This window comes from Sorex araneus, chromosome 3 (assembly GCF_027595985.1).
Source record: "Sorex araneus isolate mSorAra2 chromosome 3, mSorAra2.pri, whole genome shotgun sequence".
NCBI lineage: Eukaryota > Metazoa > Chordata > Mammalia > Eulipotyphla > Soricidae > Sorex > Sorex araneus.
Genome location: NC_073304.1, coordinates 237,834,634 through 238,042,292, shown reverse-complemented (window position 1 = coordinate 238,042,292; position 207,659 = coordinate 237,834,634). Strand labels below are relative to the sequence as shown.

At 67.0% G+C, this 207,659-nt stretch overlaps 8 protein-coding genes across 20 annotated transcripts; 6 read left to right on the top strand and 2 right to left on the bottom strand.

Annotated features, from left to right (window-relative positions):
- Nucleotides 1–9,144: 9,144 nt before the first annotated feature.
- On the bottom strand, nucleotides 9,145–20,262 carry C1QTNF1 (C1q and TNF related 1). Its single transcript, XM_004621072.2, has 4 exons — nucleotides 20,030–20,262; nucleotides 10,911–11,070; nucleotides 10,229–10,362; nucleotides 9,145–9,927 (listed from the first exon to the last, which is right to left on the bottom strand). The coding sequence occupies exons 2-4, from the start codon at nucleotides 11,054–11,056 to the stop codon at nucleotides 9,377–9,379; spliced, it is 831 nt and encodes a 276-aa protein (XP_004621129.2). The 5' UTR covers nucleotides 11,057–11,070; nucleotides 20,030–20,262; the 3' UTR covers nucleotides 9,145–9,376.
- A 5,940-nt stretch (nucleotides 20,263–26,202) lies between these two features.
- Nucleotides 26,203–31,408, top strand: CANT1 (calcium activated nucleotidase 1). Of its 2 annotated transcripts, none has more exons than XM_055131389.1 (4): nucleotides 26,203–26,320; nucleotides 28,600–29,257; nucleotides 29,788–29,991; nucleotides 30,093–31,408. In XM_055131389.1, the coding sequence occupies exons 2-4, from the start codon at nucleotides 28,621–28,623 to the stop codon at nucleotides 30,461–30,463; spliced, it is 1,212 nt and encodes a 403-aa protein (XP_054987364.1). In that variant the 5' UTR covers nucleotides 26,203–26,320; nucleotides 28,600–28,620; the 3' UTR covers nucleotides 30,464–31,408. The 2 variants fall into 2 exon arrangements, with proteins under 2 accessions (XP_054987364.1, XP_054987365.1); XM_055131390.1 differs by lacking the exon at nucleotides 26,203–26,320 and adding an exon at nucleotides 26,806–27,371.
- Nucleotides 31,409–31,558: 150 nt separating this feature from the next.
- Nucleotides 31,559–40,333, top strand: LGALS3BP (galectin 3 binding protein). Of its 2 annotated transcripts, none has more exons than XM_055131388.1 (6): nucleotides 31,559–32,049; nucleotides 32,895–32,970; nucleotides 33,492–33,683; nucleotides 33,930–34,061; nucleotides 35,077–35,332; nucleotides 38,859–40,333. In XM_055131388.1, exons 1-6 carry the CDS (start codon nucleotides 32,029–32,031, stop codon nucleotides 39,958–39,960), a joined length of 1,779 nt encoding a protein of 592 aa, XP_054987363.1. In that variant the 5' UTR covers nucleotides 31,559–32,028; the 3' UTR covers nucleotides 39,961–40,333. The 2 variants fall into 2 exon arrangements, with proteins under 2 accessions (XP_054987363.1, XP_004621128.2); XM_004621071.2 differs by lacking the exon at nucleotides 31,559–32,049 and adding an exon at nucleotides 32,692–32,799.
- A 13,215-nt stretch (nucleotides 40,334–53,548) lies between these two features.
- TIMP2 (TIMP metallopeptidase inhibitor 2) lies at nucleotides 53,549–80,116 on the top strand. The gene is made up of 5 exons (XM_055132040.1): nucleotides 53,549–53,715; nucleotides 73,251–73,351; nucleotides 73,640–73,748; nucleotides 77,003–77,127; nucleotides 78,110–80,116. Exons 1-5 carry the CDS (start codon nucleotides 53,586–53,588, stop codon nucleotides 78,305–78,307), a joined length of 663 nt encoding a protein of 220 aa, XP_054988015.1. The 5' UTR covers nucleotides 53,549–53,585; the 3' UTR covers nucleotides 78,308–80,116.
- Nucleotides 80,117–83,519: 3,403 nt separating this feature from the next.
- USP36 (ubiquitin specific peptidase 36) lies at nucleotides 83,520–99,364 on the top strand. 5 transcript variants are annotated; one of them, XM_055132461.1, is made up of 20 exons: nucleotides 83,520–83,644; nucleotides 85,937–86,198; nucleotides 86,290–86,514; nucleotides 87,943–88,053; nucleotides 88,175–88,277; nucleotides 89,234–89,301; nucleotides 89,401–89,471; nucleotides 89,700–89,782; nucleotides 90,207–90,318; nucleotides 90,867–91,007; nucleotides 91,124–91,224; nucleotides 91,479–91,632; nucleotides 92,792–93,364; nucleotides 94,169–94,275; nucleotides 94,878–95,375; nucleotides 95,475–95,644; nucleotides 96,333–96,434; nucleotides 96,744–96,859; nucleotides 96,950–97,108; nucleotides 97,435–99,364. In XM_055132461.1, the coding sequence occupies exons 2-19, from the start codon at nucleotides 85,946–85,948 to the stop codon at nucleotides 97,079–97,081; spliced, it is 3,120 nt and encodes a 1,039-aa protein (XP_054988436.1). In that variant the 5' UTR covers nucleotides 83,520–83,644; nucleotides 85,937–85,945; the 3' UTR covers nucleotides 97,082–97,108; nucleotides 97,435–99,364. The 5 variants fall into 5 exon arrangements, with proteins under 5 accessions (XP_054988436.1, XP_054988438.1, XP_054988434.1 ...); XM_055132463.1 differs by having other exon boundaries at nucleotides 91,479–91,623; nucleotides 96,950–97,098; nucleotides 97,435–99,363; XM_055132459.1 differs by having other exon boundaries at nucleotides 96,950–97,098; nucleotides 97,435–99,363.
- A 1,577-nt stretch (nucleotides 99,365–100,941) lies between these two features.
- On the top strand, nucleotides 100,942–124,052 carry CYTH1 (cytohesin 1). 4 transcript variants are annotated; one of them, XM_055132469.1, is made up of 13 exons: nucleotides 100,942–101,060; nucleotides 116,066–116,148; nucleotides 116,264–116,328; nucleotides 117,042–117,108; nucleotides 117,226–117,344; nucleotides 117,563–117,643; nucleotides 117,740–117,852; nucleotides 118,075–118,223; nucleotides 119,063–119,175; nucleotides 122,023–122,101; nucleotides 122,281–122,352; nucleotides 122,522–122,676; nucleotides 123,053–124,052. In XM_055132469.1, exons 1-13 carry the CDS (start codon nucleotides 101,039–101,041, stop codon nucleotides 123,129–123,131), a joined length of 1,197 nt encoding a protein of 398 aa, XP_054988444.1. In that variant the 5' UTR covers nucleotides 100,942–101,038; the 3' UTR covers nucleotides 123,132–124,052. The 4 variants fall into 4 exon arrangements, with proteins under 4 accessions (XP_054988444.1, XP_054988445.1, XP_054988443.1 ...); XM_055132470.1 differs by lacking the exon at nucleotides 100,942–101,060 and adding an exon at nucleotides 112,567–112,717; XM_055132468.1 differs by lacking the exon at nucleotides 100,942–101,060 and having other exon boundaries at nucleotides 119,063–119,174; nucleotides 122,025–122,101.
- Nucleotides 124,053–131,490: 7,438 nt separating this feature from the next.
- DNAH17 (dynein axonemal heavy chain 17) lies at nucleotides 131,491–195,253 on the top strand. Its single transcript, XM_055132458.1, has 80 exons — nucleotides 131,491–131,835; nucleotides 132,259–132,452; nucleotides 133,223–133,415; nucleotides 133,492–133,591; nucleotides 133,683–133,768; nucleotides 133,845–133,970; nucleotides 134,183–134,335; nucleotides 134,468–134,554; nucleotides 135,198–135,365; nucleotides 135,665–135,781; nucleotides 137,167–137,432; nucleotides 137,681–137,876; nucleotides 138,322–138,468; nucleotides 138,923–139,031; nucleotides 139,101–139,204; nucleotides 140,562–140,702; nucleotides 141,721–141,864; nucleotides 142,545–142,727; nucleotides 142,942–143,196; nucleotides 143,661–143,830; nucleotides 143,970–144,192; nucleotides 144,773–144,889; nucleotides 144,979–145,065; nucleotides 145,908–146,060; nucleotides 153,352–153,600; nucleotides 154,684–154,806; nucleotides 154,886–155,233; nucleotides 155,308–155,399; nucleotides 155,556–155,682; nucleotides 158,505–158,657; nucleotides 159,400–159,525; nucleotides 159,618–159,725; nucleotides 160,366–160,497; nucleotides 160,585–160,745; nucleotides 160,902–161,058; nucleotides 161,444–161,548; nucleotides 163,497–163,654; nucleotides 163,737–163,875; nucleotides 164,367–164,594; nucleotides 164,920–165,057; nucleotides 165,343–165,475; nucleotides 165,837–165,964; nucleotides 166,233–166,381; nucleotides 167,523–167,805; nucleotides 168,395–168,568; nucleotides 168,680–168,887; nucleotides 169,118–169,283; nucleotides 170,248–170,350; nucleotides 171,055–171,202; nucleotides 171,398–171,489; nucleotides 171,628–171,789; nucleotides 171,875–172,039; nucleotides 172,370–172,561; nucleotides 173,111–173,377; nucleotides 177,479–177,640; nucleotides 178,645–178,878; nucleotides 179,195–179,359; nucleotides 180,612–180,707; nucleotides 180,794–181,011; nucleotides 181,492–181,699; nucleotides 181,770–181,885; nucleotides 182,713–182,905; nucleotides 184,461–184,696; nucleotides 185,096–185,218; nucleotides 186,133–186,337; nucleotides 186,545–186,709; nucleotides 186,786–186,926; nucleotides 187,026–187,196; nucleotides 188,448–188,570; nucleotides 188,818–189,011; nucleotides 189,890–190,038; nucleotides 190,933–191,060; nucleotides 191,810–192,037; nucleotides 192,602–192,793; nucleotides 193,325–193,504; nucleotides 193,592–193,774; nucleotides 194,012–194,194; nucleotides 194,277–194,420; nucleotides 194,491–194,716; nucleotides 195,006–195,253. The coding sequence occupies exons 1-80, from the start codon at nucleotides 131,491–131,493 to the stop codon at nucleotides 195,251–195,253; spliced, it is 13,389 nt and encodes a 4,462-aa protein (XP_054988433.1).
- PGS1 (phosphatidylglycerophosphate synthase 1) lies at nucleotides 194,786–206,910 on the bottom strand. Of its 4 annotated transcripts, none has more exons than XM_055132465.1 (10): nucleotides 206,747–206,910; nucleotides 202,696–202,885; nucleotides 200,652–200,729; nucleotides 199,984–200,062; nucleotides 199,239–199,428; nucleotides 198,916–199,094; nucleotides 197,857–198,378; nucleotides 195,792–195,940; nucleotides 195,556–195,686; nucleotides 194,786–195,098 (listed from the first exon to the last, which is right to left on the bottom strand). In XM_055132465.1, the coding sequence occupies exons 1-9, from the start codon at nucleotides 206,884–206,886 to the stop codon at nucleotides 195,567–195,569; spliced, it is 1,647 nt and encodes a 548-aa protein (XP_054988440.1). In that variant the 5' UTR covers nucleotides 206,887–206,910; the 3' UTR covers nucleotides 194,786–195,098; nucleotides 195,556–195,566. The 4 variants fall into 4 exon arrangements, with proteins under 4 accessions (XP_054988440.1, XP_004621124.1, XP_054988442.1 ...); XM_004621067.2 differs by having other exon boundaries at nucleotides 195,560–195,686; XM_055132467.1 differs by lacking the exon at nucleotides 206,747–206,910 and adding an exon at nucleotides 206,344–206,711.
- Between the last annotated feature and the right edge of the window lie 749 nt (nucleotides 206,911–207,659).

The following is a 207,659-nucleotide window of genomic DNA, read 5'->3' as shown; positions in this document are numbered from 1 at the left end:
AACTCAGTGTTGCCAGCTGCTTCCTGGGCACACATCCCTCTTACTCTCAGATTAAACCAGAGCGATTCTCCAAAGGACTGTGCCACTGGCCTTCTTCCCCACACCCCTCGCCTGCAGTGAGTGTCACCCCACCTCTCAGACACCGATCTGAGGGAGCATGGGGGAGTCCCAGTCTCCGGGTACCCGCTGACAGTCTCTGGGCCCGGCCCGACTTTGCCAGGTCCTCCAGTTGGTCCGGCCGCTGCTGCTGGAAATAAGTCATTTCTCTTTCTGATTTTTTTTTTGTTTCGATCACACTCAGCAGTGCTCAGGGCTTACTCCTGGCTCTGTGCTCAGGGATCACTTCTGGTGGCTCCTGGGGGCCTATGAGGTGCTGGGGACCCGACCCGGTCTGTTGCGCACACGCCAGGGCCTTCACCCACAGCCCGTCTCTCGGGCCCCAGGCGAGTGACTTCTGAGGGCAGCCCCTTCCCACGGGGCTGGCCCCCGCGTACTGACCTGTGGGGTCTGGCCATGTGTTCCAGAGCAGACGGAACCCGAGGGACGCGTGTCTCCGGCCTGGGCGCGGGACGCCGGCTGTGCCGTGTCGGCGGGAAGCGCGGCGGGTCGGTGCCGCCCGCAGCTCCCGGGCTCCGCCGGGCCGTGGGCGGTGAGGTTATGAAGACACGCTCCCGCATCCTTGGCAAAGCACCGTGGGCACAGCTGCGCTTGGCCTGGGCTTCTCCCTGCGCAACTTCCGGTCCCAACTTCCGGTCCCCTCTGCACGGCCCGCGGGGGCCTCCTCTGCTCTGCGGGTCACGGCCCTCTTTCCTCCTGTCCAGTTCGGCTCTCACGCGAGTCCCGGGCGGGAGTCCCCCGTGCGCCGGCCTGTGGGGACCCCCACCCCGACCGGCGCGCTCCACCCCCGGGCAGCTCTGTCTCAAGACGGTTTCTGCTGAGGGCAGCCTTTTCTGCTCCTGGCACGACTCCACTCTTGCTTCCGTTTTCCTCTTTGTTTTGTTTCCCTAAACTCTGCTCTTATTTTCTTCCCTGCTGTTTCTCTGGGTTTACGTGGGGGCGCGTCGCCGGTCTGAGACCCGCAGTTTGGTGCTTTTACGCGCTTGTTTCCGAGCGTGCCAGGAGGGTGGCAGGACCGTGGGCTCCACCGGCAGCCCCGGGGTGCGCCGTGCTGGGCGCCTCTGCCTTCTCCGTGCGTCCCCGGGGTGCGCGTGCTGGGCGCCTCTGCCTTCTCCGTGCGTCCCCGGGGTGCGCGTGCTGGGCGCCTCTGCCTTCTCTGAGTGTATTTGGTGGCCTCGAAGATGCACTTTCCTCCCCGGCGCTGTGGACCAGCAAACCTGCGCCCTCTGCTATCTCTCGCAGCTGCCGGGGAGGAGGGGGAGGGGGTTGCACGCCGGGGCCTGAGTCGCTGGGGGCCCTGCGGTTCGGGACATCTCTTGGTCTTGCTCCGGGCGGGCGGAGCTCCTGGAACCCTCTGCACGTCTCCGGGTGTCAGACGGCCACGGGAGGCCCTACAGCTTCGCACACCGCAGACCCGGGGTCCCCAAAGCATCCAGGAGAGAGCCCCGAGCTCCGCCAGCTGGCGTTGCCCCGAGAGCCAGGAGTAAACAGGCCCTGAAGCACTGCCAGGTGTGCCCGCCCCCGCAAAGGGCAGGCGTGAACCCTGGGCGCTGCCAGGTGTGGCTCAAGAAAACAAAAGAAGCAAAACCAAAACAAATCTTAGGAGGACCTGGGCCATAGGGCAGCGGGGAGGGCGTTCGCCTTGCACGCAGCTGACCGGGGTTCGATCCTCGGCATCCCATAGGGTCCTCCAGCACCGCCAGGAGTGATGCCCGAGTGCAGAGCCAGGAGGAACCCCTGAGCATCGCCGGCTGTGACCCAAAAACAACAACAACAAAAGTTTTAGACTTGGAATTATTGAGGCCTCTTTGGGAAAGGCCCTAAGGATGGGTTGTCAGGGGACCCTCCTGGATTGGAGGTGAGAACATTCTGGAATGTCCCCTCCCCCCACGTGCTTCCTGGGCGGGGAGGGGGAGGAGGAGCCAATGAGCTGAGTCTTGGGAGCGTGTGGGCGTGGTCAACCAGGCCCCGCCCTCCAAATGCCCCGCCCCCTCAGCCCTCAATTGGGCCTGGGGCTGTCTGTCACCTTTGTGCTTAGACATCTGAGTGCTTCCCTGGGGGCGACACCATCATCCCCACCCCGGTTGGGCATTTCTGGTTGCTCTTAGGAATGTTCCAGGTTCCTGCGGGGAGGGAGACGTCTTCTGCAGCAGACTGGGGGCCCCAATGTGGCCATCACGGATGCGTGACGGATGCGTGACGGATGTCGTGGCAGGAGCCTTCCCGTCGCGCCCCTACTCCTTAGCGGGAGCGTTGGCGCCGTTGGTTCCCGGCTGCAGTTTGTACCTGGCAGCACAGGTGAAGCCGCCCGGGCGGCAGGGGCTGCAGCTGTGGACTCCGACAGCGCCGCCACCTGCCCCTGCCCCTCTGCGATGCTGCCCACAGCCACGCTGGCCATCCCCACCCCCAGCCCCCCCCAGGCACTGCCCCCCAGCCCAGGGCCGGAGTAAGTCCTGAGCACTGCAGGTCTGGCCCCCCTAAAGAAGGGGGCGTGCCAGCGAGACCACAGCTCCCCGCCTGTGAGGCCCCAAGACGAGGCGTGGCCCCTGGGACTCTCCGGTGGGAGCACGGAGCCCCGTGCTGGCCAGAGGGAGGGGCAGACAGGCGGGCTGCATGGAGTATAAAAGGAAACAGTAGGAGACTAACGCCGAAGGGCAGCAGAGGCGGGGACGCGAGGGCTGGTCCATGGCTGGAGGCTCGCCACTGGGCAGCGAGGACGGAGAAGGGCCCACGACGGCCATAGTAGCGGGACACGGCGCTCTGGACAAGAGCTCAGTGCTGACAGGAGGCAAAGGGATGTTCATGATGACCTTTAAGGACCTGCGCTGCAAACCAGTGTCCAGAGGGAAGGGGGGAGGGAGAGAGAGGGAGGGAGAGAGAGAGGGAGGGAGGGAGAGAGAGAGAGGGGGAGAGAGGGAGGGAGGGAGAGAGGGAGGAAGAAGGAGGGAGGGAGAGAGAGGGAGGGAGGGAGGGAGGGAGAGAGGGGGGAGACAGGGAGGGAGGGAGACAGGGAGGGAGGGAGAGAGGGAGAGGGAGGAAGAGGGAGGAGGGAGAGAGAGGGAGGGAGGGGGAGAGGGAGGGAGGGAGGGAGGAAGAGGGAGAGGGAGGGAGGACAGAGAGAATACTAAAGTGCCTTCTACAGAGGTAGACTGGGGGGGCTTCAAGGCGGCGGGGGTGTACACTGGTGGAGAGACGTTGCTGGAACATTGACTGAAACCCAGTCCTGGGTAGCTTTTAAACTATCTCACAGTGATTCAGTAAAAAAAAATCAAAGAAATCAAAATCAAAATCAAACAAAATCACTCTCCGCGCGATGGTCTGTGGGCGCATCCCTCCCGGGCGGCCTCCCCACACGTGTGGGGCCATGCAGGGGCCAGGACCTGGCATCCTCCGGGTGTTTGTTTCCCGTGTGCCGGGGGTGGACACTGGCTGCAGGCTGGGCCCACGGCAGGTGACACCAGGTGACACTCAGGTGCAGCTGACACACGGACACGCGCCTTCCCAGCTGGCCCGGGGCCGCCCCTGGGAGACCCGCCCCCCACAGCAGGTGGCCCGGCCTCTGAGTCAGACCCCAGCCCAGGGCTCCCGCGCACGCACTCGCCCCCAGCCGAGTCCCAATCTCCCGACAGGGCTGCCTCTGGTGACCGCAGACGCCACGACCCTGAGGAAGGTGTTTACGATGCAGAAACACACCTATGTTTTGGTTTGGGGGCCTCACTCCTGCCTCTGTGCTCAGGGGGGCCCAGGGGACCACAGGTGGTGCCAGGAGCAAGACCTTCCCCATTGTACTGTCTCTCCAGCCCGCTGTCATCCCGATGCCATTGATTTGTTCGAGCGGGCACCAGTAACGTCTCTCATTGTGAGACTTGTTACTGTTTTGGCATATCCAATACACCCAGGTAGCTTGCTTGGCTCTGCCGGGCAGGCTCCATACTCTCGGTAGCTTGCTGGGCTCTCCGAGCAAATCACTAATTTAAAGATTTTTTTTCTTTTTGGATATTGGGGCCAGTCCTGTGGTGCTCAGGGTTTGCTCTCAGTTCAGTGCTCAGGAGCTGCTGGGCGTGGAGGACAGAGTGATCCAGGAGGTCTGACCCCCTCCTTCATGCCTTGTGCTCAGACCTCTCTCTCCCCGCCTCTCTGTCTCTTTCCCTCTCTCCCTCCCTCTCTGTCTCTTTCCCTCTCTCCCTCCGTCTCTTCCCCTCTCTCTCTCCCTCTCTCTCCCTCTCTCCCTCCTGCGTGAGTCGTCCGGGACCCTGTGTCCTGAGTCAGGCCGCCAGGCGGTGCCTCATTTCCCTTGACCTTTTGAGGACCCTCCAAGCTTCCTCCCAAGCCCGCCGTCCCTGGGGCAGTTCCTGGGGCCGTATTTACTCAGCTTTTCCGGGGTTTCTTCCTCCTTTGTTCCGACTCGGCTTCCCTTCCCCGGGGTCAGTTCCCCTTGGACAACCGCTCCCGCTCCGACTCCGACCCGGGAACCCCTGAGCAACCACCAGGGGGCGCTTCTGAGCACAGAGCCAGGACCAGCCCCTGAGCACCTCCGGGACCCAAAAACCTCCCCCAGAGGGGCTGGAGCGATAGCACAGCGGGGAGGGCGTTTGCTTTGCACGCGGCCGACCCGGGTTTGATTCCCAGCATCCCATATGGTCCTCCGAGCACCGCCAGGAGTAATTCCTGAGTGCAGAGCCAGGAGGAACCCCTGTGCATCGCCAGATGTGACCCAAAAAGAAAAAAACAAAACTCCCCCAGAAAAGAGAAGTAGAGAGGGAGGGAGAAAGGGGGAGAAAGAAGGAGAGGGAGGGAGGGAGGGAGGGGGAAAGCGGGGGAGAGACGGAGAGAGACAGAGGGGCAGGTCTCGGTTGGGTCCGCGCTGGACCAGGCCTCATTACCTTTCCAGCCCCTGAATAAACCCTGTCCTGCCTTCCAGTCTGTGCAGGGGCGGGTGGCTGGGGTGGGGGTCCTGCTACTGACCGGCTCCCCTTCCTCCGAAAGCAGCGTCACCCCTCTCTGCCTTGAGGACCCCCTTTGTCTCCGGGGCAGCCAACCTACCGCTGCTGACACAGCCTCGCTCCATCCGCTCCCTCCGGACCCGCCCGCCCGCAGCGCCCCAGAGACGCGCGCCCCCTCCCCTCCCTTCCCGCCGGCGCCCTCTGCTGCTCCCGCCCGCTCGGGGCTGTCCTGTCCGGTAGGCAAGCCTGTTGGTCTTCCTGGTGGAGGCAGCGCTAGGTGGTGCCCCCAGCCCCTGGTGCTGCTTTAGCGGCCGCAGGACCCCTGGACCCTCCCCTCCGGCGCGGGGAGACCGCAGAGCGGCCGGCGGGAACTCCTACTGGCCGGCGCTGTCTCCTTGGCCATCTGCCGCCGCGGGCCGGGCATTTGAGGTCACCGGCGCTTTCCAGTGCTTCCTGCAGCTGTGCGGGCCCAGGCCCAGCGCCCGGCCTTCTGGAATGCTCCGAGTCAGCCTCCCAGTCAGTGAGCTCAGCACGGCCCGGCCCAGCCCGCGGGACCCTGCATCCTGGCCCCCCACCCGGAGCCGAACCCCGGCGGGCAGCTGGGAGGGTCGGCCTGGGGGGGGCCGCTGTTCCCAGGGAAGGGCAAGGCGTGGGCTGGGGGGGCACTTTGCTTTTATAGTTTATTTTTATTGGGGGGGGTTTACATTTTATATCTTCATGGGGCTTTTAAAATGTGCAGCTTGGGGCTGGAGCAATAGCACAGCGGGGAGGGCGTTTGCCTTGCAAGCGGCTGAGCCGGGTTCGATTCCCAGCATCCCATATGGTCCCCCAAGCACCGCCAGGAGTAATTCCTGAGTGCAGAGCCAGGAGTAACCCCTGAGCATAGCCGGGTGTGACCCAAAAAGCAAAAAAATAAATAAATAAACAACAACAAAAAAATGTGCGGCTCAGGGGCCAGGGACAGCGCGGGGCAGAGGCGTGTGCCTCGGACCCAGCTGACCTGGTTTCATCCCTGGAGCACTGCCAAGAATGACCCCTGGGCACAGAGCCAGGAGGAAGCCCGGCGCACAGCTGGGTGTGGCTAGAATAAAAATTAAAGTGTGCAGTTGGGGGGCCAGAGAGATAATCCAGCAAGCAGGGCGCTTGCCCCCCCCACGGCACCCCAAATAATCCCCAACCCCTGCCAGGAGTGACCCCTGAGCACAGAGCCAGGAGTAAGCCCTGAGCTCTGACAGGCGAGGTGGCAGTGCTCAAAGACTGAACCATTAATAAAATTAAAATAAATTTGCAGGGACCAGAGCGATAGCACAGCGGGGAGGGCGTTTGCCTTGCACGCGGCCGACCCGGGTTCGATCCCCGGCATCCCATATGGTCCCCCAAGCAACCGCCAGGAGTAATTCCTGAGTGCAAAGCCAGGAGTAACCCCTGAGCATCACTGGGTGTGACCCCCCCAAAAAAAAGCAAAATAAATAAATAAATAAATAAATTTGCAATTCAGGGCTGAAGTGAGAGTGCAGCCGCAGGGCACTTGCCAGGCCAGCCTTGATCCCCGGCACCCCAAAGGGTCCCACCAGGAATGATCCCTGGGCACAGAGCCGGGCGTAAGCTCTGAGTATCGCCTGGTGTGGTCCCTAAATCCAACCCTAAGAAAGTGAAGCGTTGGGGCTGTAGCAATAGCACAGCGGGGAGGGCATTTGCCTTGCACGCGGGCAACCCGGGTTCGATTCCCAGCATCCCATATGGTCCCCTGAGCACGGCCAGGAGTAATTCCTGAGTGCAGAGCCAGGAGGAACCCCTGAGCATCGCTGGGTGTGACCCAAAAAGAAAAAAAGAAAATGAGCAAGCAGTTCAGGGCTGCTTTGGCCCTCCCTCCGGCCTGAGCTGTGCTCATGGCCAGGCCCCGGGACCTGGGCACCGGCGTCTCGCGGAGGAGCTGTGGGCCGGCTGCTCATACAGCCATGTCCTCCCCTTCTCCCGGCACGAGAGCCGCGTGTCCACTCGGGCCAGGGCTGTCCCCACTGCCCTGTGACACGGATAAGGCTCAGGCCGCGTCTCCAGTCCTAGGGGCAGAGACACCTGGACACGGAATGGCTGGGCCACCTGGGCGTCGCCACTGGACTTTGGGGAACATGCCAGAGCACTTTCCGGAGGGGCTGCACGTCCGTCCCGACCTTCCGCCCGTGGCATCGCCCCTCCAGGGGCTCCCTGACAACACGCTTTCACATGCTGACTGGCCGTTCCTGCATCTCCTTTGGAGAATGCTTATGAGACCCTGGCCCGTTTTATTCACTTATTTTTGTCTGGGGGCTATACCCAACAGTGCTTGAGGGCTACTCCCAGCTCAGTGCTCGATGGCCAGCCATGGCATGCAGAGCCGAGTGGTGCCAGGATGGGGTCAGGGCCTCCTGCATGCAAAGCTTGTGCCCTGGCATCGCCAGGCCCTTCTCTTGCCCATTTTATTTTTATTTTTGCTGTTTGGGTCACACCCGGCGATGCACAGGGGTTCCTCCTGGCTCTGCACTCAGGAATTACTCCTGGTGGTGCTCGGGGACCATATGGGATTCTGGGAATCGAACCCGGGTCGGCCCGTGCAAGGCAAATGCCCTCCCCGCTGTGCTGTCGCTCCAGCCCCACCACGTCGTAGTTTTTCTATTGTCACTGTGTCAGGGGTGGGCCCCGGGGCCTTGCCCACAGGAGGCGTGTCCGCCTCCACATCATGGTTCGCTAATGTGAGAGTGTCCAGCGCCACGCATGTTGTCTGCAGGCCCGACCCCTCCCTGCGGGGGTGGGTGGCCCTCACTGCCCGTGGCCTTCCTGGCGGCGCAGAATTTCATCTTTCAACGACGCTCAGGTGCCCCGAGTTCTTGAGGGGATCATCCGTGAAGGCCACTGGCCCCTTCGAGGTCCCGGGCGAGGCCCAGGAGAGGCCCAGAACCGTCTGACGCCCGGCCTGGGGCGGGCACTGAGCCTCAGTGTCCCCAGCAAGGGCCCCTGCGACCCTGCCCCTTCCCGGAACCAGCACTGAGCGGTCCGAGGAGCCCCCGTGGGTAGGACCAGAAGGGCAGGCAGGACGATGGCCGGGGAGGGGCTGCGGGCACACAGTGAGCAGGAGGCGAGTCGCGGGGCTGAGACACAGTCCACATTTAATGCTTCAGAGCCAGCCCAGCAGCAGCGCAAAGCGGGACGGGCCGCGCCGGCCGGGCAGCGCCGGCCACAGCCAGCCCCTGAGAGCGCAGAGCACAGGCCCCTCCTCATGGCAGGAAGGAGGCCCCTGCGAGGCGAGGGGTCAGGGTGGGGGGCCAGGGGGCAGGACGGGCCCCAGCACCTAGTCTACCAGCAGCAGCTCCAGCCGGAGCCCGCCCGCCCCGTCTCGGGCTGAGCGCTGAGCCGGACAGAGGCCGCGGGGGGCCCGGAGGAGGCCGGGGCGCTGCTGGGGGCGCTGCTGGGGCCCGGCCCGGCCGGGCAGGGGCGGGCAGTGCCGGGAGGGACCCGTTTTGCTGCTCTGAGGAGCGTCTGCCGGTAGCTGCTCTGACCCCCAGGCCGCCCTTCCTGCCCCCGCCCCCCGCCGGTCTTTCAGGCCGGGCCGCGGGCGTGTCCCGGAGTGTGGACGCGCCCCTGAGCCGGCGGGAACAGCCCACGGCACTGGCTCCTCCCACCGCGGGGTCCGAGCGGGGAGGGTCTCCGGCCAGGCCTCTGCTCCGTCACCCCCAGGCGTCCTGCACGGAGATCCCAAAGCCTGGGCACGAGCCCACCAGGGGTGACCCAAAGCCGGGGTCGCAGGTCTAGGAAGGGGTGTGGGAGCGGGGCCGAGGTGCGCGGGTCGGATCGGGGCGGGGGCGGGTCGCGGGGGCGGGGCCACGGGCGGGAAAGTGGGTGGGGCAGGTAGGGGCGGGACAAGGGCCCACTGGGGCGGGGCCATGGGCGGGGTTTGCGGGCCGGGGCGGGGCCAGAGCGGGGTACACGGGGGCGGGGCCGAGGTGGGGCGGGTCAGGGGCGGGGCGGAGTACGGGGGGGCGGGGCCGAGGTGGGGCGGGTCAGGGGCGGGGCGGAGTACCGGGGGGGCGTGGGTGGGGCGGGGCGGGGGCGGGGCAAGGGCTCGCGGGGGCTGGGGCGGGGTTTAAGGGGCGGGGCCATGGGGGAGGGGAGGGGCCAGGGCGGGGCACGCAGGGCCATGGGCGGGGTGGAGCCTGAGCGGGGCTCGCGGGGCGGGGCCAGGGCGGGGCACGCAGGGCCGTGGCCGGGGTGGGGCTCGCGGGGCGGGGCCATAGCGGGTGGGCGGGGCCGGGGCGGGGCTCGCGGGGCCGGCCGGGGCGGGGCTAGGGCTCGGCGGCCGGCTTGACCAGGTAGCCGCTGAAGGTGACGTAGGTGTCGAACTCGTCGCTGAAGACGGCGTTGTCGCGCTCGCCGCGGAACAGCCGCACCCACACCTCGTCCAGCTCGCGCAGCTCCAGCATGACGCTCTGGCTCTGCATGATGCTGCGGTCGCTCACCTGCGCGTACAGGATCACGGCCTCCGCCTCGTTCTTCATGATGTGCAGGTACGTCTCCTTCTGGTTCCACGTGTGCACGTTGAGGCTGAAGAAGTAGACGCCGGGCACGGCGCAGTAGAAGCGGCCCGTGAACATGCTGAAGTGGCCGTAGAGGTTGACGAACTCCGTGTCGAAGATGAGCGGCTGGTAGTACTCGGTGCTGTGCAGGGGCTTCTTGCGGCCCACCGAGAAGGCCGCGTACTGGTTCTTGCACCGGTCCCCGGGGGCCCCCACCGCCCCCTTCTGCCCCTTGGGGCCCGCGTGGCCGCGGGCACCCGCCGAGCCGGTCTTGCCGTACTTCCCCTGCAGGCCGCGGTCCCCGCGGTCCCCCTTTTCACCTGGGGGGACAGAACACGCGGGGCGTGGCGCGAGCGCACCCCAGCCCCCGGCCCGGCCCCCCTGCGTCCAGAGCTGCTCTCTGGGCCTCCTCCGGCCTCCCAGGAGGTCCAGGGCGCGTGGGCGGGGCCTGGGGTGGACCAGGAGGGGGGGTGGGGGGCGCTGTGGCCGAGCTCTCGGCTCCGCGGGTGGTCGCGGGCTGCAGATTGCCCCTCCCGCTGCTCTGAGCCCAGGCGCCCCTCACTCCCGTCCTCTCCCCGCACCGAGGGGGTCAGAGCAGCCCCCGGTCCTCTGCAGCCTCACCTTTTAGGATTGTGATGTTGATCTGGGGTGCGGCCGGGTACAGCGCGGGGCTGGGGTCACAGCAGCGGAAGCAGCGGGAGGCGGGGGTCTCCTCGTCCTGGCCGGGGCTGTATTTTTCATGTTTTTCTTCCACGCTTGGGGAACACAGACATCCGGTGAGTCTGGGAGGCCCCTCCGCTGCCGCTCAGCGGGGACCCAGCCTGGGTCTGGGGGCGGTGCGGGGCCCTAAGGGAAGTGCGAGCCGGGCGGCCGGGCGGTGGGTGCAGAGGGGGTAGCCCCCAGGCCGCAGAGGCCGGCTCCATGCCGCCACCTCGTGGCACGGCGCAGCATTGCACCGGCCGCGTGTGCACCGGCCTGGGGCCGCCTGGGCTGCTCGCGCGCGGGCACCTGCAGGGAGCAGCCTGGCGCCCGTGTGTCCCTGATGAGGACGCGCCTCTCGCACGGCAGCCCCTCTCCAGGACCTCGGGACCCTCCCCCCCGCGCCACTTAAGGCGGGGACAGAGCCAGGCTGGCGCTGTGGGTGGGCCGGAGGTGTGGCCGCTCCCCTCGCACCCCGAGGTCCCTGGGGCTGGGCAGGCGCCAGGTGGTTTCCGCGAAGGCGGCTGTGGTCCCGGGAGGGCCACACCCCTCTGGCCACGAGCGCCGGGCCCAGGTCCAAGCCCCCCGGGGCTGCAGCCTTTACCGCTCAGTGTGCTCCGGAGGCGGCCCCGTGGTCCCCTCCTGCTCCGGGGGTTCTGGGTGCCCGTGTGGCACATGGGCCAGCACCGCGTCACAGGTGAGGGCCAGCAGGCAGCCGGCCAGGGTGAGTGCCAGAGCTCGGGGCCCCATCGTCCCTCCAGGCCCTGCGGGAGCCACAGAAGGACAGTGAGGAGGGGCCGCCCAGGCGGGGACCACTGCACAACCCGCCCCACCCACAGGCCACTCAGCAGCATGTTGACACGCTCCCACATATGTGCACACATGCCAACATGCTCCCACATGCGTGCACACACCCAGGACTCCTGTGTGCTCACAGCCACTACACACGTGTTTGCATGCTCTCTGTGGTATATACGTGCACATGGCCCACTCACACCCATATAAACTCACACTCGCACACACATCCACACACTCTACTCACCCATGCACACACACTCACCCATGCACACACTCGCAGTCACACACCCCTGCACACTCACGCCCTTCCACACTCACACTCACCCTCATACTGACCCGCACGCCCGCCTCTGCATACTCCCACATACACTCACACCCTCCGGCCCCTCGGGAACACGCGTGTGCACACGGGCTCTCGCACACGTGGCCGCACTCCTGCTCTCCACTCTGTGCTCCTGCCCTGGCCCTGCCCTCGCGGCCCACACGGGCGCACTCTTGGCTCACACCTCGTGCTCAGGTTCACACTTCCGGGAGACCCTGTCGACCTGGGATCCGACCCCTGAGCACCGTGGGCCAAGCCCCCCAGAGTTTTGGTCTCGCATCCCCCAGCCCTGGCGGCACATGGGAGGAAAGTGGCTGCAAGTCCCGCTGTGGCCACCAGGGGTGCTGGTGAGTCCCTGAGGCTGGGAAGCTGTGGGGCTGGGCCTGGTCCCTTCTCGAAAGAGGTGAGCCCTGGGGCCTCCTGCCCTCTCACCCCGGGCTCGGATTCTGGAGTCTGGGGGCTGTGGGGTGGGCGCTCCAGTGCCCGGTCAGCCCTGCCCGAGACACAGGACGTGGCTGTCGCGGGTCCAGAGGCCACAGCACGGGTGGGGCCAGGAGGCGTGGCGGGGGGGCGGGACCCAGGGGAGGGGACACTGCCACCCGCGCCCACCCTCCAGAGCCCTCCCTGCTGGGCCCGACCCCCGGCCACTGTGCTCTGGGCCTGCGTGTGGGGAGCTCACCCGGGTCCGAGGCGCTCCGGCAGGGCCGGCAGGAGGGGGCAGCCCCGGCACAGCCCAAACCAGCCTGGGCCTCAGCGTTGAGGCTCGCACCCGCGCACTCCCCACGGGCCTCGCACGGGCCATTCTCAGTGGTGCTGGGGGGCACTGCCACACGGGGCCGCACGGGCCGTGTCCCAGCCTCGGTGGTTCTACGCTGGGGGGGTCCAGAACGCACAGACCCCCCAGAGGCCCTCACTGTCTCCACCCGAGACCCCAGCTCTAGCCCCCCGCCCTCCCCAGACTCTCGCCGCGCTTTGGAGTTTGACTCCGTGTCTCCCGGGCACTGCGGAGGGTCCACGCCCCGGCCCACAGGGCCGCCGTGCAGGGCCTCGCCCCCTGGTCCAGCCGGGCGCCCCGCAGTGGCCTGGTCACTCTGGGCCCGTCATCAGCCCTCTGGCCCTGCAGCGCCGCCTTTGCAGCTCGGAGGAAGCAGGTTTCCCTCCTCTGAGCACTTCTGCACTCGTGGCCACGTGGGCTCCCCCCAAGGGGCGAGGGTCTCCTAGGGGGGCGCGGAGGGTGTCAGCCGCACCTGTGCTGTTCTTCAGCACCCCTGGGCTCCGCCCGAGACGCCAGAGCCCTCGCCCGCCCCACATGTGACCCTCGCCCACCCCACACGTGACCCTCGCCCACACGTGACCGCAAGCGCAGCCCAGGGCACCGTCAGACACACACCCGCCCTCACCACGTGTCCCCGGCTGAGCCGGGGTCTCCCGAGAAGACCGTCAGGGAGCGCCCGTCGCGGGGCGGCGCCGAGGGGCCCAGGGGTCTCCGCTGTGACCACACCTGCTGAGAGCTGGGCCGGGCTTGATCTGCTCTAGTCTGCCCGGCTCGAGTCGGGGCCGGGGGCCGGGTGAGCGCGGGCGCCGGCCGGGCCGCGGCGGGGCGAGTGTTTATAACATGCTCTGTCCGGCGTGGCTGGCCTGGGTGTGGCCTCCATCGGGAAGCAAACATGTCCCCCGCTCTGGGGGCTGCTGACACCGCAGGGCCCTGACTGCTGGGGAGGGAGCGTGTGCGAGTGCCCGGGAAGGGGCCTGGCTCCCGCCCTGCCCCTGCTGCCCACCTGGGGGGCTTCCCTGGGGGGGGTCTGCAGACTCAGGACCGAGTGCTGGGGACGGTCACTGCAGCTGGACACGGCGCGGGTTGACCTCTGGGGCGCCTCTGGCTGAGGGCCTGAGGCTGGCACCAGCGGGCAGCGCCTGGCACGGTCTTCCCAGGCCCCATCCTGGGGCCGAGGCCGGGGGTCACCTGCTGGTCAGTCTGGTCAGCCCCTGTTTGCACGCGGGCCGCCCATGGCTCCTCCCGGAGGCTCTGGCCAGCCCCCAGAAAGGTCTGACCTCTGCCCGTGTCCCAGCTGCCACGGCTCTCTCGAGGCGGGGGACCCCGGCGCTGCCACATGGGCGCAGCCCGCGGCTGTGGGGTGGCACCGCCCGGCCCTGCCCTTTCCCGCCAGCCTGTGGGCCTGACACTTTCCAGGAGCTGGGCCCCGGCCACACAAACACCTCGTCTGCCTGTTCCCGGCACGGGCTCAGCCCCAAGTGCTCCCTGCCAACCGCAGGGACCCCGGGACCACTCTCTCGGCCTGGACCCTCCACGGGCCTTTCCTGTGGCCGGAGGCCTCTGAGGACCAGGTTGGGGTGGCCCCGAGGGGTGCCGTCGGGGGGCGGCCTGGGGGGGTCCATCTGGGACTGACGGGCCTGGAGCACCGAGTCCCGAGTCACGCGGAATTCCCCCTCCCGTGATGGGGCCTCCTGGGGCGTCTCGAGCCCTCAGGGAGGTGGGCAGCCCCCGCTGACGGAGCAGGGCCTGTCCCGTCTCCACCGTGGGAAGTTCTTCTCTGGCCTAGCGCAGGCTCCGTCCGCAGTGCTCAGGGGATGGTTCTGCCGACACCCACAGGGCTTCCTGGGCCGGGAGGGGCGGGAGGGGGAGGCCACTGCCACCCACTGTCCAGCTCTCCAGCAGGAGCAGAAGCCGCCGTCGGGGTCCCGCCCAGCCCCAGACTGCGCCCCGCCAGCCCAGCCTCCAGCCGCGATTCCGTCCCGTCCCAGGGGAACAAAGCTTGCCTTGACCCAGCGTCCTCGCGTCACCTCCCATGAGGCCGGGCGTCGGCTGGCCTGCCCTGGGCGGGAGAGAGGTGGCTGCTGGCGGGGCCCGGCCTCTGCAGGTGGGCTGGCTGGGGGCCCCCTCCCTGGCCAGGACCCCCTGCCTGGGCTCTCCCCAAGTCTCCCGGGCTCTGGCCCCGAGCGCCACCTCCTCAGGCATCTCGGCGGGCGCTGGCCGGGCCGCGGAGTGACCGCAGTGCCCAGGCAACGGGTCATGTGACTTAGCGTCCATCCTGCGGCCCTGCCAGGCCCTGGCCGCGGCCCCCACCTCCCTCGTGGCACCCAGGCCGTCGCCCCAGGACACCCCCACACAGCGGCCCGGGGCTGTGAGCGTCTGTCCCTCCCGGCCCTCGGCCTGGCTTGGGTCCCCGTTCCCGCCCAGTCCGGGCTCTCAAACAGTAGCTGCCGGCCCAGGGGACGAGTCCGGTCAGCGGCAAGGAAGCAGGACGGAGTGAAGAGCACGGCCGGCCGGCGGCATCCCCGGGGACACCCGGGGCCACTCCCAGAAATTCTCAACCCGCCCGGCAGCAGCGAAGAGAAGGCCCAAGGGCGTCTCCTGTGCTGCTGGGCCCCGGGTTCGAGCACCCTCAGCCACGCCGGGACGGGGGTGCGGGGCAGTGCAGGGGACCCGAGCCAGAGCTGGGGTCCAGCACGTGCAAAGGGTCACACCCAAGCCCCCGTCTCGCTTGGGTGTGCCCCCTAAAACAGTGGTTTTATTTTTAATTTGGGGAATTTTAGGGGGCCACCCGTGGTGATGCTCAGGGGTTGCTCCTGGCCCTGCACTCAGGAATCAATCTGGATTGGGGGGCTGGAGCGAGGGGGCATTTGCCCTGCACGTAGCCGACCCGGGTTCAGTCCCCGGCATCCCACAGGGTCCCCTGAGCACTGCCAGGAGAGATTCCTGAGCGCAGAGCCAGGGGAGCCCCTGAGCAGCTCCGTGTGAGCCCCCAGGCAGGCAGACAGACAGACAGACAGACAGAGGTTATCGGGGCTGTCAGCACAGCTCCTTCAGGGACCCACTCCCGGGTCACGGACAGCCTCTCGCTCAGGGGTTGCCACGACCCCAGAGCCACGAGTGAGCCCCGAGACTGCCGGGTGTGGCCCAAACACCCACACGCCAAAACCAAACAGAAAGGGGCTGTGCTGGGTCTGCGTGAGCCCGGCTGGGCCCCCTCCCCACCCTCCCTCCCCCGCAGCTCCTCGGACCCCAGCCAGAGTCCCCCTCTTCCACCCGCGTCTGCCAACTGGGATTCCCACAGAGACCTGCCCGGATCTGGGGCCCGGCCCACCCCTGAGCCCCTCAGCCGACCCTCGCCCCCACCCCTCCCTGCCCTGGCCGGCCCGTCCCCTCTGCGCTCTGCGGCCTGGTGTCTGCCTGGCGCTGAGGCCGCGCAGGAGCGTTTTTTTTTTTCTTTTTGGGTCACACCCGGCGATGCTCAGGGGTGACTCCTGGCTCTGCACTCAGGAATCACCCCTGGCAGTGCTCGGGGGACCCTATGGGATGCCGGGAATCGAACCCGGGTCGGCTGCGTGCCAGGCAAACGCCCTCCCCGCTGTGCTATCGCTCCAGCCCCCGAGCAGGAGCGTTTGGAAGCTTCACGAGAGAGCAAGAGGAGAGGACCCGGTGGGGCCGGGCTCAGCGTCCAGGGACGGGGCGGGGCGGGCGGCAGAGAGACGGACACGCGAGTGGGCCTTCCGTGTGCGGCTGACCGTGCACCACACATGATCCCTGAGCGCAGAGCCGGGCGTGTCCCCGGAGCAAACTCAAAAACAGCCCAGGAACGGGCGGGGGCGGGGGTGTCCCTCGCAGTGACCCCGAGGACACGCCCGAGCGGGGCTGGGGGAGGGCCCCGCTGAGCTCGGGGGCCGCGGCCGGGAGGGACGGGTGGCCTGGCCAGCCCCGCTCTGCAGCTGTGTGCGGAGGGGCCTGTGGGACAGCAGGGTTCAATAAGGGACGGCGCCGCGGGCCGCGGGGGGGCTCAGCCCCGTCCTGGTGGGCAGTGGGGCAGGGTGGGGACTACGGCCAGCCGGACCCTGTGGGTCAGTGGGCTGGGGAGGACACTTGGGACAAGCCCCCGGGACGGAGCTCGTGACGACCCCCCACAGCCTCCCGGCGGGCCACCCACTGCCGACAGCTGTCCCCTGGGTGGGGCCACGGCGAATGCGCACATGGGCCTTTGGCTCTCTGGCGTCTGTGTTTTCCTCTATACCCGGCACATACTGTTTTGCACCAGGCACGCATTATTTTCCAGAGGACAGAGAGGCCCGCCCTAGGGCTCGGGCCTGCTGGGGATTCCAGGGGTCACCGACCCCTCAGGGAGGCCCGGGGGGGGACAGACTCTCTGCCCCCTCCCGCCCTCCCCTCCCCGGCCTTTGTCCTATATCTGCTGACCAGGGTCAGGCCCTCCGTGACCCAGGTCAGTACAGTGCGGGGCCAGCGGGGAACGCGTGTTCCAGAAGCGGGGTCCGAGCCCACCTGCCTCGGGGCTGGGAGCCTGGGGGTCCCCCTCATGGACAGGGGCCCCCGCTGGAAGGAGGGCAAGGGGTGCCCTCACGGACCAGGGCCGCCTTCCACCGGGGGGACACGGCGGGGGGGCATCAGGGGTCAGGTGGAGCCCAGCCGGGGTCCCCCGCGAGGGCGTGCCACGCACAGGTGAGGCCCGAAGGTGTGGCTACCCGGCCCCATCAGGCTGCTGCCAGGGGCCCGCCTGGCATGGCCCGTCCGGGCGGGTGGCGCGGTGCTGGCCCTGGCAGGGCTGCGCTGGCGCCTTCTCAGGTCTCTGCTGGGCACCGCGCCGGGCGCCGGCCACCGAGGGCAAGTCTGTGAGTCCACGCGGCCTAGCGCCAGCTGGCGACACCCCAGAACCCTCCGCCTGAGTGGCCCGCCTCCGCCTGGGAACGTGCCCGCCCCCGGGCGACGCTTCGGGCTGCAGTGGGGGCCGGGGGGTGCCAGCTCCATCCCCCGTGCCAGCAGGGCTGACTGGGCCGGGGGTGCCAGCCCCCTTCCCCCGTGCCAGCAGGGCTAACGGGGGTGCGGGGTGCCAGGGCGAGCCCAGCCTGGAGGGGACGAGGTAAAGAACTGACTGACTTTAGGTTTTGGGGCCGGTGCCCCAAGAGCGGCCAGACTGAGCGCCCTGGTCCCGGGGCCGAGCCAGAGCCGAGGCCTGACCAGCCGGGTGCCGTCCTCGCGGTGTGCTGGGCCGGGAGGGCGCCCCGGCCCACAGTGCCCGGCTCTCAGGGCGGGGCTCGCGGCCAGCACTGAGGACCAAGGCCTCGGGCAGCCCCCGGCCGAGTACTCCCCATCCGCCCCCGGCTGCCCACCCGTCCCCTCTGCCTGCCCGCCGCCCCGAGGGCCCCGAAGGACCCCGGCGGAGGGGCCCCTGCCTGGCCTCTGGACAGCGCCCCCTGCAGGCCAGGCCCCGGCGGAGGGCGCGGGGGGCTCCAAGCCTAGTTCCAGCCCAGGCTTGAGGGAGCAGCCGCGCGAGGTGACCAGGGCAGCAGCCGCCTGGCCGCTCCTGGCTGGGTCCTCACGCACATCCTGGTCCCGGAGCTGGGAAAGGTCCCGGGTCTCCGAGCCCCCCAGCCGGCAACGCCCCACACTCAGGCCGTAAGCCTGGGGCGGGGGCGGGCAGGAGGGACAGTCACGTGGCCACGGGCTGTGGTCAGGAGGAGAGCTGGCCTGGCCCGTCCAGGCACACAGGGGGCTGCTGGGAGAGCCGGCTGACGCCCCGTGTCCCCACCTGTGCCCAGTGGCCTTGTGCCGGGCGTGGGGACACAGCCCCTGCCTCTCCTGAAACACGGCAGCTCCGAGGGGAAGCAGGAGGGAAGCCGCGGCCTTAGCTGTGCTGGTCACTCCGCAGGGAGCAGGCGTCCCGGGGGCGTGTGGGCGGCCGAAGCCCCCAGGAGGAGGGGGTCCAGCGGCCTCAGAAACCCCTGGAGCCCCCAGGACACCAGCTGAGCATGGGGGTGGGCGACTGGGACCCTCCACACCCCCGAGCCCCAGGGACGGGGCCGCGGGCAGGCCGGCCCGTGTCGCAGCCCGCAGTGCTCCCTGAGTGCATCCCGAAATTCCTTTCATCTTTGTTTTGATGGGTGAAGTTCAACGCCAGAATAGCCGGTCTATGAGTCACCGGGGGAGGCCCAGGAAGAAGAGCAGAAAAAGCGTATTCTGCAAAAGTGGGTGCAGGCGCTGCCCTGGCCGAGGCGAGCGCTAGGAGGAGGAGGAGCCTGCGCCCCTCACCCGTGCCTTCCTCTGCGCCCCGAGAGGCGGAGGACGGGAGGGGCCTGCCGGGTCCCACTGCCCTGCCCGCCCCCCGGGAGTCTGGAGGCACTGGCAGCCCGGGCAGCCCAGCTCCTCCCTCCTGCCTCGGGGACGGGTGGGCTCGGGAGAGGACAGTGGGGACAGAGCACGGCACGGCCTGGCCCTGAGACTCAGTCCCCGGGGCCACCGGGAGTGACCCCGAAACAGACCTGGGGGAGCCACTGGTCACCGGGCTGAGCCCAGAACGGAAATGCAACAGCAGCAGAGAACTGAGAATCAACACTGTCCGCGCGCACGTGCACACACTCACACACTCAGACACACAAACACACACGTACACACACTCAGACACACAAACACACACGTACACACACTCAGACACACAGACACACACGCACACACAGACACACACACAGACACACACACACTCAGACACACACGTACACACACACACACAGGTGCAGACTGATGCATGCATGTAACTCCCCGGTGCCCGTCTCTGGCGTGGGTGGTTCTGGCCCGCAGCTTCTCGGCCCAGGCGCCCTGTGAGCCCCACCTCCGGCCCTCGGCCTGTGGGGGCCCGTCCGTGTTATTCTCGTGCTATAAAAAGCCTCTGCCCGTGGCCCTGGGGCGCACACATCCGCCCGGGGCCTGGGCCCGGCTGGGAAAGTCGGTTCTCAGGACGTTTCTCATGTTCGAGCCTCAGGACGGTCCCCAGGGGCCTGGAGACAGAGGGGACGCCGCGAGGGCCGGAGGGTCTGCGCTGCCTCCGCCACAGCCGGGGGGGCGGGCTGATAGGCGGGCACGTGCAGGAGCTCGGTACCACACATACACACTGGCTGACAGTGTGTATGTTCAGCTGACACCACGCGTGTGCTCGGCTGACACCACGCGTGCACTCGACTGACACCACGCATGCACTCGGCTGACACTGCGTGTGCTTGGCTGACACCACGTGTGCACTCGGCTGACACCACGCATGCACTCGACTGACACTGCGTGTGCTTGGCTGACACACGTGCACTCAGCTGACACTGCGTGTGCTTGGCTGACACCGTGTGTGCTCAGCTGACACCACGCGTGCACTCCGCTGACACCATGCATGCGCTTGGCTGACACCACGTGTGCTCGGCTGGCACCGCGCGTGTGTTTGGCTAACACTGCGTGTGCTCGCTAAGACCGTGCAGGCACTTTTCAGCTAAGGGCCGGGGCTCCCCAGCAGTCACGTCCCCGGGGGCTCAGGCAGCTGGGCACGTCCAGGGGCAGCAGTGCCCCCCGCGCCCCATCCCCTGGGGCGGCAGGAAAGCTGGAGGCTTGGCAGGCTCCGGGTGGGCGGGAGAGCGGGTGCTCAGGGTCCCGCCAGGCGGGCAGCCCTGCGGCTCCCCAGCCCGGGCAGACTGCAGCCGGGGCGGCAAGGAGGCGCGTAAGCACAAAAGCGGGCGAGGGCGCAGCGCCTGGCCCCAGAGCAGGGCCCGACCCAGGCCCCCGTGCCCAGCGCCGCCCCGGCGGGAGGGTGCCCACTCACCTCGGGCGCGCCTGCGTGTCCCGGCCGCGCGGCTCTAGGGCATCTCCCGGCGGCGGGTCCCGGACCGGGGCCGGAGGAAGGAGAAGTCCTGGGGGGAGGCGGGGCGCGGGGCGCGGGACCCTCGGTCCTGCCCGGCGCTCTGTCTCCGGCCCAGGCGGAAGCGCCGTTTCTCGAAAGTAAAGGAAGAGCCGAGCGAGGGGCCGGCACAGCGGAGCGGCCAGATGTGAGCCCGCCCGAGCCCGACGCTCGCGCGCCTCGGCCAAACAGCAGGCGCCCAGGATTAACCGTGTGTGTGCCCGCGGCCGCCCAGTCCCCGCCCCGTCCAGGCGGCGCTGGGGTGCCCCGAGCATCCGCAAGCCCCTGGGGCGGGAGTCCTGGGGCGGAGGGCTGGGACCCGAGACTCTGGGGAGCTGAGGGGGCTGCACACAGCTGGGGGTACCTGCAGCCACCCGCGGGCCGTGCCCCACAGGTGGCCGGAGGCAGGAGGGGTCCCCCTGGGCTCCAGACGCCACAGGCTGGTGGGGGCACTAGGAGCCCCCCTAACGGTGTGCTTGGGAGGGGGTTGCGGCCGGATCAGGCTCCCCGGGGACTGCTGAGAGGGGGGTCAGGGGTCAGGCTCGGGGCTGTCTCTGCCCGATGTCCCAGACCTCAGCTGCCACCAGCTCTGCATCAGCACGCTGTCCCCGGCCCCCTCCTCCCGGGAGCTGCTCTGGTCAGGATGGGGCCAGGCTGACCTCCATCCTACACTCTGGGTGCGACTGGATTGTTCTGGAATCTGTCTTTATCAGCAGGAGAGGAAGGATCTGGGGGGCGGGGGGCCGTTTGCACGCACAGGACATTGCTGTGTGAACCGTTTCTCCGTGCCCCCCCCCCAGCTGGCAGCGTTCCCTGTATCCCAAGGCTCCAGCCCCCAGGGCCCTGCTCCCCGTCCCGGCGGGGACACCTGGGGTGTGCCCCCTCGTCCTGGCCGTGGGGTCACGCCGGCAGCGGAGGACAGGGGCCACGGGGCCGGCGTGTCAGGAGACGGGAAAACGGGGGGCTGGGAGGACGGGGAGGCCCGGGTGGGGACCAGCCCTCAGCGGAGCACCAAGGACCCCCCAGGAGCACTGAGAGGCTCCTCAGGCCACGGGCCGTCCCTGAGCTCCCTTCCTGCCAGCCCCGGGCTCGGCTGACCGCAGGCGCGCCCTGCCCCGCACGCGTGGCGGCTCACGAGAGGAGGCGGCGGCGGGCAGTGGGGCGGGAGCACTGGGCAGGGGTCCCTGCTCGGTGCTCACCCTGCCTGGGCCTCACTGAGCGCGCCCCACCCCTGCTCCCCCTGTGGGAAACAAACACCCCCTCAGAGGTGACCCCCAAACGGGCACAGCCCCCGAAGCTCAGGGCCCGGGCCCAGGCCCCGCGGGGCGTCCAGGTGAGGGGAGAGGCCCCGGCTCAGGGGTAGGCCCGGGCGCCGGGGCAGCGCTGGCCCTGGGCGGCTTCTCTGGGAACCGCCAGGGCGCAGACTGGCCGGCAAACCTCGTTTCCAGGGTCCGAGCCCAGCCCTCCTCACGCCCCGCTTCTCCCCGGGAAGTCCGTTTCTAGGGTTCCCCGGACCTGCCGTGCGCGTGGCCGACCCAGTCTCATCCCAGCTCCCCGGAGCCATGCCCGAGTGCCCCGACCACGCCCTGGGCACCGCCAGCTGCGGCCTCAAACCGAAACACGGGCAGACTGTCGGAGCGGCCCTGGGGACGGGCTTACTCACTCCCCGGGAGTGTGGCCGCCAGCCCGGCTTTCCCAAGCTTTCCCGGGAAGCAGGCGGCGGGGGCGTGGGAGGTGGCCCTGTTCCCAGAACTGGCCAGGCCCGTTTCCCCGGTGCCACCATGTGTGGAGCTGACCGGCCACCGCAGGGCAGCCTTCAAGGCAGCAGGAGTGACTCCTGAGCACAGAGCCGGGAAAGAGGGGATGGAGGGAGGCGGGGAGCCAGGGACAAAAGGCCCGGGGCTGCCCAGCACGCGCTGCGTCCACAGCGGCGCCCAGACCTCCAGTCCAGGGTGGACTGCACTCAGCAAGCAGCCTCCCGAGGGCCTGGCCGGGAGTCAGGCCAGAAGACAACGTGGGCAAGGCCGGCGCCAAAGTCAGCAGCAGGGCCTGGGAGATTTCATCAGCCTGGGCGGGTCAGAGGTCGGGGGGACACGGGCAAGGGGCGCCCCAGCTGCCCGCCCCCCACCCTTCTGTCAGGAGGCCCCGCCCAGACGTCTCCCCTGCAGGCGTCCAGGCTGTTCCCAGGAATATTCCCAGTGCTCCAGTGCTCGGGCGGGCGTGGGCGGCTGGGGGTGGGGCCCGGTTTCTGGCGCCGCCGCCCCGAGGGGCGCAGACTGTCTCCCAGCCCTGTGGTCCACTCTCCCCGACACCCGTTTCCTCGTCTCCTCGAGGCTGGGCAGCGCCGGATGTCGCCTCCTGCGGGCCAGCTGGAGGGAATCTGGGCTCCAGATAAGAACAGGTCACGGGAGCCAGAGGACGGGTGCGGTGGCCGCCCACTCCGCCCCCAGGGCGAGCCTGCGCATCCCGCCCAGGGCAGCCGCTGACCGAGTGACCAGCGGGCAGCCGGTGGGGGAGGGGAGCTCCGTGGAGAGTCGCAGGAGGCGCCGACGTGGAAACTTGGCAGCGGGGCGGCCTCCTGGCCGCGGGCCCCACCCGGCCCTCGCTCCCGGGCAGCCCGTGCCCAGGGAGGCTCCGGAGGGCGGCAGCAGGGCCGAGTGCCCACCTCTGGGGCCTCAGGCCTGCAGCAGCCCCAGCAGGAGTCTGGGGGCCAAGCGCAAAGCAGTGACCCCAGTGGGCTCCCGCTGTCGCGGGGGTGCCGGCTGCTCCCCGCGGGGACACCCAGCGGCCCGTGCGTAGTGGCCCCATCCCTAACGGCTCACCCTCTGGTGGGGGGGGTCCTTCTTTGTGGGTTCTGATCCCCAAGTAAAAGCAGGGTGGGGAGTGCGTGGGGGAGGCCCTGAGGGTTCCCCTGATAAGTAAAATGGGAGCGCCCCCTGGTGGCCGCGGGGGCGCCGGGCAGCGACCAGGGAAAAAAGGTAACCGCGGGCAACCGCGGGGGTCTGAGCCCAAGAGCGGTTCCCTATGGCCGCTGTGCTCCTGAGAGGGGCCCAGGGAGGCGACAAGGAGGGAATCGGGACTGGGGTTCACACACGGTCACCCCACGGCCAGCGTCTGTCCCCTTGCTGGCTTGTTTCCGGTTTGGGGGCGACCCTCGGGGGCTCTGTCTAGGTGTGGAGCGTGGAGGAGGCCTAGGTGGTACCCGGTCAAACCGGGCAGCGGCACTCGGCCTGTGAGTGCTCTCCGCCCCGGGAGCCACTCCCTTGCAGTGACCTTCCTTCTAGGAACTGATCCTGCAGAAATATTCACCACTGAATAAGCCGTTCCCGGAACAGCCTGCAGCCTTGCTGGGAAAGCCGGCAGCTATCTCGGGGCCAGGAAAATACAACACAGTACAGTACACCCGCCCAGGTCAAAGCCACTGTCCTTGAAAAACATGAAAGAAGCTGGAAGCAGGGCAAAGAAGTGGTCTTTGCCAGGCAGGAGTCCCAGGTTCAAACTCTGACTCCCCCTCCTACCTTCACACACGGCTGGAGGTGACCCAAAGCCATGAAAAAAACTGAGGGGACTGGAGAGATAGGACAGTGGGCAGGCCACTTGCCTTGCACATGACCAGCCTGGGCTTGATCCCTGGCACTGCATATAGTGCCCTGAGCACCTCCAGGAGCAAGCCCTGAGCACTGCCATGTATGCCCCCAGAGAAAGGAAAAAAGAAAGAGAGGAGGGGCTGGAGCGATAGCACAGCGGGGAGGGCGTTTGCCTTGCACACTGCCGACCCGGGTTCGATTCCCAGCATCCCATATGGTCCCCTGAGCACCACCAGGGGTGATTCCTGAGTGCAGAGCCAGGAGTAACCCCTGTGCATCGCCAGGTGTGACCCAAAAAGGAAAACAAAAGAGAGAGAAGAAAAAAACCCATGTTCTTGGGTAGAAAACACTGTATGAGGGCCGGGGTGATAATAAGAGGGTAGGGCACGTGCCTCGCACGGCGCCCACCCAGGGTCTATCCCGGCACCTGTGTGGTCCCTAAGCACCATCAGTAGTGATCCCTGCGTGCAGAGCCAGGAGTACACTCAGAGGACAAGGGGGTGTGACCCCCAAAAAGCAAAACGCCATATCTTAAAATCTCATTTCTCACCCGACACAGCAATTCCATTCAAACTTCCAAAAGACTGGGGAGGGTGGGGGTCATGAGAAGGGGGTGTCCTACAAGCCAGGAAGGCTGCCGTAAGAGGCAGCGCAGAGAGCAGCAAAGTGTAGGCCGACACGGCCCAGAGCAAACGCCCAGCGCGCTCGTGCCTGGGACAGCGCTTCAGGTCAAAGTGAGCTCTCCCCGACACCCGTTGGGGTGGCAGAGGGGAAGGCGGCGTGTGCTGGCGCTGGGGAGGTTCGGGCACTCCCGGGAGGAGAGGCAGAGACAGTGAGGGCGGAGTCCTCGCAAGGTGCAGTATCAAGGGGCCTCCACTCGCTCGCCCCCTGCACACCGCTCGCTCGCCTCTGCACACCATCGCTGCAGCTCTGCTGTTGCTTCTTGGGTCACACCCGGCGATGCTCAGGGCTCACTCCTGGCTCTGCACTCAGGAGTCACTCCTGGCGGTGCTCAGGGGACCCTATGGGATGCTGGGGATTGACCCCGGGTCGGCTGTGTGCAAGGCAAATGCCCTACCCGCTGTGCTGTCGCTCCTGCCCCATCTCTGCTGTTTCTTTTTTTTTTTTTTCATTTATTTTTTGCTTTTTGGGTCACACCCAGCAATGCACAGGGGTCACTCCTGGCTCATGCACTCAGGAATCACCCCTGACGGTGCTCAGGGGACCATATGGGATGCTGGGATTTGAACCCGGGTCGGCCGCGTGCAAGGCAAACGCCTTCCCTGCTGTGCTATCGCTCCAGCCCCCTCTGCTGTTTCTTGTCTTCCTGTCTTTCCCTCACTGTTGTTCCCTCACTGTTGTGGAGGGACCCGCACAGAGTGTGGTGTGTAGAGTCACATGACAGTGCCTGACAGTGCCTCTGGAATCACGCTCTGGCCTCAGGCAGAGCCCGGGGCTCTACCACTGAGCTTATTGGCTTGGCTTCGAGGCCACACCCTGGGGCTCCTGGTTCTGTGCTCAGGGATCACTCCCGGAGCTGATGGGATCGGGTTGGCGGCCAGTAAGCAAGGCCGGTGCTTAGCCTCTGTACCACGTTGCCAGCGCGTGGCTGTATGTCGCACACCCAGAGGAGCTCCGAAGCTCTCTGCTCTGTGCCCGGGGCATTGCAGTGCGGGGAGACCAAACCCCGCCGCCCTGCCTGCAGAGTGTGCACAGGGCCCCTCGCATGGAAACTCCGTTTCCCCGAGAGTTGTAATGGGCAAAGCAGTCTGTGGTTCAGGGAGACTATCTATGTGCTAAAACTGTAAGATCACACACGAGAGTAAGTCATCCGACGCCCCACGTTGGCTTCCTCTCCGGAGGGTTGGGAGCAGGGTATGAGGAGCTTTCAGGATAACAGGACGCATGTTTCATTTCTTATGGCATGACACACACATATTAAATAAAAACTGTGGCTCGTTTAAAATAATCATAGAGGCTGGAGCAATAGCACAGCGGGGAGGGCGTCTGCCTTGCACAGGGCCGACCCGGGTTTGAGTCCCAGCATCCCATAGGGTCCCTCGAGCACCGCCAGGGGTAATTCCTGAGGGCAGAGCCAGGAGTGACCCCTGTGCATCGCCGGGTGTGACCCAAAAAGCAAAATAAATAAGCAAATAATAAAATAAAATAATCCTAGTGCTTGGTGGTGTGTGGCCGGGACCGATTCCAGCATGAACCCTGATCTTGGCTCTGCAAACGGATCAACCCCGGAGCGGCCCCTCCCCAGGCACCTTCACCCCTTCCCCTGTCTGCTTGGCGTCGTTTCCAAAACAACGCAGCGAGCGGCCAGGAGCCCCCGCCTCCAGCACCCCAGGGACCCCTGGCCCTGCTTGGGGCACGCCGGCAACCAGGGACCGGATCTCTGCCCCGCAAACGGATCGACCCCTCCCCCTCTGCCCCGCCTCCCGTTCACAAAAACTACAACTCCCAGAAGCCTCCGGCGCCGCCACCGCGCAGCCGCGGAGCGGGGGCTGCCGGGAGCGCGCGGGGGCGGGGCGAGGCCCGGGCGGAAGTGGCGCCCGCCGGCCCGTCCCTGCCCGCCGAGGCCGCCCGCCCGCCCGCGCCGCGGGCCCCGGACCAGGCCCGACCGGTGAGTGACGGCCGCGAGCCCGCAGCACGCTCTGCCCGCGCCTGGCCCCCGCGCGGCACCGTCCCCTTCCGCCCGGTGCCGACGTCCCCCCGTCGGACGCGCAGGACATCGCCACCTCTGACGCCGGACACCACCCCCTCTGACCGTGGACAGCTCCCCCCTCTGACCTGAGGGTGCCTCCTCTCTCTGACCTGAGGGTGCCTCCCCCGTCTGACCTGAGGGTGCCTCCTCTCTCTGACCTGAGGGTGCCTCCCCCGTCTGACCTGAGGGTGCCTCCTCTCTCTGACCTGAGGGTGCCTCCCCCCTCTGACCTGAGGGTGCCTCCCCCCTCTGACAGTGGACACCTCCCCCCTCTGACCTGAGGGTGCCTCCCCCCTCTGACCTGAGGGTGCTTCCCCCCTCTGACCTGAGGGTGCCTCCTCTCTCTGACCTGAGGGTGCCTCCCCCCTCTGACCGTGGACACTTCCCCCCCACACCTGCAATTTGCCTCCCCCCTCTGATACTTGCTGACACTTTTCCCACTGACAGTGGACACCTCCCATCTCTGACCTGCAGACACCTCTACCTCTGATAGTGAACACCTCCACCCTCTGACCTGCGGGACACACCCTCTCCTCTGACTTGCAAACACCTGCCCTTTGACTTGGGTGGTTCCACCCGGAGGACAGGGGCGCTGCTGTCCTCCACCCCTTCCTTCTCCCTCCGCCATCTGTCTGGCTCGTTCATGGGGACCCACCCCCTCGCCTGCGGCACTGTCGCGCAGGACCCGGCTTGGGGGGGGGCAGGGCCACGCCCCCCTGCTCCGTGGGGAGCCCCAGGGCTTGGGTACCACGTGGTCAGTGAGGGAGCCCGTTAGTCGCTCCCAGAAGTGCTCCTGGCTGTCGGGTGGCCCCAGGCGCCCCTGGGAGTGTGGCCACTTATCTCTGCTTCCGCCACGGCCTGGGAGGGAGGGGCCGCAGGGCCAACCTGTTTGTCCTGGTCCTGCCTGTCACATCCGCCTGGAGCCGGCTCCTGTCCACCAGCTCTCTGGGGCCCGGGATGGGCCGGGAAGGTAACTGCGGGAGCCTGAGCCCTCGCCTCCCCCACGCTCGGGCTGGTCGAGGGGGTGCGTGCCTGTGTATGTGCGCGTGTGCATACTGTGTGTGTGTCCTTGTGTATGTGTGTGTGCTGCGTGTGCGTGTGTGCATGCATATGTATGTGTGCGTGTTCGTGTGTGCGCTTGCCGTGGCACCCCGGGAGTGTGCCGTGGGGGCGGCCCTGGGGCGCGGGGGCTCCTGACGGGGGTTTGCCCTGAGCTGGGCCCGGCAGCGCGGCCTCTGGCTGGCCCCTTGGTTCCTGGTCCTGCAGGTGCGGGCCGCGCCCGGGCCTTCCCGAAACTCCCCCCGCTTCCCCCCCTCCAGTGCTAGGCTGACCTTTTTCTTTCCCCAACACTGATGTTTTTCGGTTTCGGCCCGCACCCGGCAGTGCTCAGGCCAACTCCTGGCTGTGTCTGCGACGGCCCCTGGGGGCTCGGGGGACAGATGCTGGGGATTGGACCCGGGTCGATGCCACCCACTGTGTCCTCCCCCCGCCCCTCGGGGCTGGCCAGACAGCTCCCGGGACAACTCTGGCCTGGGGTGGGGAGGGCAGGGTGGGCTCATGGCCCTCCTGGTCACACACCGGGGTCCCCTCCCCAGTGCCATATGGGTCCCCTGCGACCTGAGGGCCACCTGTTGCGGCAGGTGTCTGACCCCGGGCTGGGTCCAGGGGCCTCCTGTCCCAGCGGCCCTCCCCCGGAGCTCAGGGGGGAGGGCACCCTTCAGCGCAGGGGGGCCCGGCCGGGGTCCCCCCCTCTGGCCAGGCACCCTCGGCCCTCGAGGGGTCCCTCAGCCCCTCCTGGCCATGCCTCCACCCTGAGCTCTCCGGGCCTGGGGGCAGCCAGGTGCCGGGGGAGGGGCCTGGGGGGCGTGAGCAGGTCCCCTGGGGCCCAGGAGGTGCCCTCACAGCCCGTCTGCCCTCAGGGGCCACCCACAGGTTCTGAGAAACCAGCGCAGTGTGGCTCAGAGCTGGGGGTCCCATGGGGGCACCAGCCAAACTGGGGGCACCCGAGGAAGCGGGTGGGCCATGGGGCGGGGGAACAGCCTCCAGGGAGGGCTGGGGCGGTCTCTGTGACCCCCGCGCCCGCCGGCCCTGCCCAGAGAGGGCCTCGCCTTGGGACGGCCAGTCCCCGGAGAGAGGCGGGCAGTCCTGCTCCCGCCTGCCCGGCTCCCCCACTGACCGCTCCTCTCCGCCCGCGCCAGGCCCTGCCGCCCTGCAGGCTGATGCCCACCCCGCCCCGCGAGCACCCGGAATGGAGTGAGTCTATGAACTCCCTGCGCATCAGTGTGGGGGGCCTCCCTGTGCTGGCGTCCATGACCAAGGCCGCGGACCCCCGCTTCCGGCCCCGCTGGAAGGTCATCCTGCCGTCCTTCCTGGGCGCCACGGTCCTCTGGCTGCTCTACGCCCACCGCGCGCCCCCGGGCCGGGCCGCGGCCACTGGCGGGCACAGCGGGCCGCTCAGCTGGCCGCCGGGCCCCGCGCCACGCTACAATGACACGTACCCACTGTCGGCGCCGCAGCGGACGCCGGGGGGCACGCGCTACCGCATCGCGGTCATCGCCGACCTGGACACGGCGTCGCGGGCCCGGGAGGACAACACCTGGTTCAGCTACCTGAAGAAGGGCCACCTGACGCTGTCCGACAGCGGGGACGCCGTGACGGTGGAGTGGGACAGGGACCACGAGGTGCTGGAGTCGCACCTGGCCGAGAAGGGCCGCGGCATGGAGCTGTCCGAGCTGGCGGTGTTCAACGGCAGGCTCTACTCCGTGGACGACCGCACGGGCGTGGTCTACCGTATCGAGGGCACCACGGCCGTGCCCTGGGTCATCCTGTCCGACGGCGACGGCACGGTCGGCAAAGGTACGGGCGGGGGACAGCCTCTGCTCTTGGGGGTCCGCGCCCCCCCCCCCGTCATTTCCGGCCCCCGCAGCGGGACGTGCCCGAGGACTGATTTCGCTCCCCTGGGGGCCGGGAGGTAGATTTCAGTGAGCCCCGCACGGGGAGGGAAGGAGGGCCCGGGGCACTGATGGCCCCCCAGTCCACCGGCGGAACATTCTAGCAGCTGTTCCTGCCCAGGACGCTGCACCCGGGAGCTGGTAGCATGTCTGCAGGCGCCCAGGCAGGGGGGCTGTGCTGGGAAGACCACCCCGCCCCCACGCAGCCCGCTGATGGCCACACGTGGTCAGAGGCGGCCTGAGCGGGTCAGCAGAGTCTCGCCTCAAACTGTGGGTGGTCGGGGCCTTTCCAGAGGGCCAGGAGCGGGGACGGGGCGGGGCTGCTGGCTCAGCCCGCCCCTGCCCAGTCGCCGCCTTGGTCTGACCCCTGGCCACCGCCCAGCTGCAGGCCTGCGCTGGCCTTCCAGGCCCAGTGATGCCCGTCCTTGTCCCCAGGCTTCAAGGCAGAGTGGCTGGCCGTGAAGGACGAGCACCTGTACGTGGGTGGCCTGGGCAAGGAGTGGACCACGGGCAGCGGGGAGGTGGTGAACGAGAACCCCGAGTGGGTGAAGGTGGTGGACTGCAGCGGCAGCGTCCACCACGAGAACTGGGTGTCCAGCTACAACGCGCTGCGTGCGGCCGCCGGCATCCGCCCGCCAGGTAAGGGCAGGCTCCCCCTCCCCTGCCCCCGGCCCCGGGAGCGGGCAGCGGGGGTGCGGGAAGGGCCGGCCGGGCCCTCCCTGACCCCGCGGCCCCCGCAGGCTACCTCATCCACGAGGCCGCGTGCTGGAGCGACACGCTGCAGCGCTGGTTCTTCCTGCCGCGCCGCGCCAGCCACGAGCGCTACAGCGAGCGGGAGGACGAGCACCGCGGCACCAACCTGCTGCTCCGCGCCACGCAGGACTTCAGCGGCGTGGACGTCAGCCGTGTCGGTGACGTGGTGCCCACGCACGGCTTCTCCTCCTTCAAGTTCATCCCCAACACCGACGACCAGATCATCGTGGCCCTCAAGTCCGAGGAGGACGGCGGCACAGTGGCCACGTACATCACGGCCTTCACGCTGGACGGCCGCTTCCTGCTGCCCGAGACCAAGATCGGCAGTGTCAAGTACGAGGGCATCGAGTTCATCTGACTCCGTGGGCGCCGCCCGCGCCCTGCTGCCCCGCTCAATAAATGCGCCCTGAGTTCTGGGGGGTGAGCGCTGAGCCCCCCCCGGGACACAGCCCGCCCGCCCGCCCACCTGCCGCCCCCTTTGTGGAACCTTGGGCATTAAGTGACCCCCGGCGCGGCTCCCCTGCAGGAGGGGTCAAGCTCCTCCAGGGCCCCCAGGTTCCTCTCGGGTGTGGCCAACTTCATTGTCTCCCTTCTGGAAAGTTCTGTGGCCGTGTGACACTGTGAGCGTGTGTTCGTGGGGGTGACGTCCCTTCTTAGCGCCACCCTGAACGCTCGCCCCTCGCCGCCAAGGTCCCTGTGGAGGGCCTGTCTTCAGCGTACGTGCCGGAAGTGGTCACTTGGAGCGGTGGCCAGCCGCAGTCCTCAGAGAGGAGCCCGACGACTGTCGTCCTCGTCAGATACCGGAAATGTGCCTCCCGGAGCTTCTGTGAACCTGCCAGCTCCAGGGACCCCAGGGTACCCCCAAGCCCAGTCCCCAGTGCTCCTGTCCCACCTTGGTTGGTCCCGTCTCCCTCCACGGTTCAGGCAGAGCAGAGCTGCAGATAGAATGTTCCAGAACTTGCTGTGCCCAGGCAGGGAGCCTGACACCTCATGCTCCAAGGCCCGGGGCCTTTGCCCTCACTGCCCCCCGCCCCCACCCCGCCCCGTGCAGCCCGGCTCTCCCGACTCACCGTGTCCCCTGCCTCAACCTCGGGCACGGTCCAGAGCCAGCTGTAAGGTGTCCTCCTCGCAGGGCATCATCCCGGTCACTGCGGCCTGACCCCTCTCCCAGTGAGACCCAGCAGGACCCCCGAGTGGAGAGGGAGCAGCTGTGTACCCCGAGCTGGGAAACCCCCTGTCCGGCCCGAGGCACTGACACCCTGGAACTCGGCGCTGAAAGTTTGATTAAACAGACGTTTTCCGAGTCTCAAGGGCCAAACTGGGGCCAGCCCTGGGCACCCACCAACCGCCTCCTCAGCAAGACCGCCCCCCTCTGCCCCCGCCACGCACACACACTTGCATGTGCACACTGGCCTGGTCTTGCTGGACTTGGGGAAGTGACCATTGCTGAGTGAGAGCGCTGCCTCTGTCCAGGGCCCAGCTGGGGGTTGGGAGGCAGAAGTGCAGCCCTGGATCGAGGCCTGGGCGCCACCCACCCTGAAGCCCAGCTCCAGCCCGCCCCCTGCCCCCTGCCCTGCCCTCCCACCCGGGAACCCCGGGGAACTCCGCTTCTGGCTGTCTGGGGAGGGGGAGCGTCCCAGTCCAGCCACGCCCCTGCCCACCCTGTCTCGGGGTCTCCCTTCTGGCTGGCAGCGTCCACGCTGGAGTGTGAGGCCAGGGAGAGCGGCACACGCTTGCCCACCTGCCCCCACCCGTCCTCTCGGCCCCTGACCCCGTCTGCTCCGAGGCTGGGCCGGCCCTGCCGTGCCCTGTGGGCGGCCAATTCCGGGAGCCTGGGCCCAGGCGGTTTCTGAGAAGTGAAACTTGGCCTCCTTCCTGAGTCCGGGTCGGAGCATCTGGGCGCTCCCGCCCCAGGGTCACCCCATGTCTGCGTGCCGGGTGCAGGTAAGCTCCCGCCTCCCGGGCCGGCACGGAGCTGAATCCAGGGGCGGGGGCTGCGCGTGGCTGTTCCCTCTGGGCGCCGGGAGGGTTGGCCGCACACAGCGGCCGCGGGCGGGGCTGGCTGGACTTGGCAGCACTGTGGCTCACCTGTGCCAGAGCCGTGCCCACCTCCCACGTGCCAAGGCCTTCAGCAGTGCCCCGAGGGCGGCCACGTGCCCACTGTGCCCTGGAGCTGGGCCTTCCTGCCTCCCCGGGCACTGCGGCCCCCAGCGACCACCTCAGCCCGGCTCCATCTCCCCCCAGCAGAAGCAGGCTGCGGTGCCAAGGCGGGTGGGCACCCACGGGCCCCACCCTGCAGCCGGCCCGCCCTGTGCAAGGCCCGAGTCTCCAGTGACCCGGGCGGGCTTGTGGGGCGGCCCCAGCAGGAGGCAGGCTAGGAGAGCCCAGGGCCTGCCCCCGCCGCAGGCTGCCCGTTAGCACACCCGGGCACCCGCCCTGCCAGGCCCTGGCGATAACCCTATCGGCGATAACCCTAATCTTTATCTGCCTTGAGCAGGGGTACTGGTCCCTCGACAGTTGGTCCTTAGTGGGTCGAACCCCAGCCTGCCCCTCTTCAGCCCCTCCCACCACGGGCACCTCTAGCCCCTCCCACCCTACCCCATGCCCTTAAGCGACCCGCGGCTCCTCCCACACACTGCTGTGCCCAGCGCTGGCCTGTGCCCGTCCTCCTGCTCAGAGTCGCCCCTTCCCGCGGTTGGTCTTTCTCCTGGGTGCTTGGGGGTCTTCACTCAGGTGGGGCCCTGCTGGGGTGCCCGCGGCTCACCCTTTCTCCCTCCCCTCTGCTGCAGGGCCAGGGACACCCAGGCAGGGCCATGGTCCCCGCAAGGCTTTTGTGGATCTCCCTGCTGCTGACAGGGGTCTGGGGTAAGTGGCACTTGGGCACGCAGGGGACCGCGTCGTGGCAGAAAGTCTGGGTGGGTTGACCCACACCAGATCCTGGACCCGGGGCAGGCGTCAGACATGTCCAGCGCTTTGGGTGGGGGGCCTTCCTCCTCCTCGCAGCCCTCCTGGCCCACACCCCACACCCCAGCATCACCGAGACTGGCCCCGAGGAAGGAGGCGCCCACTCTCCCTGTGCCTGGCATCTGCTTGCGTTTCCGGGAGCTCCCCGGGGACCCCCGCACCTATCCCAGCGGGCCGGCGGCCAACATTTCAGCTGCACCCCCTGTCCGGCCTTCAGCAGTGCCAAGGCCTTCAGCAGCGTGGCCTTGGCCACCCTCGGGAGCTGACCGTGCCAAGGCCTTCAACGGCGTGGCCTTGGCCACCCTCGGGAGCTGACCGTGCCAAGGCCTTCAGCAGCGTGGCCTTGGCCACCCTCGGGAGCTGACCGTGGCAGGGAGGCCAGGCCGCAGGCCGCCCGCTGACCGCTTCCCGGGCGCCCGCAGGTGCCCAGGACGGGGACGTGCGGCTGGCCGGCGGGAAGCGCGCCAACGAGGGCCGCGTGGAGATCTTCTACCGCGGCCAGTGGGGGACGGTGTGCGACGACCAGTGGGACCTGCGGGACGCGGGCGTGGTGTGCCGCGCGCTGGGCTTCCCGGCCGCCGCGCAGGCCCTGCCCAGGGCAGCCTTCGGCCCAGGTAGGCGGGCGGAGACCCCACGCGCGCGCCAGGGGGCGGGGTGGTCCTTCCCGCAGCTCTAACTCCGGGTGTTTATTTGTCTACAATCTCGGCCTCCCGGAGACAGTGTGTATGGGGGCCGCGCGGGGACTCAGGCCCTGGCCCTGCACGCAGCCGGGGCGGGTTCGGTCCCTGGGGGAGGTCGGGGGCGCAGGGAGGGGCGGCGCTGGCTCGCGCTCAGGCGCGCCCGTCCGGCTGTGCCCACAGGAAGCGGCCCGGTCCTGCTGGACGAGCTGGAGTGCGCGGGCACCGAGGAGTCTCTGGCCGACTGCAAGTCCCAGGGCTGGCTGCTGAGCAACTGCAAGCACGAGGAGGACGCCGGCGTGATCTGTGCCAACCGTGAGCCAGCTGCGCCCCGCGCGATTTGCGCCAATCATAAGCCCTGCCCCACCCCCGGCGTGCTCTGCGCTAATCAAGAGCCCGCTACGCCGTGCTCTGCGCCAATCAAGAGCTCGTTACGCCGTGCTCTGCGCCAATCATGAGCCCTGCCCTGCCCCCAGCCCTCCGCGTGCACTGCACCAATCATGAGCCCTGGCGTGCCTCTCCCCGCCCTCCGCGTGCTCTGCACCAATCATGAGCCCTGCCCCACCCTAAGCCCTTGACGCTCCACCCCCTGTCGTGATCTGCGCCAATCGAAAGGCCCGCCCCGCCCCGCCCCGAAGCGGGTCCAGAAGACGCGCACCCGCACCCCGCCGGCTCCCAGCCCCCCGGCGCTTCCTCGCCAGCCGCCCCCACAGCGGCGCCCCCGTCCCTCCTGTCGCGGGGCGGCAGGATCCGGGCTTCCCCGCGCTCGCCGGCGGGGCCGCGCTGAGAGCCGTGGGCACGGTCCCGGCCGGGCGCACCTGCAGGCCCCGCCCCGCCGCGCGGCTGAGCCAGTCACAGCCCCCTGTCACAGCCCCCTGTCACAGGCCCCGTCCCCGGCTCCCGGCCGGAGTGACGCCGCGGAGGAGCGGGCGCCCCGCCAGGCCCCGGGAGGGGGCGGGGCCGAGCCCTGTGGTGCCAGTCGCCGCCGCGGAAGGCAGGGCTGTCGGGGTCTCCAGCCTCGGGCGCGCAGGCCGGAGAGGCGGAGTAGGGAGGGCGCCGGTTCCGACCCGGAGCCCCCAGGGTCCCCTGGGTCCCGCGGGAGCACAAAGCCGGAGCAAGCCCTGAGCACCAGCGGCTGTGTGGCCCCCGAATTAAGTTTGGGGCCCAGGAGGGAATGAGTTGAGCCCGCCTGGCTTCAGCGTCAGGCCGCCCCCGGCCCGCTGCTGTGTGCAGGGGAAACGGAGGCAACGGGGAGGCGGGCTGGGCCCGGCCTCTGAGGCGGCGCCCAGGCGGCGGGGTGAGCGCCCTGACAGGCCGTGCCCCCCGCTAGGAACCAGCAGCAGCCACACCCTCGACCTGTCGGGCGAGCTGCGCGCCGCCCTGGAGCTGCTCTTCGACAGCCAGAAGGACTGCGACGTGTCCATCCGGGTGCGGGCGGCCGGGCCCGAGACGCCGGACCTCTGCGCCCACAGGCTGGTCCTGGCCACCAACCCCGAGGCCCAGGCGCTGCTGAGGGAGGCCTCAGACGGCACCGTCACCCTGGAGGTGGACCCCGAGTGTCTGCCCGTTGTTAGGGACTTTATCAGGTGAGAGGCGGCCAGACACCGCAGGGGACACCCACCTTACACGCACACGTGTCAGACACCCTCATGCACACGCCCTCACACATCCTTACACACACCCTCACACACACCCTCACAAACCCTCACACACACCCTCACACACCCTCACACATCCTCACACACACCCTCACACACCCTCACACATCCTTACAGCCTCACACATCCTCACACATACCCTCACACACCCACACACACCCTCACACACCCTCATGCACACATCCTCACACATCCTCACACACCCTCACACACCCTCATACACCCTCACAAACCCTCACACATCCTTACACACACCCTCACACACCCTCACAAACCCTCACACATCCTTACACACCCTCATGCACACACCCTCACACACCCTCACACATCCTTACACACACCCTCATGCACACATCCTCACACCCTCACACATCCTTACACACACCCTCACACACTCTCACACACCCTCATGCACACATCCTCACACCCTCACACATCCTTACACACACCCTCACACACTCTCACACATCCTTACACACACCCTCATGCACACATCCTCACACCCTCACACATCCTCACACACCCTCACACACTCTCACACATCCTTACACACACCCTCACACACCCTCACACACCCTCACATCCTCACACACCCTCATTCACACATCCTCACACCCTCACACATCCTCACACACACCCTCACACACTCTCACACACTCTCACACACACCCTCACCCTCATGCACACATCCTCACACACACCCTCACACACGCCCTCACACACGCCCTCACATCCTCACACACCCTCATGCACACACCCTCACACACACCCTCACACACCCTCACACATCCTTACACACACACGCCCTCACATCCTCACACACCCTCATGCACACACCCTCACACACCCTCATGCACACATCCTCACACCCTCACACATCCTCACACACACCCTCACACACCCTCATGCACACATCCTCACACCCTCACACATCCTCACACACACCCTCACACACCCTCACCCTCATGCACACATCCTCACACACACCCTCACACACGCCCTCACACACGCCCTCACATCCTCACACACCCTCATGCACACACCCTCACACACATCCTTACACACACCCTCACACACACGCCCTCACATCCTCACACACCCTCACACACCTTCACACACTCTCACACACACCCTCACATTCTCACACACCCTCACACATCCTCACACACACCCTCACACACACCCTCACCCTCACACATCCTTACACACACCCTCACACACACCCTCACCCTCACACATCCTTACACACACCCTCACACACCTTCACACACTCTCACACACACCCTCACATTCTCACACACCCTCACACATCCTCACACACACCCTCACACACACCCTCACACCCCTTCACACACACCCTCACACACCCTCATGCACACATCCTCACACCCTCACACATCCTCACACACACCCTCACACACCCTCACCCTCATGCACACACCCTCACACACCCTCACACACCCTCACATCCTCACACACCCTCATTCACACATCCTCACACCTCACACATCCTCACACACGCCCTCACATCCTCACACCCTCATGCACACATCCTCACACACATCCTCACACCCTCTCACACACACACCCTCACATCCTCACACACCCTCATGCACCCTCATGCACACACCCTCACACCCTCACACACCCTCATGCACCCTCATGCACACACCCTCACACACCTTCACACACCCTCACATACCCTCACACACACCCTCACACACACACCCTCACACCCTCATACACCCTCATGCACACACCCTCACACACCTTCACACACCCTCACACACCCTCACACACACACCCTCACACCCTCATACACCCTCATGCACACATCCTCACACACCCTCACACATCCTTACACATATTCTCACATATTCTCACACATACTCACACACACCCTCATACATCCTTACACATATTCTCACACATACTCACACACCTCATGCATCCACACACACTTCACACATGTACTTGAATACACTTTACACATATCCTCAACATACCTCACATACTCCTCAAACATTCTCATACTCACAATACCCTCACACTTCATACACACCCTCACACATCTCACACACATTCTTAACATACCTCACACACTCCTCACACATTTTCACACAAACCCTCACACACGTGCTCACATCCCCTCATAAACGCCCTCATATCTTCACACACACTCTCATACACATCCTGACTCACATGCTTAAATACACCTCACACATTCATACACCTCACACACATCCTCACAAATATACTTCACACATATCCTCACACACACCTCACACACACCCTCACAAACAGCCTCACACACACCTTCACATACATTATCACACATATCCTTACACACACCCCCACATACCACCACACACTGCCTCACGTACATCCTCACACATATCCTAACACCCACCCTCACACACCCTCATGCATATCTCATACACGTCCTCACACATATCCTCACAGTCCCTCATATACATCCTCACACCTTCACACATAGCCTCACACATGCTCTCATGAACATTCTTACAACCTCACATACCCCCTCACACCCTTACACACATCTTCACATATAACCTCATGCAGATTCTTACACAACCCTCACACACACCACATGTATCCTCACACCTCACACACATCCTCATGTGTACACACTCATACCCACCCTTCTGCAACACACCCTCATACGCACACCATTGTACACACATGCTTACAGAAACTTGTATGCATACCCGTTCATGAGCACGCACACACACACATGCACAGACATCCTCATGTATGTCCTACATCTGTGACCACCCTTGTGCACACTGACCCTTGTGGACACACACTCAGACCCACCCTAGACTTGTGCACATGCTCACTCCTGTGCGCGTTCCCTCTCAGGCACTCACACGTGCACACACGTGCACACAGCCCGAACCCTGTCCACATGCACACTCCCAGGAGCACTCCCAAGCTGGGTGATCCCCACAACGTGCTCCCTCGCCCAGTCACACCTCCACACACCTGCATTCACAACCCACACTCACACAGACACCCACTGCGCACCCGCACTCAGACACACAAAACACACCCGCACTCAGGCAGACACAGAGCCTGGTGCGGCCCTCCCGCCCTCACCCGCGCCCCCTGGCGGCCCTGACGGGCAGCACCGAGGCGTGGCACCGGCCAGCCAGCCTGGGGTCCGCCGGACAGGACAGAGGGTGGGTGCCAGCCCACGGGCTCACACTTGGCATGAAGCAACTGAGGCAGTGCCCCGGCCTGCGGACACAGGACAGGTGCTGGGGGCCAGGGGACCCACAGGCGCCCCCAGAGACCCGAGTCCCTCAGGAGGATGCGGAGACAGCGTGGGCGGGGCAGAGGCGCGTGGGACATGCCTGACCGAGGTGGCTGAGAGAGGAGCCCCACCCGCAGGCCGGCCCGGGGGCACAGCGTGCGGCCGCTGTCTCCGCAGGTACCTGTACTCACGACGGCTGGACGTGTCCATAGCCACCGTGAAGTGCTTCCACAAGCTGGCGTCGGCCTACGAGGCCCCGCGGCTGCAGGCGCACTGCGGGCGGCTCTTTGCCGTCGTCCTGCCGGAGGACCCCTCCTTCCAGACGGCGCTGGACCTCTACTCCTACGGCCTGGCCTCGCGCGACCCCGTGCTGGAGGGCGTCTGCCTGCAGTTCCTGGCCTGGAACTTCCAGGCCCTGGCGGAGTCCGAGGCCTGGCCACGCGTGCCGGCCACGCTGCTCCAGGCCCTGCTGCCCAGGAGCGAGCTGGCCGTGCCCAGCGAGCTGGCCCTGCTGAAGGCGCTGGACGCCTGGAGCCAGGCGCAGCGCGCCCCCTCCCGGCAGACGGCGGAGCTGCTGGCGCGGGTGCGCTTCCCCATGCTGCAGCCGCAGGAGCTGTTCGAGCTGCGCTTCAGCCTGGCGCTGTTTGAGCAACATGAGGCGCTGCTGCAGGCCCGGATGCTGCAGGCCCTGGAGTTCCACACGGTGCCGCACGGGGCGCTGGCCCTGCACCGCGGCCTCAACCTCACCCAGGACGCCTACCAGCCCCGGCTGTACACCGCGGCCCCCTGGGGGGCCTCCATCAACGACACATCCGCAACACCGACACAGGGCTGGGAGAGGTCCCCCTGGGGGAGGGGCGGCCACTACAGGCACCGGGCCTACGGCGGCTACTACACCGGCACCCGGCCCCAGTACTTCGAGACGCCCCAGCACCCCAGCTTCCTCTTCCAGGCCCGGACCCTCTCCTGGACCCTCCACGACCTCCGCTCCCTGGACAGCTGCCGGAGCCAGGGCTTCTCCTGCGCCTCCGGCGAGCTGCCGGCCGTGGGGCTCTACCGCTCCGGCTCCCCGGCCCCCGGCGTCGCCTACGACAACAAGGCCCTGATGCTGTGTGGGGAGCAGCATCTCGTGGTCCACGTGTCCGACTTCCGCGGCCAGACGGCCCCCGTCCCCGACGCCCAGCGCGCCGCCTCCTTCCCCTGCCCGGCGGGCCGGTTCAGCGCCGTCCACGTGGTCATCCGTCCCTTCTACCTCACCAACACCACGGGCCCGGCCTAGACGCAGCGTGGGGGGGGGTCGGGGGAGCCTCTTCCTCCCTGCAGCCCACCGCCCGGTGCTCCCTGCTTGCCCCTTTCTCCGAGCTTAAGGAAATTGTGCGAAGATAGGCCACGGGGGAGGCAGCCCAGTGGGATCCCCGTGCCCCGTGGGGTCCCCTAAGCGCTTCCAGGAGTGACCCCTGAGCACGCCCGGGTGCCCCCCGCCCCCCCAAAAGAAAGAAGTTACTTACTGGAAGGTTTCAGTAAGTGCTGAGGGGGTGGTGCGTTCCCGGCATCCCGGACCCCTCAGGACCCTGGGGGCGCGGCTCTGAGCCCCCCGCAACCTCCTCCCCCCCGCTCCTGTCCTCATCCTGCCATTAAAGCGCTTGCCGAGCTTCCTGTTCTCTCCTCCCTCAGCCGGCTTTGGTGCTGGCCCTGCGGGGCCCGGGTGCTGGGAACAAGCCCGCCCTGGGCCTCCTCGGCTCCCCGTGGGCAGCATCAGCGCCGGGGGCGGGGAGGGCGCTGGGCAGGAAGGTGAGGGCAGTGCCCGAGCGAGCACTGGACGGGGCTGGAGGGCAGACGTGGACGAGGCCAGAGGCTCCCGGCGGGCAGGGTCGCCCCTTGCCTCGGTGCCCGAGGGCCCAGCACAGCTCTGAGGTCTGCCTCAGTGGAGAAGAATGTGCTAGAAGGACAGGAACTGGCAGCCCTCAGGCACCTTGTGAAGGTGGGCCCTCGGGACGGCCTGCTAGGTCCCCGCTCGCTCTGCCCTGCTGTGGCCAGGGGCCGCACAGCCTTTAAGCCGTTTCGCTTCCTGCGGCCACATCAGGCCCCGGGCAGCGTCCCAGTGTCCAGCGCAGCCTTACACCTGCGGCTCCCAGAATGGGAACAAAGAAGCCAAGGAGGAAAAGCTCTGGGCAGGGGTCCGTTCTGGGCAGCCCCGCTGCCCTCTTGCAACGGAACATGCTCTGCGCTGTGGACGGGGTTCAGGCATGAGCTGCCCTGACTCCCAGGTGTGAATGGGGAGCAGTGTCTGGCCTGAGCTGGAGGGCATGGTAGCCCCGTGTCCACTCCCACTGTCTCCAGTTGCCCTTGGGTTTGGGCCCCGAGGCCCTGGGCACAGCCTCCCCACACTTGGGAAGCCCTGTTCAGTTTCAGATCTTGGGGGGGTCTCTGATCCACCGGGCGGTCCTAGGGGCCTCTCCTAGAGATCAGTGCCTCAGGGGAGAACTGTCTGGGTCGCTAGGTGGCAGGGTCTGGGTGTCAGGGCGGCACATGGGGTGGAGCCATAGCCCAGTGGTGTGGGCATTTGCCTTGCATATGGCAGGCCCGGGTTCAATCCCCAGCACTGCAGATGATGCCCTGAGCCCCACCAAGAGTGGTCCCTGAGCACCACTGGGTACAGGCACCAAATTAAATCTTTTTAAAGTTGGCACATGCCCCCCCCCTGCCCCGCATCAGGGGCGCCTGGCCCGAAGCCGCCTTTTCCTCGTACCAAGGGCTCTGTGCCATCAGGCGTCCCATTCTCTGCCCCCTGAGGACACAGCTGCACAACTCTTAGCAACACAGACGGCAGTGAAGCCAGATCTCTGACGGGAGCACCTGTGCTAGATATTTTTAGCCTTAGTTTCTTGGAATGAAAATGCTAAATAGCTGCTTAGCTTCCCTCGTAGGGAAGAGGAACGGCAGTCTTTCTGGGGGAGCCTTCTCAAGGTTACCTCTGGGCCCAGAATGGCTGCTGGCATTCTAGTCATCACTCCTGCCTCACGGGAAATAGGAAGGAGGTGGCAGGAAAGGACCAAGGACCTGGGGCACGGCTCCTTGTAAGACTTGACTCCAAAGGCACCCAGCTGGCATTAGTCCCCTTGGAGGCAGCAGCCCCGAACCTGGCGCCCTTTTACCCATCACTCCCAGCAACTGGGGCCCCCGCAATGGGCTTCTAATGGGCACTTGGTTCCAGGCGCCTTGGGCAGCGGGTCTCCCATGCCGCGAGCCAGAGGGACTCAGCTGAGTGAGTCAGCAGCGTGGAACGTGCTCGAGGGGGTCTGTGCAGAGGTGGAGGCTGGGGCGGGGTGCAGGGCTCAGCTCCCTCTGACTCGCGCCTCTGATACTGAGCAACGTTCCTCGCCACCGAAACGCGCCCGTGCTCGTCCCACTCGCACCAGGCCCCTGGGCCCTGCGACAGTCCCTCTAAGGAGCTGCTCTGGCGGCTGAGCCCGGGGCGCGCCTCGATGCCTCCTCTCTGCGTGTCTCGGCCCTGAAGCGCAGGGCCCGTTGGTGATGGGACCCAGGAGCCACCTCTGCCCCCACCCGCGCAAACAGCGAAAGCAACTCTGGGGAACTGCCGGAGCAGAAAGGGGCTGGGGAGGAAGCGGGCCAGGACTGAGGAAGCTCAGGCACTGTCCCCGCTTCGCTGCTCTCTGCTCCGCCCCGTGTCCGGGGCTTCCTTGCTGCAAGGTGGGGCTCATGCACAGTGCTCAGTGCGGACCCCACACGCTCCTTACAGTGCTCACACACGGAGCCCTGGATCTGGGTCCCCAGTGGCAGCAGCCACCATGGCCGTCCTCCGCACGGGGGCAGGCGGTGTGGAGATGAAGCTCAAGGCTCTGGTTTATGAGGCAGATGCCCCTCCCCAGGGCCACGCCTCAAGCCCCCACGGGCACTCGGAAAGCTGGGCACTGACCACCAGCAGCTTCAGCTGCCCGAGGCCTGGCTCGGCTGTGCCGTGCCAACAGGTGTCCCATGCCTGGCACCCCGCTGCCCCGGGAGAGCGGGTCCTCCCCCAGACAGGCCTGGCCACTGCGGCGGTGTTATGGGATGCAGGAGGCTGGCCAGCCAGGTCCTGCCTTAGGAGCCTTGGGCCAGAGCCATACGACAGCGGGGTGTTTGCCTTGCACGTGGTCAACCGGGTTCGATCCCACCACCCCATATGGTCCCCTGAGCACTGCCAGGAGTAATTCCTGAGTGCAGAGCCAGGAGTAACCCCTGAGCATGGCCGGGTGTGCAACCCCCAAGAAAAAAGTCCCCCAGGCCTGAACCCAGGCTCCCGCCCTCTGAGCTATGCAGTCCTTTTTGTGTTTTTTTCCAAGCAGATTTCGGCTGTCCAGGCTCCGGCCCCGCGTTCCGGTAAGGCAGAGCCTCACCCATTTGCGCCCCCACATATGCAAAAGGGCTGCAGCTCAGTCATGTGCTGGCCCCGGGGAGCTGGACAGGAAACGTCCAATGTGGCAGCAGCTGCTCTTATGGAAGAATGTGTCCGGGGCTGCCAGGAGCACGTGGCCGCTGCAGCGGCAGCGGCGGGAAGGAATGCGGGCCTCTGCGGCCCCCCTTCCGCCCGCCCGCCTCCCAGCCGCCCTCCACCCGGGGGCTGCGGCAAGGCTGGCTGTGGGCGGGGCCCCGGACGGGGGCGGGGCTTCTGGAGCGGGCGGGGCGGGGCGGGCCCTGCTGAGCGGGAGGGCGGAGTGAGTTGTTTCCCGGTCCCAGCCAGGCTCGGACCTCAGCTACAGAGAAGGAAGGGAGCGGCGTCCTCAGCTGCCAGGCCAAAGGCCAGTGGACTGGAGAGGAGAGAGCCTGTTCAGGAAGGCTGCAGACCTCAGGCATTAGGGGCATCGAGGCATTGCCCAGCGCCCGAGTACCTGCGCCTTAGCAGAACCCAGGAGACGCGTGCGAGAGCCCCTAAGCCAACCCCCCAAGCCAACCCCCCTGTGCGGAGAGGCGGCTTAGCCCGCTGTAGCAGGGACCCTGCCCTCCGCAGACTGAGGGGCTGATGGCCTGTATACTTATGCCTGTTGTCATTTCAACTTGGCTCACTCAGTGTCATCAGACTGTCCACGCTCCACTCACCTGGTCCTGGTCCAGGCTGCCAGGACCTCCTCTTCAGCTCAAGAGTTTGCAAGAGACGGGGTTGGAACAATAGCACAGTGGGCAGGGCGTTTGCCTTGCACGAGGCCAACCCGGGTTCAATTCCCAGCATCCCATATGGTTCCCTGAGCACCAGGAGTAATTCCTGAGTGTACAACCAGGAGTAACCTCTGTGCATCGCCGGGTGTGACCCAAAAAGAAAAAAAAAAAAAGAGGTTTGCAAGAGAGAATAGAGTGGATAGGGCACTTGCTTTGCATGCAGCTGACTGGGGTTCAATCCCAACACCCATAGATATCCCCCAAACCCAGCTCACCAGAAGTGATCCTTGAGCACAGAAGCTGGAATAAGCCCTGAGTGCCGCAGGGTGTGGCCCACAAAACAAAATAAAAAGGATTTTAGTAGAGTTGCTAGTTAGGGGACTCACCTTGCATCACTCATCCAGGTTCTAGTCCCGGCACTGCCAATGGTTTCCTGCACCCAGCACTGCCGGGGGTCATTCTTGAACACAGAAATAAGAATAGCCCCCAGGATCATCCATCTGGCCCAAGTACCAAAACACAAACATATCAGAATTTTCTAAAAAAAAGAAAATAATTTTCTAGAATGGCATATAGCATTTAGGGAAGTCCGAGTGTTCCTGAGACCAGAGCAGCTAACGGTGTGTCACGGGCAGACGGTGGTGGGGGGTGAGAGGCCCTCCCAGCAGCACCTCCTCTGCAAACAGCTCACATTCTGAGCTGGCTAGCACCCCATCCCTAGGGGCTTCCCCTTTGGCTAGCACTCAGGTCGCTCCGCCCACCGTCCTTGGTGACTCCCCATTGGAGAGCACTCAGGTCGCTCCGCCCACCGGCCTTGGTGACTCCCCATTGGAGAGCACTCAGGTCGCTCCGCCCACCGTCCTTGGTGACTCCCCACTGGCGAGCACTCAAGTGGTTCCGCTCAGTAGATCCCTGGGGGATCTCCATTGGCTAGCACTCATGTCACTCCACCCACCTTCTTAGCATGACTCCCCATTGGCGAGCACTTAGATCGCTCCGCCCACTCCAGCTCTGGGGAAACCCCATTGGCGAGCACTTAGGTGTCTCCGCCCCTGGGCTCCGGACTCGCAGGAGCTAGGCGCTGGCTGGACGCTCAGCGTTTCTCAGGCCACCTTAGTCTCATGGCGTCACCCCCGCACTGGTTTTGTCCACTGGTCCCCTCTCTGCTGCCGTGGGAGGAGGGACAGGAGAGGTGGGGCTGGGCTGGGGAGGGGCAGCTCCTTGCTCTCGGCCTGTGCCTCGAGTAGTGATTCCCCGAGCACTGCACGGGGAGAGGCCTCTGGGGCACGCAGACCCCCGTGAGCAGGGCTGGGTGGCAGGACCGGCGTTGCCCTGGTAAAGCAAATGGGCGGCAGGACGGACGGTGGACGCTAGGGCCAACTCCACCCAGCACGGCGGGGGGCCACCCAGGCAACGTGCAGGTCGCCTCTGGGCACTGCCTGGTGCCCCCGAAACCAAACCCAAGGATCGCGGCGGGCGGCCAGAGGCGGCAGGGCTTGGGGACGGTCCACCCACCTGGGGCCTCCCCCTCCCGAGGACCTGTGTGGGCACCGTGTGGCACCGGCTCCCCGCAGCTGCAGGGCCAGAACCGTCTTACCGGCTGGCGAGGCTGCTCTGGGTTGGGCTGGCCCGCGGCTTCTCTGGGCATCAGTTGGGGCCAGGGCCTGGGCGTCTCGGCCGCAGGACTGCTGGCTGCAGGCAAGAGGCCGCGAGAGGGGCCTTTGGGTGTGGCCTGGCCGCGCGGTGCAGGGGACAGCAGGGCCAGCCTCTCCACCTCCAGGAGGCCGGTTGTGGAAAGGGCTGAAGAGGCTCCCCCACATCTCCGGAAGCCCTTGCCCTGGGCCTCTCCCCGTCACCCGCCCGCCCTGCCTCCTGCACCCCCAGACACCCTGGCAGCCCGGCCCGGTGCCCCTGCCTCTCCCGCCTGGGACCCCGGTTCTGCAGGGGGGCTTTCCTGCTGGAGGGGACCGTGGTGATGGCAGAGCTGGTGGCATGGCTGGGGAGGCCGGTCTGGCCCGAGTTCGAGTCATGGCAGTCGGGCGGGCACGGGAGTCTAGCTGTGGGCACAGGCCTGACATGTCAGGGCCCCGAATCCATCTCCCATGCCACAGAGCCCCCAAGCATGGCCAGGGGCGGCCCCGTAGTCCCCAAGCACCAAACTGTCCGGCCCATACCTGGGGGCGAGGAGCAAAGGGACTGGGACGGAAGTCCAGGGCTGAGCCCTGGGTTTGGTCCTGGCCCGCCTGGAGCCTCAGCACGGAGTGGGGGGCAACCCTGAGCAGTGCTGGGTAGGGCCCCAAAACCGAATGGAAAGAGAAAAGACGGAAGGAGGCGCCAGGGGCCGGGCGGCTCAGCGGGCGCCGGCAGAGACTGACGCCGGTGGGCAGGGGGCAGGGCCGGTTCCTGGGGGCTGGCGGCCCCACCCTGGCCCCTCCGCCCGCCCACAAGCTCGCGGAGCCCAGGGGTTCTCTAGGCTGAGGGGAGGCAGCGGCCAGCCCCAGGCTCCGGGGGGGCCTCCAGCAGGCTCCCCTGGCCCCTCTCCACAGGGCGCCAGGGCCCAGCCGGGGGGAGTAGCTGCGTCCAGCTGGCTTCCGGCCTCTTCCTCCGCTGGCATCCGGGTCCCCTTCCACAGAGGGTGGCTGGAGCTCTCCAGGGCACCCGCAGTTCCCTTCTGTTTATCTGTGTGGGGCAGGGATGAACCAGGGCCTTGCCAGGCACCGCCCCACACTGTTCCCGGGGCGGGGGCGGGGTAGGTCCTGCCCAGCCACTGTTGGTGGTACCAGGGATTCAGAGCGAGTTGGTGGGATGCTCAAGACAGTCGCTTAACGCCTGGACTGTCTCTCCGGCCCTAAAACACGTTTTCCGCCTCAGGGAGCTAACTCGGAGCTGGGGCGCAGGCTGTGCACCCCTACTGCCCCCTCTCACCGCGCCACTGGGCGTTCTGGGTGCACCAGGCGGCTGCTCCTCGGGCCTCCGCGGTGCGGACACCTGGGCCGCTGCCGTGGACCGACACGTGGGTCACTTACACCCTCGAGCCACAGACTCAACCAGCCGCCTCTCCCAGCTGTGTCCACTCTCCCCCGCCCCTGCACAGCGGCCGAACACAGCGCCCGCCTGGCCTTCACACCACGCGGGGCCCCCAGAGGACCGGCTAGCGTCCACTCCTCGCGGCTGTCCGGGAAGGGCGCCCAGGGCCCGGCGGCTCTGTCCGGCCGCCCGCCCTCCCGCCCGGGCTTTGACTGTTGGAGCGTCCCAACATTGTCGGGCTCGTCAGGAAATCCTGGGGTCGGAGACTCACTGCATGGGCGGAGACCCCCCTCCCCCCCAGGTACCCCTGTGGCTCTGCGATGAGCAGCTCTGGGGGGCGGCTCTGCACCCCTCCCTCCTGGAGGGGCAGGTGGCTGAGGCCCGGCCAATCGCAGCTCTCAGTCCTGCTGGCCACAGGGATTGGCTGGAGGCCAGGCCCAGGATCCGAACCGAGCCAATCAGGGCCTCCCGGCGTATCTTGCCATGGCAACGGCAGAGGACACCGGCGCTGCTTCCTCCCTGGGCGCTCTGAGGACCAGCGGGCTGCGGTGAGCATCCTTAGCCTGGCTCCCGGGGGGCCCCCCCTCCCCAGCTGCCGCGCAGACCCCTGCGCAGGGGCTGCGGGGAGCCAAGAACCCGCAAAGACAGGCGCACCCCGTTGGGTCTGTACCGCGCACACGCCCCGCAGTGCTGGCGGCCGCGCCTGTGCCGTCAGAGGAATATTTGAGTAGATTTGGGGTCCGTGTGCCAGAAGGATGCCAGCGTGCGCCCAGCTCCCGTCCGCTGCTTCACTCCGGCCAGCGGCTCTCAGCCGGCCCGCGCCGGCGGGACCGCTGTTGCTCTGCCCGTTTGAGCCAGAGCGTCTGAGCTCCCCTGCAGCCGCCCTTTCCAGCACATTCCTCCGGGGGAGTATTCGGGGTCAGCCCGAGCCCGCCATTCGCCCCGTTAGCGCGACTTTCCCAGGGAGCTGCCGCCTGCCCCGCCCGCCGCCGCCCTCCGACCTCTGCCCATGGCCGCCCAGGCTGCCCATCCCGCCGTGCCCGGCCATGCCGGCCCCAGCCCCCTTCTTACCGTGCTCCCGCCCGGACCCTGCCCCTGGCCTCCTGCTCTCGGTCGCTCTGCACCCTGAGCCCCCAAACCCAACCGGAACATGTCCTAGACCACCCGTTCCAGAGTGGCCACACAGACCAGCCCCTCATGGGCCCAAGGGCCTGCCACCGCTGACCAGAGTCGCCGGGACCCAGCCCCTTCCCTTCCCTGTGCCCTCAAAAGGCCACAGGGCCCTGTTGGCATCACACACCTCCCAATCAGGTGGCATGTGGTCCCAGAGGGGGGCCCCTCGTCTGCCCCCCCAAGCGCCCGGGGTTTCCAGGACCCACAGGAACCCAAGACACAAGTGACCCCCGTGTCTCCTTGTGGGGTCTCTGCAGGAGTCTCAGGGTCCCCTCCCCAAGTGTCCATTTTTTTTTTTTTGCTTTTTGGGTCACACCCGACGATGCTCAGGGGTTATTCCTGGCTCTGCACTCAGAAATCACCCCTGGCAGTGCTCGGGGGACCCTATGGGATGCTGGGAATTGAACCTGGGTTGGCCGAGTGCAGGGCAAACGCCCTCCCCGCTGTCCTAGTGCTCTGGTCCCCATGTGACCTGCTCTGACCGCCTGGAGGAGGTGCCCGGGCTGCGAGCTATGCTGGGAGGCCCCTGACAGGGCCAGCGGGGGCCCGTCCCCCTGGGGTAATTCAATCCCGACCAGGCCCTGAGAGGGCGTTTCTTCCTCAGGAAACAGTCTGGGGGTCAGAGACCAGAGCAGCAGCCTCAGAGCTTGGGGTCCCCCCGGAGGCCTGGGTCCTTCTCCCCTCCAGGAGTGGCCACGCGGAACCTGAGCCCTTGGCTTCTCATCAAGGCCCGAGCTGACCAATGAACTCGCGTCCCCCCTCCCCTAGGAGCGCCTGGCCCGAGGCTTGCCCAGCTGAGAGCCTTGAAAAACAGCAGGGAGGAAGGTTGGGGGGGCCAGGGAGCAGGCAGCGATCCCCCAGCACATGGCCCCGCCCCTCTGCCTGCTGCCGGCCCTGCGACCCCGGGAGTCACTTCTCGGCGGGACACGGGGCTCCGGTCAGCGTCCTAGTCACGCTGTCTTCACCTCTGCTCACTTCAGCTCCGGCCTGTGGGCGCCAGGCCCCCCGCCTTGGGTCCCGCCCTTCTGCCTGGAACCATGTCCCCCACCTTCTCTGGACAAGGCTCCGCAGCTCCTGGACGCACTGTCCGGTCGGGTCAGCTGTGGCGAGGATGGCTGTGGTCCCTGCTAGAGGCAGCGTGAGGAGCTGGGGACATGGGCACGTGGGGGCCAGGTGCCCTCCGGAGGGGACAGTCACCCCTCTGGCACCCTCCCGGGCTGGGAAGGAACCGAGCAGCCCCTTGAGCCCACATGTGCCCGGCTGGGATGGGACAGGTCCAGGCGGGGTGGGGGAAGGTGAGCTGGACTGTCCAGCGGGGCAGGAATGGGCAGGGGCGGCCACATCTGGTCACGGTTCCCTCCCTGCCCCAGGAATCAGGCCACAATGCCGGGAAGCAGGGGGCAACCTGGGGTGAAGCCACGCTCCCTCCTGCCTGCAGGAGGCCCAGGTGCCCCCACAGCTCCACTGAGGGGCGCACGTCCAGGAAGACGGGAACGGTGGGCTGTGGGATGCCGCCCAGTCCAGCCTGCCCCCCAACCGAGGAATCATCTGCAGTGGCGGGGTCCCTGTGACCCCGACATCTCTGTTGGGGTGGAGCCCCTGAGCCCAGCTCTCTGTCCACTGGTCTCTCCCTGACGGCCAGATGAAGCCAGTAGGAGCTCAGACCCCTGCGCCCTGGGCACTGCTGGCCACAGCCTCTGGCTGGACCTGGTGCGCAGACCGGTTCTGGGGTGTTTGTGTGTGTGTGTGTGGGGGGGTGCTGCCATGGGGGGCGGCACGAACCAGGACTGAGTTCTCCCCGGTCCTGAGGGGCTCCCCACGGCTGACCTCAGAGAGGCCCCAAAACACCCCCCTCGAGAAGCAGGGGTGAGGGCAAAGGCAAGGCAGGAAAATAGAAAAATAGGATGAGGGAGAGGGAAGGGGAGAGGAAATTCCTGGGCACGGTCCTAATCATAGGCTTGAAATGCAATTTACTGCTGCTCTCAGCATGGATGCCGGCCAGCACTGCCCGCCAGCCCCCCGCCGGCATTAGGTGGTGATGTCAGGGCCAGGCCCCCGGCTGCACCCTCCCCAGAGCAGGGAGGAGGAGCGGGAAAGGAGGGCGCCCACACCAGGCAGGCAGCTGGAGCCCACGGCGTCCACGCCCGCCCCGGGCAGCCCGGGTCCCCAGCCTGCTCGCTGGCACGGCGCACGGCCCGCCTCCACGGGAAGCACATGACCGTGGGCTGGGCCAGCGGGAGACGGTGGCACAAGGACCCGGGCAGGGCCGCACAGCACCCTCCAGCGCCCTTGGATTTTCCCAGAGCCCGACCAGGGGGAGGCGGGGGGCTCGGGGTGGGGGGAGAAGCGGGGGTGGGGTCCGCACACCTGAGGGGCGGCGGGTGGGTCTCGGCAGCGCAGGCAGAACACCCTGGACAGTCCAGCGCCGCCTCCCCGAGGAGGCACCTCGCTGCGGAAGTGACCGTTTCGCCATCACTCCCGTGGCAGGGTCTGGCGCCCCCTCTCTCTGAGGGCCACTCTGCTCTGCATGGCAGCAGCGGCTGCGGGCCAGGTGGGTGCCCTGGCTCCAGGCTGCCCTGCCCCACCCCTGGGGATGACAGGTGGAGGCGGAGGAGCACCCGAGCCCCATCTTCACACGCGTGTGCGTGTTGGCCGTACCCACTTACTCCAGGCTCCAGCTCAGGGTGACCCATGCTGGTGCTGCAGACGAACCCGTTGCCTGCAAAGCAACTGCCCTGCCCACCATGCTCCCCGGCCCCTCTTGCCTTTTGTTCTCCTCCAGGCCAAGGAGTTTTCTCACTTCGCCTAAGGGAGCACTGTCACCAGGGTGGCCCTGTGCCCACCCCAACCCCAGGGGGCAGACGGTGTCTACAGAATGACTGGGCTGGCACGGTGTGCTGTGGCTTCACTTCGCAACTGGGAGGTGGTCAGGGAAGCCGCGCACCTCAGCTACTGAGGGAAGGTCACTGCAACCGAGCAACAGGCTCGAGCATGCGATGGGGCAATGAAATGCACCCGTGAAAGGGGTTAATGAAATGCATGAGGAGAACGGATGAGGGAGGTGGGTAGAGAGGGGATGAGTGAGGTGATCTGTGAGGTGGATCCGTGAGGTGGATCTGTGAGGTAGATCCGTGAGGTGATCCGTGAGCTGGATCCATGAGGTGATCTGTGAGGTGGATCTGTGAGGTGATCCGTGAGGTGGTCCGTGAGGTGATCCGTGAGGTGGGTCAAGGAGGTGATCAGTGAGGTGGGTGGCTTGAGGTGAAAGCCAGCAGCCAGCAGAGAAGTGGCTGTCACAGGTATGACAGGCAGGAGAATGACTGTTTCATTTTCCCCATGTGGGAGGTAAAGAGCCTGGATTCGTCACACACAAACTGTGGCCCATCTTCATGCCACAGGAGCCCGTCACCCCAGCTCAACTTCCTGTCATGTCCAGGAAGCACTGGGGTCAGCAGCCCCGCCAGTGGTGGCATCAGAGGCTCCTCCTGTGGCCTGAGCGATCCCCAGAGCAGACGGGAGGGGGTGGCACAGCCGCCCCAGGAGAGCGGCCAGGCACCCCCATCCCCTCTGCTCAGACCTCCCAGGCCCGCCGCGCCTTCCTCTCCTGCTTCCTGAGCAAGGGGCATGTCCATCCGCCAGGGCCCCTGCCCACTGTGTCCCTGCCGGGCAGCGAGCTGTCCCTGGGTGAGGGAGGAACATCTCCAAACTGGGAGAGCGGTTCCACGCCGCGGCGCCGCCCTGGCCATCCTGGGACTCCGGGCAGTCCCAGAGGTGCGAGAAGGCCGTGGGCGGTGGGGTAGGTGCTTCCAGGGGGCGGCTGTGGGGGCCCCTCGCTTCCTGTGGCACCCCCAGCTCCAACTCTGCTTGGGCCACACTCGCGCCCTGTGCCGTGTTGGTCACGCCCGCGCTCGCACCCCACAGCTGTCTGGTCTGTGGGACAGGCAGAGATGTTCCATTTCTGAACTGAGAGTGTAAGGTCCTCCCACCCTGCTTCGCACCCCGATTCCACAGAGGCCGTGCCCAAGAGACAGGACAGCGGGTGGGGTGCTGGCCCCGCACACGGCTGACCCGGGCTCCATCCCGGACGCTGCCTCTGGTCCCCGAGCGCCGAGCCTCAGGTGAGTCCTGAGCACCGCTGGGTGTGGCCCCAAGTAAAAAATAAATCAAAACCTCCGTGCAGGCCATGGGGCGGCCCCACGGCGCCAAGGCCCGGCCGCTTCAGTCACCGGCCAGGCATCAGGAGGACGAGTGTGTCATGGGCACAAAACCCGAAAAGAGTGACTTGGTGTTTGTCAGCGAGCTAAAAATAGCCCCTCTGCCATGACACTGCGGGTCTCCACGCCGCAGACTGGCCCGTTTTTCCCATCCGCGCCACACTTTCCGCCTTCCCGTCTGCACCTCCGGCGGGCAGGGCTCGGGGCGCTCTTCCTGGGCCGAGTCGGGCCCTCGGGGCTCCCGGGGCAGGTCCCTCGGGGCTCCCGGGCAGGTCCCTCGGGGCTCCCGGGCAGGTCTCTCGGGGCTCCCGGCCCGCACCTGCCCGCGCGCGCGGCGGGGCCGGCCCCAGGGCGCGCTGGGCATCCCCAGGCCGTGCCCGCGCCCCGGCTGCGGGCAGAGGGAGGGGGCCGTGCCGAGCTCAGCACACGCGGCTCCGCCAATCCTGCGGGCGCTGGGGCTCCTGGGCCCACCCCCGGCTTCTGCTGGCGGCTCAAAAATGTGGCCAGTTTATATAAAATCCTGTTTTGTTCCGAGGAACCCGCCCTCCTCCCCTGCAACGCGGCCGGCCCAGCCTGGAGAAATGCTGGAGTGCCCCCTGGGAAACGCGCCCCCCCGCCCCGCCCCCCGCCCGGTCACCCGGACACGCGCGCAGAGGAACGACCCCCGCTCCCACGCTCACCCTCGACCACCCGAAGGGCATCCCCGGAGCGGAAGGGGGTCGCCCGCGTGCGCCTCCCGGGCCCGCCGGAGGGGCAGGGGCGGCTGGGAGGTGCCCTTGAGAAGGGGGCTGCGGTGCCACGTGCCGCGCCGGACCCCGCCGCGCGCCCTCCGCCCCGCACGGCCGCCCGGAGCCCGGGGATCCCGGGGGACGCGGGGCGCGGCGGGGGGCGCGGGCCCAGGTGCGCGGCGGCGGCCCCGGACGTGCCAGGCGGGGCCCAACAAAAGCCCCGGCCGGGGGAGGGCGGGGGCGGCGCGGCGCCGGGGGGCGGGGCCCGCGGCCTCGGGCGCGCATTGGCCGCCCGCCGCCGGGGGGCGGGGCCGCGGGGTGCCGGGGGCTATAAGAGGCGGCGCGGCCCTCGCCCGCCGCGCACCCGGCCCGAGACGGCAGCGGAAGGACCCGGACCGGCCCGGCGGGCGCGCTCGCCTCGCCGCCCCCCACCCGCCCGCCCGCGCGCTCCCCGGCCGCGGCCGCCGCGCCGGACCCGCCCTCCGCCCGCCGGCCCGCCCGCGGCCAAAGTTTGTGCGGACCGCGGAGGGCGCGCCCGCCGAGCGCCCCGGCCCCGCGCCCCCGGCCGCGCCCCCGGCCCGCGCCCCCGGCCGCGCCCCCGGCCCGCCATGGGCGCCTCGGCCCGCAGCCCGCGGCTGGCGCTCGGCCTGCTGCTGCTGGGCACGCTGCTCCGCCCCGCCGCCGCCTGCAGCTGCTCCCCCGTGCACCCGCAACAGGCGTTTTGCAATGCAGATGTAGGTAAGGACGCCCGCCCGCCGGCCGCGGGGGTCGCCGGCCCGCACGGCCCCGCCTGCCGCCCGCCGCCGGGATGCTGCTCGACCTCAAAATTCCACCCAAATTCCGCCGCCGCTGCAGCCCCCGGGGAGGGCGCCAGGAACGGATCGGGTTTTGGCAGGCGGAGGGCCCTGGGGTGCCAGCGGGCGGGGGGCGGGGGGCACGGCGCGGAGGGGGGGTCGGGGCAGGCCCGGGGGACCCGGGAAGAAACTTTTCCCAGGTGAGGCGCGCGGTGGGCTGCTTCGGGGCCGGGGCCGGCCGGGAGGGGCCCCGGGACCCCCTCGAGGGTTCAGCCCCGCCGCGGCGCAGAACGGGGGAAGGACCCTGGTCCCCGCGTCCTCCAGGCGGGGTCAGCCTGGACGGCGGGCGGGCGTGGGGCTCGCCCGCTCCCCCGGGAGGGAGGGTCCTGGGGGGGCTGCCGGGCGCAGGGACTGAGGACTGGCTGGGGCCCTCGTGTGGCCCCGGGAGGGGCGCTGCTGACTGCGGGATGGAGGAGCCCCGCCCCCGCGGGCTGGTGGTCGGCCTGGCGCCCCCCCCCCCCAGTGCCCTCTGAGGAACAGGTGCCTGTCCCCATTGTCCCCCAGCCCCCCAGGGTGGGCGCACTCTGCTGCCTGGGCCCAGGCCAGCCCCCAGGTGGGGTTTGTCCTGTCTCTGCCACGGCCCCCATCCCCCGCGCACCCCCCAGCTCCCCACCGGGACTCCCTGTGCAGAGACATGGGGGCAGAGGGAGAAGCCGCCTCGGAGTTTGGGGAGTCCCTCCCTGGGTGTCCCCTCGCCGAGAGACCCTGCAGCTTGACCAGCGAGTTGGGGGACGGCCAGAGCCGGGTCCAGACAGTTCTGCGGCCTGGCAGGCGGGAGTCTGGGCCGAGGGTTGGGCCCCCGTGATCCCCTCGCCTGCCTTTGCATCCCTGGTGGCGCTGCCCCGGGAGCTGGGCGGGGCCCGCCGAGCACTGAGGCCCGAGTCGCCTTTGCGGTGGCTTTGGGCCCAGGAAAACAAAGGGTCGGTGGAACCCGCTGCGCCTGGCGCCTCTCTCTGCGTTAAGCTCGTCATTGCATCACGCTGGAGCTGAACGGTGGCACTGGCCAGCAGCACGCCCACCGTGCCCCCGGGTGACCGACCCCTGGGGAGCTGGCGTGCCGTGATCAGGGGCGCTGTGTGTGTGTCTATCGGTGTCCCCGTCCTCCCCGGGGGGGCTGTCGTCATCCCCCCCAGTGACCTCATCTGAACTCAGCCCCTCCCACTCCCCCCCCGGACATGCATTCCAGGTTCTGGGGAGCCCACCTGAGGGGGCCTGGGCCCTCGGCCACGTTAACCAGGACGTCTGGGCGCGGCCCAGGCCCCTCTCCAGGCTGCTGGGCTCCCGCCTCCAGCCCAGCGTGGCGTAGCCTGAGGGTGACCGGGGAGGGTGGGGCTTTGGGCTCTGTGCTCAGGGAGCACTCCTGGCGTGCTCAGGGAGCCCGGTGGGGTGCTGGGCTCAAACCCAGCTGTGTGCCAGGTTTGTGCCAGGCAGGCACCTGAACCCCTGTGCCACCTGTTGGGCCCGGAGACCCGCGGGCCTGGGCCCCTTTGCTGACCCTGGGTGACGCGCAGACTTGGGTTTTGTCGTTTTAGACCCACAGGTGACTGAGCACCAGGCTCACGAGGCCTGGCTCAGGGGCGCGGGGCACTGTGTCCTGAGCCCTGGGTGTGCAGGAGGCTCTGACCTCGGGGCGGTGCAGCGCCCCGCGGCCCACTGAAGGTCGGGTGCCCTGGGCGCAGACCAGTCACTGGGGCCCCAGGACAGCAGGGAGGGCACTTGCCTTGCTTGCGGCTGACCCAGGCTCGATGCCCGGCACCCCAGATGGTCCTGAGCCAGCCCCGAGCACTGCCGAGTGTGGCCCAACAAACAAACAAAACGAGGTGACCATGTGGAGACCGGGGGCTGGTGCAGGGGTCTGTGTCAAGGGCCCGAGGTGCCCGCTGGGCTTGCCCGGCCAGTCCAGCTCTCTGAAGCTGCTCTGCAGGGGCCCAGGGCTCAGTGATGGTCACCCCGGGAAAGACCGTGTAGACCCACGCGCTGGCCCGAGCCGAGGCCTCGGGCAGGAGCGGAGTGAGGGGCCCCGCGGGGGCGTAGCCGACAGCTCAGTGGCTCCGTGGGCCCTTAGAGCGTGGCCGGTTTCTGCGGGGGGGCTGGGGGCTGCCGGCAGTGTGGGGCGGTGTGGACGTGGGCTTAGGACTGAGTCAGGGTGGGCGGCCAGCCTGACCGCCGGCCACGGCGGGAATAAGCCAGCAGCCACGTGGTGGGGGCCAGTGTGAAGAGGGTGAGGATGGGGGCCGGGCGACAGCACAGCGGGGAGGGCGTTTGCCTGGCACACGGCGGCCCGGGCTGGACCCCCAGCACCCCACATGGTCCCCTGAGCACCGGCGGGAGTCATTCCTGAGTGCAGAGCCAGGAGTGACCCCTGAGCATCGCCGGGTGTGACCCAAAAGCCAGAGAGAGAGAGAGAGAGAGAGAGAGAGAGAGAGAGAGGAGAGAGATGAGGGGGCTCGGGGGGGAGATATTTAGGACAAAATGCCCCTTAGTGGTGATCGCCCCCGGCCGCAGCTGATGGGCAGTGCTGGGAGCTGGTGGGGGGCGGGGGCAGAGGACCCAGATGGGGGCACGAGGCCCAGCCTGCCCTGAGATTCGCACACGGTCATTTTATTTCTCTTGTTTGTTTCTTGTTGAATCACCGTGAGCCGACCCTTGCGGAGCTGCTGGGGGTCCGGGTTCAGTCGCACCGTGTCCTAGCACCCCCCCCGCCGTGTCCGTCTCCCAGCACCCCCCCAGTGTCGTCTCCCAGCACCCCCCCCAGTGTTGTCTCCCAGCACCCCCCCCAGTGTCGTCTCCCAGCACCCCCCCCCGTGTCCGTCTCCCAGCACCCCCATCAGTGTCGTCTCCCAGCAACCCCCAGTGTCGTCTCCCAGCACCCCCCCAGTGTCGTCTCCCAGCACCCCCCCCAGTGTCGTCTCCCAGCACCCCCCGTGTCCGTCTCCCAGCAACCCCCAGTGTCGTCTCCCAGCACCCCCCCAGTGTCGTCTTCCAGCACCCCCCCCAGTGTCGTCTCCCAGCACCCCAGCCTGTCTTCTCTGCCTCTTTCTCCTTCCTGTTGGGTTTCACACGTGATCATTTTAAAGACTCCCACAAACCCCTGTTTCCGGAGAGCGGGTCAGAGCCCGGCCTGCACTGAGCCCTGAGCAAGTGCATCCTATTGTTATATCTGATTTTCCCTCCCGGCTCTGCCCTCGGGGTCACTCCTGGTGGCCAGGGCGGGAGACGGGACGCGGTGCTGTGGGTCGAGAGCTCGGTCAGCCCGGCCCTACGAGCCGCACCTCGGGAGCACTTTCCAGAGCGCCCCGTGCCTGCGTGCCCGGCACAGACCAGACCCTCGGGGTGAGACGGGAGTCGCTGCACCCCAGAACCCCCCCCCCCACCGTCTTCACAGCGGCCCCTGGGCCCTGCCTTGGGACCAGCATTCCTGTCCTTCCTCCCCTCGTGACGGCCGGGAGCGCCCAGGCTGCGGGCCTGGGGCAGGGGGAGAGGCTGACGCACGCCTGCCGCCTCCTTTCCCTGGTTGGGGTCTCCGGGGGCCGGGGCAGGTGATGCCCAGCGCACCGCACACTGGGAGTGATGCTCGGGCTGGCACGGGGGTCCGCCCAGGCCACGCGAGCGGGCCCAGCCCCCGGCCCAGCCCCACCCCGTCTCCTCAGGCGGTCAGTGCCTGGGGCTGCTGCCATTTTGAAGTCACCAGGCCCTGGGGGGGTGGAGTCGGGGGTTCCCCGCCCCCCTCGGCAGTCAGGAGGCCGGCGCTGAGGTCTTGGCTGTGGAGTGGGTGTCAGCCTGGCCCCCGTTTGCCCCCGCGTGGGCTGTGGCCAGCACTGGACATGACCGTGCGGCCTGAGGCCCCGCTGGGGTCCCTGCCTGTGCCCCGGGGCTCGAGGACTGACATCTGCGTGTCGCTTTCCAGGCCGGCCCGCTGGACTGGTCCCGAGAGCGGCCCTGCCACCCGCGGAGCCTGCACACACTCCGCCTGATCCCCGCCCGCCCGGAGGGACCCCAGGCAGAGCCAGGAGCAAGCCGGGCACCGCCAGGGGTGGCCCCGACAAAGCAGAGACGCGGCTGCCCTGTGCAGGGCCACTGGCCGGCCCGGCCCTCCCGCTCCCTCCAGGCCCACTCCGGAGCCATGCCCTGGGCTGCAGGTGTGGCCATACAGCACGCCTTGCACACGCCCTGGCTGCCCAGCGCACAGTGCTCAGCCCGGGGTCTGTGGCCGGGAGGAGCTCTCACGCACACACAACACATGCACACACACGTGCACGCACAACACACATGCACACATACATACAACACAAACACCACACACTCAACAACTTATACAACACACACGCATGTACAGTACACCCACACACACACATGCACACACACACATGCACTCACAACACACACACACCGACACATGCAACACTTGTGCACACACACTCTCGTGCACAAAACACACTCATCCACACATGTATTCACACATGCACGCACAATGCACTAATGCACACACCCACACATACAACACATGCATGCACAGTACACTCACATGTGTAACACCCACAAACATGCAGAATACACACACAACACATTAATGCACACATCCACACATGCACACACCTGCACATTCACGCACAACACAAACACACTCATGCATGTACAACACACTCACACCCCACAAACACATGCACAACACACGTGCTCACACGCATGCACAGCAGACACATGCACGCCTCCCTGTGCCTCTGCCCTGCTGGGGCTTTGCGTGGCACCAGTGTGCTGTCGCTCCCGCCCAGCTTTGTCATCTTTGGCCGTGCTGCTCCGGGCTCTGAACGTGACCCGCAACTCTGCATCTAGAACTTTCCGGAGCGGGTGCTGAAGGGCGAGGCTGCGTGCTCCGTCTCTGTCTGCCCCTCGCGGGCGGGCGGGCGGGCGGGCGGGCGGGCAGTGCGTCTGCGGTGTCCACAGCTGCGGCTTCGTGCTTGAGAGGAGGGAAGTGGCTCCCCGACCACTCGAGCGTCACGTGTCATTTCTGTCCCTTCCTGTCCCCGCGGCGGGCTGTGTCGGGCCCAGCTGCCAGCCACTGAGCACCCCCGGCCCGCAGGTGGGCTTCCGTTTCCTTTGCTGGGAGGCACAGCCGGCGGGCTCAGGCCTTGCTCCTGGCTCTGCACGCGTGTGTTCTCGAGGACCCTGCCGGGTGCTGGGGGTCGAACCCAGGTCGGCCGCGGGGCAGGCAGCGCCCTCACCACTGCGCCTGCCCCAGTGACCTCCCCGCAGCCGGGGCTGGTGTGCACGCCGTGGAGGGGGCAGGGCAGGGCCAGGGGCCGGACAGCGTCACTAGGGCCGTGTCCAGTGAGCCTGTGCTGGCCTCAGGGGCCACTGGGAGGGGCCGGAGGTGGTGACGGGGCAGGAACATTCTGGAAGTGCTGTGAAGGGTCCCAGTGGCTGCGGGGGCTGCTCTGCTGTCCCCGCCAGGAGGGGGGCTCCCTGCAGGCCCCCCTCCCCCTGTGGTCCCGTGTAAGTGGGTAAGCCCTGGAAGCCCCAGGCACCGCGGGGCGGCTGGTGTCGGATTTTTAGGCTGAACCAACGGCCACTGGCAGGTATTTACTAAAAATAAATTACGGAGGGCCTCGGCGGCTCTCTCTCTGCCGCCTGCGTTGGGTGGTCTCGGGCCGCTTCCCCCACCCCGAGCCGGCCAGTGGTGATGGGCAGAGGAGGAAGGACGAGGGCCAGGCTGGCTGGCCTCAACTGCAGTTTATCCCAACCTCACCTCCCTTCTCCTCTGACTCCTCCCGCTTCTCGCTGCCCAAGCTTCACTCTCCTTCCCGACCCCCTGCAGTCTCTTCCTGCTCTCCTCCCCCCTCCTCTCCCAGCACCCCCTACAGTCTAGTTAAGTCCCAAAGCATGAAGGGTTGGGGCTTACACATAGGCGTGGTCACACAGTCAGCAGAGGTGAAGTCTTTCCCTCAGGGGAAGCCTCCTGTAGGGCAGATTCTGATCTGCAGGACGACACCCCCAGGGTGGAATCCCATGGGCGTGTTTGTCCTCTGGTGTCCAACAGACATAGAAGCAGTCATAATACTAATCATTTTGTATGGACACAGTAAGAGATACATTAAGCTTATAGGATTGCTCTCGTAGGGCCATCTTGATCTCAGACTACAGTGCTCAGGCCAGATGAGTCTTCCCTATCCCTAGCAGCGTCCTAATCTCATTGTTAATTTTTTTTGGGGGGGTCACACCTGGTGATGCAAAGGGGTTACTCCTGGCTCTGCACTCAGGAATTACTCTTGGTGGTGCTTGGGGGACCATATGGAATGCTGGGAATCGAACCCGTGCAAGGGAAATGCCCTCCCCGCTGTGCTATCATTCTAGCCCCTCATCGTTACCTTTGGATCATGACAGCATTGTCCATGACCATGCTCTCAACTTACATTTGAGTATCGTGGCGCTTTGGCCTGGCCCATTTCATTGCCAGGGTAGCTCACAGCTTGCCCTGGGTCCATTCAGTCCTTTGTTGGGACCCTGCTTTTGGGGTGCCAGGAACTAAGGGCAACTGAGGATTAAGTCGAGGAAACAGATGTTCCGGAGGGCGGACTGTTTGGAGACAATTTATTCCCAAGTTACAAAAGCATAATATTAACTGTCTTCCTGTGTCCACACAAAAAGGACATTGCTTTAAAGTAAACTATTCAGAAGACAAGGGGAGGGGAAGGCAATATTTATTTACAGTACAAGCTCAGTGTCCTAGAAGGCTCTGACCCTGGAAGTCAACAGAATCTGATTAGGGGAAACATTTGATTAACTAGTTGGGGGAGAGCATGGAGAAGTTCCGGGTAAGCACAGAGGAATGGGAGTGCTCGGGAGCACTGTGATGGGTGTAGCCCGAGAAACCTAGGCTCCGTGTGGCAAGGGAGAAAGGACAAACCAGTGTTACCCTACGACTGGGAGGTGGAACCCTGGAACTCCTGAGGATGCTTGAGAGGCCCCCAGAAGTGTGGGTGGACTGACGGAGGTGGTCTTGGTGCACCCCCCTCTGGGGCGGCCCCTGGAGAGTGCTCCCCCGCATTCCCGGGGTCTTTACTGGACACCCAGGGAGAAGCAGGGGCTCGGCTGGGGTGCTGTGTCCCCACCAGCCAGCACCATCTGACAGGAGCCCGGCTGCTGTGTCATTGCCCCTGATGTCACAGCACCACAGCCGGGTCGTCCCCATGGTGACAGGCCTGCCAGTGGGCGGCGGCCGGGGCGGGCAGGGCCTGCCGGGAGCCTTGGCAGCGTGTTCCAGCCATCCTTGGTCAGGTGGGCCCCTTGACCCCGAGGGAGTCCCCTGGGCTGCGGAACTGTGTCCCCCCTGTCGGGAAGGCTCTGGAGAGGCCCTGGGGGCGCAGCCGCCCCGAGGCCCCGTTTAGGGTAGAAGCAGGTGGTAGGGGCCAGGGGCCAGGGGCATCCCGTGAGAACAGCAGCTCTGGGAGGTCTCAGGGCAAGCTGGCCAGCATCCTTGGGGGCATCTGTAACTGCCCGGCGGCCAGACTGGCGCGGGGGCCCTGGCATCTCGGATTGGGATGGGGGCGGCTCTGTGTCGCTGAAGCTGGTCGAGGAGAGAGGGTCCGAGCTTGCCGCGCCCGGCTCACCATCCAGGCCCCCGTCCAGGATGCCGCGGGACTCCTGTCGTGCTGTGTCCATCCCCCGGCCAGCGGGGGGTGCGGCTGGTTCCCCTTTGGGGGGTGTGGCGGTAGCATTCGGCGAGTCAGGAGGGCGGCAGGCGCTCTGGGCAGTCCTGAGCTGTGTCGGGCTATTTCTAGACGTCAGAGAGGAAGGCGGTGAGTTTCCAGTTTCCCACGCGTGTCTGACCCTGCGGGGCCTGGGTGCCTCCAGTGATGGCTGTCTCCCTACCTACCCGTGACTCCAAACAGCTGGATCAGAACCGTCTCCCCCAGCCAGCATTTGCACCACACAACACTACCACCCCAAGCCCGAGAGACGGAGGGTGCAGTGGGGAGGGACATCGGACCTCTGGGGAGAGGGCGGCCAGCACGCTTGTCCTCAGTTTACAGAGCAGCAGGCCAGGACGTGTCTGAGTTAACAATGTGCCTGTCGGGGTCCCCGATGGCACCACTAGCACCACTGGTGGTCCTGGTGGACCCCTGTTCACTGCTTGGGGCCCCTGCCCTCTGCCACCACCACCACCCAAAAAATTGTGGTCACTTATCCGAGGTCAAACTGTTCCTTCCCCCAGATTCTGCTGTTTTAGACGTTTCTATCCCGTTGCTCCACTTCCGGGCATTCTCAGTTTCTTAGAATCTTTCTATGGCCTCGTTTTTTGTGTGTGTGTGTGTTTTGTTTCATTTCTCCTCTCACTTTCCGGGGCTCCGCCCTCCTACGCAGGCGGGACCCTCGGTTGCTCTCCTCCAATCACATCCATCCTGTTCCTCATTCTACCTATCACGTTCAGCCGTGTTTCCCGGCTTCCCCTCTCCACCAATCAGCTTGGCCCGTGTCCCTTTCCCCAATCATGTGCCCGTCTGTGTTCCCATCCACCAGTCATTTTGCCCGTGTTCCCCTTTTGGCCAATCACGTTCTCCCGTGGTCTCCTCTCCACCAATCACGTGTGTCCCGTTCTCCTCCACCGTGCACGTGTGCGGGTGTCAGTGAGCTGGTGGTTCTCGGAACAAAGGGCTCAGACGGGCGCTTGCACACGGGCTGCGGTTTGTCCTGTCCTGGGCTTCACTGGCCGTCCACCTCCCCTGCGCCAGGCTCCCCGCCAGGTGCTCCCGGGGCCCGGGTTGGCATCCCGCCGCACCTGCCCCTCTTGCTGGCGGGGTCTGGCCCGTGCAGGACTGAGCTGCTTCTGCTTTGAGCCCTGCTGTGCCTCACCCCCAGCAGGGCGCGTGGCGGGCACGTGGCTGGGCACCCAGAATCGCGGTGAGCCACCGTCACCCTCTTACCCGAGGGCCTGGGGCCAGTGGGAGCTGACACGTGTCACCCTCTGGCCTCCAAAGAGGTGACCTGATGTTCAGGCCTCGGGGAGCAGGTACGGAGGCTGTGCCCCCTCCCCGCCTGGCTGTGCCTCCCATGCTCGGAGAGTGTCTGGGCTGCCGTGGAGCCTCCGGCCGGCTCAGGGAGGAGTCCTGGTAGGAGGAAGTGGGGTCAGACGGGAAGTTTACTCCGGAAGGACAGTGGCTACGTGCCTGAGTCCACTTCAAAAGCCGGAGGTGCGGCCTGGGGTCACTGCTTAGGGGCGCTCTGTCCCCTGTGAGTTCGGAGTCCCCCTCGAGGGTTACCTGGGGTGGAGCACTTTTCCCAAGGAAGGTTAAGGGATAGGTGGCGTCTGTCTTCCGAAGTGGGCAGCTCCCTGGGCGGCGGCCCCGAGCGGGCGCTGCTAGACCCCGTCTTCATGTGGCTGATGCCCAGGTGCCCTCTGGTCGCAGTCTGCCTTGGGGGAGGAGCAGGTATTGGGGGGAGCAGGGCGCTGGCCCGGAGGGGCGCGGCCGTTCCCGGCAGAGGAGCCCGCCCGACACCCAGAAGGACATTTGGGGATAACGCGGAGCCCGGCCAGCCGGGAAGCGGGAGCAGATCCCGACTGCCGGAATGTTCTCAGGGCCTCAGGCCAGCACTGCCTGACTCTGCTGGAAGTCTCTGGAGCTAGTGAACAGGGCACGCCCTCCGAGGAGGCTGGGACGGGGTCCTTCAGGACAGCCCAGAGTCTGCACTCCCGCCATGGCATGGGGGTCCCCGTGGAGTGGCGGGGGGGGCCAGCGTGTGCCTTGGCAGTGTGGGGCGACAGGCTGGCCGGGCCCGCAGCCGTGGGCGCGGCTCCCCGCCTTCGCCCGGGAATAGTGTGTCTCGGCCTCTGGCTGTTGTTTTGTTCTTCTGGTAGGGGGCCACCCCATCGGTGCTCAAGGGCCACTCCTGGTGGCGCTCGGGCGAGGCAGGTGCCCTCCCTGCAGCTCTGTGTCTCGGCCCTGCCTTCCCCCTTGCTTTCTCCCTGCAGCCCCCCCCCCCACCAGCTGGCCCCTGGCCTCATGCCGCGCCCCCATTGATGCTGTTCTCGCCCCTAGGGCCCCTGGACTGTCCTCAGCCTGGCCCGGACCCCCGGGGCCGCTCCTTGTGCCGAGGCCCCGTCCTGCCCCATCCCACCCTGGAGGCTGCCAGTGGCCTCCAGGGTGACCAGGACAAGTCTGCGGACGCGGAAGCAGGGGCCGTGCAGTTCTCTTTGAGGCGGCATGGCTGGAGGCCACGGCAGGTGTGCCCCGGGGGCCGGGGGTGGGGGTGGCGGGCGTGCCCGGCGTGTGCCCGTGCTCAGACCCCGTGCCTTGTCCGCAGGGGTTCACCGAGGAGCCCCGCGCCCCCGCCCGGGGGCCTCAGCCCGGGACCCAGGCCGCCTGGGAGGCATGTCTGCCAAGGCCCCCCGGCGCAGCCGGGAGAGGGCGGCGAGGCCCGGCCTGGACAGCGGCCACCTGGCCTCCTGCTTGAGGCTGAAGCTGGCCCTCGCCCAGGACGAGGGGGACGCGGGCCTGCAGGCGAGGGCGAGCCTGGATGTGACCCAGCAGCAGCTGCGGCAGCTGGTGGCCGAGCTGCAGGCCCGCTGGCAGCAGGCCCCCGGCCGCCTGGGCCACGCCCTGGACGGGCTCTACTTGGCCTACCTGATCGGGCTGCAGGGCGCCCGCAGCCTGGACTCCGAGCTTCAGCGGCTGGGGGCTGAGGGGGCAGCCCCCACCGGCAGGGCCCCCGAGTCATGCTGGGCCAGGGAGAGGCCCAGAGTCAGGCCCGCGCCGGCGAGACCACCCCCCGCCAACAGCAAGATCCTCCGGAAGGCAGGGGCCCGGGGCAGCCCCCCCGAGAGGCGCCCAGCGAAGCGCGGGGCCAGGCACAGCGGCTGCGGCCCCCCGGAGCCCGGTGCCACTGTGGACGAGCCCCCCTACCCGCAGGGCGGGAGGAAGGCGCGGGCCTCGGGGAAGAAGGCCCCGGGGAGGCCGCCCCTGAGGAGCGGCCCTGAGCCCAGGCCCCAGGCCCGGCCTGGGGACCAGCGCTGGCTGCTGGACGCCCTCCACGGGAACCGGGCCGAGGCCCAGGCCGCGCCTCGCGCCTGCCGGGGCCGGAGCCAGTGGCAGCGGGAGGTGGAGCTGGCCTTCGAGGAGCTCCTGGACACCAACCGCAGGCTGAAGAAGCACCTTCTCCTGCACCTGCACGGGGGGCTCGGGCCGGGCCAGGACCCCCGGGAAGAGCTGAGGACCGCACACCCCGGGGCAGAGGCGGGGCCTGCCGTGTGCGCCCCCCATGTTGACTCCACGCAGCGGGAGCGGGAGGGCCGGGGCCCCCCTGCCGAGGCCAGGATGGAGGCACAGCCCCCCGCCCCCCGCCCCGAAGGCCCGAAGGAGCTGCCCCAGCTGGACACGCTGCGGGTGCGGAGCTCTCTGGGGCTGTCCGTGCAGGAGCCCCTGGACAGGGCCGGCCTGGCGGCAGCCGTGCAGCTGCCCAAGCTGGACTTGGAACAGAGAAGGTGGAACCGTCTGGAGCTGCTTGAACAGACTGAACAGCTGAAAGGGCACTTGGGAAGCCAGCCCACCGCCAAGGAGCCGGAGGAGAGGCAGAGGCCGGCAAGCCCAGCCATGGCCTCCCGAGCACCGGGGAGCACCCCCCACCTGGCCTCCCGAGAACTGGGGAGCACCCCCCACCTGGCCTCCCAAGAACTGGGGAGCACCCCCCACCTGACCTCCCGAGAACTGGGGAGCACCCCCCACCTGACCTCCCAAGAACTGGGGAGCACCTCTCACCTGACCTCCCGAGAACTGGGGAGCACCCCCCACCTGACCTCCCGAGAACTAGGGAGCACCCCTCACCTGACCTCCCGAGAACTGGGGAGCACCCCTCACCTGACCTCCCGAGCTCTGGGGAGCACCTCCCATCTGGCCTTCCGAGAAGTGGCGAGCACCCCCCATCTGACCTCCCGAGAAGTGGCGAGCACCTCCCATCTGACCTCCCGAGAAGTGGCGAGCACCTCCTATCTGGTCTTCCGAGAACTGGGGAGCACCACACACCTGACTTCCCGAGAACTGGGGAGCACCACATACCTGACTTCCCGAGAACTGGGGAGCACCACGCTCCTGGCCTCCCGAGAAGTGGGGAGCACCTCTCATCTGACCTCCCGAGAACTGGGGAGCACCACACTCCTGGCCTCTCGAGCACTGGGGAGTACCACATACCTGGCCTCCCGAGCTCTGGGGAGCACCACGCACCTGGCCTCCCAAGTGGGGAGCACCACGCTCCTGGCCTCCCGAGCACTGGGGAGCACCACGCACCTGGCCTCCCAGGAACTGGGGAGCACCCCTCACCTGGCCTCTAGAGAACTGGGGAGCACTCCTCCCCAGACGTCCCAAGAGTCAGGGAGCACCCTTCCCCTGAATTCCCAAGAATCGGGGAGCACGCTGCACCTGACTTCCCAGGAATCAGGGAGCACCTCGGGCCTGTCCTCCCCAGGCCTGGCCAGTCTTCTGACCTCGCCAGAGCAGGGAGAGGGGGCAGGGGCCAAAAGCCCACTGGGGTCCCCGCCGGCCCAGCCCCGCCGGAAGCCCCGAGACCTGCAGCAGCAGCGGCAGCAGCACCTGCAGTTCCTGGAGGAGGCCCGCAAGCGGCTGCGGGAGTTCCAGGACGTGGGCTGAGCGCGGGCGGGTCAATACAGCCTGGCAGGCTCTGTGGTCGCCGCCGCCCGTCTGTCGTCGTGGGGGCCTGGGCTCGGGCGGGAGCTGCCCCCCTGGCTGTAAAACACGGAGCTCCTCCGCGTGGTGGCCTCGGGGCACGGAGGTGAGGGGCACACGCGCTCCGGGCCAAGGGGTCCTGGGACCCTGGGGCGGGGGTGTGGTGTCTGTGGTGTAGGTCCGGCCCCTGCCAGCCCCTTGGAGCGGGGCCTGGGGTGGGGAGGAAGAAGAGACCCCCGGCCTCTCATGGTGGCCCCTGGGGTCCGGACACCCCAGGGACCTGCAGCGAGGGGGGCTCGCCTGGCGGTGCAGGGGTGAGGTTGGAGTGTGGTGTGTGGCTGTGTGTTTCGTGGCGGGGAGCCGCCTCCCTCCCACCTCAGCCCATGGAGGGATGAAGGCGCCGGCCACAGGCTGGTTGCAGTGACGTTTCTTCCAGGTCTCAAGCCCTGGTCCTGCAGAGATCCCGGAGGGTGGGCACGCACAGGGGGGCTGAGCACTATCACAACAATAAACAGGTGTGAAGCCCTTCCTCGGGGGAGTCCTTCCTGGAGACCAGCCCAAGGGCGTGGTCTGCCCGGGGTGCAGCACCCCAGCCCAGGAGACCTGCCCGGGGCAGGGCAGGGCAGCAAGGGCGTACCGCACTCCTGGCCTCAGCCACTGTCTCACGTATTATACTTCCTGATACCATTTCTAGTCATTCTGTATGGACGCAGTAGGAGATACACTGCGCCTAAAGGGTGTCGCTCACTGTCCATCCCAGACCACCGTCCCCAGGCCACGTTAGTCCCTCCTGGCCCCAGTTACTCAGTTACTCCTCTTAGGGTCACGTCAGAGTTTGTTCCATGACCGTGCTCTGAACTTGCTATACTTCTTACGGCGCTTAGCCTGCCCCTTCTCGGTGCCGGGGAAGCTTACGGCTTGCCTGGGTCCATCCAGTCCCTTACCAGGACCCTTTTTTTATTAGAAGTGCCCGGAATTAAGGGCAACTGAGGTTTGAGTCGAGTACATATGACAGGTGCCCAGGAGTAAACACTGTTCGGAGCCAGTTCACGCCCATTCCCGTTTTATAAAGGCACACAGCATTAGCTGTCTTCCTGTGTTTATAAGAGGAGGACATCGTGCTAATAAAGTAGAGTGCGCAAAGGACACAAAGGAGAGAGAAGCAGTGTTTCACTCACGCGTTCAAGGTCCTGAGTCCTCAGGAGAACCTGACTTGGCAAGTCACGGGGCCTGACGTGGGCTTTAGTGACGAGTAGAGGGGAAGCAGGGACAGGTGGGTCAGAGATAAACAGGATTGGGAGTGCCTTGGGAGCACTGTGGTGGGAGTAATCAATCTTCAGCTCCCTTCAGGGGGAGGAGACCAGTGTCCTCTGGCGGTGCCGGGCTTCAGGCCCTGTGTCCGGTGCTCTCGGCCACCGGCTCTGCCGCCACCGCCTGCGGCCGGCGTGCTCGGGCTGCTGGGGGGTCAGCGTCGACCCTCTCCATGGGGCGGGGGACGTGCTGCCTCCAGCCAGACATGAGTCCCAGAAACGGGGACAGGCAGGACTGGGGGGGTGGCACAGCGGGGCGGGTGTCCGCCGGGCACGCACCGGCGCCAGGGGCAGTTCCTTGAGCCTGCCAGGAGCGATCCCGGAGCACAGCCAGGAGCCGACCTTGCATGCCGCTGGGCGTGGCTCCTAGGGCACATGCAGCCACCCCTGCTGCCACACGTGCCCCACGCACATGCCTGGCCCGTGCATGCACACACCTGGCCCGTGTCCATGTACACGTTGTGCACGTAGACGCCAGCCGTGTGCCCCTTCTTTCTCGTGCCCGTCCTCAGGCGGGTGCTGGGCCCGCGGGCTCTGGGGAGCTGGCTCTGCCCCTGGCACACGGTCGCCTCCTGGCGCTCCCCGCTGAGCCCCTTTCTGGGGCGCCCTCTGCTGCTCTGGAGCCCCCCCCCCGCCCCGTGCTGTGCTTTGTGGGGGCTCCCGGGCAGTCCAGGGGGTGCTGCTCCGGGCTGCATGCTGCTGGCCCCTAGGGTCAGCCGGATGTGCTTGGGGCTCCAGGGCTACCGAGTGGCCTTGGTGGCCCCGGCCCTACCCGCCCGATGCCAACACGGGCAGGCAGAGTGGACGCGAGGGCGTGTCCTGGCCAGCGCGGAAGGGCAGCTCCCGTGGGGTCTGGGGGTTTCCTGCGTTGCTGCTCTTGACTCCTGACGGGCTGATTTGTGGTTTCACCCTGGCCACCCTGCGCCCCAGGGTCTAGGTGGCCGCTGGGTCTGGGTCACTGGGAAAATGTCACCGTGGGCATCTGGAACTTCCTCTGGACCTGAGTGGGTGGGGAGCGGCTGGGGGGACCCTGGTTTCTCGCTGCGGCCACTCAGGGCCTGAGGCCAGGGGCGGGGTGGCCGCAGCCCCAGAGTGGACAAGCTGGCCTCTGCGTCCACCTCCTGAGGACCGGTGTCCAGGCCCGGAGCTGCCCTCCTGCTGGACCCTGGTCGGGGCTCCTCTCTCTGGAGGGTGGCCCCCCTCGCCCCCTGACTCCCAAGGGGTCCAGGCTTCTCCCTGCCCAGCCCAGCAGCATGGATGGGCCTTGGGGTCCCACGTCACACGCACCCAGACCTCGCCCTGCCCCCGGCCTTGCTTCCCGGGGACCCCCACGCCCCAGCGGTGTGCAGGAAGGGACAGTGGCCGAGCTGCAGGCACTGGATCCCTGGCTGACTGGCCCTGGCTCTGGGGTGACCGGGCTGCACAGGCTGCTCGGGCCCCTGCTCGGCCAGTGCCCTGCCTGCGTGCACACGAGGTGGGCTGGGCATGGGCCCGGGGACCCTGTGGAATCCTCCCAGCACACGGGCGTTTGAAGGAACAGAAATGGGGGACGGCCGAGGAGTCAGGTTGGGCGAGAGGGTCCGGCGTCAGGGAGGCCTGACCCTGCCTGCCCCCGGGTGCCACAGAGTCCCTGGGCCCAGAGGGGTCCCCCGCTCGGGGGCCACCCTGCCCGGAAGGGCACGGCTGCAGCAGGGCGTGGGGCCTGCGTGCACGGGGGTCTTGCCTGTGCGAGGGGGAGGCCTGCCGGGAGTCTTCCCAATCCCACGTGGCCCCTGAGCACTGGGTGCGGCCTCCAGCCCTGAGAGGACAGCGGGGGGAGGACCTGGCCCCCAGCCTCCTGCCTGTGCCCTCCGGTCGGACCCTCCAGCCCCCCGCGCTGCTTTGGCCTTGCCGGCGCGGGCCCCTTCCCCCCTCGGCCGGGCGAGCGGCCGCCGCGCCCTCCACAAAGCGGCCCTGTTCCCGGCCAGCTCCCCGGACCCAGCGGCATTTTTTTCAGATGATTCAGCAGCGCGTGAGCGGGCAGGGCTGGGGCCCGCGCCTTCGGGAGCGTGACCAAGGCCTCTGGCACGAGCTCCTGCCCTGGGGAGCAGGGGCGGGGCGGCCGGCGGGGGGGCGGGCCAGCTCCCTGCACTGCGGCTGCCCCCTCCCCAAGGAGCCGGGCAGATGGACAGGAAGTGGTGCTGGAGAGCTGGTCTCCATGGAGACGGGCATCCAGCAGACAGCTCACGTGTGCGCCGGAATCCGGAGCTGGTCAGTCTCGGTGCCAGGCACAGGGCCGCCCCTCCCGCCCCCCAAATGCCTGCGGCCCTCAGCTGCCGTGGGGGACACTCACGCAGCCTGAGTTGTGTCCCCCCACCCTCCTCCCGGAGCTGAGGGGCCTGTAACTGACCACCTGGGGGTGGCTCAGCCCCCAAGGCCCTATGGTTGGCTTCTGGGGTGCGGGTGGGGTTCGGGGAGCAGGGCCGGGGCCAGTCCCCTGCAGACGCGGCTGGTTCCAATTACCCCTCGGCCCCCTCCCCCTTCCCGGGAAGGAGGAAGCTCGGGGACCTCGGCCTGCCGCTGACCCAGAGGACGGAGGGTGGGGGAGAAACCCACAGGGGAAGGGGGCTCCAGGGGGGCACGCGCCTGGGACCCCTGGCCCAGCCAGCCCGCACCCTCCCGCTGGCCACGGGCGCTGGGGTGTGGCCGGGAGCCGCGTCAGCGTCTGGGGCTCGGCCCTCCCTGCCCCGAGCCGGGACAAGGCTGCGTCCCATGCGGGGTGGGCTCTGGGCACTGTGCGGGGTGCGGGCATGGGCGCGGGGGCCACTGTGCCTTCCCGACGGTGCGGGCGGCAGGCATGTCCCCTGGGCCTCGGGCAGCTTCTTGCCCAGTCGAAAGGGGCCTGTGCCGGGTCAGACGCAGGGTCCCCCCTGCCCACCCCAGGAGCCCCCCAGCAGCCACTGGCGGGGGCGTGGGGGAGCAGCGGGGCCTGAGGGCAGGGCAGGAAGGGGGTGACCGTGCTGGGGGGCGGTGGCCGCCGGGCAGGTGCCCGAGCTGTCCAGCCCAGCTCCCCCGGGTTCCAGTGCTCCCAGGCCGACTTTCTTCCTCGCCCGGCCTGGCCCGGGCGCTCGGGACAGAGGCCGGGTGCTCCCGTGGGTACCCAGGGCTCTGGGCCCTTCACTCCCCAGAGCCGCAGAGGGGCCCCGCGGCGGCCGGCGGGTGTGGGGGCAGCCGAGGCCCGGCTGGGAGGGAGCAGGGGCTGCGGGGACGGACCCCTCCCAGCCCGTGTTCGGGGGGCGCCTGTGAGTCTCACTCCCGCCCCAGGCTGCTTCCCTGCCCCCGGGAGGGGCCCGGGGTGTCCGGCCGAAGGCCCCTGGGAGGGAGGGGTCCAGGCCGCCGTGTCCCTCACGCTCCCCCCGATGTGTGGCGAGGGGCCGAAGGGCAGAGGGAGCCGCCGTGGCGCCCCAGGAAGGGGCCTTGGTCTCGGGGCTCCCGGCAGAGCAAGGACTCCGAAGACTCCCCGCTTGCAGTGCCCTGGGCCTGAGCCCACGAAGCTCCCCCACCTCCGAGTGGGCTCCCTTGAGAGTGCTCTCTGCTCAGTCGGCCCGCCTGCAGCTCCTGGCACACACGCCTCAGTGCAGGAAATGTTTTTTTGTTTTTTTTTTCTTTAAAAGCTTTATTGGGGGGCTGGAGCAGTAGCACAGCGGGGAGGGCGTTTGCCTTGTACGCGGCCCACCTGGGTTTGATTCCCAGCATCCCATATGCTTCCCTAAGCACTGCCAGGAGTGATTCCTGAGTGCAGAGCCAGGAGTAACCCCTGTGCATCGCCGGGTCTGACCCAAAAACAAAACAAAACAAAACAAAAAGCTTTATTGGGGCTGGAGTGATAGTGCTGGAGCGACAGCACAGCGGGGAGGGCGTTTGCCTTGTATGCGGCCCACCTGGGTTCGATTCCCAGCATCCCATAGGGTCCCCCAGCACCGCCAGGAGTAATTCCTGAGTGCAGAGCCAGGAGTAGCCTCTGAGCATCGCTGCTTATGACCCCAAAAGCAAAAAAAAAAAAAAATTTAAAGTGCTGAGGGCTCCCAGGGCCAACCCCAGAGGTGCGGGGGTGGGGGGTGTCTGTAGTTCCAGGCTCGAACTCAGGGCTGTGGCATGCAGGGTGCACCCACCCTCGCAGCTCTTGCCCTGCCCCGTGGCCCTGGTTTCTGTCTGTTGCCAGGGGTAGAACCCAGAGCCTGCCACGGCCATGCGCAAGGGAGCACTTTACCCCGAGCTGTGTCCTGCCCCCACTCCGTTCCTTCCGGCCCCCACAGGGCCCCGCACACGCGCGCCTGCTGGCCTGCGGCTCTCCCACAGCCGTGGCCTCTGGGGAGCTTCTGCCTCTCGCACCACAGTGCTCGGACACGGCAGCAGCCCCCGTCAGCCCTGCATGGATCCCCACTCCACAGCAAGCCCCACGGCAGCCCCCCGCCCCTGGCCCCCACCCGCCCCGGTGCCACCCGGGACCCCGTCCCGTGGGCCTCTGCCATGGCCGGAGCTTGGCTGTGTCCCCCGCACGGCACCCGAGCTGCCCCCTGCCCCCGTGGTTGGGCACCAGCTCTGGGTGCAGCCGATCGGGAGGGTTTGGCCTCGCGTAGCCGCGCTCAGGCAGGGTTCTGGGCACATGCGGTGTCGCCTCTGGTGTTGGGGCGGGTGTTAGCAGTGGGGGGAAGGGGGTTCCTGCAGGGGGGAAGGGGACGGGCTGCTCCATGCCCTTGCAGGGTGGCTGGAAACTCTGGGCGGCACGTGCTCGGGCGCGGCAGGCTGCGGGGACGCAAGGCCCTGCTGGCAGGGGCGGCGGAGGGCTCAGGCGGGTCAGTGGGCAGGCGCCAGGGGCCGTGGGGGCGCGGGGCCCTGGGAACTGGCACGGTGGCCACGGCCCGAAGCCCTCTGGGGGCTCTCGCGGGGCTTCCTCGGGCCACACAGGCGGCGAGCGGGCAGGGAGACTCCCGGGGCGTGGCCGGGGGGTCCCGGGGCCTCTCGGAGCTGCCCGCCTGGGCTCACCTGCGCCCGGACTCATGGACCAACCATCAGGACCCACGGACAGCCGTGCCGGGCCCCGTGTCCCACGCCTACACGGCCGCGGAAGGCCACGCCCGGAGCCGTCACAGGGGGAGGGCGCGCCCGCAGCTCGCACCCTGCCCAGGCCCGTCCCTCTGACTGGCCGCTTCCTCGGGCTGACCCTTCCGCCGGCCACACCAGACGGCCCAGCCCCCGCTGTGGGATCTGCGGCTGCCATCGGCACTTTGGGGACACTCCCGCCCCACCTGCCGCTCTCGGGCCCTCTGCTGTGGCCCCCTGCCCCTCCCGGCCCTGTAGGAGAATTGGGCACTGAGCGGGGCCCCCCGGGGCCACCTGGCCCTGCCCCTCGGCCTCCTGCGGGAGCCACGCCACTGAGCTCGCCCTGTATTCCCCAGTGATCCGGGCCAAGGTGGTCAGCGGGAAGGAGGTGGACTCCGGGAATGACATCTACGGCAACCCCATCAAGAGGACCCAGTACGAGATCAAGCAGATCAAGGTAGGGGCGGGGCGGGGCTGCAGGGGCGGGGCGCGCGCAGGCCGGTCCCTCCCTGCACACGGGGTCCGGCCGCGTCCTGGAGCCGCTGCCTTCATCCCCGGGGCCACTAAGCGCTGGGCCGGGCACCGGGTCGGGGGTCGCTGCCCCCCCGCGCCGTCGGGGACGTTTCCAGGTGCCTGCAGCGGGCGCCGCTGGGGTTCTGCTGGGGAAAGGGGAAGTCCTGGGGGGTGTCCGGGCCCCACAGCCCCTCACTGGCCCCACTCCCGCCACCCCCCGCCTCCTCCCCAGATGTTCAAAGGCCCCGACGAGGACATCGAGTTCATCTACACGGCGCCCTCGTCGTCGGTCTGCGGGGTGCAGCTGGACGTCGGCGGGAAGAGGGAGTACCTCATCGCAGGTGCGTGCGGCCACGTCTCGGGGGCGCTGAGCGGTGGGGGCCCAGCCCTGACGCCCCGACGTCGGAGCAGGCTGGCTGGGTGGGGCCCCGCCTTCCCGGCAGGGGCACGGGGTGGGCAGAGGCTGTTGTTTATCCTGGAAGTTGTGATCTCCCAGGGCTGGAGCGAGAGCACAGTGGGGAGGGCGTTTGCCTGGCACGTGGACGACCCGGGTTCGATTCCCAGCATCCCATAGGGTCCCCTGAGCACCGCCAGGAGTGATTCCTGAGTGCAGAGCCAGGAGTGACCCCTGAGCATCGCCGGGTGTGACCCAAAAAGAAAAAAACAGTTGTGATCATCCTTTCAAATATGAATTAGAGTCTGGCAGGATAAATTACTCAGTTGTGGGCCTTCATTTCAGTAAGATTTTCCACTAGACCCTCACTGACCTTCGCTCGGAGGGTCCCATTCGACAGGTCTGCTGTAAATCTCAGGGATGTTCCTTTGCGGGGATTTCCGTCTTTGATCTTGTTGCTTCCATTATTATTTTATCATTATTTTATTTTGCTTTTTGGCCCCCGCGCTTCAGCTGGGCCCTGCTGTCTGGGCCACTCTGGTTCCCCGAGAACTCAGGGACCTGGGTGCGTGTGGGGGACACACACGGTGAGCCAGTCCTTGGCAGCCGACACGTCCATGCAGCGAGAGCTGCGTGTGCCCGCCACGCCTCCCTTCTGCACAGCGACTCTCTGTGGGGAACACAGTGCCCGCCGGCCCGAGGCAGCCCTCTGATATGAATGTGTCTGTGGATTTCCCTTCCGAGGGGGCTCACCTGCAGCCAGAGGGGCCGAGTTGGGTCCTGGCAGACAGCCACACCTCGAGGGCCTGGCCAGGGATCTGACCGTCTCTGCGAAGGAAGACGGGATCAGAGAAAACCAGATGGGTGACGGGCCCATTTCACAGATGAGGGAGACAAGTTGCTTTTCACCTGGCCCTGCTGAAGGGCCTCTGGAGCCCAGCCGTGGCCCCCACAAGGTGGCTCAGTTCTCGGTTCCGGGGTGCTGGTGTTCTCAAGTTCCAGCGTCCCGTCCCGTCCGCCCCACCCCTGCCACGCCGCACTCTGCCAACGTTCTCCGTGGCACAGCCAGCGACAGAGTGTGCACCCACTGCCCTGCCGGGGCTGGGAGGCTCTAAGGTGAAGCAGCCCCAGGGGGTCTGAGTGGGACAGGTGGGGTGACGTGGGGGCAGGGCGTTCTGAGTCGGTGCTTTACACTCGGCCTTTGTCACGGCCACAGCAGTGCTCAGGGCTGGCTCCCGCCCCCGCAGCAGGGACCACTCCCGAGGGGGCTTGGGGACCCTCTGGGGCGCCGGGGGTCAAACCTGGGTCTGCTGCAAGGCAGACGCCCTCCCCGCCACGCTGTAGCTCCTGTCTCCAGCCTCAGTCCTGGGCCAGGTGACACCGGTCTGTCCCCTGTCCTGCTGGTGCACAAGGGACAGTGACAGCCCCCCACTGAGCCTGCCGCGCGGGTGGGAGCGAGCAGGAATGTTCTCGTGGCACACGCGGGAGACGGGGGGTGGGGGACGGTGCCCCCATCTCTGCGTCAGGCATTGCTGGAGACACGCCCCCGGCCTCGCCCACGCCCTCTCCCGCCTTAGAGCCCACTCTTGGCCCACTCAGCCACGAGCCGCTGGCTCTCCCCCCCCTCCCCTCCAGCCCGAGTCTGCCCCCCCCACGGTCACGCCCCTGCACCAGCCCCCCACAGCCTCCACACAGGAAACCGCTCTGCTGCCGGGGAGACCGCAGCCTGGACCCTCGCGTCCACTCGCCCGAGACTCTCCCCGAAGGGACAGCGGAGCCAGCCTGGCCGCGGCTCGGGCTTCCCGTGCGCGGTGCCCGGACAGCGCCAGCCGGAGTGACCTCACGGGAAGGGCGTCTCTTCCCACTTCCTGCCGCCCTGCCGGACCCACGCGGGCCGGCCACCCCACCTCCCAGACCGGGCACTCGGATGTCCTCTCTACGCCCGGCCCGGCCCTGGCATCCGAGGCCTGGGGCCAAAAGGTCGACAGGGAAGAAAATAGGGGGCAGATGGTGGCGCGACGGCCGGGACGGACGCCTGCGTGGGCAGCCCCGAGCGCGTCCACGCGGGCCCGCAGCGGGGACAGGAGCGACCCCTGCCCGCGCTGCCGAGGAGCCGGGAGCTCGGCCGAGTCGCGGTGGGCGGGGCCAGCGGGGCGGGGCGGGGCGGGGCCAGGCCCAGGAGCTGTACAGGCCCCTGACCATTTGTTTTGATTTTGGGTTTGGGCCACACCCAGCAGTGCTCAGGCTTACTCCTGGCTCTGGGCTCAGGAATCACTCCTGGAGGGCTCAGGGGGCTTCTGGGGTGCAGGGTGGGGTGACCGAACCCTGAACACCCTACCTGCTGGCCCATCTGTCCAGCCCCAACCCTGGGCGTTTACTTATCGGGGCTGCACCAGGCGGGCTGAGCCTGTGCCTTGCACCCCTGGCTCCAGTTTCGGCCTCTGAATAAACGCTTCCGGGGCCGCCTCGCCCCTGGGCCCTTCTCTTCTCCTGGGGGGTGGTCCAGGCCCCTGCAGCCGAGGCAAGGTTGGGCCTACTGCGTGCCCCAGGGCCAGTGGCCGCGCTGTGACATCACTTCCTGTCACCACTGCCGGGCTGTGCCAGGCCCCTGCAGGGCTTCTGGGCCCCTCCCCGTGCAGAGCTGGGGTCCCGACGAGGTGCTCCGTCGTTCACTGGGCGCGAGGATGAGGAGCCTGGCGGTCAGCCCCCAGACCCGCCCTGCCCTTGCTGCCGCCGCCACCCGACCAAGCGGTGGTTCTGCTCTTCCTCTCGCAAAGCCTCGGGGTCACCGGGGCAGCGCCGAGTGGGAGAGCACTGCTGGGCCGGGAAGTGACGGCCGAGCGCGGGCAGCCCCCAGGAAGGACAGGAAGCAGGCCCGGGTGTGGACGTGCGCGCGAGCAGGGAGCGGTGGGGGGGGCCGGGCCGGGCTGCACCCTCGGTGCCCAGGGCAGCCGGAAGCCCTGCGCAGGCGGCCCGGCCAGAACCCAGTGCTGGTCAGCTCTGCCTGCAGGTTCCCGGCCGGCCCACCCAGCGACCCCAGCTCAGCCGCGTCTTCCTTCCACCCGTTTCCGGGCAGGGCGGGGAGTCTGGCCGGGACACGGTGCCCCGGGCCTCCGGTACTGTTAGTTCCCAGCGCCTGAGCCCCACCCTGTGGCCGGGAGAGAATCCTGACGTCCGGGCCGGGCTCTCTTCTCTCCTCAGGGAAGGCCGAGGGGAACGGCAAGATGCACGTCACTCTCTGTGACTTCATTGTGCCCTGGGACACCCTGAGCACCACCCAGAAGAAGAGCCTGAACCACAGGTACCAGATGGGCTGTGAGTGCAAGGTAAGCCCGCACCCCTCGTCTCAGACTCCCACTGCCACCTCCAGGTAGACCGCCAGGGTTTGGTCCCTGCCACTCTCCTGGGTCGCTCTAGGATAGCCAAGGGGAAGTGTCGCCTCCCATGAGGGAGGCTGTCCAGCTGGGGACCGAGCCTTTGGGCCCTGAGGTGCCCTGCCAAGCTACATTCAAGGCGGAAGGAATCTGGCCATGTGGCTTGTACTAGAGGGGAACCTTCTAGAACACCTCTCAGAAGCGTGTGCTGTTCTGCAGACCCGAAGGTGTCAGAGGCCCACTTGCGTGGCGAGGCCCCTGGCATGACGTGCCTCCACACACAGCGGGCGCCCCTCAGATCTGGGTCTGCCCACGCCGTTCCTGGGAGCCCCACCCTGAGTTGCAGTGCTCCCACGAGCACGGGTGTCCCGCCCCGCACACCCTCCTGCCAGCCTGCACGGAAGCTCTGTGGGGACCAGGGGCCGTGTGTGTCCCCAGCCAGGGTGGGGGGTCAGCAAGGCAGCAGGAGTGGCCGATGGGACAGCGGGTCCTAGCACCGAGGGAATGTGAGCTCCAGCCCACAGACCCCTTGCCTGTCAGCACGTGTGACCGGAACATTCCGGAACATTCTCCGTTCCAGTTTGCGGCCCTGCCCCTCACCCTTGTAAGATTAGGCCCTGGCAGAACCCCGCTTCCTCCTCCCCCAAAGCCTGTGTGGAAGAGAGCACGGCCCCCCTTTTTATCTGATCGAGCTTGTCTCCGGGAAACTGAAGATGCTGCGAGACTGGCAGTGGGCGGGTGGTGGCGGTGGCGGGGGGGGGGGGGGGGAGGGAGTGACTGTGGCAGCGGCAGCGGCCATGGTCACTGTGTCCCCGAGGAGCCAGCGTTCGCGGCGTCACTGCACAGCGGGAGCAGAGCAGGGGGCCCACTGGGGGCGTCAGGGCCTGTGTGTGACTGCCCGGGCCCTGACCCCGGCCTCGTGTCCACCCCCTAGATCACACGCTGCCCCATGATCCCATGCTACATCGCGTCCCCGGACGAGTGCCTCTGGATGGACTGGGTCACGGAGAAGAACATCAACGGGCGCCAGGCCAAGTCCTTCGCCTGCATCAAGAGGAGCGATGGCTCCTGCGCGTGGTACCGCGGCGCGGCGCCCCCCAAGAAGGAGTTTTTCGACATCGAGGACCCATAGGCAGGCCGGAGCCCCCTCTGGCCACGGGACGCCTCCGAGTGTAGACAGGTCCAGCTCTGACATCCCTTCTGGAAACAGCATGAATAAAACAGTCATCCAAGTGGGTCTAAATCAGTGTGGTTCTCCCCGGCCCCCCTCGGCCACGGCCGGGTCTGAGGGACGGCGGGCCGGCCCCCCCCCCAACTCCCGCCGGTCTGGCCTCGGCCCCCCGGGGCACGGGGCACGGACCCTCGGGTGTCCTCGGTGTTGTCCGAGGGCGGTGTCCCTCAGGGCCCGTCTCCCAGCCGCGCCAGCCGGAGCCTGGACGCGTGTTTGTGCAGACACCGCCGAGGGCGTGGCGAGACTGCGTAGCGGGTCTACGAGGTCCCTTTCATCTCGAGAGACGCGTCCCTCGTCCCTGCAGCTTTCACGCCTCCAGCCCGGGGGTTTGTCCCTGCCCCCTCGCCCCCCACACCCATGCTCACGGCGAGGGGCTTCAGCCCGGGGGCGGCCTGCTGAGCGCCCCCCACCCCCTCCTGGTGGCGGTCCCGCACCTGTCCTGCCTGCGAGTGGGCACGGGGGCCGGTGACAAGCCCTTACTCCTGCCGGGCCTCTGGGCACCGCTCCTGCGTCCTTGGGCATCTGGACAGCAGATTTGGCGACTGTGTCCCCCCCAGACCCCGGTGACCCCCCAGCATCGTGCCGGGAGGGTGCCGTGTAAGAGGCGCCTGGCTCTCGCAGAGACAAACTCCCCGGTCACGCACTCAGCCACGCGGGCATCGCTTCTCCCGCATCGCCCTCGAGCCGCACGGGGAGCCTGCCGGACCCCGTCAGTTTCCTGAGGGCAGGGAGGGTGGGGCAGGCAGAAACGCCCACATCCTCTCCCACCCTGTCCATGCCCCAGCAGTGACCTCCGGCACTCGCAGCCCTGGGCGCCCCGGAGCGCTGTCCAGTGGCCAGCTTCCAGAGCCCTGTGGCCCCCAACGCACCAGACCCTGACCCCTCGTGGGCACCAGCCCAGGGCTGCCTGGACACCCACCCCGTAAGGTCCTGAGGGGCCAGCCCCAGACGTCATATCTGCCCTGCCAGGGGTGCCATCGCCCGTGCCCACCCCGTCCGCGCTGTTTCTGCCCATTTCTCGTCCCGGTTTGTTTCTACCCGGTGGTGATCGTGCCTGTGCTGTTTGGTTCCTGCTGGTAGGCAGTCGGCCAGAACTTCTGTGTTTTAGAAGATTTTGTTTGGGGGGCAGCCTGGCTTCCGGGGCCCCCTGCCTTCTGGTCACCCACCTCTTTGTTTTCTGGTTCAAGTTGTTACCAAGTAAAGGATCTTTCTTTGAGTAGGTAGGTTTGCAAAGACGGTCTTGGCATGTATTAAAATCCCTGCACGGCGGCCTGGCCACGCGAAGGGGGAGGGGGAGTGTGGAGACGAGCCCGCCGCGCCCCGCGACCAGGGGCCACGGGGGACCGTGCGTCGGGCGTGGTTTAATTTATGTTATATTCTTAACACTGCTCCTTCCCCCACCCCCTGCCTAGTCTTCATGCAAGCAACTCCAAATATTTAAAATAAAGTTTACGTGGTACAGTTATTGTCAATCTTGGCTCAGTGAAGTGTTAAGAGATGTAGGATTTGCTGCCATGATTTGAAGCTGTCGGTCTTGTTTCATTTGGATATCGCTGTATTTTTCTCCTGAGGCTTTGGGGAAAGTGTTTTTGCTGGGATCTGAAGTCTGGGACGGTCTGTGCTGGGGACCGGAGACGCGCGTCTCCGACACTCTGTATCATTCTCGGTGATGTTCAGTCAATGCACAATAAACAATAGGGTCGAAGTGAACTTGGCGCCTGTGTCTGTCCCTCTCGCGGGAGCGGCTGCTCACCTGTCTGGTAAGAGACAGAGGTTCCCGCACAAACGGGCACCCCGAAATCGGGGTCTCACGGCGGCCTCTCCCTCCCAACCCCCCAGACTGCACCAGGGCGCGATGTCATGGGGGCCGGCAGGGGGCACACCCGGGGCTTCCCCTGCGCCCCCCACCCCCACCCCCACACGCAGCTGTGCAGCTTGTGGGGGCCCTGGGCCTGCGAGTCTTCTGCTCCAAGCACGTCCCTGTCACCCTCTTGCCCAGCTCAGGGCCCGCTGCTGAACTCCCAAGGCTGTGTTCAGCCTCACACCCCGTCCCAGTGGCCAGGTCTGGCCATGGACACCCTTCCCCTGCCTGCCCTTAGATGCACGTGCTCTGCGCCTGCAGTCCCAGTCTCAGGGTGCCCCTGTCTGGGTCCCTCACCCCCAGGAAGGGACGGCAGCTGGGGACATGGCCCTGGCGTAAGAACCCGCTACTGACAGCTCATTTTGTTGCTGTGTGTGTGTGTGTGTGTGTGCACGCGCGTACGCGAGCTCACCTGCCTTCTAGGGAACTTGAACAAGACCCGGAATCCACAAATCCGCAGCCTGCCACACACAGGGTCAGTCCCAGGTGTAAGCTAGGACCTGAAGAATGGTGAATCCCAGCCCGAGAGAGAGAAAACCACCCCAGGAGGGCCCCTCAGTCCCCAGGCAGGGTCAGCTCCTGGGACCGCCGGTGCGCTGCCCACAGAAGGAAAGGGGCCGGGCAGCAGTGCGGCAGGGAGGGCGCTTGCCTTGCACGTGGCTGACCCTGGTTAGATCCCTGGCACCCTACGTGCCCCCTCCGCAAGCTCCGCCAGGAGTGACCCCGAAGTGCAGGGCCTTAGAAGCCCACAGAATATTCCAACTGAATGTGTGAGTGGATGTGCAGACCAGTCTAAGGTACCTCAACCCAATGGCCAGTGGGGCAGAGGAAACCCAGGAAGACTTCCTGGAGGAGGCAATCCTGCACTGAGGGTTCAAAGGGAATTGAAGGCCAATGAGAGACCAGGGCCTGGGGGCACTCGGTTCCACTGCTGTGGAATCCAGTGGGGTGGGTGGCCGGGGAGAGGGGCAGGTCCAGGCAGGGCTTTCTGGGCCCCCGCCGGAGCAGCTGGCTAAGACAGTCTGAGCAGGGGCCGTGCCCGTCCCAACCACTGAAGTACAGTGAATGAATCTTTTTGCAGTGCTGGGGACCGAAGGGAGGGCATCTCACAGGCAAGGCAAGGCTCTGCACCCAGCCCGCCCCCAGCCCGCGGCACGGACACTGCAAACGGAGACGCCCAGGAGCCTGGGTGGGGGGATGCTGGCCAGCCAGGAACACGACCACCCTGTGTGACCTTTAAAGCGGGGGGCGGGGGGTGTTGGTGCAGAGACCCCTCGATGCCCTGGGCCCCCAGGAGGGAGGGCACAGGGGCTGGGAGGCCGCCAGCCCCTCTATGGCACGGGGCCAGAGGCAGGGGCAGGCCTGAAGCTCATGGCCCTCTGCCCCCAACTCGCACAGCGGGCCCCGCCCCCACTGCCCAGCCACCTGGCGCCCAGCTGCGAAGGGCGTGGGGGACTTGGTCTGGCTCCAGACTGGGCAGGGGGCGCCGTTTCCGGGCTCCACAGAGCGCGGGAACTCGCAGGGCTGTCCCTGCCAGGGAGCGGCCGCCTCGCAGGCTTGGCAGCTGCCTACCGAGTCCGAGGCGGAGGCGCAGAAGGGATGTGCTCATGGGCGGGGGTTTGAGTTACTCAAAAGCAGCGAAGTATTTTCCAAAACAATTGCATCATTTCACACTCCGGCAGCCTGCGCCCATCTGCAGGGCGCAGCCTTCCCACAGCCACGGCGGGGCCTGGAGGCAGAAAAAGACTTTGCTGGGGCTACTCGGAACTACCCGGAGGTTCCTAGGAGGGCCCGAGGGAGAGTGTGTGTGTGGGGGGTGGCCCCAGGCCCAGGTTTTAGATGACGACCCCCTGCACGGCTGCAGCTCCTCGCGGACCAATCCTGAATCCGGAGGCAGACAGGGCGGGGCCGGATCGCTCATCCTAGGAGCCCGAGAGAGGCCAGTGGGCACGCGGGGCCTGGCCCCCCATCGGCCTGGAGGGCTCCCCAACCCAAACCAACAAACAGCAGCTCCCACCCCGCGCCCGCGTGGTCGGGCCTCTGCCTCTGTGGCCACACCCAGCTGTGCTCAGGGATCCATCCCAGCACCTGGGTGACAGTCCAGAGGGTGGGCTGCACAGCGCCGACCCAGCCGCAACCCCCCGCACCACACACGGTCCTGCCGAGCCCCACCAGGAGTGACCCCCGAGTGCCGAGCCAGGGTGGCCCATGACTCTCCTGGTTGGGCTCAGGGGACCACGTGTGACGCCGGGACGGCCCCAGGTAAGCGTCCTGCCCGCTGTACTGTCCCCGGAGCCCGGCGCACTCGCTCACGTGCAGAGCAGGAGCAGCAGTGCCTTGGCAGGAAGGCACGGGGCACGCGGTGCAGCGTCCTGCTTGCTCTCAGCCACAGGCGTGAGCCGTCACGGAAGCAAACGTGTGCGCACAGTGCTGGGATCCAATTCAGGGCCTCACCCCTCCGAGCTATTTCCCTGCCGCAACTCACCGAGTGTTTGGTTAGGAGGAAAGACCTCCCGGAGAGGGAGCACAGTGGACAAACCCTGCCTTGCACGTGGCTGCCCCAGGGCCTGTTCCTGCCACCACACAGGGTCCCCTGAGCACAAGTGATTTCTGAGCACTGAGCCGGGAGCCTTGGGCACAGCCGGGGGTGGCACCCAGACAAACCAAAAGAGACGTGCTAGGGATCGCCTTTAATCCGGGCCGTGGAGCCCTGGGCGCGGGCGAGGCACTCACCTTGCACACGGCCACCCCGGTTTGCTCCCCAGCATGCATACGGTCCCCGCGCCCCACCAGGCGTGGTCCCTGGGCAGAGCCGGGGTCGGCCGCCGGTGCGCCCCGGGCGAGTGTGCCAAGCAAGCGGCGGGAGGGGCGGGGGGGGCGGGGACGCCGCGGCACGCGCGTGGGGCACGGAATCAGCCCGCTCTGCGGCCGGCTCGCGCCCCCGTTCCCGGGCACAGGGCGGACCCCCGGGGAGCCTCCAGCGAGGGGCGCCCGCGCGGACCAGGGTGCGGGAGGCCGGGGCCGTGCCGGGCCCAGCTCGCCCTCCCCGGGCTGGTACCCCGGGACCCCCGGGACCCGCTGGCCCGGCGCGGCCGCCCGGGACCGGAAGTGCGCGCCTCACGTGCTCTGCGGGAAGCGCCGGGCCGGGCGCCCGCGGCTCTGCGTGCCGCGTCACCGCGCTGGCCGCCCGCGAGCCCCGCCCCTTAAAGGCGCCGGGCCCTTCCGGAGCCCGCGACGCGGGGTTGCGAGCCGCGGCGCCCTTAAGAGCCTCGGTGACACGTGTGTGAGGCGGCGGAGGCCCGGATGGTGCGTGTGCGGGGCCCGGGCCGAGCAGACGCCAGCGCCGCGGGCCTGCAGCGGAGCCCGCCGAGGGCCGGGTACGCGGGGCCGCCGGGGGGTCGGGGCTGCGCCGGCCGCGTGCGCCCGGGGGCGCCCTCGAGGCGGGCCCTGGCCGCGCCGGCCGCTGGCGGGGCGCCCGCGGGGGGCTCCAGCCCGTGCGGACGCTCGAGGTGCTCGCGGGAGGCGCGGGGCGTCCGCGGGGCGCTCCGGGGCGCGCCGGGCGGGCCGAGGTGTCCCCCAGGTGGCCGGGCGCCCAGCTGCCGCCCCGTGCGCTGTCCCCGCGCCGAGCGTGGCGCGGGAGCCGTGGCCGCGGCGGGGGCGCGGGGGGCGCTGCGGGCCGGCCCGGGGCCGTCGTGCGGGGCCTCGCGGGAGCCGGGCGCGGGGACACCTGCCGCGGGGGCGGGAGCCTGCGCCCTGCGCCCTGCGCCCTCCCGCCGGCCCGGCCCGCAGCGGGTGCTGAGGACGCAGCTGGCCCGGGGACTGCGCCAGGTGCGAGCGTTCGCGCTGCCGCCGGGGTGGCCGCGGGACCCCCAAGGCCTGTCGGCCCAGGTCCAGGGCGGCCCCTTTGCTCTGGGTGCCTCTAGCTGAATTTCAGTGGCGAGTGGGGACTTCACCCGCGAAGCCTGTACAGCAGCCCCTGGAGGCATCCCCCTGCTCCAGAAACTTCTTTAGATGATGGTGTTTCCGGTGGGGTTAGTATGTCGTAGACATCGTAGAGCATCTCGCCAGAACTAACGACCCCAAGTTCTGGCTGCCCTGCCACCTCTGGCTGGGGACACTGGGTGTCCCCTGTCGCTGGGCAGGAATGAATGACCTTGGGTGGCTTGTGCCCCTGACAGTCCGGGGGGCCTCGAGACCTCTGCTCCTCTCCTCTCCGATTGTCCCCTTTCCCTCGCCCTCATCCCGGCTTCCGCTCTTGCTGTGCCTGTACGTTTGGCCAGAAGATGCTGCGGAGCCAACTGAGGCGAGATGGGGGGTCGTGATGGGCCCCCTGGCGTCCCGGTCGGCTTGGTGCTCTCTGCTCTCCCGTGTGGCATGTGTCTGAGTGTCCTCACAGCAAGAGGCTCTCCGGCACCTTCATTTTCTGTAATCACAGTGATTGTGAGCGGCAATTACAGGAAGAAAATAAGTCCCCACGCGGCCAGGGAGAACGTGCCGGCTCGGCTGCTCCTTCCGCCGGGGTTGCTGGGGGTGGGCGCTGCTGGCAGAGCCCGCCCTGCTCTTCCGAGAGGGCGCTGGTGGGTTCCAGGGGGTTGTCTCCGTGCCCCCTGCCTCCATCCAGTGCTGAGACCGGGCAGCCCCCTTCCCGGGACGGAGCGGAGCTGCTGGGCGGGCGGACAGAGGCCGTAGGTGGTGGCTGCAGGGGTCAGTGGCCCAGTTTGCGGAGCAGTTGAGCTCGCGGGCCTGAGCACTGGTGTGTCCCTCCGAGCTGCCCCCAAAGGTCAGCACCTGGCAACCCCCACGCGCCCGCGCTGTGCAGCCACGTTTGAGGTTTGCTGCAAGGCGCCTTCCGGAAGACCCCGCCGAGCCTTTGACAGTTTTTTTTTCCTTTCATTCTTTTAGTTTTGGGGCGACATCTAGCTGTGCTCAGGGCTTCCAGCTCTGGCTCAGGGCCCAGCCCCCTGTTACCTTCTTCCTTTTGGTTTTTGGGCCTCACTGGGCAGTGCTCAGGGCCTCCGAGAGGTGTCCCTGCTGTCAGGCAGTGCTGGGGATCGGGCCTGAGGCTCCTGCTTAGACAGTGTCACTGACCCTTCACACCGTTGCCCTGGCTTCTGGGCTTACCTTCTTTGGGGGGAGTCATAGGTCATATCCTCTGTTGTTCAGGGGTCACTCCTGGCTCTGCACTCAGGACTCCTGGCAGTGCTCAGGGGACCATAGGGACCATGAGGGATGTCGGGGGTTGAACTCGGGTCGGCCGCGTGCAAGGCAGCTTCCCCGCCCGCTGTGCCGTCGCTCTGGCCCTCTAGTCTTACCTTTCCAAAAGGCAGTCTGGACACTGCAGGGACAGTAAGTGGGGCGATGGGACGCTTGCTGTGCACACAGCCGCCCGGGTTCGATCCCCGGCGTTCCGAAGGGTCCCTCCAGCCTGCCAAGAGTGACCTCAGCTCGGTGGGTGTTGTCCAAGGATAGAGGGGACGAGGGGGCGGGGCGGTGTTGGGCCGGAGAGATGGACAGCAGGCGAGGAATTTGCCTTGCACGTGGACAACTCGGGTTCTCTCCCCGGCACCCCAGCCCCGGGCACCTCCCAGTGTGGTGGCCCCCAGCCCAGAGAAATAAACAGGGAGCCCAGGGCCTGCCTGGGCTGCCCCTGACCGGCCCGCTGCCCGCAGGGACGCGCCATGCCCATCGTGGAGAAGCTGAAGGAGGCCCTGAAGCCGGGCCGCAAGGACTCGGCGGGCGGCGGGGAGCTGGGCAGGCTGCTGGCCGCGTCCGCCAAGAAGGTGCTGCTGCAGAAGGTGGAGTTCGAGCCCGCCAGCCGCGGCTTCTCCTGCCAGCTGGACGCCCTGCGCGGCAAGTACGTGCTGCTCAACCCCCGGCCCGACGGGGCCGGCCACCGCCGGAACGGGGGCGAGCCGCAGGCCCGGAGGCCAGGTGAGGCACAGGGGGAGCCCGGCGGGGTGGGCACCCGGGGGGTGGGCGCCAGCTGGGCGCACTCACCGCGCCTCCCTCCCGCCCTCCTCAGGCAGTGAGCGTGGCTCCGAGGCCGCCGGCGGGGACGGGGTCCCCGCGCCCCAGAGAGTCCTCTTCCCCGTGGAGCGCCTGTCGCTGAAGTGGGAGCGGGTGCACCGCGTGGGCGCTGGCCTGCACAACCTCGGCAACACCTGCTTCCTCAACTCCACCGTGCAGTGCCTCACCTACACCCCGCCGCTCGCCAACTACCTGCTGTCCCGCGAGCACGCGCGCAGCTGTGAGTCGCCGCGGGGAGGGCTGCGGCAGGCCTTCGGGAGAGGGTCTGGAAGCTTCCTCCTGGCCTGGGGTTCCGGGCTCTCGCCCTGCGGTGACGGCACACTCCAGAGCCTGCCCCGAGGCAGAGGCCGGGAAGGCCGGCTTGGGAGGCCGAGCGGGTCGGGGAGGGTCTTCCCAGGAGGGGAGCGCAGTGAGCGCGAGAAGCTCCCGGAAGCTGCTGGCCCTGTGATTCGGGACCCCCAGGACAGAGCTGACGTGGCCGGGCTCACGGTGCCGGGGCGAAGGCGCTTGCTGCCACCTCGGGCCCCTGAGCAGGAAGCCGAGCACTTCCGGCCTTCTGCAAGGCGCTTTTGGCTTTGGCTTTGGGTCCACAGCCAGCAGTGTTCGAGCTGACTCCTGGCTCTGTGCTCAGGGGTCACTCCCGGCAGTGCCCAGGCCACCACCCGTGGTGCCAGGCGAGCGCCCTGCCCCCTGCGCTGTCTCCAGCCCCTTTGCAAGGCTCTTGCAACGTGGATTTGAATCAGGCCAGTGTGGCCTGAGAGGAGAGAAAGGATGCGGCTCACTCCCTGCGGTAACGGCTCGCGGCAGCGGCTCAGTCGTGCCCGGCTGCAGGCGGTCGAGCCGAGCCGACGGCAGAGGCAGGGTGCTGGGACCCGCCGCGCTCTGGCCCGCTCCTGCCACCTGATAGCTCCTGCGTCCTTGAGAACGCCACCAGCCTCGAGGACGCATCCTGGTCCCTGTGTGTGGCCGGCACTGTCCGTGGGTGCAGGACACTCCCTCGGAGGAGATGGCCCCGGGTGCTGGGGAGGGCGCCCTTCCTCGGCAGAACCTTGTCGCCTCTTTTCTCTCGTTTTGGTTCCGTTTGGGGGCCACACCCTGCAGTGCTCAGGCCTTACTCTTGCACCCGGGAATTATCCGGGGGCGCTGGGCATTGAACTTGGGTCGGCCGCGTGCAAGGCAGGCCAGCACCTCACCTGCTGTGTTGTCTGGCCCCACGCCGTCACCTCTGAAGGTGCTTTTATCGTGGGGGACGCCGGAGAGTCGGTGGACAGAGACTTAGCAGTGGGCCTTGCCCACGGAGGCCAGTTGGATACAGGCCGAAGGGTGGGGGTGGGGAGGCAGAGTGCTCCTGTGGGAAAAACAATCCTAATGGTGACAGGAAGGCTGCTTGCCTCTCCCGGTGACGGCGTCTGGGGGCCCTTCCGGGCAGCGCCAGGCGGGCAGGACAGCCCATCAGTGGAGAGAGCTGCCGTGGCTTTCGCCTGGCTGACCTTAGGTGGGGGGCAGCTGAGCGGGAGAACCTGGGGGTAGCTCTGCACGCCTCCCCCGCCCTGGTCTCCGGGCGGCTGCAGACCATTGCCTGGAGAGGCGAGCCGGGTCACCCGAGGCTGCTGGCCGGCCCGGGGCTCTGAGCGTGTCCCGCCCGCAGGTCGCCAGGCGAGCTTCTGCATGCTGTGCCTCATGCAGAACCACCTCGTGCAGGCCTTCGCCAACAGCGGCAACGCCATCAAGCCCATCGCCTTCATCCGGGACCTGAAGAGTGAGGCGCGGGCGGGGTTCCGAGGGGCAGTGGGACTGCCCCCAGTCTGGCGGGTGGGAAGGGCGTGTGGGGTCCCTGCTTCTTGCCGCCTGACCGACGCCACCCCCCGCTCCCCCCGCAGAGATCGCCCGCCACTTCCGCTTCGGGAACCAGGAGGACGCGCACGAGTTCCTGCGCTACACCGTGGACGCCATGCAGAAGGCCTGCCTCAGCGGCGGGCTCAAGTGCGTGCCCCGCCCCCCTCGGAGCCCGGGCCCGGCGCGGGTGGGCAGCGTCTCTGCAGAGCTCAGCGCCTCCTTGCTGCTCCACCGGGAGTCGGGGAGGGGGGAGGACGCAGGCGGATGCCGGGGCGCAGCCAGGACTTGGGGTGTCCGGATGCAGCGGGGAGGAGGCAGGCAGGGTCCGTCCGCGGCTGGAACGTCCTGTCCTGGGTTTGTGGGTTCCGCGGAGAGAACTGACCAGAACATGTGCCCCCACGTGGTCGTGAGGGCCTCCTGACCTCCGCTTCTGATTGCGTCCTGGGTGGGGTCTTGGGGGCCTTCCCGCCTGCGGCTGAGAACGCACCCCTGCCACAGCGGGGCCCCGTCAGGCTCAGGCTCTGGGTCATTCCCAGGGACCCTGGAAGGCGCCAGGCAGCACGTGCCCAGTCATGGGTGGGGCTGTGGGCCAGGCTGAGCGGGTGTCGCAGGGCCAGGAGTGAGCAGCCTGGTGGGGGGGTGTTTTTCTGCAGGAGACACTCAGGAGGGCAGGGAAGGTCACGGCGGGCTTGCCCGGTCTGCCACACCCCTGCTTGGGTCCAGGCCCGCTCGGGCCGTGGCCTGCCCCTCTGCACCCCTCTCTGTCCCCCAGGGGTGCCCGGGGAGACTAGGTGGGACCTGGGCACGAAGTGGGCACTTCCTGCCAGCTTGCCCGGGGCAGGGTGGGCGAGGGTCTGCTCGCCCAGAACAGAATCTGGAAGCCCCGCGTGGGCCGAGAAGGCCCTGGGGGAACGTCCCCAGGTCCCAGGGGCCAGTGGTGGGTCGGGGCGGCTCAGGCTGCAGAGGGGAGCGGGAGGAGGCTGCCTGTGGCTGCCCAGTCGCCGGTGCATGCTGGGGGTCTGTGTCTGGGCCCCGCCCGGCAGTGCGGGTCAGCGGACCCAGAGTCCACTGCAGGGGCCGGCCTGACCCCGGCTCTCTGGCAGGCTGGACCGGCAGACGCAGGCCACCACCCTGGTCCACCAGATCTTCGGGGGCTACCTCCGGTCTCGGGGTGAGTGGGGCTCCCTTGGCTCCTGACCCTGCGGGGGGCGCCGGGCTCGGGTCTGTTGGGCCGGCGGGAGCCGCTCAGCCCGCCCCGCCCATTCCACAGTCAAGTGCTCCGTGTGCAAGAGTGTGTCGGACACCTACGACCCCTTCCTGGACGTGGCGCTGGAAATCCGGGTGAGGGCGTCCTCCCGGGCACGGCTGGCAGGGGCGGGACCCCACGCCCCCCCCCGACAGGCTCTGCCCCCACAGGGGGACGCAGGGCCCCTCCGCTCCCTGTAGGACCCCCAGTGCCAGAGGGCGGGAGCCTGGCCCCCGTCCTGGGTGGGCCATGTGGTGGCCTGCGGGGCGGGGGGGCGGGTGGCCATCACGGCCATTCCTGTGCTGACCGGCCCCCCCCATCAGCAAGCGGCGAACATCGTGCGTGCGCTGGAGCTCTTTGTGAAGCCGGACATGCTGAGCAAGGAGAACGCGTACATGTGCGCCCGGTGAGTGGTGCCTCCTGCGAGCGCCCCGGGGGCTGCCCCACCCCCCGGGGGGCCTCTGTCCGCCCTTGCACCGAGCTGCTTCGCAGCACTTCTGTGGCGGGTGTGGGCCACTCCTGGGCAGGGCCGTGCTGGCACCAGGAGTGGGGATGGGGGCGTAGCAGGTGGGCACGGGTGGGCCTCCCGCCTGGGCACCCTGTCCGCGCCCTGTTCCAAGGCCCCATTTTGCTCTCATTGACTTTGTTTTCCTCTAACTTGTATCGAGCCCTGTGAGATACACAGTTGCAGACTGTGCATCTCCGCACCCCCAGCCCGCACCCCGAGCCCCCCGCGCCAGCCCCAGCCCCTTTCTCCTGCTCTGCGGCGCCCATGTCAGCGGGGTGCGGGTCGGGGTGCTGACGTGGGGCCCCGCCCATCTCCCTCGCAGGTGCAAGAAGAAGGTCCCGGCCAGCAAGCGCTTCACCATCCACAGAGCCTCCAACGTGCTGACGCTCTCGCTCAAGCGCTTCGCCGACTCCAGCGGCGGCAAGATAGCCAAGGTGGGGGCGGGCGGGGGCGTGACCCCGGGCATGGCCGAGGCTGCGGCCCGTGCTGACGGCCCGCAGTGGCACTGACCCTGGCCGCACGCCCCGCCTGCCAGCGTCTTCAGGGTTGTCGGGGTTCCTCTGTCTGTGGGGCCGCAGCGGGCCCTCTGCCCCGTCCTCACCCCCCCCCCCCCCCCGGTCCTGTGCCAGCAGAGGGCTCTTGTGTCCAGGCGCCAGGCGGGTACGTTTGCTGCCAGCCAGAGGCACTTCCTGTGGCACAAATGTGTGAGCCCAGGCAGGCCTGGGATGGCCTCTGCTGGGGACCCCCACCCCCACGGGTGCAGGGAGCCTGCCTCTGTGCTAGGGACCCCCACTCCATGGGCTGCAGGGAGCCTGCCTCTGTGCTGAGACCCCCACCCCCACCCCCACAAGCTGCAGGGAGTCCATCTCTGTGCTGGGGACCCCCACCCCATGGGCTGCAGGGAGCCTGTCTCTGGGCTTGACCCCACGTGCTGTGGCAGGAGGGATAGGCCCAGCTGAGTGGCTCTGCTTGTCTCCGCCAGGACGTGGGCTACCCGGAGTTCCTGAACATCCGGCCCTACATGTCCCAGAACAGCGGCGAGCCCGTGGTGTATGGCCTCTACGCCGTCCTGGTGCACTCGGGCTACAGCTGCCACGCGGGTCACTACTACTGCTACGTGAAGGTGGGGAGGGGCTACAGGCGCTGGCCTGCAGGGTAGGGGGCGGGGCCTGGACCCCCTGGGGATAAACAGCTGTGAGTGGGAAAGCTGTGCCCTCTTAACTCTGTGTGTCTGTGCAGGCGAGCAGCGGGCAGTGGTACCAGATGAACGACGCTCTGGTCCACGCAAGCAACTTGCAGGCGGTTCTCAACCAGCAGGCCTACGTGCTCTTCTACCTGAGGTCAGGCCCCGCCCCGGGCCCCGCCCACCGCCCACCCAACCCCGCCCACGATCAAGGCCCCGCCCATCAGATATACCCAATCCTGCCCAGTCTGGCCAAGCCCCGCCCACATGTCAAGGCTCCGCCCATCGCCTACCCAAACCCACCCACCTGCCAAGCCCCCCGCCCCCCAGGCCCTGCCCATTGCCCCCTCCTGCCCTGTCCTGGCTCTGGCCCTGTCCCCTGCTGCTCAGGGCTGACCCTGCTCTCCACAGGATCCCCAGCCCAAAGAAGAGTCCCGAGAGCACCATCTCCCGGACGGGCTCTGCTCTCTCCGGCCGCCCCAGCCCAGGCGGGGCCGGCACACACGGGAGGCGGCCTTCCAGCCACGGCGTCGCTGCCTCGCCACTGCCTGGCAAGGTAGCTCAGGTAGTTCCTGGGGCCGGGCGCCCCTGACGCCCACCCTTTGGGCCTCTCCGGCCCCTGTGTCCCTGGGAGGAGGGTGGGCGCACTCGCATCAGAGGGCAGCTGCGGAGGGGGTGCCTTAGTGGCATCTGGGGGTGACGAGCGGCAGGGGCGCGGGGCTCCTGGGCGGGCGAGATGGAGACTCACATCCCCAGCACACCCGACGCTGGGGGACTCAGTGGGAGGCCACTGAGCGCCAGTGGGGAGGCAGCCGGGCTGCTGCGTGCGGGGAGGGCGCGACCCACACAGGAAAGGCTGTGCGGGCCCCGGGCCCCGCACTCTCTCCGTCCCTCCCTGTCCCTCCCTCCCCGTCCCTCCCTCTCTCCGTCCCTCCTTGTCCCCCTCTCTCTCTCTGTCCCTCCCTGTCCCTCTCTCCATCCTTCCCTCTGTCCCTCTCTCTCTCCGTCCCTCCCTGTCCCTCTCTCTCTCCGTCCCTCCCTCTGTCCCTCTCTCCATCCCTCTCTCCGTCCCTCCCTGTCCCTCTCTCTCCGTCCCTCCCTCTGTCCCTCTCTCTGTCCCTCTCTTCGTCTCTCTCTCCATCCCTTCCTGTCCCTCTCTCTCTCCGTCCCTCTCTCTGTCTCTCTCCGTCCTTCCTTCTGTCCCTCTCTCTCTCCGTCCCTCCCTGTCCCTCTCTCTGTCCCCTGCCCCCACTCTGGGAAAGCCTGTCTAACACCTGCGTTTTCTTCTCCCCTCACATCTTCCTAGTTGGTTTTGTTCGGTAGAACCTGTCTTGCTCGACACACACGAAAGGTTAATGTAAAGGCAAAGAGGTAATACAGGCGGTGGCACTCACCCTCCGCCCAGCTGACCCGGGCTTGATCCCCGGCCCCCGTGGTCTCCTGCCCTGCCAGGAGTGACCCCGGAGCACAGAGCTAGGATTCAGTGCTGAGCACACCAGTGTGTCCTAAAAGCAAAATTAAAAAAAAAAAGTTAATATGGGAGAGAGGAAGGTGAGGCCCTCGGGGAGCTGGGCTTCCTGCGACCCGGCCAGCCCCGGCCACCCTGTGCGGCAGGGCCGGGGATGGTGGTCAGCAGCAGGCCCGCCTGAACGGGGTGCAGCACCCCCGCCCGCCAGCCGACCCCTCTGGGACCCTCACGGCCTTTCCCCTCTGCTCCTCTGCAGCGCCCGGACCCCGCGGCCGTGAGGAAGCCGTCCCCCACCGAGGAGGTCGGGGTGCCCGTCTCGAGGAACGGCTCTGTGTCGGGCCTGAAGCTACACAACGGACACACGTCCCCGAAGCTGCCCTCAGCGTGCCCCTCCCCCCGGCACTGCGCGACCCCGGCCCGGAAGGCGCCGGGCCCGCCGCACACCTCCCCGCCCCCCAAGACTGCTCAGGGGCCTGCCCGGAGACAGGGCTCCTGGGACAGAGGCTCCCCCCTTGCTACCTCGCCGAAGCTGCTCGCCGCAGGGACCACCAACGGGCACGGGCCCAAGGTGGGCTCCGAGGGGCCCCCGCCCCAGGGGAGGGGCTCCGGCCACAGCAGCCCCGAGCCCTCGGCCAGCAGTGACCCTGCCAAGGCCCTGCCGGCCGCCCCAAGCAGCGGCCCTCCGGGAGCAGACTCCTGCCCGGGCGCCGGAGAAGACCCCAAGGCCGGCAAGCCCAGGGCCCCCCTGAGCACCGCCGCCACCGCGCCCGAGCCCCCCAGCTTCATGTCGCCCCCGCCGGCCAAGAGACTGGCCCTGTCGGCCAGGAAGGTGGGTGAGGGCGCGGGGCAGCCCGCTTCAGTGGGGCGGGGGAGGCGCCCCTCAGGCTGAGGGTCCTGAGTACTGGCAGGTTTGGGGGCCACTGGTCCCCGCAGCGTGCAGAGTGGCTGGGGGGGGTGTCTCTAGTTGGGGTCAGGGGGCGTGTCCCGTCTCAGAGTGGGGTCAGGGGGCGTGTCCTGTCTCAGAGTGGGGTCAGGGGGCGTGTCCCGTCTCAGAGTGGGGTCAGGGGGCGTGTCCTGTCTCAGAGTGGGGTCAGGGGCATGTCCCGTCTCAGAGTGGGGGGTCAGGGGGCATGTCCTGTCTCAGAGTGGGGTCAGGGGGCATGTCCCGTCTCAGAGTGGGGTCAGGGGCATGTCCTGTCTCAGAGTGGAGTCAGGGGCATGTCCTGTCTCAGAGTGGGGTCAGGGGGCGTGTCCCGTCTCAGAGTGGGGTCAGGGGGCGTGTCCTGTCTCAGAGTGGGGTCAGGGGCATGTCCTGTCTCAGAGTGGGGTCGGGGGCGCGTCCCATCGGGGAGGGGTCAGGATGTGTCCCGTGGGGGGGGGTCGGGACATGTCCCGTGGGGGGGGCGGGCATCCTGCCCCTGGGTCTGGTGGCTCCACCTAGGGCTGCTGCATCTGTTTAAATTTCCGTCCTCTTCCTCTTCGTCTCTAACCAAACGCACTTCTGGTTCTTCTCCCCCCCTCCCTGGGCTCTCTCTGTTCTCTCCCTCTTCTCTCTGTCTTTTCTTTTGGCTCCCTCTCTGCTCACGCGACCCTCTTTAGACCACCAAGTTTTTATTTATGTCAATAACTGCAGGCCAGCACCCTGCGGAGGGCCCCCGGCAATGACCTCCCGCCGCCCGCCCTCACCCCCGGGACAGCCCCGCGCCCCGCCGCAGCCGCCGGGCCCGGCCCCGCCTGCAGGTGAGCCAGGGTGCCGCTGCCGCTGAGAAGTCACAGGGACACGCCGGCCACTGAGGGGGTGCAGGTCTGGACGCTTCCTTGGGGGGCAGGCCACTGGTCACTGTGGTCATAGCGGAAGGTGGTGGCTTGGCGTTGCCCTGGCATGGCTGCCCCTCACCGTTCCTCGAGGTGCCCGGGCACTTGGCGGGCCCCTCTCGGGCGCCCTGTGGCCTGCTTGAGCCCAGGTCTCAGGAAGGCCGACCTCAGTGTCCATGCAGTGAACCCAGGAGGCACTTGGTGATGTGCTGTGGTCCCGGTGTCTCCTGGCTCACGGGGCGCCGTGGCTGGGCCCAGCCCCACGGCCATTAGGAAGCAGAAGGGAGAGCCCTGCACGGGAGCCGGGTCCCGCAGAGGCCAGAGACACGTGTTTCCCGTCCCTGTCACAGTGGCTCGTGGCACTGCTTGAACTCCGGCTTCTCCTGAAGCTGGACGCGGTCACCCCGCCGGCCTGCCCGTGCCGTGCGCCCCTGCGCCCGTAGCTGGACGCGGTCACCCCGCCGGCCTGCTCGTGCCGTGTGCCCCTGCGCGCATAGCAGCCCAGCTCACGCCGACTTCTCTTCCAGGGCCTTCGCAGATGCCCCCCGACCCTCCGGCCACCTGAAGCCCCCCCCCAGTCCAGACCCCCACGCCACGTTGCTGTCCTGCGGCCGCCAGCCCCTGGGGGTGCCGCCCCCGCCCAGCTGTGCCTCTGCCTCCAGGCCTCCGCCTCAGGCCAACGGGGGCTCAGCGCCCCCCTCACGCCAGCACCCCCAGGGCCTCTGTAAGAGGAGGAAGAAGAAGGGTCCCCTGGGAGAGAGCGGCGGCCTCTGCCCGGACACGCCGCCCGCGGCCACCTCCCCCCTCGGGAAGAGGCGGAAACGAAAGAGGAAGCGTCTGGAGGCGGCGGCCGCCCGCCCGCAGGAGGGGCCAGGGTCCCGGTGGGGCCACGCGGAGCCGGGGCACGGCCAGCAGCAGCCCGTGGATGGCTGTCCCGGGGGCGAGCGGCAGGTGGGGGCCGTGCCCGACCAGGGCCACAGCAGGAAGCGGACGAGGACGGACTTGGAGGGCATGCCCTGGCGCAGGTGGGCGCTGTCCCCGCCCGGGGGGGGCGTGGAGGGGGAGGCTGGGGGCAGCAGGGGGTCCCGAGCTCACACCGCTGACCACACCCTCCCCACGGACAGCGCCCAGCCCGAAGCTCCCGAGGGCTCCCCGAGGAAGAAGAGGCGGAAGAGACGGAAGCCAGAGCCAGGGTGGGGCGCCGAGCGGGACCCCAGCCCTGACGGCGAGACAGGACCCGCGGCCCCCGCGCACAGCCCCCTGGAGCCTTCATCGCCTGGGGGCGCCCACACAGGTGTGCGGGGCTCGGGGAAGGCCCGGCCTGATGGCGTGTCCACGGGAGCCTGTCGGGGGTCTGACTCTGGGGGTGCCGCCCCCACCCAGCTGTGCCTCCACCTCAGGGCATCGGGGGCTCAGCGCCCCCTCACGCCAGCACCCCTGTGGCTGTGCAGCTGCCTCCCACTGCCTGGCAGGGCCCCCGGCTCACTCGAGGGGTCTCCCCCTCCCGGGGGCCCCCGGGCACCTGCTCTGCACGAGCCCCTCAGCTGGGCCTTGGGTCAGGCCTCACAGTGGCGGATCTGCTGGGGTCTGCCAGGGGCCGTGCTTTGGGGGACCTGGTGGCCCCAGGGAGGCTCCTCACTCCTGAGAAATGACTCGGTGACGGGCTTTGGGCCCATGAAATGAGCCTGCGATCGGGCAGTGCAGCGGACGGCGGGCCGGAGCGTCTGTCCAGGCAGGGTCGCCGTGGTTTCCTGTGACCACATCCCCCTTCTCAGGGAGAGGGTCGTGGGCCCCTGAGCACCAAGGCCACAGGTCATGGCAAGTGAACGCGGGGTTCACGGTCAGGGCCTGAGCACATGCCGTGGGCAGCGGGGCTGCTGGCAGGTCACGTGTCACTGCTGCCCCCGGAGGAGGTGGCGCTGGGCCTGGTTCTGGCAGGCTGAGTGGCTTCCGCATCCCCTGAGTGTCCCCTCTGGCTCTAGGGCTCCCACCAGACCCTCCCGCGTCCCGGCCCCCAGCCAGGGGCTTGGATGTGCTCCAGGAGCTGCTCCGCTATGCCTCGGACACGGCATACGGGAAGAAAGGTGCGGAGACGCGGCAGAGCCCCGCCCCCCTGTGGAGGGACCCGGACGCCTGCTGGGGGCAGAGCACACGGGCGCGGGGCTGTGCGGCTGCCCTCGGCAGAGCCGCGCACGCGAGGGTTCTTGACTGAGGGCGGCCAGGAAGTGCCCCAGTGGCCGGGTGTCAGTGTGTGCTTAAGGGTTGGTGCCTCCCCGCCTCAGTTTCCCCTTCTTCCTGCCTCTGCAAGTCCGCCTTCCACCAGAAGGTGGCGCGGGCGCAGGCTGGGGGGCGTGAGCGCCCTGCCAGGGAGTGAGGCCGCGTGTCTCCCGCAGTCCTGACGTGGGACGGGGCGCTGTCGGCCGTGAGCCAGGACGCCGTTCGGGACAGCAGGCTGGCCTGCGCCGCCACGGTCACGGACGACTGGGACGCCGAGTTTGATCGAGGGCAGGTACGGCCGGGAGGGGGAGCCTGGGAGGAGTGTGGTCCCGCGCCGGGCCGGGGCCTGTGTGGATTGTGGTGCCCACGGCTCTCGGTGCAGGAGAAGAAAACGAGGAAACTCAAGAGGGAGAAGAGAAGAAACTTCAACGCCTTCCAGAAGCTTCAGAGTAGACGGAACTTCTGGTCTGTGACTCACCCCGCCAAGGCCGCCAGCCTGAGCTACCGCCGCTGACTCGGCCGCTGCCGAGGGTGGGTGAGGGTGCGTCACGCATGGCCCGGGGTGTGCAGCCTGTGCGTGGCGGGATGGGAATGTAGAGCATGTGTGCATGTGTGCAGTCTGGAGCGTGCGTGTGCGCGGCCCGGAGCATGCGTGTGCGCGGCCTGGAGCGTGCGTGTGCGCGGCCTGGAGCGTGCGTGTGCGCGCCCTGGAGCGTGCGTGTGCGCGGCCTGGAGCGTGCGTGTGCGCGCCCTGGAGCGTGCGTGCCCGCAGGAGGAGCCCTGGGGTGAGCTTCCGTCCTGCTGCCGCACGCTCTTGGGACGGTGGGTCTGGGCCCCCCCTGACGTCTCACCCTGCTCTGCCCACAGCTCCAGGGCCGCGTGCGGGCGGCCGGGCCGGCGCTGCTGGAGGCGGAGGTCAAGGAGCGTGGACGGCACCTCTCCGCCCGGGGCCTCGGCCGCGGGCACTCGGGGCCCCTAGCTCGCGTGAGACGGGCCTGCCCACGCGTTCCGGGGCGGCACGCAGAAGCAGGCCGGGCTGGCGTGGGGGGCGGGCCCTGCCGCTGTACGCGCCCTGCGCCAGCACAGGCTCGGGGGCGGGGTGCAGACCCCCGTGGGGTCCTTCCTGCTCTCCCGGGAGAGGCCCGCCAGGCCCGAGGACCAGTCCACAGGCTCCCCTCGGGCCGTGGAGCAGAGGCAGGGGACAGGGCGGGGCGACTCCTGTGGACTGTGTCCCCGGATGACGGACGTGCAGAGACGCCTCCAGCACGCAGCGTGCGCGCTTGCTGCCTCCCGCCCCCGCCCCCGCGCCCGCCCCGCGCCCTCTCCCGAGGGGCCCTGCCTGTCGGGTGTGTTTACCGGACACCTTCCCTCCGCGGGCCGGGCTCGGGAACGGGAATCACGACCGCCCCGGGCCTCCCTGAGCCGCGGGAGGAGCGGGGCCTCGTGAGGTGCAATAAACGCTGCAGTACAGGGCCCCTCGGCTCTGCTCCTCAGGACTTCACTGTGGGGCTGTTCTCGGTGGGGGGCGGGGGGGCAGGTGCTGCGGCCCAGCCCGGGCATGTGGTCTGCCACTGGCCCTCGGCCCTGGCCCCTCGGGTGGCGGAACGCGCTGAATGACGAGAGTGTGGCGCTTTGCGGTGACCGCCCCGAGGTGGCGGTTTCTGCAGGCGGCAGGACGGCTTCCTCAGGGTGAGCCGCCCCGTCACGTGCACGGCCACGGGGGGCGGCCGCAGGGCTGTGGTCGGCTCAGGGCCCCTGTGGACAGTGAGCGCGTGCTCCCGGCCCCACTGTGTGCCCCTGGTGACCCCACAGCCCCCCAAACCTCTGTGGCCTGAGGCCTTGGGGGGAGACCGAGGGACCCTTCGGCGTGAGGGGGGGCTCTGCGTGGGCGGGCTGGGGTGTCTGCCAGGCGCCCCTGCCGGGCCTGCAGGGCGCACGGGTTTGGGTTTGAGAACTTGAAAGGCTGGTGGGGCCCGTCTCAGGAAGGCGTGTGGCTGCGGGCGGGCCCCGCGAGGGCCCCTCGGGGCTCTGGGCGCCGGGGTGACAGTTAAAGCTCAGACGGAAGTGGGGTGACAGCCCGGGAGTGAGCAGAAGGGCTGGCGCAGCCGGAAGGGGAGACAGCAGCTTCTGAAGTGGGGGCGTCCCCCCCTCCGCGCCCCGTTCAGGAAGGTTCCTGCAGGCGGCGGCCCGCGCCCCGCTCTCGATCCAGTGTCCAGCTGCCACGAAAGGACCTTCCCAGGTGCCCCCAGGGGGCGGCCCCAACCCCGGCGGGGATCGGCGAGGCCTGTGGGCACTGGGCACACACCTGGTCCCCGGCTGTCCCGTGGCCACTGCCCAGAGGGAGGACCGGACAGCCCAGTCCCCGCCCAGGCAGTGTTTGGGGAATGACGACTGGGGTCTCCGGCCCTGTGCAGGGCGCACCCCCATAGCTCCCCGTGCTAATGGGGGCTTGTCAGGGGGCTTGTGGGTCTTCCCTTGCCATACCGACCCCGGCCGAACCTGCCGTGCTCTCCCGGTGTCCAGCCTGCCCAGCGGCTCCTGCAGGCGGTGGCCGCGGAGTCCAGTCAGCATCCGGCCAAGGCCGAGCCTGGCAGGGCCCCAGCGCGGGCCGCTCTTCTAGGGGAGCTGCAGTGCGTGGCACGCGGCCAGTGGGCGCCGGGCGCCCGGGAACAGTTGGCGACAGCTGGATACAATCAAGTTCCATCACAAACAGACCCGAAGCGCCGTTCACACGGCGAGAAACTGCAAGCTTTAGCAAAATAAAATCTGGGCCTTTCAAAGCAGACAGCGCATCATCTTCCTGTGGCCGGGCCCAGCTTCTGCCGCGCTCAGCACGCCTCGGCCCGCCCCGCCGGCACCTGGCAGGCTGACTGACGGCCTGCCCGACCCTCTGTGGGGTGTTGGGGCCCAGTCGGCCTGTCCCACCCTCCTCTGCACCCAGCCAAGCCCCTTCACTGCCCCTCGGTCCCCTCTGCAGAGCTTGAACCCAGGCCGTGGGGGGTGCTGGGTTCGGGGGTGGGGGGCGAGGGCGTGTTTCTTGAGGCCCGTCCTGGCGTTCAGGCACAGGAGCTGGGGCGGGCCCGCGCCAGACCATGCCAGACTGTCCGGTGCCACCTGAAGCTTCCGTGCTTGGGCACAGCTGGGAGAAACTGGGGGTCCCTCGGGCCCACCTGGCCGTGCTGGAGAAGGGGCTGAGGTGACGCCAGTGAGTGAACTCGGCCTTGCTCTACCCTTTTGGCACCCTCGGCGAGGTGGTTTTGGTGGATGCACACGGGGTGTTGCTGGGCTGGGGGTTGAAGCCGGGGTCCCCACAAGCAAAGTACCTGCTCCAGCCCTTTGTTTTTGTAATTTTGGGGGGCCACACCTAGCAGTGTCCAGGGCTTCCTCCTGGCGCTGAGCTCGGGGAACACGCCGGTGCTCAGGGGACCACATGGGCTGCCAGGGATGAACCTGGGTTGGCCGTGTACGAGGCAAGTGCCCTGCGCACTGTCCTGTCCTCCAGGCCCTGTTCCAGCCCTTTGAACTGTCTCCTGGCCCCAGGAGTCGCCAGGGACGGGTGGGGGTGGAGCTCCGAGGAGGCCGGGAAACCTGCGTGTGGGGCCTCCCACTTCCTCATTTGGCTGGTCTGAAAGCCCCAAGGTCTCGGGATGCCCGGACAGGCCCGTGGGGACAGAGGCATGCGTCACTGCGTTCTGGGGCTGACATTCTGCCGCACTGGAATTTTCCTCTTGGTCATAACGACAAAGGGCCTCCAAATGTCCCCAAACCACATCTCTCTTGAATCCTCTGCTGCCTTTAAGATTTCTTTTTTTTGCTGGGGCGCGGGGGGGGGGGGGGGGCACAGCCAGCGGCGCTCAGGATCTCTCCTGGCGGGGCCTACGGGGTCACATGAGGAACTGGGGACTGAGCGGGTCAGCCCCGCCAAGCCAGTGCCCTCCCCTCGGGCAGGCGGGTCACGCCGATGGCAACGGTTGGGAGGGATGCGGAGAGGCCGGGGGCCGCCCCGGGCTCCGGCTTTCTCGTCTGGGTCAGAGCCGGGTTCCGGGCCCGCCGGGCCGACCCTCCCGGGGCCCAGCACTCCTAGCAGCGGCCACTTCCCGAGCGCGCCCTCGGGGACCCCGCGGCTCTGGCCCGGCGCGGCCCCCCACCCCTGCAGTGGCCGAGCCCGACCGCGGGCTGCGGGCTGCGGGCGCGCCCGGGGCTCCCTGGCCGCCCGCGCGCGCCTTGCGACACCCGAAACCGGCGGAGGCGGCGGGGCGGGGCGGGGCCTCGGCGCGGGGCGGGGCCTCGGCGCGCCTGCGCGGCCGGCGGGGGCGGGGCCCGGCGGGCGCGCGCGGGCGCGGGCGCGCGGCGGCGGGCGGGGCGCCCCGCGGGAGCGACGCCGGGGGGCGGGGCGCGGGGCCGGTGGCGGCGAGCGCGGCCGGACGCGGCGGGACGCCGGGGGCCGGGGCCGAGCGTTGGCGCCGGCGCCATGGAGGAGGACGACGGCTACGGTCAGTGCGGCTCGCGCGCCGGGGCTCCCGCGGGCGCCGCCGCTCGGGGGCCGCGTCTTTGTTGGGGCCGCGCGCGGCCTGCGGGGCGGGGGGCGCGGCTTGGGGGCGCGCGGGGCGGACGCGGACCCCGGATCCCGGACCCCGGACCCTGGACCCCGCCGGGGCGGGGGCGGCGCCGCCCGGCAACTTTGCCGGCGGGAAGAGGCGGGGCCGGGCGCGCCGGGCCGCCGCCGGCCGCGGGGAGGGGGCGCGCCGGGCCGGGACCCCCGCTGGGGGCGGGGCGGCGCCGCGCCCGGGCCCCGCCAGCGGCCGGCCCGAGAACCCCCGGGGACGGAGCCCCCGCGCCCCCCGCTCACCTTGCCAGAGCGCGTCGGTTCCGGGTGATGGAGGAGCCCCCCTCTGCTCCCGGACGGACGGACGGACGGACAGACAGACGTGCGCGGCCAGCCCAGAAGACCTCCCCGCCCGCCCCGCGGCGGCCGGTCAGCCTCCCGGTGCCCGCCCGCTGGCCTTGGGGACAGGAAGCTGCCCAGAGCCGCGCGCACAATGGCCGCCTCCCCGGGAGCCTGAACTTGAACTTGGACGGCGGCGGGGGGCCGCCCGCGCGCTTCCCGGCAGGGCCCGTGCGTACCGGGCACGTTCGCTGTGCGCTGGGAGGTGCGGACCCGCCGCTGCTGCGTGACCCGGGGGGTTCCGGGAAAAGCCCCTTCCCGGCCCTTCCAGCTCCTGGACTCAGGCCAGCAAACCCGGTGCCTCCTCCTGCTCCCCAGACTGTGCTTAGGGCCCCCCTGGACAAACTCTGCCCCTGCCCACAGGAGCCAGTGCGTTTATGGGGGGGCGCCAGGACCCCCCCGGCAGGTGAGAAAGAAGCTTGCCCTCGCCGTGCAGGAGGCCCTTTCGGGAGGGACTGACAAGGGGGGTGGCGGGCGATGTCCGCCCGCAGGGCCCCACACTTTGGGCTGGCCGAGAGGTCACTGACCTCTCCTTGGTCTGCAGCAGCCTCACCTGGGCGGGGCAGGCTGGACAGTGCTTCAGAAGGGGCTGTGTGCCAGGACCACCGAGCCGAGCCAGGCGCCCCAGGACCGCCTGCCTCCTGCCTCAGCCCTGAGCACCCCTTGCTTTATTTGGGGGGGCTCGCACCCAGCAGTGCTTAGGGCTGGCTGCTGGTGGGGGCGGGGACAGGGGGTGCTGGGGACCGTGCCTGGGTTGGCCACACGGCTTGCTCTTGACCTGGTTTTTGCGAGGCACGGGGCCGATTTGCATGCCCCAGGTGACGTGGGACCCTCCCCTGTAACACGCTGAGGGGCTTGTGCACTCTCGGAGTCCTTGAGGGGGAGTTTCAGACATGGGCCAGGCTTTTCTTGGTGCTCCTTTATGAGGTGGAGGACCCCAAAACTGCACCAGCCAGGCTGGGAGGGGCTTCCTGCCAAAGACCCTCCCTCCAGCCCGCCCCCAGCGAGGGGAAGGCGGAGGGGGTTTCCAGACGAGAGGGATGTTTTCGGGACATTCTTGCTTGTGGGTGGTTGGTCTTGGCCCCGATTCTCCCACCACACCAGGCCGCGGGGGAGACGGGCCTTCAGGGCCCGCCGGCGGGAGGAGGCACTGCCCCGGGACCCGGCCTTGGCCCTCTGGTGACATGTCTGGGTGTGACCAGACTTTGTCACCCTGCACCTCGGCTGCCGGTGCCCAGCAGAACTGCACGGAGACGTGTTGGTGACCCCCATCCTGGGGGGTCATGGGCTGCTGACCCGGAGACTCCTGGGACGGGCGGGCCGGGCCGCGTTCATCACGGCCTCGACCGAGTCATATGCTCGGGTGTGGCTTCCTGAGCTGGAACCGGGGTGCCACTCCAGCCTGACCTCGGGGCTGCGCCCAGCTGCGCCCCCAGCAGCGTGAAACCCAGTCGGCCTTCCGGCCCGCAGCCGGGCGCCGCGGGGCGGTGAGGGGGTGCGGCGCGGGCAGACCCGCTGTTTCCTCTTTGTGCCTCAGGAACAGGCCTGGGGCCTGCACCCCACGGAAGCCGCTCAGCCGCTGCGGGCGCGACCCGGGGACACGGGGCCGGGCCCGCGGGCTTTGTTCTCCCGGGACACCGGCCCTGGCTCCCGCGGGAAGTCGCAGGCTTGCTGCCTTGCCTTTATTGTAAGGGGCGTAATTGGCTCAGATTTGGGTTTTCTTAGGGAGTCTGGGAGTTGCGGTTTCCATGATCAGGCACTGACTGGAGCCCGGGGCGCTGGCACAGGGAGTTCTGAGCACTCGCAGGATGCCCGGGGCCCCTGGAAGTGCCTTTGTCGGTAGCTTTTGGGTCACACCTGGCCCCGATCGGGGGTTGCCCTTGGGAATCCCTTGTAGCTGTGCTGGGGGCGGGGGTTGAGCCCAGGGGGGCCTGAGCAGTCCAGCCCGGAAGTGGCCTCAGGAACCTGACGGGCGTTTGCTGCTGTGACCCGGATGCTGTGTGGGGTGGGGGGGTAGGGGCTGGGACCCCGTGTCCCCAGAAGGGGGATGCTCCCCCCCCGCAGTCTGCCTGCTGTCTCCGGCCGGCTCTGGCCTCTTCGCCCCCGAGACTGGAGCACTACTTAGGGCTGGGGGTCAGCAAGGATGGCGCCAAGTCGTGGTTCTGGGGGTCTGGAGTTAGGGGGGTGGGCCAAGGGGTCTCAGCATCTTATGGGTCCAGTGTGGAGTCGCAGCACTCACACCGGTGCCCCCTGACCCGTGTCCTCCAGCAGTTCCTGCCCGTGTCTGTGCGTTCCCGTGAGCTGGCCCGGGCAGCTGGGACCGGGCGCGCGCGGCCAGGGCCAGGGGCCGCTCGCGTCTCTCCTGCACGCTGGGCCCCCTGCCCTCGTGATCTGCCTGGTTTCCTGTGCGGCAACCGGGGCGTGAGGAGGTGGGAATTCAGACGGCCGAGAGGCTAATCCCACATCCTACGAAACTGCTGCTCGTGCCGTTGGCTTCTCTGCATCTCACTCGCACACACACAGCCTCTCTGGGCTGCGGAGGGCGCTGCGGGGCGTCTTGGGGATGGCGTGAGCCGGGGCGAGGCAGGCTGGCCCCTCCTCGGGGCGCCCTGTCCAGGCCACGCTGCGTGTTCTTCTCTGGGTCCGTGCTTGATGAGGCGTGAAAACCGCCGTCAGAATCCCGACTTGCCTTAGCAGGCGTTTAGGTTGGAAAATGGGCCCGTCAGGCCACGGAGTGTCCTGGCCCACCCCAGCTGGGCCTCCTGGAACCCGCCCACCCGCCACCCGGAGCGAGGGGGCAGGGTGGTCCCGGCAGCAGGAGCAGGTGCCCCGACGGGGAGGAAGTAGGGTCGGCTGGAGCACCGGGCCGCTGAGTGGGGGTGAGGCGCAGGGGAAGCGGGTGGCGGAAGTGACACTCGCAGGAAGCGCAGCGAGCCAGGAGGGCCCCCCGTGTGGCCCTGGGCACTGCAGGTGGTTCTCTGGAGACGGGGCAGATGGAAGCAGCGGGCCACAGCGGAGAGCGCCCAGCGTGGACGGCAGTGTGGCTGCAACGAAGGGGCCTCCACGGTAGGGCCTGCCGCCGGGCGGGAGAGTGTCGGGGGCCGGCAGGCCGGTCACATTGAGAGGGAGCTGGGGCAGGCGGGGAGGCCGTGCCGGTCCCTGTGGGCGCCCGGCTCGTGGGACGCGGCGTGGGGGGCTCTCTGCTGCCCCGGGCTCTGCCCTGCCTCGGGAGCCCGCAGTGCGCCTTGGCCCTGCCAGAGGCTCCGGTTTCTGCGCCTGCAGGCACTGCCCGCCGCAGTGCCCGCCCCGTGCCCTCCGAGACCCTGAGCCCAGCCCAGAGGCCCCCGGGGGCTCCCGGCACATCCCTGTCCCTTAGGACCGGGTGCATGGGGTGCCACGCTAGCGTTGCCCGGGGCTGTGTGTGCCCCCCACCCCGCTCCCCGCTCTGGGACCTTTGGGCTCTGCGGCCAGCCGGGGACTCCGGGACCCTCGACCAGAGGCTGCGGTTCACTGGGGGCATCTGGGAGAAAGCCTGGGGAGGGGTGGCCACCACTAGGTTGGGGGGCAGTGAGGGCAAGTGTCCACACTCCCCAGTGGCCCCTGGAGGCGGCAGGAGGTCACGCTGCGTGTGGCCTCCCTTGCGTCCGTGCTCCCCCAGGACAGAGCAGGAAGCAGGGCGGGGCCCAGCAGGTGCCCGCCATGCCGCCAGCCCTGTCTCCCCGAAAGGCAGACTCAGTGTCATTCCCCCTGGACGTGGAGGGGCCTGCGGACACCCAGGGAAGGGGCAGCCCGGTCCTGTCGTTCGGGTGCTGCAGTGTCGGCACCCTCTCCTGGTCCTCCCGGCCAGCTGTGCCGCGGCTGTCCGAGTGTGGAGACGCCCCTCTGCCCGCGGGGAGGGCCCCTGGCTGCATGTGCCCGTGTCACCCTGCAGTCCCCTCCCTGCCCTGCCGCAGCTGCCCCGTCCCCACGGGCTCAGCTGTCTGCGGGGATGGATGTCGGCAGGGCAGGGTCAGGCCCTGGTGTCCCCGGGGGGGTCAGACGGGAGGGGTCCCTGATCCTCTGTGCTGGTGGCCTGCTTCCGGGGGGGGAAGGACACCCTCCGGAAGGGCGTCAGTAGCCCAGCGTGGGGGCACCGTGGCGGGGCTGTGCCTCTGCTCCGGGCACTCCTGGGTTCACGGGCTCCTCCGCCGTCCGGGTCACTGTCGTGAGTGACCGCGACTTCCCCGTGAGCTCACACCCTTGCTGGGGCCCTCGTGCCTTGGTCCTGGACACGGCCCCGTAGGTCTCCTTGGCCAACAGTGATGGGTCGAGTCTCCCCCTGGGGTCCCTCCCTCGGTGCCACCCCGTCCGGGAGAGCCTCCCTGGGCAGCTGAGGGGCCCCCTCGCTCCCACGGCCGCCTCTGTCCCTGGCCAGTGTCCCGGGGCTGCGGTTCTGCCGCTCTGTGCCCAGGCCGGGCCTGCCACCCTCCCCCGCCACTGCCACCCCGAGGAGCGTGTCGCCGGGGCTGAGCTGGGCACTGGGACCCGCCCCCGCTTGCACCCTCGCCCCTCGCCGCTTCCTGCGGGACAGTCTTCTGAGGGGCTGCAGGCCCCGCCTTCAGTGACGCGATCACTCGTCTCCTCTGCCCGCCTCAGGGCCCAGGGAGCCGGGCACTCCTCTCTGAGACACAGTGCTCCGGGCACAGCGGGTGAAGAGTTTCTAAAAAGTACGAAGTGGCACCACCTCGGCACAGTGGCCCTAATCCTCAGGGCTGTCGCGGCGCCATCTGGGGCCCTTCCCTGGAGGTCCCTGCGTGTGCCCTGCCACTGGGGGGGGTGGGGGCCGAGCCTCGTGAGGGAGCCCTCAGGCTTCACCACCCCGTTGGCCCGGCCTGCAGGGGCCCTGCTGGGGAGTGAGAGTTCCGTGGCCGGTGTGCCCACCGGGCACGGCCGTGCCGTCCATCCCGAGAGCACTTGCTGCCTCTGTGTGGGTAGGACACGGGTTTATCAGCTCATCACTGTGCAGAAGTAACCCCAGGGCCAAAGGCTGCAGACCACTGGTGCCCTCGGGTGGGAGGAGGCCGGGAAGCTGGACGGTGCCTGGCCACCCCTCATGCTGGCCCGGAGGAGCTGGGCCGGAGCGCTGGGCTGCTGCTGTCCACAGCGTCTGCTGGGGAGTGCGGAGGCCACCGGGGCACAGCAGGGAGGGCACTCGGTGATCCCCAGCATCCAGTGTGGTCCCCTGAGCATCACAGAGAGTGATTCCTGGGTACAGGGCCAGGAGCAACCCCCGAGCATCGCCGGGTGTGGCACCAAGAAAGGGAGAGTGGGAGGGAGGGAAGGAAGGAAGGAAGGAAAGAGAAAGAAGGAAAGAAAGAAAGAAAAGAAAGATGGATGCAGAGGGGAGGCGTCGCCTCGCACTGGGCCGGCCCCACCCCTGCACACGAGTGAGTGGCCCAGCCTCGCCCTGTGAAGAGAGCGTACTTGCTTCAGGAGAACCCCGCCTCACAGGTGCCAGGCCAGGGGTTTGGTTCGGAAGCCGCGGAGGGCCAGTGCTGTGGCCCCTGGTGCCCAGCGCCCGCCGCAGGGCTGTCCCAGCCCCTTCGGCCAGGCTGGAGGCCCTGCCAGCTGCTCTGGAGAGGCCGCGAGGGGTCTGTCCGCCTCTCCGGGCCCTTCCTGGGCCTGTCTGGATCTGCTCTAGAACGTCTTTCGGTCCTTTTCCCTTCTCGCTCAGAGTCCCGTCTGCTCCGCTTCCTGCGGGCTCAGGGCGGGCACAGCCCTGCCCGGCCTCGTACCCGCCCTGCCCGCTGCGTGGCCCCCGGCTCTGCCAGGCTCTGTCCCACCCCCCCCGCCCTGGCTCTGTCCCCCCCGCCCTGTCGGGCTCTGTCCCACCCTGCCCTGTCGGGCTCTGTCCCCCCCGCCCTGTCGGGCTCTGTCCCCCCCGCCCTGTCGGGCTCTGTCCCCCCCTGCTCTGTCGGGCTCTGTCCCCCCCGTCCTGTCGGGCTCTGTCCCCCCCTGCCCTGTCGGGCTCTGTCCCCCCCTGCCCTGTCGGGCTCTGTCCCCCCTGCCCCGTGCTCCGAGTCAGCCCTGGGCCGGGGCTGCAGCAGGCGCGGGGCGCGGCTGGGTGCGCTGCTCGCTCCCCTCGGTCAGAGCTTTGGGCCGTTGCGTTTGGGGGCGCCACGCCATGGGCAGTGCAGGGCCGGGCAGCCGAGTGGGGCTGCCCAGCTCAGGCCTGAGCCAAGGCCCTGCGCTTCACCCTGACGTCACTTCCAAGCTGCCGACGTGCTGCGCGTTGCCGCCTCCCGCGGGCCGCCCTGCCCGTCCGGGTTCCCTCGTCACCGCGGGCACCGCGGCCTCTGCCCGGCCTCCTGCGGCTTCTGCCTTTTCTGTTCCCTCTGGCCTTTGGGTCGCTCGGGCGGCGCTCGGGGCCGACTCCTGGCGCTGCGGGTGGGCCCGGGGGTGCCGGGATCGAGCCGCTGTGCTGCCTCCGGCCCTGCGTCTGCCTTTCCACGGGGCAGGTGTCCTGGCGTCCCTCACTCCCCGTCCTCTGCTGAGTCTGCTGGCACAGGTCGCCCTGTGAGGAGCCGGGGCGGGCCGGGCCTCGTGTGAGCCTGGGCGCCCGGAGAGCTGCCCCCGAGACCCCTCCGAGACCCCTCCGAGACCCCCTCCGAGACCCCCTATGAGACCCCCTCCGAGACCCCCTCCGAGACCCCCTCTGAGACACTCCCGAGGGAGCAGCGCCCTGAGCACCTTGGGGTTTGGGGGCCACCTCTGGCGGGCTCTGACGCCGGCCCCCTCGGACGGAGCCTCGCACAGTCCCTCACGGCCAGCAGGGCACAGGGCCCGGCCGCTCGGCCCCCTTCCGTCTTCGCTGGTAGTTCTGGTCAGCAGCCACTCGGGCCAGGGTTCCCGGGGGTGTGTCTACACTTTCAGCTTCAGTGGTCACACCTGTTCTATAGTTGTGCTTAGGGGGCTGCCGTGGTTCTTCTGGGGTGCTCCTGCTGCAGTGCTCCCAGTGTTTTTGGGTGCTCCCACTGCAGTACTCAGTGCTCATTGGCACACCCGCAGTGGTGCTTTGTGCCATTGGGTGCTCCCGCTGTGGTCCTTAGTGCCATTGGGGTGCTCCCGCTGGGGTGCTTAGTGCCACTGGAATGCTCACGCTGGGGTGCTTAGTGCAATTCGGTGCTCCCAGTGGGGTGCTTATTAGTACCATTGGGTGCTCCCGCTGTGGCATTTAGTGCTCGTGGAATGCTCCCACTGTGGTGCTCAGCATTTGTGGGATGCTTCCTCTGTGGGACTCTGCACTCTATGTGACTGGGTCTGGGGCCTCGGGGGCTGCCCGTACCTCTTCCCCCTGCACATTCACATGCCCCCTGTGTGCACACAGGCCCGCATACATGTCTCCCCCGCACACGTACATGCCTGTTTACATCGTCACACACAGTCACACACGTACCCCCTCACTGCACAGGCCGGCGTCCAGCCCAGTCCGTGTCCCCGGCAGCCCCCGGCGCATGTGCACCGGCCAGCACCTGCCAGGAGGCGGTTGGCCCGGAGCTGGGCGCGGCGGAGCCGTGGGCGGCCCGTGGGCGGTGTTGGCCGGGCGCAGGGCCAGGAGGTTCCCGTGGCCCAGGAAGCCGCTGAGCTGTCCGGTGACTCCCGGCCCGGCATCCCCGCCCCACCCAGGCAGCCGCGCGGCCTCGGAGAGCAGGCGGCAGAGTGCCTGCCTGGGCCGCGGGCGGCACGATGGGCCTCCCTGGGCACCACCGGGAGGCTGCGGGTGAGTGGGGCGTCTCCCCGGGCACTGCTGCCCGGGACGAGCAGGCCAGTGGGGCGTGTGCGCGCGTCTCCGTACATCTGTGGTGTGTGTACCTGAGTACTTTGTGTGTTTGTGTCTGTGTGTGCTGGGTGTTTTTCCGTGTGTCATCTGAATGCAGTATGTGAGTGTGTATCTCTGTTTCTGCGTATCTCTGTACTGTGTGTGTGTGTCTATCTGTGTGTGTGTGTGTGTATCTCACCTGCTGAGTACCTGTGTATGCTGTGACTGTATCTGTATCTCTGTATTTGTGTATCTGTCTCTGCTTGTGTATCAGCCTCTCTGTGTGTTTGTATCTGTGTATCCCTGTCAGTGAATCTGGCATTGCTGTATCTGTGTATCTGTGTGCGCATCTGTTTGTGTCTCTGCATCTGTGTATCTCTGTGTCTGTGTCTCTGTATCAGTGTCTTTGTATCTGTGTATCTGTGTGTGTATCTGCTTGTGTCTCTGCATCTGTGTATCTCTGTGTCTGTGTCTCTGTATCAGTGTCTTTGTATCTGTGTATCTGTGTGTGTATCTGCTTGTGTCTCTGCATCTGTGTATCTCTGTGTCTGTGTCTCTGTATCAGTGTCTTTGTATCTGTATCTGTGTGTGTATCTGTGTCTCTGCATCTGTGTGTCTCTGTGTGTCTCTGTATCAGTGTCTTTGTATCTGTGTATCTGTGTGTGTATCTGTGTCTCTGCATCTGTGTGTCTCTGTGTGTCTCTGTATCAGTGTCTCTTTGTATCTGTGTATCTGTGTGTGTATCTGCTTGTGTCTCCTTATCTGTGTACCTGTGTGCGTCTGCTTGTCTCTGTATTTGTCTGTGTGTCTGTGTGTGTGTATCGGTGTATCTGTGTCTCTGTCTCTGTGCCTGTGTGTGTACCCGTGTGTGGTGTATCTATGCATCTGTGTGTCGCTGTGTCTGTATGCGTGTGTGTGCCTGCGTGTGTGCCTGTGGTGCCCCCACTGCGCACCCCTGCACGGGCCCTGGGGGCGTGGGGGGGCGTGGGCTGGCGCAGCCGAGTCCTTGGGGGCTTCCCGCTGAGGGGGCTGGGCGGGGCGCAGGGCGGAGGTTCGGGGGGGCTCTCACGGCCCCTTGCCCTGGGGTCAGCCTTCAGGGCCCCCGTGTGCCGCCGTCCCGCCAGGGCCACGGTGGGTGACGTGCTGTGGTTGTGGCCACTGGGCAGGGGGCTCTCCCCGGCGCGACGCCCCTCAGCCGCCTCAGCCCGGCAGACTGGTCAGGCTGCGGTTCGACCGTCTACTCTGCTCCCAGGAGGCAGCCCCCCGCCCCCGAGTCTGGACTCCCCAGCAGTGCTCAGGCCCCTGCCCGCCGCCGAGCGCCTCCCGGCCTGACCCGGCCCCACGGGGCAGCACCAGGGCTGGGCCTGACAGCGCGTCCTCCGCAGGGCCAGTGGGGTGCAGTGGGAGCAGGAGAGCCCAGGCTCGGGAAGGTTCTGGAAGAAAGCGTGTGTGGGGTGGGCAGAGCCGCGGGCGTGTGGCCGCCTCAGGAGCTGGGGCCGGCAGCGTCCTGCTGGCCTTGCCGCGCGTCCACCACCTCGGCCTGCTGACCGCCCAGGGCTTGGCTTCCTCCGCCCCACTCCCGGGCATGGACGCGGGCTCCCGGCCAGAGGCGCCTCCTGACCTGCGCCCAGACGCCCTGAGCCCTGATCCAGGGCTTCCGGTGACTCAGCTGCCGGCCGCCTCCCCGCCCGCCACTCCACGGGCCCTGGCGGGAGGTGCTGCCCCCCGCAGGCCGCCGCCACCTGCTCCCCAAGTCCCACCCCTCACCCCTGCACCCCTCTCTCTCTGTGTTGACTCTGACCCCTCACCCCCGCACCCCACTCCCTCTGTGTACTGACTGACCCCTCACCCCTGCACCCCACTCCCTCTGTGCACTGACCCAGACCCCTCTCCTCTGCACCCCACTCCCACTGTGTTGACTCTGACCCCTCACCCCTGCACTCCACTCCCTCTGTGTACTGACTGACCCCTCACCCCTGTACCCCACTCCCTCTGTGCGCTGACCCTGACCCTTCATCTCTGCACCCCATTCCCTCTGTGCTGACCCTGACCCCTCACCCCTGCACCCCACTTCCTGTTTTTGTTTTTTTTTAATTTTTGGGTCACACTCGGCGATGCTCAGGGGTTACTCCTGGCTCTGCACTCAGCAATTACCCCTGGCGATTCTGGGGGACCATATGGGATGCTAGGAATCGAACCCGGGTTGGCCGTGTGCAAGGCAAATGCCCTACCCGCTGTGCTATCAGCCCAGCCCCCTGCATCCCATTCCCTTACCCCTGTATCCCACTCTGTGTGCTGACCCTGATCCCTCACCCCTGCACCCCACTCCCTGCTGTTGCTGACCCTGACCCCTCACCCTTGCACCCCATTCCGTGTGCTGACTGACCCCTCACCCCTGCACCTCACTCTCTCTGTGTGCTTACCCTGACCCCTCACCCCTGCACCCCACTCCCTGCTGTGTGCTGACCCTGACCCCTCACCCCACTCCCTGCTGTGCGCTGACCCTGACCCCTCACCCCTGCGCCCCCTCTCCGAGCCCTGGCCTGGGATGGGTCAGCAGCCCTGTCCTTTGCCCTCCCCTTCCGTGGCCACTTCCCCAACACCTCAGTGCTCTTGCATCTGTCCCGTGGGCCCCTTGGCTTCTGGCCCCGGAAGCCTTTCTGGGGGTCTCCCAGCCTCTCCCACTGCCGGACTCTGCTGTGTCACCGAGCAGGGGCGCTGTGTGGACAGCCCCCGCCGCCCCATCTCCGTCTCCACCAGTCCCGCCCCAGGGGGCCTTTGTGGTCGCCCCTTCTCCCCAGCTGGTCTCCCGAGGTCACCAGCCTGGGAATGCAGCTCCGTCTTCTCCCCCAGGAGGGCCACACGCGCCGGCCACCTCCCACCTAACCCTTGACGCGGCCCAGAGGCCTCCGGGCGCTGCAGCGGGGCCTGGACTTGGGGGGGACGGGGCGCCCTGCAGGCCCCCACACAAGTGCAGACACGTGGGGGGCGGGGCTGGCAGTGCAGGGCGGAGGGAGGGAGAGGCGGGCTGTGCCTACCCGAAGGGTCTCCAGGGTGGGCCCCTTCCGGGGTCGGGTCGGTCAGTGCAGGCCCAGCCGCGGGCGTGCGCGCGCGTGTGCGCGAGTGCGCGTGTGCTCCCGGCCCCGCCCCTCGCCGCGCGCAGCCCCGCCCCCAGGCCCGGATTGGCTCGCCCGGGGATGTGCGGCCGCGCGGCTGCGGGCAGGGGTGCCCCGGGAAGGGCTGAGTCCTCGGCGCGGGCGGGCGTGTCCATGGGCCCGCGGGCCGCGCCTGCCCTGCCCGCCGGGGCCGGCCTGTGTCCGGCGCGGCCGCGGGGCGCGGGCCCGGCCAGCATGGCCTCGGGGGCCCGGCTCTGAGCTGGCCGCCAGGACGCCGGAGGGACTCGCCGGGTAAGAGCAGGGCGGGCGGGCGGGAGCGTCCCGGACCCGGGCGCAGCAGGCGGCCTGGCTCCTGCCTGCCCTTCCCCGGGGTCTGCCTCCCGCCCCCGCGCCCCCGACCCCCGGGGCTGCCCGGCTCCTGCCCCCCCCCCAAGGTCCGGTTCCCGCTGCGGGCGGCCGCCCTGGCCTCCCCCGTCCGAGGGGGCTGGTTTGTCCTTGTCCGCCCCCGGCCCCCTCAGCCCCCGGGAGCTGCTGGGCCTGGTCGCGGGCGAGCGGGCGAGGGGTCAGTGGCGGGTCGGTCGGTGGGGTCCGCGGAGATGCGGAATGTGGGTCGGGAGAGCACAGGCCCCCGGCCCTGGCCGAGCGTCTGAGTGGGCGCCCCTGTGGGTACCGGGTCCGGCGGGCCCAGAGCGCAGCGCGGTGGGACTCTTACTTTGCATGCAGCCGGCCCGCTGGGAGTGGCCCCGAGCCTGAGCAGGGCCTGGGTGCCGTCCTGGGCACCTCTCGGGGGTCGACCCCCCTCCAGGTCAGCCCTTGGGGAGGGGACGCAGGTTGTGGTGTGTCCAGATCAAGAGTTTCATTTCTTGTTAAACTCGGGAAATCCTGTCGCCTAGGCCGGTCAGTGATGTGGCCCGTGTTCGCATTGCCATGGCAACCTCCAGAACTTTCCATCAGCAGGAGCCCCTCCCCCTCGGCTCCTGCACCCCTTCCCCTGCCGGCGTCTGAGCCGACAGGCCTGGGCACCTCCGCGGCCTGCTGGAGCCTGTCCACGCCTCTCGTGTCCTTCCCAGGGTGCCGGTCTGGCCCGGGCCGGGTCACCTTCCCGGCTCCCGCTGCTGCCCCCGCGCCCCAGGGCCCGGCGCCCCCGCGCCCACCCGCCACCCGGCCTTTGTGCGGCGGGAGGGGCACCGCCCGCGCAGCCCCAGCGAGCAGCCGGGTTGGCACTGGGGAGCCGGAGCCGAGTCTCCCAGCCAGCCCCCGCGGTGGGGCGGGCTCGGGTTGTGAGGGGCCACCAGGTGAGGAAGCCCCCGGCCCCTGACCTGCCCTGGACCTTGCCGGGTCCGGGGACCCCTCTGGCACAGCCACTTCGGGGGTCCGTGGTGCGTGGGGGGCTCACGGCCGCGGTGCCGGGCAGGGGACCGGCCCTGCTGTCTGAGCGCAGCCCCCTGCCCCCCGCGGACAGGCAGCCTGGCACCGCTGGGCACGGACTGCCGCCAGCCTGGCCGTTTCGGGCGCCGCGCCGGGCGCTGTCCCTTTAAGACAGTGCTCCTTTGTGATGCGAGCTGAGGACTGGCCGCTGCCCCTCTGCGGGGAGGGCGCCTGCCCTGCACAATGGGCCTCTGAGGCCCCCTGGAAGGTGAGGGGCCGGGAGGGGCTGCTGCTCCCTGGCGGAGGCGTCTTTCCTGGGGGCGGCCGCCCTCCCGGCGCAGATGCGCGTGGCTGCGGCACGTGGCGGGCGGGGGCGGGGGCGGGAGGAGTTGTTTGTTGCTCTGCCATCTGGCCCGCCCGCCGCCCCCAGCCCTGCCCGCGCTGGCCCCAGGGCCCTGCCGGGCGCCGAGGCTTGACCCTCCGCGTACCCTCCGCGCCCCCTCCCCGTTCAGTCTGGGGCTGTCTGCGGCACGGCGCGGGGCGCGGGCAGGGCTGAGGGGCCGGGCAGGGCAGGGATGGCAGGGGTCCTGTGATGACAGGGGCTGTGGGGCGGTGTCGCCCCCACCCCGGAACACTGACGGCCACGGCCATGCTTCAGAAGAAAGTCGCCCCGAGCTCCCACACAGTTCCAGGGCGGGGGGGGGGGGGGGGGGGGGGGCGGGGAGCTTTAGGGTCTGCCCGCTCCTGCCCCTCCCGCCCCTCCCTGCGTCCGCCGTGCCCTTTCACGTCGCCTCGGGGCGGCCGTGCCCTTTCACATCGCCTGGGGCGGCCGCTCGGCACCAAACAAGCGGTTCTGAATGGCCCCTTTGCCCTTTTCTCTCGGTGTCCCGGCCACACCCAGCGGTCACTCCTGGCGGGGCTCGGGCCATACGAGGGCCAGGGGCAAGGCAGCACCCTCCCCACTGTGCTCGCGCTGGCCGGAGCGTCCCCTCTTCAGTGCCCTTTCCTGGCCTCTGCCCGCCCTCTGGGCTTGACGGCCCAGCGGCTCGCGTTAGGGGACAGTCTTGCCAGCGCCCTGGGTGGAAGGACACGGCAGCGGGCCCGGCAGATGGCGTGTACGGCAGAGCACATGACTGGCAGCACGAGGCCCTGAGTTCGACCCCCGAGCACTGCTGGGTACAGGCAGGTGGCCCCGAGCAGCCCTGGTCCTCGGCCCGAGCACTGCGTCGCTCCCCGGGGTTCTGGACTCGCGTCCCCAGGTGTTGCCGGGTGATTGGTCTTGGGGACCAGAGCCCTCGCCCGCCGTCCCCCCCGCAGCACGTGGGGCGTAACTGGGCTGTCCGAGGAAGGGAGGGCGGGCAGGCGTGGGGGGGACCCAGCGACCACACACCCACAGTTCTGGCTGGGAATGAATGCACGTCTCCGGGGAGGGGTGAGGCCACGAGGGGCCAGTCCCTGCTTGGAAGGCCTCGTTCCCCTCCCTGCTGCTGGGGCAGAGGCTCCCGGCTGACCTCGGGGCTGGAGCCCGCCCGGCCTCCCCAGAGGCTGTGGAGGACGCGCCCGGCCGGCAGCTGCCCTGGCCCGGGGTGGGTCCTGAGCTGTCTCCCCTGGGGGTGCGGGTGTGGGAGGAGCCTCCCCTGCCTGGGCAGGGCTGGGGTAGCTGCATGCCCGGCCCCGGCACCCACGGGGTCTTCCCTAAAGACCACCCAGGAGAGGGGGGCGCTGGCCCCCAGGGCATCCAAGCCCTCCCCGTGGGTCTGGGGGCCGCGGCGAGGAGGAGTACCTGCCCTGTGTCCGCTTCCATGCAAGCCTGCGTGGGGCACCGGCGCCTGCCCCTCGCAGCCCTCTCCCAAAGTGGCCCCGCTTCACTGGTGCTCGGTGGGGGGCCTGCTTGCGGAGGGTGAGGCTGAGGCCTTAGAGGAGGGCGGGGGTTGGGGTGAGGAGGGGTCCCCGACTCTGGACATGTGAGGGAGCGGGCAGGAGAGGAGGGGACTCACCCGGCGGGGGGAAGCTTTGCAAACTCGCCCAGAGCCCCTGCAGCCCCAGATGTGGGCCCCGGCCGCCGTCCCTCGAGGGTGCTGGACGGGCCCCACGGCCGTCCCAAGGGCCAGCAGGGGCCACACTGTGCCTGCTCCTCGCTGGGCCTTGTAGCTGGGGGCACTTCAGGGACCTTTCTCCATCAGGGGCACCCCCGGTGGTCCCGGCCCCCCGCCCGCGTGACTCCAGCCTCTCCCTGGGGCCAGTGTCCTCAAACGGTCCTTCCCTGCGCAGTGCCCAGTGACCTGACCCCGGAGGAGCGGCAGGAGCTGGACAACATCCGGCGGCGGAAGCAGGAGCTGCTTGCCGACATCCAGGTGGGGGCGGCGGCCTTGCGGGCGGGGGCTGGGAACCAGCTGAGTCTGCTCCAGACTCGCCCCTGGGCCGTCCCGTGGCAGGGGTGACGCCCTTGCTGTCCCCTGTCCCTTGCAGAGGCTGAAGGATGAGATTGCAGAAGTAGCCCATGAAATCGAGAGCTTGGGGTCCACGGAAGAGAGGTGGGTGTCTGCGCGTCTGCACCTGCCCGCGCTGCCGTGCCCAGACCCTCCGAGTGGCCCCGTGGGGGTCAGCGGGGGGTGCGGCCCTCAGGTGCATCTCGGCCTCCCCCCGAGGGCCCTGTGGACCCTGCACGCGTGTGTCCCCGCTGCACCCCTGCTGTCCCTGGGGTCCTCCCACCCTCCCTTCAGAGGAGAGTCCGGGGGTCATCAGGAGGCAGGTAGGGACCAGACGTAGTGCAGAAGGCGCTTGCCTTGCACGCAGCCCCCCGGGGGGTTCCCCGCGTCCCTCCAGGAGTGACCCCTGAGCGCAGAGCAGGCATAAGCCCTGAGACCCCCCGGGCGTGGCCCAGGGACAGAGCAGAGCACAAGGCCAGGCAGGTCAGGACCAGGGGGAGCATCTGCCGCTCTGCCCAGGAGACGGGGCGTCCCCAGCGGGGGCTCCGCCACGTGGGGGGCGCCAGGCCCCGGCTCCATCCCGAGCCCCCACAAAGGGAAGAAACGGACCCAACGCTGGCGCGGCCTCCGGAGCAGCACTGAGAGCTGAGTCCGGCTCGTCAGGGAGGCCCTCGAGCCCCGCCCGTTCCCGGGTCTGCGGGCAGCAGCTCCCTCTCTGGCTCCGGCCTCGGGAGCCATGTGGGACAGGCCGGGCCAGCACGGGGCCCAGGGGCCGCCCGGGGACACCCCGCCAGGAGCTCACGGCTGTGGCTTCACAGGAAAAACATGCAGAGGAACAAGCAGGTTGCCATGGGCAGGAAGAAGTTCAACATGGACCCGAAGAAGGTAAGGGCCGGCGGCCGCGCTGCCCCCTGCTCTCCTGCCCCCGCCCCAGGCAGACACCCCTGACACCCCCCCCCCCGGGTGCTTGTGGCCGAGCGTCGACTCCCGTCCTGTCTGCAGGGGATCCAGTTCCTGATCGAGAACGACCTGCTGAAGAGCACGTGTGAGGACATCGCCCAGTTCCTCTACAAGGGCGAGGGGCTCAACAAGACGGCCATCGGGGACTACCTGGGGGAGCGGTGAGGGGCCAGCGGGGCAGGGTGGCGGGGGGAGCGAGCTGGCTCCAGGGTCCCCGGCTTCCCGGGTGGGAGAGCCTTTCAGCGCCCAGCCCTGCCAGGGGGGCCCCAGGTGCAAGGGAAGGCGTCCAGTCGGGAGTCCCTGGGGGCCCCTGGGGCGCAGTGAGGGGAGGGACCCTGCCTGCTCCTGACCCCGCCCCCGCCCCCGCCCCGCCCCCCAGAGACGCCTTCAACATCCAGGTGCTCCACGCCTTCGTGGAGCTGCACGAGTTCACGGACCTGAACCTCGTCCAGGCGCTGCGGTGAGTGAGGCCGAGTCTGGCCCGGCCACCCGAGGGGGACGCCCCCGGGACGCCCCCGTCCCCCTGACCCCGTCCCCTCCCACTGTCCCCGCTCAGGCAGTTCCTGTGGAGCTTCCGGCTGCCGGGGGAGGCCCAGAAGATCGACCGCATGATGGAGGCCTTCGCCCAGCGCTACTGCCTGTGCAACCCCGGGGTCTTCCAGTCCACAGGTGAGGCCCGCCCGGGCGCCGGCTCCCCCCGCCTGTGCTGGGTTTTCTTGTTTGACGTCGGGACCACGCCCAGCAGTGCTCAGGCTTCCCCCTGCCAGTGCTCGGGGACCTATGGGGTGCCAGGGTCGAACCCGGGGTGGCCACGTGCCAAGCCAGCACCCTTGGACGCGCCCTGTGGCCTCCCCGGGGTCGTGCGCCCCCTCACGGCCCCCCACCCCGCAGACACCTGCTACGTGCTCTCCTTCGCCATCATCATGCTCAACACAAGTCTGCACAACCCCAACGTCAAGGACAAGCCCACGGCGGAGAGGTTCATCGCCATGAACCGCGGCATCAACGATGGCGGCGACCTGCCCGAGGAGCTGCTCCGGGTGGGTGGGCGGCGGCATCGGCCGTGTGCGGGTCCCGTGTGTGTGCGTGTATGCGTGTGTGTGTGTGTGAGGTCACTGTGCCGGTCCCTGTGTGTGTGTTTGTGAGGTCATTGCACTAGTCCCCGCGCGCGCGCCTGTGTATGTGTGTGAGGTCACTGCACTAGGCCCCGTGTGTGTGTGGTCACTGCACCAGTCCCTCTGTGTGTGTGTGTGAGGTCACTGTGCCGGTCCCCGTGTGTGTGTGTGTGTGTGTGTGTGAGGTCACTGTGCCGGTCCCCGTGTGTGTGTGTGTGTGTGTGTGTGTGTGAGGTCACTGCACTGGTCCCCCTATGTGTGTGTGTGTGTGAGGTCACTGCACCAGTCCCCGTGTGTGTGTATGTAGTCACTGCGCCGGTCCCTAGGTGTGTGTGTGCATGCGCGCGTGTGTGCATGGTCACCACCAGTTTCCATACATGTGTGTGCATGCGTGTGTGAGGTCACTGCACCAGTCCCCATGTGCATGATTGCGCACGTGTGTGTGTGGTCACTGTGCCAGTCCCCGTGTGTGTGTGTGTGTGTGTGTGTGGTCTGTGCTGGGTCCCCATGTGTGTGCCTGCGCAAGTCCCTGGGTGTGTGTGTGGTCTCTGCGCTGGGTCCCCATGTATGTGCCTGCGCAAGTCCCCGGGTGTGTGTGTGTGTATGTGTGTGTGTGGTCTCTGCGCTGGGTCCCCAGGTGTGTGTCTGCGCCAGTGCCCGTGTGCGTTGAGCTGGAGCCCTGCAGCCGAGTTGCTGCCCAGCTGCTCTGGTGTGCCCGGCGTGGAGGGTGGCCCCCGGCTCAGGCCCGCCCCGTCCCCGTCCAGAACCTGTACGAGAGCATTCGAAACGAGCCCTTCAAGATCCCCGAGGACGACGGCAATGACCTGACGCACACCTTCTTCAACCCCGACCGCGAGGGCTGGCTGCTGAAGCTGGGTGAGTGCCCGCTGCCCGCCCCCCGCTCTCTCCCCCCGGGGCGGGGCACCCCCACCCGCACCCGCATCATCACGTCCTTCCGCCTCGGGCTCCCACTGGCGCGTGCATGGCCCGGCCTGGCTGCAGCTCCCACCACAGACGCTGCCCTGCCGGCACCAGCGCGGCCCCCGCCCGCTCACCCCTGGCCGGTGCGGCGAGCCCCTCCTTGCTGGCCTCCGCCTCCCTCAGTGCTCACCACTCCCTGCTCGGAGCCCAGGGCTCTGACGGCTGCAGGGCCCACCCCACCCGCCGCCCTGCCTGGTCCCCTGGACACGGGCCCCCGTGCACGTGAGCAGACGTGGACAGTGCGGCCTGGACGCTGCTCTGGGGGAGCACTTCCCCGAGGGCACCACCTGCTGCAGTAGAGACCGGGGTGCTCCTGGCACATCACGTGCGTGACAGTGCCCAAGGAATTGGTGTCGGTGACGCTCACTGCACAACTCCGGCCCCCCAGGAGCTCCTGTGTGCGTGTCTGCCGTGTCGTGCAGCAGCCCGCACGGGCGCCACGGAGCCCAGCACTGTGAGACCTGAGCCCCCGGCCGCGGTGTCGAGCCCCCCTCCCGATGGGGTCGGAGCCCCCCCTTCCATGGTGTTGGAGGTCCCCTTTGATGGTGTTGGAGCCCCCTGTCTGATGGTGTCGGAGCCCCCTGTCTGATGGTGTCGGAGCCCCCCTTCCGATGGTGTTGGAGCCCCCTGTCTGATGGTGTCGGAGCCCCCCTTCCGATGGTGTTGGAGCCCCCCGTCCTGATGGTGTCGGAGCCCCTTTCCATGGTGTCGGAGCCCCCCTTCCGATGGTGTTGGAGCCCCCCGTCCTGATGGTGTCGGAGCCCCCTTTCCATGGTGTCGGAGCCCCCTGTCTGATGGTGTCGGAACCCCCCTTCCATGGTGTTGGAGCCCCCCTCTAATGGTATTGAGGCCCCCCTCCCGACGGTGTCGAGCCCCCTGTACTGGCCTGGAGCCCCCAGCAGGGCCATCTGTAGGAGCGGGTCCCCCCCCCCCCGTGCTTAGTGTCCACCCCCGTGTGCATTTCCTCGGGTCTGCCCGTCACACGCCCGGAAGCCCCAGGCCCAGAGAAGGTCGCTTCCTCCCTTTGCTGCCTCTGAGGTCTCTGGGGAAGTCCTGCCCCCTGGGGCCGGGTGTCGGGGGTGCCTCAGACCTCGCCTCAGCGGGGTGGGACATGGCCAGGGCCAGTCCCACCGACCTCGAGTGCCTGCCCCTGAGAGCTCTCCCTCAGTGCCTGTTTCTGAGTGCTCCCCGTGATGCCTCCCGTGGTGCTCCCCCTTGGTGCCTGTCCCTTGGTGCCTCCCCTTGGTGCCTGGCCCTGGTGCTCCCCCTTGGTGCTCTCCGTTGGTGGACCCCCACCCTCAGTTGGAAATGTCGAATGCACGTGCAGATAACGGAGGCAGGTTTGATTTCTTTGTTTTAATTTTCTTTTTTCCCTCATTTGTATGTTCCCATGATTTTGGCTCTCCTTTTCCTTGCCCCCAACTCCAGGAGGTATGTAACCGCCGCCCGCTCGCTCGCCGCCCCCGCCCGCCCCCGTCATCGCCGCCACAGCTTCCTGTCTCGTCCCTTTGCCTCTTCTGCTTTTAGCCGCTACCGCTGGTGTTCTTGCTGCTTCCGGCGCGCTCACAGTCCCTGGGGAACCGGCCAGGCCAGGGGTCTCCTGCAGGGACGGGAGCCGCCCACTGGGCAGCCGGGCCCAGAGGTGGCGTGTGGGCTCAGGAGGGCTGGCAGGGCCCCCGACTTCTCTCCGACGTCAGCCTGGCGTAAAGGCATTTCCGGAGAGCAGGGGTGAGCTCCACGGGCCCCGGAGCCGCCCTGCAGGGGGCCGCTGCCCCCCTGCGAGTAGGCTGCCGCCGCGGCCCGGCCCAGGGCTGGCGCAGACACTCGGTGCCTGTTGCTCTGTTCCGCAGGGACTGTCCTGGCTTGCTTTGGCTTCCTGTCGCGTCTGCCTCCTCGCCCGCACTCTCGGCCGGCGAGGAGGGTCAGCCTGGCTTCCTCCATCTCCCTCCATCTCCTCCTCCTGCCATCCTGTTCCATGACCTCCCGACCCCCAGTGCCGCCCAGTGTCGTGGGAGGGGCGCACGGGCCGCCTAAGGCCACGAGGCGTGGGGCTCCCGGGGGTGGGCCGGCCCCAGCCACCTGCACTCGGTGTCTCCCTCTGCACCGCCATGTGGACAGGTGCCGCGTGGGGCCCGGCGGGGACAGTCGTCTCGGGCCTGTGTCCCTGCCCCCGCCCTCTGAGCCCACTCTGTGACTGACCAGTCACAGGATTTCCCCCGGGCGGGGCCGCCCCCAGAGGCCTAGGCACCCCGACCTCCCTTCCTCGAGCTGCCCCACGGCCCCGCTCTGCCTCGGGGCCACACTGTGTCCTCCCCATGGACTCAAGACCGGGGGTCTCCGTGGCCGGGGCACCGAGCAGTGCTCCCAGCAGGCCTCGTGGCCTTTGCCTGGCATCTTTGGGTGGGAGACTCTCGGGGGTGCCCTGCCTCGCTCCCCCCGTAGGGCGAGGCCGCTGGTCGGCACGGAAACGCTTCCCTTGCCCAGGGCCAGGCAGGAGGTGGGTGCCACACCCTGCCGGGGCGGAGCGCTCAGGGGCCCAGGGGCTTTCTCAGAGGGGCACTGCCAGCTGCCAGGAAGCGGGTCCCAGGGAGGGCGACTGAGATCTGACCTACTCCCCACTGCCAGGGTGCGGGGCTGGGCCCCTGCCGGCCGCTCTGCTTGCACCCTGCACCCCCTGCCGTGCTTCCGGGGGCGCCGTCTCTGCTGGGGGTCTGCCCGGTCCAAGGCGGTGACCTTTCTCTGCAGGCGGCCGGGTGAAGACGTGGAGGCGGCGCTGGTTCATCCTCACGGACAGCTGCCTCTACTACTTCGAGTACACCACTGTGAGCAGGGGGTAGGGGCGGGGCCAGCTGACCCTCGCGGGGGCGGGCCTGGAGGGCGGGGGCGGGCCCAGCTGACCCTCGCGGGGGCGGGCCTGGAGGGCGGGGCGGGGGCGGGGCCAGCTGACCCTCGCGGGGGCGGGCCTGGAGGGCGGGGCCCAGCAGTGCCGTGATCCCCGCAGGACAAGGAGCCGCGCGGGATCATCCCCCTAGAGAACCTGAGCATCCGCGAGGTGGACGACTCCAAGAAGCCGGTGAGGGGGGCGCGGGGGGACACGCGGGGCTGGAGGCCACGGCCCGACTCCCCACTTCCTTCCGGCCCCCGCCCAGCGTTGGCGGAGCACGGGCGTGTCTGGGGGTCCCGCCTCCGCCCCGTGCCCCCTCCGCGGGCGTCTCTCACCGGCCCCTCTCGCCCGCCCCCAGAACTGCTTCGAGCTGTACATCCCCGACAGCAAAGACCAGGTCATCAAGGCCTGCAAGACGGAGGCGGACGGGCGGGTGGTGGAGGGGAACCACACGGTCTACCGCATCTCGGCCCCGACGCCCGAGGAGAAGGACGAGTGGATGAAGTGCGTCAAGTAGGTGCCGCGGCCAGCTGCTGCCCTGCAGAGGGCGGGGGGGGGCGGGCACGGGGGGGGCGGGCACGGGGGGGACGGGCGCGGGGGGGGGCAGAGAACACGCCCGAGGCGGGGCCAGGGAGCTGGTCACTGCGGGAGCCTTGCCGGGGCCCCGGGGGAGGGGGGGGGGGGGAGCCGGGTCCTGAGGCCGCCGAGCGGCCGGGGGCGACGTGGCCCCTAGACTGCGGCATCACAGCTGGGAAGCTGGAGGGCCACGGGCCACTGGCACGGGCGGCTGTGGGGTCCGTGCCCCGGGGGGAGTGGGTGTCCGTGGGGCTGTCCCGTGGCCACCGCCTGGCCTTGCCCGCGCGGCCGCACTCAGCCTGTCCGTCCGCAGGGCCGCCATCAGCCGCGACCCCTTCTACGAGATGCTGGCGGCGCGGAAGAAGAAGGTCTCGTCCACCAAGAGGCACTGAGCGGCCGCCCCGCCCGGCCCCTGGACGGCGCCTCCCCGGGCTGGCGAGCAGCCCCGCCCGCGGCCAGTGCGGCAGGCCCGGGTCCCTAGGGCAGCCGGGACAGACGGCCGGCGGGGCCCCCGCAGCGAGGACTCGGCGCTGACGGGTCTGCCAGGGCTCTGGGCCGCGGGGCAGCGGCCAGCACAGCACGCTAGGAGCTGCTTCGCCATCCAAGTGCCTGGAGAGCACTGTGGGGAGGCTCAGGAGCACTGTGGGGAGGTTCGCGGCCAAGCCCCCCGACTCAGCTAACCAAAGCCGTGCGCTGCCCGTGGCCCCCGCTCGGCTCCCCGCCTCCCCGGCTCCAGCCTCGTTTTAGAGGACAAGCAGGCCTGGCCCCACCTCCCGCCTGGCCCCACGTGGGGGGCGGCCGAGGGGTGCGCCCCCCCTCCCCGCTGCACCCGGCTCTGGGGGGCTCGAAGCACGGGTTCTCCTGCCTTCTCTCAGGGACTCTGGGCAGCCCGGGCCAGCTACCCCCCACCTGCAGGGGGCGCTCATCTCTGGAAATCGCTTTCGTAGAGCAGCCCGCGGGGCGCAGGGGGTCCCCCGTCATGCAAGCCCCCCTGGGGTGCCCGGGTGGGTCTGCCGGCCCCTGGGCACCCCCCGGGGTGTCCCGAGGGCACTGGGCCAGTGTTCCCTATTTATCAGAGGTGTAAATAATCCATGTATAGTTTTCTCTTTTAGATTATTTTGTATTTGTTTAAAAAATGTTTTGTCGAAATATAAACTATAAAGAGATGATTGAAAGTTGTTGACAGGGTTTTTAAAAAACTAACTCTCCGGACTGTTTGGGGTTTGGGTTTTTTGTTGTTACTTTGGTTTTGATTTTTGCATTGTAACCTAATGCCACGGAGCTGCAGCAAATAAACTCAGACCTGCCCCAGCCAGCCGGCTCCTGCCGTGTCCTCCATCTCCCGCCCGGCCCGAGCCTGCTGGGGTGCGGGGAGAAGGGCCCGGGACAGGCCCACAGCCTTGGCCTGCCGGGTGAAGGGGGGCTGCGCCCCTGGGTGCTCTCAGCGGTACTGTCCGGCCGGCCACCACAGGCCCCAGAGGAGGCCACGCCGGAGGTGGGGAGACCCCCCCCCATGTTTGGCAGGTAGCCCGAGACGGCCACGGAGATGGCCCACAATACCTGCTTGCAAAACAGTTGGATCTTTAGGAGTCATTTCTCTCAGTAGTGCTCCCTCGCTCATTCATCTCGTGTGTGCGTGTGTGCTAAGAGGCAATTCGCTATCAAGAAAAGGGAGATGGGGCCGAGCACTGTGCCGCAGGGAAGAGTCTTGCCTTGCAAACAGCTCGTCTCCGAGCACCGGCAGGAGTACTCCCTGAGCACACGGCCAGGAGTAACCCTCAGTACTGCCAGGTGTGGCTTTTCAACAAAAGGCAAAATGTTGGGATTCAAGGGGCTGGAGCGATAGCACAGTGGGGAGGGCGTTTGCCTTGCACGCGGTCGACCCGGGTTCGAATCCCAGCATCCCATATGGTCCCCTGAGCACCGCCAGGGGAGATTCCTGAGTGCAGAGCCAGGAGTGACCCCTGTGCATCGCCGGGTATGACCCAAAAAGAAAAAAAATGTTGGGATTCAAGAAATGAGGGGGTTGGGCACTTGCTCGTCGCCCTGGCCGTGTCCACGCTCCGAGTCCCGAGTCCCACCCGGAGTGCCCAGCACCGCCACTGGCAGGAACGCCGAGGAAAGTCTATGGCGTTTCCGCGGGCTGGTCGGCGAGGACCCCCAGCCTTACTTAAACAGGGGCTCCCTGGGGCACGAGGGGGGCTTCCAGGGTATGTGAGGCAGGCTGGGGGCTCCCTGGGGGTCCTGGGGGTCCCTCCACAGTGGCCCGGACACCTGAGGGGCCAGCTGGCCGGCGTGAGGTGGAGCGTTTGCGGGGAGGACATGCGTCCCCAGGGGCTTTGGCTGGTTCTTGCAACTCCGGGGCCAGAGGAGGTGCGGGGGTGGGGGGGGTGAAGCCCCCGTGTTCTGGCCCGGGAGCTGACGGACCCCATTGCTGCCCCGCACGCCGGGGTTCCGGGAGCGCGGCGTTTCCTACGAGCAGGTGCAGCGGGAGGGCAGCCAGGGCACTGAGCCGGGGGAGGAATGCGCCGGGACCCCGGAAGGGCCAGGCTCGCTGTGTTGCTGGCTCAGGCAGGGCGCCCCCCCTCACTTCCCACTCGGTGTCTGTAGGACAGTCCCCCTTGCTGGGGACTGTCCCCTCCTGTTCCCGCGCCATTGGAGGCCTAACTCCTGTCCGGGCTGGGACACGCGCTGGGACACGGGCATCCGCCGCAAAGGGGAAGTGTGGGGTTTCCTGCCCCATGGCTCCCACAGCCCCAGGCAGTTACTCTCAGCTGGCACGGGGAGAGGGGCCCCAGCCCGGGGACCGGGAGCCTGAAGGGCCCTTGGGGGGCGTTAGAGACCCAGGAAACACCCTGCACAGGCCGTGTCCCTGGAGAGCCCAGTGGCGGCCAGCTCTGTCCCCAGAGGATGCTCCTCAGGCTACCTCAGAGCTGAGGCTGCAGGTGAGGCTGAGGGCGGGGACACAGCACGGGGCGGGGGGGGGGGGGGGGCGGGGCGCAGGGGCCCGGCGTCTGCCTGGTGCCTCCAGATGGCAAGAGGCCAGGAACGGGCCAGTGCCGGGCTCCCAGTCGAAACCTGAGGCTGGTCGAAGCTGCGTGTTTGGAGTGCGCACGCTCCCCTCACCCCACTGCCCCCTCATCAAATCTGATTTGTTCTTCCAGATTTATCCAAAGCGGCAACTAACTGCCCTTCACAAAGCAAAGCTCTGCTTGGAGCCGCTTCTATTCTGGGACCCTGGGCAGCTGCTCCAACAGGAACGTTTCTCGGCAGCTTCAAATATCAGCGATGGCTTCAGTGGGCACCGTGCATACACACACACGCTCTCACATGTATGCTACACATGCACATGTACACTAACACGCACATGTTCATGCATGTACACTAATGCACATGCTCATATGCACACGTACTAACAGTCACATGTATGCTAACACATGCACATGTCTCAGATGTATGCTAGCACATGCACACATGTACTAACAGTAACACATGTACACTAATGCACATGCTCATATGCACACATGTACTAACAGTTACATGTATGCTAACACATGCACATATCTCACATGTATGGTGACATGCACATGGTTTCACACGTACACTGACGTGTGCACACAGTCACATAATAACACAATCACACTAACACATGCACAGACTTTCACACTAACATGCACACACTATGCTAATATACACGTGCAAATGCATTGCTCTCACACTAACACATGCTCACACATGTCAACACATACACATGCTCTTACTCTATATGTTAACACACATTTTCACTTAGATATGCTAACAACACATGCTAACGTGCATACACAAACATGCCAACATATGCAATATTCTCATGCTAACACGTGCTAGCACTCATGTACATACACGTGATAGCTGCACGCACTCGCTCACACTCCCGTGCGTGTGCTTCCCTCCTCTCCCTCCTCTCCTGGCCGTCGGAGCAGGGTGGACGGAGGCCTCCAGCTGCCCAGCGCCCAGCTCGGCCACTCGCCCGCCCCGGCCAGACGCTCAAGGCTTCTGCTTGATGCGCGAGGAGGAGTGTCGGCCAGCAGCCTGCCACGGTGGGGGCTCGGGCCCCCTAGAATCCACCCCTGCCCGCTGGGGCGGCTGATGGGGCCGGGAGAGCCCCTGCTGCGGGTGGGTGGCCGGAAGCTCCGTGTCGCTGCTCGCGGCCACAGGTGCCGTCTGGGCAGGCCGTGAGGGCGGAGGGTCGTGCGGCCTCCGAAGGGCCGGGGTCAGAGGTGAGCCGGGCTGCCCGCTGGACCTGGTTCCGCAGCACGCGCAGAAGCCCCCGAGCCCCTCCGGCCCCTCCGCACAGGCACGAACAGCGTCGCCCTTGACTGGTCCTCGGGCCGCGGGTGCCCCACCCTGCCGGGCTCCCCGGTGAGCTTGTTCCTTGCGCAGGACTCCGGGCTCTGCAGCCCGTCTGAAGCAGCCACTGGCAGAGCAGAGGGGCTCAGGGAAGGAGACCCCCAAGCCCACGCGGACGGGGTGGTACCGGCCTGCTCCTGCTCCCCTCGGTCCGTGGGGGCGGGGCCCAGACTGCCCGCTGCTCTCTGCTCCCGGGGCCGGCCCATCCCTGCCCTCGCCCTGGGGCTTCCCGGAGCCCCCCGGGGGCCTTCTGCAGCTGTGGGAGAGACTATTCCAGAACACCACGGGGCCTGGGGATGGTCCCCAAGTGAAAGAGCCTTTGTCTCGAGGCGCCGTCGGGCAGGGCAGGCGCGCAAGGCCCTCCAGCCCCCCCTTCTCCTGTTTCCTCTCGGGTTCAGTGAGGGCACAGAGCAACTGCCGCGAGCAAAGGGGCGGGGTGGTCGCCCTCCCTCCCGGGTGGGGCTTTGGAGGCATCTGTGCTGCCGTCACCCCCGACATGGGGGACTGCCCGGCGGCGGCAACACGAGCCTCTTCGGGGTGCTGCGGACCTAGGGGCCCCGCTGGGAGCCGGCCCCCCTGTGCCGAGCACCCAAGTGTACGGTGTTCCTGGCCGAGCCCCTGTGCTGGCCAGGCCCCCCCACTCCCCGCTCCAGGACACGAACGTCCATGAGGCCTCAGCCGCGGATGCCGCCGCCAGAAAGGCACTGGCCGGAAGGGCTGTCAGGGAGCCCGGTCACACCCGTCTGGGGGCCGTCGGTGTCCGTGGGGGTGGGCTGCGTGGAGGGCCCTGCAGAGACACGGTGGCGCCAGGACAAGTGACACGTGTGTGGGGACAATGGCGGAGCTGTCACAGTCATGGGCACGGACAGCCACGGGGACCCCAGGAGAGTGAGGTTGGGGGGAGCCCAGGGAGGGGTCCTGGGAGTGAGGGGGCACTTCCTGTGGACGACCCTTATGTATCTGGGTGGAGAGAGCGGGGGGCCCTGGGTGGGGGGAGGGGAGAGGGGGCCCTGGCGGGGGCTGGATGCACCCTCCGAGGAAAGGGGGGTGAGGGAGGTGGCTCGGCAGGGTGGGAAGTGGGTGCAGTGCAGGCAGAGTCGGGTGACGGGAGTTGGTGGCTCTGCGGTCACGGCTGCTCGCCCTGGCGCATGCACCCCCACCCGGCAGAGCAGGCGAGTCACCTGCTGCCCGTCCCCACAAGTGGCTGGTGGCCGGGTCGCTCCCAGGCTGGTGCTCCCGGAACTGCTGAGCCTCCGTTTCTTACACAGGAAACTGAGCCAAGAGCCCCGGTGTCCCCAGATGGCCCTTTCTTACCACGGTGCCGGTGACCAGGCCCCAGGCTGCTCGCAGCTCTGGTCTGCAGCCCCCTCCCTCCAGAGCCGGCCCCTCACCGTGAGCTGTCGCTACCCCCACCCAGCAGCGTTTGGGAAGCTCAGTTCTCTTTATTTTTATTTTGGGAGCCAATCCTGGCAGTGCTCAGGGCTCACTCCTGGCTCTGCGCTCAGGAGTTACTCAGGGGGTGTAGGCTTTGTGCAGAGCAAGGCAGGCTGTGAGCCCCAGGGCCCTGTCACTGTCCCCAGTATGGGAAGGTGGGGGGCAGGGGACTAGGGTTGAACTCAACCAAGGTGAGCCCCCAGCACCTCTCCATGGGCTCCTGCGTCTGTGGGGGAGGCAGGGAGGAGACCGGACCCTCTGCAGGTATCACTGTATCACTGTCATCCCGTTGATCATCGATTTGCTCAAGCAGGCCCAGTAACGTCTCCACTCATCCTAGCCCTGACATTGATTTTAGCAGCCTCTCTTTACTCCTCCTTCCCAATGGTGCCGCATTAGAGGCTCCTCAGGGTCAGAGGAATGAGACCCATCATTGTTACCGTATTTGGCATATGACTACGCCACGGGGAGCTTGCCAGGTTCTCCAAGCTGTGCGGGCAGTAAACTCTCGGTAGCTTGCCAGGTTCTCCAAGAGGGAGAACTAGGCTATCAGATATCTGGCAGTCGCATTGCAGCCTTGCGCTTTTGGGAGTTTATAGCCTCTGGATGTTGGCCATTGATGGGATTACAGGGCAGTTTCTGGGTGTGACCACCTAGCTACTGGAAAATGGGGAATCTGGGTGGAATAGGCCCAGTCCCGATCCGAGCAGCCTTGGAGATCTCGGCCCCGGGTCCCACACACCTGGGTTCCTCTGCTGGTTCCTTCATGCGTGAGGCTCGTCTGAATGTGTGGAGAGTGGCCTTGAGCATGGCTGTGGCTGGGTTCGGGAGGTCTTCAGTTGCCAGGGCTCTGCTCAGGGCGGGGAGGGAAACTCAACCTGCCCTCCGAGGGAAGACGGTAAGAACTGTATTATGAACAATACTGTAAACCACTGTTTAAAGCAATTAAAAACTGAAAAATATAAGCGGTGATCTGTGTGGTCCTTAACGTTTTTGCTGTTGCTTTGGGGGCCAAACCTGGTGATGCTCAGGGTTTACTCCTGCCTGCGTACAAGGAATCGCCTCTAGGAGGCTGGGCAGGGGGCGGCTGCATGCAAAGCAAGTGCCCTACCCGCTGTACTAGCTCTCCAACACCCCCCACCCCGACCAATTTTTGAAGAAAATTTATTTGAGAGGGTGGGCTGAGCCCCACCAGACAGTGGCTACGCCTGGCTCTGCGCTCAGGAGTGCCCCCTGCTGGCGCTCCAGGAACCGCGGGATGCCGGGACTCAAACCAGGGTTGCAGTTCTCTCTGCGCCCTAATTGGGCTTTATCCAGGCCATCTGATTGGTCTTTATCCAGGTGATCTGATTGGTCGTTCCGGGTGACCAATCAGAATGGTGAAATTTCAAACCCTTGTCAAATCAGCCGTGCCCAATCAGACGCCAGGGGCGGGGCCATGTAACGGCTATAAGCGCTGGCCCCGCCCACGGGGTCCCGAGGCCCTAGAGGGTCCTTAGCCGGCCGTTGGGGAGGGGCGGCGCGTGGGCTCGGTGGTACGGCAGCCGGTCCGGTCCGTAATACCTCTCCGTCCAGTTCCGAGTCCAGATGAGCCCCATCTGGTCAGGACCTGTCTCGGGGGCATCTCGCCCCTCGCCCTCTGGGAGGGGGGGCTCCGGCCGGGCGGGGCACCGAGGGGGAGAGAAGAGGAAGCAAACCGGCTTGGAGTTGCACAGCTCCAGGAGACCCCCCTGAGCCTGCCTCCAGTCAGTCAAGCCCCGGGAGAAGGTTCTAGAAGCCCCCGCTCACATGCTCAGGTTCCACGGCGGTTGGAGCGCGGGGTGGAAGGAGCCATTTCCTCGGCTGGCGTGGGAAGGGCCGCCAGGCGGACCCCCCCGCCCTTCGCTGCTGGAGCTGTGCTGAGCTGGTGAGCACTGGTGTGTGAGCAGTGCGTGAGGGTGCCGGCACCGCGCCCTGCCCGCCCGGCCGTCGGCCCCCAGCCCTGCCCCCAGGGGCCGACCCTCCCTAGGAACACCGCCAGGGTGGGCCTGCTGTGTGTGGGGGCCCCACCTGCACCCCAGGAATGGGAGATAGACCTGTGGGAGAGATGGGGGGCGGGGGCCCCTCGCCCCTAGTGTAGGGGTGCGCCGAGCCCCTCTCAGGCTCATAGTAGGTGGTTTCAAGACACGAGCTTCCCCCGCATCCCTGCTGCAGCTCGAGGGGCTGGGAGAGGGTCCTGATTCCGGGGCTGGGTGGGGGCGCCCAAGCTGCCTCGCGCTGGGGCTCAGCGGCCTGCTCTGACCCACCCACATGGGGTCGCTCCTGGGTTGAGTCTCTGCTCCTCAGTGGTTCAGTCTTGAAACACCGTTTGTGTGAACTCTGGGGCGAGAGCACTGGGGACACCCCATCAAGGAGCCGTGGGCGGGCCTGGGGGCAGATCTGCGTACGGACATCTGATTGGAGGAGGCAGGAGTTTGCGACAGCCCAGTGGGCGGGGCGCTTGCTTTACGAGTGGCGGGCCCGGGTTTGATCCCCAGCGCCACATGCGGTTCCCCCAACACCCACCAGGAGTGATCCCTGAGCCAGAGGCAGGAGTAAACGCCAGCTGTGATCCAAAAACCAAAACCAACTTGGGTGCACCTGGCCAGGGTCCGGGCTGAGGAGCACCCCGCAGTGCTCATGGGCCACTCCCCTTCTCTGAGCTCGCCCTAGCTGGGGTGCAGCGTCTTCCTGGGCCCCGATCTCCAGCCTCTTCAGCTTTGTGGGCACAAGCACAGGGCGGCCACATTCCTCAGGGGCGGCCCGTGGTGGAGCTGGCCCGCGCTGCCCCTCGGGTCCCCGCCGGAAGCAGCCCCTACTCGAGGGGCCCTTGCGGGAGCAGGACGCTCGCCGGAGCCTGGGCAATGGAGCTGCCCCCGCTGTGCTCCCCGTGCAGGGCAGGGCTGTGCCATGACCATCACTCAGGACGTGCGGCTGGAGTACCTGGAGGCTGTGTCCAGCAGCATCCTCAGGTTCAAGCCCGACCGCTGGAACAAGATGCTGGGCTCGGAGGAGAACCTGGCCATCTTCACCGACTTCCTGGAGAAGCCGGACACGCAGGTGCTGGTGCTGACGCTGAACCCGGCCGGCATGATCGTGCCCTGCCTGGGCTTCCCCGCCAGCCTCAAGAACAAGGGCGTCTACTTCATCAAGAAAGTGCCGGAGAGCCTGCGCAAGGATAGCTACAAGGAGAAGCTGCTGTTTGGGGACATCAGCCCCACGCCCGTGGAGCAGCTGATCACTGTGGTGGAGGAGGTAGGTGCCCCTGGCACAGGGCACCGCGGGGAGGCACCCACCCCCAGCCCGCCACGGCCAGCTCGCTCCCTCTGGGTCCCACCAGGGCCCTGAACCATGCTGGGGGAGCCCCTGCCCGTAGCCTCCGGGCCCCCCACAGTGGCATGAGGTGGACATAGCGGGTATACGGGAGGTCTGGTCTGGCCGTAGGGACCCAAGCTGCCTCTCTGCCTCCCCCAGGGATGAGGGAGCTGAGGCAGGACCACAGAGCCCTCAGTTATCTTCAGCACCCCGGAAAAGGCAGTCCCGGCCTGAGAGGCGGGGGGTCGGGACGCGCAGCTGGTGGGTTTGGGGCACCCTGGGCAGTGCAGAAGCCTGATCTCAGCCCCGGTCTGCACCCCGTCCCGCCCCAGAAGAGGGGTTCAGCCTGCTCCCCTCCCGCAGGTCCTCTACCCGCTGCTGAGCCAGAGCGAGAACACGAGCGGCTGGCCCCGGGTGGTCTCGGAGGACATCGTTAAGCAGGCCCACCGGCTCAAGAACGAGATGTTCGTGATGGGGGGCAAGGTGAAGGGCAAGACGCTGCTGCCCATCCCCGAGCACCTGGAGAGCCTGGACGGCACGCTGGAGTCCATGGAGAGGTAGGCGCTGCCCCTGACTCACCCACCCAGACCGCTCCCGAACCGGCCGCCTCGGTGACCGAACTGAGCTGCAACCTGGCTGGCCCCGCCCTGGAGCTGACAGCCCCGCCCCTAGAGGTGATAGGCCCGCCCCAGAGCTGGCCCATGCCCCGGTTCCCCAGACCCACCACCCCATCTCTCACACCTTCCGTCCCCCCTGCCCCCTGCCTGACATTGCCTGACCCCAGAGCTGACCCCGGAGGTAACCGCGGCAGTCAGACTCAGCCCAAAGCCCCAGGTGCCAGCTCTGGCCCTGCCTCCACAGGTGCACTGGGTCCGGTACCTCCCCCCCCAGGTTGTCCCGCAGTCCATCCAGCGCTGGGTCACCCAGCTTTGGGGTCTCTCAGGAGGGTCCCTAGGGACGCGACGTGCTGGGTGAGGGGCCTCTGGGGGGGCCACAGCATGACAGGATGACCACTTGAGAGTTGGGGCACCCCAGAGGGCAGCTGCCGGGGGCGCTGTGCAGAGGCAAACCTCCCCTGGCGCCTGAGTCCTCCAGGCTGGCCTTGGCGTCCCCGTCCTCCCCGGCCCACAGCGCTGGGCAGGGCGTGGGGCCATCAGGTACGTGGAGATGCTGGGGGTGGCCCCACCAGCCGAGCGGGCAGCAACCCTGCTGTGAGGCGGCCTTCCTCTGGGCCTCTCCTGGGGGCTGCCGAGGGGCCACAGGAGGGGCACAGGCGCGGGAGCCCGGCGGGCAGCCGGCCGTGGTGCCCTGACCCGGCTGCCCGCAGGATGCCCTCCTCCATGGACAACTCGCTGCTGCACGCCATCGAGACCATCATCATCGACTGGACGCACCAGATCCGGGACGTGCTGAGCAAGGACTCGGCGCAGATGCTGCTGGAGGGGCTGCACCCGCTGCCCAGCGTCGAGTTCGAGTTCTGGGACTCGCGCCTCATGAACCTCAAGTGCATCCACGAGCAGGTGCGGGGGCGGCGCTGCAGCGGGGGCCCGGGGGCGCGGCCAGCGCCGGGCGCTGACGCTCCTGTCCCCCCCGCAGCTCAACCGGCCCAAAGTGAACAAGATCGTGGAGATTCTGGAGAAGGCCAAGAGCTGCTACTGGCCGGCTCTGCAGAACGTGTACCTGAACGTCACCGAGGGTGAGGGCCGCGCAGGGGCGGCGCGGGGCTCCCGCGGGTCACCGGGCGGGAGGGGGGGCCGGCCGGGGACCAGCACCGCTCGCCCGCGCAGGCCTCAAGGAAGCCAACGACGTGGTGCTGTACCTGAAGCCGCTGCGCATCCTGCTGGAGGAAATGGAGCAGGCCGACTTCAGCAACGTGCGTGCGTCACTTCCGGGGCGGGGCCGGGCCGGGGCGCGCCCCCGCCCGCCTCCGACCCGGCGTGCGCCCGCAGGTCCCCACCTATATCGCCAAGGTGCTGTTCACCATCGGCTTCATCTGGGCCAACTCGGAGCATTACAACACGCCGTCTCGGATCATCGTCATCCTGCAGGAGTTCTGCAACCTGCTCATCGAGATGGTAGCGGCCCCAGGCCCGGCCCCAGGCGCCCCAGGCCTCCTGGTGGCCCCCCAGAGCTCCCCTGAGGCCTGGGCAGTGCCAGCCGCGCCCTGCTGGGCCTGCCTGCTCCCCCAGAGGGGCTCTGCGGGGCCGTGCTGCCAGGCTGGGTGTGAGGGCCCCCGAGGGAGCGGCAGGTTGGGCTGCAGCCCCCCTGGGCGTGCCTCTCCCCTCAGACCAGGACGTTCCTGAGCCCGGAGGAGGTGCTGAAGGGGCTGCAGGGCGAGATCGAGGAGGTTCTGGCGGGCATCTCGCAGTCGGTGGCCGTGCTCCAGGGCCTGTTCCGCGCCTACAGCCACTGCTGCACGCACATGAGGCGCTTCTTCAAGGTGCTGCGGGCGCAGGCGGAGAGGGGCTGGGCCTGGCAGGGCCGCAGCGGGGCGGGGCACCCGAGGGCAGTGATGGGACTGGGGGCGTGGGGCGGCGAGGGGACCTTGGGGACACTCCCCTGCTCTCTGCAGGACAAGGAGCCGGTGCCTTGGGAGTTCCCTTCTTCCCTGGCCTTCTCCAGAATGAATTCCTTCTTCCATCGCCTGCAGACCATCGAGGTAAGGCTGCCCCCTCCCCACACCTGCGCTCTCCCCCTCCCCACCCCCGAGGCACGGGGATGCAGAGGCCTGGGCACCGCATGGACACAGAGTCCCTGGGCTGCAGCGTCCCTGAATCCAGGACCTAGTGACACTGCCGAGGCCCAAGGTCAGGCAAGGGAGCAGGACCCGGGATGTGGGATCCCAGGACGCGCTTTGGGGTTGGGGGCAGGCCTGGGGCACAGCTGGGTGGTCCACTCCCCTGGTCCTCGGCCGCAGGCCTCGGGGGCAGTGACCCCGCATCACCCGTTCAGGTGGGGGGCCACTGAGCCTCGGCTTTGAAGCTTCTTCAGAGTCGCCCTCCCTGCGGCGGTGATGGCCACCTCACCGCAGGGTCACACACGGGGGCGGGGGGGTCACAGTGTGGATTGCAGGCGGGACAGGGCCCAGCGCTCCTGGATGAACAGAGCAGCAGGCGTGACGCTGCGTCTGAGGGGCAGAGCCATGGGCGTGGTGCCACTGCCCGTTCCTCCCCCACAGCCGGTGGCGCTCAGGGATCCCCCGGGGGGCACAGGGAGCCGTAACGGGTGCTGGGTGGAACCCCATGGGCCACGTGGAAGGCCAGAGTCCTCCCCTGGTGCGACCTCTCGGTCCCCTCCCCCAGAATCTTTACAAGACAGCGATTGAGTTTCTGAAGCTGGAGAAGATCGAGCTGGGAGGGGTGCGGGGAAACAGCCTGGGGAGAGCCGTCACCCAGATTTACGACGAGGTCTTCGAGCTGGTCAAGGTGTTTGCCGAGTGCAAATATGACCCCCTGGACCCTGGAGACCAGGTCAGCAGGTGGCTGGGCTGTGTCCTGGGCAGCTGCCCCCGAAAGGGGAGAGGGAGCTACAGGCGTGGGGGTCCCTACACTGTGTGCGTGTTTGGGGGACACTCCTGGCAGTGCTCGGGGACCATACGGGCTGCAGGGGACGCAGGTCAGCTGTGTGCGAGCCAAGGCCCTCCCCGCGGGGCGCCCCACATGGCTGCAAAGGGCCTGGACATTGCCCGAGGACAGGCGCAGTCCTGGGGGGCAGCGGGGCAGCGTCTCCTTGTGTCGGGTGACAGCGCACAAACTTTTATTCACGTCAGAGCTTTGATGAGGATTATGCTGATTTTGAGACCAAAATTAAGGACCTGGACCGGCGGCTGGCCACGCTCTTCTCCCAGGGGTTCGACGACTGCTGCAGTATCGAGTGCTGTGCCAAGGTACTGGCCGAGAACCCAGAGCCGGGCCATTGGCACCTGCATCCAGAGGTCGGACCTGGGCCCAGAAACAGCCCCTCCACAGCACCCTCAGAATCGGGGGCCACGAGGCCTGGCGCTGGCCGTGAGCTGCACGCAGAGTGGTTTGCTGGGTCCCAGTGGACAGCGCCCCTCAATTTCAAAGGAGCGAAAAGAACAAAACAGGCTGTTGCAATAGCACAGCGGGGAGGGCGTTTGCCTTGCACGCGGCCGACCCAGATTCAATCCCCGGCATCCCATATGGTCCCCTGAGCACCGCCAGGAGTAACCCCTGAGCATCGCCAGGTGTGACCCAAAAAGAAAAAAACAAGAAAAGGGAAGGAACGAAAGTCAGGGGGCAGGGCTGCTGCGGAGATGCTGGACAGGGCTGGGCCAGCTCACGGTCACGCGCAGTCCCCAGGGTCCCCGAGCATGGGTCTGCGAGGACACACAGGCAGCCCCCGGCCCCACCCAGGCTCTCGCAGCACCCACCTTCCTTGCCTTTTGCCAGATTTTGGACTTGTGGGCAGCTGAGCCGCCTGGCCAGGCGCCCCCGTGGACAGCCTTTTCCCGGGTGCCTGTCCTGGCCGCAGCAGTGAGGAGGGTGGGAACCAAGGCTGCCGGGGGCTTCTGCGGAGTTTCCGGCTGTGGCGGTGGTCCCTGTTGTAGCCACACGCAGACATCCGTCTGCACATGTGTGGGGGTCACGCTGGCTCCCACGGAGAGGGGTGTCGGGGGTCTCGTCCTGGCACTGCGCCCATTCTGCTTGTTGGCAGAACTGGTTCCTTCCGGTTCTCGGATGGGGCTTCACTCAGGGGCTGTCCCCAAGAGCTCCAGGCCTCCCATCCCGGGCTCCACTGGTCCCGGGGGACCCTGTGCTGGGTCAGCTCGGCCCCCCACGGGCCTCTAGGGGGGCCACACTCCCCGCGTCCCCGCGAGGCTCCCAGCAGAACACGGTCCTGGGATCCGCACCGCTGCCCCACCCTCCCCTCCCCATCCCGCCTCCTCTGCCCCCCCCCCCGAGGTGCCGCTCGGCCACCCTGGCCCGGCCCTTCTTGCTGTGGGAGAGATGGTGGGGGGCCCTGGCGGTCCCTCCCGGGGGTGCCCACACAGCTTCCCAAGATGACATCAGGTGCCTAAGGCTGAGCCCTGTCCACGGGGGCCGGCCGAGGGGCTGCTGTCGGTGGGGCAGAGAGGGGTCCCCAGGGTGATGATTCCCCCAGAACGCCCAGGAGGAGCCCAGCGCCACCGCAGACCCGGACCCCCTGGCTGGGGCTGCCCTGGGGTCCTGTGTGGCCTCCCTCGGGGCTGGGTGACCCTGAGCCCCCACGCGCTCCCCCGGCCCTGAGGGGGCTCCCTCCTGTCACCAGCTCCTGTACATGTGCGGGGGCCTCCTGGAGCGGCCCCTGATCCTCGCCGAGGTGGTGCCCCGGTACTCGATGATGCTGGACATGCTCAACACGGAGCTGGACAAGGGCAAGATCCTGTACGACGCGCAGGTGGCCGCCTCGGCCGCGGGCAGCATCCCCCCCATCCACAGGAACATGCCCCCCGTGGCCGGGCAACTCAAGTGGAGCCTGGAGCTGCAGGAGCGGCTGGAGGCCCCCATGAGGGACATTAAGATTGTTGACCACCCGTGAGTCCTCCGGGGCGGGGGCAGGCGAGGAGGGGGGAGGAAGGGAGGGGAAGGGGACGAATGAAGGGGCCCAGTGGGGTGGGGCGGTGGGGCTGCCCCTCCCCGCCCCTGGGTGGGCTGTGCTGCCTCTCGGCGTGGCTCCCGAGACCCCCTCGCCAGCGCCTCGTGCCCGCCCCCGGCTGGTCGTCAGCCTGGGGAGGAGCCCTGGGTTAGCGCCACCCCAGCCAGGCGCAACTGTGTCCACTCAGGGTCATGTCCAGCGTGGAGGCCAAGCTCGTGTACAAGAAGCACGACGAGATGATGGAGCTGCTGCGGCGGTACCGCGAGGACACGTACATGCAGTGGGTGGGCCGCGTGGATGCCGACTGCCACTTCAACCTGGGCCAGCCCCTGATCCAGCGCGACCCCAGCACCAGGCTCATCCAGGTCAACTTCAGCAAGGCGGTGGGTGCCCGACGGGGACCACAGGGGCCACAGGGGCCAGTTCTGTGGCCAGGCGGGTGCTCCGAGGAGGAGGCCCTCCCCGGACAGGGCAGGTGGGCAGTGGGGAGGAGAGACCGCAGGCTGGCTGAGCCGTGAGCCGTGCACACACATGTGCACACATGCACACAGCCCTGAGCTCGGGCTGGCCCCGAGTGCCCCGCTGCTGGGCCTGACCAGCCCCTGGAGTGGCCCTATGGGAGCGGGGGTCAGTTGAGGACGTAAATGTGGCCTGCTCCCGTGCATGGGTGGAGGGAGAGGCCGCGAGCCAGCGCCCGAACCTCGGCACGGGGGGGAGGGGGAGCCGGGGGCTGGGGCTGAGGCCGGAGCAGGGCGGGGCGGGCTGGCAGAGGGCAGGGGTGCGCGGGGGCCGCGGGGGCCGCGGGGCCTGACCGCCCGTCTGCCGCAGCTGGTGGCGGTGCTGCGGGAGGTGAAGTACCTGGTGCTCGAGCGCCAGCAGGACATCCCGGAGAGCGCCGAGAGCCTCTTCTCGCAGAACGAGACTTTCCGCAAGTTCGTGGGCAACCTGGAGCTCATCGTCGGCTGGTACAACGAGGTGGGCCTGCCCGGGCGGGCGCAGTGCGGGCCGTGCTTCCACCTCGCAAGGCGCCGGGCGCCCTTCCCTCGACTCTGCACCCAGACTGTTCTGAGAGTTAGTGCGCTGTCGACTGGGGGTCTGTGTGGACCCTCTCCCCTGGCCTGTGAACTTAGTGAGTCCCAGGCCTCGCCTCCAGGGGGCGCTACCCATTTCCGTTTGATTCCCAGAACCACCCCCCCCCACCCAGAAGCTGAGGTCCAGGCCGGAGCCAGAGCACAAGAGCACAGCGGGTGGGCGTTTGCCGTGAGACAGTTGACCCGAGTCCCATCCCCAGCGCCCCACGTGGCCCCCCAGGTCCCCCAGGAGTGGCCCCCAAATGAGAGGCACGATTTTCCCCCGCACGCCAGGCGAGGCCTGATTGAGAGAAGGTCCCCCCCCGCGCCCGCCGGGGCCTCACGGGCCGTGCTTGCAGATAAAGAACACGGTGATCGGCGTGGAGTTCCCGCTCATCAAGGCGGAGCTGGAGGCCATCGACGTCAAGCTGCTGCGCGCGGAGTCCACGCTCTTCTGGAACGGGAACGGTAGGCCCTGCGCCGCCCCCCCCCCCCCGCCCCTCAGCCCGGCCGGGGCTAAGCCGAGGGCTCCCCCAGGCGTCTTCGAGTACATCCAGGAGATGCGGGAGGTCCTGCACGACCTGCAGAGCCGGGTGCAGAGGGCGAAGCAGAACATCGAGGGCATCTCCCACGCCATGGAGGTGCGCCGGGGCTGGGGGGGCTCAGGGGGGTGAGGGGGCTCAGGGGGTGGGGGGCTCACAGGAGGGGGCTCACAGGGGTGGGGGGCTCAGGGGGGTGTGGGGGGCTCACGGGGGTGGGGGCTCATGGGGGTGTGGGGGGATCACTGGGGTGGGGGGCTCACGGGGGTGAGGGGCTCTATGGGGTGGGGGGGGCTCACGGGGGTGGGACCTCATGGGGGTGAGGGGCTCACGGGGGTGGGGCCTCACAGGGGTGAGGGGCTCACGGGGGTGTGGGGGGCTCACGGGGGTGGGGGGCTCACGGGGGTGTGGGGGGCTCACGGGGGTGGGGGCTCATGGGGGTGTGGGGGGATCACTGGGGTGGGGGGCTCACGGGGGTGAGGGGCTCACGGGGGTGGGGCCTCACAGGGGTGAGGGGCTCACAGGTGTGGGGGGCTCACGGGGGTGTGGGGGGTTCACGGGGGTGTGGGGGGCTTACGGGGGTGGGGGGCTCAGGGGGGTGTGGGGGGCTCACGGGGGTGGGGGCTCATGGGGGTGTGGGGGGATCACTGGGGTGGGGGGCTCACGGGGGTGAGGGGCTCTATGGGGTGGGGGGGCTCACGGGGGTGTGGGGCTCACGGGGGTGGGGGGCTCACAGGGGTGAGGGGCTCAATGGGGTGGGGGGGCTCACGGGGGTGGGACCTCATGGGGGTGAGGGGCTCACGGGGGTGGGGGGGCTCACGGGGGTGGGACCTCATGGGGGTGAGGGGCTCACGGGGGTGGGGCCTCACAGGGGTGAGGGGCTCACGGGTGTGGGGGGCTCACGAGGGTGTGGGGGGCTCACGGGTGTGGGGGGCTCACGGGGGTGTTGGGGGCTCACGGGGATGTGGGGGCTCACTGGGGTGTCGGGGGCTCACGGGGGTGTGGGGGCTCACAGGGGTGTGGGGGGCTCACGGGGGTGGGAGTGCTCACGGGGGTGGGGGGCTCACGGGGGTAGGGGGCTCTCGGGGGTGGGGGACTCACGGGTGTATGGGGGGCTCACGGGTGTATGGGGGCTCATGGGGGGGCTCATGGGTGTGTGGGGGCTCACGGGTGGGGGGGCTCATGGGTGTGTGGGGGCTCACGGGTGTGGGGGACTCGGGTGGGGGGTCACGGGGTGTGACTTTTAGCCTCGTGTGGCTTTGTGGGGCTCACGGCCCGCAGGGGTGTAGCACAGTTGGGGGCTGGCAGAGCACAGGGCCTCCCTCCACTGCACCCTCCCTGCAGGCTTCTGGGTGGAGGTGGCCCCAAATGTCCCCCAGCCCCTCCCGCTGGGACCCCGTTAGCTTTGGCTCCCGGGCCCCGCGTGCACCCCTGCCGCCATCTGCGCCCCGTCCCTCAGGAGTGGTCGGCCAGCCCCATGTTCGAGAGGAAGGACGGCAAGAAGGAGGCGCTGCTGGACCTGGACGGGAGGGCCCTGACCCTCACCAAGCGCTACACGGCCATCAAGGAGGCGGGCGCCAGGATCCAGGCCATGTTGCTGGTGGGTGCCCGGCCGCCCCCCTGCAGACCCTCCTGCCAGGCTCGGCCTCTTCTGGGGGACAGAGCCTGTAGGCGGCGGGTCCCCAAGTCTTGTTCTCAGGATGAGCTGCCGGAGGGCAAGTTCTGTGTGAGAGAGAGCCTGTGTGAGTGTGTATGTGAGAGCCTGTGTGAGTGTGTTTGTGAGAGCCTGTGTGAGTGTGTATGTGAGAGCCTGTGTGAGTGTGTTTGTGAGAGCCTGTGTGAGTGTGTATGTGAGAGCCTGTGTGAGTGTGTATGTGAGAGCCTGTGTGAGTGTGTTTGTGAGAGCCTGTGTGAGTGTGTATGTGAGAGCCTGTGTGAGTGTGTATGTGAGAGTCTGTGTGAGTGTGTGTGTGAGAGCCTGTGTGAGTGTGTGTGTGAGAGCCTGTGTGAGTGTGTGTGTGAGAGCCTGTGTGAGTGTGTATGTGAGAGCCTGTGTGAGTGGGCGTATGTGTGAGCTATGTGTGAATAAGCATGTGTGTGTGTGAGCATGTGTGTGTGAGCATGAATATGTGAGTGAACCTGTGTGAGTGTATGTGCGTGTATGTGAATGTGAGTATGTATGGGAATGTATGAGGGTGAATGTGAGCGTGCGTATGTTCGTGAGCATGGTGAATGTGTGAACATGATCGTGTGTGTATGAATTTGAGTTTGTGTGAGTGTGAATGAGTGTGGATATGAGTGTATGAGTATGATGACCGTGCGTGAACAGGAGTGTGTGTGTGTGTGTGTGTGTGTGTGTGTGTGTGTGTGCGTGTGTGCGGGCTGCTAAAGGGCGCCCCTGGGCTGCAGCTGAGATGGGTGAGTGGGGGTCCCAGGCATCAGAGCTGGACCCAGAGGGTTCTTAGGAGCCAGACCCCATGACCGGGAGGAAGCAGCACACGGGGTGGTCCCGGGATCCCCAGCTGGCCGGTGAGTCAGAGTGTGGGGACAACAAGGGTCACTGCTGAGCCCCAGATGGACGGAGGAGCGAGGGCGCCCCCGTGTGGCCGCCCCTGCAGGAGAACTCGGAGCTGTTCCGGGCGGACGCGGCCTCGGCGTCCTGGAAGGAGTACGTCAACTACGTGGACCTCATGGTCCTGGAGGGCTTCGGCGCCTTCACCCGCAGGTCCCTCGGCTACCTCACGGACAACATGGTCCTGCACGTAAGCGCCCGGCGGGCGGGCCCAGCCGCCCGTGCTGCCGGAACCCCGGGCGCGTGCCCCACCCAGAGCCCTTCTCCCCGGGGGTCCCGACCTTGGGGTGTCCTGCACGGCCCACGGAGCTGCCCCCCTCTGTAAGCAGTGCCCACCAGAACCCCGACCCTGCAGCCGACCTCCAGGTTGCTCAGTTGCTCTGAATTGGGGAAATAGCCGGCACGTGGCCTCAGGGATGTCGCAGTGGTGGGGTCACCCCCGGGGGTCAGCGCTTCCAACAGCAGGTGGCTGGCCAGCCCCCACTAGCGTCCAAGCATGCTCGTGGACACCCCTGCCATCAGCATGTCCTTCCGGAAAAGCCCTGGGGTGGCCGTATTTGCCGAAGTCCCCGCGGTTCATGCAGCCCTGGGTCAGGCCCTCTGCGGCGTGCGTGGGTGCCCCTGGGCTGTCGCAGTGACCTCCCAGACAAGGCCGCCATCCCTGGGGCTCCCACAGCAGAACAGGGTTCTCGTACGCCCACCTCTCTGGGGCGCCCTGGGGGCCCCCTTTTCGCAGCATCCATGCTGCTGCCGCCTGTGCCCCCGGCTCCCCCAGGGGGGCGGGCATGGCCGACCGAGGGGGCAGGGGCCGCGGGCCCGGGGGCTCTGCGGCAGGCTGGCGAGGCCGTGACTGTCCCTGGTGCCGGGCAGGAGAGCATCGCACCGCTCTTCGAGGTCCGCCTGGAGCTGAATGAGAGCGGGCTGACCTTCAACCCGTCCCTGGAGGTGGGCGCCGACCAGGGCTTCCTGGCGCTCCTGGAGGGGCTAATCAACGACATCTATAACGCGGCCAAGCTCATCCCGCGGCTGGCTAAGGGCCGCTTCAACTACAAGGTGGGTGCTCGGGCGCCTGGGCAGCCCCGCGCTTCCCGGGGTCCCAGCCCTGCCCCCGCCCCGCCCCGCCCCGCCCCCCGCAGCAGCGTCCCTCCGGGCACTGGGCTGGCGACTGTGGGCGTGTTCCGGGGACCGCAGGTGGGCCGAGGACCCCCTTCCTGCAGCCCGGGCGGGCCCTGGGGTGGCACTCACCTTGGCGCGCTGCCGCCCGCAGACGGACCTGGAGGACCTCTCGGACCTCATGGACATGCGGGAGGAGCTGTCCAACCTGGTGCTGGGCGCCATGAAGGAGGCCGAGGAGTACCAGGACTCGCTGGAGAAGTACTCGTACCTGTGGGTGGACGACCCGCAGGAGTTCATGAGGAACTTCCTCACCTACGGGCGCCCGGTGTCGGCCGAGGAGCTGGAGGGCCGGCCCGAGGACAGCATCCCCCAGTCGCCGCCCACCCTCGCCCAGTTCCAGGAGCAGGTGCGGCCGCCCTCGCCTCCGGAGGCCCCTCGGGAACCGCGTCACGGGGGGGGGGGGGTTCGCTGGTGCTCGGGCGGGGAGGCCAGCAGAACAGGGGCCAGCTGCCGGGGACGGTGGGGTCCCAGGGGAAGGGCACACCAGGCAGGCCACACGGAGGCCAGGACATGCAGGGCCACGTGTCCCGGGGATCTGGGCCCACCCGCAGGCCGCTGGACCTGCAGGCTGGCGTGGTTCCATGGACCCAGCTTCCTGGCGGGAGTGGGTGGGGGAGCACTGGCTGGGGAGTCCATCCCCACACCCCCACCTGATAGACGCTCCTGGGGTGCTGTGGACGTGCCGCCCCGCACTCAGAGCAGCAGTGGAGGCCCCTGAGCGGGGGCCAGGCAGGAGGGGGCCAGGGGCAGCCCAGCCACTCCAGCCCGGGAGCCTGTCTCCTTCCCGTGGGTGACGCGGCGTCTCTGCAGATCGACTCGTACGAGAAGCTGTACGAGGAGGTGTCGCGCTGCGAGAGCACCAAGGTCTTCCACGGCTGGCTGCAGAGCGACTGCCGCCCCTTCAAGCAGGCGCTGCTCAACACCATCCGCCGCTGGAGCCTCATGTTCAAGCGGCACCTGAGCGACCACGTCATCAACAGGTGGGCGGGGCGGCGCGGGACGGGGCGCGGTGGCGTGGGGCGGGGCGGGGCGCAGGGCAGGGCGGGGCACGGGGCGGGGAACTGGGCGGGGCACGGGGCGGGGCGGGCCATGTCAGCCCCACCCACCGGCCGTCCACAGTCTCAACGACCTGGAGAACTTCATGAAGCTGGCCAGGGCCGGCCTGAAGAAGCCGATCAAAGAGGGCGACTACGACGGGCTGGTGGAGGTCATGGGGCACCTCATGAAGGTCAAGGAGAGGCAGGTGGCCACCGACCGCATGTTCGAGCCGCTGAAGCAGACCATCGAGCTGCTGAGGACCTACGGCGAGGAGCTGCCCGAGGAGGCCCACGTGAAGCTGCAGGTGCTCGAGGGCCCCGGGGACCAAGTCCTCACGGTGGGCCCAGGGCCACCGCGGCCAGGAGGGGCACATGCCACCAGGTGTGCCTGCAGACACGCGTGTGGACACAGCCCCTGGCACCTCTTGGGAACTGTACCTACACACATGCACAGAAACACCCACACGTGTGCGAACACACGGAGGACCCAGTAGACCGGGCAGTGTGCTACATGCACATGCACGCATGAAGCACCCCGGAAGGGGATGTACATGTACGTGCACCCGGCACAAGGCGTGGGTTACCTAAGCACAAGCAGGAGACTAAATACTTGCGCACACACACGAGGCACCCCAGGGGAGATACTACGTGTGTGTACACATGTAGCACACGTGCACATACATGGATTAGGCTGGAAGCACACATGGGTGGGACAGGTTCTGGTGACAGAAGCACCCAGGTTGGCCACCAGGTTGGACAGTGGAGCTGCTGGCCCCTTTGGGCTCCCTGAGGCCACCGGGGGTGCACACCGGCTGCCCTGGGCTGTGACGCCGCGACGGCAAGGGGTCAGGGCCAGGAGGAAAGGCGTGGCTGTGCTGTCCGCAGGAGCTGCCGGAGCAGTGGACGGCCACCAAGAAGCTGGCCCTCCAGGTGAAGCAGAACGTGGCCCCCCTGCAGGCCAACGAGGTCAGCATCCTCAGGCGCAAGTGCCAGCAGTTCGAGGTAGGTGGGCGCACCGGGCCCCCAGCCCCCCGCGGCCACAGCCACGGCACTGCGCCCAGTGCCCGAGCCACGTCCCGCTGTCTCTGCAGGTCAGGCAGCACGAGTTCCGGGAGAAGTTCCGGGAGGAGGCGCCCTTCTCCTTCAGCGACCCCGACCCCTACAAGTCCCTCAATAAGGTGCCTGCGCCACTCAGGGAGCCCCGGGCGTCGTGTGTGCGCTCCTGTGTGTGTCCCTGTGTGTGTCTCCGTGTGTGCCCCTGTGTGTACCCCTGTGTGTGTGTCCCTGTGTGTGTCCCTGTGTGTGTCTCCGTGTGTGCCCCTGTGTGTGTCCCTGTGTGTGTGTCCCTGTGTGTGTCCCTGTGTGTGTCTCCGTGTGTGCCCCTGTGTGTGTCCCTGTGTGTGTCTCTGTGTGTGCCCCTGTGTGTGCTCCTGTGTGTGTCCCTGTGTGTGTCCCTGTGTGTGCCCTGTGTGTGCCCCTGTGTGTGTGCCCCTGTGTGTGTCCTGTGTGTGTCTCCGTGTGTGTTCCTGTGTGTGTCTCCATGTGTGTCCCTGTGTGTGTCCCTGTAGTGTGTCTCCATGTGTGCCCCTGTGTGTGTCCCTGTGTGTGTCTCCGTGTGTGCCCCTGTGTGTGTCCCTGTAGTGTGTCTCCGTGTGTGCCCCTGTGTGTGCCCCTGTGTGTGTGTCCCTGTGTGTGCCCTGTATGTGCTCCTTTGTGTGCTTGTGTTGCATGTACACCTGTGTATGCATGTGTACACTTGTGTCTTGCTGTGTGTGTGTACACGAGTCTGTATATTGTGTCCATGTGTGTGCCTTCACTCCGTGTGGGTGCATATGTGTGTAGGAGGCGGAGCCCCTTTCAGGGCCACAGAGCCTGGCTGTGCACACGGAGGGGCACTGGGCGTGGCACGCCTGGGCTCCCTCTGCTTCCTGCTGTGCCTCTCCGGCGCTGGGGCGGCAGCGTCCCCCTGCGGCTGGGATTGGAGCCCCCTCGTGAGCACTCACTCGCCCTCCGCCCCCAGCAACAAAAGAGCATCGCGGCCATGAGGAGCAGCATGGAGGCGCTGCTGAAGTCGGGGGGCCTGTTCGAGGTGTCGGTCCCTGACTACAAGCAGCTGAAGACCTGCCACAGGGAGATCTGCCTGCTCAAGGAGCTGTGGGACATGATCTTCACGGTGAGCCCGGCCTGCCAGCCTGCAGCCGCGGGGCGCTGTGGGGCCTGTTCTCTGGAGGGCCGGTGGGCCCCGCTTCACTCCCTCCGTGCCCGGAGTTCGTGCTGGTGGGCAGCCCCGTGGTGCGGCCCCTGGCGGGGCTCTGGCTCCTGCGCTTCTCTTACCAGGGTCTTATTTCTGGTTTTGGGGACCACACCTGGTGGTTGCTCAGGGCGCTCTCCTGGTGAGGCCCGGGGCCCTGGGGTGGGCTGCGTGCAAGGCGCTGTGCTCTTGGCCCTCGGCCAGGCGCTTCAAAAGAGCAAATGTCTCCCGTGGTGTGTGGCTCCTCCGTCCGGCTCCTTCATGGGTCACACCCGGAGCAGCAGCTCCCAGGACGCTGCCAGGGCCTGAGCCTTCTTGTTTCTCCTAAAAGTTGCCGGCTTGGGCGCCTGCCTCTGCACGCACCGCTCTAACCAACCACTCCCCTCCCCCAGGTAACTTGGACCCCAGATCGCCCTCTCCTCTTCCCACCCCTCTGAAAGAACTCTCACTATGGCTCCACCCAGCCTGGGGGACTGCCAGGGCTCGGGGACCCCCTCATCCTGCCACCTGCCTCTCCGTGCGCCGTTCTAACCAACCACTCCCCTCCCTCCCCTAGGTAACTCCCCTAACCCAGGTAATCCTGGGGTCCTGCCCTTTGGCTGGTGGGGGAGTGTCCTCTACGTTAGGGGGCGTGGCCTCAAAGGGGGCGTGGCCTTCAGGAGTGGCAGCCACAGTTATTTTTCCCCCTTTCATATACTGAGCACTTAGGTCACAATTTGTATGACCTATTTATTCTAAGAACAACCTGGCCATCTCAATCACTATATGCCACGAAGCCATTAACCTATCCTAATTCCAGAAAAAGTTTCAGGAATACAGGAAGGCACACAAAGCCCTCATAAAGAGATCATAGCCTCAAGTCTTGACTAGAAGCCCTACATAAACTAGGAAGAGCGCATTAATGTAAGGAACTATTCTAGAAGGGGGGAAAGAATACCATCATCGATTTAGCTCACCTAGAATCCCCTCCTGTAGCAAAAGGGAATAGAGATAGAGAATCGAAGGTGTCACCTCTATCGTTCCATAACAACATGAAGAAACATCGAAAAAAACCACCACAAAGAGAAAATGAAGAGATTCCAGAAGGCTTAATAGAGGTCACCCACAAATACAACCTCCTCTCAGATAAAGAATTCAGAGAAGAAATTGTGAAGATGGTCGATGAACTCAAAGCAACCATGGAACGGACAACCAATAAACTAAGGGAGGATATGAACACAACCATGGAATGGACCACCAAGAAAATACAGGAAGAAATGAGAGCAGAAATTTCAAAGCTACAAACAGAAGTGACACAAAGGAATCGGTAGATGAAATAAAAAGCTCAGTAGTAGCCCTCAACAGTAGAATGGCTACAGCCAAAGACAGAATCAGTGAGCTTGAAGATGAGCTGCACAAAGCTTACAGACAACAACAAGTAATGGCAAAAGACCTCAAAATAGCTCTAGGGTGAATCCGATTCCTAGGGGATGACATCAAAAGGAACAACATAAGAATCATTGGAGTACCAGAGCACAGGGAACTAATCCCAATGAAAAAAACACAGTTAAAGACATCATTGCTAAGAAATTCCCAGAGCTGGAGAATGCGGACATCCAGATCCAAGGAGCCTGAAGGGTGCCAGCTAAAAGGGACCCCAGCAAAAAAACTCCAAGGCATATCATAGTCACAATGATGGATGCCACGGATAGAGACACAATACTGCAAGCAGCAAGGTTAAAGAAGGAAATCACATACAAAGGAGCACCCCTTAGATTTACAGCAGACCTATCAGAGGAACCCTCCAAGCCCGAAGACAATGGTGGGATATAGTGAAAAAGTTCAATGAAATGAACATCTCACCAAGATTACTCTATCCAGCTAAACTCTCACTTAAACTCGAAGGAATCATACACTATTTCACAAATAAACAGCAACTCAGGAACTTCATAGACTCAAAACCAGACTTAAAAGAAGATCTATAGGGGCTGCTGTAAGACAAAGAAAAACCCTAACAAGAACAGCAAACCCTACAGAAAGATGGCACATAATCCCATGACAATAATCTCTCTCAATGTCAATGGTCTAAATGCACCAATCAAGAGACACAGAGTAGCAAAATGGATTCAGAAACTAAACCCAACTTTCTGCTGCCTACAAGAAACACACTTGGTCAGAGCAAACACAGGCTCAAAATCAAAGGATGGAAAGCAATCCTACAAGCAAACAATTCCCTCAAAAAAGCTGGGGTGCCATACTAGAATCTAACAACATAGATTTCAGGCTGAAAAAGATTAGAAGGGACAGTGAAGGTCATTTTCTATTTATCAAGGGATATGTACAACAGGAAGAAATCACACTCTTAAACATATATGCACCTAATGAGCGACCAGCTAAATATTTAAAACAACTCCTAGGAGACTTTAAGGAGGACATCACTAGCACTACAATAGTAGTCGGAGACTTCAACACCACCTTATCACCTCTGGATAGATGAACAAGAACAAAACTCAGCAAGGAAACAATGGCCCTGAAGGAAGAAATAGAAGAGAGAGAGCTTATAGACCCATATAGGGTTTTTACCCCCGGAAGAAAGAATATACATTTTTCTCCAGTGCACACAGAACATTCTCCAAAATGGACCATGTGCTGGGTCACAAAACATACCTCAACAGAATCAACAAGATAGAAATTGTATCAACCATCTTTTCAGACCAGATGCACTCAAAATAGAAGCTAAGCACACACAGACACAGAGCACCAAATCGAACACCTGGAAATTAAACAACTCCCTGTTGAACAACGAGTGGGTCAAAAAGTAAATCAAGGAAGAGATCAAAGGATACCTCGAAACAAATGAGAACTAAGACACAAGCTACCAGAACCTATGGGACGTGGCTAAAGCTGTGTTAAGGGGAAAATTTATAGCCCTGCAAGCATTCCTCAGGAGGGAAGAAAGGGCCTACATAGAGAGCTTGACTTCACAGCTCAAGATCTTAGAAAAGGACCAGCAAAAGGAACCCAAGCCAGACTGAAGGAAAGAAATAATAAAACTTAGAGCAGAAATTAACGATATGGAAACCCAAAAAAAAAATCCAAAAGATCAATAAAACAAAGAGCTGGTTCTTTGAAAAAATAAACAAGATTGATAAACCGCTAGCAAGACTCACAAAGAAAGAGAGAATCCTAATAATCTGAAACAGAAATGAAAAGGGGGATATCACAACAGAAACAAGTGAAATTCAAAAGATCATCGGAGACTACTTTGAAAATCTCTATGCCATGAAACAAGAGAACCTAAAAGAAATGGAAAAATTCCTTGATTCCTACAATCTCCCAAGACTGAATCAAGATGACTTGGAATACCTGAGTAGACCCATTAATATCAAGGAAATTGAAACTGTTATCAAATGTCTTCCCAAAAACAAAAGACCAGGCCTAGATGGATTCATTAGCGAATCCTTCCAAATATTTAAAGAGGACCTGTTGCCAGTTCTCTTCAAGCTATTCAAGGAAATTGAAGAAACAGGGACTCTACCAAACAGTTTCTATGAGGCTCATATCTCCCTAATACCAAAAGCAAACGAGGATACCACTAACAAAACTACAGGCCAATATCCCTGATGAACATGGATGCAAAGATTCTCAACAAAATATTAGCAAATAGAATCCAACAGCTCATAAAAAAAATCATACATCACGACCAAGTAGGATTCATCCCAGGGATGATCAATCAACATAATCCATCATATCAACAAAAATAAAAATAAGAACCATATGATCATTTCAATATATGCATAGAAAGCATTTGACAAGATACAACACCCATTTATGATGAAAACTCTCACCAAAATAGCCGTAGAAGGAACTTTCTCCAAGATAGTCGAAGCCATCTACCACAAACCCATGGCAAGCATTATTCTCAATGGAGAAACACTAAGGGCCTTCCCTCTAAAATCAGGGACAAGACAAGGATGCCCACTCTCACCACTTCTGTTCAACATAGTACTGGAAATACTTGCAATAGCAATTAGGCAAGAAAAAGACATTAAGGATATTTAGATAGGAAAGGAAGAACTGAAGCTCTCACTATTTGCAGATGACATGATTCTATACCTAGAGAATGCTAAAACCTCCACTAAGAAACTCCTAGAAACAATAGACTTGTACAGCAAAGTTGCAGGCTATAAAATCAATACCCCAAAATCCATGGCCTTCCTATACACAAATAGCGAGACAGAGGAAAGTGACATTAAAAAAAATCCCATTCACAATTGTGCCCAGAAGATCAAGTACCTAGGAATCAGCTTAACTAAGGAGGTAAAGGATCTCTACGAGGAAAACTACAAAACGCTACACAACGAAATAAAAGAGGACACAGGAAATGGAAGCATATTCCCTGCTCATGGATAGGAAGACTTAACATTGTCAAAATGGCAATACTCCCCAAAGCACTATACAGATTCGATGCGATCCCTATAAGGATACCCATAAAATTCTTCAAAGAAATTGATCAAACACTCCTGAAATTCATATGGACAATAAATGCCCATGAATAGCTAAAGCAATTCTTGAGAAAAAGACGATGGGAGGCATCACCCTCCCCCACTTCAAACTTTACTACAAAGCGGTAACAATTAAAACATCATGGTACTGGAACAAAGGCAGAGTCACCGATCAATGGAACAGGGTGGAATGTCTGTACATGCAACCCCAAATATATGATCATCTGATCTTTGATAAGGGAGCAAGAAATGTGAAGTGGAGCAAGGAAAGTCTCTTCAACAAATGGTATTGGCATAACTGGACAACCACTTGCAAAAAAATGGGCTTAGACCTCGACCTAACACCATGCACAAAAGTCGGATCAAAATGGATTAAAGACCTCAACATCAGACCACAATCCATAAGATACATTGAAGACAAGGTCGGCAAAACCCTCCATGGTATTGAAGATAATGGTATCTTCAAAGATGACATTCAACTGGCCAACCAAGTGAAAACAGAGATAAACAAATGGAACTATATTAAACTAAGAAGCTTCTGCACTGCAAAAGATACAGTGACCAGAATATAAAGGCAATCTATAGAATGGGAAAGGATATTCACCCAATACCATCTGATAAGGGGTTATTGATATCAAGGATATAGAAGGCACTGGTTGACCTCTACAAAAAGAAAATATCCAACCCCATCAAAAAATGGGGTGATGAAATGAACAGAAACTTCCTCAATGAAGAAATATGAATGGCTAAAAGGTACATGAAAAACACATCCGAGCCGCGCGGCCGCATCAGCGGCCGCGCGACCTTTTCTAAAAACTGAAAACATACAATCTTTTAATGACAAACCAATTATCAAATGCTTCCTTAGTAGGGCTGTCTTCATTGGGGGGAAACTCCAACAACAATAGTGAGTTTTGTTTTGCAATATGGAATGTAAGCAAGGTAGAGAGAAAATGAAGTGAAATTCATCAGTTATACAGTTGGGGGGGCTGTGGCGGGGGGTATACTGGGGATTTTGGTGGTGGAATATGGGCACTGGTGAAGGGATGGTGTTTGAATATTGTATAACTGAGACATAAACCTGAAAACTGTGTATCTTTCCACATGGTGATATAATAAAAATAAAAAATAAATAAAAGGTACATGAAAAAATGCTCTTCATTACTAATCATCAGGGAGATGCAGATCAATACAACCATGAGATACCACCTCACACCACAGAGACTGGCTCACATCCAAAAGAACAAAAGCAACCGCTGTTGGAGAGGATGTGGGGAGAAAGGAATCCTTCTACACTGCTTGTGGGAATGCCAACTGGTTCCGCCCTTTTGGAAAACAATATGATCACTTCTCAAAAAATTAGAAACTTAGCTCCCATTTGACCCAGCAATACCACTTATGGGAATATATCCCGGAGAGGCAAAAAAGTATAGTCAAAATGACATCTGCACCTGTATGTTCATTGCAGCACTGTTTACAATAGCCAGAATCTGGAAAAAAACCAAATGCCCGAGAATAGGTGGCTGGTTAAAGAAACTTTGGTACATCTATACAATGGAATACTATGCAGCTGTCAGAAAGGACAAAGTCATGAACTTTGCATATAAGTGGATCAACATGGAAAGTATCATGCTAAGTGAAATGAGTCAGAAAGAGAGACAGAAAAATTGCACTCATTTGCGGAATATAAAAAACAGAATGGGAGACTAACACCCAAGAATAGTAGCAATAAGTACCAGGAGGCCTGCCCCACGTCTTGGAAGCTGCCCTCACATGCTGGGGGAGAGGGCAGCTCAGACAGAGAAGGGAACACCAACAAAAGTGCAGTGGAGGATCCACTCAGGATGGGAGGGGCGGGTTGGAGCAGACTATAGATTGAACAGGATAGCTACCCAGTATCTCCATTCAAATCATAACACCCAAAAGGAGAGAGAGAACACTAAGGAATTCTCTGTCACGGGGGAGGGGGCGGGGGGGCAGCATGGGGGGGAGAGAGGGACCCTGGGGCCATCGATGGAGGAGAATGGGCACTGGTGGAGGGATGGGTACTGAGTATTGTATGACTGTAACACAGGCACGAAACTCTGTAACTGCACCCTCACAGTGACTCATTAATTAAAAAAATAAAAATTAAAAAAGTTGCTGGCTTGGGGCTTTACACAGAAGTCCGTGACCCAGCCAGACTGGGTGTGTCCGTGCAGGTGCCCGTCCCTTCTGGGGTCACTGTTGTGCCGCCCAGCTGGGAGACGCCCCGGCCTTGGCGCTGTTCTCGGGAGCTGCAGGTGGCTCTGCCCAGCACCCAGGGACCCTGTGGGAGCGGCAGTACTGCTCGGAGTGGCCCCGCGGGCAGTGGGCCAGGCCCTGTGTGTGTCCTGTGAACGGGACCCCCCATAGCACCGCAGAGCCGTGACTGCCGTCCCCTGGGGGCCTTCTAGCACCCGCCCCCTCCAGTCGCACTGCCCTGGGGAGCAGCTCCGGAAACTTCCGTCCCTTCCACCTGTGGCTCGTGGCCAAGGGCCTCGTCCAGCCCTGACGGTGCTCCTTGCCTTCCTGTCTGGAGATCCTGAGCCTGCCCTCGTGGGGTAGACGTCCCCGGGGGGCCCGGCTTCTTGGCACGCTCAGCCTCAGCGGACGGTGACCTGGGGGCTCAGGGAGGGGCTTTGTCCTGTGCCGTCCCCGTGAGGTGACGCTCACGGGCGCGTACCCCGCCCCACCCGCACGCGCCCCAGGTCAACACAAGCATCGAGGACTGGAAGACCACCAAGTGGAAGGACATCAACGTGGAGCAGATGGACATCGACTGCAAGAAGTTCGCCAAGGACGTGCGTCAGCTGGACAAGGAGATGAAGAGCTGGGACGCCTTCGTGGGACTGGACAACACCGTGAAGAACATGATCACGTCGCTGCGGGCCGTGAGCGAGCTGCAGAACCCCGCCATCCGCGAGCGCCACTGGCAGCAGCTCATGCAGGCCACCCAGGTGGGCGGGGCGGGCGCGGGGGCACGGGCGGGCCGCGGCGGGGCTGAGGGCCTCGGGGCCGGCGGTGGCCACGCGGCTTCCGCCCCACCTGACACAGGCGGGGCCCCGGGCCGCAGACACACGACACAGGTGCACACACACAGACACCCCGGGACAGTCGCACACACCCCAGTTGAAAACTCAGCCAGGGCCGTGCTGAAGCTTTTCTTTGTGAGTCTGTCCTGTTTGGGGAGATGACCCAGCTGGCGCTGCTCGGGGGCCCCTTCCGTTTTGGGTGTTGAACCCGGGGCACCTGCATGCAGCCTGTGACCCAGCCCCTGAGCCCTCACCCCGTTGAATTCCCCGGTGGCTCGGGCTGCGGCCGTGCAGCTGGCTCTGGCCTGGAGCTGCCCAGGAGTCTGGGGGCTGTTGGCACCCTGCCAGGCACCCCCCCACTCACCCTGGGAAACGAGACCCAGTGCCCTCGAGGACGATGCTGACCCCAACCTCTGCTGATGGCCCCCCAGAGGCGGGCTCCTCACAATGTGCGTGGCCCCCTCAGGGAAGCAGCTAGCCGGGCTCCCCAGTTGAGTGGGGGACGCCGGACAGCCACAGAGGGGCCCACAGGCCCACCCTCTCCCTGGGGAGGGGAGCAGAAGCCCTGGGGTGTGGGCTGGCCCCTGGGGGCAGCTGGGTCTCCGGGACGCTGGCCCCTGTTCAGGCCCCCCGTGGCAAGGGGCAGCCCCGGGCCCCCCAGGGTCTCAGCACGGCAGGACCCAGACGCCTACTTCCTGTCCTTGGCCCGTTTCCAGAGGGCGGTGGGGGTGGGGTGCCGAGGAGGGGACTGGAAGGGACGTGTGCACCCTCCCGCCCTTCTCGTCACTGGGGTTGTGGCACCTGTGCCTCAGCCTCATTGCCTGGGAGGCGACACTGTCCCCAGCCGCCTCCTCCGAGCAGCAGCACAGGGTGTTGGCCACGGGAGGCAGAGCGCGGCCATGCCCCGTGCCCGCCGGGCCGCTCGGAGGCTCAGCAGGGCAGCGGGGACGGCACGGCGTGCCCGGGCGGGGGAGGGAAGGTGAGGTCGCGTCACGGCGCCCCCCGAAGGTGAAGTTCGAGATGTCGGAGGAGACCACGCTGGCCGACCTGCTGCAGCTGAACCTGCACCGCTACGAGGACGAGGTCCGCGGCATCGTGGACAAGGCGGTGAAGGAGTCGGGCATGGAGAAGGTAGGGCGGGCGCGGGCACCCGGCCCGAGTCCCCGGGCGGCCACGGCGCCGGCCTCCACGGGCTCCGTCTCCGCCGCAGGTGCTCCGGAGCCTGGACAGCACCTGGTCCACCATGGTGTTCGAGCACGAGGTGCACCCGCGCACGGGCGTCATCCTGCTCAAGTCGGACGAGGTGCTGGTGGAGACGCTGGAGGACAACCAGGTGCAGCTGCAGAACCTCATGATGTCCAAGTACCTGTCGCACTTCCTGAAGGAGGTGACGAGCTGGCAGCAGAAGCTGTCGACGGCCGACTCGGTCATCGCCATCTGGTTCGAGGTGCAGCGCACCTGGAGCCACCTGGAGAGCATCTTCATCGGCTCCGAGGACATCCGCATGCAGCTGCCGCAGGACGCCCGGCTCTTCGACAGCATTGACAGGGAGTTCAAGGTGCGGCGTGGGCCGGCCCCGGGGGCGGGGGGCACGCCCCCCCCTCACACCCCCGCCACCCTCGTCCTCCCCAGGCCCTGATGGAGGATGCGGTGAAGACCCCCAACGTGGTGGAGGCCACCAACAAGCCGGGGCTCCTCAACAAGCTGGAGGAGCTGAAGAAGAGGTGGGGCCCCGGGGAGGGGCGGCGGGCGGGCGGGGGACACGTGCCGCGGGGGTGGTCCCCAAACAGAGATGCTCCCTCCCGCCACGGCAGCCGGGGGTCGGGCGGGAAGGTCGGGGCTGCCGGGCCTCCCCACTCACGCACCCTTCCTCCCCCCAGCCTGGCTGTGTGCGAGAAGGCGCTGGCCGAGTACCTGGAGACCAAGCGCCTGGCCTTCCCCCGGTTCTACTTCGTGTCCTCAGCTGACCTCCTGGACATCCTGTCCAATGGCAACGACCCCGTGGAGGTAGGCAGCCCGGCGGGGACACCGGCCCCGGGCAGCCCCAGCGGCGGGTGTGTCCACAGTGTCGCCCCACATACACGGTTCATCCCCCACACACACACGGTTCATCCCCCACACACACACGGTTCATCCCCCACACACACACGGTTCATCCCCCCCACACACACGGTTCATCCCCACACACACACACGGTTCATCCCCCCACACACACACGGTTCATCCCCCCCCACACACACGGTTCATCCCCCCCACACACACACGGTTCATCCCCCACACACACACACGGTTCATCCCCCCCACACACACACGGTTCATCCCCCCCACACACACACGGTTCATCCCCCCCACACACACACGGTTCATCCCCACACACACACACGGTTCATCCCCCCACACACACACGGTTCATCCCCCACACACACACACGGTTCATCCCCCCCACACACACACGGTTCATCCCCCCCCACACACACGGTTCATTCCCCCCCACACACACACGGTTCATCCCCCACACACACACACGGTTCATCCCCCCCACACACACACGGTTCATCCCCCCCACACACACACGGTTCATCCCCCCCACACACACACGGTTCATCCCCACACACACACATGGTTCATCCCCCCACACACACACGGTTCATCCCCCCCACACACACACGGTTCATCCCCACACACACACACGGTTCATCCCCCCCCCACACACACGGTTCATCCCCACACACACACACGGTTCATCCCCACACACACACACAGTTCATCCCCACACACACACACGGTTCATCCCCCCCCACGCACACGGTTCATCCCCCCCACACACACACGGTTCATCCCCCACACACACACACGGTTCATCCCCACACACACACACGGTTCATCCCCCCACACACACACGGTTCATCCCCCCCACACACACACGGTTCATCCCCACACACACACACGGTTCATCCCCCCCCCACACACACGGTTCATCCCCCCCACACACACACGGTTCATCCCCCCCACACACACACGGTTCATCCCCCCCCCACACACACGGTTCATCCCCACACACACACACGGTTCATCCCCCCACACACACACGGTTCATCCCCCACACACACACACGGTTCATCCCCCCACACACACACGGTTCATCCCCCCACACACACACGGTTCATCCCCCCCACACACACACGGTTCATCCCCACACACACACACGGTTCATCCCCCCCACACACACACGGTTCATCCCCCCCACACACACACGGTTCATTCCCCCCACACACACACGGTTCATCCCCCCACACACACACGGTTCATTCCCCCCCCACACACACGGTTCATCCCCCCCACACACACACGGTTCATTCCCCCCCACACACACGGTTCATCCCCCCCACACACACACGGTTCATCCCCCCCCACACACACGGTTCATTCCCCCCACACACACACGGTTCATCCCCCCCACACACACACGGTTCATCCCCCCCCACGCACACGGTTCATCCCCCCCACACACACACGGTTCATCCCCACACACGCACACGGTTCATCCCCCACACACACACACGGTTCATCCCCACACACACACACGGTTCATCCCCCACACACACACACGGTTCATCCCCCCCACACACACACGGTTCATTCCCCCCACACACACACGGTTCATCCCCCCACACACACACGGTTCATTCCCCCCCCACACACACGGTTCATCCCCCCCACACACACACGGTTCATTCCCCCCCCACACACACGGTTCATCCCCCCCACACACACACGGTTCATCCCCCCCCACACACACGGTTCATTCCCCCCCCACACACACGGTTCATTCCCCCCCCACACACACGGTTCATCCCCCCCACACACACACGGTTCATTCCCCCCCCACACACACGGTTCATTCCCCCCCCACACACACGGTTCATTCCCCCCCCACACACACGGTTCATCCCCCCCACACACACACGGTTCATCCCCCCCCCACACACACGGTTCATCCCCCCCACACACACACGGTTCATCCCCCCACACACACACGGTTCATCCCCCCCACACACACACGGTTCATCCCCACACACACACACGGTTCATCCCCACACACACACACGGTTCATCCCCCACACACACACACGGTTCATCCCCCCCACACACACACGGTTCATTCCCCCCCCACACACACGGTTCATCCCCCCCACACACACACGGTTCATCCCCCCCCACACACACGGTTCATTCCCCCCCCACACACACGGTTCATTCCCCCCCCACACACACGGTTCATCCCCCCCACACACACACGGTTCATTCCCCCCCCACACACACGGTTCATTCCCCCCCCACACACACGGTTCATTCCCCCCCCACACACACGGTTCATCCCCCCCACACACACACGGTTCATCCCCCCCCCACACACACGGTTCATCCCCCCCACACACACACGGTTCATCCCCCCACACACACACGGTTCATCCCCCCCACACACACACGGTTCATCCCCACACACACACACGGTTCATCCCCACACACACACACGGTTCATCCCCCACACACACACACGGTTCATCCCCCCCACACACACACGGTTCATTCCCCCCTACGGAGCGGAAGGAAGCCGCTGCCAGGCACCCCGAGACCCGGCAGGGAACCGCGCGACACTGGGCGCCAGGGCGGCAGGGAGGCCGGGCCCTGCCCGTGTCCCGTCTGTCCTGCCCATCCCCGCCCTCCCCTGTTCCCCTCGAGCCCCTCCTCCCGCACCCCTGGGCAGCGGCAGCGGCGCCTGCTTGGGGGAGCACCGCCCCCCGAGCGTCTTGCTTGCGCCCGCCCAGGTGAGCCGCCACCTGTCCAAGCTCTTCGACAGCCTGTGCCAGCTGAAGTTCCAGCTGGGGCCCGAGGGGAAGCCGGCCAAGGTGGGGCTGGGCATGTACAGCAAGGAGGACGAGTACGTGGACTTCGACAGGGAGTGTGACCTCTCGGGGCAGGTGAGCTCCTCCCTCCGGCCCTGCTCCAAGGACAGGGCGGGGGCACGTCCAGAGGCCCACCCTGGGGACCCAGAGGGCCCCGCTGGGCACGGGCGGCCTGCCCCCCCGCCCCACTGCAGGGGGTCCCCCTCTGCAGCCTCTGCCGGCCTGTCTCCCCGTGACCGCAGGCGCCCCAGCCGCCCTCCTGCCCACAGCCCCATCGATTTGGACATCAGCCTGGGCAAAGACAGATGAGCTGCGGGGCGGGTGGGGGCGGGGGGCTTCACCTCACAGAAGAAACCCAGAGGGGCGCCGGCATTGGGCCTGGGGCGCAGGTGGCAGGAGCCTGCTGTTCTCTGGCCGGCAGACAGAGCCGGACACGGCAGGGCAGAGCCCTCGGTGCGTCTCCAGGCTCCGCGTGGCCTCGGCGGGGGGTCGTAGCTGGGCCTCTAGACCCGCCCCCTCCTCTCCTCTGCCCGGGAGCAGCCTGAGCTTTGTGGGGAGGGGACCCGGCTGGGCTTGCTGCCCACTCCTACTGCCCACTCCTACTGCCCACTCCTACTGCCCACCCCTACTGCCCACCCTACTGCCCACTCACCCCCGGCTGGTGCTGTGACGGGAGCACGGTGGTCCCGGCAGTGGTGGTGGTGTGACGGGGGTCCCGGTGGTGCTGCGAGGACAGCGGGGGGTGGCTGCAGTGTAGTGAAGCGAGTCGCGGGGAGTGGAGGGCGCGGGGTCCACCGTGGCTCCCGGCCCGCCGCAGGTAGAGGTCTGGCTGAACCGCGTGCTGGACCGGATGTGCGCCACGCTGCGCCACGAGATCCCGGAAGCCGTGGTGACCTACGAGGAGAAGCCGCGGGAGCAGTGGATCTTCGACTACCCCGCCCAGGTCCGCGGCGCGGGGGTCGCGAGCCCCAGGGGACCCGCCCCGGTGGAGGACGGCTAAGCGGTGCCGCGGCGTCTGGGCGGCTCTGTCTGCAGATCGCGCTCACGTGCACCCAGATCTGGTGGACCACGGAAGTGGGGCTGGCGTTCGCGCGGCTGGAGGAGGGCTACGAAAACGCCATCAAGGACTACAACAAAAAGCAGGTGTGTGAGAGCGCGCCTGGGGGATGCCGTGTGGGGAGGCGCCGGAGCCGGTGCTTCAGACCCAGGGACTTCGCAGCCTGCTGGGATTAGCCGTGCCGTGAAGGTTCTTCCTTAGGGGCTGCAGCGGTAGGACAGCAGGGAGGGCGCTGGCCTTGCATGCGGCCGGTCTGGGTTCGATCCCCGGCATCTATCTCATTTAGTCCCCTGAGCACCGCCAGGAGTGATTCCTGAGCACTGAGCCAGCAGTAACCCCTGAGCATCACTGGGTGTGGCCCCAAAGCAGTAAGAAAAAAATTCAGGGGTTATGGTGCAAGGCAGGCACCACCCTGGGGGCAGCCCTGGGATCCCCACGGTGGTCCCTGCCCCTCGGCGTTCTCCTGCCCCCACGTGGCTGGGAGCCTCTGCTGGTCCCAGCACCACATCCTCCGGCCCGGGGGGCTGAGAAGCACCGGAAGGGCCGGCTGGACTCGGGGCGCCACGTGGGAGGACACGTGATAAACGCCTCAAGCCCCCCTTCCGCTAACGGCCACCGTGCGTGGCTTCCCCTGCTCTGCTGGTGCTCCGAGGCTCCGGCGCCCCAGCAGGGCCGGGCCCGGGGTGCCCGTCCTCGGCCGCCCAGCTCAGCGCCCGTGCCGCGCAGATCAGCCAGCTGAACACGCTCATCACCCTGCTGATCGGCAGCCTGAGCCCCGGCGACAGGATGAAGATCATGACCATCTGCACCATCGACGTGCACGCGCGGGACGTGGTGGCCAAGATGATCCTGGCCAAGGCACGCGCGGGCAGGCGCCCCCACCCCCCCGCCTCAGACGCGGCCCCAGGGGCCCGCGCGGGGTCTGAGCCGCCCTGCCCGCCGCAGGTGGAGAGCTCCCAGGCCTTCACCTGGCAGTCGCAGCTGCGGCACCGCTGGGACGAGGAGAGGCAGCACTGCTTCGCCAACATCTGCGACGCGCAGATCCTGTACTCGTACGAGTACCTGGGCAACACGCCCCGGCTGGTCATCACGCCGCTCACCGACAGGTGCGCCGTGGCAGGCGGGAGCACCCCGCAGTGCCCCCAGGTCCCTCACCAGCCCCCCGTGTCCCCCGAGGCCCCTGCGGGACCAAGCAGGCGTCACAGGAGCCCAGAGGGGAGCGCCCAGTGCCACCCTCGGGGGTGACCGCAGGCTCTTTGCAGATGCTACATCACCCTGACCCAGTCCCTCCACCTGATCATGGGGGGCGCCCCCGCGGGCCCTGCTGGGACGGGCAAGACAGAGACCACCAAGGACCTGGGCCGGGCGCTGGGCACCATGGTGTACGTCTTCAACTGCTCCGAGCAGATGGACTACAAGGTGCCAGACCCCTCGTGTGCGGGGGTGGGTTCGAGCTGAGGCTGGGACCCCCTCCTGGGGGCGCGTTGGAGGAAAGTCCCAGCTGAGGCAGCCCCCGGGGGCGGCTTCCCTGCATCCGGAGCTCACGTGGGAGTGCTCCAGTCGCCCCCATTTGCGGCGCCCGGCCCCGGCGGAGCCCCTTCCTGGCGTGCAGAGAGCACACGCAGGGCACAGAGGAGGGCTGGCACGGGGCAGCGAGTGCCCTTCCCGCAGCCCCTCCCACCCGCTCGCCCCCACACGTGCCCGACGGGGACTAATGCAGCCAGAGGGGAGTGAGGGCTGGGCTGCAGGACACACGCACGCACACGCACGCACACGCAGCTCGCACCTCCGTTTCCCCTCCCAGTCCTGCGGGAACATCTACAAGGGCCTGGCGCAGACGGGCGCCTGGGGCTGCTTCGACGAGTTCAACCGCATCTCGGTGGAGGTGCTTTCGGTGATCGCCGTGCAGGTAGGCGCAGGCTGCTCGCGGCCAGCAGGTCCCGGGTGCGAGGCACGAGCCTGCTGTGGCTGGGGAGGGCACTTGCCTCGGTCCCTGGCACCGCCAGGAGTGACCGGAGCACAGAGCCGGGTGGGCCCGGAGCACAGCGGGGTGGGGCCGAGACCCGCAGACCCTCACTCGGAGCCCGTGACGGGGCCTGTGTGTCGGCCTCGGCACATCCCGGGGGCAGCAGACACCCAGGCCAGCAGGCGCCCGCTGGACCCCACGGTGGCGGCCCCGGGGACGCGGCCCCACCCTCCAGCAGGGTCGTTAACCCAGGCCAGAGGCCCAGGGCCTGTTCCGGGCACCCGGGGTGTGAGCTCAGGGGGACCCGGGCGGCCTCTGCAGAGGCGGGGGACCCCACGCCGGGCTGGGGGTGGGGGAGGGAGGGAAGGGCCGAGAGCGAGGGCCTCCCTACCAGCGGGCGAGGAGTCCAGACGGGCTGCGGCGCCAAGCGGGGAGCAGGGGCAGGCTCAGGCTGCGCCCCCTCCGACAGCCAGCACGGGCCAGGAGGGGCGCCCCCGTGCCCCTGCCCTGCAGGCCCTGCAGCCCTGCCCCTCCCTCTGCAGGTGCCAGAGGTGGGAGGGGCGGCTGGTTGCGGGGCCCAAGGCTGTCTGGTGTGTTACTTGCAAACCCGCATTGGACGAGCGGACCCTGGCGTGGGAGGACGCAGAGCAAGACAGACGCTGCCCGGGCGGGTGGCAGCACACTGGGGTGGGCGCAGGGGGTGGCCCGGCTGCTGGAACCGCCCACCCGGGGACAGCCACAGGCGCTGGCGCGGCGGGAACCCTGGGAGGGTCCTCTGAAGGGGCCGGAGAAATAGGGCTGCAGGGAGACCCCTGTCTTGCGGGGGGCCCGGACCCAGGGCCGGGACCACACCTGGCCCCCTGAGCACGGCCAGGAGTGACCCCAGGACAGAAACGACCAAGACGCCGGGCGCAGGCGCCCCCTCCGGTTGCTCAGCCCGTTATCCCTGGCAGAGAGCTCTGCGGGAGGAAGTGAAGCAAGTCAGGACAGAGAGAGAAGGTGAAGAACTCCCGGGGAGAGAGCCAGTATGGGGGCTCGGGCACCGGCCTTGTGCAAACCCAGCCCGGGCTCGGATCTCTGGGCACCCTGAGAGGCCCCTGAGCACAGAGCCAGGAGCAGTCCCCGAGCACTGTGGGGTGAGCTGCACTACGGTGCAGCCGTTGTGCTTGTGGGAGGGGGAGGAAAACACTGATTCAGAGACAGCCGCGGGGACCCCCAGGGAGGCGCAGGGTTTGGGTGCAGAACGTGAGGGAGAAGCGGGTGTCGCTGCCAGGACAGGGAGGGGAGGCCCGTGCCTAGGCCAGGCTGCCCCGTGACAGGCTTCTCCGGCGCCAAGGGGTTTCTGGGCCTGCCCCGGGGCCCTGGTCCTCCCCGTCCGCAGTGACCACAGCCGTTTCCCTTGTTTCCCTGTTGAAGGGGCCGCACCCAGCCGGTGGGGTGAGGCCAGGGCCTCCTGCCAGTCTCGGAGGTCAGAGGTTGGGCTCCGGGGGTCCGTGTGGGGGAGGGGCCCTGTGGCCCCACTGGAGGCGCAAGCGATGCTGCGACACTCAGGCCTGGCCCGACGGGGTAACTTGGGAAAGCGAGCTCGTCCCCCAGCGGAGAGTGGGCTGGGCGGTGGGCGGGGGGTGGAGCCAGCTCTGCCCCGGGCCTGGGGGGCGCCTCAGAGGACGCGTCAGCCTCACACAGCGGCAGAACTCCAGAGGCAGGTGTGCGGCGGGGGGGGGGGCGTCCGTCCCTGAAGGGCTGCACCCGCCCTTCCCGGGCGCTGTGGGCTCCCTGCACGCCCCGTTTCAGGGGTTGCTCGATGCGAGAGGACCCAGGCCGGCATCCACCACCCACCGCAGGGGGGGTGGCGGGGCCCAGGCTGACGCGGCCGCGGCCCCGGGTCCAGGTGAAATGCGTCCAGGACGCCATCCGGGCCAAGAAGAAGACGTTCAACTTCCTGGGCGAGATGATCAGCCTCATCCCGTCGGTGGGCATCTTCATCACCATGAACCCGGGCTACGCCGGCCGCACGGAGCTGCCCGAGAACCTGAAGGCGCTGTTCCGGTGCGCGGGGCCCGGGGCTGGGCGGGCGGGCCGTGCCGGGCGTGGGGGGCGGGACACCCAGGCAGCCCACCGGCATCCCCAGGCCCTGCGCCATGGTCGTGCCCGACTTCGAGCTCATCTGCGAGATCATGCTGGTGGCCGAGGGCTTCCTGGAGGCCCGCCTGCTGGCCCGGAAGTTCATCACGCTCTACACGCTGTGCAAGGAGCTGCTGTCCAAGCAGGTGTGTGCGGGGCGCTGAGCACGTCTGGCCAGGCCCTGCACGGAGGGCGTTGACAGGTGTCGTGCCCCAGCCCTGCCCGGCCTGAGGGGAGGCGTGGTCGTGCGTGCACATGGGGAGGCATGGTCACGTGTACATACCTGGGGAAGCGTGGTCACGTGTGTACATACATGGGAAGGTGTGGGCACGTCTACATACCCAGGGAGCATCACATGCACATGAGGAGGCATGGTCACATGTACACACGGGAAGGTGTGGTCACATGTACACACGGGAAGGTATGGTCATGTGTACATGTCTGGAGAGGCATGGCCACATGTGTACATACTCGGGGAGGTGTGACCACATGTGCATATACCCAGGGAGGTGTGGTCACATATGTACATGCCCGGGGAGGCGTGGTCACGTGTGTACAGGCCCAGGGAAGCGTGGTCACGTGTACATAGGTGGGGCCGTCGCGGGGGGCGTGGTCACGTGTGCGTGCCCCTCCGTAGGATCACTATGACTGGGGCCTGCGGGCCATCAAGTCTGTACTGGTGGTGGCCGGCTCCCTGAAGAGGGGGGACCCGAGCCGGGCAGAGGACCAGGTGCTCATGCGGGCACTGCGGGACTTCAACATCCCCAAGATCGTGACCGACGACCTGCCCGTGTTCATGGGGCTGATCGGGGACCTCTTCCCCGCCCTGGACGTGCCCCGGAAGCGAGACCTGAACTTTGAGAAGGTGAGGGGGCGGGCCCGGCGTCCGGGGGGGCCCACGGGGGGCTCCCCCGCCCGGCCGGGGTCCACGGGGGGCTGCCCTGCCCGGCCCGGGGCCCATGGGGGGCTCCCCTGCCGGGCCCGGGGTCCACGGGGGGCTGCCCTGCCCAGCCGGGGTCCACGGGGGGCTCCCCTGCCCAGCGTCCAGGGGGCCCCCCTGCCTGGCCGGGGTCCACGGGGGTCCACGGGGGGCTCCCCCGCCCAGCCTGGGGTCCACGGGGGGCTGCCCTGCCTGGCCGGGGTCCATGGGGGTCCACGGGGGGCCCGCCCGCTGAGCGCCCCCGCCGCAGGTGATCAAGCAGAGCGTGGTGGAGCTGCGGCTGCAGGCCGAGGACAGCTTCGTGCTGAAGGTGGTGCAGCTGGAGGAGCTGCTGCAGGTGCGGCACTCGGTGTTCATCATCGGCAACGCGGGCAGCGGCAAGTCCCAGGTGAGCCCCCCGGACGGGGCCCCGCAGCTCGTGCCCCTGACGCCCCTGCTTCCAAAGGCAGCAGTACGGCGGGGGGCGCTGGCGCTCGGCCGACCTGTGTCCCACACAGTCCCCCGAGCACTGTCGGGCCGGCCCCGAGCACCCGCGGGTGTGGCCCAAACCCCCAGCGAGAAAGAGCAAAGGGGGAGACGGGCCTCGAGGGCCACCCCGGCCCCGTCCCAGCGCGGCAGCCTCCGCGCCTCGCCCCTCGGGGGTCCCCAGCCCCGACCCAGCCGCCCTCGGCAGGTCCTCAAGTCCCTGAACAAGACCTACCAGAACCTGAAGAGGAAGCCGGTGGCCGTCGACCTGGACCCCAAGGCCGTCACCTGCGACGAGCTCTTCGGCATCATCAACCCGGCGACCAGGGAGTGGAAAGACGGTGAGGAGCGGGCCCGGTGCGGGCGCCGTGCCTGCGAGCAGGCTGGACTCCGAGTGCGCCGGGAAGGGCTGGGCGAGGACGTCGGGGCGGGGGGCGGCGAGAGGCCCGGGGGGCGCGGGAAGGGCAGGTTTGCTGGGGGGGCTGCCCCACCTCCCACTCTTCCCACAGCCTCCCCCCGGGCTCAGCAAACCTCTGGAAGGGGCGAGGGGCGCGGAGCGGGACGCGGGGTGGCACCAGGCACAGCCCCCCGCCTGCCCACCGGCCACAGGACCCGGGAAGTGCCAGCTGCACTCACAGCGGCCGCCGCTCCTGCCTGCGTGTCCTCACCCACCCCCGCTCCCCTGCCCCTCGTGTACCCCAGGCCTCTTCTCCACCATCATGCGGGACCTGGCCAACATCACCCATGACGGCCCCAAGTGGATAGTGCTGGACGGCGACATCGACCCCATGTGGATCGAGTCCCTCAACACCGTCATGGACGACAACAAGGTGAGAGCCCTGGCACTGCCGGTGTCACCCGTCACCAAGCGGGCAGGAGGGCGCTCAGGCCGGGCGGTGCCATGGACACACTGCGGGAAGGACAGCTGGCACCCGGGAGGCAGAGGGACAGGGCGTCCCCAGCAGCCAGCAGTGAGCGGCGGGAGGGGGGCAGGGCCGGACAGAGCCGGAGGCAGCCCTGGTCGGGAGTGCGGGACCGGACAGTGGAGGCAGCTGGCCAGCGGCAGGCGTGCGCCGCCGAAACGGGCCCCCTCGCCAGGTGCTCACCCTGGCCAGCAACGAGCGGATCCCCCTGAACCGCACCATGAGGCTGGTGTTCGAGATCAGCCACCTGCGCACCGCCACCCCCGCCACCGTGTCCCGCGCCGGCATCCTGTACATCAACCCCGCGGACCTGGGCTGGAACCCGTGAGTGCGGGCGGGGGTGCGCGTGAGCCACGGGGGTCCGCGACTGTGCGAGCCCGGGGCGGGGGGTCTGGACTCCTCTGACCTGGACGCCCTGTGCGAGAGCACCCGGGTCAGGTGGACGGTGGGGGTCAGGCACCCAGTCCAGGTGGAGCTGTGGGCGCGGGTGAGGGGACAGGTGGGGACAGCGGGGGGCAGCAGGTGGAGTGGGGAGCAGGGCGCAGAGCAGGAACTGGGACAGCAGGGCAGTAGCCGTCGGGGCTCAGGCGGCCTGGGGAGCCGGGGAGAGGCCGAGGGACCCACAGCCCCGGGGCCAGGGGCCAGACCCGGCAGGGACGCTGTGCCCCTCCCCAGGCCTCTCCGTGGGCGGCCTTGCCCGGATTTGCTCCCGCCCCCAGGGCCCTGTGCCCTGTGTCCGGTGCCCCCTCCGCCTCTCTCTCTGCCAGTCGCTCCCTCCCCATGGCCACTGCAGCAGCCTGCAGCCAGCTGGGCTGGGCCATGCTGGGGCCCGGGTGCCACCTGCGTCTGCTCTCAGAGCCCCGGTGGGGAGCACCTGCCGCCAGTCCCACCCGCGCCCCGCCCTGCTCCCTGGGTGCCTTTGGGCGCAGGGTGCTTCTCCCCAGGGAGGGCTCCTTCTCCGCCCACAGGCAAGGCCCTGGCTGGGCTGCGGGACCCCGGGGGGCCTCACATGACTCAGCCGCAGGGGAGGGTCAGTGCTCTGCAGCCCTACCTGGAACAGGTGGGTGTGGTTCCCGCCCCCCGCACGGCGCCTACAGAGCAGCAGTGTGTGGGGGATGGACAGCTTCACCCTCGACTAGAATTACCTGAAGCCCCTGCCCTCAGAACAGTGGACGGTTTGCAGCCTGGCAGGCTTCAGGCGTGGTTGGATCCAGGAGTCCTGGCTTTGGTCTTTCTCGTCCTTCCTCGCCCCTCCCGCTCTCTCCCACCCTACCCCCACCCAGACCATGCCCTGAACCCTCCATTCAATTTCCCTGCGCCAGCAGCCTAGAATTTGGGGTAGCACAGGTGGGTTCCTAGTTCTCTCCCCCTGAGCCCAGCGTAGCGGGACCCACTGAGGAGGGGCCCCCTCCCCAGACACCACGGTCGGCCTCTGACTTCTGTGCGTGGCGCCCGGCCTCCCCAGGGTGGTGAGCAGCTGGATCGAGCGGCGCAAGGTGCAGTCGGAGAAGGCCAACCTGATGATCCTCTTCGACAAGTACCTGCCCACCTGCCTGGACAAGGTGCGCGTGAGCTTCAAGCGGATCACGCCGGTGCCCGAGATCACCACCATCCAGACGCTGCTCTACCTGCTCGAGTGCCTGCTCACCGACACCAGCGCGCCGCCCGACTCGCCCAAGGAGCTCTACGAGCTCTACTTCGTCTTCGCCTGCTTCTGGGCCTTCGGCGGGGCCATGTTCCAGGACCAAGTGAGCTCGTGGGGGACGCGGCAGCCCCGCCCCGCTCGTGGCCCCGCCCCGCTTGTACTGGCTTGGGCCCCGCCCCACGAGTGGCCCCGCCCAGCCCATGGCCCCGCCCAGCTAGTGGCCCTGCCTCCACATGGGCCCTGCCCTCACGTGTGCCTTGGTCCCGGCCTCTCTTGTGGCCCCACTTTGACATGGCCCCGCCCCCGCTCATGGCCCCGCCCCCACATGGGCCCTGCCCCCACGTGTGCCTCGGGCCCTGCCTCTCTTGTGGCCTCCCCTTGACATGGCCCCGCCCCCACTCGTGGCCCCGCCCCGCTTGTACTAGCTCCGGCCCCGCCCCCACTCATGGCCCCGCCCCCACTCATGGCCCCGCCCCCACTCATGGCCCCGCCCCGCCAGTGGCCCCACCCCCCGCTCGTGGCCCCGCCCTCACATGGGCCCTGCCCCCACGTCTGCCTTGGTCCCCGCCTCTCTTGTGGCCCCACCCTGACATGGCCCCGCCCCCACTCGTGGCCCCGCCCCTCATGGCCCCGCCCCTCATGGCCCGCCCCCGCTCGTGGCCCCGCCCCCAGCTGGTGTTCGCCCTCCGCAGCTCGTGGATCACCGTGTGGAGTTCAGCAGGTGGTGGGTCAACGAGTTCAAGAGCGTCAAGTTCCCCTCCCAGGGCAGCATGTTCGACTACTACATCGACCCAGAAACCAGGAAGTTCCTGCCCTGGACCGACAAGGTGCCCAACTTCGAGCTGGACCCGGACATCCCGCTGCAGGTAGCGGGTCGAGGGGCCCGGAGTGGGGGCTGGGGGCGCCTGGCTTGGAGCCCAGAGCGGGGCCGGGGGCGGCCGCCGGAGGGGCCTCAGCGCCTGCCCGCCCCGGTCCAGGCCTCCCTGGTGCACACCACGGAGACCATCCGCATCCGCTACTTCATGGACCTGCTCATGGGGAAGGCGTGGCCCGTGATGCTGGTGGGCAACGCGGGCACCGGGAAGTCGGTGCTCATGGGCGACAAGCTGAGCAGCCTCAACCCCGACGAGTACCTGGTGCAGGCCGTGCCCTTCAACTTCTACACCACCTCGGCCATGCTGCAGGGTGAGGCTGCCCGGGCCCTCCGCGGCCGGCCAGTGGGTCTCGCCGCTGCTCCGGGAGGCCGGGACCCCGCACCCACCTCCCATCTGGCCGCCTCTGGCTCTCCTCGGCTGAGACGCTGCCCGCTCCTCCTGAATGGGGGAACGGCACCCCCAGCCCTGGTCACCCCGCCTCCCCCCGGGGTCCTGCCGGGGTCTGCAGCAGTGGTCAGCAGCCTTGGGCGGTGGCTCTAGGGGTCCTGGAGAAGCCCCTCGAGAAGAAGTCGGGGCGGAACTATGGGCCTCCGGGCACCAAGAAGCTCATCTACTTCATCGACGACATGAACATGCCCGAGGTGGACAAGTACGGCACCGTGGCCCCCCACACCCTCATCCGCCAGCACATGGACCACAGGCACTGGTGAGCGGCCGCGCTGCCGCGGGCTGGAAGGGTGTTAGCCGACTTTGCCGGGAGCTCCAGAGGCGTCTCCAGGTCTGCCCAGCTCCTGCGCCCGCCAGAAGCCCAAGGGCTGCTCCCAGTGGCCGAGTGCCCAGGACGTGGGCGGGGGTGTCGGGTGTTGACCCCCGTGGCAGGGGCCACACCTGCTGGGGGGATGGAGGGGCAGCCACAGAGTGGGCGGGCCCCGTGAGAAAGTCTGGTGCAGCCCCCAGAGGCTTGCCAGAATCGGCCCTCAGGGGGTCCAGGGTCACCGGTCACAGGTAGAGCTTGGGGACCCATACTGACCGGCCTTTGAGTTTTTCCTGAAGAATCTTGGGGTGCTGGGGGCGCCGTGTCCTGATCTGAAACCTCTGACGAAGCTGGTCCCATGGCTGACAGGGCAGGCTGGAGGGTCCCGGGGACCCGGCGGCTCCTGGGAGGGAAATCTGGTACCCCTAGGCTGGAGCCAGGCCCAGAGTGAGGGGTGTGGAGAGGGGAGGGGAGCGGCCCCCTCCCCCCATGTGTCTGCTTTTGCCCCCCCCCCCCCCGCCCCGGGTCCAGGCGCGGCAGGCTGGTGTGACTTAACTGGCCTCTAAGCTCACCTGAGCCCCCCTAAAGATTGGTGGCAGTTGCAGGTCACACCCGCTGGGCTGGGGTGCTCCTGGGTCTGTCGCACCTGCTGACCCTGATGGCAGGGTCGCTCTCCTGGCTGTGTGCTCACACCATTAGCTGGGGCGGGGGTCCCATGCTGCGTGGCGCCCACACACAGCTGCCCGTTGTCGTGTGAAGGTGCTCGGGACGTGGGTGGCCTGGGATTGAACTCAGAGCCTGGCGCGGGAAGGACAGGTGCTTCTGGCCGCTGACCCCCGCCAGGCTTGGGGCCTGTTTGCCCTTGGGGGGGATCTGGGCGGGACTGATGGTGTGGGGGCGGCGGGTCCCTCCACAGGTACGACAGGCAGAAGCTGACGCTGAAGGACGTGCATAACTGCCAGTATGTGGCCTGCATGAACCCCACATCTGGCTCCTTCACCATTGACCCCAGGCTCCAGGTCAGCAGGAAGCCATCACTCGGGTCAGCTGCTCTGGCCGACGGGGGGGGGGGGGCAGCCGGGCTGCCTCAGACACACCCCCAAGAATTCCTGAAGCTGTGGGCAGGGCCGCTGTGGCCGCCCCCACTGGGGCCTTTCTCCATGGGCAGCTGATCTTCTTCCAGCCCACAGAGAGGGGCTGGGTGGACATTTGCTTCCGAAAGCTGTATCTCAGGGCCGGAGCAACAGCACAGCGGGGAGGGCGTTTGCCTTGCACACATCCAACCGGGGTTCAATTCCCAGCATCCCATAGGGTCCCCCAAGCACCGCCAGGAGTGATTCCTGAGTGGAGAGCCAGGAGTAACTCCTGTGCATCGCCGGGTGTGACCCAAAAAGCAAAAAGAAGAAAAAAAAAACTATCCCTGGGCCTGAGAGGGCACAGCGGTAAGGCACTGGCCTTGCACTCGGCCGACCCAGCTTTGACCCTTGACACCCCAAGTGGTTCCTGAGCACAGAGCCAGGAGTCACCCCGGAGCACCGGGGGAGGTGGTGCGGGGCGGCAGTTCCGGCCCCAACACTGTAGAGGCCCACCGAGCAGAGCCGGATGGGACCCCCCGGGCCCCCGCAGATGGAGCCGGTGTCCTGGTTCTCGTCGGCTGCCCCCGAGTGACCCCAGAGAGGGGGGTCCGAGCCCGGCCCCTGACGCCCCTGCGGTCCCTCCGCAGCGGCACTTCTGCGTGTTCGCCGTCAGCTTCCCGGGCCAGGAGGCGCTGACGGCCATCTACAGCTCCATCCTGGGCCAGCACCTGGCCTACCGCGCCGTGCCCATGGTGGTGCAGCGGCTGAGCGGCCAGCTGGTGGCCTCGGCGCTGGGTGAGCTGGCGGCCGCGTCTCGGGGGAGGGGGCGGGGAAGGGGGAGGGGGGCAGGCTCAGTGCCCAGAGGGGCGGGCACGTCCACAGTCGCCGGTCTCTCCCTCGGGGCACAGCCCGCCCGCTTAACCCGCGGCCCGTGGGGGTCGCCCGGCCCGAGCCCCCGGGTGTGGAAACCGAGGCCGCTCTCCCCGCCAGCCTTGCACCAGAAGGTGACCACGACGTTCCTCCCCACGGCCATCAAGTTTCACTACATCTTCAACCTCAGGGACCTCTCCAACATCTTCCAGGTACCCCAGCTCCCCGCGGGGTGCGGGCCGGGGCGGGGGGCGTGAGGGCGGGCTGGGCGCGGCCGGGAGGAGGTGCCCCGAGAGTGCCCCGGCCGCGTCCCCCCCCACGGCGCCTGCTGCAGCCCCCCGCCCGCGCAGGGCATCCTGTTCTCCACGGCGGAGCTGCTGAAGACCCCGCTGGACCTGGTCCGCCTCTGGCTGCACGAGGCCGAGCGCGTGTACGGCGACAAGATGGTGGACGACAAGGACCAGGACACGCTGCGCCGCGTCACCATCGCCTCCACCAAGAAGTTCTTCGACGTGCGTCCCGCGGCGGCGTCCCCTGGGCGGGGCCGCCGGGTCCTCGGACCCGGGCTCCTTCCTGACGGCCCCTCGCCGCCCCCAGGACCTCGGGGACGACAACCTGTTCGCCAGGCCCAACATCTACTGCCACTTCGCGCTGGGCGTGGGCGACGCCAAGTACTTCGCCGTCACCGACGTGGCATACCTGAACAAGATCCTCGCCGAAGTGCTGGACAGCTACAACGAGGTCAACGCGGTCATGAACCTGGTGGGCAGCACCCCGCCCGCCCCCGCGCGCTGAGACCCCTGCTGGCACTTTCCCCTCGGGGCGAACATCACCACCCCCCCTGGCACCCCGCCCCCGCGTGCTGAGACCCCTGCTGGCACCTTCCCCTCGGGGCGAACATCACCACCCCCCGCTGGCCCCCCGTCCCCGCGCGCTGAGACCCCTGCTGGCACCTTCCCCTGGGGTGAACCCCCCCCCCCGCTGGCCCCGGTGCAGCCCCTCGCTGGCACCTTCCCCTCGGGGCGAGCACCCCCGCTGGCCCCCCACCCCCGCGCGGTGCAGCCCCTCGCTGGCAGCCCCCCGTGCCCGCAGGTGCTGTTTGAAGACGCCGTGGCCCACGTCTGCCGCATCAACCGCATCCTGGAGTCCCCGCGCGGCAACGCCCTGCTGGTGGGCGTGGGCGGCAGCGGCAAGCAGAGCCTGTCCCGCCTGGCCGCCTACATCAGCGCCCTCGACGTCTTCCAGATCACCCTCAAGAAGGGCTACGCCATCCCCGACCTCAAGGTGCGGCCCCCGCGCCGCGACCTCCCGCCCAGAGCCCGCCCCTCGGGCTCACGTGGGGGTGCGGTCGGGTGCCATCCTCCCGGGGCGCCCGGCCACCCCTGAATCCAGGCGTCCCCCACCGCGGCTCCACAGCCCCCTGGCCCCGAGTGCCGTGCTGGCTGTACCCAGTGTCCTCAGCGTCGTGGATGGGCCGGCAGCCCCCACCCCGCTGCCCTCTCCTCCCCCAGTGACCCCACTGGGCAAGGGACCGGGGCCACAGTGAAGGCGTGTCGGGAAGCTGGGACCCTGAGGCTGGCGGCCCCGCCCGGTGTCTGTCCTTCCGGCAGACACAGGCAGACACCGGGAGGCAGGGCCTCGGGCCAGAGCCCGGGGTCACTCCCGCTGCTGACCTTTGGATTCCAGCCAGGGCAGACGGTCACCGGCACGGCAGGCGGCACCAGGGATGGAGCGCGTGGCCTCGGGCTCGCCACGGAGCCACTGCCTGCCGCCACCCTGCGTGTTTCTTGGGGGGCTGCCCCCGAGGGCCTGACTGTGCGTCCTTGGCCGCAGCTGGACCTGGCCGCACAGTACATCAAGTCGGCCGTGAAGAACGTGCCCTCCGTGTTCCTGATGACCGACTCTCAGGTGGCCGAGGAGCAGTTCCTGGTGCTGATCAACGACCTGCTGGCGTCGGGGGAGATCCCGGGGCTGTTCACGGACGAGGAGGTGGAGAACATCATCTCGTCCATGCGGCCGCAGGTGAAGTCGCTGGGCCTGAACGACACGCGGGAGGTGTGCTGGAAGTTCTTCATCGACAAAGTGCGCCGGCAGCTGAAGGTGCGCTCCGCTCCCCGGGGTGCCCTGGCCGCCCGGGCCACCCACCCACGGACGCCTCTTCCGGGCCACCAGGGTCTGGGGCAGAGGTCACAAGGACCCGAGCACACGCCACCTCACCCGCTAGTCAGGGGAGCTGCCCCTGGCTGTGGTGCTGCCCGTCCCTGGGGCACCGCCAGGGGCAGCACCACAACCAGGACAGAGAGCAGCTTCCTCAGTGTGCTCCTCTTCTCCGCCCCCCCTACACGCTCCAATCAGTGCTCTCCTCTTCTCCGCCCCCGGCTGCACGCTCCAATCAGTGCTTTCCTCTTCTCCGCCCCAGGCTACACGCTCCAATCAGTGCTCTCCTCTTCTCCGCCCCCGGATACACGCTCCAATCAGTGCTTTCCTCTTCTCCGCCCCCGGCTACACGCTCCAATCAGTGCTCTCCTCTTCTCCGCCCCCGGCTACACGCTCCAATCAGTGCTTTCCTCTTCTCCGCCCCCGGCTACACGCTCCAATCAGTGCTCTCCTCTTCTCCGCCCCCGGCTACACGCTCCAATCAGTTTTCTCCTCTTCTCCGCCCCCGCCCCCCCTACACCCTCCAATCAGTGCTTTCCTCTTCTCCGCCCCCGGCTACACGCTCCAATCAGTGCTCTCCTCTTCTCCGCCCCCGGCTGCACGCTCCAATCAGTGCTCTCCTCTTCTCCGCCCCCGGCTGCACGCTCCAATCAGTGCTCTCCTCTTCTCCGCCCCCGGCTACACGCTCCAATCAGTGCTCTCCTCTTCTCCGCCCCCGCCCCCCCTACACCCTCCAATCAGTGCTTTCCTCTTCTCCGCCCCCGGCTACACGCTCCAATCAGTGCTTTCCTCTTCTCCGCCCCCGGCTACACGCTCCAATCAGTGCTCTCCTCTTCTCCGCCCCCGGCTACACGCTCCAATCAGTGCTCTCCTCTTCTCCGCCCCCAGCTACACGCTCCAATCAGTGCTCTCCTCTTTCTCCACCCCCTGGCTACACACTCCGATCAGTGCTTTCCTCTTCTCCGCCCCATGACTACACGCTCCAATCAGTGCTTTCCTCTTTCTCCGCCCCCTGGCTACACGCTCCAATCAGTGCTTTCCTCTTCTCCGCCCCCTGACTACACGCTCCAATCAGTGCTTTCCTCTTCTCCGCCCCCAGCTACACGCTCCAATCAGTGCTCTCCTCTTTCTCCGCCTCTTCACTTGTATCACTTGTCATCCTGGTGTTCATAGAGTGGGTGCCAGTAATGTCTCCATTCATCCCTGTCGCATGCTAGTGTAGCCCAATGGCATCTGCTCGCTCCAGGAACACGAAGAGCCTGAAACCGTTCGTTCAGGGTCTTGATGAAAAAATCTGACTATCTCGTAGATGAGCGGTCACGCGGTCTTTTGACGTCCTGTGGAATCCAGTCGGTAACAGCTCTAGTCCAGTGGTTGTCACTAAATCACATTATGTGTCTGGCCGATCTGATGTTCGACATCTTGGCAAATGAGACAGTGTCCTTGATTCTTTTTTTATTATTATTTTTTATTAGAGAATCACTGTGATGTACAGTTACAAACTTACGGACTTTTGTGTTTGCATTTTACTCATACAGTGATCATTTACCTGATTCTTGATCGTCGACGGAGGTCAGAACTCCGGATTCCTTCTCTAACTTGAGTGAAGCGTGATACTCCAAGCATAGCTCTTTCGGTTCCTCTTTGGGATACCCAAATATTGTTCTCATGCTGTTTTTGTAGGGCCCAGATCTCTGAGGCATGTGTTAGTGCAGGAAGAACGGTGGAGTTGAAAAGATGTGCCCAGAGCCAGAGGTTCTTCGTCCTCTTAACCACTTCTTCGACGCTCTTGAAGGCGTTCCACACCGCTCTCTTCCTCCTGCACAGTTCAGGTGCCAGGTTATTTGTCATGTTCAGTTCTCGACCTAGTTACACATAGCTGCTGCATTCGGAGATGTTCGTTCCGTTGAGGGAAAATGGAACATCAGGAACCAGTCCATTTCTCATGAACATTGTCTTTGTGAGATTCAGCTGCAATCCAACCTTTCCACACTCACAGTCAAAGTCGGCCAGCATTTGTGCCACTTGGCTGATATTTGGTGCTATTAGAATGTGAAGCAGAGGTGGTATAGTTGCTGACCATCTATCTTCACTCCCATTCCTTCCCATTCATCGCATGATGTTCTCGAGGGTGACACTGAGGAGTTTCGGTGAAATGGTGTTGCCCTGCTGAACCCCTCTCTTTACATTGATGATCACTTCCTTATAGAATGGTGAGATCCTGGTGGTGAATACAGCTCATGGAGGATCCTGATGTACTGAGTTTGAATACCCTGTCTGGCTAGGGCTTCAATGACCACTTCAGTCTCAACAGAACCAAAAGGCCTTTAAATCAATGAACGTTAGACAGAGCGGCATCTTGAACTCTTGCAAAACCTCATTGAGTTTGGTCACAACGTGGATATGTTCAATCGTGCTGAATCCTTTTTGGAACCTGGCTTGCTCGCATGGTTGTCCTTCGCCTAGTGTTCTGCCAGTCCTATTCAGGGTGACTCGAGTGAACAACTTGTAGACGATGGACAACTGGCAGATTGGGTGATAGTTGTCGATGTCGTGGATGTCTCCCTTCTTGTACAACAGAACGGTCCTGCTGGTTTTCCACTGGGACGGAACCTTGCACTCGGACAGGTAGCGTGTGAAGAGTCGGGCCAGTGTATTGATGAGTACTGGCAGCAGATTCTTCAGGTGTTCGGGTCTGACCTTGTCTGGACCAGGTGTTGTACACTTCTTTACCGACAAAATGGCGTGTCGGATTTCATAAGGGAGAACGCCGGGAACGACATATCCATCCTGCAGAATTTGGTACATGGGCAGGTGGACGTGGCTATCGAAGAGATCCAAGTAGAAGTCCTAGATAACCTTTTCCACTGCCCTTCTGGAAGATGTGATAGATCCATCAGGACGTCGGAGGGCGATCATCTTGGTCTCGTATTGGCGAAGGAAGGACAGGCGAGCGTTGCAAATACTTTTCCTGGCTTCTGCCGCATGAGCCAACACTGCTGCTCTTCTCTCTCTGAGGTCTTCCTTTATCGCTTCTCTGCACAGCTTTGCAAGCCCAGACGTTAGCTTGTGATTGCCTTAGGCTTGTGCCAAACCACGTTGTTGAATGAGCTTGAGAGTTTCCGAAGACAGGCGACTTTTTGTGGCTTTCTCTCTGCATTCCTCGCACAATCATGGATGTGCTGAACCACTCTATCATATTCCTCCTTGATGTAGTCAGCTACGTGGTCCAATCAGTGCTTTTCTTCTCCGCCCCTGACTACACGGTCCAATCAGTGCTTTTCTCTTTCTACACCTCTTCACTATGTGGTCCAATTGGTGCTTTCCTTTTTCTCCGACCCCTCCCACAGTCCAGTCAATGAATGCCTCGGGGAAAGAGGGGATTAACCCATCTATGGGTGCTGCCCTAGTTCTGGCTCTTTCCCCATAGATGGTCACTTATTTTTTATTTTGCGGGGGGGGTCACACCTGGCAATGCACAAGGGTCACTCCTGGCTCTGCACTCAGGAATCACCCCTGGCAGTGCTCAGAGGACCATATGGGATGCTGGGAATCGACCTGGGTCGGCTGCGCGCAAGGCAAACGCCCTCCCTGCTGTGCTATTGCTCCAGCCCCGTAGATGGTCACTTCTGGGGGCCAACACGGAGCAGGGACTCCAGCAAGGCCAGGGGATTCCCAGTGCAGGAAAAGGAGGCCTGTATCCCATGGCCCCATGACCCCATGACCCCATGACCCATGCCATGCCCTGTGCTCCCATGGGGCATCCCTCTGCCCTATCCTCACGTCCTCAGGCCGCTGTCCCCTATGCCCCCCTGCCGTCGTGTCCCGGTGCCTGCCCCCGTGCCTCCTCCAGCCCAGGTCTGTGACGGGCCCCTGACCCTCCCTGGCCTGGGCTCGCCTGCCCCGTGGCGGCCTTCCCTGCTCTCACCTCGGCCGCCCCTGCCGGAGAGGCGGGGCTTGGCCGGGGCAGTCGGCTGGGGCGGGGGTTCCGCTGGCCGCAGACGTGCTCCTGGGGACGCTGGGGACAGGCACCTCCTCTTCCAGGTGATCCTCTGCTTCTCCCCGGTGGGCTCCGTCCTGCGTGTGCGCGCCAGGAAGTTCCCCGCCGTGGTCAACTGCACGGCCATCGACTGGTTCCGGGAGTGGCCCGAAGAAGCGCTGGTGTCGGTCAGTGGCCGCTTCCTGGAGGAGACGGAGGGCATCCAGGTGCGCGGCCGGGCTGGGAGGGCTCGAACGACAGGGGCTTCAGGCCGTGCTGAAGGCCTCTGTCTCGGGCCTCTGTTCCGTCTCTGATGAGATGCTTTCAAACTCCAGAGCCAGCCCGCGGTTCCCGCCAGCTGGGCACGTTACCCACATGTGCTCCAAGGCTGCCTGCGTTTGCTTCTGTGGGCTCGGGGCCCCAGTCGTGGCGCTGGAGGGCAGGCTGGGCCGGGAACCCAGCTTCCTTGTGGCTGACGGCAGTCCGGAAGGGCCTTGAACCTGAGCCGCTGCCCTGACCTCCCCCTGCCGAGTCCCTGGCTCAGTAGGGCGCGTCCGGAGTCAGCGCCCCTCTCTCCGGAGGCTGGGAGTCCCCTTCTTGTCCCTGCTGGCAGGCCCTTCCTGAGCACGCATTGGTGATGCCTCCCTGGGCTTCCGGACCCCCGGACAGGCGCGGACCCAACAGCAGGGTGCTGTGGGCTGGAGGGACATTCCCAGATGGGCCCAGGAGGATGACCTTTGCCGGGCTGGGGAGGGGCCCAGACTGCCCCTGGCAGGGCCTTGCACCCCGACCCCTGCGCAGGCCAGACGTAAGCCAAAGTCTGTAGCCTCCCAGAGGCCAGTGGGGGTGGGGGGGTCTGGAGAGCCCTGCCGTCCCCGCAGGGCACAGAATCTCCAGCCCTCGGGGCGAGGTGCAGCACGGCCCCCAGTGGGCAGGGGACACCCCTCCTGGGGTTCACTGTGGCCACTCACTCTTTTTTGGTTTTTGCTTTTTTGGGTCACATGCAGCGGTGCTCAGGGGTTCCTCCTGGCTCTGCACTCAGGAATCACTCCTGGCAGTGCTCGGGGGACCCTATGGGATGCTGGGAATCGAACCAGGGTTGGCCACTGGCAAGGCAAATGCCCTCCCCGCGGTGCTCTCGTGCCGGCCCCTGGCCACTGCCTTTGGCCCCAGCGTCCTCCACGAGGGAGGCGGGGCCCAGCGGGGCGAGCCGGGCATCTGGTCTCTGCAGCCGGAAGTCAAACACTCCATCAGCCTGTTCATGGCCTACGTGCACACGACCGTCAACGAGATGTCCAAGGTGTACCTGGCCACGGAGCGGCGCTACAACTACACCACGCCCAAGACCTTCCTGGAGCAGATCAAGCTCTACCAGAACCTGCTGGACAAGAAGCACCTGGAGCTGCTGGCCAAGATCGAGCGGCTGGAGAACGGCCTGATGAAGCTCCAGAGCACGGCGTCGCAGGTGTGCGGGGCACGGGTGCGAGGAGTCCCAGTCCAGCCCGCTCTGGCCGTGCAAGGGCTCACAGGCCCAAGTGGGCCCCCGGAGCCGCGCCCCCTCCCGGCCGCACCCGCAACGCCAAACCAGAACCCGAGACAGTTGTTGAGGGCCGGGCCGGGCCGGGGCTGGTAGCGCGGGCGCGGGCACGTGCCGGGCACCGTGTGAGGCCCGGGAAGGTGGGCGGGGGACCGGCGCGTGCCACTCCGAGCAGCGGGTGGCCGCTCGCCCAGGTGGAGAGGACGGCCCAGCCTGCCCCATGCCCGCCGCCCGCCCGCCCCAGGTGGACGACCTGAAGGCCACGCTGGCCATCCAGGAGGCCGAGCTGAAGCAAAAGAACGAGAACGCAGACAAGCTGATCCAGGTGGTGGGGGTAGAGACGGAGAAGGTGAGCAGGGAGAAGGCTGTGGCCGACGAGGAGGAGATCAAGGTGGAGATCATCAACAAGGTAGGACAGCCGGCCGGGCGGCACGGCAGGAAGGCGCTGGCCTTGCACGCAGCCAGGCCGGGTCCGACCCCGAGCGCCTCCCGGAATGGTTCCCGAGTGCAGAGCCAGGCGGAAGCCAGAGCACCGTGGGCACACTGGGACCCACTGCCCCCAGCCCCGGGGTCCCCCACGGCCGTTCCGCCGCTGCCACCTCGTACCCGCAGGGTGTGCCTCACGTGGCCTGCTTCCTGCCGGGCTGGGGGCACATGCACAGGCCTGGCCACAAGGGAGACAGGCCGGAGGGCGGAGCCGGGGGTCCTGTGTCTGCACCAAGTCTGGTGTCAGTGTGATGACCCTCTGCGGCAGGCCTGTGTGTGCAGGGAGAAGGCAGGAGGGGAGAGAGGAGCGGAAATATGAAGTCTGCGGGAATGAACGAATGAATGAATGAAGAATGAAGAGTGAAGGCAGGTCTGCGGGAATGAACGAATGAATGAGTGAAGAGTGAAGGCAGGTCTGCGGGAATGAACAAATGAATGAAGAGTGAAGGCAGGTCTGCGGGAATGAATGAATGAATGAATGAATGAATGAATGAATGAAGAGTGAAGGCAGGTCTGTGAGAAGGACGGAAGGATGGGGTGAATGAAGGCATGCTGAAGGGGGCAGGTACGAAGAAAGACAGGAAAGAAGGAATGAGGCATCAGGAAGGAAGAGATGGAGTAGTGAGGGGCTCACCTCAGGAAGCCGTGATGGAGAAAGGAGAGAATACGGGTGCAGGGATGGAGGAGGCATGCCAGAAGGAAGAGATGAAGGGCTGGGTCAGTGAAGGAATGAAGGAGTGCGGGAAGGGGAGGGAGGCGTGAGGCGGGCAGGGAGGGGGGAGGCGTGAAGTGGGGAGGGGGGAGGCGTGAGGCGGGCAGGGAGGGGGGAGGCGTGAAGTGGGGAGGGGGGAGGCGTGAGGCAGGCAGGGAGGCGGACGGGCACGTGTGCAGGTGCGTGACGGAGCGTGTGCTGAGGGGCTGCTCACGGCTGCAGGAGGGAACGTGGCAGACGTGTGGGGCCTGGCAGAAACGAGCCGACGTGCCTTGGGGGCCGATCTGTGCAGCCCCCCCGCCCTCCTGCCTCAGAAGCGCCCGCCCACCCGCCGAGCATCAGGGCCAGGGCAGAGGGAGGGCGCCTGCGGGGACGGGCGGAGAGGCCTGCGGCCAGGCTGGGGGTCTGCGGGCGCCCCTCGCTGTGCCCCCACGACCCGCATCGGCCCTTCTCTCCGCCCCAGAATGTCACGGAGAAGCAGAAGGCATGTGAGACGGACCTGGCCAAGGCGGAGCCGGCCCTGCTGGCCGCGCAGGAGGCCCTGGACACCCTGAACAAGGTGGGCGGCTGCGAGGGGGCGCCTGGCAGGTGCACGGGGGTGGGGGGACGAGACGGGCCCCCCAGCTCTGACCCAGCTCTCTGCAGAACAACCTGACGGAGCTGAAGTCCTTTGGGTCCCCGCCCGACGCCGTGGTCAATGTCACGGCCGCCGTCATCATCCTGACGGCGCCTGGGGGCAAGATCCCCAAGGACAAGAGCTGGAAAGCTGCCAAGATCATGATGGGCAAAGTGGACGCCTTCCTGGACTCGCTGAAGAAGTTCGACAAGGAGCACATCCCCGAGGCCTGCCTGAAGGCCTTCAAGTGAGCCGCCCGCCCCCGCCCACACGCGCGCACACACGCACGCACAGGCACACGTGCACACACACAGGCACACGCGCACACTCAGAGCCACGCGCTCACACACACACACACACACACCTGCACACACTCTCAAGTGCTTGTGCGCTGCTCTGGGGGCTCCCCGTGGGCCCCCCAGGCCAGTACCCCCACCCCCGAGCCCCAGTCGGGCTCCCCCAGGCAGGTGGAAAGTCGGCCCAGCCCAGAGTCAGTGCGAGAACTCACGGGAGAGTGCGCTTATTCCGTTTTCATTCTCACTCGACTCTGGGGAGGAACGCTGCTGCCCCCACCTCGCTGTGATCAGAACACCCCACGGCAGACTTGGGGAGCGCCCGGGGGAGGGTCCGGCCAGGGACTCATCGTGACAAACGCTGCCTGGTCTCCCAGCAAGCACGTGACACGCACGCACGCCCCGTCCCCACCCCCGCCCTGCCCCCGCTCCAGGCCCTACCAAGGCAACCCCACGTTCGACCCCGAGTTCATCCGCTCCAAGTCCACGGCGGCGGCGGGGCTGTGCTCCTGGTGCATCAACATCGTGCGCTTCTACGAGGTGTACTGTGACGTGGCCCCCAAGCGGCAGGCCCTGGAGGAGGCCAACGCGGAGCTGGCCGAGGCCCAGGACAAACTCACGCGCATCAAGAACAAGATTGCGGTGAGCGCCCGCAGGGTCTCGGCCCCCACGCTCGGACCCGGGCCCGTCTCAGACCCCGCCCCCCCCCCAGGAGCTCAACGCCAACCTGAACAACCTGACGGCCGCGTTTGAGAAGGCCACGGCGGAGAAGATCCGGTGCCAGCAGGAGGCGGACGCCACCAACCGGGTCATCTCGCTGGCCAACAGGTAGCCGGTGCCGCTGGCAGGCCCCTGGTGTACCCGAGCCTCCGGCTGCTGCTGCGGGCACCCCGGGCCGGCCACCGGGCCAGGCTAGGTTTTGGATGCTGCGGGTTTTCCTGTCATTCTGGCGGAACCCGGGGTCACTCCTGGTGGTGCTCAGGGAACTGCATGGGGTGCCGGGGACTGAACCCGGGTCAGCCGCGTGCAAGGCCAGCGCCCGCCCGCTGTGCCCTGTTGGTCCATTCTGAGTCCCTGGAGTGTCTGTGCCCACGTCCCGGGTGCCCCGGGTACAGCAGCCGCACCTCAGCCCCCACGGCTTCGGCTGGTTCCCCCCAACACTGTGCGGCTTTAGAGCCTCCTCTCAGCCCCCGGGGGGAGCCAGGGGAGCCCCTGCAGGCTGGGGGGCGAAGGGGCCCTCTGAGCCCCAGAGACTGGCATCCTCAGGACTCGGGGGCCCCTACCATGAGCCTCAGGGTTCGGGCCCAGGCTGCCCGGAGCACTCTGGTGACTGGCTTGGCAGGACGGCGGGGCCCCTACCATGAGCCTCAGGGTTCGGGCCCAGGCTGCCCGGAGCACTCTGGTGACTGGCTTGGCAGGACGGCGAGATGCCCGCAGTGCCCAGCCCCTGGCCCGCAGGGTCACCCCTTCCAGGCCCCCTGCGCGACAGCGGACCTCCCCAGCCCCTGCCCCGGGGGACACAGGGGACAGGGAGTAAAGCTGCATGTCTGGCCCCAGGCACCGCCCACCGCGGGGGAGGGGAGGGGGCGGGGCCTTGACCCCGCGGGTGCCAAAGCAGGCCGGGTCCTGGCGACCGCCCCCGCCCGTGCCCGCAGGCTGGTCGGAGGGCTGGCCTCGGAGAACGTGCGCTGGGCCGAGTCGGTGGAGAACTACAAGGGCCAGGGCGTGACGCTGTGCGGGGACGTGCTGCTCATCTCCGCCTTCGTGTCCTACGTGGGCTACTTCACCAAGAAGTACCGCAGCGAGCTCATGGACAAGTTCTGGGTCCCGTACATCGAGAAGCTCAAGGTGGGCGTGGCCGGGGCTGCGCCCCCCCCCCCCCCGCCGTGCCGGCCCCACAACACTCTGCGCCCCCCCCCCCGCCGTGCCGGCCCCACAACACTCTGCGCCCCCCCCCGCCGTGCTGGCCCCCAACACTCTGTGCGCGCCCCCCCCGCCGTGCTGGCCCCCAACACTCTGCGCCCCCCCGCCGTGCCGGCCCCCCAACACTCTGTGCGCCCCCCCGCCGTGCCGGCCCCCAACACTCTGTGCGCCCCCCCCGCCGTGCCGACCCCCAACACTGCGCCCCCCCGCCGTGCCGGCCCCCCAACACTGCGCCCCCCCGCCGTGCCGGCCCCCAACACTGCGCCCCCCCGCCGTGCTGGCCCCCAACACTCTGCGCCCCCCCGCCGTGCCGGCCCCCCAACACTCTGTGCGCCCCCCCGCCGTGCCGGCCCCCAACACTCTGTGCGCCCCCCCGCCGTGCCGACCCCCAACACTGCGCCCCCCCGCCGTGCTGGCCCCCAACACTCTGCGCCCCCCCGCCGTGCCGGCCCCCCAACACTCTGTGCGCCCCCCCGCCGTGCCGGCCCCCAACACTCTGCGCCCCCCCGCCGTGCCGGCCCCCAACACTCTGTGCGCCCCCCCCCGCCGTGCCGGCCCCCAACACTCTGTGCGCCCCCCCCGCCGTGCCGGCCCCCAACACTGCGCCCCCCCGCCGTGCCGGCCCCCAACACTCTGCGCCCCCCCCGCCGTGCCGGCCCCCCAACACTCTGCGCCCCCCCCGCCGTGCCGGCCCCCAACACTCTGTGCGCCCCCCCCGCCGTGCCGGCCCCCCAACACTCTGTGCGCCCCCCCCCGCCGTGCCGGCCCCCCAACACTCTGTGTGCCCCCCCCGCCGTGCCGGCCCCCAACACTCTGTGCGCCCCCCCCCGCCGTGCCGGCCCCCAACACTGCGCCCCCCCGCCGTGCCGGCCCCCAACACTCTGCGCCCCCCCGCCGTGCCGGCCCCCCAACACTCTGCGCCCCCCCCGCCGTGCCGGCCCCCAACACTCTGTGCGCCCCCCCCGCCGTGCCGGCCCCCAACACTCTGCGCCCCCCCGCCGTGCCGGCCCCCAACACTCTGTGCGCCCCCCCCGCCGTGCCGGCCCCCAACACTCTGTGCGCCCCCCCCCGCCGTGCCGGCCCCCAACACTGCGCCCCCCCGCCGTGCCGGCCCCCAACACTCTGCGCCCCCCCGCCGTGCCGGCCCCCAACACTCTGCGCCCCCCCGCCGTGCCGGCCCCCCAACACTCTGCGCCCCCCCCGCCGTGCCGGCCCCCAACACTCTGTGCGCCCCCCCCGCCGTGCCGGCCCCCCAACACTCTGTGCGCCCCCCCCGCCGTGCCGGCCCCCCAACACTCTGTGTGCCCCCCCCGCCGTGCCGGCCCCCAACACTCTGTGCGCCCCCCCCGCCGTGCCGGCCCCCAACACTGCGCCCCCCCGCCGTGCCGGCCCCCAACACTCTGCGCCCCCCCGCCGTGCCGGCCCCCCAACACTCTGCGCCCCCCCGCCGTGCCGGCCCCCAACACTGCGCCCCCCGCAGGTGCCCATCCCCATCACGCAGGGCCTGGACCCCCTCACCCTGCTCACCGACGACGCCGACGTGGCCTCCTGGAACAACCAGGGCCTCCCCAGCGACCGCATGTCCACGGAGAACGCCACCATCCTCTGCAACACGGAGCGCTGGCCACTCATCGTGGACGCCCAGCTGCAGGGGGTCAAGTGGATCAAAAACAAGTACGGCCAGGACCTGAAGGCCATCCGCCTGGGGCAGAAGAAGTGAGCGAGGGCCCCGGGGCCGGCGGGGCGGGGGGGGGCCCCCAGGCGGGTCCAGCCCGTGGTCAGGCCCTGCGCGGGGCCGCCCGGCTCTGCCCCACAACAGCCCGACAGGAGGAAGGAAGCTGCGCCAGGCTCCCTGCCTCGGTGGCGCTGCACACGGTCGTCTGCCACCGGGGCGGGGCGGGGGCAGGGCGGGGGCGGGGGGCAGGGCGGGGCGGGGCGGGGCGGGGTGCCCTGCTTGCCGCAGTCCCCAGGGAGGACAGGCCTGAGGGCGCCTTTCGCACCCCTTCCTCCCCCTCCGCTCCCCCCCCCGGGGCAGGACCCCAGGATCACGGGGACCTTCTTGCTCGGGTGGCGCTGCTGACAGGTGTCCCTAAGTGGCCCCTGCTGTGTCCACAGCTACCTGGACATCATCGAGGGGGCCATCTCCTCAGGGGACACCCTACTCATCGAGAACATCGGGGAGACGGTGGAGCCCGTGCTGGACCCCCTCCTGGGCAGGAACACGATTAAAAAGGGAAGGTGAGTCATGGTGCAAGGGGCCGAGAGGTCCCGGGACCCCGGTGGGCCCAGAGCCCGGGGAGTCGGGCCTTGGCTGTGCTCCCATCGGGAGCATCTCCCCGGACACAGCTGCGGGGTCCCGTCTCTCTCCGAGGCTCAGGTCAGCCGTGAACCCGCCGCCCCTGTTTAATCACGTCACGTACACGAGCCCGTCAGAAGGGCGCCAGGGGCCGGAGCTGCCCGGGCTGCGGCTGGCCCGGCCACACGGTCTCCTGGCCCTGCCGGTGGGACCAAAAAGCTAAAACCATTTTTCTTCTTTTTTTTTGGTGTGTGTGTGGGGGGCCACACCTGATGGTGCTCAGGGCTGACTCCTGGCTCTGTGCTCAGGGATCACTCCTGGTGGGGCTTGGGGAGTCATATAGATGCCGGGGATTGGACCCAGGTCCGCTGCATGCCAAGGCCAGTGCCCTGCCAGGCTGACGGTCACTCCCGCCCAGCCGTCCCCCTGACTTTCAGTAAGAAGGAGAAACGGTCAGAGGAACGGCCCAGAGGTCAGGCGTGAGCCATGCGCACAGCTGACCAGGGCCTGGTCCCCGCACCCGAGTGATCCCTGAGCACAGAGCCAGGAGCCAGCCCCGAGCCCAGGGGTGGCCCCAAGTGCCAGACATCAGGGGGGCTGCTCCATGCCCCCCGGCATGCAGGCCCCCCGCTGCAGCCCAGGACAGGCCGCACAGAGCTGCCGCTGTCCGGCCATCGCGGGACCCCCCGGGGTGAAGCCAGACAAGGGCAGGTGGAGTGGGGAGCCGAGGACAGTCCCCAGCCCGCAGGGACCAGCAGCAGCCGAGCAGGACACGGCCACAGGCCTCAGGGAGCCCCCGGAGCCCCCACGCCACAGAGGCCTGTGGTGGGCCTGTGACCCCCGCCCCGCCCCGCAGGTTCATCAAGATCGGGGACAAGGAGGTGGAGTACCACCCCGACTTCCGCCTCATCCTGCACACCAAGTACTTCAACCCCCACTACAAGCCCGAGATGCAGGCCCAGTGCACCCTCATCAACTTCCTGGTCACCCGGGACGGGCTCGAGGACCAGCTCCTGGCCGCAGTGGTGGCCAAAGAGCGCCCCGACCTGGAGCAGCTGAAGGTGGGGGCCCCTCAGGTCCCAGCGCCCACCCCCCCCCGGCTCCCCGGAGATGCCTCGCCAGTCACGGCAGGGGGCTCTGCACAGGGACGCCGGCCGAGTCCCCGGCCTTACCCACCATGTGGCCGTCCGGGGGGCGGGGCCGGCGCCAGGGGCACCCGTGACTGCCCGAAGGCAGAGGCGGGCACCGGGGTGTGTCGCCCCCCGCAGGCCAGCCTCACCAAGTCCCAGAACGAGTTCAAGATCGTGCTCAAGGAGCTGGAGGACTCGCTGCTGGCCCGGCTGTCGGCCGCGTCCGGCAACTTCCTGGGGGACACGGCCCTGGTGGAGAACCTGGAGATCACCAAGCACACGGCCAGGGAGATCGAGGAGAAGGTGGGCGCCCGCGGGGGGGGTGCTGTCCGCGGGCTCCAGGCGGCCGGGTCACGCGCCCACCCTCGCCCGCTCTCAGGTGCAAGAGGCCAAGATCACGGAGTCCAAGATCAACGAGGCGCGCGAGAACTACCGGCCCGCGGCGGAGCGGGCGTCCCTGCTCTACTTCATCCTCAACGACCTCAACAAGATCAACCCCATCTACCAGTTCTCGCTCAAGGTGCTCGGCCGGGCGGGGCGCAGGGCAGCGCGGGGGGGACCTGGGGGCCCGCCCGCCCCCACCCTCCTCCTCCTCCTCCTCGCCCCTGCCCGCCCCCAGGCCTTCAATGTGGTGTTCGAGAAAGCCATCCAGAGGACCCCGGCCTCGGACGACGTGAGGCAGCGCGTGCTGGGCCTGACGGACGAGATCACCTACTCGGTCTACATGTACACGGCCCGCGGGCTCTTCGAGCGCGACAAGCTCATCTTCCTGGCGCAGGTGACGTTTCAGGTGAGGCCTGCGCCCGCCCCGCCGGGGCAGGAAGGCAGTGGAGGCCCCCGTAGTTGGCACCAGGGGACCATGGGAGGGGAGAGGCCAGAGAGGGTCAGAGAGGCCCCAGGTGTCCTCGGCGTCCATACCCTGCCCGGGGCGGGGGGGTCGCCCATGCGAGCATGTTTTTTAAAAAATGAACTGGGGGGCCCAGAGGGGGACCCAGAAGGATAGGACAAGGGGAAGGGTGTCTGCCTTGCACACGGCCGACCCGGGTTTGATCTCTGCCACCTCCTGGGGTCCCCTTAACCCTGAGCACCACCGGGTGTGGCCCCAAGACAAACAAAATTTAAAAGCTGGTGTGGCCAGAGAGGGTAGGGCATGGGGGCAGGGCCTTGCCCGCAGCGGACCCCAGTCCCACCCCTGGCACCACATGGCGAGTGCAGCCCCGCCAGGGCGTCCGGAGTAATCCCCAGCACCTGGGGTCAGCTGACCCACAGCTGATCAGTCAACAAAAAGTGCTCCTGCCCTGAAGCCTGAGGCCACGCGTGTCATCACGGTGCGCCCACATGCGTCCAGTGTGGTCCCCGCGGCTGTGTCCATCTCCAACACACGGCCAGGGGCCTGTAGCCAGGGTGTGGACCCTCCCAGCCCTGCGACACCGGCACCCAGAGGAAGAGAGGAGGAGGCAGGTGTGGGCAGCGCCCCCTGCTGGCCAGCAGGGCCCCAGCGCCAGCTTGGTCTCCTGTGGACTCGGCGCCGGGTCCACGCTGAGGAGGCGGTTCTTCCATGTGAGCTTGAATTTGGTGGCCAGCAAGGAGTGCTGCCCCGTGCGGAGACGCAGGCCCTGGCTGCACCCCAGGCCCGAGGTGTCCTGTATGAGACAGAAGCCGGCTCAGGGCCGACTCGCCGTGGGCCTGAGCACAGGGGCCCTCTCCGGGCAGTGGCCGGTGCCCAGCCCACCCCTGCACCCCAGAATCACAGGTGTGCTTCAGAGCACCTGAGGCGCAGGCAGGCCTGCGGGTGGGCCCCCCACTACGCCCGCCAGCGGTGTCCTGGGGACACCCAGACACGGGTGCAGAGGCCCAGGGCAAGGAGCCCGTCCTGGACACGTCCTGGAGGGCTGGCGTTAGTACAGCGTTTAGGGTCCCTGCCTTGCACATGGCCGCCCGTTGGGCCCATGATACCAGGCCTCAGGGACAGAGTGCGAGCAGGGGCAGGAGCTGGCCGGAAGCAGCTGGTGCGGCCCCTGCCTGAACTCCGTGTCCGCAGGTCTTGTCTATGAAGAAGGAGCTGAACCCCCTCGAGCTGGATTTCCTGCTGCGCTTCCCGTTCAAGGCTGGGGTGCAGTCGCCCGTGGACTTCCTGCAGAACCAGGGCTGGGGTGGCATCAAGGTTGGTGCCACGAGCAGTGGGTGCCTCACAAGCCGCGTGGGCGGGACCTTCAGTGTCGGCCCAGGGAGGCTCCTCAACGCCCTGGCCGGCACCAGCTCAGCTCACAGCTCTGCTGTCTGGTCCCTTTCCCCAGGCCCCCTCTCCCATAACCCCACCCAGGGAGGGCGCGAAGGGTCCTCCGCAGCCGGGCACGGGCTTGACCCCAGCAGCCCAGCCCAGGGCGCGACCCCCTCTCGGCTCCCTGCAGGCCCTCTCAGAGATGGACGAGTTCAAGAACCTGGACAGTGACATCGAAGGGTCCGCCAAGCGGTGGAAGAAGCTGGTGGAGTCGGAGGCGCCCGAGAAGGAGATCTTCCCCAAGGAGTGGAAGAACAAGACGGCGCTGCAGAAGCTGTGCATGGTGCGCTGCATGCGGCCCGACCGCATGACCTACGCCGTGCGGTGAGCTGGGAGGGGCCAGGGCGGTGGGCGGGGTGGTGGGCGGGGCCAGGGCGGTAGGTGTGGCGGGCAGGGCCAGGGCGGTGGGCGGGCTTGCCAGGAGGGTGGGGCAGGTCGGTGGGCGGGGCCAGGGCGGTAGGTGGGGCGGGCAGGGCCAGGGCGGTGGGTGGGCCTGCCGGGCGGAACGGGCAGGGCGGTGGGCGGGCCTGCCGGGAGGGTGGGGCAGGGCGGTGGGCGGGGCCAGGGTGGTGGGCAGGTCTGCCGGGAGGGTGGGGCAGGGCAGTGGGCGAGGCCAGGGCCGTGGGCGGGCCTGCCAGGAGGTGGGGCAGGGCAGTGGGCGGGTCTGCCGGGAGGGTGGGGCAGGGCGGTGGGCGGGGCCAGAGTGGCAGGGCGGGCGGGCGGGGCAGGGCGGTGGGCGGGCCTGCCGGGAGGGTGGGGCCAGGGTGGTGGGCGTAGCCAGGGCGGTGGGCGGGCCTGCCAGGAGGGTGGGGCAGGGCGGTGGGTGGTCCAGGGGCGTGGCCAGGGTGTTGGGCGTTGCCTGGCGGGCGTGGTCAGGGCAGCAGGTGGTCCGGTGGGCATGGTAAAGATGCTGGGCGGGGCCAATGGGCGTGATCTGGCGAGCCTGGTGGGCGTGGTCAGGGCATTGGGCGGTGCGTGGTGGGCGTGGTCAGTGGGCGGGCAGGCGGGGCTGGTGGGCAGGGCTTCGGCGGGTGTGGTAGGGCCTCATGGGCCTGGCGGGGCCCAGTGAGTGTGGTGGGCGGGGCCGGCTTCTGTCCTCTGGGCCCCCCAGGGTCACAAGCTTAGGGGTGTCTGCCACCGGGGGGGGGGCGCCTCTCGCGCAGGCTCAGGTGACCCCCTCATACGCCCCCGCTTCCCCCTAGGAATTTCGTGGAGGAGAAGATGGGCAGCAAATTCGTGGAAGGCCGCAGCGTCGAGTTCTCCAAGTCGTTCGAGGAGAGCAGCCCCTCCACCCCCATCTTCTTCATCCTCTCCCCGGGCGTGGATCCACTCAAGGATGTGGAGGCGCTGGGTGGGTCCCCGCCTGGGGAGGAGTGGGCACACCACCCGCAGCACCCCTGCACACACGCACCCCACACCCTCGCGTCCACCCTGGCCCTGGGGACACGTCAGCATCACCTGGCAGTCCCTCCGGCCAGAGGGCGCAGGCCAGTGATGAGGGTCAATCTGGTACTGGAGCCCGGGCCCCCCCACCCCACCCCACCCCAGGCTCTAACTGTGCTGGCCAGCGGAATAGAGCTGTCCAGGTGGGGTGGGAGAGGGTCAGGGGGGCGGCGGGGCACTCCATGCCATGGTCTGCTGCCCTCCTGCGGGTTCAGTGGGTTCATGTTTTCCTGGGGGTGAGTGTCCCAGGCCAGGCTGCATGGAGAAGCGGCCGTGGAGGTTTGTGTGTCTTGCCGCAGTGAGGAATGTGGGTGCTGGCCAGGCTCTGTGCGGGAGCCCGAGCCCCATTCCTCGGTCCTGGACACCCTGAGGTGTGACCTTCCCCCCTCAAAGCAACAATCCGGAGTTGAGGCTGGGTCGTACAGTGGACAGGGCATCTGCCTGGCGTGCGGCCAACCTGGGTTCAATCCGTCATCCCTTATGGCCCCCCAAACACTGCCAGGAGGGGCCCTGAGCATTGCTGGGTGTGGTCCAAAAAGCCAAAATAAATACATTTTTTTCCTGCTTTTTGGGTCACACCCAGAGATGCACAGGGGTCACTCCTGGCTCTGCACTCAGGAATTACCCCTGGCGGTCTCAGGGGACCCTGTGGGATGCTGGGAATCGAACCCGGGTCGGCCATGTGCAAGGCAAACACCCTCCCTGCTGTGCTATCGCTCCGGCCCCCCAAAATACTTTTTAGAAAACAGAGTGAAATGTCTGAAACATACCCGGTTCAGTGTGAGTCCTTACTGCCCCACAGGGAAGAAGCTGGGCTTCACCATCGACAATGGGAAGCTGCACAACGTGTCTCTGGGCCAGGGCCAGGAGGTGGTGGCCGAGGACGCGCTGGACGTGTCGGCCGAGCAAGGGCACTGGGTGATCCTGCAGGTAGGGGGCGCTGCCCCTAGAGGGCGCCCGCTCCCAGGCGGAGGAAAGAGGCTCCAGGGTGGCACAGGGAATGCGTGGGTGGGGGGCTGCCGGGGTCGGGAGCGCTGGGGCCAGAGCCTGGGTCTCTGACGGAGCATGCGGGCTGATGCCAGGGCAGCCCCTAAGAGCGCTTCTTTAGGAAACCAAGGCACTGGGGCTACAGAGGCGCTATAGCGGGGGTGTTGGCCCTGCACGTGGCTGACCTGGGTTCAATCCCAGCACCCCAGGGAGTTCCCGCCCCCCCACACACACCTCCAGGAGTAACCCCTGAGCACTGGTAGGTGTGGCCCCCAAACCAGAAAAACAAGAAGCAATAACAACAAAACCCCGAGCCCTGGAGTTGGGGAATCGCTTCCATGCGGGAACCCTGGTTCCATCCCCCGAGGCCCTGCCGGGTGTGGCCCAAACCCGAACCAAAGCCGGTACTGGGGAGTGACTCAGCTGGCAAGCACTTGCCGTGTTTGTGTGGGGCCCTGCTCCCATCCGAAGCCCGGGCTCTGGGCTGCAGAAAGGGCCCTGGAGCTCCCGGGCCCCCCACGGCCCCCCCAGCCCCGCCTGGCTCTGCCCGGCTGCTGCCCTGCAGAGGGGCCGGGGCAGGGCCCCTCCCGCCCCTCGGGCCTGGCTGCTCCACAGGCAGCAGCTGTGGGTGGACGGTGGGGGCCGCGTGGGAGCGGCCTGACCTGCCGCCCTCGGCCCCTGTCCCGGCGCAGAACATCCACCTGGTGGCGCGCTGGCTGAGCACCCTGGACAAGAAGGTGGAGCGCTACAGCACGGGCAGCCACGACGACTACCGCGTGTTCATCAGCGCCGAGCCCGCCCCCAGCCCCGACTCCCACATCATCCCGCAGGGCATCCTGGAGAACGCCATCAAGATCACCAACGAGCCGCCCACGGGCATGCACGCCAACCTGCACAAGGCGCTCGACCTCTTCACGCAGGTGGGCGCGCGGAGCCCCCCCTTCCCCAGGCCCAGGCCGGCCCCTCCCTGGGGCCCCCAGTCTGCACGCAGGGGTGACTAGCTGGGGCCCAGTGGGGGCCGGGCCTGCCTGGCCCCTCCTCCTCCCCCTGCGCGCACACTCGACAGCTGGATTCGCATGTGCCCGTGCCCAGCCGGGTGCCCAGTGCTCCTGTGAGCCGCATCCCTGACCCAGCCCATAGGGGGCAGAGGTGGGCATGTCCCGTACCAGGAGGTGGAGGTCCAGGATGGACCCTGGAGCACGGCCGGGAGTGCCCGAGTGCTGCTGGGGGACTAAAGCGCCTCCAGAAAGTATCCCCACACGGGGAACTGAGCGCGTTTATTCACGGCTTATTTGAGGGGACCCTCCGCGCAGTGCTCAGGCCCCTGGGAGCCCCCAGCAACACTCTGCAGTGCAGGCGATCCACCTGGTGACGTGGGCCACACCCAGGGCCCATGTATCTAGGCCAAGGCCTCCCTGTGGCCCGGGCAGGGGGGCGGGGAGGCAGGGCTCCAGAGAGGACAGAGGAGAGGCTCCGCCCGGCAGGACACCCTGGAGATGTGCACGAAGGAGATAGAGTTCAAGTGCATCCTCTTCGCGCTGTGCTACTTCCATGCTGTGGTGGCCGAGAGGCGCAAGTTCGGGGCCCAGGGCTGGAACCGGTCGTACCCCTTCAACAACGGGGACCTCACCATCTCCATCAACGTGCTCTACAACTACCTGGAGGCCAACCCCAAGGTGGGCAAAGGTCGTCCTGCCGATGGGCACGGGGGACCTTGGCCAAAGCCAGGGTCTCTGGGACACTCCTTGAAACTCACACACACACACACACACACACACACATACACAGGGCTCTGGGACACTCCTGGAAACACACACACACACACACACACACACACACATACACAGGGCTCTGGGACACTCCTGGAAACACACACACACACACACACACACACACACACACACTCCCTCACAGTGACACTAACACACACACACACACCCCCTCACGAGTGACACTAACACACACACATACACCCTCACGAGTGACACTAACACACACACACTCACACACACACACACACACACACACACACACACACCTACCTCACGAGTGACACTAGCGGGCCCTTGGGTCACGGGGGCAGAGGACAGCCCACCAGCCTGGCCCCACGTAGCACCCACGTTCTGAGTCCAGAGGGGCCACAAGACTGGGGGGGTGGCACAGCGGGAGGTCGAAGGTGCTCGTCCCGACGCCGGCCGCCACACCAGGTGCCCTGGGACGACCTGCGCTACCTGTTCGGGGAGATCATGTACGGGGGCCACATCACGGACGACTGGGACCGCCGGCTCTGCAGGACGTACCTGCTGGAGTTCGTGCGGCCCGAGATGCTGGAGGGCGAGGTCATGCTGGCGCCCGGCTTCCAGATCCCCCCCAACCTGGACTACAAGGTGAGGGTGCTCTGGCGGCAGGGGGCCTCCCGGGGCGTGTCCTGCGGAGACCCAGGCCCCAGCCCGCCTGCCCGCCCTCTCCCGCAGGGGTACCACGAGTACATCAACGAGAACCTGCCCCCCGAGAGCCCCTATCTCTACGGCCTGCACCCCAACGCGGAGATCGGCTTCCTGACGGTCACCTCGGACAAGCTGTTCCGCACGGTGCTGGAGATGCAGCCCAAGGAGAGCGACTCGGCCGGGGGCACGGGGGTGTCCCGGGAGGAGAAGGCAGGTCCCCCCGACAGCACAGAACCCTGGACTCTGGACGGCTCCGGCGTCTCCGGGAGGACATGCTCGGGCCCGGGCAGGGTGACGGGCGGGCGCGAGGCTCTGCCTTCAGGGCCAGCACCGTCGCCCCAGACCCCCCCTCCCCAGCGACCCCACCTGCAGTGCCGGGCGGGGGAAGCTGGGGCTGCCCAGGCCAGACTCGCCCTGGGTGGCCGGAGTGACGGGCCCCGCCCCCAGGTGAAGGCCGTGCTGGACGAGATCCTGGACAAGATCCCGGAGCTGTTCAACATGGCCGAGATCATGGCCAAGGCGGCCGAGAAGACGCCCTACGTGGTGGTGGCCTTCCAGGAGTGCGAGCGCATGAACATCCTCACCAGCGAGCTGCGCCGCTCGCTCCGGGAGCTCAGCCTGGGGCTCAAGGTGAGGCGGCGCGGGCAGGGCGGGGCGAGGCGGGCGCGGGCACACGGGCGCCCTGCGACTGAGCCCCCGCCGGGTCCCTCAGGGGGAGCTGACCATCACCACCGACATGGAAGACCTGTCCACGGCTCTCTTCTACGACACGGTGCCCGCCACGTGGATGGCCCGGGCCTACCCGTCCATGATGGGCCTGGCCGCCTGGTACTCGGACCTCCTGCTGCGCGTGCGGGTGAGGCCCGGCCCACGCGGGGAGGGAGCGCCCCCCCCTCCCGGCCTCGGCTCAGCCTGGCTCCCCGCAGGAGCTGGAGGCCTGGACCACGGACTTCGCGCTGCCCACGGCCGTGTGGCTGGCGGGCTTCTTCAACCCGCAGTCCTTCCTCACGGCCATCATGCAGTCCATGGCCCGCAAGAACGAGTGGCCCCTGGACAAGATGTGCCTGTCCGTGGAGGTGACCAAGAAGAACCGCGAGGACATGACGGCTCCGCCCAGGGAGGGCTCCTACATCTACGGGCTCTTCATGGAAGGTCAGCGCCGCCACGACCCCCCCCCCAGGGCCGGCCCCGAAACACACACACACACACACACACACACAGGGCAGTGTCAGTCTCGGGTTTATTTGGAGTCACAGGCGGAAGCAGCAGCGGGCAGGGGCGCAGGTGCCAACGGGACATGCCGAGTGGGGGCTGCCTGTGCCCTCGGGAGCGGGGCCCGGCCCGGCGGCCAGCCGTCCCCGGCACCATCCCTGTGTGTCCAGCCTGGGCCGCCACTGCCCGTCCCTGGCATGCGCTGAGGCTGCGCCCGCCATGCCCGCAGGGGCCCGCTGGGACATCCAGAGCGGCGTGCTCGCCGAGGCGCGGCTGAAGGAGCTGACCCCGGCCGTGCCCGTCATCTTCGTGAGGGCCGTCCCTGTGGACCGCATGGACACCAAGAACATCTACGAGTGCCCCGTGTACAAGACGCGGCTGCGCGGCCCCACCTACGTCTGGACCTTCAACCTCAAGACCAAGGAGAAGGCGGCCAAGTGGGTGCTGGCGGGGGTGGCGCTGCTCCTGCAGGTGTAGGCGCGGGGGAGGGGGCGAGGGGGGGCATTAAAGAGTTGCGACCCCCGCTGGCCTGTCTGACTCCAGCGCCTGAACCCTGACCTCCCGAGCTGCCCTCAGCAGGGGGGCGGGGGCGGGAAGGACGGGGGACGCCAGCAGAGGCGCTGGTGGCCGAGCCACCCCTCAAACCCTCACTCCGTGGGCCTGCGGCAACAACCCTGCTGGCCACGAGGGGGCGCCGTGGCCTCTCCGTGCGGGGCCTGGGCGGCTGAGAGCTGGTCCCAACACCCCCTCCCCGGGGAGCCCAGGGCGGGCGGCCTCACCTGCCTGGGCCTCAGAAGAAGTTCTTGATCAGCGGCGTCACCAGCTTCACCCACAGCTTCACCTGCCGGCTGGGCTGCTCAAAGGTGGCGGCAGACACCAGCCCCGACCTCAGGTACAGCCGCTCCTGCTCCTGCGGACAGGACGGGGCTGGCTGAGGCGCGGGCGGCCCTGCCGCGAGGGGTGTCACGGGGTCCCGAGCTGCAGTGCCCGCCCCCGCCCGGCCCCCCACACCCACCTGGTGCAGCTCCCGCTGCAGCGCCGGGCTCTCCGTGACGATGGCAATCTGGGCCTCCAGGTCCCGGTGAACCGACCTGTACCCAAAATTAGGAGAGCCGATCAGGGTGAGGCACGGCAGGCTGCTGCCCGGCGCGTACAGCCAGAGGCCTGCGGGAAGGAGAGCGACACCAGTGAGCCTGCGCGGGCGCCCCTTCTCCGTGGGGCACCCACAGCCCACGCCAGCCCCCCACAGGCCCACGGGGGTGAGGGGCGAGCTGGGCGGGGCCAGGGGTGTCGTGGAGACGCAGGAGCTGGTGGCTCGGGCTGGGCCGGACCCGCCCTAGCGTGAAGCTGCCCCTGGAGGCCTGAGGGTGACAGCTGGCAGCGCCCCAGGAGCGCCTCCGTCCCTGAGCCACGCGGGCCCGCCCGGCCCGAGTCCTGCAGCTGCGCCCCGGGGCAGCTGCGGGCACTGGCATGTCCCCTGCCACCAGCGACGCACGAGCCCCTCCCATGCCCGGGCCTGACCCGCGTCACCAGGGCAGCTGTTCCGGGCTCAGCACCCCGGCCACCCGTTGAACAGGCCAGGGACGCACAAACCAGATGCACCTCCCGGGCCTCGAGCCCCCCGAGAAGGCGCACCCCGGGACCAGGGCAGTGCCACACCTAAGCCGTGTGCAAGCCAGGGACTATGTCACAAGCACCCACGCGAGGGGTGAGCAACACAGCGTGCACGTGCCTCACATGACCAACCTGGGCTCCACCCCCAGGACTGCAGGCGGCCCTGCGCACGCTGCGGGCCCTCAGGGACGCCAGCTGGTGGGGGAAGCGCCAGGGCATTCTGCCGGAGTCTCGGCCCAGGGCGGCCACGGAGGCTCCCCGGCCTTCCTGCTAAGCCCGTCGTGCCGGCTGGCCAGGCCGCGCTTCCCGGCACAGGCCCCCTCTTCCCACCTGGCCGCGGCGTCCAGGGGCAGGCGGGCCGGAGCCCTGGAGCCAGGGCAGGTCTGGGCGGGACCCCGCCCCCTCGGCCCAGGGCTCCAGAGCAGGAGGTGCCCGGCGGGCCCAGACCTGTCCCGCACACAGCCACCGTGGGGGCCGGGGGGGAGTGAGCCCCAGGGGGCTGGCAGAAGCCCCCACCGGCCAGGCAGGAAGCGAGTGGAAGGGGCCCTGCCGGCAGGGCGAGTGCTCGGACCTCGTCCCCGCGCCGCACCCTGGGATTCCCCGGCCGGGAGCAGGCCCCGCCTGGCAGGGCGCGGCCTCCGGGAAAAGGTGGAAGTTTCGGTGCCCGGGCGAAGCTGAGCTTCGGGGAAACTGCCCGGGGGGCGTGGACAGGGCAGCCCGGCCCCACCTGCACCTCCAACCTCATCTCTGGAGGATCCCACAGCCCCGGGATTCCCGCAGCTGTCGGAGCCCCGGGGCTGGCAGCTGGCTCGGCAGAAAGGTTCGCCGGGCCACAGGCCGCGGTTCCAAGGCCCATCCAGCCAGGGCGAAGCACCAGCCACTGAGAAACAGGCGGCCTTGCCAGGCTCTGACAGGCCGAGTGGGGCCAGAGGGCCCAGAGGTGGGGGAACAGAGCGCAGCCCACACAGGGCACCCCTGCCGCGCGCTGGCAGGGCACCAAAGGGCATGGCACGGATCCGACCCACGTGCCTGGGCTGGGCCCCATGGCTGCTCCCGGAAACGGAGGAGGTCCTGGAAAACCAGCGACCCGTCCCAAACGCCGGGGCCCCCCACACCCACTCTCTCTAGACCCTGGAGATCACGGGAAAGAGCAGGATCCGGGGCAAAGGCCCAACATGTGGGGTCCCGACTCAGGAAAGACTAAGATGGCGTCTGTCCTAGTGGGCACACAGCGACATGCAGGAACACGGCACCGGCACACGGCACATGGCACACGCACCGTCACAGGCACAAGCACAGGGCACAGGCACACGGCACACGCACCGTCACAGGCACAAGCACAGGCACACGGCACACGCACGTCACAGGCACAGGGCACCCGGCGTAACACACGGCACGGGCACAGGCACACGGCGCGGGCACCGTGCGGGCAGGCGGGCGTGCGGGCGGGCTGCTGTGTGCCGTACCTTTGGCGTGGAAGGTCCAGCCCGGGCGCCAGTACTCCTGCAGCTGCACGCGCTCCTGCTGGCCCAGGCTGCACACGGCTCGGTAGAACTGCCGCTCGATGTACACGTAGGCTGCGGGGATGGCGCCTGCCACGCCCTTGGCCCCGAAGAAGCCGTTCACCTCGGGGGAGGCCAGCAGGATGCGGTAGTCAGCCCGCGCCCCCAGCACCAGGTCCATGTAGGCCTGGGTGAGGTTGAAGTAGCCAGTGGTGAGGTAGACCCGGGCCCCGCGCTCTGCCTCGGTCAGCAGGCTGGCGGTGACCAGCTCGTCTGTCTGGATGGCAAAGGGCTTCATCTGGACGAGAGGGTAGATCCAAGTGTCCGGGGCGCGGTTCCGGTCCCCTGCGGCCGCGGCGTCCTCTCGGGCCACGCGCGCGTCTCCGTGGAAGGTCTGTGCATGCAGCCGCTGCTGGCGGGCGCGGGCCTGGTCGATCACACCCATCACTCGGTCGTGGGCCGCCTTGCAGTACGCAGCCCGGTCACCTGGGGGCACCGGGGGGAGTGAGCCGGGCCAGAGGGGACACACACCGCCCGCTGGTCCTCAGCACCACCCGGGGAGGCCTGGCCAGTGCCCACGCACCAAGCTCTGCAGGGGTGGAGCTGGCAGGGCAGAGCCACATGCCAGGCCTCGATCAGGTCCCAGCACCACAAAAAGGAACGCAAAGTAAGGGCCGAGCGAGGCCACAGGGAGGGCGCTGGCCTCCCACGAGGCAGACCCAGCCCGTCCCTGACACCCCGACAGTCCCAGGCTCACCAGGGTGACCTGAGTGCAGCCGGGACTCCGCCCGGAGCACCACCCGCGTCAAACAGGAGCAAGTGCGAGCACAGGACTGGGCCGGCTGCACTGCTGCCACACCACGCCCACCCCGCATGTGGGGCCCGGGCATTGCTGCAGCAGACCCCAGGGGAGGTGGGGAGTGCCCCTTACCCCCCGCAGGACCCGCACAGGAGGCACCCCCGTGCCCAGGTCAGCTGGTGGCCAGCAGGGCCAGACTCTGCCCCCCACACGCCGGGACCCACCTTCGTACGGGTGCACCATCCCGTCCACCACCTGCACCGTGTCGTCCCCCTGCAGCTGGAAGGACACGTCCCCCACGGCGTCCACCAGCTCCGAGAAGAAGTCGGCCAGCTCCGGGCAGTCGCGCAGGAAGACGTAGCGGTCCTGGCGGTTGGTGAAGTACGAGTCGCTCAGGTTGGCTCTGCGGAGCAAAGGGCAGCGCTCAGGCCGGGCTGCACGGCGGGACACTGCCAGCCCCACCGCCTCTGCGAGACCCGGCTCCAGGCTAGGCAGGAGGGACGCGGAGCACCGGGAACTGGGGGTGGGCCTCCCCCGCCGGCCTCACCCGCTGAGGACCAGGCTGCTGTCGAACACGTAGACCTTGATGTGCTGCAGCCCGATGGTCTCGTTGAAGCGCTCGGGGAGCAGCAGCCGCAGCAGCCCGCGCAGGTGGGGCGTGTGGAACAGCGACACGCGCACGCGCTCAGGGAAGCGCTGCAGGAGCGGCAGCAGCATCGTGCGCGAGTTCCTCCTCCCTGCGGGGCGGGCGGCGGTCAGGGCGTGGCCCAGGGGCGATGAGCACCTGCTGCCTTTGACCCCCGACAGAGCCCCCTCACCCCCGACCCCCCTCGGCAGCCCAGCTCCCTGCCTCACCCCTGGAGTGTGTGCTAACCCCGGAGGGGCGTGGCCCTGAAGGGGCGGGGCCTGTAAGAGACAGGCCGGAAGGGGCGGAGCCCAGGAGCGCAGGCCCTATGGGGCAGGCCCAGGAGGGACGGTACCTAAGAGGGGCGTGGTCTAGGGGGCAGGACCTACGAAGGGAGAGAACGGAGGGGCGGGGCCTGGGAGGGGCGGGGCTGGCATATGGTCACTCGGAGCTGTCGCATGGTGCCCGCTGATTCGGCTTGGGGCAAGACACAGCTTGGGGGCACAGCATACACTTGGTGGGCGAGTGCGGGCCCCAGCCAGACCCCCTCCCCCCACCCACCGGGCCCGGGGCCCTGCGTACACAGGCCAGGGCTGGAAAACGACACTCGGGGTTTTCTCTGGCCCGGCGTGGAAGCAAAGGAGCCGACTCCGAGGCAGGGACCCACCTCTGGAGCCGCGCGTGAAGTCCAGCAGGATGGAGACCTTGAGGTCGGCGTCCTGGAGCGCCCTCTCCAGGCAGTCCACCTACGGGAGGCCCTGTGGTCAGTCACCCACGGGCTCCGAGCCCTCTGCGCGCATGCCCGCCGCTGGTGCCGGCCCAGGCCTCCGGACAGTCCCAGGAGACGCGCCTCCCGGGGCCACAGCAAGAGCTCCACGCCCCCCCCCCCCCCACCACGCGGAGCAGGGACACAGCCACCCTGCCCAGGCAGGTCTGCCCGCACAGACACTGCCACCACCAGCCTGAGGCCGCACGGGCAGGGCAGCAGTCCCGGGGGAACCAACCACTCGCAGGCCTGACCCCACACTGCCCCTGGGCACTGGGGGTCACAGACCCTCTTAATAATGACTCCGCTCCACCCATTCCTCGGCTGCAGTGACCACCCAGCTGGGCAGGGCCAGCGCTGAAGCAGCATCCGGGGCTTGGAAATCTGCCCTTTGTCTGTTCCCAGGGGCACAGACCACCCCAGTTCCCAAGAGAAATGCCAAACCCAGAGACCAAGAGAAAGGACAGCGGGGAAGGCGCCTCAGGCTGGACCCTCACCCCGCCGGGATGCCCCCCGAGCCACAGGACAGAGGGCGGCAGAGGCCTGGCCTGAGGGGCGGGTCAGCTCACCAGCTCCTGTTCCAGAGGCCCCGTCCCCAGGTAGAGCGACGCCATCACCACGCGTCTCCTGGCTGCCTTTATCTGCCCCTGGAAGGAGAGGAGAAAGGGGTTCACAGCAGCCCCTCGCCCTGCCCGCCGGCCCAGAGCGCACCCAGGGAACTACGCCCCAAGCCCCTCTGAGGGTAGTGCACCTGCCGCGCCAGGGAGGGCCCCTGATCTTGGGGGGGGGGGGCGGGGCACACAGGGCTGTGCCCAGGGATCACTCCTGGCGAGATGAGAAACCGCATGGGGTGCCGGGTACTGAGTGCCAGTCAGCTGCATGCAAGGGGAATGCCGACCCGCTGTACCAACACTCCGGCCAGAGGGACCCCAATTCTAACAGAAGATCCCCCGTCTACAAGGAAGCGCCGGTCAGAGAGAAGGTGCAAAGGTCCTGATGCCCAGGGAGCAGCCCAGCACCCACCGCAAGGCCCCCAGCGACCCCGAACACCCTCCATCAGAGACAAAGCCAGCAAACACAGAGGGCGGCTCAGAGGCAGGGCTGAGCCCAGGGGCCGGAGGGCTGGCACAGTGGGAAGGCACGCGGTGGACCCCCACTCAGCCCCCGAGCTCTGCTGGGCGTGGCCCACCCCCCTGCCCTGCGTCAGGCTGTGGCAGCCCAGCGGGCGTACCAGGCCAGCCGGGGCCCGAGACTGGAGGGCGGGACAGGCGAGCACGAAGAGCCTTCCCAGTGAGAGGAAGGGCAGCTGCCGGGCCGTCCACGCCCCCACGCCAGGAGCAGGGCTGGGGGAAGGCCACACACAGGTGGAAGCGGACATTCCCGAGCTCCACCGCCGGCCCTGGGGCACAGCCGAGCCTCCCACACCCCCCCGGAAGGGCTGCCGGGACGGGGACTGGCAGAGGCCCCAGCGCCGGCCCAGCCTCTCACCCCCGCACACTGGGAAACCTTTCCCAGCCCAGCACCCAGAGGAACAAAGCGTGTCACCTCATGAGACACAAATAAGAAAGCACAGGACCAACGGGCGCACACACGTGTACACACACAGGTACTTATGTACATGCTCACTCATACCAGAACACGTGTGTCCACACTCACATGCAGACACGCGTACATACTCATGCCCTCACACACATATGCACATACATGCATGTGTACAGCTCACTCACATGCACATACACAGGTCCACACATGCTCATTCCCACATGCAGATATGCACGTCAACAAGCACCAATGAAGGATCATACCACCACTCACGAATACACAAACATGCATGTGTGTACATGCATACAACCAAATACATACACATAGGCGAGTGGTCACATTCATGCTCAGCACATAGACATGCATGTACACATATGTGCACATAAACACATGTGTGCCCTCATGCATACACATGCACCTGTATGTGTACACTCAAACAAGCAGTGATATGAGCACACATGTGTACTCAGACATCCACGTACCCACATGCACTCATGTGTGCATGTCCCTTTCGTACATACACACATGCTCATATATGCAAACTCCTATACACATTAATAGCACCTCACACACATGCACCCATACATGCACACGCACGTGAGCCACAGACCGGCACCAAGCACACGCCTACAGGACAGCAAAGGGAGCAAAGGTGAGGCGGCGGCAGGCGCCCGCAGAGACGGGCACACACACCAACTGCCAGCGCGGCCCGCCCGGCCCATCAGGCCGGATTCCAGCAGCGCGTCACTGGGCTCAGGGCTCACGTCCATAAACGTTAATCAGCGCCAGAATCCTTCCCTCCGGAGCCAGCCGCGGCCTGAACACGCGGCTGCCGGGCGTGCTGAGAGCCGAGCCCCGCCGGGCCAGCCTGCGCCCAGCAGAGGCCGGACACCCCATTCCCCGGCGCCAGCAAACGCCTCCAGGGAGCTCTGGCCGCTCCGCCCACAGGCGAGGGGTCTGCAGTGCCCGGGCAGGAGCCTGCTTCCTCCCGGACAGAGGAGCCCCCTCAGACGGGGCATCTGGGGTGGGGGTGCGGCCACGCTGCCGACCTCCCGCCCCCGGCACGCTCACCTTCATGAGCTCGAAGAACTCGGCAGGCGAGGAGAGCACCCGGACGTGTGAGCTGGAGACGCCGAACTCGGGGACCAGGTTCCGGATCCACAGGAAGCGATGCGCGCCCTCGGGGCAGAGGCAGCAGGGCGGGGAGGGGGCCGGGGGCGCCGTGGACGGCAGCAGAGGAGCCAGCAGCAGCCATGGGGACCTGGGTGCGGAGAGGCGCCGAGGGTCAGACCCCTGCAGGGTGCAGAGCCCCCACTTCTGGGACCACGGCCCAGGCCAGCCTGGTCTCATCACGGCCCCAGGCGCGCGCGCACACACACACACATACACACGCACACACACATGCACACACACACACACGCACATACGCACAAACACACACGCGTGGACCAAGCTCTTGGCAAGCCCAACCCCGAGCGGCCACGGGCGCCCGCAGAGCCTGCTGGCTGCCAGAGGCCCCGCTCCAGGCTTCCACGTGACACGCCGGCGCGTTGGCGAGGGCGGGGGACCCACAGGAAACCCCCAGGGCCCTGTCAGACGGCAGGGGCACCCCGGAACCCAGCACCTCCCAGCGCAGGACCCAGGTGTCCCCCACACCCAGGCCACTGGGCAGGTGACAAACGCCCCTGGCAGAGGGTGGCTTGGCTGGGCCTGGGCCCCACCCGGGCACTGCAGGAGAGGCGGGTGGAGGACAGCGGGGACCCAGCGGGGCCAGAGAAATGGCGGCCATGGCCCTGAATCCACACACCCCAGAGCCCACCTCAACGGGCTGAGACCCGGGACCCTGGCAAGGAGGGCAAAGAGCGGCCGGGCCGGCGGCCACGGACACCCGTGAGGCCCAGGGCTGCGGCCTATCCCAGCCGGCGGCGGACGGGCAGTGGCCCTGGGTACCGGGGGCAGCTCGGGACAGGCACCCCGGACACAGCCCAGGACAGGCAGCCAGGGAGACCATGGAGGTGAAGGCACCCCAAGGCCCCAAGCACCCCAGGGGCAGAGCCAGGACTGAGCCCTGAGTACTGCTGGCTATGACCCAAGCACCCCAAAACAAAATGGGATGCGAGCCTGCTGGCCACCGCCCACACCCCCGATCTCAACACACACCCCTTGCGCACGCACGCACACACACACACACACATTCACACCAGACTCGCACCACACACACACATTGTCAAACATACAGTCACACAATGACGCACAAACTCACGCACTCACTCACAGACTCACACATTCACTCATACATACACTCACCCACTCACTCATACCATACACACTCACATACCCAGTATTCACAGACACACACACACACACACACACATTTTCTCACACAGACTCAGAGACACAGACACACACACACACTCACACACTAACAGACTCAGAGACACAGACACACTCTCACACAGACACACACACACACACACACACTCTCACAGACTCACCGAGACCAACAGACTCCCACTCCCACACTCTCGCAGGTCACACCCGCGGACACACAGCCCCTCTCCCACGGCCCCACGTCCTCCTGGGGGCGGCTCTCCCCCACTGTCCTTTCACTTCAGAACCCCCACAGAGGCCACCCCTGGGAGCCTGAGAGGGGGACCGGGCGGCACCCGGGTGGGAGGGCCCTGAGGAGGCTGCCAAGCCCCGGGACGCCCCTGGGCACAGAACCTGCACGGCACACAGCGCCCCGAGTCACAGGGAGCGGGGGCACGGGCCAGCAGCGCCGTGGACAGGCCCCGTGGGGGGCGGTGGCAGACCCCCAGCCCCGTCAGAGCAGAGCCTGAGACGGCGCCCGCGGGAAGCCGGGAACCGCCAGGCTCTCAGTTGCGTCACGTTAGAAAAGCCCCGCGCAGCCCCGCGGCCGTCACGCTTCCCGTGGGCGCCCCCCGCAGCCCTCCAGCAGGAAGTGGACACGTCACCCTCCAGACCCCGGCACCCCCCCAGCTTCCCGGCGGCCTGAGTGTCCAAAACTCCCCAAAGCCACGCCAGTGACTCGCGCCACCAGCAGGCGCCCCCCCGCCCACCCGTCAGATACAGGCCGGCGTCCCTCAGCACCCCAAAGATGCTCATCCTCCAGCCCACAGCCCCTCCCCACGGCCAGGGACGGGCACACGAGGAATCTCGGGGCTATCTTGCTGGGCGTCCCCCGGAGGGAGACTGGGGGCCACCCCGCTTCCCCTCGCCCGGCCCCGCTTTCTTCTCAAGGGAACCGGCTACTCTGCGGTCAAAGCCCTCACGCTGCCCTCCGGCCACTCCTCCAAATCGCGGGGTGACGCCTCTCCCCCCAACGGCCTGGTGGAGGTGTCTGCTGCCGGCCGCAGCTCCGGGGGGCGTGTCCGTCTGCGGGGTCCCCAGCGCTGCAGGCCCAGCACATGGCAGAGGCCCGCGGTCAGCAGGGGTGCTGGGCAGACGCCGCCACAGCCCACCGGGCACTTCAGCGCTGTCCCCACGCGCCACTGCAGCGCGGGCAGTACGGAGACCCGGGGGCCCGCGTCACCCGCGGCCAGCGCAGCCACACAGGAACATCCTCAGGGGCCCGGCGACCAGACGACAAGAAACCACCTCATCCGGGGAGTGAGGATGAGGAGGGCCGGTGGGGGGCGGCCACCACACGAGTCACCGCAGACGGCACGCCAAGACTCAGGAAACCCACACTGAGCCCCCACGCGGCCCCTCGGCCCAGCACCGCTGCCTCAGATTTCAAAACACACCCCCCGCCCCCCCCCCCCCCGCCACTGCGTTTCTGATTTCACCAAGTTTCTGGTTTAACTGCTGGCCCCGGAAAACAGCTCTCGGCTTCACCAGGAGAGGCAGAGCCCGCAGGGTGCACCGAGGCACACTTCCAGGGCAGACTTCAGGCTGCACCCCTGCCCACCCACCCCAGAACAACCCGCCGTGCCCCGAAAAACAATAAAAAAGAAACAACCTGCCTGCCCTCATCCACAGAGCATTCAAATGACTCTTATTTCTGCTTGGGGGGCCACACGCCCCTGTGCTCAGGGGTTGCTCCTGGCTCTGCACCGCCCCGGGGAGCCAGGAGTAGACCCCGCCACACAGAGCAGCGCCCTAGCCACCGTGCTACTGCTCTGGTCCCGCAAATGTCTTGTTTATGTGACGCCAGTGGACCCCATCGGCACCTGCAAGGCGACCACCTGCCCACTGCACTCCCCTCTAAAAGGCCTCAAATTCTCTCTTTTTTTTTTTAATTAAAAACTTTTTTTGGCGGGTTGGAGGGTCAGGCCACACCTGGCTGCACTCAGCAATTACTCCTGGTGGCGATCGGGGGACCCTAGGGCTGCGGGTCGCCGTGCCAGGGACGCCCACGCGCCGTGCTCTCGGCCGGGCGCTCGACGCCCCTCCGAAGGCCCCACACCCTCGTGACCCACCGCGGCGGCAAGCGGTGATTAACAGCGAAGCGTTTTCCCGACAGCTGAAACACAGAGGGGAAATGACAAAGTCGCCGCAACGCAACAGCTCATCCTCGAGGAAAGAACCTTTCCCCGAAACTACGCCGCACTTCCCGGTGCTCCGAGTGCCAGGATCAGGCTGAGCCCATGCGGGCCCCCGCGCCGGGAAGCACCCCGCCCCCTGCGCGCCCCCCGCAGCACGCGCGGACTCGGGCGCGCGTGCTCCGGCCGTGCGAGCGCCGCGCCGCTCCCCTACCTGCACTCTGCGCCCATGGCGGGCGGGCGCGGGTCCGGGCGGCGGGCCCGGGTCGAGCGCGGCTCTCTTTAAGAAGAGGCCTGTTTGCACACCGCCCTTTGATTTTTTTTTTAATGTTAGCAAGAGCGGCGGCGAGCTCCGGGCAAATGTTGACTCTGGGGGCCCCCCGCCTGAGCAAGCGGCTCCAGGGCCACTTCACACTTGCGCAAGGCACTCGGCCCTTCCGGAGCGCGGCCCCTTTGAGCCCGGCGGCCGCGGGGCCCGAGGGCGTCCCCCCCGAGAGGCCGACTCGGATCACCCCATCGCACACGCCCGCGTGCACACGCGGACAGACCCGGCCGGCGCCGGGAGCGACGGGCGCGGGGCGGCGCGGGCGGCCGGGCAGAGGCGCCGCCCCGCTCACCTCCTGCGCCGGCGGTCTCGGTTCCGGCCCAGGCGGTCGGACAGGCGGCCCAGCAGCGCTGCCAGCCCGGGGCGGCCCGGCAGGAGGCCGAGCAGGCGCCGCCACAGCACCGGTCCCGCCGCCGCCGCCGCCGCCGCCATGGAGACTCGCCGCTTCCGCTTCCGCTTCCGGCGCGCAACAACTTTATTGAGAGCCGCGCGCGGACACCGGGAGGCGCGCGCGCGCAGCTCCCGCCGCGGCCCCGCCCCCGGGCCCACCTCCCGCCGAGGCCCCGCCCCTTTTGGCAGATGCGCCGCCCACCTCCCGCCGATGCCCCGCCCCTTTGGGCAGATGCACCGCCCATTTCCCGCCGATGCCCCGCTGCTTGCACACAACTGAGCAGGTTCCACCCAGTACCAAAGGGTCTCCGAGCCCACCAGGACCGACCCTGAGTGCAGAGCCAGGAGTTTGCCTCGAGCACCACTGGGTGTGGCCCCAAAACCCAAACAGTGAGAATTTCACAATACTCTGAGCGGCAGGAGAGATGATCTGATGTGTAACATGTCCCTCCTTGGGGACCCCTCAAGAATTGAGAACTTGGACACCAGAAAAGCGGGGGGGGGGGGGAACTACAGCAGGAAGTGCACTTGCCTTGCACACTGCCAACCCATATTCCATCCATGACACCCCATGCCCGTGCGGTCCTCTGAGCCCCGTGTGACATGTGACTGTACCACCAGGAGTAAGCCCTGAGCATCGCAGGGTGTGGCACAATGAAACCCCCTTAAAAAACTGTAGGGGGTCGTCAGACCCTGATTTTCCCTGAAGGCTGTTGTGAACTGTTTAATTCCATGTTCAATTCCGCCAAACAGTCCCGAGGACATCAGTCACTCACTCACGATGAGAATGGTTGTCTCCGCACTGTTCATCATAT

Bases quoted from the DNA above. Each gene is read 5' to 3' on its own strand.
- PGS1 (XM_055132465.1), bottom strand. From the start codon at position 206,886: ATGGCGGCGGCGGCGGCGGCGGCGGGACCGGTGCTGTGGCGGCGCCTG. The intron at 200,063-200,651 runs GTGAGCTGACCC...GGCCTCCCGTAG, and splicing joins GGCCTCTGGAACAGGAGCTG to GTGGACTGCCTGGAGAGGGC. The intron at 199,429-199,983 runs GTGGGTCCCTGC...CCCGCCCCGCAG, and splicing joins CTTCACGCGCGGCTCCAGAG to GGAGGAGGAACTCGCGCACG.
- DNAH17 (XM_055132458.1), top strand. From the start codon at position 131,491: ATGACCATCACTCAGGACGTGCGGCTGGAGTACCTGGAGGCTGTGTCC. The intron at 177,641-178,644 runs GTGCGCGGCCGG...TGGTCTCTGCAG, and splicing joins AGGAGACGGAGGGCATCCAG to CCGGAAGTCAAACACTCCAT. The intron at 193,775-194,011 runs GCAGGTCCCCCC...CCCCGCCCCCAG, and splicing joins GGGTGTCCCGGGAGGAGAAG to GTGAAGGCCGTGCTGGACGA.
- CANT1 (XM_055131389.1), top strand. From the start codon at position 28,621: ATGCCCACCCCGCCCCGCGAGCACCCGGAATGGAGTGAGTCTATGAAC. The intron at 29,258-29,787 runs GTACGGGCGGGG...CCTTGTCCCCAG, and splicing joins CGACGGCACGGTCGGCAAAG to GCTTCAAGGCAGAGTGGCTG. The intron at 29,992-30,092 runs GTAAGGGCAGGC...CGGCCCCCGCAG, and splicing joins CGCCGGCATCCGCCCGCCAG to GCTACCTCATCCACGAGGCC.
- LGALS3BP (XM_004621071.2), top strand. From the start codon at position 32,707: ATGCCCTTAAGCGACCCGCGGCTCCTCCCACACACTGCTGTGCCCAGC. The intron at 33,684-33,929 runs GTAGGCGGGCGG...CTGTGCCCACAG, and splicing joins CAGGGCAGCCTTCGGCCCAG to GAAGCGGCCCGGTCCTGCTG. The intron at 35,333-38,858 runs GTGAGAGGCGGC...CTGTCTCCGCAG, and splicing joins GTTGTTAGGGACTTTATCAG to GTACCTGTACTCACGACGGC.
- TIMP2 (XM_055132040.1), top strand. From the start codon at position 53,586: ATGGGCGCCTCGGCCCGCAGCCCGCGGCTGGCGCTCGGCCTGCTGCTG. The intron at 53,716-73,250 runs GTAAGGACGCCC...TGTATTCCCCAG, and splicing joins GTTTTGCAATGCAGATGTAG to TGATCCGGGCCAAGGTGGTC. The intron at 73,352-73,639 runs GTAGGGGCGGGG...CCTCCTCCCCAG, and splicing joins ACGAGATCAAGCAGATCAAG to ATGTTCAAAGGCCCCGACGA.
- USP36 (XM_055132461.1), top strand. From the start codon at position 85,946: ATGCCCATCGTGGAGAAGCTGAAGGAGGCCCTGAAGCCGGGCCGCAAG. The intron at 86,515-87,942 runs GTGAGTCGCCGC...TCCCGCCCGCAG, and splicing joins CCGCGAGCACGCGCGCAGCT to GTCGCCAGGCGAGCTTCTGC. The intron at 89,783-90,206 runs GTGAGTGGTGCC...TCTCCCTCGCAG, and splicing joins AACGCGTACATGTGCGCCCG to GTGCAAGAAGAAGGTCCCGG.
- CYTH1 (XM_055132469.1), top strand. From the start codon at position 101,039: ATGGAGGAGGACGACGGCTACG. The intron at 122,102-122,280 runs GTGAGCAGGGGG...TGATCCCCGCAG, and splicing joins ACTACTTCGAGTACACCACT to GACAAGGAGCCGCGCGGGAT. The intron at 122,353-122,521 runs GTGAGGGGGGCG...GCCCGCCCCCAG, and splicing joins TGGACGACTCCAAGAAGCCG to AACTGCTTCGAGCTGTACAT.
- C1QTNF1 (XM_004621072.2), bottom strand. From the start codon at position 11,056: ATGGGGCCCCGAGCTCTGGCACTCACCCTGGCCGGCTGCCTGCTGGCC. The intron at 10,363-10,910 runs GTAAAGGCTGCA...GTGTTCCCCAAG, and splicing joins CCTCCGGAGCACACTGAGCG to CGTGGAAGAAAAACATGAAA. The intron at 9,928-10,228 runs GTGAGGCTGCAG...CTGTCCCCCCAG, and splicing joins CAACATCACAATCCTAAAAG to GTGAAAAGGGGGACCGCGGG.